The sequence below is a fragment of the Mchenga conophoros genome, linkage group LG7 (genome assembly GCF_057382185.1).
Source record: "Mchenga conophoros isolate Kocher_MC1m ecotype Shallow Benthic linkage group LG7, M_conophoros_male_GT1.1, whole genome shotgun sequence".
Lineage (NCBI taxonomy): Eukaryota > Metazoa > Chordata > Actinopteri > Cichliformes > Cichlidae > Mchenga > Mchenga conophoros.
The window spans coordinates 60664829-60949219 of NC_140532.1; the positions used below are offsets into that span (position 1 = coordinate 60664829).

General features: G+C 39.3%; 11 protein-coding genes, 3 long non-coding RNA genes and 1 other non-coding gene across 18 annotated transcripts; 9 read left to right on the forward strand and 6 right to left on the reverse strand.

Moving 5' to 3' along the window:
* The first annotated feature begins 7124 nt into the window (after window positions 1–7124).
* On the forward strand, window positions 7125–9375 carry LOC146571384 (uncharacterized). Its single transcript, XR_014893240.1, has 4 exons — window positions 7125–7380; window positions 8247–8295; window positions 8464–8527; window positions 8926–9375. It is a non-coding gene; the product is annotated as an uncharacterized LOC146571384 (long non-coding RNA).
* Window positions 9376–15305: 5930 nt separating this feature from the next.
* On the forward strand, window positions 15306–34909 carry LOC146571385 (uncharacterized). Its single transcript, XR_014893112.1, has 3 exons — window positions 15306–15456; window positions 30768–31009; window positions 34705–34909. It is a non-coding gene; the product is annotated as an uncharacterized LOC146571385 (long non-coding RNA).
* LOC146571386 (U1 spliceosomal RNA) lies at window positions 16063–16226 on the forward strand. Its single transcript, XR_014893473.1, has one exon. It is a non-coding gene; the product is annotated as a U1 spliceosomal RNA (small nuclear RNA).
* ror2 (receptor tyrosine kinase-like orphan receptor 2) lies at window positions 20667–59286 on the reverse strand. The gene is made up of 9 exons (XM_085280558.1): window positions 58960–59286; window positions 39447–39518; window positions 34614–34901; window positions 34356–34386; window positions 31150–31271; window positions 30727–31041; window positions 29564–29818; window positions 23581–23786; window positions 20667–23447 (listed from the first exon to the last, which is right to left on the reverse strand). The coding sequence occupies exons 1-9, from the start codon at window positions 59021–59023 to the stop codon at window positions 21987–21989; spliced, it is 2814 nt and encodes a 937-aa protein (XP_085136684.1). The 5' UTR covers window positions 59024–59286; the 3' UTR covers window positions 20667–21986.
* A 5280-nt stretch (window positions 59287–64566) lies between these two features.
* On the reverse strand, window positions 64567–83029 carry sptlc1 (serine palmitoyltransferase, long chain base subunit 1). The gene is made up of 15 exons (XM_085280560.1): window positions 82916–83029; window positions 79657–79764; window positions 79488–79582; window positions 77758–77851; window positions 77320–77392; window positions 72552–72684; window positions 70139–70268; window positions 69906–69995; window positions 69539–69646; window positions 68216–68311; window positions 67243–67339; window positions 67101–67155; window positions 66747–66864; window positions 65863–65936; window positions 64567–65549 (listed from the first exon to the last, which is right to left on the reverse strand). The coding sequence occupies exons 1-15, from the start codon at window positions 82967–82969 to the stop codon at window positions 65453–65455; spliced, it is 1422 nt and encodes a 473-aa protein (XP_085136686.1). The 5' UTR covers window positions 82970–83029; the 3' UTR covers window positions 64567–65452.
* Window positions 83030–83809: 780 nt separating this feature from the next.
* Window positions 83810–90349, reverse strand: LOC146571389 (chondroitin sulfate synthase 3-like). Of its 2 annotated transcripts, none has more exons than XM_085280562.1 (3): window positions 89905–90349; window positions 89109–89392; window positions 83810–88029 (listed from the first exon to the last, which is right to left on the reverse strand). In XM_085280562.1, the coding sequence occupies exons 1-3, from the start codon at window positions 90347–90349 to the stop codon at window positions 86455–86457; spliced, it is 2304 nt and encodes a 767-aa protein (XP_085136688.1). In that variant the 3' UTR covers window positions 83810–86454. The 2 variants fall into 2 exon arrangements, with proteins under 2 accessions (XP_085136688.1, XP_085136687.1); XM_085280561.1 differs by having other exon boundaries at window positions 89785–90349.
* LOC146571390 (uncharacterized) lies at window positions 89893–90705 on the forward strand. The gene is made up of 2 exons (XR_014893114.1): window positions 89893–90034; window positions 90257–90705. It is a non-coding gene; the product is annotated as an uncharacterized LOC146571390 (long non-coding RNA).
* Window positions 90706–95574: 4869 nt separating this feature from the next.
* On the forward strand, window positions 95575–158968 carry megf10 (multiple EGF-like-domains 10). The gene is made up of 25 exons (XM_085280563.1): window positions 95575–95828; window positions 101116–101251; window positions 102265–102366; window positions 104418–104518; window positions 105726–105818; window positions 116628–116874; window positions 118929–119049; window positions 119261–119397; window positions 129300–129512; window positions 130403–130577; window positions 133604–133724; window positions 134499–134662; window positions 135057–135159; window positions 136005–136151; window positions 137478–137612; window positions 137774–137902; window positions 138077–138205; window positions 142443–142571; window positions 143896–144024; window positions 145112–145339; window positions 148436–148542; window positions 148652–148775; window positions 149912–149956; window positions 150039–150242; window positions 151779–158968. Exons 2-25 carry the CDS (start codon window positions 101133–101135, stop codon window positions 151943–151945), a joined length of 3369 nt encoding a protein of 1122 aa, XP_085136689.1. The 5' UTR covers window positions 95575–95828; window positions 101116–101132; the 3' UTR covers window positions 151946–158968.
* Window positions 158969–166043: 7075 nt separating this feature from the next.
* LOC146571392 (lamin-B1.S-like) lies at window positions 166044–168658 on the reverse strand. Its single transcript, XM_085280564.1, has 4 exons — window positions 168488–168658; window positions 167409–167629; window positions 167091–167319; window positions 166044–166866 (listed from the first exon to the last, which is right to left on the reverse strand). Exons 1-4 carry the CDS (start codon window positions 168584–168586, stop codon window positions 166825–166827), a joined length of 591 nt encoding a protein of 196 aa, XP_085136690.1. The 5' UTR covers window positions 168587–168658; the 3' UTR covers window positions 166044–166824.
* Window positions 168659–171944: 3286 nt separating this feature from the next.
* Window positions 171945–182768, forward strand: nadk2 (NAD kinase 2, mitochondrial). Of its 2 annotated transcripts, none has more exons than XM_085280565.1 (12): window positions 171945–172728; window positions 172821–172909; window positions 172996–173084; window positions 173331–173412; window positions 174738–174821; window positions 175713–175852; window positions 176009–176102; window positions 176242–176385; window positions 177039–177094; window positions 179871–179924; window positions 180005–180128; window positions 180235–182768. In XM_085280565.1, the coding sequence occupies exons 1-12, from the start codon at window positions 172507–172509 to the stop codon at window positions 180371–180373; spliced, it is 1317 nt and encodes a 438-aa protein (XP_085136691.1). In that variant the 5' UTR covers window positions 171945–172506; the 3' UTR covers window positions 180374–182768. The 2 variants fall into 2 exon arrangements, with proteins under 2 accessions (XP_085136691.1, XP_085136692.1); XM_085280566.1 differs by having other exon boundaries at window positions 176290–176385; window positions 180235–182469.
* A 507-nt stretch (window positions 182769–183275) lies between these two features.
* skp2 (S-phase kinase-associated protein 2, E3 ubiquitin protein ligase) lies at window positions 183276–189346 on the reverse strand. Its single transcript, XM_085280567.1, has 10 exons — window positions 188289–189346; window positions 187472–187710; window positions 187272–187383; window positions 186685–186828; window positions 186351–186485; window positions 185941–186039; window positions 185723–185850; window positions 185416–185467; window positions 185146–185253; window positions 183276–184691 (listed from the first exon to the last, which is right to left on the reverse strand). The coding sequence occupies exons 1-10, from the start codon at window positions 188300–188302 to the stop codon at window positions 184472–184474; spliced, it is 1251 nt and encodes a 416-aa protein (XP_085136693.1). The 5' UTR covers window positions 188303–189346; the 3' UTR covers window positions 183276–184471.
* Window positions 189347–195581: 6235 nt separating this feature from the next.
* LOC146571395 (stromelysin-3-like) lies at window positions 195582–217186 on the reverse strand. Its single transcript, XM_085280568.1, has 8 exons — window positions 217017–217186; window positions 207145–207410; window positions 205368–205511; window positions 201077–201210; window positions 200776–200990; window positions 200451–200655; window positions 199561–199821; window positions 195582–199455 (listed from the first exon to the last, which is right to left on the reverse strand). Exons 1-8 carry the CDS (start codon window positions 217119–217121, stop codon window positions 199328–199330), a joined length of 1458 nt encoding a protein of 485 aa, XP_085136694.1. The 5' UTR covers window positions 217122–217186; the 3' UTR covers window positions 195582–199327.
* Window positions 217187–222845: 5659 nt separating this feature from the next.
* ppp6c (protein phosphatase 6, catalytic subunit) lies at window positions 222846–230458 on the forward strand. Its single transcript, XM_085280569.1, has 7 exons — window positions 222846–223001; window positions 224123–224218; window positions 225888–225953; window positions 226505–226646; window positions 226760–226839; window positions 229038–229247; window positions 229352–230458. The coding sequence occupies exons 1-7, from the start codon at window positions 222927–222929 to the stop codon at window positions 229598–229600; spliced, it is 918 nt and encodes a 305-aa protein (XP_085136695.1). The 5' UTR covers window positions 222846–222926; the 3' UTR covers window positions 229601–230458.
* A 1568-nt stretch (window positions 230459–232026) lies between these two features.
* On the forward strand, window positions 232027–262914 carry scai (suppressor of cancer cell invasion). 2 transcript variants are annotated; one of them, XM_085280574.1, is made up of 17 exons: window positions 232027–232285; window positions 235886–236010; window positions 243118–243213; window positions 243333–243419; window positions 244735–244833; window positions 245914–246010; window positions 246997–247095; window positions 247293–247445; window positions 248151–248252; window positions 249143–249244; window positions 250554–250632; window positions 252904–253003; window positions 253269–253350; window positions 255106–255178; window positions 255497–255670; window positions 255892–255992; window positions 256557–262914. In XM_085280574.1, the coding sequence occupies exons 2-17, from the start codon at window positions 235904–235906 to the stop codon at window positions 256701–256703; spliced, it is 1698 nt and encodes a 565-aa protein (XP_085136700.1). In that variant the 5' UTR covers window positions 232027–232285; window positions 235886–235903; the 3' UTR covers window positions 256704–262914. The 2 variants fall into 2 exon arrangements, with proteins under 2 accessions (XP_085136700.1, XP_085136701.1); XM_085280575.1 differs by lacking the exon at window positions 232027–232285 and having other exon boundaries at window positions 243337–243419.
* A 2824-nt stretch (window positions 262915–265738) lies between these two features.
* On the forward strand, window positions 265739–281268 carry odf2a (outer dense fiber of sperm tails 2a). The gene is made up of 20 exons (XM_085280573.1): window positions 265739–265969; window positions 267341–267454; window positions 267621–267734; window positions 267830–268006; window positions 268511–268698; window positions 268967–269099; window positions 269241–269366; window positions 269889–269963; window positions 270079–270150; window positions 270295–270411; window positions 270634–270819; window positions 271945–271980; window positions 273386–273495; window positions 276440–276575; window positions 276785–276895; window positions 277001–277264; window positions 277756–277856; window positions 279237–279399; window positions 279985–280110; window positions 280195–281268. Exons 1-20 carry the CDS (start codon window positions 265967–265969, stop codon window positions 280363–280365), a joined length of 2523 nt encoding a protein of 840 aa, XP_085136699.1. The 5' UTR covers window positions 265739–265966; the 3' UTR covers window positions 280366–281268.
* Window positions 281269–284391: the final 3123 nt, after the last annotated feature.

Below are 284391 nucleotides of genomic sequence, written 5' to 3' on the forward strand. Positions count from 1 at the left end.
CCTAACAAGTCCACTTTATTGCATGCTCATTTTCTCCTATTAGTGGCCCATACGTATATAATTAGGAAACATGCATTAAGTCAGTGGTCCTCAACCTTTTTTGCGCCACGGACCGGTTTATTCCCGACAATATTTTCACGGACCGGCCTTTAAGGTGTCGCGGATAAATACAACAAAATAAAACTAGTACCGGTACCGGAAAAAAAGAAGATTTATTTATGACACACTTGAACAGACCCAGGGACACCGAGTTAACGATAAAAACGATAACAAAATAACTCTGAATACCGATAAAAACCCTGAAAACCATACATTTCACACCTGAGCCTCAACTCTCGCGGCCCGGTACCAAACGACTCACGGACCGGCACCTTTCCGAGGCCCGGGGGTTGGGGACCGCTGCATTAAGTGCACTAATTTCTCACACTTATCAGTGGCTCATGGTTGCTTAAGGCCTATGTCTGTACTTGACCACAGAGGCAGAGCATCATTCAACCTGCCAGCTGCCTATCTTGGGAGCTTTTCAAGGATGACAGACTCCACTTTCTCTGCAGCAAGACAGCTCATAGCTTTTTTACAGTGTCTCCCTGTCCTCAGACTTCTATATGTTCTTCTGTAATAGATAACTATACACTATCATTGCAATCTACACTACAGCTCAAAAGTTTGAAGTCAAATTTCACCTGGTTTATAACCATGTGATCGGTCCACACAGCAGTGATTGTTTCTAAAAAGGAGCCCATGTATAAGTGTGTAGACATTTCCTAATGCATCATGGGTGATTTAACATAAATGATTCATTAAACACACATCTGTGAAAACATTTCTGATAAACTTTGCCTAATTTTATGTTATAGCAAATATAATTTTAAAATTAAGACAAGAATGTTTGAATCTGACCACAAACTTTTGAGCAGTAGTGTGTGTTGTATGCATGTGTCTGTCTGTATCTGATCAGGATTTTGTCATCAGTGTCAACAAAACGCTCATTTTTTAGCTGGTTCTATCATCAAAATTGAGTTGGAGTGTTTTAACTCTGGTGGCAATCTCTCCCTAACAAGTCCACTTTATTGCGTGCTCATTTTCTCCTATTAGTTGCTCATACGTATATAATTAGGAAACATGCATTAAGTCAGTGGTCCTCAACCTTTTTTGCGCCACGGACCGGTTTATGCCCGACAATATTTTCACGGACCGGCCTTTAAGGTGTCGCGGATAAATACAACAAAATAAAACTAGTACCGGTACCGGAAAAAAAGAAGATTTATTTATGACACACTTGAAAAGACCCAGGGACACCGAGTTAACGATAAAAACGATAACAAAATAACTCTGAATACCGATAAAAACCCTGAAAACCATACATTTCACACCTGAGCCTCAACTCTCGCGGCCCGGCACCTTTCCGAGGCCCGGGTGTTGGGGACCGCTGCATTAAGTGCACTAATTTCTCACACTTATCAGTGGCTCATGGTTGCTTAAGGCCTATGTCTGTACTTGACCACAGAGGCAGAGCATCATTCACCCTGCCAGCTGCCTATCTTGGGAGCTTTTCAAGGATGACAGACTCCACTTTCTCTGCAGCAAGACAGCTCATAACTTTTTTACAGTGTCTCCCTGTCCTCAGACTTCTATATGTTCTTCTGTAATAGATAACTATACACTATCATTGCAATCTACACTACAGCTCAAAAGTTTGAAGTCAGTTTTCACCTGGTTTATAACCATGTGATCTGTCCACACAGCAGTGATGGTTACTAAAAATGGGCCCATGTATATGTGTGTAGACATTTCCTAATGCATCATGGGTGATTTAACATAAATGATTCATTAAACACACATCTGTGAAAACATTTCTGATCATTTTCATGTAATATTATGTTAAAAGTAAATGTAAATTATTAATTAAAAAGACGACAGTTTGAATCTGACCACAAACCTTTGAGCAGTAGTGTGTGTTGTATGCATGTGTCTGTCTGTATCTGATCAGGATTTTGTCATCAGTGTCAACAAAACGCTCATTTTTTAGCTGTTTCTGTCATCAAAAATTGAGTTGGAGTGTTTTAACTCTGGTGGCAATCTCTCCCTAACAAGTCCACTTTATTGCGTGCTCATTTTCTCCTATTAGTGGTTCATAGGAGTCTAACTAATGAACTGTATGCATTTTTCCTAATCTGTCACACTTATCAGTGGCTCATGGTTGCTTAAGGCCTATGTCTGTACTTGACCACAGAGGCAGAGCATCATTCAACCTGCCAGCTGCCTATCTTGGGAGCTTTTCAAGGATGACAGACTCCACTTTCTCTGCAGCAAGACAGCTCATAACTTTTTTACAGTGTCTCCCTGTCCTCAGACTTGTATATGTTCTTCTGTAATAGATAACTATACACTATCATTGCAATCTACACTACAGCTCAAAAGTTTGAAGTCAAATTTCACCTGGTTTATAACCATGTGATCGGTCCACACAGCAGTGATTGTTTCTAAAAATGAGCCCATGTATAAGTGTGTAGACATTTCCTAATGCATCATGGGTGATTTAACATAAATGATTCATTAAACACACATCTGTGAAAACATTTCTGATAAACTTTGCCTAATTTTATGTTATAGCAAATATAATTTTAAAATTAAAACAAGAATGTTTGAATCTGACCACAAACTTTTGAGCAGTAGTGTGTGTTGTATGCATGTGTCTGTCTGTATCTGATCAGGATTTTGTCATCAGTGTCAACAAAACGCTCATTTTTTAGCTGGTTCGATCATCATTATTGAGTTGGAGTGTTTTAACTCTGGTGGCAATCTCTCCCTAACAAGTCCACTTTATTGCGTGCTCATTTTCTCCTATTAGTTGCTCATACGTATATAATTAGGAAACATGCATTAAGTCAGTGGTCCTCAACCTTTTTTGCGCCACGGACTGGTTTATGCCCAAAAATATTTTCATGGACCGGCCTTTAAGGTGTCGCGGATAAATACAACAAAATAAAACTAGTACCGGTACCGGAAAAAAAGAAGATTTATTTATGACACACTTGAAAAGACCCAGGGACACCGAGTTAACGATAAAAACGATAACAAAATAACTCTGAATACCGATAAAAACCCTGAAAACCATACATTTCACACCTGAGCCTCAACTCTCGCGGACCGGCACCTTTCCGAGGCCCGGGTGTTGGGGACCGCTGCATTAAGTGCACTAATTTCTCACACTTATCAGTGGCTCATGGTTGCTTAAGGCCTATGTCTGTACTTGACCACAGAGGCAGAGCATCATTCAACCTGCCAGCTGCCTATCTTGGGAGCTTTTCAAGGATGACAGACTCCACTTTCTCTGCAGCAAGACAGCTCATAACTTTTTTACAGTGTCTCCCTGTCCTCAGACTTGTATATGTTCTTCTGTAATAGATAACTATACACTATCATTGCAATCTACACTACAGCTCAAACGTTTGAAGTCAGTTTTCACCTGGTTTATAACCATGTGATCTGTCCACACAGGAGTGATGGTTACTAAAAATGGGCCCATGTATAAGTGTGTAGACATTTCCTAATGCATCATGGGTGATTTAACATAAATGATTCATTAAACACACATCTGTGAAAACATTTCTGATAAACTTTGCCTAATTTTATGTTATATCAAATATAATTTTAAAATTAAAACAAGAATGTTTGAATCTGACCACAAACTTTTGAGCAGTAGTGTGTGTTGTATGCATGTGTCTGTCTGTATCTGATCAGGATTTTGTCATCAGTTTCAACAAAACGCTCATTTTTTAGCTGTTTCTGTCATCAAAATTGAGTTGGAGTGTTTTAACTCTGGTGGCAATCTCTCCCTAACAAGTCCACTTTATTGCGTGCTCATTTTCTCCTATTAGTGGCTCATACGTATATAATTAGGAAACATGCATTAAGTCAGTAGTCCTCAACCTTTTTTGCGCCACGGACCGGTTTATGCCCAAAAATATTTTCACGGACCGGCCTTTAAGGTGTCGCGGATAAATACAACAAAATAAAACTAGTACCGGTACCGAAAAAAAGAAGATTTATTCATAACACACTTGAAAAGACCCAGGGACACCGAGTTAACGATAAAAACGATAACAAAATAACGCTAAAAACCGATAAAAACCCTGAAAACCATACATTTCACACCTGAGCCTCAACTCTCGCGGCCCGGCACCAAACGACTCACGGACCGGCACCGGTCCGAGGCCCGGGGGTTGGGGACCGCTGCATTAAGTGCACTAATTTCTCACACTTATCAGTGGCTCATGGTTGCTTAAGGCCTATGTCTGTACTTGACCACAGAGGCAGAGCATCATTCAACCTGCCAGCTGCCTATCTTGGGAGCTTTTCAAGGATGACAGACTCCACTTTCTCTGCAGCAAGACAGCTCATAACTTTTTTACAGTGTCTCCCTGTCCTCAGACTTCTATATATTCTTCTGTAATAGATAACTATACACTATCATTGCAATCTACACTACAGCTCAAACGTTTGAAGTCAGTTTTCAGCTGGTTTATAACCATGTGATCTGTCCACACAGGAGTGATGGCTACTAAAAATGGGCCCATGTATAAGTGTGTAGACATTTCCTAATGCATCATGGGTGATTTAACATAAATGATTCATTAAACACACATCTGTGAAAACATTTCTGATAAACTTTGCCTAATTTTATGTTATAGCAAATATAATTTTAAAATTAAGACAAGAATGTTTGAATCTGACCACAAACTTTTGAGCAGTAGTGTGTGTTGTATTCATGTGTCTGTCTGTATCTGATCAGGATTTTGTCATCAGTTTCAACAAGACGCTCATTTTTTAGCTGTTCCTATCATCAAAAATTGAGTTGGAGTGTTTTAACTCTGATGGCAATCTCTCCCTAACAAGTCCACTTTATTGCGTGCTCATTTTCTCCTATTAGTGGTTCATAGGAGTCTAACTAATGAACTGTATGCATGTTTCCTAATCTGTCACACTTATCAGTGGCTCATGGTTGCTTAAGGCCTATGTCTGTACTTGACCACAGAGGCAGAGCATCATTCAACCTGCCAGCTGCCTATCTTGGGAGCTTTTCAAGGATGACAGACTCCACTTTCTCTGCAGCAAGACAGCTCATAACTTTTTTACAGTGTCTCCCTGTCCTCAGACTTCTATATATTCTTCTGTAATAGATAACTATACACTATCATTGCAATCTACACTACAGCTCAAAGGTTTGAAGTCAATTTTCACCTGGTTTATAACCATGTGATCGGTCCACACAGGAGTGATGGCTACTAAAAATGGGCCCATGTATAAGTGTGTAGACATTTCCTAATGCATCATGGGTGATTTAACATAAATGATTCATTAAACACACATCTGTGAAAACATTTCTGATAAACTTTGCCTAATTTTATGTTATAGCAAATATAATTTTAAAATTAAGACAAGAATGTTTGAATCTGACCACAAACTTTTGAGCAGTAGTGTGTGTTGTATGCATGTGTCTGTCTGTATCTGATCAGGATTTTGTCATCAGTTTCAACAAAACGCTCATTTTTTAGCTGTTTCTGTCATCAAAATTGAGTTGGAGTGTTTTAACTCTGATGGCAATCTCTCCCTAACAAGTCCACTTTATTGCGTGCTCATTTTCTCCTATTAGTGGCTCATAGGAGTCTAACTAATGAACTGTATGCATGTTTCCTAATCTGCCACACTTATCAGTGGCTCATGGTTGCTTAAGGCCTATGTCTGTACTTGACCACAGAGGCAGAGCATCATTCAACCTCAATTCAAATATTATTCCTTAAAACTTGCATAGATCACCAATTATGAATGACGATTGATTAAATATTAACTGGTGTATGGATTGCAACAATAATAGCGAGTGTGTAGATTATATTACCTTTCCTCAGTTTATCACATTAAATCTCAGCTTACTAGTGACCCAGCATTTTTCTAAGTACAGAAGTGCTAAACAACATCATTTTTTCAAGTAATATAAAAATCATCTTTATATATTACCTTTTTAAACATCCCATTTTTCTTTCTAATGTCATTAAAACAATTTTGCACATTTGAATAACAGTAGTCAGACCTCCAGATCTTTTAAGCTTTCAGTTTTTTTCTCAGTGTCACACATGGATTAGTTTTCGTCTCTTTCAATAAGAAAGTCAAATCTTCAAACCCTAAAGCAATCTTTGTTTCTTTCAATCATTCCAATATTTTTCATCTTCTGTTATATAATTGCAGTTAACCAGGGCTTAGCTACTCTGATCTACAGGAATTTTGGGGGTGTGGATACCCATTTTCTTTTTTTCATAGGTGCGGAGCCTTTTTCTACAAAATTACGAATAAACTGCATTTTTTAAAATTACCTTTAACATAAATGTAGACTGACAAGTAACTCAACCGATCACACAGTGATCAGTAGAGAAGAAAGAAAATAACCCATTTCAAAATTTCTAGTTCAGATCAAACTTATTGTTCTGATTAAGGAAACAGTAAATCTGGCCACATTATTGTCCCGATCCTCCAATTTTCCCTTTCCAATGTGACTAAATAAAATTAAATTTTTTTTTAAATAAAAGCAGTTGCACACCCAGATATTTCTTACAGTAAAAATCCTCCAACAACCTTTCAAAAGAAATTTTTTTGTCTTTCCTCAATTTTGAGACCAACTGAACCCACAAACCTGAAGCTGCAGACCCCAAACTAACCAAATTTAATGTTTCCTTAATCAGCACAGTAATTTTTAAGTCTTTATGTGTTATGTTTACTCACAGTTTTGATGCTTGCTTCTTCGACTTGACTCACGATTAGCTCTGCACCATCGCTCTGCTGTTTCCTCTCTCCTCATGCTTCTCCTTCGTGCGTCCTGTCCTCAAATATAATCCAACCTGCCTCCTTGTTTCCTCCTTGACTTGTATTCGCAAAATTTCCAGTTAAATTAAGAGTAATCCAGAAAAGTTTTCCTGCTTCAAAAGCTCTTCCAGTTGCCTGTCTTCTTGTCCTCCTTCAAATGTGCATTTTATGAATTTGTATTTATTTGACTTCATATTGCCATGACAACATAACACAGAGCATCATGGTAAATTAAAGCAGGTGGTTCTGTCCTCTACAGAAATGCTGATAAACTCAATTTATTTGAGTTGTCTTAACTTAGAAAAACTAAGTAAGATGGAAGTTTTTCTTCTCAGTGTGGAAGGATGAAAGATGTGTTTTGAAAATGCCACGTCACTACCGTCCTCCTCCCTAGCACGGATCAGTCCGCATGTTCATGGTGCCAGCATTTTTTATGGAATATGTTGAGCAAACCTAGAAAAGCGTCAGCTCAAGGGATTATTGTTGTCATTGCTGTGGATCTTTACCTGATACACTGACTTGGTGAGTAAATGTTTACTCTTATTCAAACTGATTTTGTGGCTTCTCTTAGTTTAGCACCAGGTTTATAATCGTGCTAGCTAGTTAGTGTTAGCCTAGCGTTGCTGCTGCGGGCTGGGCTCATGTTACTTAAAAATTAACACCACAGCCTTAAAAACCTTATATAAAAATATGTCTGTGAAATTTTCTGTTGATTGTTTGAAATAAAAAAGTGAGATAAGAGCCCAGACAAAATTCTTCGGGGGGGTGAAAACAATAAGCCAAGAGTTAGCTGTGCTCGCGGACTCTTATCAAGCCTTGACCTCCCGGTCAGCTGGGTAACAGAGCTCTCCGAAAACGTGGAAGCACTTTTGCAAATATGTGATATTTTGATAAATTAAGTAGATATTTGAGCATTACACAGCTACATTCTCCACTGAAAATATCTTAAAAGGTTATTTTGTGACCCAGAAAGGGTAATCTAGGGGAAAGGAGGATCGCATATGTCGGCCATGGTTGTCGGAGCCTGTGCGTACTTGTAAGCTCGCCAATGGCGGAGGAGCGCGGCTTATTGCTTTTTCTGGGTCACAAAATCAACTTTTAAGATATTTTCAGGCGAGAATGTAGCTGTCGAAAGTTCAAATATCTGCTCGATTTATCAAGACATCACATATTTGCAAAAATGCCCCGACGTTTTCTGAGATGTCCATTTTTTTCATGCTTTGTGGCACCTTGAACATCTGTGGCATCTATTAATGTCAAATCTAGCCTTTATTTAACAACATAAGCAAACTCTATGTTACAATGATTGCACAGCCATTAAGGATCAAATCGGTTTCTGAAATATGTTCTGTTTTTTCTCCCTCTGCTTGCTTCTTACTGTCTTTGAGGCTCGGGACCAGCACTCCTGCTGTTGGACAGAAAGACATCAACTCAGTGGTAAGTATTTTGGTTTTCCAATATATTAGCAACTGTCAGTGACATTTATATTAATCAGGCTGAACTTTAATCATACTTTAGATCAGCCTGTTTTACTTATTGTTTTATTTGTTTTTTGGTTTGGGGAAGTTGTTTCTTTACTGATCTTTTCCTGTCTTCTGTTATTAGACTTGAGATATGACTGCACTAGGCTGTTGCTGGTGACTCCAGTTAATTCTACAAGACATGCTGTGTAAGTAAACAAACAACAACAGTTTGGTCTGCATTTCTTGAAAGATCACATCCCCCAAACTTAGTTTAGAGGGTCTACACTGAATATAGTGAAGTCTGCAAGTTTTCTAACAGCAAAATTTGTTTTGTGCCCAAATCATTTTGCACATCATTAGAATGAAAGTTATTGGCCATGTTTGCATAGCCCTTTTTAAAATGATGCTTTCATGACATTATTGTGTGTCGGGTGGGGGTCAGGGCTATCCAGACTGACAATTGGGACATTGAATGTCACCTCTCCGGTGGGGAAGGAGCCTGAGATTGTCCAAATTGGAGTCTGTTTTATACCAAATGCAGAAAAAAATGTTTTAAGAAAGCAATTAAGTTCATGTTCCAAAAAATATGATTGTTTGCTTGCAGGACACCAGGAGAGATGAGTCCTCCGTCACAGATGGTGTGGTCAGTGAAGATGGTCGCCTGCAGGTTCAAGCTCATTGCATCTCCAACCCACATCCACTGCCACTGTACTTAAGGGAAGTTAAAGACTTTCTTCTGCACCTACATTTGGATCACCTCGATCCATGATAGTCATTCAGGCAGTAATGCCTGGACTGGAAACAAGCCATCCTTAAAACATTACAACATTCCAGCTCATGTGTTGGAATGCAAAACAAATGTGTTGTTTAAATTAGAGACTGCACTTGTGACAGAACAACACATATTTTTATTTTGATTATATAAGTAATGTAAGTACAAAACAAAGTTGTGGTAGGCCTAATCTTATTTTCAGAATAACTACATCTGCGACTTTGTTTCATTGTAAGATTATAACAGTGATGGAAATATAATTGTTTGTTGTTCAGCAGAACAGTGTCCAGTATGTTGGCTGTTATACTTTGGTGTTTGAAAATAAAAGTTGGTCTGATTTTAACATCCTTACAAAAAGTGTTGTTAATTATTTTTAATCATATTCAGGTTACCACAAATTGTTTTTTCATTTAGTTGAACTTGAAATGTTTGTCAGTAAGTAAACAATTAGCACTGTACAGTCAGAAATATCAAGTTATTCTTAATACTGCAGACTTGCACTGTATAAGTTGTCCTAACAGTCATCTTAAGTAAGCTTTACTTAGTTTTTTTGAGGCAATGAGTTTCCTTAATTTTTTTGAGTTCTGGGAACTAACAAGGCTGTACAGTGTACTCAAAATGAGTAAGTTGCCCTAACTTGGTCAACTTACGTAAACTTGATCCAATTTTCTTGAGTTCTGGGAACAAATGAGCTTGTACAGAGTACTCAAAATAAATAAGTTGTCCTAATTTAGTCATTTTTAGCTAAGCTTTACTCAATTTTTTTGAGGCAACGAGTTTCTTCAATTATTTTGAGTTCTAACTAATTTGATTTTACAGTGTGTAAGAGCAGGAATTTAACTACAAACTCTCATAGTTCCCGTCAGTATCATTCATTCTGCTCTGCCTCAATGGTCACAGTGGCTAGTTTAAGTACGTTTGCCCCATAGAAATCCACTGATGTTCAGTGAGTCCCTTTGATACATGTTTAGACCTTCATAATTTTCAGGGTGCATGAGTGTTACATCTCCATCTCATCCTAAACATTTTACCAACATGTAAAAGGCATACGTCCACAAGATTTTGATTTTTTTAATTGAAACTTGTTTTATTCTGAATAAACGTGTGAGATGGCCCTCGGGCCTCTAAATCCACGTCCAGGTTTGGGTGACTACTTGGATTAGGGGAGTATTATTTAGAGCAATGTTTGTCACTTTGGTTAATTGCTAAACTCAGGCCGTTTTTGTTCAGTCTTTTTCTAACTGAGCTTTCACATTTAACATGCTAACTGAAGCCTGTAGAGTCTGAGCTGTAGCTCTTTTATTTTCTGTATTGTACAGTCTGACTTAGGGGTGGATTTGCTGGGATTGGTGACTGTGTTGCATGTTTTGAATAATCTTCTTCAGAGTAGACTTTTGGTGTAAGCTGATAGTGAATGAAAAAAGCTATAAAAAGCTGATGTGGTTTTAATTTTCCAAGAGAGGTAATGCACATAATGCAGAGACGAGCGCACGGGGGATATCCAAATTCTAGGAAGGCAGCCTGCTGCTGTACACAGGCGGATTCTTCTCAGTCAGAGTTCTTAACAACTTGACTGTTTTCTCAAACCACACAAAGAGTGCTGTTTCCATTCTGGGAAGTCTACTCATTGGTGTAGGCAGCTCTTCAAATTATAAGTAGCTATATATGAGCAGCTATATTAGCTTTGACTTATCATGTGTTAAATATTATACTTTCCTGGTTTAAAATTTATGATGGCTCAAAATTCAAACCTTACAAATTAAAACCCTGAATCATCACCACCTGTGTGAACTACAAGGGTGCCATCCTTTTTCTTTTCAATCCATTAAGTACCACATTTTACACACTGAGCAAGAAAGGAAGTAAGCTCTTCATGGTGACCCCAGAAATGTTAATGTATCACTTTCTAGCATACTACTGACACTGCTCGACATCTTCTTTTTTTTTTTTTGCGTGTCCCGTTTGGTTCTTTTGCCATCAGAATTATTGTGTAAAGACAAAGAAAGATGCCCAACAGATTTACTTTACCAAATGGACCATCCCAGCCTTGCCTTAATGATCTATTTGATTCACCTTTGCTTTTATTGTTTATTTTGTTTTATTTTCACTTGCTAAACATGGGACAGATTTGACTGCGGGAAAGAAAACGGAGAAAGAAAGAGGGAAAGAAAAACAGCGGGGAAGAGGAACGTGATAAAGGACAAAAAAGAAAAACAAACAGACAAAAAAATACATATATCAATCACCTGGATCACCTGTCAGGAAAGAAAAAAGAGAAAACGAGCAAAAAAAAAGAGAGCAATATAATAAATAACATCATCGCGATGATCTATGTGAATATAACAGTAAATACTAAATATTGAATATTATTGTGCAGCACGTAAGATCGACAGCGCACAGTGTGCTTTGAGGTAGGAGCCAGAGTGACAGGGGGGGGGGGGGGGGGGGGGGTGTCACTGCTCGACATCTCACAGTACAGTATAAGAGTCCCGCCACAAGGAGACACAAAAGGCTTTCAAACCAACAGTTTCTGCTTCCAAAGTGGCGCCAGCCGTCACCACTGATCATCGTACTTATGTAACATAGACTGTGGATGCATGTTTAAGTTGATACATCACTTAAAGCCACCACTGTTCAGGCATCACATCTGTCCATTAGGTTTCCCTTTCATACTCAACATTTTTATCCCTGGGTACTAACTTTTTTGTTTTTGCTGACTGTTTATTTATTTGTTTGTTTGTCTGATGCTCTTGTTGCACTGCTAAATAGGCTGTAGCCAACATGATTTATAAAGGGATTATAAAATCTAAGAAATTACTGCATTATTTTACTCTTATTAAACTCACTTTCCTAAAAACTGATTGCAGCTTCTACTTTGTGATGTCAATGTTATGTCTCTAAATTATTTCATATCATTCATGGGAGATATGTTTGATAAATGATAAGTTAACAAGTCACTGCTACCAGCCTAATCAATTCATTGGGGCGACCTGCGTGTTGTGTTGCATTGTCTGATTTGGTCATAGTGTGTAAACACCTCTAGAGGCCACTGTTGTATAGCTGCTGCAAACTGAACGTGCCCGTACCAGAGGTTATACTTAAAATGGCAGCTGCCAGGAAGTCTCTTTGGACATTTGTGTTCGCCCTTTATGAAATAGATATGTTGTATTACAAGGTACTAATGCACCCTTGCATTGGTAAAATAAATTCTTCTAGAATAGCTGATACTCCCTTACAGAAGATTTATTTTGACCTTTCTAAAGCCTTCTTTAAATTAGAAAATAAAATGAAAACAGGCATATCAAAACAAGCCTACTAGAAATACTACTCTGCATTACATCCTAACACTTGGCTAAATCCTAATATGTAATTCTGGTTTAATAGTTTATTTCACTAAATGTGATTATGCACTGAAAAAGAACATGTTGGGTTTACTTAATTCAATAGTGGACACTGGTTGCACACAGATGTTTTGCTTTGGCAGGAGCTTAAACAACTGAGGTGAAGTTATTCATATTCAATAAACCTGTGCAATTTGTGTTGATAAAATATGATTGAAACAAAATATCCAATTTGAGCTCCTGGATATTTTAATTCTTCACAAATTTCACACTTTATTCCAACACTATTCAGTGACTTTTACCCAAATACTATTTGGTCACTGAAATACTATGTTATCTTCAAATGACATGTTGGTATTATATTCTAAATACACAATTTTCCAGTGAAGGCCTTACAACAGATTGTATTGTTCTCTTCCAAAATGGTTGCCAGCATCCACTAGTAACCTTTCAAAACAAAAACAGTAATTTCACTATAGTGACAGTAGGTGAATCAGCGGTCTGAAACACACGGCCCGGGGCCGACTTGCGTGAGGCCCACATCACCCCTACTTGCCACCCGTACTGTTGACGTGAGGAAATATTGTGCATTTTGGTCCTTGAAGTTAGTTTTTGTTACGGGTGATTTTGTTGTTGAGTGCAATGTGAAAATAACTTCTATAAAAAGCAAAAAATGATTTAATATGAAGGCAATATGAGCAGAGAGTAAAACCATGTTGAGGGATTGGCTGTGTTAGTTCAGTGAGAGTTATTTGTAAAGAAAACAATTTTCACTAGTAGACATAAATGTACACTTATGTCTGCATTTTTATTTTGTTAAATAAAACAAAAATTATAGCAAAGTGCTGCCACATGTCTGAGTGCCAATTCTTTTTTTATTCAATGAAAGGTTTTAGTTAATTAAGATTGAGGAAAAAGAATTTGCATTCACATTTGCAGTTTTGCCTTGTTATACAATATTTGAAAATTAAAACAAAACACTACATTTTCTGAAATATTAGTGAGTTTTTTCTTGTTTAAAGACAAACGTTTTTATACTACTTGAACACTAAAGTGACCCTCCAATGTGATGACAGTGCCAGCAGTGGCCCACAGCTCATTTAATGCTTTCTCCTAATTGGCTCATAATGGTCTCTCATATGTATGAACTATGTAGGCTATCTCTATTTTAAAATAATGGGTGGGCAATGAGAGCATCTCCTCGATGTGTACAACAGGACAACAGGGAATACAGAGAACTGACTGAGGACTTTGTCAACTGGTGCCAGCAGAACCACTTCCAGATCAACACTCCGAAAACCAAGGAGCAGGTAGTGGACTCCACCTACACCAGTGAACATCCAGAGAATGGGCATTAAGATAGCTGACTCATATAAGTGATCTGATTAATAAACGGATCTGGAGTAACAACAGAGTGTACATCTACACAAAAGGATAAAGACGGTTGTATTTGCAACAGAGAAGTCTTTTGGAAGGGAGCAGGGAGAGCTCCTGAAGACCTCAGACGCTGTGGTGGTATTGTCCATGTTTTATGGTGTGGTCTGCTGGGGATAGGAAGAAACTGAACAGGTTCATCAAGAAAACTAGCTCTGTTCTGGGATGTCCTCTTGACCCAGTGGAGGTAGTTATCCCTGTCAGATAACAGCTCCCACCCCATACAGGTCACCCTTCAGTGACAGGCCGTGTTCCAAGTGGACATTTTGGAGGCCTTTCCCTCCAGCTGCTGTCAGACTGTACACTGCACAACAGCAATGAATGTACACCACATATTCACACACTGGGGTCTTTGCATATATCAGTGTGCAATACCTGTTAATACCTATTAACACCCAACCACTGCACTATGAAATGACCACGCCAAGCAAACAAACAATGTTTGGGTGCTGCAGATGGAAACGGACCATAGCTTCATGGTGAAATTCCTCACAAAGAGCAGAATCTACCTTGTCCTTTAAAGTTTTTATGGCCACCACTTGGGTCTGCTCACCAGGTACTGTGCCATATAGGTGGCCCTTGTACACCTTGCCAAACCGGTCCTCACCGAGCCCCTCCATAAATCGCACTGCTGACATGTTAATCTCACGCAGCTTCGCCTGCAGCCATGAAACAATAAATACATGTCACCAAAGACTCTGGCCACCAGAATTCAACAATACTTAAACAAATGTATGTAAATCACATTTACTGTGACCATATTTAATGTTACCTTGTTATTATTATTGCTACCTGTTGTTTTTGATGATTCGGGGGCGACAGCTCCGTGTCCTGGGAGGGTGAGCTGCTGAGCTGGGAACGAGGTGGTGTGTCATTTGAAGCCTTATGTTTATTGCGACACAAGCAAACCAGAAAGAAGAGGCAAGCGATAACCAATGGGATGGCAACTGCAGGTATTAAAATAAACAGGATCTCCTTCCTGGGGTTTTCTTGTGTTTCATTCTTCTTCTAATAGTAATCTGTATTATTACATCATATATAAGTATATGTATGTATGTAGATATATATAGATAGATGGCTATGGATATAGATAAATAGACTTACATATATAAGTACTTATCTATTTCTTAGTCTATATTTCTTCTATTTTTGCATAGCATTATTGCTGTTAGGTATGCTGTGTGTGTTCATTTGTTCCTGCCTTGTGTACTCTGCTGCAGTAACAATTTGAATTTCCCAACTCTGGGACTAACAAAGGTTATCTTATCTGAAATGTATCTAAACCCAGCTGATATCTGGCTACATTTTCTGCTGAGCATCCAAATCACACTGAAGTTTACACACTGTATAATGCCTGATTTCTTGTAAATATTTAGCGATGGCCTTATGAAATATATTTTGATAAAATGTTTATCAGGCCACAGTGAACAATGGAAAATAAACAAAATTAAAACAAATAATTAAAAACACTGAAAAACACTCAAAAATATATTTTTTTAGAGATGTCTTAACCTGGTTATGCTGTACCATCCAGACGTGTATGTGCGCCGGACCCGCGTGATTTGAGACTTCCTGCCATCTTTAGCAGGTAATAAACTCCCGCCAAAGCAAAAAGTTGCTCTGAGTGAATTCAGTCGTTGTTAATGAGTAAATTTTTAGTGTTTTTATTTGGATTGTTTTCTGGTTGTTTGTTGCACACGGACATGTTCACAGACGTGTTTTCGTGAGCAACACTGTTCATACTCCGAGACCGTAGCGGGAAACTGTTGGTTGCCTAGCAGCAGTTAACGAAAAGACCGGAAGTGACTGTGCTTCAACTAGAAAACTTTTGCGTTTATCCTCTTTTTCCCGAGTATCAGACAAACTCGTTTAGCAGCGTGCTTTACCTTTGAGTTAGCTGAACTTCTGGTGGTTTGTTGGTGGATTTAAGGAGGTTAAATGGATGAAAAAAAGTTATCTTTCAGCTAGCTCTTGTTGCGCAGATACAGCAATGCATGATGGGAAATTCTCCCGGTATTTGTAAAGCTAAATAACCTTATGGGGCTCTGTTGGAAACTGCTTCATGTGTATATATAAATAGTGTGTAGTCCTAGCTTCCTACAGGCTGTGTTTGTGTTGATTTTGAGATTGTGAGCACCGTGAGTGTGCAGGGTTTGTGTGTGAAAGACTGCCCCATACGTGAGCTAAAGAATTCATACTTACCTGGTAGGAGAGATACCATGATCACGAAGGTGGTTCTCTCAGGCCGAGGCTCAGCCATTGCACTCTGGCTTTGCTGACAGCCTGCGAATTCCCCAAATGTGGGAATCTCGACTACATAATTTCTGGTAGTGGGGACTGCGTTCGCGCTCTCCCCTCATCATATGTTGAAAGAAAAATGAGTGGGAATGTTTGCGCTTATTTTCAATGATGACGTCATGCAATCTTCTGGCTTCCTAACTACAGTTTTATCAGTGAGGCCAGGGTAAGCAGGAGAGGAGGAGGGGATGCTGTCTTATTTAAAAAAGTCTGTGCAGCATTTGGGAGGCCTGTAAACATTAACAAACACAACTTTGGATGGGGCCTTCAGCTGTAAAGCCACATATTCAAAAGACTGAAAACTTCCAGGAGACAGCTGCTTACATTGAAATGATTCATTAATGACCTCAGTGAACTGCTGTCTGTGATCTGTGTTGATTTCGACTGTGTAATTATTGTTGGGGATTTTAACATCCATGTGGACAACCCTCAGGACAAAGGGACTAAAGACCTGAGTAACACTCTGGGCAACTTTGGGCTGACAGAGGCCACACATAATAGAGGACACACTCTTGACCTACTGATCTCCAAGCCTGAGCATTTCAAACATTGCTGTGTCTGATGTGGGCTTATCTGATCATTACTGTGTTTTCTTTGAAAGTAAAATCTCAGCCCACACAAATATATCAACAGCAGTGATCACAAAACGGTGTATAACTGAAGACAGTAGTGAGATCTTTAACCAGGTCTTCCCATTAACACCTGACCTGTCCAAAGGTTCAGTCAATGAGCTCGTCAATAGCTTTAATGCAAAACTGTTAAATGTAATGGATACTATTGCCCCCATTAAGGTGAAGGTTATCTCTGGAAGGAAAAAGTCTCCATGGAGAAACTCCACACTAGTGAAAAATGAAAAAAGAGAGTGTAGGAAAGCTGAGCGCAGATGGAGAAAAACAAACCTCCAGGTTCACTATGACATCTATAAAGAGAAACTTCACAATTATAATTTACAACTGAGGAGTGCAAGGAGGTCCTACTTCTCTGACATCATCACTAAAAACAGCCATAATGCTCGGGTCTTATTTTCTACAGTTGACAGGCTAACAAACCCTCCTGTGCCAGTGGCAGCTGAACTTCATTCAACCATGGCCTGCAATGACTTTGCCAAATTCTTCACAGACAAAATCCAAAAGATTAGACAAGCAGTTGGTACATCAACAGCAGATCCAGGATATGTACTGTGTCCACTGAAAAACTGTTTAAACACCATCAAAGAGTTTCACCCGATTAACAGCAAAGACCTGGAGGACATCTTAGGTCAACTGAACTCCTCCTCTTGCTGTTTAGATGTCCTGCCAACAAGTTTTTTCAAAAAGGTCTCAAAGACTTTAGAGTCAGACCTGTTACAGATCGTCGACTTTTCCTTAATGTCAGGTGTGTTTCCAGAACCACTAAAAACTGCTGTAATCAAACCTATACTGAAAAAGGACAATCTTGACAAGACACAAATGAAAAACTACAGGCCGATCTCAAATCTCCCATTTTTAAGTAAGATCATTGAAAAAGCAGTTTCTCAACAGCTCAATTACTTCTTAAAACAGAATAACTGCTATGATGCCTTCCAGTCAGGTTTTAGACAGAACCACAGCACTGAAACCGCTCTGACAAAAGTGTTTAATGACATATGTCTGAACACAGACAGTGGAAAAATGCCAGTCTTAGTTTTACTGGATCTCAGTGCAGCATTTGATACAGTTGACCACAACATATTACTCAAACGACTGGAGAACTGGGCAGGTCTTTCAGGAACTGTACTAAACTGGTTCAAAACATACTTAGAAAACAGGAAATACTTTGTATCAATAGGTAACTTCACATCTGAGCAGACAAGTATCACATGTGGAGTTCCCCAAGGTTCCATCTTGGGACCCCCTCTGTTTAACATTTACATGCTCCCACTGGCACAGATTATAAACAACAACAAAATAAACTACCACAGCTATGCAGATGACACACAAATATATATCACAATGTCACCAGGAGACCGAGGCCCTGTACAGGCTCTTGGTAAATGCATTGAGGAAATCAATGACTGGTTGTGCCACAATTTTCTCCAACTAAACAAAAACAAAACTGAGGTAATAGTCTTTGGCGCCAAAGAAAAACGATTACAGGTCACCAGAGAACTTCAATCTATACACCTAAAAACCACAAACCAGGCGAGAAATTTGGGTGTAGTGATGGATGCAGACCTAAACTTAGAAAAACACATTAAGACAATAACAAAGTCAGCTTACTATCACCTCAAGAATATTTCAAGGATAAAAGATCTGATGTCTCAACAGGACCTGGAAAAACTAGTCCATGCATTCATCTTTAGTAGGCTTGATTACTGTAACAGCATCTTTACAGGTCTACCTAAAAAATCAGTCAGACAACTACAGCTCATTCAGAACTCTGCTGCTCGAGTCCTCACTAAGACCAAAAAAGTGGACCACATCAGTCCAGCTCTGAGGTCTTTACACTGGCTGCCTGTCCGTCAGAGGATAGACTTTAAAGTTCTGATGCTGGCCTATAAAGCTCTGAATGGTTTAGGACCAAAATACATCAGTGACCTCCTGACCCAGTATGAACCTTCCAGATCCCTCAGGTCATCTGGATCCGGTCTTTTATCAGTTCCTAGAGTCAGAACCAGACACGGAGAAGCTGCATTCAGCTTTTATGCTCCTTATATCTGGAACAAACTCCCAGAAAGCCTCAGATCAGCTGAAACACTCAGTTTATTTAAATCCAGGTTGAAGACTCACCTATTCTCAGCTGCATTTGAATAAAGCACCAAATCCACACTTTTAAGCTTAAATTTCAAAACTTACATTAACTACTGATCTTATCTATTTCTGATTTTATCTGTTTTGATTTTATATACTGTTTTGTTTGTTTGTTAATTAGTTAAGCTTAAATTTCAAAACTTACATTAACTACTGATTTTATCTACTGTTCTGATTTTATCTGTTTTGATTTTACATACTGCTTTGTTTGTTTGTTTGTTTGTTAAGTGGGTTAGAGCTCTGGGTAGCTCCCCAGCTGGGTCTAGACTGGGTCTAGAGAGTATTTTAAATTCAGGGAATTTAAAATAGAAAGTAGCTCGTCCACAGAAGGACTGGTAGCTCCCCTTACGATAAGGGTTCAGATCGCGCGAACAGGTGTGAAATGTGTGTGTTTAGTTAGTTTGTTTGTTTGCTTGTTTTAATCAATTTTAAATCATGCTTTTTATTTGTTTTTGTTTCTAATGTCTCTGTAAAGCACTTTGAATCACCTTGTTGTTGAATTGTGCTATACAAATAAATTTGCCTTGCCTTGCCTTTGTTCAAAATCACTACCCTTTCAGCTTGTTCGTGGCCACCAACAGATTAGGTCTGTTATTTTCATGTTTATTTTGCCATTTTATCTGCATAAAGCTTTTAAGTAACTTCAGTTCTTTTCATAAATATAAAATAATTATTACTTTTTACATTTTTAACCCTTTAAACACCAGTTTGTTTGTCCACTGCGACTAGCTGGAAGACAACCTCAAATCTTGCAATTTTATATAATTGAGTTGCTACTGAAATTTCTTGTATTATTAATAGTAGAGTATGGGTCATGTAATTGATTCACATCAACATTGATTATAATGCATTGTTATTTTTGTGCAGAGAGAGCAAAAACATGAAAACTCCCTCTCAGCTTGTTCGTGGCCAAAAATGGCCACCCCTTGTTTACAACTACAAAATGCTATAAAATTCATATATATTAAGAAAAATTTCCACTTCTTTTTACTTGATTTTTTAGATTAGCATCAGTGCTGTTCATGAAAATCAAAATTTCATTCAAATTCAGAATTCTAACCCTTTAAATACCAGTTAGATCACATAATCCTAGGAACTCATAAATGGAAAAAATCACAAAACCCCAATTTTTTTCCAAATAAAACATGCAAACTGAATTATTTTCTAACCATGATGGAGGTTAGATGCATAGCAATAATTAAAAGTATCAATGAGTTTTATGTATCTTTGTTTTTTTTTTGTGCAGTAACAGAAAAACAAAAAACTCCCTCTCAGCTTGTTCGTGGCCAAAAATGGCCACCCCTGTTTACGTTTACAAAATACTATAAAATTAATATATATTAAAACATTTTTCTACTTTCATTGACTTGACATTTCACACCTGAGCCTCAACTCTCGTGGCCCGGTACCAAAGGACTCACGGACCGGGGGTTGGGGACCGCTGATCCAGATGAAGACGTGAGCCAAAGATCCTTTAAGTTTCATCTGATGAACTTACCTTTTCCTACATATGAAAAATGATGTGGTGTGAAGTAAATCGGGTTTGTATATATGTAGCCTCAGATGAGCATGAAATTTCATTTTTGACCTGCTTAATAGCAGTCTCAAATATTAAAGTCTTGGTGTTACAAAATCAATTGACATGTGCAGCAACTGAAATAAGACACCAAAGGCCACTCTTAATACAGACAGAAGCCGGGTAGTCAAAAATCTCTTATTCTGCTTTTTGTATTCTGAACTTCTTGAGTGGACAGCCAACAATCCTACAAATAGACTAGAGGATGTGCCTGAAATGTTTGTTAAAACAAATAACTGGACCTTACTTGTTAAGCTCATTGTTCTCACTGCCACATGGAGACTTTCAGGTTGTTACACTTGTTATACGTTTACTAGCACAAATGAATGTTTTTGACTAATAAATATACATTAATTTTAGGTCTAAAGTGTCTAAAATCTGTAGTGTTTGAACTTTGAATGTGGGATGACAAAATAAAAAACAAACAAGTGATCCATGTGATGAAAGACTGGCATAATTTGATCCATAAGACTTTATTTGATATTCACATACTGGAAGCAGAAAACAGCTTTAACAAAGCAAACTTGGTGGAAAGGACTAACACCAAGCTTATCCATCTTTTCCTGTAAAAAAAAAAAAAAAAAAAAAGAAAACTAAAAAAAAAAAAATCAAACCAAAGTAATAAATTACAGATCTATTCAGCTGGGTATAAAAGTTAATGTTAACAGTACCAAATTCATGGAACACGTGTCATGAGGAATAAAAACTGTCTCTGGCCTGAAAATGATCAAAATAAGGGTGTAAACCTTTATTGTTTTGATGGATGGAAATGTGTGTTATACGAAACCATTTTAATGAAAGAAAAATCAATTCTGAATCAGTTCTATACACCATAAACTGTTGTTCTGCATTCACAGACAATACAATAATAACATAAAAAAAGCAAGCATAAAAATTGGGGGTACAAGAGTTGCGAAACACTTGTTCAGCACAGTAGAACCTTTTCACTTCTGAGTTATCAAATATCCATTTTTTCATTTCAATGAACAAAGTCATTTAGGAATCATCTCAGCCTTCGTTTAACAATCAGTTTCCATGAGTAAGTCGAAGGTATGGCATCCAAGAATTAATGGTGGCACTGATGGCAAGATCATCATCCATATTACACTCCACACAAACTGTCTCACTGGCACGTGAAAATTAAAAATCTGGTAACACCGTGAGCATTAGAGAAGGTAAACAATCTACCATTGTAAGAAAAACTCTAAAATACTTTTCTAAAGTTAAGAACAAGTTTTATGTTGCACAGCAACTGAAAGAATATCATTTCTTCCAAATGGCAACATTTAAAAAAGAGGAATAGCACAATTCATTTTACTTCATCACAGGGGTTTGAGAGATACAAACATGGGACATTATATACAAAGACATTTATTCACGGTTGTGGAAAAATGGCTCCCTTCATTCAATGTGTTCATAGAATTTTGGGCAAAAATAGCACAGCTGGCATATTATTTCAGATCTACTGTCCTTCAGTTATGTGTCAGACAAGTGGATCGCCAATTCTTCAGTCTGAGGAGCCTCACTTTCACCTAGTAATTCTGTTTCTGGCACTGCCAAGTCCTGGTTTTGGTTCAGTTCTTCCTCTGATGCCCCATCAGCCAATTCTTCATCGTTGGTCTTAGAGTCCTCATTTACCATTGCTGTTCTCTCTGTGGCAGAAGTGTTGGAAGGGACAGTGGTCACATATCCTGTAGATGTGGATCCACTGCCACTATGCTGAGAACCTGATTTGGTAACCATTTGTTGTGGGTGGTGGATCTGCTGGTGTGGCATTGCCATCGGTATTTGCATGGGGTAAAAGTTCTGCAGGTATGGGTAAGCTGGAATTGGGTGATATCCATTGACAGGGATGTAGAGCTGTGGGGGCACCATTGGCCGATGTAGTTGACCCTTTATTGGCATGAATTGGGGCTGATGGAATGGTGAGCTCTTTTTAGGGCTGGTGTATCTTGATGCACTTGTTGTATTTATGCTAAGGTTGCTAACAGGGCTGGTGCTAAGAGAGCTGGTCTGGGTAGTATTATTGCTAGTGCCAGACACCTGAGCAGAGCCATTATAGTTGGACAGGCTCTCCCAGGAGCGCAGACGTGCATGGATGTCTTTGAAGCGAGTTCTCCGGGCTGGGACTTCACTCCAACACTCCAGCATAAGGTTGTAAATCCAGGCCGGGCAGTCATCTGGACAGGGCAGTAACTGGTGGCTGCGCACCATGTCAATTACATCCTGGTTAGAGTAGCCACAATATGGCTGAAGACCATAACTGAATATCTCCCACAGCAACACTCCATAAGACCAGATGTCAGAGTCGGTGGAGAATTTGCCATGCTTAATAGCTTCTGGGGACATCCAACGAATAGGGAAAGGACTTGTTCCCATGAGACTGTAGTAATCAGCAGAGTAAACATCTCTGAATAGCCCAAGATCCAGGATTTTGATACCGAGTTTTTCAAACACAAGAATGTTTCGAGCAGCAAGGTCTTTATGGACTATCTGCTGGCTGGAAAGGTACTCCATTCCAGAAGCAATCTGGGTGATAACATGAATAAAATCAGCTTGCTCTAGAGTGGATTTGATTGTCTTGTCATCATCTGAGCTGCCAACATCGGAGTTAGGGGAGCGCATTACCAGATACTCATGCAAGTCACCAAGGCTGGAATAGGTGAAAATCATGCTCATTGGCTGCTCTTTGGTGACCACGCCAAGCAAACAAACAATGTTTGGGTGCTGCAGATGGAAACGGACCATAGCTTCATGGTGAAATTCCTCACAAAGAGCAGAATCTACCTTGTCCTTTAAAGTTTTTATGGCCACCACTTGGGTCTGCTCACCAGGTACTGTGCCATATAGGTGGCCCTTGTACACCTTGCCAAACCGGTCCTCACCGAGCCCCTCCATAAATCGCACTGCTGACATGTTAATCTCACGCAGCTTCGCCTGCAGCCATGAAACAATAAATACATGTCACCAAAGACTCTGGCCACCAGAATTCAACAATACTTACACATATGTATGTAAATCACATTTACTGTGACCATATTTAATGTTACCTTGTTATTATTATTGCTACCTGTTGTTTTTGATGATTCAGGGGCGACAGCTCCGTGTCCTGGGAGGGTGAGCTGCTGAGCTGGGAACGAGGTGGTGTGTCATTTGAAGCCTTATGTTTATTGCGACACAAGCAAACCAGAAAGAAGAGGCAAGCGATAACCAATGGGATGGCAACTGAAGGTATTAAAATAAACAGGATCTCCTTCCTGGGGTTTTCTTGTGGCTCTGAAATAATAACAGAAACAAGGTCAAATTATATACAAAATGAAAATTATTTTATATTCACTGCCACTCGCGCAGTTAAATTTCTGGTGCGCGGAACTCTGAACACACGTGGAAGTGTCTGCTTTACGCATGCTGCTGCAGGTAGCTGCAACTGACTTTTAAATGTCTGGAGGTGGAGCCCAAAGGAAGGAGGAGTGTCCTAATATGATTGGTTATGATGGACACTTCACCATGGCAGCAACATCAGCGCTGTTTTACACCGCATTTGTTTACAATTTGGAAAATAAAGTGTGCCGAATTAGATATCAAAAGTTATTGTTTGCTGTGCAGCACGGGAAATACTGACAACTATCACTAAGAAGTCTTTAAGACTGTACTGTACTCATGTATTGAAAGGGTAAGTAACAAATGTGTGTTTCCCCAAAACTGGGGTTAGTTTTTGTGGGTATTGGCATTTTGCCAGAGTAATGTGAAAAGCTACGTGATGGTGGTAAATCTCATGTCCAAATCTCTCCAGGCACATGATAGCTAATAGGGCAGTTATATATAATGATCTTTTGTCACCATGTGTGCAGCGTAGTTTAGTGTTACCAGTTGATTGTGTGTGAATGTCAAATTGTGTTAAAAATGACCTGTGTGAACAAAAGGTGCTGCAGTAGAATAGGAACAGTTTATTGCATCTCTGTCCCTCAGTGAATGTGTGAAACAGACACTCTTTTGTTTGATTAGATCAAAAATCTTTCTTTTAGAGTGGAAGCAAGTAAAGTTAGAAGCTGTTCTTAGCTAAATAGTCTGTTCTGAAAATAATTTCTAATGTATTTTTCCAACATTTCAAGGGTCAGCAGAAAATTAAATTCTAGTTTAAAAAAAAGGAAAACTACCCAGGTACTTAGAAATGATAATAATAGAGACATTTAAACCTGCCAAAAAAACGTTTTTGCTCAGCCTGCAGCGGACACATGTAACTGCAAATAACATCAAAATGAAGTCAGTGATAAATCAGTACAATAGAAACAACAGCTATATGCAGACTGGCAAACTTTACTTTAATCGAGAAAACAAGTTACTGATGTGAATCACAGAGCAAATCTTTCTTATAAATTTTTTATTTATTCATGAAAAGATATACTATACAAAAGGCAAATATTTCACTGTGAACTCCATTTATCAGAATTAGATTAGCATAAAATACAAATGAGCTAATAAATGATGGTGTAATTTGGCTACAGTGAATTAGTTCTCAGTTGTGCAGATTCTTATATAGAATTTAAAGTATATTGTAATGCAAAACCTTTGTACTTTTATTTACAAAATGTACAACATATACTGTAGCATTATTGCTTTTAATTAAGCATGGGATTTAGTGACGTACTTGTTCCACAATTGCAAAAAGTTACTTATCAGCATTTGTTCACTAATTTTCAAAACAATGAACAATAATTTTACCAATAACCATAGATGGAAGTACCTACCCAAATCAGTTCTTTAATGTTTTTTTTTGCTAGTCTCTTTATGAACAGTATTTCTGGATTTCTAAATGAATAAAAATATAAACTTATCAACCTTAGATGTGTGGCGTTGTATGGCTACATTTCACTGTGTGTGGCTACATTTCACTGTGTGTTATACTTGTATAACTATGCATGTGACAAATAAAGAACCTTGAACCTTGAAGTGGGCCAGATGGGTGAAACTCCACTTTCTGTCAACATAAAGATGCTTAACTACACATTTAATCCCTGAGATTTCTTAATATAGGCTAAAGAAGTACAACTGAGTTTCTTGATATGATAAATGTGTAAAATTACAGAACGAGTTCTGGTAGTTCACTGCCCAGACTGTCCCATATTTATAAAACCAAAATTTCTATAGTAGACAGTGAAAAACAGGAGCTTTTCTGTCATTTAATTGTTTATCTATTACTTCACTACTTTGGTGTATAGTGGCTGGCTGTGGGTGAGGTCTTTGTCAGGAGGAAAAGCTGTCCAAAAATATAAATTGTTCAGAGGGCCAGATTAGAGTCTATGCCGGCCCCCGGTCCTTATAGTTGACATCCCTGATCTAGATGAACTATTGTAGCGGAGCCTGAATCCACAGTGAATGGAGCTCTGCAGCCAGAAGTTGTGCTTATTTGTTTCACCTAGTGACCAACTGGCAGCATCAAAAGCACATGTTATATATATATATTTTTTTGAAAATTAAGTTTACTCAATTGACTATGAAAACTGCTTTTCCCTTTTCTTAAGAATGATGTGTGCTGCTCAATAGGATGATTTTTTTTTTTTTAAAGAAAATTATAATAAAAGGTATGCAATATTGTATAACAGATTAATAGGAAAGCATTGTGGATGGTTAAGAACATGCCTTTGAAATCTTCGGCTTTAAAACTGGGTTTTCTTGATGGGGTCTACATTGCAGAAAAAATGCTGCAGATTTCTAGTCGTGACGATCAATGTTTTGTATTATTTTTCTTAATCATACGTTCTTTTGTTATAGCTTTAAACATAATCTGAGAAAATATCTGTTTTGTAGAATAATTGTAATATTTCAAATATTGTGTGAATAAACATTAAAAAAGTATTTAAGTATTTCTGAAATACCTGAAAAGTGTACCTGTCAAAATGAGATTCATGGAAAAAAATCTCAAATGATGCAATATCAAAACCCATGTTTTTTGTTTTGTTTACAAAAAAAAAACTAATGATACCACAGCACCTTCCATTTCACAACATTGCCCATGTCAGTGGGCTAATTCCTGTAAATATTTTTGGGGGATTTTGCTTTTGCCTGCCCTTGCTGGATTTGTTTGCTTAGCTGCTTGCCTTCCTGTGAATGACAACTGCCTGCTTCTAGATTAAAAGATTTAGAACGTGATAATCCCCGAACGAGATGGTGGACACAGAAGATGAAAAGAGCCATTAAGGAGAAGACGTCATCCTATCAGGCTTGGCTAGCCTGTGGGACTCCTGTGGGACTAGCAGAAACAAACATTTTGTTGGCCTCTAAACAATTCTGGTAAACCGTCTTAGTAGGGGTGACTTAGGAGGGGATGGGAATATGGAATATGGATTTTCCACAGACAAACTGAGGATATAGCCAAGGAATACTCATCTCTTTAATCCTACATTCAAAACTTCTCTAGAGGAAAGTTTGAGGACAAGGGGATGCCTTGCTCATCACTGGAGGGAAGGTCAATAAGGGAGGTTAAAAAACAAACAAAAAAAACTCCCTGGTGGCATGGGCCCAAAGGGGTGTATGAGATTTTCTTAAGTAAGTTCGTTAAAGCCCTGGGTGGGACATCTGGATTGTTGGTTACCATCTTTAAAAAGGAGGACCAGCGGCTGTGCTCAAGTCATAGAGAGATTGTGCTATTCGGCCACCCTGATAAGGTATACACAAAGGTATAATAGGGGGAAATCATCTTTCAATTTCTGGAGGAACAGTTCAGTTTTCCCCTCGGCCGAGGAGCCCTAGACTAGTTCTTTAGCCACTCTATAATAGGGTGCATGGGACTTTGCTCAACCAGTGTACATGTGCTTTGTGGACTTGCGGAAGGCATTTGACTGTGTCCTTCTTGGGACCTGTGAGGGATTATGTGACTCAGTGACCCATTTGATGCCTGCTCAACTACACAGAACTTGAGCCCCATTACTTTTAATGAGCCAAGGATCACATCTACCTAATGGACTCCCAATTTATTAATGTAAATGGGGAGTCCTCTTCACACACAAAGTTTAATTATGAGTACCACAGGGTTCTGTGCTAAGACCAGTTCTGTTTACATTATACATCATTTTTTTTAGGCATATCATTCAAAGGTCTAGTATATATTTTGACTGCTTTGTACAAGATTGCTTCATTGACAGCTCCAAATGTCAATGAAACAAGATGACATACAACAATTAGTTAAACTGTACAAATATCTTAAAAGCATAAAGATGTTGATGACAATGATGATGTTGATAATTTACTGCTTATATATTCAGATAAAAGTAACGTTGCTGTACTCAGCCCTAAACATCTTAGAAACATGGTGTCGAACCAGATATTTACTCTGGTTCGACACCATACTGTGAAGAATCTTCACAGTCATAGGTTCTTCAATCCATATTAAACAAATATGTAGGACTGCTTTCGTGCATTTGTGTAATATCTCTAAATTAGAAACATCCTTTCTCAGAATGATCCTGAAAAACTAGTTCATACATTTATTGCCTCTCAGCCGGAGTATTGTAAATTAATATCATCGGGCTGTCCTAAAAACCTACCTTTTTGATAAAGCATGTAGTTAGGGCTGGTTCAGGTGACTCTGAATCCCCCATTAGTTATGATCCACTGAGTTTTTCTTACTCACTCAACTTCTTCATTCACTGTTTGTTTACACACCACTCTGTACTTAATCATTAGCTATTATTAATCTCTAGCTCCCTGCCCTCTTTAATCTCTATTGGGGTTTTCTCTCTCTTATTGTAGTGTCTTTACCTTACAATATAAATCACCTTTGGGTGACTGTTTTTGTGATTTGGCACTACATAAATAAAATGTAATTGAACTGATTCTTGCGTCTGCCTTTTGTGCATAATGTGATTCTGTTGGCTCTGTCAGGTAGTGGCTTCAATCTCACACTGGGGCAGTTTGCAGTCAAGTGCAAAGTGGCAGGAATAAGAATTAGCACCTCTAAGGCTGAGGCACCTAAGGCACCTCTATGAGCTCTGGGTTGACTGAAAGATTAAGAAGTTTTATTTGAAAAGGTTGATTAGGCAGCCAAGGTTTCAGGTGAACACATTGTGAGACCTAGCACCATCTTATCTTGTGATTTAGTGAGATCACGTGGCCCTGGATGTGAGTGGGCATTAAGGCTGGGAAGGGATCTCATAACTGGAGTATTGATGGCAGACAGTCGTGCTGTAAACCCCGCCTTCTGATCAAAGATGGCCGTTCACAATGGACATACATGGCTCCACTCCTCTTTCAAACCATCTGTCTTCTCTGTCCAAAATGTGGACATTGGCATCCTCAAAGAGCGACGTTTAGATGCAGATGTACAGCTGAGTCTTGCCCTGTTGAGGTGGCTCTTGTCTATGTTGTGCCATGCATTTATGAAGTGGCTGTTTGGTCTCGCCAATGTAGCACTGAACAGCATGTACTATGTAGTTTAATTTGTGTTTAGGAGTTTTGTCCTTGGGATGAACCAGTTTTTGTCTGAGTGTCCCAGTGTACTTCAGACCCAGCCATACACTCAGACAAAAACTGGTTAAAAAAAAACAGCCTCTCACAATAGATGCCAGGTTCTCAGATCCATCATCCTTTTGACAGGAGGTTAATTTATTCCCACTGTTGAAAAGTGCTTGTTCATAGGAGAACATCTGCTTGTTGGGTTTTACTCTTTAACATTGCAGGACCCTTACCTTGCAATATAAAATCACCTTGAGGCACTCTAAAAAAAATAAATTAAATTTAAATGGATAATATACAGACAGGTCAGGAAAACCTTGAGCCCTCCCATGAGGAAATCCGGTCCACTTTGTCATTTAGAGGGAAGGGTCTAAGTGATTTACAATGGTAAATCAACACAGAGTTGTTCTAAGTGATCACCTGATGGTTGTAGCTTCTTGATGGATGATAATGGCCTCATTCACAGAGCAAGAAAGCTCACTGAATTGTCTTATGAAAATGATGTGATTCACATGCCATAGTCTTCATAGTCAACTTTAAACACCAAGGTATCAAGAGAGCACTTTCCACAACTTAGGAGGAAATTCCCTTATGCTACTTACTGCAGGGCTGGATTTCACACAGGTCCACCCTGACCAGAGGGTCCAGGGTGAAGCACCAGGGTGCCTGCATTAGGCCTCCTGGATTACGACAGAAGTTGTGACTTCCCCAGAGCTCAGGATACTCCTGAGACAGTTGGTGACTGTGCGGGTACTGAGCGCTCCATGGCTGGCAGTAGTGACCAGATTTAGTGATGCTGATTGTGCCCTTGTAGTCAACTCCACTTCCATTATAGCAGCTGTGATCTGAGGGGGAATCTGTAGAACGGACAATGACAGACAGACAATGAATTTCAGGTGTCTGAAATTTTGAGAATTTAATGAGTGCTAAATGATGTATTAATTATAATTGAAAGTAAAATATATGATCCTCTGCTCCTAGTTCTATGTTTACCCTTGCAGGTTATTTTTTGACTCAATTATTTAAAACGCAAAAATTGTATTAATTTGTGAAATAAAATTAAAATAGGTGCAACATAATTTCTAAGGTAAATGTGAACCGCTATATTTATGAAATGCATCAGTCTCCCATCAGTGGTTTAGACAAAAAAATGCACTTTTATTTAGGGAAATTTGGTGGTTTAAAATTAAACTGTGTATGCCACTGTAGACCTCTTGTGCATTAAAGAGATAACCACAATAACCAATCAGAATATAAAAATATATAAACAATTAAAATGGTACCCAGAATTACAAACGCAGGGCTGGAAGTTATGTCTACGATACAGCTTTGGTCAGTTTTACAGTGAACCTCCCTGCTTAATACAGTTAGGTAAGTAAGTTTTTTGGACAACACATAATGTTTTGTCATTTTTCCTCTCTACACTACCAGATTGGATTTCAAATCAAACAACCAATATGGGATTGGCTGGTTGGCTGGTTAACAGCTATGAAATGCATCCATATGAAATCATCTCTAGATCTTTTATTATTTTATCATGTAATAGTCCTTGAAACTTATCAGGTAAATGCCCAATTCGTTTGAAAATATGAGACTATGAAGCAAAATGGTGGTGTACAGAAGAATATTTAGAAAAATAATGTCAGTATCTAAATATTTATGACCCTAACTGAATATAGTATGCAGTAATGGGGTGTATGCTTGCACATTTGTTTCATAACTGGGGTATTTTTATACATTTTTGTGTGTGCATTCATCCACCTACATGAACCCAATTTTTCTGGTGGTATTCCTATCCTCATACAGGAAGCTGCAGCAGGTGTTCCTGGCTGTGGCAGCAAGTGACAGCTTGGGAGCTCAAGCTGCATGAGTAACATAGGATTCGATCTGGCAATGGTGTACTCAGCAAGACAAAGGTCATTCTCCAGAGCCTCGCACTCATCTCTACAGAGTTGACGGCGCCGAGGGCCCCGAGATTGCTCATCACACAGAGGGAAGACATAGTAGCAGAAGGATGGGATGGCGAACTCAGAGCACTGATCAGACAGGTGGGTGGATGTTCCAATCATAGTGAGGGCAGCTTAAAAAAAGTGGAAAAAGTTGTAACTGTTTGCTTGGAAATTTCAGATATTGTTAAAGTTTAGAATTAAGGAATATATCAACCATGAAGGATGCCTAATTTCCTCACCTGTAATGCGGTTTTCATTCTCCCCTTGCTTCTGCAGAGACTCGACATAGATACTGCGGTTACCGATGAATCGAGCACAGGCAATGCCACGATATGGCTGGCAAAAATGTTTTTCACGTGACCTAAAGAGAAAAAAAACAAACAAAAAAAAAACAGGTTTAAATTCTTTAAATGACTTCAGGAGAAAATGTGATGTAATATGATGTCTGGCCTTTATACGCTCTGCACATCTTTGCTGTTTGTAGATGTAACCTGTTGCTTCAGAAATATACGTAGTCTGTTGCAATGTAAGCTGCACATTACACATGCATACTGGTCTTCTGTAATAAGCATATTTAAATAATCCATATCAAGCATGAATGTCAGCTGACATATTATACAATTTTTGTAAACTCTTAAACGTTACCCAGAAATTCAGTATAATTTAGATTCCTGTAATTAACCAGGAAAATGTTTGGACAAACCTTCTCGTTTAATGTTTTTTCTTTATTTTCACTACTTTCTACATTGTAGATACTTACTGAAGACATCAAATATATGAAGCATGATCAATGGAATTATGTAGCAAAGAAAAAAATTGATAAATAATTCTAAATGTGTATTATATTTTAGATTCCTCAAAGTAGTCCCCCTTTGTTTTTTTGATGATGTATTCGATGAAATGTTCTCACTTCACAGATGTGAGATTAGAAATTAGACCAGTGGAAATCTTTGAAATCTGTGTTTTGGTCTGATGAGTCCAAATTTGAGATCTTTGGTTCCACCCGCTGTATCTTTGTGCGACTGAAAAGGTGAACGGATGGCCTCTCGTGCATGGTTCGCACCATGAAGCATGGAGGAGGAGGTGCTTTGCTAGTGACACTGTTGAGGATTTATTCAAAATTGATGGCACACTGAGCCAGCATGGCTACCACAGCATCCTGCAGCAACACGCCATCTCATCTGGTTTGTGCTTAGTTGAACAATCATTTATTTTTCAACAGGACAATGACCCCAGACACACTTCCAGCCTGTGTAAGGGCTATTTGACCAAGAAAGAGAGTGTTGGAGTGCTGTGCCAGATGGGCTGGCCTCCACAGACACCTGGCCTAAACCCAATCAGGATGGTTTGGGATGAAATTGACCGCAGAGTGAAGGCGAAAGGGCCAACAAGTGCTCAGCATCTCTGGGAACTTCTTCAAGACTGTTGGAAAACCATTTCAGTGCTAGTTAATGAGCACAGAGCCGACTAGATGATGTCGGTCCCTTAGGCTAGCCCGATGAAGTCTGTATGTTATTGTTTAGCCAGAGACTTTCACACCAGTGCCTAGTGGATGTCAATTTGAAGGGTTCTGGCAGTGCTCATCCTGTTTGTTCTGCCATCATGAAGAAGATGGGCTACCTGTAAAACATCTTTAGGGTCCAAAGATGCTGATGATAGCAGCAGTGACACTAGCCCTAGCCAAATGCAGAAACTAGTGAAAAACAGAAAGGAGCAGCAAAAGAGGTCAGTGGCTTCCACCACTATTAATTTACCGTTCATACTTTGGGCTATTCAACCTCCTTATATAAGAGTTTCCGAAACAGTAATTTCAGGTCACCTAACATTACAAAGATTTATGACACAAAAGTTTAATGCAACACAGTTGACAAAGTAGACAGAGAAAGCTGTATTTAAGGTAAATGCACTTGGGGCAAAAGATTTATATACACTACACTCATCTCATGCTAATTTTGGGCTTTGAATTCTTTGAAATGTTCTTTTAGGGTGTGATGCTTGTACGGCATCCATTTTTAATCAACTTTTCTCTAATATTGTAAGTATGCATATATACTCAAATATATGCATACATTTTATATATTTTATTAAGTGGTGCTAGAGGTTGTACAGGTTCTTTTAACTTATCAAGACCAAGGTGTACTAACATCTTGTTAACATCTTGTTAATGATAATTATTAACTACTAGTTTCTTTTTGCCAGCAGTTTGAAAGCACTCATTGGATTGACCACTACTCACAAAGTCCAAGGAACTCAGTGATGATCTAAGAAGGAGAATTGTAGATTTATACAAGTTGGAAGTTTCACACAAGTTTAAACCACTGCAGATTCTGAGACCAGCAGTTCAAACAATTGTGCCCAAGTTATTCAGATGTGTCACCACATTGCCATGGTCTGAAACAAGATCCAAACGGTCACACTCAGGATAGAGGAAATTGGTAGGGATGTTTACAAGCAAGGCTCACACCTAACATGAACTGAAAATTGCTGGAATACTACTGTCACTCTCCACAGTGAAGTGAGTTTTACATCACCATGGAGTGAGAGTGTACTGACCATGAAAGAAGTCCCTGCTCCAAAATGGACACCTTTAACCTTAACTGAAATTTGAATCTACCCAGAAGAAGCCAAATGCCTTCTGGAGAAAGGTTTCATGATCAGATGAGACCAACATTGAGCTATTTGGCTGCAATGACAAAAGCCATCTCTGGAGGAGCAAAGGTGAGGTTTTTAAACTAGTGCAAGCACAAATGCCAGCAACAACGGCGTCCACTTACAGCTGCAGAAGTCTAAATCAGACATTACTGGGGATCTATGCTTCAAAGGGAAATCTGCAATGTAGCTATGTCATAACTGCAAGCCCACAAACCCGCAAACCCATCAAAACAATGTAACTACATGTCCAGTCAATGCCGCATGTGGCTACTGTTATTGGCTTGGTCAGTACTGTCAATTTTTCTTGTGCATTTTTTCACTGCAGTTTAGGAATTTATCAGTAAGAGACAACAATCTTGGTCTTAATACAAGCACTAACAATCTTAGCATTGCTTGAGGGAGACTGCTGAAACTAATTTCAATTTCCATTAAATTTTACAAAAGTATGCAGGGAGTTCCTGAAGGACAAATAAACTGATACCATCTGGCCACAGTTGCTAATGTCCATCAGCAACTGTACAAACACATAAAGGCACTAACATCTTATAGCCACAATCTGTGTGCTATAGGTTGACACTTAAAATTCGCTAATTTCTAAAAAAAAAAAAAAAAACAAACCCAAAAAACCCCAACAACAACAACAACAACCCCCAACCCCAAAACAAGACAAAAAATAAAACAAGCAAAAACTGTTAAAAAAAATAAAAATCCTTGATTAAAAATACTTACAAACATATAAACACAAACAGACAAACACACATAACACACTATTAACAAGAAGATGGCTACTTACGGTTCAGTTGGGCCTTGTGTGGGCATCTGTCCTGTAAATCAGAAAGAAAACAAGTACATGAAAATAAGGAGTGACTGGCTCTACAGTTAGAAACATTGCAGTTTTTATGATTAGTAAAAGCTTCCTGCACAAGCCACTGACCTCACTGAGACGTGTGTAAACAGAAGTTGTATAAATAAACACTTAATATTAATTATTTAACCCATACAGTTAAGCCTTAAAATTAAAAGTTATAGTACAAATAAACTTCAGTCTTACCTAGTTTGACATAAAGAACACCTGTGGCAGAAATGACTTTGACTGAGTTCGATGCAACACACTGATAATAGCCCGTATCTGTTGTGTCCAGGTCCTGGATGCGGAGCTTTGAGCCTGCCTCTGTCTTGCGGATGGTTAGGCGTCCCTGTTCCTGTACTACAGGGGCATCATTCTTCAGCCAGCGGATAGATGGCCGAGGATTTCCTGCCACTTTGCAATGAAGGGTGGCTGTCTGCCCCTGAAAGAGCGTGATGTTGTTGACTGGCTTCTGGAACTCCAAAAAATATCCTTGAAGAAGTAAAACATTGGTTTTAAGCCTGATAGTAGCATTCTGTCTAATAAAACATCTGGAGCATCAAGTTTGTTGCATTTGATTGTTAATTGGTACAGTGTGTCTCTGCTTTTATTCTTTGCAGTGAAACCTATTTTAATAATTGTGAGCACACAAGCAGCAGCAAACTGGGATGCAGCCTGATCAACCCTTGAACCATCACATAATCATAGTATTACTGCTCCAGCTAGAGGGTGTGAGACAAGAGTATAGGAAGATGTTGGAACATCCTTTGTCCTTTCTAGTGTGGTTCTATGGAGAATTTTGTATTGGACAAGTTGTAAGTTGGGGCTTTAGTCGTTTTGAAGGTGTTTAAGCATATTTGTGTCTAGAAGTTTTGATCTGGATTGATGGACTTATCTGTGATGGTTTATTATTCCATAAAAATTTTGTTCGTTTCAAAGCTCTGCAAAGCTTTGAACCATACTTGGGGTAATTGTCTTCATGGTATATAAACCCATGACCAATCAATTTCAGTGTAGAAGGGATGATGAAGCACTAAGATATTGTGGTAGACCATCTTGTTCGTGATACCATCAATTTTCATTCATTTGCCCATGGAGTTTACAGAACTGGAACTCCATTTCCAGGTCTTAAAGTCTCTTTGAAATGAAATTTGAATGTTAGTGAGATTTTTACCTGGATAAATAAAGGACTAATAATAATTTTTTTTTTTGTGTGTGTGTCCTGTTTGGATCTTTAGCCATCAGAATTGTTGTCTTAAGGCCAAGAAAGATGCCAAGCGGATTTATTTTACCAAGTGGATCATCATGGCCTTGCCATATTGGTCCATTTGATTGACCTTTATTATAATTATGAATTTATTTTATTTTCAGTTGCTACAAACGGGACAGACATGACTGGGGGATAGGACAGGGAGAAAGAATGAAAGAAAGAGAGGGAGAGAAAGAAAACCAGAGGGGAGAAGAGAGGGTGAGAAGGGGGGGAAGAAAGAAAAAAAAAACAAACAAAAAAAACAAAACACCTGGGTCACCTGTATGGAGAAAAAAAAACAGAAGAGAAAACAAACAACAAAGAGCAACATAATAAAAAAAACACGGCACAATCACAATAAACTAGCTAGCAGTAGATATCAGTAGATACTAAATAATAAACGATATTGTGCAGCACGTAAGGTAGACAGCGCACAATGTGCTTTGAGGCAGCAGCCAAGAAAGCTGTAGTCCGCGCCTGTGAATACCCGTGTGTACACCTGTGTGCATACCTAATAATAATTTTTAAAAAATAATTCCACATTTGAATCTCCACTGTGTTTCACTGTGGGTGCAGGACATCTATAATCAAAACAGTCTCTAGGTTTACTGCGGACATAAACATGACAATGCTGACCAAAGAGTTTAAATTTGGACTCATCTGTTCACAGCACCTTCCTCCAATCTACAGTCCAGTATTAATGAACCATGTACACAATTTTTCAAAAAAGAAAAAAGTAAATAACTAAAGTATGGTTCTTAGTTTATTGTTTATACTTTGTCTCTACTCACTTGGTATCATGGTAGCCTTAGTTCTTGTTGTCTGTTTTGCTCATAGTAACCCACTACGAGACTAGCAAAGTAAACCCTAACTTCTGAGTTTTCCTTGATATCCCATTATATCAAGTTTGTAGGTTAAATCTCCGTCTGTGTTGGGTTTTAACTTCTTAATTACTTGTTGTTTTACTTTGAAAGTCTTTTGTCTTGTGTACTGAGAGTCATTTCCCTTTTGTTTTTGTATCCCTGATTTGTTCTCAGTGTGTTTCTCCCTAGGCTCATTATCTTTTGTAATTATTGTCCGATTCTCCGCTTGCCCCTTGTCGCATCGCCCCTTGTCGCATCGCCCCTTGTGGTTGTGTGTCCGTTAGTTCATGGGTTCCCTGATGATTCCTTGTATTATGATCCCTTGCTCCAGCCCTGCTAGGTCTTTTGTTTGTTTGTTTGTTTTGTTTTTTAATTCTTTGATTTTAGCTTTAAAGCTTCTTTTCTGAGTCAGTTCCCGTTTCTCGAGTCTTGCACTTGGATCCACATCTTGTCTGCCACACACCCACTCATGATAGAATTAAGCTTAATTTTGGAAGATGTTAAACTGTATTTTATGAGTGTTTTTGTTATTTAGCCCAATTTCACTGGAATAATGGGTGGGACAAAACAGAAACCCAATCCATGTGAACAGCCTCACAAACAGCAACTTTCAAAATTACCATAATTGCACGGTATATCAAGCTCCTTTCAGTACACTAAAAATAGTTTGATTCCCTGGATAAATCTGGACTGAGGATATTTACTAAACGTGATAGTTTTGCATGACAGTCTTCACTCTAGGAACTGTGAATTGTTGTACAATACCTCAGTTATTTGCTTATAAAAACACATAACAACAACAACTGATCTTACTGTCCCCCACCTGCTGCGCCCCACTTTTTTAAAAACACCCGACTGTACTGATTTTTCTGTTTAGATGTGGAGGCAAAGTCATCAGCCAAAAATATACACAACAATAGTTCTTTTTTTTTTTTTTTTTTTTTCACTGTGTCCTACATAATCAATTCAATCTTAGAAAATTCATTAAAGTTAGAATTTAGATTCCAATAACATTTGTTTATTTGTTTTTTTGTCATAACATTTTGACCTACTTTTTACAGTCTGTATCACATTTCAGAGCCTGAACTTTTTCAGTTCTACTTGAATAAATAAGTTGATTCAGGACTTTTACCAAAATATTTTTTAACACACGTAAAGAAAGGGAATAAAAAGGAATAGGTGCAGAGATAATGATAAATACACACTAAGATTATGGCTATTGGTACTTCTGCTTTATGAGCAGCAGACAGATTCTGGAGTTCATGCAGTGGAAAAACAGATCTGTGGCCTATTTCCCATCCTGACACAGCACTTCTACTCACAGGCTACAGAAGAGTAATGTTATCATAAAGCTCTTTAATCACAAATTGTTAATTTTTCTGTTATGAAAATAAGTGTGTAAGGGCAGCGCAGTTAGGAAAGGAGAAAAAAGGCATTAGTGATTAAAGGAGTCAAAACAAACAATGAACTGCACAGTTGCCTCCCACGCCCCCCAAAAAACAAAACCCCACACTCCCTTGTATGGGTCAGTCACAACCTCACAGTTCTTTATCATTTCCATGCAGTCCTGGCTGCTACTCCAGTGACTGCCTGGCTTGAAGTTGTGGTGTGACCAGAGGTCCCTGCACTATGACAGTCTTGGTCCAACACTCAGAAGCTAACCGCTGCATAGTGTAAGGGCATCGCCGGCTTTTTAGGCTAATTTATTCTTTATTTTGACAAATGATAATCTGTCAAAAATACACAACTCTGCTGCAATTCACAACACGAAAAATGAAAAAGTTAAGGCCACAACTAAGATTCCGGTTCAAGAGTGTTGCCGCATAACTTTATTGTGAAGCAACATTTTTAATTCTCTTATCAGTCACTTACAGAATGTAATGTAGTCCAGCACAGGTTGGGGCAGAATGCCTGCCGGCCAACACTCAGTGATCCACAGGGCCATCATCATTCTTGGCTGAAGTCCAAACTACTTTGGGACTAGTAAGGTATCAAATATCAAAGCTCAAGTACTTGATTGATTAGGCTTATCCCTGCGAGACAGAAGTAATGAAAAGCAGCTTTCTAACAAAACAGACTTTCCTGCAAGTTTCAAAAGCCTGGCCCACTAAGAGCAATAGCTTGTTTGTCCCAGAAACAACTACTCAAGGAATGCAGCTGATAACTGCACAGAGGAGCTATTCCTAAATCAAAGATACTGAGACAGCAACAGAAATTGTGAATTATAATGTTTTGATCTGCTGATGGGAGTCTGACATATTACTATGAAATAATTATTTAAATCTGCCATGTGCTTTACTCAGAGTTTGGGTGAGCTCGGGGCCTATGGGTCACAAGACAATGCTGTATATATTCTAATTAGGAATGGAAACACTCTACTCAGTCTTTCTGCATCAGTGTTGAATCTTTCCCTTAAAGTACTGACATTACTTGCAATATTCCCAACTAGTTTTTAGCATACAGACCAATGGGTCCTTCCTTGATTAACAGTTTATCTGTCTAGTCACTACTTCTAAGTAGCTCTCCAGATATAATCTACATTGTCAGATGTAGCTCGTGACCACAGCATTTGATTTTAGTCAATAGACAAGCTCAAAAAGTCCAAATGTGACATTTTGATGTGATGACAGAGGTCAGTAGGATGAAACCAAGTCATTGGGTGAAATTATAAAGTGAGATTATGGCTTGGTGAGCTATGTCAAGCTTAAAGTCAGAGTTTTCTCTGTCTCTTGAATGTGGCTCTCTTTTAAATTGGCTAAATCACTGTGAAAATCACAACAGAAAGAAGTGCATAGCAACAGCAAACAGCAAAATACAAGTCATTTTTGATATGGATTATACAAATAGTCCAATAGTAATTGAGCTTTAGGTGTGTACATAACTGACACAAACAGCATCAGAAAACAAAAGGAATTTCAATCTCACCTTCGACTGTTGGCGCAGCTCCACTCTGAGCTTCAGCCACACCACCTATGCCTACTGAGAGGCCCGGATTATCTGGAGGACAGAATTTGAGGGAATGAGTTCAAGTGAAACCTAAAATAAAAACAAGACCATGCAAACTGGTGGAGGTTCCAAGATGTTGCAAAGACTTAAAAATACAGACTAAAATTTTGCATTCTATCCTTGAAATTTCCCCCTCGTGGGACTAATAAAGGTATATCTTATCTTATCTTAAGGTGGTGCTTAAAATTCTGCTTTGTCCCAAGTAGTGAGAATGTAAAAGTGCCTCCCAGAATTTTAAATGCGGAATTTTCATTTGATGTAAATGAAGGAGGCCCTCTGCAAACTAAACTAAAGTGGATGCCTGCAAAACTGTCTTTTTGGCAAAGAAAAACCCCTCCACAACATGTAGCCCATGCAAAAATATGCTTGAGGAGGTAGGCATATCATTGTTAAAGGTAAGACGTGCCTTGATAAATGTGGATATATTTTTCATGGTATACCAAGATAGAGTGACAAACCAACAAATATGTGCTATGTCTGTTCAACCATTTATAAAAATAAAATAAATAATAATAATCAGCTATAAGAGGTTCGTTGACCCACTATTAATCATGTGCTTCATCACATAAGTCAAGGTGTGAAAACAGGTGTGAGCCATTACCACTACAGGCTGGATGAGAGTTGAAACATCTTCGATAATTAAAAAAATAAATAAAAATCCAGTCACTTTATTTCCAGGTTCCTTAGACTACCATGATCTGGATGACTGATAACCTTCACAGCAAAGCTAGTACAATGTTGCAATTTTTTTTTTTTATTCCTGCACATTTGTGTCAAATGAGAAATGCCATTTCTGTTAAATCACATTCAGTCCTCAATTTACATTTTACATCATCCACTACAAGAATGAAAGACAAAGCCTAAGAAGACAAAACCATCATCATGCAAACCTCTAGGATCCACTTAATGGGGATACAGTCAGGTTTAATAAGTGCTGTCAAAGGTCTTTATAATTGTGTTCAGAGTAGTATTAAGGACTCTAATAAACTAATGTTTATGCTGCACTATAGTAAAAACCAAGAAAACCAAAAACTGAGTTAAACTTCCTAAGGCCTGGTCAAACCAGGCAGCAGCTGTGATTGATTACATGTATCAAATGCCTTGGAAAATGAGGGACTTGGGGCAATGGGATGCTTTTCCATCCGCAGCTGAATAGGGCTGCTGGCTGCTGCATTCCAAGAGCTTGCTGCCTCTGTCATGAAAAGGCCCTTTGAGCGCTAAGAGGCCAGGCTACGGCTCTATGTGCTGGGGTTTTGACTGAGGGCTGTCTGGCACACCACAACACTTTCCTTCCCTCTCCTGGCTATCTTGCTGAAAATGTGTGTGCTGATCTCCTCCTGTAGCATAGTGTATTGACCCTTGTCTTTGTTATTATTCATCCTACACTCATCTACACTTTTATGCCTTTTTTATGCCCTACACTCTTATTCTCTGAGATTTCTGATATTTTCAGAGAGCAGGCTGGAGTTCTACAAAAATGTACTGAAAGCAGAGCTACTTCAGAGAGATGTTGCTAGTTGAATAAAATCTCAAATTTAGTAAGGAGAGGTAAAGAACCACAGAATCAAAGGAGGAACTCATGATTTGAAATCTAATCACTGTCTTCATTCTCACAAAGAATGCTTGTGGTTGAAGGAGTTCTGCAAAGCCACAAGGAGCATACTGAAAATGCAACAATACATATTTTTGTTTAATTAATACACATTCCAGAGAGCTACTGAGATCTGTTGATCAGCTAGTATGGTGTCATCTTGTCACCACCTGATGAAGTTGTCTAGAAGTGATAATGTCACCTAAATAAAAATAAATAAATAAACACACACCCAAGGACAGAGAGGAAACAACAGCAGTCAGTATGGTGATTCACATGGTGAGAATGTCTCCATTCCCATCACGGCCACCCAAATCACCAAAGACAGAACACTAAAACCTATGGTTGTGACAGACAGCCACAAAAACCTAGAGACCTCAGGCCTTGCGACCCACATTGACGATCAAGATCAAACCCAAAACACCCTCACCAAGATCTAACAGAGGCCAGACAGCTCATCGAAGACTCACCCCGGAAGCACAAACAGCCAGGAAGAACAGTCCAAAGCACTGCAAAGAGCCAAGAGACAGCTAATAAGAGCCCAGGAAGGACATCATTTGGCACAACCATGGCCGCGAGGCACAACCCCATTCGTTCCCGGTGACCCTGCCATTAGGGGAGGGCAAAAGCAGCATGAGCAACACCCCGGCTCTAGCCCAGCCCATTCCATTCACCCAGCATCCATCTACGTTAACTCACTAACGGAGATTTGCAGCGTTAATGCGGTAATAGCTTTAACGTTATTTTAACAAGATTAGTGCTGACAGCACTATTCAATTTACATAACACCAAACCACAACAATAATTACCTCAAGGCATTTTCTAGTATAAGGTAAAGACCCTACAATACCCTACAGGAAAAAAAAGGAATTAAAAAAAAAAAAAAACGGAGAAAACATTGACAATCAGAAGAAACACTATGCTCTGTCTATAATCATTGTCAAGAAGGAAAGTTTTAGCCTTAACTTTAAAAGTAGAAAGGGTGTCTGTTTACCAAATTCAAAGTGAGAGCTGGTTCCACAGAAGAGGGGCCTGAAAACTCCATTCCACTTTTAAATTTCCCAGGAACTACAAGTAAACCAGCAGTCTGAGAGTGAAGTGCTCTATTGGTGTCATACAGAAATATGACGTCTTTAAGATAAGCTGGGGCCTGATTTTTCAAAACCTTGAATGTGAAGAGCAGGATTTTAAATTCGATCATGGATTTAACAGGGAGTCAATATAGAGAAGCCAAGACAGGAGAAATATGCTCTTTTTAGTCCCATGCAGTACACTGGCTGCAGCATTTTGGATCAACTGTAGGCTTTTCAAGCAGTTTTTAGGACAACCTGATAATAATCAATAACAATAATCCAGCCTAGAAGTAATGAATAGATTAACCAGTTTTTCAGCATCACTCAGAGACAGAATGTTTCTAATTTTAAGGATATTGCACAAAATGAAGCAAAGCAGTCCTGCATATTTGAGAAAATGACTCAAAGGTTCTGCAATGTGACTGGAGGCCAATCTAAAGTACATATCTGGTTAGACACCACGTTTCTAAGGGCCAAGTGCAATAACCCCAGTTTTATTCGACTTTAAAAGCAATAAATTAGAGGACATCCAGGTATCACTATTATTAATGGAGGCCGAGGAGTGGGTAAACATCTTACACACTGAGCAGAAAGGTAGATGAGGGACAGGTGAATAGTCCATCAGCTATGAGCTGTGAATATAATTAGCAGGTGATTATCCAATGCAAACTCTTTTTAAAGTATGTGAAGGTTGTAATATAAAATACAAGCTTTTACATAAAAAATTTATTAAAAAAAAAAAAAAGACTACACAAAACACCGCTGTGCATTGTAACAGAAACATGAAGCAGTACTTTACCGCAAAGAGAACTGGAACCAAGTCTGGTTACATGATTTTATATACATGATGTACAGTGACTAAGGAGAAGGTGCATGACATCCACTAATCAAAGGGTCCATAGGCACTAATAAATGCCAAACTGTCTGTGATATATTTACTAAGGTTTAGCATTTCAAAAGGTAAAAAAATACAAAATAAACAAAAAAAAAACTGTTTGAATATCAGTCCATTTACTATTTTGACCAAAGTAATTATACAGAAGCCTCAAAGATACTACTTTGTATAGTTTCTTTCTTCTTTTTCAACATGTGCTACAAACTAACCTCTGTAAATGCACTCTTTTTACTACCTCACTCACGCTACCCAATCTTAAAAGTTTTCCATCTACTAGAGTTTGAAATGCTTATAAAATACACCATTAATACTAATATACTATCCATCCATCCATTCATCTTCTTCTACTTATCAGTGGCCGGGTCACAGGGGGCAGCGGCCTAAGCAGAGAAGACCAGACCTCTCTGTCCCCTGCCACCTCTTCCAGCTTGTCCGGGGGAACACCAAGGCGTTCCCAGGCCAGCCAAGAGACATAATCTCTCCAGCATGACTTGGATCTGCCCGCTTTTACATACTCCGCAGGTCTGGTAATACGATTACAAAATCTATCATTGACCTGCGGCCTAGCATGTCCTGGTGCCACGTGCGCTTATGGACACTTATGTTCAAACATGGTGTTCGTTATACCAAATTACGGTTTGCGCAGAAGTCCAACAACAAAACACTGTTTGGGTTCAGATCCAGGAGGCCATTCCTCTCAGTCACGCCACTCCAGGTCTCATTGCCATTGCATACATGAGCATTGAAGTCTCCCAGTAGGATAACAGAGTCCCCAGGCGGAGCACCCACCAGCACCCCACCAAGGGACCCCAAGAAGGCTGGGCTCCAAGAAGAGTGGCGCCCTGTCGTCATCACTTATGCGCCGAGTGGCACAAAAGCGCAGACGACAGTCAGGACCAAGTCCCCGACCCGAAGGCACAGGGAACAAACCCTCTTGTCCACTGGGAGAAACCCCCATGTACAGGCAGCAAGCCGAGGGGATACTAGGATACCCACTACAGCCCACCGCCAGGGGCAACTCCACACTGAGACAGAGTCCAGCCCCTCTCCAGGAGACTGGTTCCAGAGCCCAAGCTGTGGTGAGCCCAACTATATCTAGCCAGTACTTCTCAACTTCACGCATCAGTTCAGGCTCCTTCCCCACCAGAGAGGTGACATTCCATGTTCCAATTGCTAGTCTTGGTAGCCGGGGATTGGTTCACCAAGGCTTCCCCTCCTGGCCGTGTGCAGCACACAATGCACGCAAACCCTACGGCACCTCCTGTGGGTAGTGGGCCTGCAGGAGGTGGGGCCATGTCCCTTTTTTGGGATGTGCCCGGCCAGGCCCCATGGACTAAGGCCCAGCCACCAGATGCTGGCCCCCTCCCCGGGCCTGGCTCCAGGGCGGGGGCCCCGGTAACGCAATCCTGGGCAGGGTGAACTACCCTTGGTGTTCTGTGTGCCATGGGAGACCCTACCATGGGTCAGAAGCCCCTGGACAACATAGCCCCTGGGATCCCTGGGACACCCAAACCCCCCCACGATATGGTAGCAAATCACGGAGGGCTAGAATAATGACTTACTAATACAAAGAAAAAAGAAAAAAAGAAAAAGAAAACAAATAAAATTTGTGTTTAGGACATTAACAAGAGGCAAAATTATGTTTTGTTGCTTTCAGCCTATTTTACATGTCCAAGGCTAAAGACTTATATACATTTACACATATGACACAACAGTGGTAACTTCATGTGTGTTCATTTAAGCATTTTGATTTACTGAAATGAACACCATTTATTATTTACCTATAATTACATACATAACCACACATACTCTATAATTAAAGCAAATGCAAAAAGAAAGAAATCTTCATTCTGTCAGTATTGTGGGATAACGCTTTGAGGACCCAAGCCAGCAACGTTATGTATACATGGTATGTATCACATAAAAAAACAAACAAACAAACAAACAAACAAACAAACAAACAAACAAACAAACAAAAATGGTTACATTGTAATGTTGGTTCTCTGAATGAGAGGCTCCCTCTTCAGTCAGTTACATATTCCATAGGTATGAAGCAACTCTTTAAGACACCCAGAGATGAGGGAGTACTGGTCAGCTGGAAGAGTAAAAGGAGTGAAGGTATCGAAGATAGTCAGTGACCCCTGGCCACTTTGATTTACTGAAAATTGGTGCGTTCCAAAACTCTTGACCATTAGTCTAAGTTAGCTGTTTAAAACTACTCTTTCAAGAACTTTTCAAATAAAAGGAAGGTTGGAGATTCACCAGTTAGCTAGAACATCTATGGCTTTTTAAGTAATGGTCTAATTACTGCCACCTTAAAGGCCTGTGGTACATAGCCCATTAATAGAGATGGGTTGATCATTGGTAGGTCATCTTTAAGCTTCTTTGGCAGAATGGGGTCTAATAAACATGTTGATGCTTTGAAAGAAGTAATTACTGAAGTTAACTAACTAACGATCAACTGAAGAGAAAGAGTCTAGATAAGTATCAGAGGCAATGAAAGCAGTTGTATATAATGTAAATGGATAATTGATGGAACCCGTCTCCTAGATATTACACACACTGAACTGAACCAACCGTGTTGGGGAGTAACGGAATACATGTACCGCCGTTACGTATTTAAAATACAAAATACCCGTATACCACAGTTATTAGGTCATCCATGGCTGAGTAAATATAACCATCATATTGACTGGACTTTTCGAAAAACATTTAGCACTCTCGCTCCCACCACGCTATAGACCTGTTTCCTAGTGCTTCAATTCCTACAAGCTGTCTTCATAGATAACTCCAAAGACAAAATTCTCCCTCAGTTCAGCATTACTTTACCTTAAGATGGAAGCACAAATCTCTGAGGAGTTCATGGATGGCATGGTCTGCTATCCCTGACAAAACCAGAGGCATCCCGATAAGCCAGGGATGCTGGGAATCTCCTATAATGAGGAAGATACTGTCATGGTTCCCCAGTCTAGAGCCTTGCATTGGGACTGGGATCAGACCCAACGCACATTTTGCAGGAGCAGTTATAGGGTCACCACAGGTGGTAGCAGGCAGCTAAAAATAGATAGCAGGTCCCAAGATTGTTAGGAGGATGGAGAGTGCAACAGAAATTTAAGAGACCATAACTGCAACAACATTTTTGAAGTATAAAACTGGACAGGTTGGAGAGTATAGAACTAAAGAAAAGAGGAAAATTGGATATTTGGAAAGGTTTTTAAATCGCTATAAATCAAGAAGGCAAAGAGCTAGACATTGTGTATTTTGAGAAATGTGACAAAGTTCAGCCATGTGACGAGCTTGCTATCTTGGTGGGCAAAACTACTTCACCATGACCGCAAATAGAGGACAGTCGGTAGTACTGCAGGACTACAGTGTATTTTTTTTTCACCTGTCTCGAGGCAAGAGTACTTGGATCATCTATCCATGGAGGAAAAACAAAGATACGAAGGGAAAACATAAATTTTGTGGTCTTGTGATCCATATTCTGCCCCGATAGCTTTAATTAAATCCCTGAAAGTGGCAACATCCCTCCCAGAGCTCCTTGTTCAGTGACATCTACATGTATGTTGTAGAGAATCTGTCACCTTAAACTGCTGCCAGGATGAAAGCTAAAGTACCGACAGCTACTTGCATTTTCGATCTGAATGGGTAAATAATGCCACTATGTAGGAGGGAAAGAACAAGAAATCGTTCATCCGTATATAAAAAAAGATAAGCGCTACTTAACTAGCTTAAGCAAACTACCAAACGTAAATCTTACATTATGTTTGCCTGGACATTTACAGTTTAGGGCCAGGAAAGTTCTGGTAGTATTAATTTTTTTACATCAATGTTGTGCCATAACTGTAAGTTGACTAAGTATTTTTCTCATGTCTGTAGATCATTTCTACAGTTTAAATGAGCCACCACTGACAGTTGGGGTCTCTGCAGTGGTCTTTTGGCTTTGATTGGTGTGGAGAGATACTGTGTGGACTGGATAAACATGTTTGAACATGTACCTAAGTGTATCACATACATCTAGATGGAAGATTAGGTAACCACAGGATCAAGAATTTTCCAATGATTATCATGAGATGAAAGATCTGTTTCATCTTTTGTTCATTTTCCCTAATTTTTTTTTGGTAGAAACTGGAGCAAAAGTGCTGTGTAATTAGGGTAAGCACACAAAATGGGTTCAACTTTGATACTGGTTAAAAGCAGGAAGCAAGAAATGGTCATTTACCCTTCCAAATTAAAAGGCTATTTTTATTCAGAAGTCATTTACACACATGCAACATCCAAACTGCTGAGCTGAGCTGCCAGGGGACGAGGGTAAAATCAAAAGCCAAATTAGACAGGGAAAAAATGAGAGCGGAAATCCAAAATTGTTACTCCCCTAAGCCAACTGTAGACTGGAAACTCCGAATCTAACGTGCCGGAATGTGTGGTAGTACAACAAATCATTTCACTTGTCAAACATTTATCAACTCACCACTGAGAATAAGGACATATGATGATTATGATAATTCATAAAAGTTAAAGGTTAGTGTGGCTGACAAACACACCACAATACCCTGAAGCATCATACCAAGTAGCCACTCAGTCGGGTTGCTATGTGGCTCCAAAAGAAGACACATCTATTAAAAAAAAACAAAAAACAAAAAAAAAAACACTACTGTGTGCATTCATGGTTCTGTTGCTATTTACCATGACAGATTACTACTATGTCATAGCAGCCTGTTTATTATTTTCTGTTTGTTAATGTCCACTTGTTTAGTAGATTCTATATTTAATTCATCTACTTCTACACACAGATGAAGCTAATTTAAGGTCAATCTCTGATCACTGATTTGGGCAGTTCTTTTAAAGCATTTTTTCCAAATCACTTTAATTTCCGTTGTCATTAAAGTTGACAGTTGTGATTCTTTGTGTATTGTTCGCTCTCTTTATAAGAGAAAACTGCAAAAAAAAACCACCCAAAACATATTTAAGCGAATTAAATATTTTACTTTTTAAATCTGAAATATATTTATAATGGTATTTTGCTGTTGATATTAGTTAATTATTGCAGGTGAATAATTTGCTAGTTTTTAATCCATTTTAAAATGTATACTATTCAATAAAGATGTGTGCAAAATGTGAAAAGGGGATGGAAACTTTTAGACAACTGTATATTGTAAGCACTTTTTGAGATTGTAGGACTAAATTCTAACTGGAAATCAAAGGTGGTGAAGTTCTTCTTTTGCACAAACTATATCCAGATGTGACTAACAGGGTCATTCGCGCTTATCATCTACACATAAACATGTATGAAAAACTATGTTGCAGTCTCTCTCACATAATGTATCATGGACTGTCAGATGGTATCACTTGCCTGCAATGGAATTTCCCCTTTCTCTGATGCTATCTTTCCACCCTACAAGCCCTCATCATTGAAGCTTACACAAGAGTAACTCCATCCCCATGACTGAGTTAAAACAACAAAAGACAACTCGTTTGAAAAAAACAACAACAACAACAAAAAAACACCAAAGAGTTTTTTTTTAATTTATGTAATCAAATACAAGACAATACATGGCACTGGGAAGGTTGTGATGAGGACTGAGCCGAGTTATTTCCATTTCATTGGATCTTAGATAAGTAGGTGCATACCATTTTGGCTCTGTTTAAAAGCCAGAGTTAGCTGTGGAAAAGAGGCCGTTTTGATGCCCATGAAGCACTAGTATGTGCCAATTGTTTATCTTTCTCCAAACCAGTTATTAGTCATTCTTTCCTTTCCATCCAAATAGTTTGAGGGAAGAACAGTAAAGCAGAACTGAAAAGCAGCAGCAGAATTTCATTTAGTTGTGAACAAAAACTCTTCTCCTATTTTCTTTAAAACCCTTTGGCCCAGTCTCTGACCTATGATTTACTAAGCATCTGCTGGATGTTTTGGAAGAGCAGCAAGAAGAAGAAGCATCCTTTCTACAGACTCCTGACAGATAGTAAAGGTGACAACCACAGGATTTTTCGGCTAGAAAGGAGAATTCATGATTGATAATGATGTCCTTTTTATGCAATTTTGTGTTAGTTTTCCACCATCCAAAAAGTTCTTTTTCCCCCCCCTCTCTCCACAGAATATTTTCCCACAAGTCTGTGGGATCATCAAGATATTTATTTTAAGAAATGTGAGATAATCCTTTGGATTCTTTTTGATTAACAGTGGTTTTTGACTCAGGACTGTCCGATGGATCCCTTTTTACCCAGCCTCTTTCTTTCTTACTGTTGGGTCATGAACACTGACCTTAACACGGCCTAAATTTTAGTCATCAACTCATAATTATGCACCTCCATGTGTACATCCACATGCCTGCCCTTTTTTCTGTGATCGCACACATGTTTCCATGCAGAATTTACATTATAAAGGACTAACGCACCTCAAACAGAAAAATTCAAGCGGACATCGAAGTAGAATAATAGGAATAACTTAAACATGGACAGCTATTGGGTTTCCAGTTGTCCATGTCAACAATAGAGTTTAATAGCTGAAGTAAGTTAACATTCTATATTTAATCAGGCTGACAACAAGACTTAGGTATAATAAAAGCTTACTAACAACAGTTACACCAAACCAACATCCTCCTAGCATCTTACATAAGGCCTCTGAACATCAAGAGAGTGAAGGTAAATGAGCAAAGAAAAAACATCATCATTAGACCTTTTCTCTTGTGTAAGCTTACTTTGACCATTTTGCAGTTAAGTGAAAGACTGTAAATATATAAAAATAACCTGTTTGTGTAGCAGTCGGAAAAGCCTCGCAACTGTTATTAGCATCCTCCATTAGCTCTGCCACAATATGCTGTGGTATCGTGAAGTAAAGACAGAGCATAGAACTGACTTTAAAGGATTGGACCACAAATTACTTCATTGTCAGCAATATCCCATTCAGCTTTTGGGGTCAGCAACCGGAACAATATTTGATCCAGTGTCCTATTCCTGCTTTTTTAATGGTGTGACATTGTGTCTTCTGTACTGTATAATATAGCATATATATTTTAGTATTTTTCTTCTGCACTAAAGAAATGATAATGACTTTTGTATAAGCAGAGTTGTTAATATTAATATATAATAATCTTGTTAATAATTTCGGCTCCTCACTGCGTATGATTCTGGATACCGTAGCTCCTGTGAAAAAGAGAGCCTCAAATCACAAGTACTTGGCTCCCTGGTATAATTCTCAAACACGTACCTTAAAGCAGATAACTTGTAAGCTGGAGAGGAAATGGCATATGACCAATTTGGAAGATTATTTAGCCCGGAGAAATAATTTGCTGCTTTAAAAGAAAGCCCTCTGTAAAGCTAGAATATCTTAGTATTCATCATTGATTGAAGAAAATAAGAATGACCCTACGTTTCTCTTCAGCACTGTAGCCAGGCGGACAAGATGTCAGTGCACTGTTGAACCAACCATCCCTTTAACGTTAACTAGAAATGACTTCATGAACTTCTTCACAAATAAAATTTTAACCATTAGAGAATAAATTACTCATATTCATCTTACAGATGTAACAACCTAACATTCTACAGCTGCTTTCAGTACCATTGATATTCATTTAGTCTTTTTCTCCAATTGATCTTTGAGAGTTAACTTCAGTAACCACTTCCTGCAAACCATCAACGTGTCTTTTCGACCCCATTCCTACAAAACTGCTCAAAGAAGTCCTAACATTAATGCTTCAATCTTTAATAGTCAGCTATGTAGCACAGACCTTAGCGCTGGCAGTAGTTAAACCGTTACTTAAAAAGCCATCTCTAGACCCAGCTGCCTTAGATAATTATAGGCCAATCCCCAACCTTCTACTCACCTCAAAAATTCTTGAAAGAGTAGTTGTCAAACAGCTAACAGATCATCTGCAGAGGAATGGCTTATTTGAAGAGTTTCAGTCAGTTTCAGAGCTCATCACAGCACAGAAACAATTTTAGTGAAGGTTACAAATGATCTTCTTGTGGTCTGACAGTGGACTCATCTCTGTGCTTGTCCTGATAGACCTCAGTGCAGTGTTTGATACTGTTGACCATAATATCTTATTGGAATGATTAGATCACGCTGTAAGTATTACAGCTAGTGCGTTGCAGTGATTTGTATCAGATCTATCTAATAGACTCCAATTTGTTCATGTAAATGAAGAGTCCTCTTCAAACACTAAGGTTAATTAAGGACTTCCCTTAGGCAGTATCATCAGAAGGCATAGCATACATGTTCACACCCAACTTTATCCATCCATGAAGCCAGATAACACACTCAAATTAGTTAAACTGCTGGATGACCTCTGATTTTCTGCTTGTAAATTCAGATAAAATAGAGGTTATTGTACTCGGCCCTGAAAATCTTACAAATATGGTATCTAACCAGATTCTTACTCTGGATGGCATTACCTTGGCCTCCAGTAACGCTGTGAGGAATCTTGGAGTCATTTTTGACCAGGATATGTCCTTCAGTGCACATTTTAAGCAAATATGTAGGATTGCCGTCTTCCATTTATACAACATCTCTAAAATTAGAAATATCCTATCTCAGAGTGATGCTGAAAAAAAACTAGCTCATGCATTTATTACTTCCAGGCTGGACTACTGTAATTCATTATTATCTGGATGTCCTAAAAACTCCCTGAAAAGCCTTCAGTAAATCCAAAATGCTGCAGCAAGAGTGCTGACATGGACTAGAAAGAGAGAGCATATTTCTCCTACATTTGCTTCCCTTCTTTGGCTCCATGTGAAATCCATAACTGAATTCAAAATCCTGCTCCTCACATACAAGGTCTTGAATAATTGGGCCCCATCTTATCTTAATGACCTTGTAGTACCATATCACCCTATTAGAGGACTTCACTCTCGCACTGGAGGCTTACTTGCTTCCTAGAGTATTTACAAGTAGAATGGGAGGCAGAGCCTTCAGTTTTCAGGCCCCTCTTCTGTGGAACCAGCTTCCAGTTTGGATTCGGGAGACAGACACTATCTCTACTTTAAAGATTAGAAAAAAGGACATTTTTAAGCCTAAAGCATATAGTTAGGGCTGGATCAGGTGACCCTGAGTGTTCCCTTAGTTATGCTGCAATAGGTGTAAGCTGCTGGGGGATTCCCATGATGCATTGAGTATTTCTTCTTCGGTCTTTCTCACTCACTATGTGTTAATAGACCTCTCTGCATTGAATCATACTTGTTATTAATTTCTGGCTCTCTTCCACAGCATGTCTTTTGTCCTGTCTTCCTTCTCTCACTCCAACTGGTCGTGTCAGATGGCCGCCCCTCCCTGAGCCTGGTTCTGCTGGAGGTTTGTTTCTTCTTGTTAAGGAAGTTTTTCCTTCCCACTGTCACTAAAGTGCTTGCTCATTAGATGATGATTATTGTTTTGCTTTTTTCCCCCGCTGTATGTATTATTGTAGCATCTACTTTACAATATAAAGCACCTTGAGGCGACTGTTGTGATTTGGCGCTATTTAAATAAAATTGAATTCAATTTACCGAAGTCAATTGTAATCAAAATACTACAGTTCTGATAACCTTTGACTTCAACTGACAAGTTCATCAACTTAAAAACTTAAAGCAATGAGTTCCTTAATGTTTTTAGGTTCTGCTAACTTTACCTATCAGATTTTCAGTGGGACTCAAGCAAACAGAAACGGTTTGTTTGTTTGTTTTTAAACCAGGAGTAACATATTTCGGGTCATTGTCATGTTGGATGACAAAGCAACAACTCAAACCGAATTCTACTGTTTACTACTTGAGGTTTTATGTTTGTTTGATTGTTTTGCGGTATTTTGTTTTATGCTGCGTTTCAGTTTGGGGAATGTGTTGTTTCAGTTGTGTCCTTGCCCTTCTTTCTCCAAACATAAGCAGCGTCTCTATGGCCAAAGAACTCTAGATTTATCTCAGGTGACCAAAAGACGCTTTTATACATAATGTTTCTCCAGGTTGTCCTTAGCATACTTCAGTCTGGTTTAAAGGAGTCTCTTCTGCAGAAGTTGAGCTTTTCTTGGTTTCACTTTTTCAGGGGACTAATAATATTGACCCTGGTAATTTTTTGTATTTTTCTAAATAATTCTTTTATTGTGCAAAGAAAAATAATGTATGCTTTCTAAAGAAAACTAATATGTTCAGAAATGCTATGTTGAAAATCCCTTGCTCTGTTAAAAACTCACAAAAGAAAAAGAGTTACAAAGGTAGAGAAATATGCACCATAAAAAATAAGAACACATCCTGGGACACTTTAACAGGATAATTACGAACAGGCTCAACAACAGTGCCTGTGGCTCCAAATATCTTATAATGTAAACAGACATTGGCCAGGCAGATGCTGGACTTCAGCAAGACTGAAAACATCCGTAATCTCTTCCTGGAGACACAGACCTGACAATCCACATTTCACCCTCTCTTAATTAACAGACAGATTATGTAGCACATTTTAACAGCCGATCCAGCCAGGTAACCAAAGAATTGAGAAAACCTCCCAAATGCAATAAGGGAGTATAATCTATGATGTGTTGCTCTGCTGCAGACTAAGTGTGTATGTCTAAGGAAATCAAGCCAGACTAAGAAATACATGCTCTACCTTCAAGTCTCAGCACTCTATAGATATATTTATTTTCATAAAGAACTTTCTTGGGAGGAGGGGTGCTGGTGGAAAATCCACTGTACACTAGAAAAATCTAAATGATCTATTAGTTAAAGGTTCCTCCAAAGCCCAAAGTAAGAAATCCATTTGCTTACAGCCTCTTCACCACCACCAGCCCCACTTCTTGCCAAAGGCCATCATATTGAACGTGACTGAAGACCCTCACCAACTTTAGTGGGGTGGTCCAAAAAAACATTTATCCATTTGCAAAAAATATGTCTTTGGTGCACAGCTGTCGTGCATATTTAGCAGCACAGGTAAATGAAACTTTATATCATTGTAAGTTGGAGCCTTGAATCTTTGTGTAAAAGAAGATTTGTGTTGTCTGGATATTGAACTGGTAGCAGTTGGAATATGCCCATATTACAGAAATCATTATCATTATTACCCTTGACTTTATAAATGTGCTACTGGACAGAACATAACCTTTTAGCAGTATCCCAGCTGTCCCACTAAAGAAAACAGAGCACTAGACATGTATCCATGTATGCCACCAATGCAAACAGTGCCATTTCAATCCGTCCTTTGCATTTCTGACCAGTCTAGTCCAGCTGACCCCAAAGTATCTTCCTCTAGTTAATTGAAAAAACTGTATCCTCAAGAGTTGCTAGGAGGTGAACAAATGAAACTATTGGGGCACTGTAGGAATGCTTTGAGTACCTACTCAACTCGACTTGACTCTTAGGGTTTTCCTTTAAGTGGTACAACCTGTTACCAGGTACTTTTTTTTAGTACCAAGGTTTTTAGGCCAAGGTTCCAAGTGATCCGAAAATATGACATCAATAGACTGCCTGCCACCTATTGGCTAGCCACTGATGTCACTCAAGTCATGAGAGCAATGCCTTCACAAAAATCAAAACCACCATTTAAAAAAAAAAAAAAAAAAAATACAACAAAAACACAAAACAACGAAGTGGTTCCTGAGTCTGACAAAAAGCAATACACCTAGCAGCAGGTATAGCATCGCCTTGATGTGCTCCATTGTTTTATTGTATTTGTGTCCCGTGCAAATGACTTTATGGACTTTTGCCCGCATTGCTAATAACGACATTAGGTGGTACTCAACTGTAAAATAAAACAACCAAATCAGAGTAGCGTTGAGTCGAGTCGAGTAGGGAATACTGGAAAAGGGCTATCTGGGAAACACATGAAGAGGACATTACCAGTTTTACTGGATCTCTAACAAAAAATATGAAATTCCATGAACACAAACTCATACCAGCTCTGACTGAGAACAACAATCCCTGGATCAAATTCATAGACTCCTACAGGAGGAAGCGGGGGGCTAAATTTGAGCCAATTAGCACAAGGGATTGGTGGAATTTTATTTTATTTTAATTTTTTATTAGTCCTGTATTTATCCAGGTAAAAAAACTGATTGAGATTAAAAATCTAGTTTCCAAGAGAGACTTGGCATCATGGCAGCAAAAGTCAAAGTGTGAAATAGCCTGAAATAAATGACTGGGTTTAAGGTGAGAGACAACCAGTGAGCAGCCTAGAGAGCAAATAAGCTAAACAATTTATTTAAAAAAAAAAAAAATAAAATCTAACAGGATTAGTTCTGCCTCCTTCCAACCACACACCTCAACTGCATTCAGTGATTTTGACCTTTTCCCCTCAAAGTGCACAGATTGTACTGGAAGGCCAACACCAAAACTGGGGTTGTATACAAGAAGGGAAAGATCCTTCAACATGTGCACTATTGCAGATTTTTTTCACCAGTCTGTTGTAGTAAGTTCTGTAGTCTGCAAGAAGAGCAGCACAGAGGCTGACGTCACCAACAAACTGAAGAAAATTTATCAGAAAAGCTGTGCCTTGTGGTTTCTAACAAACTGGATACATTTGATGATGTGGTTGACGTCGCCGAATAAACTGTTTTTCCATCAAGTATAACGCCTAAATTATGCTTCAGCAGGAAATCTATGTCATAACCAGAAACCCCTTTAAACACCACCTTCCACGTACCCTGATGTGCACCTCCTGAGAAATGTAAGGACATGTCAGGTCAACGCAGCCTGCAATAACCGAATAGCACGGAAGGTTGCGGTGAGGGGTTTCCAATTACCTCGCAAGTTACGACGTAGATTTCCGCATAAGTCTAAACTGGGTTTAACTCTCTGAACAACTTACTGGACAGTCAGCAGGGCACTTCCCATAACAGGCTGATATAGCAATGGGGCTACAAGGACAGCTACAGGAAACTTTTCATACCTACTGCAATAACTCTGTACACTGAAGCACATCTGTTTGGCAGATAATCATCTGTTCTTTCAACCAAGCCTCAAGTGTGATTTCTCGTTTGTATACAAAAAGCTCCCTACTTTGGGAAACTTTCTTTTGCAGCCTTTTCATTGTTCCTGTTAAACTAGTCAGTATATTCCCTCTGATACAAAATGTCTTCCTTGTTTATACTCCACACATCAGCACTCAGACATATACAGATTGCTGAAGCAACACATTTTAGCATTAGGCCTCAACAGTCTGACCATTTCATACTGCTTTCACTACTACAAACATGTGTTTTCCTGATCCTCTGGTTCCACCTAGTCACTAGAGTAATGGGGAGATGTGAATATTATTCTTGCATGGTTCTGTATGTCTGAAATAATTAAAAAAAAAAAAAAAAAAAAAACCCACACACACAACTAACATATGGACCGATACATCTTTTTTTTTTTAAATAATCAACCATCTTTATCCAGCTCTTAAAAGTCCTGTTGTATTATTCTGTCCAGAACAATGAATGATGTGTCCATCTATATTTAAGGATCTGACAATTCACTCACAAATAAAGATCTTTAAGCCTCTGAATCTGCTGTATTTCAGTAGAACAAAATGTTTTGTGGCTAGAATACATTTTTTAAACTGCCATTTGACATGATTTGTTACCAGGACAACAAAAGAAAGAGAGCTGTCCACTCCATTTCATCTAAAACTTGCATGTTTTCTAATCTTAATCAAGACGGTTTGGTACCTTGATAGCACCGAACAACTAGTAAAACACACTTTTGTGGAGATAGTATAGGGCTGTTTTTTCTCCAACTGCCATGAAAATAGGGTAAATATTTACTGAGGATATTTAACAGATTGGTTATGATTGTTTGTAGTTTATTTGCTCACATCTCAGTTTCTTTTACGTGAGGTTGCTATCAATTAAATAATTTCTTATGAACATTCACTCCGAAAGTGGTATCCGTGATCATTGGCTGCAGGCTAAAAACATGTCCTTGAGGCCATAGTAGGTTTGAAATGAATTGGGTTTTGTAAGCGCTTACACAACCTAACTAAAATGATGGTTATGGGTGGTTCTATGCTTTCTGAAAGACTACAGAAGATGGCTAAATTAAAAATGTACAGAATGATTTTTAAATCATTCTGTAAGTTTTACAAAACAAATTCAGACAGTTCTCAGATGCTGTTAGCCGATCCAACAAACACTGTTTCAAAGCACATTAAAGTCTTTACACCTTTTACTTTCACAAGCCTGTTATCAATGCATCTGTGGACTCCTCTTAGTCTCAGTAATTCCAAGCATGTCCCTTTTCAGCCTCCTGTGTTTAACTTTAGATAAACAGCCTGTTCATTTCATACAATCCCTGCTCTCTCCAAATATGAACTTGAGAGACATGAACTGTTAACATAGGATACATGTCTGACCACTTGTTATCCCATACTTGCAGTACAGATGCAAAAGGGAGGATATTTCAAGTCCTAAACTTTACACTCGATTTCCTTGTAATAAGGCTGTTTGACAAGGAGAGGGGTCAGAGGGCATCAGACTGACAAAATAATAATGCAACCCCGTAGTGTTTCTGAGGATTTGGTATGGCTCGTCACCCTAAAATGCATCCAACTTAACTAGTTTTTTAGCCTGACATCAATTAAATATGCTCGTGGATGTATCTAGAAATGTAAAATTGAACTCTGCTCTGTGTATTGTCAGAGAGACTGAGATTCCCATAATGAAATAAAATATAGCAATTTTTCTTTTTCTTTTAAATTCTTCTTTGAAATCTGTTCAGTATCACATGCATTGTTCTTAGCACACATGAAATTCCTTAAGAATGTCAGAAAATATATCTTAGTATGGTTAAAGCAGGGATCCAACACATTGCAATGCCTCCATTTTAAAACTTTAAAAAGTCAAGTTAAAACAAGAACAGAGTAAGTCGAGGCTTATGTATGTACAAATGTATGAGTTTTAAAACTACTAAAAGGAAAAATGGAAAAAAGAACTCATTTTCCTTATCCCCACCCCACGAAAAAAGAGTAAATCCTTAATGTTCTCATCTATTTATTTATTTTTAAATCGGAGACCTCTGCACAGCTTCTTCATCCTAGTAGCCAGAGTTAAAAAGAAATGCTGCGACAACACCAAACAACAGAGAGCAGGAGGAGAATGTGCTAATCATTTAGCTCTCTGCACCCCACCCCCACCTTTTCCCTTAATACCAAATGGTAAGTCCTCAGAACGAAAGCTGAAAACAGGAAATCTGCAGAGCTCTCACCTCCCACAGGGGGAGTAAATTAATTAGCATGACTGACAAAGACGTGAGATCACCTCGAGCTATGCGTTCAATTAACATGACAACTACATAGTGGTCCTTTGAGTCCAACACAAGCACCCCTTTTTACGAAGACTAGGAGCTGCAAGAACACACGTCAACAAGCTGAAAGAGGACAAAGAGTGCTTAAGTGGTCACAGATACTTACGGGAGACCCCCCCCCACCACCAATCCAACACACACACACACACAGACACACACACACACACACACTTTCCATTTAAAATCGTGAAACGTGTATACTTAAAAAATACAAATACACAACTACAAAATTCAACCAGCATAAAGGGCAAAGTTCAAAAGGATTAAAGGAGAGAATGTATAAAGAGATTTAGAGAAGAATCTTCGTTATATTTACTGTGTGTGTCCAAGTTTCGGTAAAGTAGGAAATTTAAGCGGTAGTAAGCCATCCGTGCTCTCTGCGAAAATATTGATATTCTCTTTAAACAACGGAAACTCCATTTCTAAACAGATCTCTTAACTCGGACTGCAAAAGCGGTCAACAAAATCTATTGTGTGTGGAGGAGTGGAAACAACGTGGAAACATCACAAACTGTTTTTCAAGCCAGAGCCTAAATGTGTAGGACAAAATCTTTACCGACTGGCCGGTCTTTATGTTGTGTAGCCCATCACTTCTCACCTTAATCCAAATTCTTTTGGAGTCTGAAAGAAACTCACCTTCACATTTCAGACTGGGCGACAACACAAGTATCCAGAGCAAACTCCTTAGGAAGGTGACCATGGCGTACGTTTTCACTAAGGAAACTTTACAACAAGACTGATAACTTTATTTTTCCCACTGTTTGAGCCGATGCTCTTCTTTTGACTTCTCGTTTTCTGTCCACAGTCGTAGGTGGAGAGAAAGCTTACTTTCCAAATCGTCAGACACGAAGGTGGAGGACAGATGCTGGTTCGGAGAGGGAATCAGGCGGTCGTTCATCCCATTTACAGTCCACAAGAGAGACGGGCTGAGCGGCTGCCTCTGAGCTGCTAGTCCTGCGTTGGCCTCTGTCCTCGCGTTGAAATGCGAGCAGTGACGCGCGCATGAAGTGCAATATGGCAAACCACATTTTAGGAAGAGTGCACCATCTAGAGACAGAACCCAAGAATCCTAACAACCAGACTGCCAGATCTACAAACCTTATCCTGTTAATAGCCTATTTACAAATAAAAACATTAACACGAGGAATCTAGAGTCTGCAGAGCTCATTTTGGGAAAGCAAATATATTAGACAGCGTAGCGTTCAGACCACACCTTTGCTTGTTACAACTGCTGGACAGAACAGGTTAAAAAAAAATCTGGTAAGTATTTCATGGTTCTATCATTTTGCATTATTTTAACTCTATTTTATAGTTTGGCATCTGAGTTATTAGTAGTAGTTTCTTGGTCAAGTCACAGTTATTGTCACTGTAGTTCCTGACTTCTCCTTTAGGTCATTAGGTCTCACTTCTGTTCTTTGTTCTTGTCATTTCTAATATTCATATTTGTGGATTTTCTTTGTTTCAGTTGTCAGGTTCTGTTTATTTCCTTGTGTCATCCTGCCTCCCCTTTGCCTTGTGAAGTCTCAATCACATTTTTTGTTATTTTTGTCTCATGTGTTTCATGTTTAGCTTTGGTTCCTCGGTTTTGTCTTTCTTAACTGTTACCAGCTGTTTTTCCACTGGCTTCCTGACCACTTGTTATCCCATACTTGTATGTATGGTCTCACGTTCCCTTTGTTTTTTGTTATGTCCTCCCTCATGTTGTGAACTCCATGCATCTGTATTGATTCCACACATCTCAGTAGTGATGGCAGAGATAGAACATTATTTTGAAACATTTTAAACACATCACTTATTACATATGGTGACCAAATAAATGTGATTAAAAAACATTGCACTCAATAAACTGTAATGTTTTTGTGTGTCTTGTGTCTTTTTGTCTCTAACCTTTGTGTTGGTTTGTAGTATTATTTCTATGGATGGATATTTTATTTGAACCAGTCAGTATTTGTATGGGGCTCTTCTATACATTTGAGTATTTTTATTAAGAAAGACAACTGTTCAACAGTACTCAAGCTGAGAAGGTTTCATGTCTTGCTCTCTCCTGTTTTGGAGAATATTCTTTCACAGGGGGACTGATGTGGCTGGAGTAGAAAGCTATGTCTTGACCAGGTGGAATAGATGAGAGAATATGGTGGCATGCTGGGTTCAGTAATCTAGAGGGTTATCTCCTCTTGGTAGATATGAGGCTGAGGGATAGCGCTGAACCTCAACAGAAGCATCAGCAGTAAGACTCTGTTTTTGGTTGGTTTCATCTACCCTGCGGTCAAAAACGCCCCACAGCCTCTCTTGATGATGTTCACTTGCCTCTTGTACTGTAGTGGCTGATTTTGATGGTACACAAGCACTTGTTTGCGCTTGAGAAGTTGACTGTTTCTAGGTCAGCACTGTTGAAAGGAGTCAAAGTTTGTTTTCAGGGAGGACAAGGCTGCTGCAGCTCGTTCACAGGCGCTGAAACCTATTTAATGTGCTGTTCCATCTAGTCTCAACTTCCTGTAGGAGTTTCATCACAGGTTTTCCCATTTGCTCCTGAATGTCTAATAGCTTCTGCTTAGCAGTGGTACTAGATGCAATATATCAGTTCAAGGGTTTCTTAAATGGATTTTTTCACAAACAAATTCAGTGTGTGAGCAAAATAAGGCATGTGTCACACTTGTAAAAGTTGTGCACAGGCTATCATGTTGAGCACATCATCAGTAAATTAACATGTAACCTCGTTCTGTATCCCCCCCCCCCCGAATGCAGAAGAACAACTTTGGCTTCCATCAAATGCTCAGTGGTGTGCATCACTGAATATGTTAATTGAGGTCCACATATACTTTACCAGCCAAACAATTTAGAACACCCCAATTTTTCAAGCAGGGGTGACGTGGTAGTGCAAGTGGCCCCTGGGCCTCAAGTTTGAGACCCCTGATGTAGAGGAAGTGGCTGATGATTGTGCCAGTAGTCAGTATCTGTAGCCAGTCTTGTCAGGGATGTCACTTACGCTCAGGCCTATGCAGAACAGCAGTGGGGACTGAGCATCTCCTGGGTAAATCTAACACTTGTGCTATTGTGCTAACTAGTGTTTTTCACCACATCCCCACTGATTTCCTGATGAAGGCTCTTAAGGGCTTGTTGATCTTATACAGTTCTAGGCACTCCAGAGTTCATGTGTGAGTCACAGACTTTCTTGTAAGCAATCCAAGAAATGTTTTGCCCCTCTGTTTTTTCTGTTAATTCCTTTTTGTGCCCCGCTCATGTGTTGAGTCATATGCCTATTCATCTTAGCCGCTATGATGTCTGAAAGAGCTCCTACTGAGTCAGGTTATTGGCTGGTATGTAACTAACTGCACTCCATGGTTAGCTTCTTTAGATAGGTGTGAATCATATCAGGGCTTAGTGCTGACCAACTCTTCATGCTTCAGACCCTTTCTTGGATGTCTGGCATTGTTCAGAGAGGTTGCTGTTATGATCTGCTCTAAGATCTGCAAGCCACTGAACATTAATGTTATGGATTGCATCCTTCTGTCATATGCTTTTCCAGTATTGCTCTGTCACAAGCCTTGGTCAGGCTGCTGTTCTCATATTGTTCAGCGTCACCACGTTGGATGTAGGTCAACTTAAAGCGCTTTACACAACTTGCCTCACTCACCCATTCACACCCATTCACACAAGCAGTTTTTTCTATGCTTTGTCTAAGTGCTTTCTATCTAACATTCACATGCATTCATACTCTGATGGATGCATCAGAGAGACTTGGGATTAGTATCTGGCCCAAGGATTTTTGGCATGCAGACTGGAGCACACGGGGATGAAATCACCAACCTTTTGGTTAGTTGGTGAACTACAGCCACCTCAGGATTATGGCAGGAATATGCAGGCAGTCCCTGGAGTATGAAGGAATTGATATCATGCATGATATCAGATAGTTAATCCAACAGCTAATATAATAGCTAATCCATGAGCTAACTGGAAAAGGAAAAGAGAGTAGAATTTTAAATGTCAGAAATAAATCTTTGATTTTTGAAAAAATTTACTATATTTCTCTTTTTTAAATTGTGTTTGGAAAAACAATTTTGAACACCTGTTTTTTTTTTTATTTGGAATTCAAAAATGGTTTTTGAAATGAGGTTTTTATTGAGAGTTATTTACTGGTATTGGGCTCTGAATAGCCACTTGAAGTGTTCACTTCACAGGAGTACTTTACTCCCTGGTATAACTCACAAACTCACGCCTTAAAGCAGCAGAGGTGGCAAAACATTGACAGACATTCCGTATTTAAGTAGAGGTACAGATACTTTTGTCAAAAAAATCCTCTGGTAAAAGTTGATTCAATTACTTTAGTTAAGTAAAAATTCAAACACCAGGCTCTGAAATTTACTCTAAGTAAGAAAGTAAAGTAAGAAAGTAAAAAATAGTTCTTTTAAGGATGTTTCTACCAGCAAGTTTTGCGAAAAGCTAACTCAACCTTGTGCTATATAAATACAATGAAAGTGTGGCGGGCTGTGCTTTGTGGCTCAGCTGCAGGGAAGGGGTGGAGCAGCGGGTTAAGGGTGTGGTGTCAGGGGGAGGCCGAACCACATAGCTGTCCTCCATCACCAGGTTATGCCTATTTCAGTGACTGAATCTACGCATCATCAGCTTAAATTCAAATGAATCCCTGCTATCCATTATATAACCCAGAAACACCGCATCCATAGTACACTAGTATAACACACTGTTCTTTACTTTAAATTGCAGTTACATCACAAAACAGAAAGCTAACCTGTTTATACTGCATTAAACTGCAGAGTATTTTCATGCAACCGTTCAATAACAAACAGTTTGTTATATATTAGTGTGTGTGCTGTCTCTAGTAGATACACTGTGCAACAAACTTCACACAATATGATATTTGCTGATATTTGTTGAGCAGACAGAAACATTGCATTTGATATTACCTGCCATGTCACTTCCTTTATGTTCCTCTTTTTTGGAACAAACTAAATGCTGGAGTCATTTTGCTATCTGGGTATACATTAAATATATGATTTTTTTTCTCTTCTCTTTAGGCTCAATTCAGTCTGATGTTCTAAGGTCTGCAGTCATGTTAAATAATAATAATGCCTTTTAAATGTCTCAAATCAAAAGTAACAAGCCTGTTTTGAAAATTTAAGGAAAAGAAAATACAGATATTTTTGTTAAATTGTAGGGAGTAAAAGTAAAAAGTTGTTAGAACAATAAATGTTGAGGTAAAGTACAGATAGCTAGGGATGGGAACAGAGTACTGGTTCTTGTAGAGAATCAGTTCCCAGTGGTTCACCTCCTTGGAATTGTTTGTTCCTGTCAATCGCCCTTATTGGTTTTACTTGCACTTGCAGCTGATTTCTGTCATGGTCTGGTGAGTCACAGTATTTTTCCACACCGTCTGCTCTCCTTTTCGGGGCGGAGCAGTCATCGCTCGCCCAAGTATAACCACCTGGAACTGAATTTGAGCTGTATTTAAGACCAGTGTTCTCCACCAGCCTTTGCTAGACTGTCTGCTAACCTAAGTTAGTTCATGGCTTCATGTGTCTCGTGTTTATTCATAGTTTTCATACCTACCTTTGCTCTCGTCCTCTCAGGTGTTCCCTGGAAAATCATTCATCCTCGCAATTTAATTATTCAAACTTGCTTTAATAAATAATAATAAAAAGAGGAAGTGTTTTACTGGTGATTCCTCAAGGTGGATAAACAAACACATGAACCAAATATCTCTAGAAACATCCCGTCTCAGAATTAAAAATAAATATGCTGATGCTAATAAAAACGATTTTATTACTTCTAGGGTGAATTATTGTAATTCGTTATTATCAGGTTGTTCTAAAAGTTCTTTGAAGAGCCTCTAGCCAGAAAAGTTACAGGATATTTCTATTGGATTCCTTTTATTGGCTCCCTGTTAAATCAAGAATTTAAAAATCCTCCTTACTTACAAGGTCTTGAACAATCAGGCCCAATCTTATCTTTAAAATCATAGCACCATATCACCCTAACGAAGCAGCTTGCTCTCAGACTGCAGGTTTACTTGTGGTTCCTAGAGTATTTAAAAGTAGAATGAGAGCAGAGCATACAGCTTTCAGCCCCCTCTTCTATGGAACCAGCTCCCAGCTTGGATTTGGGAGGCAGACACTATCTCTATTTTTAATATTAGGCTTAAAATGTTCCTTTTCAATAAAGCATATTAATTAGGGCTGGATCAGATAAACTCTGAACGAGGGATAATAAATCACATTTAGGCAGATGTTGTTGTGATTTGGCACTTTATAAATAAAACCAAATGGAACTAAAATGGTTGCACAATTGAGAAAGGTGAAATATTGTATAAAGAAACCATAAACATGTGAGAAGACATCTAAAAATAAATGTTCACAGGTAGAAACAACAGCCAGTCAGTTGTTTTATCTGAAATATTTCAATTCAGCACATCAAAATCTTTTAGTAGTTGGACACTGTGTCTTCAGTGTTGCTATTTTCTGAAAAACTGTTGAATACTGTTATTAGCAATAAGAACTCAGTTTCTACTCCAGTCTTCTATGGATGTCCTCTCTGTGACCTCAGTTTGGGCCTTGAGAAAACTCAAAGCTAGTATTTTCACATGTCACATCGAGTTATATGCTGGACTCCAGGCAACATCGAGATTTCTCTTTGAAAACAAAGAGCTTTCCAAAATCTGTTATGCGTAATCATAAACTACACAATGCAATCATCTCAATTCTCTTGAAAATGATCCAAGGTGTAAAAATCTGTATTTATTTGTTACAAAAGTGGAACAACTGTGCACAGTTCAAGTAGGAGTAGACTGCAGACACAAATCAATCAAAAAGTACAACAGGCTTTTTTGGTCATTAAATAGAAAGGCAACAAGTCATTTGTTTTGTGGAAATCAACTTTAGTTCTAACTGAAAATGTTCTCTAATAGTGTTTGGGGGGCATTTTTACTCAGAGCAGAAAGGCCCACACTAACTTTCAACATGTAGAACATATAACACAATATTAATAAGGAAGAAAATTTATCATTAACATTCATTCATTAGTAGAGATCTCACGAGTCGGTCCGCATCTTGCGGATCAAGCTGTTGTTTTACCCAACCAGTGGTGTAGACTTCTGTTAAAGCTCCAGTGATGTCTGCTAACTTATGAGGAGTGCTGAAGCTGCCTCTCTGATACAAGCCACAGCCTTCTGGATGTCTTCCTCTGTTTGTTCAATGGTGACCACCACTCTGATACTGGAGACACACAGGTGGAGCAGTGAGACACACTGAGACTGTGTAAAGGTAATGTTATTTAAACAAATTATTTCAATCAAATGTTTGAATGCTTCAAACAAAATCACCCTCAAATGAGACTTTAACTCATCAAATAATAAAGCACGTACAACCCCAACGGGTCATGGCAGATGGCTACCCCACGCTAAACCTGGTCCACCGCCAAAAAAGCTATGGACCATTGAGATACAAATGCATTAAAGTACTAAACAATGTTAAACCCCATGACAGAACTAATAATGTGCCAGGTGCATAGAAATGTAGGGTCTTTTACCTGGGAGGTGGAAGAAAGCGCTCCTCTTTTTCCAGACACCGAGCTAGGGTCAGAGCCACGTGTCTTTCCATACACTAAGACAGAAATCATAGAAACTCGATGAGAAACTAAACATATTTTATACAGTATTCCATCACGTGATCGATGGGAACTCGAAAGTGAATTATAAGAATGTTTTGGGCATAAGACAATACAGATACTAAAAACACTGTGTACTACTGATCAAATGATGAAAGCACTATGCAGTCGCATCCTATTACAATGTAGTCCCAGTCTTAACCATATACCATACTATTCACACAAGTAAATGGTAAATGGACTGATTCTTATATAGCGCTTTTCTACTCTCCCGGAGTACTCAAAGCGCTCTATACAACGTGCCTCATTCACCCATTCACACCCACTCATACAAGCACTTCTAAACACTGTTGGCCTTTAAAAAACCAAAAAAACCAAAACTATATTTGTGAAGTTATGGTACTATCTTGCTGTCATCTAAAATAATGTGCCAATGACATGTCCATACTTTTGCGTTTTGATGGGGACGCCCCTTAAACTTAACCCCATTGGGGATTAAGTGTAAGAAGGTAGTTACAGTGAATTGTTTCATTGTTTCTTGTGTATTTGTGCCTTAGTGGCAGGTTTTACAGTGAAAATTGTTTTATTGTTTTCTGCAACAACCTGACTTGTTGTCTGCAAAATGCACACAAGTACAGGGTACTTGCGCCTTATTCGCAGGTCGTGTTATAAAGTGTTACCGGATTTCATCTTGACTTTGACACTCTGTCTGAAGTTATATATGAAATCCCACAGAGGTCTCCAAAAACTTTAAATAACAGTTTCAGTGTGCGTCTGATTGAATCATCTGGTACTGTTAGACTTACATAATCGACAACTGAACGGAGCTGCTTCATGTCAGATTCCCTGGAACCAGAACTTCTCTCTAGCTCCAAGTGAAGAGCTGGGGCCACTGGAACTCCAGCTAACTTTAGACCTGGTGTTCTGTTTCACATAGAAAATAAAGCAAACATATACCAAAACACAATTTATTATGGACACTGTAAAGGAAGACAAAGCCAGAGCATAATTTGAATGTAAGCCTATGTGTTTCCTCTATGTGTGAAAGGCTGTAGTGTCTGGGGATGCAAATAATGATGCTGAATCAGAAACCTGATGTGGAGGGACACCTCCCCCACCTACAGAAGGAAAAAAAGAAATCATCATAAACACAAACATACCCTTGTAAAGCGTTGTAGACATGTTTGCACTTTTCTCTGAGGACTCGAAAAACATCTGCAAAACAGAAGAAATTCTTTTTACAAAAATTCTAATGATAATGTATTTTTCCGGAGCTGGAGTGGATGAGAACAGATTGTGTACCTGGGTCCTCCTCCATGATGTTGAGAGCCTCGATAGCAGCAGCAGCCAGCATGGGAGGCAGAGAGGCAGAGAAACAGTAGCCTTGACCTGAGAGACGCTACAAAATACATAAAAATAAAAAAAAAAGTTTTACTAAATCATATCTTCATGATTAACGTGCTAAAATTGATCACCTTAAAAATACCTATCGATTAATGGAATAACAAACCAGCAGTCCTGGCCCATATCAGTATAATTTCAGCTTACGTTTCCCCAGATTCACTTCACTCAGCTAGGTGTAATGACTGAGGTCTGAGTTTACAGTTAGGCCTAGAAACTGTTGGCACCTTATTAAATGTGTCTTTAAACATTTCCCAAAAGATTTGAGAACACATCCACAATGAAAGTAGTTTACTTTTGTTTCATATTAAAATATTATAAATGTTCATATTTTCTATCATAAAATTCGACCAATTGAGATGGAATGAGAGGAGAGACACCATCCTGTTCTCGGTGCTCGCTTCAAAAGCCTCCATCTCTACTTCACCTATTAAGACAGCAAAGCTTCATAATAGAAGAGTTCTGGTGCTTAACCGGCCTTCTTGCAGTCCAGACTTTTCACCAATTAAAAACACTTCGCAAAGTCACAGCAACTGGTCTCCTCAGTTCACAGACATTTGTGGCGCTGCTACACAGTAGGGGTGATGTGGGCCGCGAGTTTGAGACCCCTACTCTATAAAATATGATTAAAATATGGGTCAATGAGATTTGCAAATCATTGCATTCTGTTTTTATTTAAATTGTACTTCAGTATAAAATGTAACTAGGCGTGTAAATAAGTGAAACGTTACAAAAAAGCAACAGATATATACTAGATATAATGATTTGTCAAGCATTTGATTAATCACTAATCTTGACAACGACATGTAAAAATGCTGGCTGATTATCTGATGATGCATTACAAGACAGACTCCCAACACGGCTGTTACAGTACCTGGTGGTCGATGACAAAGGAGCGGCCGCAGCAGAAACCTCCGATGGAAGCCAGAGCATTTTCCATGTTAGCACTTATCAGGTCAATGTCATCTATCTGCAAGAAACACAGTTTTTTCATTTTGCTAAGATAGATTTAAAATGAAGCAATCAAAGTGCAATTTAATGACAAACTGTCATATTTGTTTTAAAAAGTTAAATAAAAACAGATTTTCTTCATTTTTGTCACTACAAATTTCACTTTAAGTATTCTACACATTTTATTTTTGCATCATTGTGAAATAAAACTATACACCACTCAAAACTGTCACTAGCTGTCTTTTGCAATGTGAAGTTTATTATTAGTCCCTCTGCAAAATACAACAAAATAAAAGTTTTTGTTATATTTTAACAAGTCAATTCTGAGCAACTGATGCATCTATTGATCTGTCGTGATTCACTCCCTTTTCTTACCACTAAAATGAAAGTTTGAGACTTTTATCTTTAATAGCTTTTGAGACATTCGTGTTCAAACATTGCCTCAGATTTCAATGTGGGAGGAAACTGCCTGAAAGTAGGCTGACAGAACATTTTTCAAAACTGCTCTGTCAACCGCACACACACACACACGCACGCACACCAGATACTTGGACCACAACATTTTTATGGCAATCAGAAAATGGTTGAGCAGAAGGCCCACATTAGATTCACTAATCTAAATGAAGCAGGCTATCATTAGACCTAGACAAACATCTACAGGCCTACTAAAGAAAGTTCAGAAGCTTTAAGTGTGGCTGTAACCGACTGGTACACCACGGTACGCCAAAGTGCTAGAAGACAGCTAAAATGGATGGCTGCATAACGTTTCCCTTTGCAAGCAAAACCCCTTCATAACATACAGCCAAGTCAAGAATACTGGCGAAGAAGAGGTCCACATAAATGAGGAGACACACATTTCTTTCCTTTCTTTTTTTCGTTAGTGCAAATCACTAGTCTGCTAACCAAAGATTCAGATATTGCCATTAACAAAAATTAGTCCGAAAGGATTGTGCATTTGTGCAAGCTCAATGTAATGGTAAATCTTACAAAGCTTTACAACAAATAAAATTCAGCATTTGATCGTGTCCATAGATTCCAGACGTTACATAGCCATTGTCTGCAAAGAAACCTTCTATTTTATTTATATTTCAATCACTTTTATTTATTTGATTGCATCAGCTGACCTAGACTAGTTTGACTATGGTAAAGCTACCAAGAGAGAAAGATAATAACACATTTTGAATCAGCTGTTAAACTGTTTACTGCCAGTATTAAGTATTTTTGCATTTCAAGCTAAACTACTCACATTGACCCCAAAGTGTTCTGTGACTCCTCGGCCATGGTCTCCCAAAACACCAAATGACATGCTCTCCTCAAGAAAGATCCGCACCTTGTATTTGTACTTGAGTTTTACCTGGAAGTTAGAAAAACATAAAAAACAAAACATAAAGTCAATAAATGGCAAAAGTATCTATGTGTACACTATCTGGTATAATCAAGAAATCAAGCGAGTGGTGAATGATTTAGTCTACTGTAGTAGACGGACATCAGCTCAACTACAGAAGGTGAACGATGTTAAGCCATAATATTTGCCTGTGCTTTGGTGGGGTTTTTTAACTTTTTTCTGCAAAACAAGCAAAATTAAATTGGAAACAAAATTGTTTTCCATTTACCAGTTCAGGCAGAGGACAGATATCTGCAGTGTTGATGTAGAGCCCCTCCACTACAATGAACTTCCGGGTCACTCGAGCTTTGCGAGGATTCTGCAAGAGAAACATTCTTATTTGGAGATTTTTTAAAAAACCCAATGAAAATAGCGAGAATGTAGAAGCATTTAACATCCTGTACCACCTGTAACACCATTACAGCACATTTGTGACACTTGAGTTTCTCAAACGGTCCTAACCTTCAGGTCCTCTAGCTCCTGCTCCTTAAGCAACCTCTCCAAGTCCTCCATGTCATTGTGTTTGAAGTACTTGATTAAGCTGCGGGATGCCTGAAGACCTTTTTGTATAGCGAAACAGGCTGCTTCATCTCTGAAAGGAAACAAAAGAGAAAACATTAAACTATGGAACCAAAATATCCCACACTTGGAGTCAGTCAGACTTACACATGGTAGGTAAATCAGTCTGTGCAAACAAAATCTGACTGACAATCACTTCATCCAGTCCATCAACATGTCTATGAAACCCCACCCCTACAAGACTCCTCAAACAATTCTTAACAGTAACTACTGCCTTTCAGTATTATCAGTTTATTTTTAATAACAGGTTACATATTACAGGTTTTTAATGTGGTTAAACCATTACTTAAAAAGCTCTTACATAATCCAGCTTTATTCAAATATAGATCAATTTCACAGACCAAAACCTAGTGAAGCTTAATAATCGTCTTATGGCCTCTGGCAGTGGCCTGAAAACGGCTTGTCCTGTTACACCTCAGTGCCGCATTCAACCGTTGATCACAACAGTTTACAGAGACTAGAATACACTGTTAGCTATAAAGGCAAAACACTGTGCTGTTGTCTGACAGATTAAAATTTGTACATTTAAAGAAGAAGTCTCCTTCACATACAGAAGTTAGTCTTGGAGTTCTACAGAAAACTTTATGTTAGACATGCTTTTCTTAGGCAATTTATTTAAAAAACAATTTACACATTTCTGTTGCTGTACAGATGATACCCAGTTATTATCATCTAAAATGTTATCCAAAAGTTTTGAGCAGCCCATGATTTGAATGATTTGACTTTTTTTTAAAAATTATTTTGTTTGATCATATTAGTTCCTCAAAAAGCCCACCCTCGGCCTGGTGGTAATTATTCATTTTTTCATCTAAAAACACTCCTCTTTTATTGATTGACCTGTTACATGTAGCTCTGGCTCATGTTTACGTGTAACTACCGTAATTGTCGGGCTATAAGCCGCTACTTTTTGCACAAGCTTTGAACCCTGCGGCTTTTAGTCAGGTGCGGCTTTTCTATGGATTGTTCATGATTTTTGTCATATCGTAAGACGATTTGTTTTGTTTGTTCCGCTGTTGTACGGCACTACGTTGCCTGGCGGAAGGGCATGTGATCAGACACACAGTATCTGGGTTCAAGAGTGGTATGTTGGTCACGTGTCCATCCGCCAGGCAACATAGTGCCGTACAAGTAGCGCGAAAAACAAACTTCAAATTAACGCTACGCGTTCAGCGGGAGTCGTGGATGACGAGCGGCGATAAACTTGCGAAAAGCAAGTTATGCTCAACTCCACCGGTGAAATCTGACAGCGTGGAAAAGTGTGAAAACATCCATGATCACCAACGGATTTCGAAGGGCTGGACTGCTGCATGATGGAGAGGAGGACACCGCCACGGCCCTTCTGAGGGTGTTCGACTCTGACACTGACAACGAGGATTTCTTTGGTTTTGTAAGTGACAACGAAGGAGAGAAGCTGAGAGTGGATGACGTAGCCATCCTGAGCCTGTTCGTATCCGACACTGGAGAAGAGGACTTTGGTGGTTTTAGTGCGCAGGAAGATGGTGGTGAATGACTGACTTTTCTTCTTGTTAAAGCCGTGTCACTGCACCTGAGCCTAAAAGGTAGTCTGAATCTATTTTTCTGGTGTGCTGCAGGTTATTGTTATGTACTACATTTGTTACTCATTTATGAAGCACAGTACATGTTTCGTACTTGTAATTACCGCTACTTGTACATATACCTAAAAAGTTGTGCAAATATGTACCCATAACTTGTTTTTTCAAAATATTAATAAAAGTGATGTCTCCAAACAGCCATCTCTTTCCTGACAATTCCCTTTGTGCATATTCTCTTACATATGATAAGTCAACATTGAAACACCTGCGGCTTTTGGTCAGGTGCGGCTAATGTATGTACAAAACAGGATTTTCCCCTGATTTTAGCTTGTGCGGCTAATATTCAGGTGCGCTTTGTAGTCCGGGAAATACGGTAGTTTCTGTGGATGGTATTACACTGACCTCCAGTAACACTTTGAGGAGTCTTAGGGGTGTTTTCTTGTCTAGGATGTGTTCTTCCATATTCACATTAAACTAGTATGTAGGAGACTGCTCTAACACCTCTATTTAAAGCTTTCATTTGAATCACAATGTCACAGTAAGGGTACTAATACGGACTAGAAAGACACCTTAGACATGTTTCCTATTTTAGTTTCTTTTTGAGTCCCTGTTAAATCCAGAACTTAAAATCTCTGTCCTCACAAAGGCCACATAAAATAAACAAAACTAAAGCTAACTGAAGATTGGTTTAATTGAGTGAGGGGTGTTATATTGGTATACATATTATGAGAAACAACACTCACACAAAGATGATGTCACCCCTCTTGGAGTAGGCAGGTATTGCACTAGCAATAGTCGCAAAGCCATATGAATAAAGAATAGCCTCTTCAGTTTTCATGAATTTGGAGAGACGGCTTTCCAGCTCCAGGTGAACATCTGGGGGCAAGGAAACATAACATTAGTTACTAATTGGTTACATTTTTTAGATGTCACTTACCATTACCTTTAGTATTTCTGAGTTTTTAGTGGATGTGGTTTAATCAGAGGTAAAAAACTACTGCACTTTGAAAGAAAGACTGTCAAGACACCAAACAACAGTATGATTTTAAATATTTGTGCTTGACTGAGAAAAGTCTCAGTTCATCACTTAGCATTAGATACATTCACTTGCTTATCCCTTGACAGCTTAACAAGGCTCATTAAAAAATACGATAAGGCTGTCTATCCCATTTATCATGGCAGAAAGACTTAAGGATAATGACAAAATTATAATACCAAGAGAAAATCTGAGAAACTGGAAAACTCCAGTGAACTTAATAAGATATAGTTGGATATATAGTTGCGCGAGTGACTCAAACTATGGTTTGAGTGAATGTTTCTTGGTGTGTGAAAGAAGTTGCTGCGGTGATGGAAAGTAAATGTCCATACTAAGGTAGAATGAGTATGACTATTGGTATTTGCTTTACTACTGTGGTTTCACTAATTCATTTGAATTAACTTGTTGCATGATCTGATGATTGAGTCATTAGGTCTTTTTCCAAAATTATCCTCCTTGTATTATCCCTAGACGGCTGGAATTTCGATTGCAAATCAACAGCTAACATATAAATGCTTAAGCTAACATAACGTAACTAATGTCATGCCCCGTAGTAATTAGGCTACTCAGAAGCCATCCTAATATTTCGGTCTTTGTCGTTTCAAAAAAATATAATGTTAAAATCTCAAATAAATAGTCTGACACCCCCCTCCTTGAATCGCTACCTTATCGTGGTGGAGGGGTTTGTGTGTCCCAGGGATCCCAGGGGCTATGTTGTCTGGGGGCTTTTGCCCCCTGGTAGGGTCTCCCATGGCAAACTGGCCCTGGGTGAGGGACCAGACAAAGAGCGATTCATAAGACCCTTATGAAAAGGACACCGAGGGAACAGTTTACCCTGCCCGGGATAGGGTTTACCCTGTTTACCCTGCCCCGCCCTGGAGCCAGGCCCGGGGAGGGTGCCCGAGGGCGAGCGTCTGGTGGCCGGGCCTTAGTCCATGGGGCCCGGCCGGGCACAGCCCGAAGAGGAGACATGGGCCCATCCTCCCGCAGGCCCACCACCCGCAGGAGGCGCCATAGGGGTCGGGTGCATTGTGTGCCAGGTGGCGGCCAGGAGAGGAGGCCCTGGCGGACTGACCCCCGGCTGCCAAGACTGGCAATAGGGACATGGAATGTCACCTCTCTGGTGGGGAAGGAGCCTGAGTTAGTGCGTGAGGTTGAGAGGTACCGGCTAGATATAGTCGGGCTCACCTCTACGCATGGCTTGGGCTCTGGAACCAGTCTCCTGGAGAGGGGCTGGACTCTGTCTCAGTCTGGAGTTGCCCCTGGTGAGAGGCGGCGGGCTGGGGTGGGTATTCTAATATCCCCTCGGCTTGCTGCCGGTACGTTGGGGTTTTTCCCGGTGGACGAGAGGGTTTGTTCCCTGCGCCTTAGGGTCTGGGAACGGGTCCTGACTGTCATCTGCGCTTATGCGCCGAGTGGCAGTTCAGAGTACCCAGCCTTCTTAGAGTCCCTGAGGGGGGGGGGAGGGTGCTGGAGGGTGCTCCACCTGGAGACTCTGTTGTCCTGCTGGGAGACTTCAATGCTCACGTGGGTAACAACAGCGAGACCTGGAGGGGCGTGATTGGGAGGAACGGCCTCCCTGATCTGAACCCGAGCGGTGCTTTGTTATTGGACTTCTGTGCTAATCACAGTTTGGCCATAACGAACACCCTGTTCGAACATAAGAGTGTCCATAAGTGCACGTGGCACCATGACGCTCTAGGCCGTAGGTCGATGATCGATTTTGTAATCGTATCAGCAGACCTGCGACCATATGTTCTGGACACTCGGGTAAAGAGAGGGGCTGAGCTGTCAACTGATCACCACCTGGTGGTGAGTTGGATCAGGTGGCGGGGGAGGACGCTGGACAGACCTGGTGCACCTAAACGCGTAGTGAGGGTGTGCTGGGAACGTCTAGCAGAGGCCCCAGTCCGCGAGATCTTCAACGCACACCTCCGGCAGAGCTTCAACAGCATTCCGAGGGAGACTGGGGACATTGAGTCCGAATGGACCATGTTCAGCGTCTCCATTGCTGAAGCTGCTGCACTGAGCTGCGGCTGCAAGGTGGTTGGTGCCTGCCGTGGTGGTAATCCCCGAACCAAATGGTGGACACCAGAGGTGAAGGGAGCCACCAGGCTGAAGAAGGAGTCCTATCGGGCTTGGTTAGCCTGTGGGACTCCGGAGGCAGCCGACAGGTATCGACAGGCCAAGCGGAATGCGGCTCGGGCAGTGGCTGAAGCAAAAACTCGGGTGTGGGAGGAGTTCGGAGAGGCCATGGAAAAAGACTTTCGGACTGCCTCGAAGAGATTCTGGCAAACCGTCAGACGTCTCAGGAGGGGAAAGCGGTGCTATACCTGCACTGTGTATAGTGCTGGCGGAGCGCTGCTGACGTCGACTGAGAAAATTGTCAGGCGGTGGAAGGAATACTTCGAGGACCTCCTTAATCCCACTGACACGTCTTCCGAGGAGGAAGCAGAGTCTGGGGATGAGGGGAATGACCCGCCAATTTCCGGGGGCGAGGTCACTGAGGCAGTTAAACAACTCCTTGGTGGCAGAGCCCCTGGTGTTGATGAGGTCCGCCCCGAGTTCCTGAAGGCTCTGGACATTGTAGGGCTGTCCTGGTTGACACGCCTCTGCAATGTTGCGTGGAGATCAGGGGCAGTACCTGTGGACTGGCAGACCGGGGTGGTGGTCCCCATCTTTAAGAAGGGGGACCGGAGGGTGTGTTCCAACTACAGGGGGATCACACTCCTCAGCCTCCCTGGGAAAGTCTATGCCAGGGTGCTGGAAAGGAGAGTTCGTCCGTTAGTCGAACCTCGGATACAGGAGGAACAATGCGGTTTTCGTCCTGGTCGCGGAACACTGGACCAGCTCTTTATCCTCTCCAGGATACTTGAGGGTGCATGGGAGTTTGCCCAACCAGTCTACATGTGTTTTGTGGACTTGGAGAAGGCATTCGACCGTGTCCCTCGGGGTGTCCTGTGGGAGGTGTTGCGGGAATATGGGGTGTCTGGCCCATTCGATCCCTATACAACCGTTGCAAGAGCTTGGTTCGCATTGCCGGCAATAAGTCGGACTCGTTCCCGGTGGGTGATAGGCTCCGCCAGGGCTGCCCTTTGTCTCCGGTTCTGTTCATAATTTTTATGGACAGAATTTCTAGGCGCAGCCAAGTGGCGGAGGGCTTTCGCTTTGGTGGCCTCAGAATCTCATCTCTGATTTTTGCAGATGATGTGGTTCTGTTGGCTTCATCGGGTGAGGGCCTCCAGCTCGCACTGGAACGGTTCGCAGCCGAGTGTGAAGCAGCGGGAATGAGGATCAGCACCTCCAAATCTGAGGCCATGGTTCTCAGCCGGAAAAGGGTGGAGTGCCCACTCCGGGTCGGGGATGAGTTCCTGCCCCAAGTGGAGGAGTTCAAGTATCTCGGGGTCTTGTTCGCGAGTGATGGGAGAAGGGAGCCGGAGATCAACAGACGGATTGGGGCTGCAGCTGCAGTAATGCGGACGCTGCACCGGTCCGTCGTGGTGAAGAGGGAGCTGAGTGTAAAAGCGAAGCTCTCAATTTACCGGTCAATCTACGTCCCTACCCTCACCTATGGCCACGAGCTGTGGGTAGTGACCGAAAGAACGAGATCGCGGATACAAGCGGCAGAAATGAGCTTCCTCCGAAGGGTGGCTGGCCTCTCCCCTAGAGATAGGGTGAGAAGTTTGGCCATCCGGGAGGGGCTCAGAGTAGAGCAGCTGCTGCTCCACATCGAAAGGAGCCAGCTGAGGTGGTTCGGGCATCTGACAAGGATGCCCCCTGGGCGCCTCCTGGGTGAGGTGTTCCAGGCATGTCCCACCGGGAGGAGGCCCCGGGGCAGACCCAGGACACGCTGGAGAGATTATATCTCTCGGCTGGCCTGGGAACGCCTTGGTATTCCCCCGGATAAGCTGGAGGAGGTGGCTGGGGAGAGGGAGGTCTGGGCCTCTTTGCTTAGGCTGCTGCCCCCGCGACCCGGCCCCGGATAAAGCGGATGAAGATGGATGGATAGTCTGACACCAATATGTCACAGATTTAAAAACGATCTTCAGTTTTCGTGTTTGCAACATCTTCTGAAAACCTGACCTCTGACTTTAAGGTCAATCCAATCTAAGACTTCTAAGAAATGGTGTCAATTTAAAAATCCTTACAAAAGCGGGTGGCCATGCCGCTCAGTCGTTTAAGGCTGAGCTATAACTGCAGAAAATAAGTTGTCCTATAGTTAACCCTTGAGGTAAGCCAAATTTCTGTATAAATGGGTTTGATTTCTCTGACAACACATCGTTTTATGTCAGCAAGATATTCATTCAAACCAAGAAAAGAATAAATTAAGGGTATATTTAGGAAATAATTAGATTATCAAAGAGTTTAATTACTTTTCTTACAAGTGTAGCTTAACATCAAATGGTGGAATGTTAATAGAAGATAAAAGTACCCCATCAGCCTTTTACAGCTGAGGGGTGAAAAGCTAAACTCACCAAAGGTCCCATAGAAGCCTCTTGGACCACAAGTGCCCACACCATATTTCTTCAGTGATGCCAAAGCCTTTTGCTGTAATGAAAAATTAGCTTATAATTCTAAAATTAGAACAAATTCAAGTTTTAATAAAACTCATTGACTGAGGCATACTGTCGATGTCACACTGTGTTTGTGCATAATTCAAAGAATTATTTTTGCTAGCAATAATACAACTTAATAGTTGCTTCTGATAAAAACTGCACTGCCCACTGGGCAAGTCATTCACTGGGCGACCTAGCTGTGTGTGTGGCTGTTTTAAATGAGGGGTTTTCCCTTCAGAACATAAATGTTGCCTAGATAAAGATTTAGCTATAACAGTAAATGGATAATTTAGCACATTAGAGGAAGAACATATCGTACTGAAATTACAAGGTTGCCTTTCAATAATAAATACCGACCTTAACCCGCTCATTATCAAGGAGACCCAGGAAGTTGAACGATGCAAAGTTTATGCAGTCTTTTCCATTGATTGTGATTTTGTGGCTGGGAGGTCTGTAACAGAAATTTTACATTTGAATCTTTATTTTATCATCTTACATACTCAAGGCACAAATCAGATATTTACAAAAATCGGATATTTTCATTTTCATCCAAGCTGTCAAGATGTAATTTAAGCTCGGATTGATTTTTTTTTTTCCCTTTTACTTTTTCTCGAGTATATGAAAAACATTATCATTTAGTTTGAGATCAAGTAAGTGACTCAGTCATTTACAAGTATTCAATTTTTGCCTGAATAAGCCCTTGGCCTGCTTTTGTGAAGGTCATTTAGCTGAATCTCAAATGCTACACCCTTCGTATTATCCTGCTACTATCAGCAGTCACACAGCAGTTTTAGATATTATATAACAAAGACTAACCCGGGCTTCCTGTTCTCGAGCGTAAGCAGTGGTTTACACTTTGTTTTAAATCTTCATTCATTATAGTGACTTTTGATTATAGACATTGGCAAAGATATGATCTCTACATCGAGTATACTATTTGAATAGATAGTGTCATGTTTTTTCTTAACCAAGTAAAGACTTCTCCAATGATGCTCTTCATCTTCTGTGGTCTTTTAGACATTTCCGTCTGTCTGAGCTTGACCAGTTAACTCCTTGTTTGTATGAATGTGCTAAATAACTGATTTGGCCACTTTAAATTTTTGGATATCTACCTGATAGATTTATTTGGGGTTTTCAGCTTAGGCATCTCTTGATACAACTGCCTATTACTTACAGTTGTTCCTTACTTCCCTGCCTGTTTTTATTGTCTTTTTGATATAGCCCTGTTAAAATCTTGTACCATTTCTGATGGGTATGTTTAGCAACTTAATTTTAGCCTCTTACACTTGCATAAGCTTTGGACTGCATATTCAAAGCACCTATGATCACCATTTGTGGAAAGGCAAAAAGATAAAAACTATCTTTGTCCAACTGCTTGTGGACTTGCCTAGCAGATTACCCATAATTATATTAAAGAACTTTATTTTTCTTAAGAGTATCAATGAAAAATCTTTAAAAGTAATTAGGGAGAGATGTTTCTCAAGATCCCAGAGCAACTGCCAAGACACTACTGAATCACTTAGCCAAGTCAAAAATTGTAGTCTTAAAAAAGGCAATCACTTGAACCCTGAACATAAATGGACTGTAGATCAAGAAAACCCCTGCTTCTGCAGAAGAAACATCTTCAAGCTAGACTGACACATGCTAAAGATAACCTGGAGAAAGGTTAATCACACTGGAAGTACATCCTCTGGTCAGATGACTAAGGTCTTTTCCAGAAGACCATAAAAGAGTTTGAGAGATCTGCCAAAAACAATGGGATGGGATTGCTTAGTAGATAAGTGCAGGACTGCTTGAAAACAAATGAAACTGTCACTAGGCTGTCATCCAGCTAAAAAGAAAAAAAATTAACTACCGGTATTAGCATTTTGGGTGGGATAATTCTGTTGGCAAATTAATGTAAGCATGCAAACTAAAACTAGTATATTTGGAAAAGTCATGCTAATCCTGGTTCAGAGGAAAAAAACGAATAATATTATTTTCACAGGGGGGCTAATATTTCTTTCGTCATCTGACTCTTATAGACATTTTGATTTAGTGAATACTTAAAACCTGTAAATAAAGCAGTGAGGTAACAGAGTGTTTACCCTGTGACAACATCATAGTTGAGGGTGGGATAGTCTTTGGAAACGGGAGGAACTAGCGCCTCTGGCTGCCATTCCTCAATCAGTTCCTCCTTTTCCTGTAATGTAGAATCATGTGAGAAGAGTTTGGTAACAAAAAATAATACTGTTTGATTTTCACCGCACGGTTTACCTTCTCTGTCAGTTTATACGTCTCATGAAGTTTGTAGGTCTTAGAGAATAGAAGCCTAATTATCCACAATATGAGGATTCCCTCCAAAATAAGGTGGTAAGCAGGAGCCTGAGGGGGGGGGAAAAAAATACTTGTTTTTGAAACATGCTCCAAAAAATGCATTTTTACACAGGAAAGAATTAAAATAAGTGGAAACATTTCAGAAACATTGCAAATGCCTGAATGAAATTTAAATGCAACATAAACAACTAAGCTGTAGAGAACTTAATACATCCATCAGATAGCTGTATAAAATCCCACCTCTAAATCTTTGAATTCCTGTTTTCAGTCGCATTGCCACAAGTGTACAAAAAGCAAGTGCCTAGCCAAGAAATGGGCCTTTTCAAACATTTACAAAAGAATGGGTTGCTCTAACGAGATTACTGAATTTGAGCATGGTACTGTAATATGATGTAGCAATTAAGTTTGTGAAATTTCTTGCCTCTGAGATATTCCATAACTAATTGTAATCGGTATTAGTGCAGAGTAGTAATGTTTATAATTCAAAGAAATTTAGCTGCGACGCTGCAGACCATGTGAAGTTCTAGAGCGGTAGTGCTAAGTGCTAAGGCACACCACTTGTAAAAGTTGAGCATTCCAAACCTCCTCTTAGCACATGAACTGTGCATCAGGAACTTCATGGCATTTATTTCCACAGCCAAGCATCTCTTATAAATGTAGTTGGCCCAATACTTTTTGATGTAGTAAAAGAGGACTTGTAAGGGGTAAGTGTAACAGAGTAGGATGCTGACCAGGAGGATGAGGAAGAAGAGGAAGAACTGAAATGGCAGTAAAAACAAGTTCAGCACTGTTGAACACTCATGTCTTCAACCCAATCATGCTGGCTGCACCACCATGTGCAAGGTTACAAAAATTAAGAGGAACACAATCAGCTAAAACAACAGTGAGGTCCAAAGCATACTGCTGCATTTTTACTAGGGTTTCAACAAATAAAACAACTCAATTATAAAAAATCCTCAACACAAATGTTTTGCTCCGATGCTTCGTTTAATACATGGCACTGTAGTGTGCAGTTGTTACCATGTAAACGCGAGCTTTTCACCCATGTTTGTGACTAAAAATAGACTTGCAATAGGAACATATCTAAGAACAAGCATATGAATACGTAGTATGAAGACATTAAGCCTACGCAGCCCCCAATTTTTCAACACAAAGACTTATAACACAACAGCAGCAGTGATAAAGTCAGGAAGAGTGAAATAAAACGTTTTTCTAGTGTTCAAAACAGCAGTGCTGCTCTTGTAATTGCCATTGAAACCTTTACTGGGAAAGGGTAGTGGTCCTTAATGAAAGCACCTGATCAACAAACTCTGACATGAAGAAAAGTGAAATTTCTAGCTTCTCCATCCACCACTGTTTGCTTTATACAGCGAGAAGCTACAGTAAAGCTGCAGAAATTATATTAAAATATGCAGATGAACTGTTAACTTAGTCTGACACATGTTTAAATTAGGCAGCCTGTTGAAGGCTGATGGCAGCCGTCCCACTTTCTATCGCAGTGACAACTGCAGCAAGCAGGGGGAGTCAGTTGACAGTTAACAGCTGAAATGTCCTATGTCCAAAATTAATGTCTTATGTTGGACACTGAATTATTATTAACATTCTTTATTAACCTCATACACCATCATAACAGAAAATTAAAGATATGAAGATGTGACAAACTAAGGATGAGGATACTTGCATGTCCAAGACAAGTCAACATTTTTCTAACTGCCTAGATTGGGAATAATAATAATAATGATGATGATGATGGATTGGATTTATATAGCGCTTTTCAAGGCACCCAAAGCGCTTTACAATGCCACTATTCAGTCACTCTCACATTCATACACTGGTGAAGGCAAGCTACAGTTGTAGCTACAGCTGCCCTGGGGCAGACTGACAGAAGCGAGGCTGCCATATCACGCCATCGGCCCCTCTGGCCAACACCAGTAGGCGGTAGGGTAAAGTGTCTTGCCCAAGGACACAACGACCAGGACAGAGAGCCCAGGGATCGAACCGGCGACCTTCCAGTTACAGATACACTTCCCAACCCCCTGAGCCATGGACGCCTTAAATCTAGAGCCTAACTGAAAGAGGCAACAATTCACAAATACAGCCAATTTAAAATCAACAATTAATGTAGCTTGCATGAATGGACTGATTCTTATATAGTGCTTTTCTACTCTCTCTGAGAACTCAAAGTGCTTTATACAACATCCCACACTCACCCATTCACACAAGCACTTTCTTTTATGCTTTAAGTTCTTTCTATCTATAAGCATTCACACACTCAAAGTAACTTGGGGTTAATATTTGCCCAAGGATACTTGGCATGCAAACTGGGGCAACCTTCTGATTAGTAAGTGACCTGCTCTACCTCCTGAACTACAGCCACCCCACAGGACCATGCAAACTTCCACAGAAAGGCCACAGCTGGCTCTTATTCAAATCCAGAGCCTTCCTCTGAAGTGATAGAACTAACCACTGTTCTACTTGTCATTGCTTAAAAAATGTAACATGGACACTTGTGAATAGTTGAAGAGATCTCAAAGATAAAGTCTGCTCCTACTTCATTCCATCATGACAGTGCCCTACCAAATGACGGAAGAGACGCCCTGTACACACACAAGTAGCCGATCACTCTGATAAGTTTCCCCGATCACTAACCAAAAACGTGAAGGAAGACAGAAATCTACAGTCAGACCACAAGAGTAATTCTAACAATAATAATATTAATAATAATAAAACAGCCAATCATAGCACTGATAAACAAAAGCTACAACACCTCCAAAAGTTGATTCTGTTCATCTGGACGTAGCGTTTTGTGAACAGAATCAACTTTTGGAGATTTACTTACCTGGATGATTGAGCATGCATCAAGACGTTAAAAAGCTACAACAGTTAGCCTGACATCGCCAGCATAGTTTGAAGCTCTTATCGTAGCAGCTCTATCGTACTATGTGCATTTAGAAACTTAACTCCAGCGCTGTAGCTCACCTAATGTGTAAGCAGTAGCTAGCTACTACATACTTCCTTGATGAGTTACTTCTTCGCTGAACAGCTACGGGCTAAGCCTTTCATCGGGTCGTAACCGAGAACTTTACAGTTAACAACCTGGGACAAATTTTACAGCACCAACGTATAGCCAAGCATAAGAAAAATCGAGTAAACGTCAGGGAATAATTCGGCCCAACAACTGAGGAAAAGAAACACTTACCTCATAAAACGCCTGGACCATTTCCACCAACACCCATTGCTGTCCGGTCGCCATGTTTGACTTCCTAAAACGTCACTCGCAATCACGCCACACCCCTATTACGTCACCCACCACTGCTACTGTCCTTATCTCACGATAATGACTTTATTTTTATATTTCTTAAAAAAAAATAAAATTAAATAATTAAACCACCCAAGTATAATTGCACAGCTTTTTATTATAATAAAAATAAAAAATAAAAACTCTTACTCTATGCAATACTGTACTAAATGCCACTTTAAATCTTGTACTGCTCTAAAAATTTGCACTGCTGCTCACTCTTGCCACTTTATCTCATGTGCAATCACGTTGTCCGACCCCACCTCAATACATGAATACTGAGGTAAGGTGGTCCATCAATACATTTCTATTTTCTTTTATTTCTTGGAACTGTAATTTTAGTGTTATATTGCATTATAATTTTAACTTGCAGTGCTATATTGTACTATGCTGCTGAGAGACTTGTCTTCTGCTCCTCTAACACATTTCATTGCAATGTTGACCCTGTGCTAACTTGCTTATGACAAATATAGCTGAAAACTGGTGATTGAATGATTAAATTTAATTAAAATGAATAACTACATAAAGCATTAGTGTGATGAATGAATTTAATACTCGAAACTGACTGACTGTACTGAAACAAATTATCAAAGAACAAAAGTAAAATTTAGTAAATGCTGGTTTCTACAAGCAGTGCTTTGGCACAGGATTTGAAAAACAAAAACATTCCAAACAAACTAAATTTGGGTCAAAAACATGGGTCAGATTTGTTTTAGTCCAGACGCAGCAATGACACACAATATTATCTCTGTGATTGATTGTAGATACAAATTCATGCAAAATGGCTCATGGCTAACAAAGTGTCCTTTATTTAGCCCAACAATTTTCTGTGGCAAAATACAAAGAAAACATACAAAGAGAAACTGCAGCATTATCAGAATGCACCATCAGAAGAACATCACATGCGTGAAAGACGCCAGCGAAAAATAGCTTTATTACAGGTGCTAGAGGTCTGCCTGAACTGACAGGAACAGGGGTGGCTCAAAATATTTATACCAGAAAGTGCTGCATAATCAGTCAACCAATCAAAAGGCTTGGCCAAGAACTCACCAACTTCAAGCTTCAAAAACCAACTGTGTGTGGAGCTGTGACATCTGGTGGAGAGCTTTGTTTTGCCACCAGTGCAGGCAGAGCCTTTTGGGGCACTGTTTTGAGACGGTGCAAAAACTAGCAAGTTAAACTAACTGTTGTAGTGGGCAAAGGAAGGAAATAGAATGACACTCAAATTTCAGTTGGTTCCAGATCACTGTCTTGAAAACTGAAAAGTTGATTTGTTTTTCATTTGTGTGTAATTTCAGCTTTTCTAGAGTCTGTCCTAATGACTTCTGTAGTCACATTTAACAACAACAAAAATAAAAATAGAACCAATAAAGGATAATCACACATCTTCTATTAAGAATTAAAATCAATCATTTACACTAAGGATAATTACAATAAAAATGGTCAATAAAACAATAAAAAAAAAATTCAGAGCCAGTAAATTAACAGCATTCAAACTTTGCAGTTCCACATGAACATCATTAAATCAACGTGAAATAATTAAAAATTGAATTTTCAACCAACCCTGTACTAGATTTACCTCAAATGTCTAAATGATTTTAAAGGTCACCCAATCATTGCTTAATCAGTCAGGGGAGAAAGCCTATATTTAATTCAGAAACAGGACTTCAGTCTAAAACAAGATTTAGACATTTGCTTATATTTTACAATCAAATCTCATTTTTATAATAAATACTACTGCTTATATCAGCTATAGAGTTACAGAGAGCTGTAAACTTTATGCTGAAATTGATCTTAAACTGTACAAAAGTTAAAATGTCTGTTTTAAAATGCAAAAACTGGTTAGTATAGTACTTTAATTCTTCATATTAATAAAACAATACCTCACCATCTGGCTGCATGGCAAACTTAAAGTGCATTATAACACATAATTATCTAAGCTTATAAATGCTGTGTCTGAAATTGTAAGATGTTTTTGATTTGTTTTGCAGAAAAAAAAATCTTTTGTGCATGAATAAGAAAGTATTGTGAAAGTGGTTATCCTGCCTTTAACTGAGTATTTTATTTATTGGTAGGTAGTGCATTCCACTTTCAAGCCTTTAGATGCAGCGTGTCACTTTACCTTTGGTTTAATCACAGAAATGATTATTTATTTATTTATAATGTAAAAATATAAGTGTGATGGAGGTTCAGGGGGTAGTGCCAGGGAGGCTGGAGTTGGAGGTGGCAACAACTGGGAAGCTGCTGGGGCAGCAAAGTGAAAGGCACAGTTGTACATAAATGCACACAACGTGCAACGCTGAGTGTCTCGGGTCCTTTTGGTGTTTACAATAATTTTTTTTAATTTATAAAGCTATAATATCATTTTTCATTGGTATTTGATTTAAGCTGTGCCTACATTTATTGTATGCATCCTGGGTAACTGAGAATGAGGTTCTGTCTTAGTGCATCTTCCTAGGTTTTGATTGAGTAAAATGATGGCAGTGAAGCTGCTGAATTATGATACTCTAAAATTAATGAAAGCAACATTATATTTAGACTTGAGACTGGAAATAAGACAGCTGAGCAGGACTTATTTCTAGAACAGAAGCATACAAGAAATGTGGACAGACAGTAACTACACGGGCTCAGCTTCAGCTTCTGCACGAGCCTATTTCTAAACTGCAGTGGGAGATTAAGGTAGATTAGTTTACCGTAGATCAATACAGCAGTACCAAATCGCTCACCTAAACATACATACAGATTGTTTAGCGCAGCACACCATGCTGCTCAATGAGAACTTATGGAGAGAAACAACAAATTATCTAATTCACTGACTCACTGAGTTGTAGGCAGCATAATTGTTGTAGGCGACAATTATGCTACAGACTCAAACTTGTAGCAAAGTAAAATATCACTCTATGAATAACTTCCAGCATTTACAAATCTCACTTACCATATCAATAATTTCTGTTGATTTCATTTTCTGATAGTACTTTTTAATTGCCAAGTATTTTGAATAATGCAACTTGTTCTTTGGGTCATTTAATTAATTCCTCAACTTACCCAGATTAGCAAGTAGTTAATTTATATCCGGGTATAAAAAGGAGACTAGTAGAGAGTGATGCATAACTGTACAAATAACAATCAGCTACATTTAGCTATTACATATAACAAATATTTATTTTTCTCATTTTTTCCAATTTTCCAGCTGGTTTGGAATAAAGTAAAGAAGCAGATAGTTGGCCTTGCTTCTGCACTAAATTGGGTGCAGATCTGTTCTATCTCCTTTTGGTGTCTTCAACATTGGTCTATCTCCTGCTGGTTAAGCTGTGTCTAGTACCATTTCATTGGTTAGAGTACACTCAGTTTTAGAGACATGACTGCCTTGGGCCCCACAGTGCATAGCTATCTGCGTTTAAGCAGAACAGAAAGTAGAGGAGTCCTGGAAAGTTGAAGTATCAGGATGAAGTTCTGTTATAGCCTACCTCTATGTGTTTCTCAAGCCACATCTCTGCTAACTGCACAGCTGATGCAAATGCACTTGCTCTTGACCCAAGACACATTTTATATTGCTTCTGTTCAAGGCTTGAATTGCAATTGATAGGATGATAAACGTGGACAATTCCTGGTTCTTGACTGCGTAAAACCTTTAAACCAGAATTAATAACCTTGGTGTAGAAGTCTACATCTTCCAACCCCCAGCCTAGGATGGATGTATCAAAACCTCCAGCTTTTAGTAAATCGCTCTTAAAAACACAGGTGGTTCCAAAGCCATAATCACGCCAAAAGCCACTTTTCTTGGTGAGCACAAAGTTGTTTTCACTTGGGGCTTTTTCACCGTACACAATCTTAGGGCTGTATTGGCTAAAGATAACAGGAAAATAGACCTGTCTCCCTTGAATAGCATTATCTCTGCAGCGCTGCAGAGCATCACCACTAAAGATTAGATCAACATCACAGAGGAACAGTAAAGTGTCATTATCAAGCTGTGACGAACCCAGCTCTAGAGCCAGCCCTCGTGAAAAATTTCCTGTCATGGGGATTACAGACATATCAGCTTTAGGATACTTTCTCTTATAGTCCATTATTAAATGAATATGCTTTTTTATATTCTTATTGTTTACATTGTCCACCAAAATGATGCAGAGCTGAACATTTTGTTTAGGTATCAAACACACTTTCTCAAAGTTCTCCATAAACCGAATAAAAGTGCCATAGCGACCAGACAGTGGGACGAGAATGCTGATCTTTTTCTGGCTTTGCTCCCACATTTCTCTTGTTGACTCATAGAACTGGAAAGGTGACAAGAACTTCAGAGAGTTGGATAGGAATGACAGGGATTGGGATTCAGAGTTGATGGCAGCCATAAGTTCTGAAACATTTAGATCTTCAGCTTCACTAAAGAAAGGTCGGCTGAAGGACTGTTGAAGGTAAGCATGCCGCCTCACAGGCAGAGTTATTTTACGTCCCTTGTGTTTTTTGTACAGAAGCAACAAGTCTAAGACGTATTCTGCACCATGTATTGGATCCACCCTGTAGTAGCCATACTGAATCTCTTTAAAGTCAATTACATGGCCACGTGTCTTTGAATTTTCATTAATCATTTCCATGACCTCTAGTATAATATTGTCTTCAAGGGCAGTCCGAAGCAATTTTCCAAGGCTTTGCCTAGCCATCTTGTTTTCAATGGCAGAATAAATATGTTGGCCTGTCAGGAAATCCCACTCAGTGACATCATTTCTCTCACTGGGCACATAGCGCATGTAGGAAGGTGGAGACCCCAGCTGTTGGTCCTCCCACAGTATTTCTGTATCACTAAGATAACTCATATGTAGGCCTTCACGATGGAGTAGGATCGTGCGGTAACGGAGCCTTGAGATCTCACAGCTGAGCATGTAGTTGTGGAGCCGGTACTGGTAGGCAGGACTTTTGTTGGGATGGAGCGTAATGGCATTGTGGATCTTGCGACTGTGAAGTTCTTCAATGAAGCCTTTTTTGTTGTGTTCATAGTTTTCATAGAACAGTTGCTGCATCTACGGAAAGAATTTAAAAGTAATAAGAGTATGGATGTCCAAGCATCAATACACACAACATTGTTGATTAGAGCTGGATGATATATATCATTAGCAATTCAAATTTGTTAAACAACAAGACAATTATTTTTCTTTCACGAAACAAAATACATTCCATGTCCTAATTGCTTGCTGGCCTTGGTAGCTGGGGATTGGTCTGCCAGGGTCTCCGTCCTGGCTGCCATCCAGCACTCATTGCACCTGACGCCTATGGTGCCTCATGCGGGAAGCGGCCTCGGAAGGGGGGCCTATGTCCCTTTTTCAGGCTGGGCCCAGCTGGGCTCCATGGACTAAAGCCGGGCCCTCGGGCACCCTCTTCGGTCCCAATCTCTAGTGTGGGGATCCAGCAACCCTATCCCGGGCAGGATGAACAGTTCCCTCAATCCTCTGCACATAGGGGTTTTTGAATTGCTCTTTGTCTGTTCCCTCAACCAGAACTAATTTGCCATAGGAGACCCTACCAGGGCAACACAGCCCCTGGTATCCCTGGGACACACAAACCACTCCACTACGATAAGGTACCATTTCACAGAGGGACAGTACAGTTGGGTGACCTCCAAGAAAATATCAATTAATATCTGTGATATCTGTGAATATATAGGAAAATACTGACTGGAAGGATCACTCACAGATTTTAGAAGTCTGACAAAAAAGAAATAATCCAATATGCTAAGAACAGGGGTGGATCTACATGGGGGTGTGAGGGGCACACTGCCCCTCTGCTGTAGAGGCCCACCACAACTTTTATGTCTTTAAAATACTTGTAAAAACGAATAGTCTAAACCTACCTACTCAAAAAATGTCTTTGTTTTCTTAGAAGAATGATATAGCAAATAGTTTTAAAGTGTTTTTGTGGATATTTTCTTGACTCCATGTACATATAGGGGATTTTCACATACCCCACTGAAGAAGTGTGTGCCACCCTGCCTACACCTCTGCCCCTCCTTTGCCTCCCCATGTGAAGTTTTCTCGATCTGCCACATGCTAATGACCTGAAACACAATCTCTCACACATACACACACGCAGATTCAAGTCTTACCTCATAAGACCATACACACTGTGTGCCTCCAAAGCGTCGTACACAACGCCCTACTTCCACATCCTCATGGGTGGTGTACATCTCCCTTAGACAGGTACTGATGTGAGGGACCATCCTGCGTAACACCTCTCTACTAAAGATCATCCCAGGACCTCCCATGCAAAAGTTTTCTCCGGGTTCTAGAGCCAGTCGTCCTAATTCTTCAGCTGTGCCCAGCCCTGTCTGGCCAAGGTAATGGGGCTGACTGCTGTTGAGTGACCGCAAGAACAATTCCAGCTTCCCACCTAGCAGAAAGTGAGTTGTAAGAAATAACTGTTATCAAAAATGGCAAAATGTATGTATTCTAGACGTGTATGTGTGCATGCCTTTATCTTACTTATCTCTCAAGATAAAGACTCAAAGTATGTAAGCATGTAACCCACTGTTTGTTTTGTTTTTTTATTAAAACACTCTTTTTACACTTTGTAGCTGGATGAAAAATATTAACAACTTAGCAAAGTGTACAATCGTAGCTTTGGTTGCCTAAAATGAGACTACATTAATTTATCTCAGTAATTTCAAAGAGATGTTGTTTTCACTAAAGCGACACAATATTGCATAATGCATAGCATGTTCCATTTTTCTGTGACAAATAAACAAACTGCACTGGCATCAAATTCACTCCCAAAATAAGCACCTCTTATATAAACATCATCATCTGCCCGCATGAACCACTCGAATTTATCCAGGTAATGGTCATGGATGTACTTTAGCATCATGAATGATTTCTTCTGTGGTGGATAGGAATCATCAACACCTGCCAGCGAAACCACAGGGAGGGGAGCAGGCGCGTGGACGGTCCCAGACCCAGCGCTCGAGAAGAACTCCACCTTCCCGGGTATAGAAGCCGCCCATGTCTCATACGCAGCCCGTGCTCGAGACGTCAGGTATTTTTTGGCTGTCATCACGCCAACATAAATGAAACGCTTTGGTTTGCTTTGGGTTCTGCCTAAATGTGCACTGCTGTTCTTCGTACTGAATAACCTGTTCTCCTCCGGACTGTCCAGATCTTTGACTGACACGGACTTCCCGTGGATGTCAGCACCTATAGCAACGGCGGAGTCACTGTAGTACAAACACATGGCAGATCTTTTCCTTTTACTTTCCAGAACCTGAGGTAAAATGAGCCAAGAGGACGCTGTGAATCCGAGAAAGACGCCGAAGATCACGGTCGTCCACGATCTTCTGGACTTAACAGCCATTTTCGTATCCTACGAAGAGTACAGTTCTGCGGTTAACGGGGACCAAATGTATGATTGCTGACGCTGTAAGGGTGGTGCTAATCTGTGAAGCATGCTATCCCTATGGAGCAGGAAGTTTCCGTTTTAGTAGCATAAGTCACGTAGCGGGGCATTTCCTTCACAACATTAAGAAACATGTTAGCCTGTCCCCAGCCATCCCATGACGTCTGTACTGAATATTTGTATTTTAGTTTCTTTGGGGGTTAAATGATTTTGTCCTCATCTGGGACCGCTATCTTGTCGTCCGTCAACAAAAACAAATCGACTTCCAGTCGTATTTCCTTTTCAGAATAAAAGCAAATGTCCATAAACTTGCAGCAATAGTTTTCTCGTTTGTTTGTTTTAATAAAAACCAACTGATTAACCACGACATGCAAATTACAACGGTGTATAAAACCTTCGAAAATTAACATTGGTCTAAGGAGTAACAAATATAACAAAATGTCAATACTTTTGTTTTGAAAGTATCCTTTTCTCTAACAACTTTTAAAATGATTGCCAATACAAAATAAAAGCTTTATCACCGTAGACTGACGAATCATACAAATATACGTGCATGAGCATTATAAGACCTTACCACGCCACAATTTTATAACCATCTCTTCACAATAAACCCGCAATATTCCAGTTGGTTAGGCTGAAAAATAAACGTATTATCAGCTGTGCTATCGCGCAGTCCGTTTCATTCGTGCGGAACTGGTCGGTTAAATTGAATGGAATGGTCGAGGTGCAGGGATCTGGTCTCATTTCAGCGGATCTGGGCTAAAGCAGATCGGTTAAATGGAAGAGTCGCGTCATCTCCGTTTACTCCAATGGACCTTTTTTCCTTTCTTTCTTTCTTTTTTTAAACTGCAATTGCGGATTATGGAGCCTCGTAATAGTCCCGGTGTTCCAGGTGGTTCCAACTGGTTTTTATATTAACTGGTTAGATTCGTTTACATATTCCACTCTCAGTGTTTCAGATGTTGGATCCGCAGATTCGTCATTTTTACTGAATGGGCTTCTGTCTGTCAGTGTGTCATGCGGTTTGTCAAGATTCATTCCTTTTAAATTCCGTTTGACATTTTTAAATTAGATCAGTCAGTCTGAGGGCAAACACAAGCTGCTGTAGCTCTGCCCTGAGGAACAAGCTACATTTGCTGATTTTGTGCAGAGGTTTGCCATAACATCACGTTATATAGAGTAGCAGCTGCCCACGTAAAAATTTTTACATCACGTTTGCGTGTTTCCTGAGTCAGTCAACTCGAGGTACGAGTCGAAAAAAAAATGATGGCTCGTTTTTTATGTTATAGAAAGAGAGAGGTAGGAGACAGAGCAGAAGACTTTTTGATTTAAAAATAATAATAATAATAATAATTTCATTGTTGCCTGAAGATAATATTTGCATGAGCTGGAGACCTCTTGTCAAATCGCATGACACACTAACAGAGAGAGAGACAGAGAGAGAAGACCAGGATCAAACATCTGGAACTCAGAGCATGGAATATGTAAACAAATCCAACCAGTTAACCTGGAACACCGGATAGGTTTTCTGTATTTAATCTATCACAACACCTGTGGCTCTCACAGATTTAAATATATTAATCTTTCCACATCAAAAGGAGCCAGTTGAGATGGTTCGGGCATCTGACAAGGATGCCCTCTGGGCACCTCCTGGGCGAGGTTTTCCAGACCCAGGACGCTGGAGAGATTATATCTCTCAGCTGGCCTGGGAACGCCAGGGAGGGAGGTCTGGACTTCTCTGCTTGGGCTGGTGCCCCCGCGACCCGGCCCCGGATAAGCGGAAGAAAATGGATGGATGGATAATCTTCCTTACTGTATTGGATTGATGTACAAAAATATAATTATTAAAATATAGTCACTTTATTTTCCACTCAGATTATGCGATGTTGATTAAAGTTTTTGTGTTTTGTTAAGAAAAGCCCAGCACTATGCCTTCCCATAGCTTTTTCTGTCAAGCTATTGACAATCTACAGAACCAATGCAGATGGAGAAAATGATTATACATGTTCAGTTGTAGAATCAAATCTGTGAAACATACCAAAACAAACAAAAAGAAGTGTTTAATTTTTGTTTCTTCTTATAGATCTTCTTATATTTATTTTATTTCCACAGGTACAAGTGAATTATGAAAAAAAACACTGAAAGTCTGTTGAATGTAGAGTCCATTGTTTTTGAGGTTATTTAAAAGACAAAAGAATGCTGTACTCATAAATATACATAGATTAAATGGTAAGTAGACTGTTTCTCATATAGGGCTTTGCTACTCTCCCAGAGCACTCAGAGCGCTTTATACAGGATGTCACATTCACAGAAGCACATTCTTCTATGCTTTTAAGTGTTTTCGAGCTAACATTCACACCCCGAAAGATACATCAGAGTGCAACTTTGGCTTAGTATCTTGCATGTCCCAAGGATATTTGGCATGCAGCCATGGATCAAACCACCAACCTTCCTATCAGTAGATGTCCTGTTCTACCACCTGAGCTACAACCACCACAGATCAGCATGCAATTACATCTTCCAAGAAAATGATGCGCCTTCATAAACTTTGAATTAATCCATTAAAAATACATAGCAATGTGGAAGCCGCCACATTGCCCTGCAGTTCTGAATAGAGTGGAGGAGATGAAATCACTCTGCATATGTAGCACACAGAACTTTTGTTGCAGTTACTTGTTGTTAGGAGATTAGACCCTACAATCTCTGGACAGTTGAAAATGAGTCAGAAAAACACATGGATATATTTTTTGTCATTATATTTTCTGGTCATTTAGATATTTCACAGTAGTTTTTCGAGGTCCTAGCACACAGGGAGATGTTGATGTTTGTTTGAAAGACAGCATGGAATTTAAATCGTACTGTAAGTTTGAAGAAAAAGAGTCACAGGATAGTTTTTTTTCTGGAAAAGAGAAACACTATTCATCTTACTGAAGTTAAACGAGTGTAATGCCTTAATATTTACTCTCTTTACTCTTTACTGTTGCTCTTTAAAAAAAAAAATTCTAATGCTTGTTTGACTAACTTTGCAATCCTTCCCTAATACAGGAAAGTGTGGTATGTAAATATGTTTAAACCAAAAATTGTGCCATTAAACTATGGGCATTCCTGATTATGATTATTGATTAAAATGGAAAAACTGGATCACTCCATAATAGCTGTACTGCCACTACCTGACTACAGTTCATTACTCCGTATTTATATATATATATATATATATATATATATATATATATATATATATATATATATATATATATTATAGAAAGTATAGTTGACCAGTTATAATAAAAAAGCATTGTGACAATATGTGAAATGACTATTAGTTAGAGAGCCTATCTCAGCTGACATACACAAAGGCAGGGTACCTCCTGGATAGGTTGCAACTCTATAGCAAGGTTAACACATAGAGACAGACAACCTTTAATAAAATTATTTAGCTACAAAATTAGATTTTTGCTTCTAGGATGGGTTAATAACATACAGCTAAGTTAAATTTTAAAGTATTACCTAACAACAAGCTTAGAGACTTGCCTTGCACAGCATAAAAATTAACCCTGTAACTTTTCTGAATTGTTAAATGGTTAAAGTAATATTATTAAATTAAGATTTTTCATGTCTAGAAAAGAAAACTATCAAATACTGTTGCAGGGACTCTGATTGTGACGTCATAATACGACCCATGCCCCCAAAAGTACAATGTAATTATGTCATTGTTTCCTGTAAAAACCTGACTTGCCACTTGATATTAGGCACAATTACAGGATACTTACGCCTTAGTTGCATGTCTAACAGTGTCATTATTTCAGTGTTTCCTGTAAAAACCTGACTTGTGACGGAAAATTACATGTGGTTATAGGGTACTTACACCCGAGTTGCAGGTTGTATTAACACATGGTAAACATCCAGGGAAAACAGGAGCTGTGCAAATACACAGAAAAGAAGAAGCCAGGGTTTCACTGTGTAGCTCAACAAGTCAGCAAAGATTGACTGCCAGCTGAATTGCCAGAGGGGGAACCCTGGATTAGTCATGCCCATAAATGCAGACAACAACATCAACAGACAGAGAGGGAGTGAGAAAGAGAGCGATAACCAAAATGGAGAGACAGAGGGAAAACAAACTGGGCAAAACCAGCCAGGGAGAAGTGAGGGGCTATCTGCTTTAGAGCATTAGGCTGTTATACCTCATGTTGAGAATAGCGTCCTTCTTTCTCCACAAAATAACTGATGAAAACAGCTTCTGTGTTTACTGGGAAATCTTTTAATTTCCTTAGAACTATAGCAGTAATTTAACCTGAAACATAAAAAGGGAAGAACAAACTTTGATTTCCAAAATTGAATGTCTCATTACTCCAAATGAAATCTACTGAAAAAGAAGACGTAGCTATTTTAAATGACCAACTTCACAACCTTTATCTTTATAAAGGCAAAAGCTCATATGTGAGCTCTAGAAGGCAACGGTTAGCAGAGGGAGACCAAAGCACAGCTTATTTATTTTGTCTAGAACAACAAGAAGCACAATTTCATTCCTTCTAATCTGCAGCTTACTGTTTACTAGCAGATTACTGTTTTGCCTTTTACAGCAAACAATGCAATTCTATCTACTCACAATGAGGTTTCCTTTATTTTATGATTAACGTTAATATTTATTTGTTGAACACATAAATAAATGTGATGCTCCACTTACTCTGATCAATGTCAAAATGCATATTTAAAATCTAAAAAACCAACAACTCTCTAGGTTTAGGCTGTTTAAGTGTTGAATTTTAAACATCATTCTCTGATTTGCTGACAACAGAGACTATACATACAATTTATTGAGCAAGAAATTTTACCTGGGGCCTTATTACATTAATAAAGCTTCTACCACTGGGATATTACTTTTATCCCTGTTATCTTTTAGAATAATTATATCAATAGAATTAAATGTAAAAGAAAAAAAATCATTTTCTTTTTTTATTTCAGTATACCGTGTAAATTTTAATTATGCTATTATGAGTCCTTGGTTTGTATTGTATATTCTGTTTGTGTTCCTGTTCTGTGTAGATGAGACGTACTCATCGTGTGTTTCTAATGGGATGGTGTTTTGCGGCAGGTGGCAGCAGAGTCAAAGTGTTGCTACACAACCCTCAGAAAGATGCTGTTGATGCCGCATCAATGACGTCACATACTTGGTCACCAGTATTTTGACAATGGGAAAAGTTTATCGTTCTGGCGACGAAACGTTGTAGAAATCTGAGAAAACGATTCGACTAATGCGCTTTCCACTAGTTATTTTTAATTTTAATTTCAGTTTATGATTTATTTCTTACGCGGTTTCAGGGGGATAACACTTTTTCCTTTTCTTGTCTTTTTTTTTTTAACTACTGGACATATCAACCTCATACACCGAAGGACGGATCGACAGCCGTGGCATGATCGTGTTTTGCTCATAGAGAAGGTATTGTATTGTACTGATTTGTGTGATATTTTTATGTAATAACTGTAAATGACTGCACAAGAATCTGCTATAGAAAAAAAATATACATAAAATGTTTTTGTTTGTTTTTTCAGTGTAGCTCTTCTGGTAGATTTGAACTTTATTCCTGTTGTGCTTTAAATTTGGACGTCTTTCATAGACCTAAATGCTGTTGGGGTTTTACAATCTTAAACTCTAGATTTGAACTATCTTGCAAAAGGAGGACAAAAAATAGTGACCGAGAGATGTCAATGGGTTTAATAATTTGCACCTCTCAAAATCACCCATCTCCATATTTTGGTGGTTTAAACCACCAACTGCAAAGGTTACTAGCTGTAAACACTGAGTAATGGTCAGATAGGAACCGTTTGAGAGTTTCAGACCTATGCTTATCTTTGACATCTTCAATACTTTCACAGTAGGTGAAATCAAAGTACAAAGCTCCTAGCTTCGAAACTCTCTCTTGGTTGTTTTTTTTTTTTTTTTTTTGGTTTGTTTTCTTTTGTTTTCCTTTGTTTTTAAAGAGTAAAAAGGCAAAAGTACTGCACTAGCAGTACTGAAAATATGTTCTGACGACAAACAACTCTACGACAGACTTGGATGCTATAACTTTAAAAACTTTCTAAATTAATTAGCTTAAAGAAAACTGAGTATATGACTGCTCATATTTATACATCTCATTTAGTTCCATTTACACCAATTCTAAAAAGAGAGAATTGACGTCAAAATTGCATGTGTTTGCAAATAAATACTGCGCTAAAGCCTGACTGTTTTTTTCAGGGATTTCAAGCAGCAGATCTGCTTTTCTGGAATTCCTTTGTGCATAGAGAGAGCCATCAATGCTGTGCTGCCTGACTGCTAGTATAAGTTATGCAGCCTAGCTTAATCCATTTCATTAGCATTGTGCCTGGAGCTCTTTCACGCATACAGCATAGCCCTTATGTGCGTAGCAGTGCAGTTGTCTTGGGGTGGGGAGGATTTCAGCATTGGTCAGTGCAGCTGTGCCCACTTTCAGCAGAATGAAATCAGAGATGACTGGCTCCAGTATCCAATACACTGCCTGAACAGACACAATGTTACTACCCATACAGCTACTAGAGACATCTTGTAGGCTTACTCCATTAGCCAGTATTTTTGAAAGAAGGCTGGCTAGAAGTGTTGACCTCAAAAGATTTTGCTTGGCCACCACCGCCATGAAGTGTGATGCGCTAGTCATTTAATGTCTGTGTACTATTAAAAAAGGTCATCCGTACTTAATTTGGACTCTTATACAAATTCTAGAAACTCTTAAGGAGATTTTAACCATTGATAATTTGAATGAGTGTTTAGCACAATTTTGATTCACTGATCTTACACCATTTCTTTATAGTATAGGTTTGAGTTGAGGTTGATGTTCAGTATTTAATTCTAAATTTATTAGTTTAGCTAAACTGATGATACTTTGTTTTATGTGTTTTAAATATAGTTAGTGGTGGGGAGAGTTGAAGGGAAGTTTAAGCCTAATTTCAGTTTGACTACAAATAAGTTAAAAAATAATGGTGAGTTTGCAGGCTACAACGCTTTCTCAGGTCCTTCCCATTTGAGTATACTGTAACCCAGTTCTTTCTTTTTTGGTACAATTTACATATGTCCCCTAAATGTGTCACATGGTGTTGAATCATAAAGTTTGTGTTTTGCAAGGTGGGTAGCTATAAAGATCATTAAATATTTGTGATCACTGTGTGTGAATTGTGCCTGTGCAGAAGTGGCACATTTTGAGTTCTAACTTTCTCGAGAACCCAGATAACAGAAGTTAGAGCTAAAATAATTTGTCATTAATTTGTTTACAGACAGCATTCACAAAAGGAAACATAACAATATGTCCACTCATTTTTTCTGAGAATCTGATTAACTTTTTGTGACATGAATGAGGACACACACACACACACACACACACAGCTTGCACGTTGCTAGATGTTTTATTGTTTGGGATTTTTTGTTGCAGCTTTTCAGCTGCTACATACACACAACGCACCATTTCAGGTCCCAGCACATCTTTTACATGGGAGACATGATCAGCTGATGGAGCTGAGGTGTGCGTCAGCCTCCCCTGACACCACACCCTGACACCACTGCTCCACTCCTCCCCTGCAGCTGAGCCACAAACCACACCCTGCCACACTTTTAAACTATCAGACTGATAAAAATGAGTAAACGTGAGAACTTTTTGCTAGCCAAACTCATCAAAAGTCTTTTTTAAATGTTCACAATAAACCCCACTGAAGATGCTGATATGTATGAAAAACAACATGACTACAGCTGTTTTCTATTTTAGTTTATTTCTTTTCATATCTATATTTGTTTGTTAGATTAAAAAAAAGTTACCCATAAACTTATTACCTAAAGTATTCTATTTAGGCACATTTTGTGCATCGGCAAACTTATCTTGCAAAAGTAACTCACAATTTCCTTCTATCTGTAAAAACACGTAATGTTAAAATCTTCTTCTGGGGGTGGTATGTGCTTGATCCTTGAGCTCGGGTCCTCAACCAGAGACATGGGTGTTAGAGGGTTCTGCGCACTGTCTTAGTTGTTCCTAGGACTGCACTATTCTGGATAGAGACCTCCAGTGTTGTGCCTGGCTCTTAATACTCTTATTACCGCAAGAACCAATTTGGACTATACCTTCTAGCAGCAGTTCTTTCAGCCCCTAGCACTTCTCTATTTTCTTGTGCTGCTTTTGGTAAATGTCTGGATCTTGTGTTTAGGCTCTGTTCTGGTGCTGCTATTATCATTGCCTCTGTGCTGGCCTCTAAGCAAGCCTTTTCTATCCACTGGTAGGATTTCTTTATGTCAGGGATTTCCTCTATGTGTCTGTGGTACATTTTTTGCAGCGGCTTAGTCATCCATGATCTTGGTCTTGTGGTGCAAAAAAACCAATGGTACAGAAATAGAATATATGGTATTTACAATATATATAATATATACATCTCAAAATAAATATTAATATAAATAAATACATCAGGAATATATACTAACTACCTACCTTAAGTGTGTGTGTGTGTGTGTGTGTGTGTGTGTGTGTGTGTGTGTGTGTGTGTGTGTGTTGGGGTGTGCAAAGTGCATGTATTGAGTCCAGTGGGAAAGTTATTGTAGCCTGAGTAAATAAGTGTGTTGTTGTAACATGTTAAGTGAGGGGGTGTTGTTACGTAGTCCGACGTCTTCTTGTGCCATGAGGTGTTGGTTCTGATGGACCACAACCTCCTGTAAAAGGGAAATATCACAATTTATGCCCGGGTGAAGAGTCAGTAGCAATCCTGATTGCCTGTCTCACTTGCATGAAGGAGTACATGTCTTGTAGGCAAGGCAGATTGCAGTCATTCACCTTTTCAGTGGAGTGGATTACATGCTGTAGTCTGCCTTTGTCCTTTGCAGTGGCAGCAGTATGCCAAAGTGTTAAAGGAGGTGAGAATAAATTCAGTGATGGAGCAGCTAAACTGCAATCTGTGATGGTGAGCAATCCATGCCACATGCTCCATGTGTCGCCCTGGTGGAAGCGATGCTCCCGATACCGGCGTTTGGCATCCCTCACCATGCGCCGAACTTGTTTGGTTTTTTTTATCAAAAACAAAATAAATTTTTAGACTTGAGAAATTTGTTGCTGCTCACAATGTAATAGATTTATATATAGAACAACTTGTCAGAACAACTGACAAGACGCTAGAACTTTGATTGTAGGGTGTTTACCTTACAATATAAAGCACCTTCAGGTGACTGTTGTGATTTAGGACAGTATAAATAAAATTGAAGTGAATTGAACAGAACCCTGACAGGAATGGATTGTGAAATTGCAGACCAAGAAGAAAAACTTTTTTTTATACCGGTTGAGACTTCATTGTCATTAAGACTCAACATCTCGTTTACAAGAGAGACCTGTTTCAGACAGCATAATAAAATTAAAATTAAAAAACCACATTAAAATAACTAAGAGTCATATTAAAAACAAGAACAAGTTTCCAGTAATGATGTCAGAAAATCATTTAACCCTTTCATGCATGAAACCTCAATCAGGATTTTTTTCTTAAGTATTTTTATTCATTTTAAGCCTTCATTTTTTTAAACATGTACTTTTCAAAGAGTTTTTTACATGTCCACTTAGGTGGACAACATCACCTTTGGAGTGGCTGGCAGTGGTTTATGTGCAAGTATACTATCAACACTGACACAAATACAAGAAAACAGCCTTTGAATAGCTGTGCACTGTAGTGACCACTGTGTGTGAAAGGGTTAAATGTATTTTAAAGTCTGCATGTGAAATCAATTGAGAGAGCTGCAAGTCCTTCCTTACTACGCTAAGAACAATCTGGAGAAAGATGATGCATACTGCAAGTGCCTTCTTTGGTCCATGTAAAAACAAGAGCTCTTTGGCAGAGACACTGCTTATATTTATGCTTAAATAGGGGAGAGGTGTTCAACCCAAAGAACAGCATCCCCACAGTGAAACACAGTAGTGGGAGGATTATGCTGTGGGAATGCTTTGGTGGGAACAGGTTCACATCAAAGTGTAAAGAACCACGAGGAAAGAAAATTGTAAAGATTTTGAAAGAAAACCTCAAACAGTGATTTAGCAAAAATTGGGTCTGGGTTGTTTCCCTGCACAAAAGAAATTTTCATAGGTGGGCAAACAATCTTGTACACATCTGTATCAGCTGAAAAGTTCAGATTCTGTATCTCAAGCATTTGGTTGGAATAGCTGATTAAAACAGGATCTATGTTAAAGTCAAATTATGTCAGTTACAATATAATTAATCGTGTCAAATACATGTTCATACTTCTGGTAAATGGACTGTTTCTTATATAACACATTTCTACTTTATTTGAGCACTCAAAGCCTCATTCACATCCATTCACACAAGCACTTTTTACATCTAAGTGCTTTCTATCTACCATTTACACCCTGAGAGTGTAAATGGTAAATGAGAAAAGTACAGAAAAGTACAGATCTCAGCAGAATCTAAACATTGTAGTTGGTTTTGACTTTTAACAATTATGTCGAGAACAAAATTAAACAGGATCATATAGACTACAAACATAGTAAAGCACAGATGTATTAGGAATTGACAATGATATTGGATTTGGAAATTTCAGAATGACATAAGTACAGAAATAAGTAATTGCATAAATAAATACCCCGAGGGACTGTTGGTAGCTTACAATCACCAGAGTTTACCGAATGTTTTTCAGACAACAGAAACTTAAATGGTGTTTTCTCCTTCTTCCTTGTCTTAAGGTGCAGCCCTCACAGCGATGACTACATCACTGTTGCTCCACAGGACAGTCTTGCTGACTGTAGTCTTCTGTAACTTGCCTTGCATCGCTTCCTCCCTCAACCTGGAGGATCCCAATGTCTGCAGCCACTGGGAGAGGTTAGTCAAGATAATAGCTCATGAAGGGCAATAAAGGCATTCAGCATTAGGTGTCCTTTACCCACCTCCAGACTATACTAAGCATCGCCGTAACATTACGCCCCTGATACTAACACTACATGCTAATGCACTAACAGTGGAAATGTGTTATCAACCTGATAACTTTCTTAAGCTGTGTTTAAAGTGTCAATACTTAGCAGTCTGTTTTTCCATTTGCAAGGATGAAAAAAACTTCTATGTTCAGGACTATCCCAGTAAAGCTGAGCATCGCTCATTTCCCTAATTATAGTACCATCATTCCACTGAATGCTAAAGACACAGTTACTAGAGCTTGTGCACACACAGACTTACCTGTCGAGGTTACTGATGAGACTTACATGACTTACAGAGAATCTGTTCTGTTCAGCCTCATAACGCAGAAACATATCTTCAAAACAAGGCTGAACACAAAAAGTTTCTCTGTCAAGGTTTGTCAAAACTTGCAGAGTACTTTGTTTGCAGAGTACTTTGTTTGCAGAGTACTTTCAGTTTTTGCTCTCTGCTGAAACCGAAAGCTGAAACCTGAGCTTTTGACTGGCTCACTTTAATATATAAATCCAGCACTGTAACAGTTTGCACAAGATATTAGAAACCATATGCATTTCCATTGTTAAACAAATGACACCTATATATATAATTATATTTCTATATGAAGGCCAATAACTTCAATTGGTTGCCCTGCAGGCATAGCATAAAGATGTTAAGACCTATAATTTTTAATCTTATAAACTATTTATTGTATCATTATCTCTTCTAAGAAAACAAAGCTTTTGGACAAACAGGCAATTAGTTTTCTCGGGTATTTTAAGGACATAAAAGTTGGTTGAGTGTCAATCTATTGTGTGTCAATCTCTTTTGAAGTAAATCAACTAATTGAACAGAGACGATTAATGAGGCAGTCATGAACTATCATCAGCCACACACTGGTTTCATGTCTGATATCCATTTTCTTTTTTCACTTTCTGTGGTTTCAGTTACTCTGTGACAGTGCAGGAGTCATATGCCCATTCTTTTAATCAGATTTATTACACCAGCTGCACTGACATCCTCAACTGGTTTAAGTGCACCAAACACAGGTAAGAACCAATTAAAATGATACTTGATACGTATGGAAATGTGTGGTGATAATGGGTTTGATTAAATGGCAGTACCACAGTTTTTCCCTGTTGTTTTTCTTTTTTTGTTTATTTAAATCAGACATTGTCGCTGTATATTTACCTCATTGTGGTCTCATTTGCCAGTGTCAAAAACAAGGTCTGAAAGTGGCTTACCCCCTTTACCAAATAAAAGTTGTAATAATAAAGACAAAATTTACAGAAGAATGTAGACATGCTAAATGGACTGGAACTTAAATAGAGCCTTTTATTCACCCAGTTACACTGACATTCATACAGCACTTTTATCTAACAATTAAGACAGTCACATGCCAATGCATGCAAATTGGGGTTCAGTATTTTGCCCGGGGACATGTCAACATGCAGACAAGAGGATCTGGGAATTAGAGCCTTGAACAAGACTATTCTTTTGAATTCTGCTCCCACCAAATTTCTGACCATTACTGTCTGCTCCCACTGTCTGTCTCTGTCACCTGCCTTTGCGATATTTGTGTCCAATCCTGCCTGCATCCACAGAAAGTATTGTAAGATGTGAAAGATGTACCCTTAGGCCCCCTCCTCGATTCAGAGATGGTCTTTCTATTTTCATGTAAACGGCCTTGTTGACTCCCTGCTCAAACCAGCGTTCCTCCCTGTCCAGGATGTGGGATACATCCTCATCACTGAAAGAGTGTCCACTGGCCTGTAGTAGTAAATAGACCGCAGAGTCCTGGCCTGACGAGTTAGCTCTTCTGTGCTGCGCCATCCGCTTAGCCAGAGGTTGCATGTTATCCCTGATGTATAAATCACAACAATCCTCCTGGCACTTAACACTGTTCACTATATTACTGTTTGTGTGCTTAAGGGTACATCTTTCAATATCTTACAGTGCTGTAATTGCAGCCATTCCCCAACTCTCGATGAATGGCACTCGTCATCACGACAGTATTAATGATAAAGAAACTGACCCCTATTGTTAGTCAGTGGTGTTAGTTTCAGCTTGTTTCATTAAAATGTACTGTTCAGAGGGTTGGGGAAACCTGCAGTCAGCTGAGACTGAAGAAATCACTTGGATGAGTGATTAAATATTTCTTCCACTGAAAAAGTTACGTCCAGAGAACAGAATAAGCTTTTTGGGATTTACTTACCTGGATGATTGAACATGCATCAAGTACTGTGGCCCTAGCAACTACCTGGCATTTTGGCTAATGGATGCACTAATCACCATTTATTTACACCTTTCAGAAGGGTAGGGTAGAGTATGGCACCAACACGTTAGCACACCTCTCATAATCCTGCCTTACAGGACAAATTGCACCAATCCCTGCTTCTCCACAGCAACCCAGGTTGTCAGTGGCGGCTCATTTAAACTGTAGGAATGATTTACCCAACATCGGAAAAATACTAGGTCAACTTTAGTGTTATCACACAACATCAATGTAACTAATTAATGCTACCTTAACTTCTCTGGCCCTGCACTTTAAATTGTCCAAGTCAACAAAATGTAAGATTTACCTGTGGTAGTTTATTTAAGCAAGTTATGTGGTGCTAACCTTTGCTTTAACAATGAATAATTTCTTGTCCTTCACCTCCTACACGGTGGCATTACTTACCCATCCAAATCCAAAATACATGTTGCTGTCCATACTTTGAAACCTTTCATTCTGGCTACAATGTTAGGGATCCTCTACAAGACACATGTAGATGTGACCAAACTGGAGCTCTGGGAGAGAGGTCACTCTATATACAATACTTTGAAAAAGTATTGTATATAGAGTTTTTCTAGTCTTACTCACTGCTTTTAATACACAAGCCCAACTCAGAGTGGAAGATGAGCTATTAGTAACACTACATAGAGTAGATTTTGCAGTAGTTTTGCTCTCTTTGGAGAAGAGTTAGAGTTAAATGATGCTTTTGGTTATTAATGTCAATGATCCACTTTACACATTTTAATAATATAATAAAAGCTGAAAAACAAAATAATTGGTTACTCAGTGTCTAATTTTGTATGTGACTTGAATTCTTTTCTGCAGGATGATCTATAGAACAGCATATCGTAGTGGGAACAAGACCATGTACCGGAGGAAGTCTCAGTGCTGCCCAGGCTTCTATGAGAAAGAAGAGATCTGTGCTCGTGAGTAACACACACACACACACACACACACACACACACACACACACACAGCCAGCCATGTTTCTATCGCTTTAGAGGATTTCAAGCTATTTCCTTAAACACTAAGAGAGTCAGGAAGACATCTTATGCAAGTTTCAGTGCTCTGTGAGACAAATAGTGATTTTGCTTAAGGTCAACTTTTAGTAACACTTTCCTTACAGCCATTTATCACACTTATTAAATCCTGTAATGAATATTTCTTTTTCAAATATCTTGTCACACTTACCTTCCCAGCAAGGCTATTACACAACCCACATCCCTCCCTTTTAATAGGCAGTGACAGGTGTTGCTTTGGCAAAACTAACAATTGTAACAGCAGTAAAAAAAAAAAAAGAAGCTTTCTGTCAAGACAGCCTGTTCTCATGGTGGAAAGAGTTAGTGATGAAAAAGTTATGTGTGCTGTGGTGGAAGGGAGAAAACAGTTAATGTCCCCCAGGAGTTCATAGGGGAATTTGTTCTAGTGTGAAAATACTCTGCTTTATAAGTAGCCTAAGCATCACATGCTGCTCTGAGAATCACATTTAATTTGCCAGACACTTTAGGCAACATGCCGTTTCCTGTTGGAAGTTGTATTGGAGAAGGAATCAGTTATATTAAGGATTTATTACTTTTTATTTGTGTAAAGTCAGAGAAGAATCTGTTTGTTTGAAGTGGGTTAATCAATGCAAATCCAGCTTTAAAAAGAGTAATAATCTTTCAAATCAGTGGCATTTGCTTGGTATTAGTGGACAGTGAAAATATATCATAGTCTTGATGGGAGTTGTCTGTTACAAGGACTGTATTTAGAGTTTCTTGTAAAGAAAAATATTTGTTTGCATGAGGAAAAATCTGCTTGAAAAACTCTTTAAATCAGTCAGCTGTAGAAAACACAAAGTAACTAAAAGAAACATTGACATTTTATTGAAAAAGCAAACAATTTCTAAAAGTCCAATTCTGTTTTTGGCCACAAAAACTCTTTAAAGTGTTAAGTCAAGTCAAGTCACAGAGCATTCAAAAAAGAATAGCAAGTCCCAGTTTCCATTTCACAAATCAGATTTATGTCTTTGACATGAACATTTATGTGATTACTACTACATGACTAATTCTAATGTAGATGTGTTTTGATGGGTTATTTTTTGGGGGGACCGTGCTGATCCCTGGCCTCTCTCCCTGTCTCCTCGATGTCTAGCTCATTGTACAGAGAGCTGTATTCATGGCCGTTGTATGGCACCCAACACCTGCCAGTGTGAGCCAGGCTGGGGGGGCTCCAATTGCTCGAGTGGTAAGTCCTCCAGCTGTTGCTGTCTGTTCACAATAATGACTTTGTGAGTGGGATTGGTTTTCTGTAAAAACACTCTGAACTCACAAGAGGAGAATCAGACTGTTCTCGTCTTACTGTACCACACCAATGGCTAGACATACTGCAGGGCCAAAATACTGATGTCAGTCACAACACATGCAAGTCAAAAGTTGGAACGTGAGCATGTAGGAACTCAGGAAATTAATGGATTTAGTTTTGGTAATCAGATCTTCTTACATAGGAACTTGTTATAGGATTTTAACTACCTGTCCTCCTTAGACATATATATATATATTTTAATTTCACAGGGAATTGGGGGGTTTTAGTGGGTGGCAGATTTTTTATGTAAACAGACCAGTTTAGCGACTAGACTTTTTGTGCAACCTGGCTGCAGCAATTGATTAATTCTCTAAATGTTGACTTAAAGCAAGTTCCTAAAATGCTAAAGGTGACATGAAGTACGGATAATAGTTTTGAGTCAGTTTTGTTTGATTTGGATTTTGCACTCTCCTCACATGGAGCATTTCTTATCAGCAAGACATCAGGACTATATCACTTGACTCTACTTCACCAACACTTTTTTTTGTCTGCACAACACGGGAGGCATTAAGGAAGATTTACATAGCTTACTGTGTGATATTTATAAACCACGTGCTTATCAACTTCATTCACAAGAAAATCACAAAACAAAAAACACACAGCATCTGAAATACAAAACGGGTAGTATACAAACAAAAATACAATTTTGCTGCGGTGTATGTCTGTGTGTGTGTAAGAGAGAGAGAAAGAACAATTGGAAAAATTGTGAAATTCTGTGTATGAGCATTTCTCATGCAACATATTTGATAATGAGGGTCAGAGAATGCAATACAAACCCCTGGGAGCCAGAGGCAGACAGTCAAAGACTCAGGAGAGCTACACTGTACACCGACCCCAGAAGTGCTGAAGACCTGAGGTCACACACCTAGACGAAAACCATGGGTCCAACCCAGCAGGGGGAAGAGGGAGGACCTGGTGGAGGACTCGGTGGAGGGCGCACAGCCAAAGGGCAGGAGTGCCAGACAACCAGAGGCAGCAGGCAGCCAACCGCGGCAGAGGCCAGCCTTCCCAGCATCAGCTGAGGATGGGAACCCAGGCGCGAGAACCTCCTGACGGAGCCGACTTGATGAGAGGTCCAAGCCTCCCCATACCACAACCTCAAGGGAGCAGGCCAGCCAACGCCAAAATTTCCACCCAGGGTGCCGTTGGAGTGCTAGCTCCAGCCAGCAGTGAACCTGGGACGCAGGCAGACTGGCCCCAGATCAGCAGCCAACCTCACCGCCAAAAAACAGGGTGCAGGAAACAGGGGTGTAGGCCACTTTTAACAGCTGTTAGTGTCAAAGGTAGGCCTTTTGGGTCCATGTGTTGGTGCACGTCACAGTACGAGTAAATAGTGAGTAGGACTGTGTGAAATCTAGACTAAACCACTACTGATGAAGGAACACATGCGACATGAGAATGTGGCAGCTGGTTAACAGTGCTCATCCAACCAACTTTGACCCATGTGGCACATGTTCCATCCCTCCCCACGACCCTATGTGTAAAAGTGACTGATAATCAGAGGAGGTTGAGGAGGAGAAGGCATGGGATCTCTAAGACCAGTTGACTACCCTTGAAGGAGAAAGCCACTTCTGCTGGCTCAGTAAGCACTTCTGTTTCCTCTATGACACTGCAGGGCAACAAAAAATTGAACCAGCACCCGTGCAAATGGCACACCCTACCACCGCTGCACCAAAGGCTGTCACACTGCTGACGCCACTATAAAGAGTATTCTAACATGTGCAGACATGCCCCAAATCTGGGGGCCCATCTGCACATGGAGCCAGTAACCCGCTCAATCTACAAGGACAAGAAGAGTCAAACTGAGTCTGAACCTAGTCACTGTGTCAACCACTCCAGAATGCCAGAACATTCGGCCACTTGCTCTGGAACCAACAAGTACCAGCATACCGGGGAGGGGCATCAACATCAAGCAGGGAAAAATAGGGAGGGGTAACCTCACCCTCCATGACCTTGTCCCACAGCGGCCAAGCCTCAGCAAGCCCCAGACCCAGACATGGACACACACACAGACACCCGGGGAACCCTCTTTTGATGATAAATCATAAAAATAATCCCAGGGTGTTGTTTGACACCATTAATAGCATTATATCCTCCCCTCCTCCACATGCATTGATAGCCTCTGACGATGACTTTAATGTATTTCTCCATGATTTTGTAAATAGGGTGATGGACTTAAGCTCGAAATTCTCCTTAGGTTCCTTGCCTAATGGGGATTGCCCTCAATGCTTTGATTCATTTACCTCATTCTGTTCAATTACACTAAGTGACTAAGTTAGAATAATGGTTAAGCTGAAACCTTCATCACCATCTTTAGGGATCTTGCATCCCTCTGTTCTTTTTGGGTCCTTGGTTGCTTTCTATCATTAACAGCTCACTGAAGCGAGGTTGTGTTCCATCTTACTTTAAGCATGCTGAGGTCATTCCATTACTTAAAAAACCTAGTCTTGATGCCACGTCTCCTAGTAATTACCGGCTTATTTCAAAATGACCATTTATTAGCAAATTATTAGATAAAGTTGTCAAATCAATTTATTTATTTATTATGCAAACTACACATTTCTGACCCTTTTCAGTCCGGTTTTCAAAAGCAGCACTCCACTGAAACTGTTCTTTTAAAGGTCTGTAATGATTCTTTTGCTTTGTGCTTGTGTTGCTTGACCACAGTGCTGCCTTTGATACTGACCATAATATTTAATTACTAGGCTGAAGGTTTTGGTTGGTAACTCTCGCTCACCACTAGATCTGTTTTCCTCCTATTTATGTGAGAGGACGTTCTGTTGGGGCAAGCAGATTCTCCTTCCACACTGCTGGTTTAACCTGTGGCATTCCTCAAGGTTCCATCCTGGGTCCATTGCTATTCTCCTTTCACATGCTTCCTTTAGCTGGTATTATTCGATCTTTCTCAGGCATTTCTTATTAATTTGATGCTGATGACATTCAACTGTACTATGTCTTTTAAGCCTCACCAGCTGGATAGGTTGTCTACCCTAGTTGACTGTTTATCTCATTAGTGACTGGCTTTCCAACAATTACTTTGTTTTAAATTCTGACAAGACTGCCATGATTATAGCTCCTCCTGATATACAATCAAGAATCAGTCAAATGATTGCTTCTTTTTACTTGGTAATTTTGGTGTAATATTTGATTCCTCCTTGAACTTTGACTCAAATATAAAATTTTGCTTAAGATCCTGTTTCTTTTATTTAAGGAGTATTTCTAAATTGCAACCTATAGTTTCCTCCTATGAAATGGGAAATTTTTTTTCATGCATTTGTATTATGCGCTTAGATTACTGTAATGCCTTTCATTTTGGCTTAAATCATCTCTGTCACACCTCAAGCAATAAAAAATGCTGCAGACAGATTCCTGACACACTCTCGTTTTATTTTCTCAATATTGGCTCTTGGTTGATATTAAAATTCATTTTAGGAGTCTCACAATTGCATACAGAGCAATAAATTTCCCCACCAAATTTCCCAGAGGAACCCACCCGAGGGATTAATAAAGTTTTATCTTATCTTATCTTATCTTATCTTATCTTAAATAGACAAGCTCCACACTATTTGTCCCAAACATCTTTTTAAACACACTGCTGCTTGTTGCCTCCATTCACAAGCTCAAAATCTATTAGTTGTACCTCATACAAGAGTGAAGACTAGAGTGGACAAAGCTTCCAGGCTATGGAACAGTATCACTCCAGCTCTGTTTAGCTGACACTGAGTCTTTTAAGGAATAGTTTTCTTCCATTTAATCAGGTTTTTTGCTGATTTTCTTTTGTTGTGTGTCTGCTGTGGCAGACATGTGGAGTGGAGAGAGTGTGGACCCAAATGCAGACTTCGGAAATGGACTTTTTTTGAACACAAACAAAAGCACAGTAAGAAAACGACTAAACCTAAACAGGGAGGAAACTAGAAGCAAGTATAAAGAAACTAAAAACCTGAGTCATGGGGAATTCAGTGGGTGATATGCAGACAATCGAGCAACAAACAGAGGAAGACAAAAACTACGTGTACACTAATCCGAATAAATTTGAAAATGCCGTTTTAGTCTAAAAATGCTTCGCGTCCACACTACTGTGTACAATTGTTTTCATCCACACTGAAAGCGCTTAGATTCCTGTACTACGCATGCGTGAAACCTGCGTCATTTCTGCCGTGTATTTAGTTTCCAGCTCTTTGAAATGTTGGGGCAAAATGTCGAGGAAAAGAGGAAAAACTGATATTATTCTTTAATAGGGCTGCCAAAATTGAGAGCAAACAAAGCAACTGCTGTACAGTACCAAACGCCATTTTAGTTGAATTGGTCACATTGGGAAGCAAAACTGAAAACACTAACATATTACACGAGACTGTCCTGGTAAAACAGGAAACATGAGACAGGCACTTGAAACAATGCGAAACACAGACGTGAAAAAATAACTTGACTAGACGCAACACAAGGACCACAGGGGAAGCACAGAGACAGACACCAAGAAATCCAAGACATTTGTTTTTAAACATGGTTCACTGTTGACACTGTATCTTAATTGTCGTTCAGCGCTTTGTGACTGTTATGTCTGTGAAAGGGGCTAGATAAATCAACTTTACTTACTTACTCAACGAAAACAACAAAGAGCGATCATCTTTGTATCTCACCGACACCGAGGTCTAATGTATGATTTAAAACACATCAAGCATTCCTATATTCTACTGTTGAAATAATGATCATGATCTTTCAAAAGTAAGTAAAAGTAATAAAGAACTATAACATCTAAATACTTCTACAGTTACATGATAAATTCAATGATCAACAGAAATGGAAATGTCATAACTGAAAAGACTTAATTAGAAAGCAATGGTTTTGTCCTAATTTTCGAAAATCGTGTGCCAAACTCTGAAATGTTTGGCCTGTCTACTTTGTCTCTTGTTGATTTTATCTTCTAACTGTGGAAATTCAGTTTTTCGACTGTGCGTAAATTGGGGAAGTATTTGACTCTTCTCCCTTTTGTGTCTTCATCAGTTGACACACCAAAAAAGTCCCAAACATCATAACAGCAAATCTTAGGTGCATCTGGTAAACTAGCTTGAGCTCATCACTATTTTGAGACTGTTGTTTGTGTTTGTTGCCTTTAACAGTCATTTCCCTAAATTATTTTGTTGATGCAAACTTACCAAGAGGTGATTTTTGCTCTTATGAATCTGTAAATGCGTGTTCATGCAGACTGAGATACTGAATACTGAAATGGAAGAGGGCCTCACACGGTGTGTCCCATCGTCTTCAGTTTCACCCTGTGATAAAAGAGCTTGTTGTGTCTGTCCCTTAGGGCAGGCCTGTCTGCTTACTGCTCACACACACACACACACACACACACACACACACATGCACACAAGCCCGTTCAGCTATCTTAGTGAGGACCTTCATTGACATAATGGTTTCCCTAGCCCCTTACCCTAACCCTAACCACTAAAAATGAATGCCTAACCCTAACCCTAAACCTAACCTAATTGTAACCCTGACACTAAAACCACATTTTGAGCCTCAAAAAGGCCTTCAAATTTGTGAGGACCAGTGTGTGTGTCCTCACAAGTGACTGTTAGTTCTCACAAGTATAGTAGAATGCTATATTTGATCCTCACAAAGATAGCTAGACAGGAACACACACACACACACATTTTTCTTTGTGGATAGAAAGTGTGATAGATAGAAGTGTGAACAAATTACTTCAGTTGTTAATTATTGTTTCTTTTTCTATTTTTTGCTTATTCATTTTTTTAAATCTTAAAATGTATCTTGCACAGAAAGGCAAACACAGGTGTTATATTTGTTATATTTTATTTGAAAATAAAAGCTGTAGGAATGACTTGATAAAAAATGTTGCAAACCCAGGAGACAAGTGAGGGAAAAATATGTGGTTAAAGTTAATGTATTGAAGGAACAGTCAAGTTCAAACACAGTATCTTGCTTTGTTTTTATCACTTGCACATGAATTCGGTAGTTTTTGTGCAAAGCCATTTCTTTCTTCCACAATTAACCCTGCAGTAGTTGCCCTGCAGTAGTCCTTCACGGTCCATATCCATATTAAGATCTCTTTCTGAAAACCATTGAGCTCTTTGGGACTAACCCTTAAATCTATGTTCGACTTTCTTTTACAGCTACACAGTTAAAATTTTAAGGCTAGAATTTCTTTGTGAAGGCCTTTTTGAGGCTCAAAATGTGGTTTTAGTGTCAGGGTTACAATTAGGTTATGGGTAGGTTTAGGGTAAGGGTCAGGGCTAGGCATTCATTTTTAATGGTTAGGTCAATAATGTCCTCTGATACTCAGATGAGAGTTAACAAGGATATTTATGAACTCAAGTTTCAAGTTTTTTCCAGTTAATTCTCAACCCCATCTTGGATTAAATAGATTCAAATTACACCACCAGTCACCTCAAGGCGCTCAAGATTGAGGGAAATATTTTTCATCAGTAATGACAGCTATTGTTAGAAAATGATTTTATGTTTTTAATATCTGATGGACAATCTGTATTGCAGTTGGAAGACATCAATAATCGTATCAATAATCAATAAACACTGACATGTTTGACTTGAAATGGGTGCTGAAGTAGGGACTAGGTTTTTCTGTAAAATGTAGCAAAAATAGCTCAGTATATGGAACTAGTCACTCCGTTCATATTCATGTGGCTTTCTGTAATATGTATTAAATGGCCTAAAGATCGAAGAAAGACTAATCTGCTGACTGTCTCATACAGGTCAGTGAACCACAACAATATGTCTGAGGCTCAATTTGACATACGAAGAACAGGAAATGGCAAAGACAATATGTGCTGTGTGTGCATGTGCATGTGTGCGTGTGTGTGTGTGTGTGTGTGTGTTTATGGGTGGGGAGGAGTGGGTTATGGTTAGGAGTAATAGCAGGAGGAGAAATTTTTGCGGGAGGAAATGACCTGAGGCAGTGGAGCTTGTGATTTAGTACACATGATAATAACACAAGATCGTCAGGAGGGGCTCAAATTCAGCTGTGAAAGCAAAGTAACATCAATATTATGGACTATGTTTCACTGTCTATGTAAAAAATATTCTCTTTTGTGTTTATATCGGTAGATCACTTTGAACTCTTAGTTGTCAACAAAGACTCTCAGTAGTCTGCTAATGACAGAAATGATTAAACGTAATTCCACCTCAAACAGCAAAAATATTTTGTATAATGCCCACACATTTCGTGATCTGAGCCCTAAAAGCCAACAAAATGCTTTATAACTAATTATAGTATTGCTGTTATTTAAATTATTCAAATATTTAATTAATATTTAAATCGTTAAAAAACGTTGCTGTTACTGTTTGAGAAATGGCCTCACTTTGGCTCAAGAAAACTTTGGTATACAGTATAGTTCATGGTTGGCTTTATGTCTGCAAAGTGCCCAGGTGTTGTCGCCCTAAAACAAGCCCAAATCATCCTCTTTTAGACGTTTTATCTGATTTAGTGCTCAGCTCAGATAAAATAATTAATTGTAGGTGATTTTTAACATTCATGTAGATACTAAAACTGACAGCCTGTAAAGAACCCACCACTTTAATCACTCTCTAGATCTTGTTTTAACATGTGGCATAGAAACCGAACATTGAACAGTGTTTCCTAAAAACCCTCTCTCATTTCCTTAAATTGTGAACATGTCTAATAACTGGTTTGATTTACCTGTCTACAGACATGTTTAACAAAATAACGTGACAATTAAAAACTCTGGAGGATGACACACACACACCTCCTGAGAGAGGAAAACTGGAGGAATGCTACAGCTGTTTCTTCTCACTGGGAATCCTTCGTATTAGTGTGACAGTGCTTTCTGTTCCCATGAGTGCACCATTTTTGGCAGGCTGGGTAATCACTAAATAGATGGAAAAACATCCAGGCTCCCCAGTGTGGAGAGTAAGATCTGAACCCACTCTGAACAACTGGCAGTCACTGGCTCCCAGTCTTTTCTCTATGCACCCAACTCTTTTATACTCTTTCTTCGTTTGTGATTAGAAGAAGCTTTTAAAATTTATCTGATGCAGATTCAAGTGAATATACATAAAAAAGATGAATTTACTGTGGCAGAAAGTGAGAGCTCAGGATAACAATGTGAGGTCTGACAAATTTTTCTCATGTTGAACATTTTAGAAAATAAAATCCTTAGGATCCTATTTGAGACTGTGATGCAACCAGCGTTGTGACAAAACCGTGCCACAGTATTTTTTCTGCATGTGTGTGTGTGTGTGTGTGTGTGTGTGTGTGTGTGTGTGTGTGTGTGTGTGTGTGTGTGTGTGTGTGTGTGTGTGTGGCTGTTTTGAATAGGCTGATGACAGAGAACAATCTGTTCTCCGGGAAGTAGATGAAGAGCCCTAAGCTCCTGGACTTGAGCTTTTATTCAATCTAGGTCAGGTTTCAAAAAGGTATCGTGATAGTGGACTTGAATGGAAGAGCTTTTTATATGTACATGTTAGTATCTCTATTCTCCTCCTCCCCCTTCAGCCCCGCTGCTGTTTGTCACACAAGGCCAAACCGCCGGAGGTAAGAGAGTATGTACATTTTATCAGGCCAGAGTGAAGCGCACTAATGCAGAAGGAAGAAAAGGAGCCTTTTAATCACTTGAACAACTTCAGAATAGTGGAGTAGCTGGAAATGGCAGCATTACTCTGCATGCTAGGCATATAAATGCCAAGCTGTTTGTGGTAGTCGAAAGAAGGAGCTCGACCTTAAATAACATTTATTGCTAATAAAAAAAACAAACAAATTATTTATTTTGACTTAAAATGTAACTGAGAGCTATTACTACCTTTTTATTGACAAATCTGAACATTTTGTTCAGATTTGTGTTCAACTATTAAAAATTTTGGACTAGTTTTGACTCTCAGTCAGACTCTCAGTCAAACTATCTGTTATTTTTTCTGAAAATCAAGCAAGATGACACCAAAGATTTTCAATTTTATACTATAGGTGCATCTACTAGGAGGCTACGATAGCACTGGAAACCACAAGTATTTTTGAGTCCCTGAGTTTTTTTGCGGTGCTTCATTGCACTACATATTAATACATGCAGAAATAAAGTTGCTTGTAAAAGGATACAACTGCAATCAGTGTGTTTTACTGTGGATTTTTCACAGCCAGCAGCTTTTCATTAGTTAGCAGATACACCAGGCTTTGAGAATAAAAGTTGAAGCCCAAAAAACTACAGCTAAAATGTATTAGCCAGTTGCTTATGTTTAAGACAAAACAAGATTGCACTGAGGACATGGTGTGGAAGGTCATGCACTGGACTGATGAGATTTGTAGTCAGTTCTTGTAGGCAATTATCAGTCTTTAAACATAAATTAATGAGAGCTTGACGGGATGGTGCTTCATCCCTAGTGGATATGTTGTCTTTTTGTTCACTTTTAGTTGAGACTTTCCCTCTGCAACATTATATGCTGCCAATCCTCAGCCTTTTACCAGTAGGCTGAGGATTGTGCAACATTTTAACAGTCCTTAACTTTGCAGATGTAATTTACATGTATACATCCTGGTGCCAGTACTCTTAAGCCACTTGATTCTATACATCACAGTTCTTAGACTTCTAATAACTGTGATGTATAGGACAGATAGAACAAGATTTACTAAATCAGTCATAGGAATTGACAGTGATAGGAATTAGAGCAGGCACTGCAATAAGGCACGAGGGATGTTGGAGGCCAGGAGAAAGAGGTAGGGAACAAATAACTTGAGAACAGAAGAAGAAATGTGAATACACAGAAAGACTTTGACACCAACACCAGCTATATGTCAATTTAGCAGGACAACCACAGGAAAATGGATGATAATACACAAATCATGGATATATTACAATGAATAAGATGAATAAGTTACCGCTAATAAATACTCCATGTGTTGACAAATGCAGAAAAGCCTTGCGTAGCTTAAATGGCACCTATTTCTTTCTTTCTTTCTTTCTTTAAATTTAGATGTGTGTATAGTATACAACAAAAAATGAATATCTTCCTGACAGCAGAATATACAGAAAACTCCAGTGTTCCACCCACAAACCATTTGGCCTGATAGAAACCCCCAAAACCTGTAGATGGTGCTATATTCATGAAGAACCAAAGGCAGAAGACTATACTATGACGTGCCAGAAAAGAATATTCTGTTCCAGGTATAGAGGAGCAAAGATTACACTTACAACTCAGATGGGGGTTATAACGAAGGATGCAGAAATAAAGCTGCGCTGCATTTATTTGTTTAGGAAAGCAATTAGGAAAGCCCAGAAACTCCACACAATGCTGAGCACATTGATTTTTCATTCGAGAAAGGCACACCTAAGAGAGCCTGAGGCATTTTGTAGTGAAGAATGATGAGTAGTTATTATTATTATTATTATTATTATTATTATTATAAAAAATAAGAATTATAGCTATATTTAAATCGACTTCAGCACTCTGGGGGACTGAAAAAAAGATCTGGACAGTGATACTGATGAGTGTTTTGAGTGAGTTTTTATGTGCAAGCCGAATAAGGTGCTAACTCCCTATAATAGATTTTACTTGCAGACTCAAGGCATCTCTAACTTAATGATCTATTATAGCTTCATATGCAATTATAAATGACAACCTATGTCCAGTTCTGTGACACATGTCAAGTAAGATAAACATGAAAGATAAAAAAGATGTATTTAGATTTTTTTCTTTCTTTCTTTTCAGCTTGTGACAATGATCACTGGGGTTCCCACTGCAGTAACAGATGCCAGTGCCAGAATGGAGCTCTGTGTAACCCTATCACTGGAGCTTGTATCTGCACTCCTGGATACAGAGGTTGGCGCTGTGAGGTGTCATGTGCAGTAGGCACCTATGGGAATGGATGCCAGCAGAAATGCCAATGCCAGAATGGTGCTGCCTGTCATCATGCGACCGGAGAATGCAAGTGCCCACCGGGATACACTGGTGCTTTGTAAGTCTGGAGAGATCATTTGTTAAATTGGTTTCCTGCTTCTAATACCAACAGTGACATAAAAGAAAAGGTAGGCATCTATAAGAATGGATACCAGCAGAAATCGTAGATTGGTGCTGCCTGTTATTATGCAACTGGAGAATACCAGAGTGCCCACCTCCATCTAATGCCAACAGTGACATAACATTAAAAGCCTAGTATCTATGGTCATGGCAATTTCATTTATACAGCACATATCATTATTCTTAAACATTGTGTGCACACACTGGACGGTTCTCTGGACTGTTGCACCAGATGAGAAGTCTGACATGGTTACGGTGCACGTCAGAGACCAAAGCACTGAGAGCTTTACAAATTAATAGAAAGATTTTAAAGATAATTCTGAAGTGACTTCAGTAATGATGCTAAAAAACTAGTTCATGCATTTATTATTTCTAGGCTGGAGTATTGTAATTTATTATTATTATCAGGTTGTCCTAAAAACGTCTGCACTGACAGTACTGACAGGGACTAGAAAGAGGGAGCATATTTCTCCCATAGTGGCTTCTATTCATTGGGTCCCATTTAATCCAAAATCAGATTTAAAATCCTTTTCATCACATAAGGGCTTGAATAATCAGGCCCCATTTTATGTTAAAGACCTCATAGTACCGTATCACCCCAATAGAGCACTTTGCTCTGAGACTACTAGTTTACTTGTGGTTCCTAGGATACTTAAAATTAGAACGGGAGGCAGAGCCTTCAGGTTTTAGGACTTTCTTCTGTGGAACCACATCCTAGTTTGGATTCACTAAAGACACACTCTGCATTTAATCATTAGTAAATATTAATCTCTGGCTCTCTTCCACAGCACGTCTTTTGTCTTGTCTTCCTCCCCTCACCCCAACCAGTCATGGTCACCCCTCTCTGAGCCTGATTCTGCTGGAGGTTTCTTCCTGTAAAAAGGCAGTTTTAACTTCCCACTGTCACCAAATAGGGCATCATAGGGGTTCATATGATTGTTGAGTTTCTCTCCGATCTACCTTAGATTGTAAAGCACCTTGAGGTGACTGTTGTTGAGATTTGGTGCTGTATAAATAAAACGGAATTGAACTGAAATTTAATTGAATGTAGAAATTATGAAAAAGATTAGAAAAAAATGTGTGGCAGTGCTGAATAAATAACTACAAGAAATATTCTTCCTTTTACTAGAAACTTTGTTGTAGTAATAGAACATTTATTAAATTCAGACACTAGTGTTTTGGAGGAACTGATTAGTTTATTAATGGATGACAATAAAAAGGAGTTATACTGATCTTTTTTAAATTTTATATCATTGTTGAAGCACAGAATTTTCCATTATATAGATAGATATATAGTATCTACTGTCAGGGGAATAATTATTTGATTGCCCACTGAATCAGTTAGACTGCTCACTTATGAATAAATGAACAGTCTCTAATTTTTATTTGATCACCAAGAAAAACCTGACTTACTAACTGATGGAGAAACCCTAGTTGGGAAGCACAGTAGTAAGACATTACTTCTAGTTTCCCTAAAGGTTTGCACAAAGGACAGATTTTGTCCCACTTCTCTTTACAGAAACTAGAACACACTGTGACTTAAGTGTGTGTTTTTCTTTAACCACTCCTTTGTTGCCTTGGTGGGATTGTTTCCATTATTGTCACGCTGGAAGACCCATCCCACATGTTCTGGGAAAGGGAAAGAGGTTCTCGTCCAAGATTTTACAATACAGAGCCCAGGTCTATTGAAGTTGTCCTGCATCATTAGCAAAGACTAATAGTACTCAAAGTACAGTCTTTCCATCTCTGTGCTTGACTATAGGGATAGTGTTCTTTTAGGTAATATTCGGCATTTTTCTTCCATCAAACACGGCAGGTCGAGTTGATGCCAGAAAGTGCAACTTTAAAACAAAGTTTTAGTGAAACAAGGGTCAGCACAATTTTACTTTATAATTTTATATCTATAAAATTACTAGTTGTCTATAATCTCAAAGAAAACTCAGTAGTGCAAAGATGTAGTGTTGTTTTCTTTTTCTTTTCTTTTTTTTGAAGGTGTGAAGAACTCTGTCCACCAGGTAAACATGGGCAGCAATGTGAGGAGAGATGTCCATGTCAGAATGGAGGAGTGTGTCACCATGTAACCGGAGAGTGCTCCTGTCCAGCAGGATGGATGGTACAAACACTAACTGTTCCTTAACTCTTTAAGAAAATTCAGCTCACTAGACATGCTAGTATTTTATGGTAATATGCAAGCATGAACTAAACCAGAGAGAAACTTTTGATACTTTTGATAGGAAGAGAATTTATTTTTGAAGTTATAATTATTGAAGTTATTATTGCAGATTCTGTATACGATAAACACATGTTTGTGCTGTTGTCTGCAGGGAACAGTTTGTGGTCAGCCATGTCCAGAAGGGAGATTTGGAAAAAACTGTTCCCAGGAATGTCAGTGTCACAACAATGGCGTTTGTGTGTCATCTACTGGACAGTGCATCTGTAGCCCTGGATACACAGGAGAACGGTAAGAGAGACCTTTACAACAAAGCCCCACAGTACAGTACAGGGTTTTTTATACCCAAAAATCAGGATATCCTCAATACCAAGCATCTCCATAACTAATAGTTAAAGCTCAGAGTGCATAGAAGGGACCTGTAGAACTTAAGTATTTGAAGACTGTGTGGAGGAATGGGCCAAAAGCATACCTGAGCAAAGTTTCTCCATACATGAGGCATCTTGTCATCACCAACAAAAGCCTTTTTTTAAGTATTAAATAAATTTCAGTAAGCATGTTCAATGCTTTTCCTTGTGCCATTTCTCATTATTAAACAATTTAATTTATGCACATTTATTGTTTGATTTCTTTGGATGTGTGGATTGGATGGATTGCTGTTACAGACATCTGGTGAGAATTTCATGTCACCTTTAGAAATATATTTACTTGTGTCCAATACTTATTTTACCCGTTGTACAAACTTGACACAGACAAATGATAAACAGAGACATGACTGACTGGGGAGAGAAGACTAATTTGACACAACTGAACAGGGAGAGCAGACAAATACAGACAGAGAACACAGAACTAGACAGACATGGGAAACAGAGAGGGATCAAAAATGGGAATGTCCAAACACAGAGGAACAATGATCAACTACTATCAGAAAACTAAAAAAGCTAAACATAAGTTCTTTATCAAAATCAAAACAGATCATGAGCTCACAAAAAACTCAAAACCCTCGGTGCAAAACCCAAGGACACCACGAGGCAAAGCAGGATTCAAATGCAGGACTTAGTGTAAAAATTTCAGTGAATTTATTTAGATAGTAAAGAATAGGAATACTCGAGAACCTCCTTAATCCCACTGGCATGTCATCCGTGGAGGAAGCGGAGTATCCGGTCTTTAAGTGATGGCGTGATGAATCCTGCTTCCGGGCCCAAAGTAGTCTGCATTTAATAAGGCTGTTGTGTTTTTAACATGTTTTAATGCTTTGTATCTTGTTCTATTTAATCTCAACAAGCCCCTAAAAACTGTCAGTGATCACTGTTGGCTTCTCTCGGTTTTCATTACCACTAATCATTTTAAAGCTCAGTTTTTAAAACCTTACGATGTAACTACAGCCCAGCCCTTGCAGCAGCATATTAATGACTAACCTCGTATTGTGGATGGATTATCTCAGTTGTTCTCCTGACTGAGGTTTGGTCTGTTTACGGCATCCTGCCATGCGATGGTATTTGCCCCTAACCATTGGAAGCCCTCACATTAACTTTTATCGAGTGGGAAAAATTCCTGCGTTCATTAGCATTTGTCCTCCAGATTTACTGTTTAAGTAATGCTTACATAGCTTTGTCGCACTAGCGATCACGTAGCACATCATTATATATCAGCTAACTTCAGTAACCTTACAAATGTCGCTGCTGTTTAGTTTTCTGTCTTCATTTATGTTGGAAGTGATAGCAGAGCTGTACGTTTGAATTTGTTTCATAAATCCTTCAGTCAGAACATGGTTAGTTATATTTAGATGGAAGCTAGCAAGCTAACTCCCTGCTAACTTCTAAAGCCGTTAAATGTCATAAATTCTGTTTTCATGGATGCCTGGATGTTAAACTTAATTGTTACACCTGGTAGAGCAGAGCGCTGATCATTTTATTAGAGAAGAAAGAATTTAGACAGTTTTTCTCTCTCTCAGTAATTGATAGGTTTGTAGCTTGAACCCATCCGCTGGAACGTTGAAGACAATATAATTACACTGCAAAGCAAGACACAAGTAGGCAAGCTTCTTCATGTTCCTCGTGCACGGGAGAGAACCGGACAGGCACCGTTCCTTCGCTTGACCCCAGTTGCTCTCGTCCGTTCTCCCGTACCACTGTTCTTTTATTGAGGTCACATGAATATGCATAAGTTCATTAACATATGACGTCTACATACACACAAAGAGTACCTTGCCTGTGTGTGTGTGTGTGTGTGTGTGTGTGTGTGTGTGTGTGTGTGTGTGTGTGTGTGGACTGCTGATCAAAGGGTCAAACATCCTTGGTCAGGAAGAGGGTAGCCTCCCCCTCACCCTAGATGGTTCATCCTAGATAACACGGTGAGGAAGTCCTGCAGTTCATCTAAACAAAGAGCACTTAGACTAGAACAGACGCAACTACGTTAATCCTACCATAAAACAATAAGACACGGTATGACCTCTCATGCTCCCAAAGTGCTGTCTAATACACACAAAGTTTGCAGACTATCAAGGATCAAAACCTCTACCAATCTACAACTAATTACAAAACTCTAAGCATATATAAGTAAATATTTCTAAGCATAAATGACAATCAACAATACAAATCTAACATTTCCCCCCTTTTTGACCTTTATGCTAGAAAAGTTCCCAGGTATGAATACCTCATGTCTGACAGTTTCAATGCAAACCTTTTTATACTCAGCATATGTCAAATCACCCTAAATTACTGAAAAGGTACACAGTTTAACAAATGTATTAGCAGTTATCCCATTCCTCATTGATCTCATCTCATGGCAAACTGCATCCCACAAACAAACAAATTGTTAATTTAATAGTGAAAATAAGAAGATAACATTTCCAAAAACATCTCAGCTTGGTGGTGCTTCCTCCGGGTGTGCACATCACATGTCTCTCTGCAGAGTGGTTTAAGCTCTGCAGGGCGTCATGAATGTCTCTTCCAGTTGTTTCCATCACTGTCCATAGGACCAGAGTCCAAATGTATGTAGAATAGACATTCAAACATACCAGTTGGTTTTGTTGTTCGTCAACATGGGTCTCAGCTATTTCCAAGCTGCAGACTTCTCAGCACTCTAGTTTTATGGCCTCTTACCAGCCCCCATCACCTGACTTCAGACCTTCGTCTTGTGAGGGGGATATTTATGACTCCTTAATTGTCCACGCTCTGCAGAAAAAGCTCTCTGTGGAAAGGGTGCTGGGTTCCGTCATCTTACTGCTGTTATGATCCCAGCAGCCTTCAGAGTGTCATCGTATGCACAGTACAGTGGCACAGCGTTAGGTGATGTTCATAGGAAACTGCTGTTATCACCACCATAGCTTCTGGTTCCTGTGCTTTTCACAGAATCATGACGTCATCCTCGAACTCCTTCTGCGCTGTCGATGGAGCTTGGCACGCTCCCCTCATCCCTCGAGTTTTCATATCCCAACGCTGCTGAAGATTTAAGGCAGAGCACGTCGTACACCTTAATTGTCTTTCTCAGCGTCAATATTGAATGTTTCATTTTATTTAACATCTTGCTGTGGGAAGTCTCCTCTTGATCTCCTGGAAGCTCAGTAGCACAGCTCTCTGTGTGATGTCTGCTGTGCTGAAGATGATCTCTGATCCTCCTGAAGCCTCTCTCCTGGCCTCAGCTCCCATCCTGTGGACGATCCTCTCAGGCACTCCTTCTCGTCATGCATAGTCCTGATTTTGGGCCTGCTGGATCTGTCTCTCTTAGGTGAGAGTTGTCATGTGTCCATCTCCTCTGCCTTCCTCCTGGTTCAGCTGTTTCCGGCACCAGCTGGGGTCCTATAAGGATGAGCGTCGTAGTCAAGGTAACCAAGAGGGTCCTGGTCGCACACAGGTCCGTCACGCCTCGCACTTGGTTGCCCTAGAGTTGATCAGAGGCTGGAGGTTGAAGTGCGAGCTTACCCTACGGGGGCTCAATCAGCACTCCCCCCTCACCACTGAAACAACCAAGTGTGAGATTTCTCTATTGTGCTGTCTTGAGGGTGCCGGGGTTTCCTGGGACCTCGACCTCTTGCAGTGGCTCTGATAAATCCAGGAGGGTCTCTCGCTATTTTGCAGGCAGTTAAAATGGTCCTTGCTGTGGCTCCAAGGTCTGATCTCATGATGGGCCCCAACCAGCTTGACCTTTGACCTCAACCACTGCCTGGTCCTGTCAGCTATGCGCTTCTCACTGGGCAACAAACATTAGCAACACAGTGACCATTGGTGGTCAGACGCAGGTCGACAGGTTCCAGAGGTGCCATAAAAAGACCATAAAGTTAGCCATCTATAGCTGTGGAAAGAAGTAACACCAGTTCTCAACACAGGAAATTTCACACATGTTATTCACATTATCAAAGTAACCTTCACATTTTCCCATCAACACAATGCAACAGCATCACCACTCATAACCTGTAAACACAGTTTTCCTCACACATAAACCCAGAAATCCTGTAGTAGGAAAAAACATCAACCAGTTGTCCTGGTATAAATTGCATCATCAATTCACATGAAGAACTGGCATGCTGTAAGAAAAGAAAATGCAAATATTAGCGCTTGCGCAGGCGTATGCATACTTTGTCACAGTTATCTCTGTGAGCAACTCAAGCCTATGAATAACACACCTGATAAATGCACAGACACAGAAAATGGCATTTAAAAGGTTAAATCATCATGCAACCTTGAGTGTTGCTGTCATCTTTCTGCTCCTGTAAAAGGAAACACATGGGTTCATCTGCACCTTTGTCAGGTGGGGGTTAACTTCACACAATCATGTTCAGTCAGTCAGTTATTTTAAAATTCTTACTCATTCACTCAGTGGTTCCTTCTTTTGCTAATTGTGGAAATTATCATCGCATTCGTTTCCACGCTCAGCAAAACGACGTTATTTCAAAAAGAAAAATAATTTAGACTGGATTTCCTCGTTGAATCCTTTTTGGGGGGGACTCTCATTTCCTAATTGTCCCAAATAAGTGGCTTTCTCCTGAGCCCATTTTAAATGTGGAGAAACTCACTTGCAACAATTGTCTTGACGACGTGTAACGCTTTTAATTCCCGACTTGCAGATCTGCTCAAAGAAAAGAAATTCACAAGCAAAAATCAGTGCTTGTTCAAAAATGAAAAATAAAAAATAACAGAGATTATCAAACCAAACTTTCAGTGCACTGTGAAAGTATCAAAATAAAAAGGCCTTGTTAAGTCATGACACAAACTCCTCATCAACTTCACAACAGGAGAAGAATCATCAGCTAGATTCACTCCAAACCAACCATCAGCTGCACAACACACCACATAACTATGAGTTTAATCACCAGGTCTGTGCTCTTCACTCATTTAGGCCACAGATCTATTTTATTCAATTTTTCCTTTTTCCCTTCATCATAAAACATGTGACATGCTGTCATGCACTTCACAAAAGAAGTTTGTTCTGACGTATTCAGAGTTGTGTATCTAAATACAGGATTCACTCGCACATCAAAACAGGAAACTCAGTGTTTTAGAGTCTCCACTCAACACAACAAACTCCAACACATCCCATTCACTCGTGCTAGAATTCAGTCACCTTTCATTAATCTAAAAACCAATCAAATAATTTGCATATCGGCTATTAACCCACTAAGTTGACAGGACAACAGAAATGCATGTTCAAAATGTTATCACTAAAAGAGAATTTCCCTCATACAGTAAATTTAGTAGTAAACTTGTGCTGCATCAATCAAGCAGGAAGCTTCTCCCAATTTACTATATTAACACTAAATTTATTATCTGATCACTAGTTGGTCAAACCAGAATCTTTTTTCCCACAAAAGTTTAAATTGTTGTCCTGCAACCTAGAGAGTCAATTTTTTGCATTGGATAAATTCAGCATTTGATAACAAGTGTCTGCTAAATTGACACTATTTTAGCACTGATGAAAGATAACAAGCTAATTTTCATTGCATGTGTGTTTGTTATTAGGCAGGTTTAATGCATGTCTGTGGAGCTGCATATCCAACAGAGCATGTTCTCTGCCTTTCCTACACATTTCTCTGCTATTATTTGATCACTTCTTAACTAATGTGCTATGAGTCCACTGGTTTTTGCATCACACGAGGTGACTTGGACAAGATGATAAACAGACTCACACGCTTAAGATGTTGTCTAATCTTCATAAGCTCTCTTGTGTTTGTGTTAGTAGGGTTAATGCATGTTGTGCTTGTGTGTGTGATTTTGTATATGTTTCTATTTTTGCAGTGTTTCAGACTCCTTCACAATTTTCCAACTTAAGCAGTCAGTTTTGTTTTTCCCAGGTTTGCTAACCCAAATTTTGATTTCCCACATTAAATAATTCCTCTGTGTTCTCACCTAGTCTTCTCACTCTGTTGTCCTCTCACTCTGTTGTCCTCTCCCACTTCAACAGTCCAACAGCCGGCAGTTCTCCTTCAGCTTTGTCCTGTATTCCACTGTCTCTTCTTGCCATTTTACTCCACAGGTGGCAAATGTCAAACTCCAACTGTTCAGTTCTCCTCAAACGTTTTCTTCACATGCACAGTGAAGTCACAGCCTGTTGTAAACACAGTGCCATCCATCCGATCAGTCAGGATGATGGGTTTGCTCTTCTTCTCTGATGCTGTTTGTCCACATTGCTGCTGCTTTGCTGGGACTCTTTGCTCAGGACTTGCTGCTGTCTCTTTATCATGTTATTGCTTTGGAGCTGCATTCCTTGTCTTCAGGGAGGGGTGAGAGCTTGCTTGCTTGTGAGGTTGAGAGACACATGGCGCTGTAAATAAGTCAGCCAGAAACTTGGCCTGCATGTTTCCAATGATGTTGAAATATAACTTTCTTCCGACTGCTGCATGTGGAAAATTGATTCAGGTCTGCTTTTCACCTGAAAGTGACAAACTAAGACATTTTCATTATTATCATCACTGCTTAATCAACACACATCTCTCTCTCTGTTTTTGTGAACAATCCTTTCTTAAAAGCAAAAAATAAAATCGTGGTTGTTTTTGGCTGATCAACACAAAACCTTTTCCCTATGATTTATTTTTCATCTACAATATAAATTCTTCCTCTTTTTCATTTGCATAAATAAATCACATGGCCGATGATACCATGGTGATCCATAAATATAATCACCAGTTTATTAAATTATTTTTAACCCAACAAAACAAATAAACAAAAACATGATGCTGATGCTACACACACACACGAGTCAAGGTGCAGAAAAACTGCTCACGGGAACGCTGCACACTCTCTGTTTCCCCCTCTTTGAGTAGTTCCCAGACAGCTCTTGATCTGATAATGTGTAGCTTGCTCATCAGCTCAGAAAAAAAACTGCAACGCAACATCACACAGTAGTTGCATGCTCTGCCCACAGCGGCAAAGTCTTACACTTTCATATTCAATACAGCTTCTCCATCATGTACTTTTAGATGTTTCATACAGGGTTCAGCATATTAGTTGTTTTCACAGGTGTGCTCCATATCTCAACAATGGCTCATAACAAGATGACAGTCTTTCACACAGGTCAAGTGCCTCTATGCACTTCATTAGTTTAAATATTTACCTATATCACTTCACCTCACATGTCATTGTACTGAATTTAAGCAACCACAAGCTTAATGTAGATTACTTTTAACAACTATCCACCTCAATTACGTCTATGGTCTGGCACACAGGCTGTTGTCGATCAGGGCAAGCTAAAGAATAAACATTTTGTGTCAGCTGCCAGGAGCAAAGTCCAGCACAAACGTCTGTCTCCCTCCAACTCACTCTTGGTTGCTTAGAAACCCATGATAACAACAACAGTCGGTGTCACAGACCACATGTTCTGCTCCGCACACACTCACACAACAACAACAACAAAAACGACGACGACGACAACAATGACAACAACACAAAATAGGCCTACTCCGGACTCACACCGGACCGCTCGGGACCCTGACCCAGTTGTGGGACGCTCACCCACTCGCGCGACAAAACCCAATGAAGGGACGCTCGGGACACACACCCAGGGCGATTTCAAAACCGGACACTCACCGGACGCTTGGGACCCTTGGGCAATTTAACCAAAACCTCTTTTTCGGGACACAAACCCAGTTATCGCTCCACAAAGCAGCGAACTTCTCAACGCCTCGCAAAATGGCGGAGACTGCACAACGACACGGTTATAGAGTCGGCCTCTTCAAACTTACTTGGCGTTGCTTAGCGTGTAATATCAGCTTCGAATCCCGCCGATCGCCATTCATCGAGGAGAAAGATAGGCCGCGAATCCACAGGAACTTCCTGGCTGACGTCAGTCTTTCAGCGTGTCCCTCCTCCCCTCGGTGAATGCGATTCCAGGGCTCCGGCTCTCGAAGGACCAATTAATGATAGGTTTGTAGCTTGAACCCATCCGCTGGAACGTTGAAGACAATATAATTACACTGCAAAGCAAGACACAAGTAGGCAAGCTTCTTCATGTTTTTCGTGCACGGGAGAGAACCGGACAGGCACCGTTCCTTCGCTTGACCCCAGTTGCTCTCGTCCGTTTTCCCGTACCACTGTTCTTTTATTGAGGTTACATGAATATGCATAAGTTCATTAACATATGACGTCTACATACACACAAAGAGTACCTTGCCTGTGTGTGTGTGTGTGTGTGTGTGTGTGTGTGTGTGTGTGTGTGTGTGTGTGTGTGTGTGTGTGTGTGGTTTATATTGCTGTGCTTGAGAGCCGCCATCTACCGGAACCAAATTCCCTGTATGTGTCTGCACATATACTTGGCCAATAAACACGATTCTGATTCTGATCTAATGAGACATTATTAAAACAACATTTAAATACCAAAGAGCATTACAGTCACATAACTACCACCAAATTCAGTCCTGTTGCTATGACACACTTTTAATGACAAACATCAAAGGGTCAAACATCCTTGGTCAGGAAGAGGGTAGCCTCCCCCTCACCCTAGATGGTTCATCCTAGATAACACGGTGAGGAAGTCCTGCAGTTCATCTAAACAAAGAGCACTTAGACTAGAACAGACGCAACTACGTTAATCCTACCATAAAACAATAAGACACGGTATGACCTCTCATGCTCCCAAAGTGCTGTCTAATACACACAAAGTTTGCAGACTATCAAGGATCAAAACCTCTACCAATCTACAACTAATTACAAAACTCTAAGCATATATAAGTAAATATTTCTAAGCATAAATGACAATCAACAATACAAATCTAACAGTAATGCTGCAGTGATCATTTGACTTAGGGACCTGCAGCAGAGTTTGTGCCCAGAAATGTCTAATGACGTCAGACTTAAAGACCGGATAGGGACAAGAGGGACAACTCATCTATCTCTGGGGGTCCCTGAGGTAGTTGGTGTCAGGGCCCCTGGGGTGGATGAGGTTCACCCTGAGTTCCCGAAAGCTCTTGATGTTGTAGGGCTGTCTTGGTTGGCACGCCCCTACAATGTTGTGTGGAGGGGTCAGGGTCGGTACCTCTGGATTGGCAGATTGGCGTGGTTGTTTCCATCTTTAAGAAGGGAGACCAGAGGGTGAGTTCCAATTATAGGTAGAAAACTCTATGCCAAGGTGCTGGAAAGGAGAGTCTCTCTGTTATTTGAACCTTGGACACCAGAAACACAATGTTGTTTTCGACCTGGTTGCTCGCTATCTAGTGTTGGTTTAAAAAAATTGATTTCCCGATTCAAACTGATTTTAGTTTGAATAATGAAATATCGATTCATTACATCCTGAATCGATTTTTTTTTAATATAAATGATTTTTGCCAGAAAAACGCCAAAATCTCAGGTTAAAGGTCACTAAACTATTTCAACAACTGCCAAACAGCTAAAACAACAAATGAGAGCAGGTAAATGGATTCTGCAAAAATGCACCTGACGGGCATGGACATGCACGTGCTGAAAGCCGACATCTCACAGAATCTGAAGCTGCAGGTTTCATCACTCTTTGTATTTATACATAGATATAAAATATGGATATGTACTGATAAATGATCTGAATTATAATATTTCTGACTGTCAAGAGACAGACAACCACACATTCCAGATTTGCAGCCAGTAAAAAACAAATTAACCTTAGGCCTCTTTCCATAGTCACGGAGCTAAATACGCAACAATTCATATTTCATTTGAGAGAATGGTCATTGAGCACCACCTCTTTTTCCTAATCACTGTCTCTGGATATTTCTGTGTCTCTATAAACAGGTGCCAGGATGAGTGTCCCCTTGGTACTTATGGTGCTGCCTGTGCAAAGACATGTAATTGTGAAAACAACAGCAAGTGCTACCACAGCAATGGAATGTGTCTTTGTGAGCCAGGATACACAGGAAAGACATGTGATGTCCGACTGTGTCCTGAAGGAATCTATGGCCTACGTTGCGATAGGAAATGTCCGTGCTATGTCCAAAGCACTCGTGGGTATGTAGTAAATCATGTTGTCATCTTTGACACACTTTGATCTGCAGATCAGGTCAGTTTGAAGCCATTTGATTAATGCTGCCTCACGGTTCCCCGAATTCCAAAATATAACTCTGTGTTTCCTTTGTATCTTTTGGGTTTTAGCAGTTTGACATGTTGCGTGTATAGATTTGTGTATATGACCGCTGTGTCTGTAGACAACTGAGTGTAGTGATCAGTTAGCCTAGCACAGCTGGTGGGCTGCATGTGTCATTGCAGATAACAGCTGTTCTGCTTCTTTCTCAATGGGACTGCTGTGTCAGCTACACCATCTGTCAGTCAAACTCTGTTACTATCAAATATAGCCACATTTCACCTGTATTACTACAGTTAACCCACACACTGAAAAATGAAAAAAGTCTTCCTCAGGTATATTGTAATTAATTTTTAGATTTAGATTTTTGATAGTTTGATAGTTTGATTAGGTTTTTTGTTTTGTTTTTGTTTTTGTTTTTTCAGATTTAGACCAAGACAGCTAGAAGAAACACTTATGGCCTGATTTGCCTGTTGCCACTGCTGTTAGGCTTTCAGTATGTTTCCAGTGAGCACTGTTTGGATGTAGAGAAATTGTACAAGCTAAAAGAAAAGCTAAAGCTCAGTCCCACAGGGAAGCATGACAGTGCACTTCATATTTGTAGCTAACTGCAGAAATGCTACTAGTGTGTTAGCTAACCTTTGAGATTAAATACTAGAGATAGTCACTGATCTTAAAAAAAACAGGTCATAGAAAAATTTGTTTCAAGCACACTAAATACTTTAAGTAGGAAATAGTACTGACTAGTAGGAATCTTGACTGTAGGAAACACCTCAACAAAGTTTATAACTATTATCGTTTTCTCTCTTGTCACCAGCTGCCACCCGATATCAGGGGAGTGCACATGTCTGCCTGGTTGGTCAGGTCTCTACTGCAATGAGACGTGCACTCCAGGATTTTATGGCGAGTCCTGTCAGCAGGTGTGCCAGTGCCAGAATGGTGCTGATTGCCACAGTGTCACTGGAGAGTGTATCTGTGCTCCAGGCTTCACGGTAAACCCATATATTAGTATGTGTTAATGCCAGTGAGTGTTTTATGTCACAAATCATAAATATGTGATGCATGATATCAGACCTAAGTATACTGCACACGGTACATGCAATATTGTAAGACACTGCTGTAATCATATTGCATGTTTTTTGAAAAGCAGCAATGTGATGCATTGCTGTCTAAATTCAGTAATCACTGCAGTTAGTAAGCAGCATAAACAGAGCTGCAAAATGCAAAACCATCTGTTTCCAAATAATAACACATTAATAACCTATGAAGCTAGGCTGTGCTAGGATGCCACCTGTCATGAAATTATTCACTTCTAAGTATCCCACATTAGAACAAAGTGTAAGTGATTAGGAACAATAGCATAAAAGTGGTGGGCCACATAAAATACTGAGGCATACGGATCACCACTTTTAATAATAATAATGGATTGCATTTATATAGCGCTTTTCGGGGCCCTCAAAGCACTTTACAATTCCACTATTCATTCACTCTCACATTCACACACTGGTGGAGGCAGCTACAGTTGTAGCTACAGCTGCCCTGGGGCAGACTGATAGAAGCGAGGCTGCCATATCGCACCATCGGCCCCTCTGGCCATCACCAGCAGGCGGCAGGTGAAGTGTCTTGCCCAAGGACACAATGACCGAGACTTGGCTCGAACCGGCAACCTTCCGGTTACAAGACAAACTGCCAACTCTTTGAGCCACGATCGCCCCGCAGAGTCAGTAGCTACAGAACTCCAAATTTCCTCTGGCCTTCAGATTAGCTCAAGAACATGAGATAGAGAGCTTCATGGAATTCCTTTTTCATGGCCCAGCAGCTGCATCCAAGCACAATGCAAAATGTTGGATGCACACTGCCACCGGACTCCAGAGCAGTGGAGACATGTTGACTGGTGTGATGAATCGTGTCTCTTCATCTGGCAATCTGGGGAACAAGTCTAGGTTTGATATTTGCCAGGAAAAATGTATTTGGTCTAACTGCATTGTACCAAGTCTAAAGTTTGGCGGAGGGGGATTATGGCTACCTTCACACTGCAGGTCTTAATGCTCAATTCCGATTTTTTGATCAAATTCGATTTTTTTGTCTGCTTGTTCACGCTACAAATAAAATGTGACAGCAAACACGTTCTAGTGTGAACGCTCAAAGCGGCAAAAGAAGACGTCACACACAACGCACTCTGTTTAGACCCAGACCAAACAGTATTGTTTGACTGATGGCCGTTAATATAAAGACTTTTTTCCTACTTTACGTTTCCCAATTTTGCTTTATGTTATAAAGTTATTTTGTTATTTGCAAGTGGCTGTTTTAGAGAGGAGCGGTGCTTCAAAGGATAGTTGCAGATTTCTGTCAGAATCTGCAGATTATACAGTACAAATAAAATGTTCACATTTCTCCAATACTGTCTTCCCAACAGTTTCACTGACATCTACACTGGATGGCCAGGAAGCGTTCACGATGTCTTCTCCGCCGCTGATAATTGGCGTCTGTCTTGTGTCAGTGATGTAAAAGACGGATTTAATGCGACATGACCGTTCAAACAGCAGTCGCTTTCTAAAACATCAGATATGTATCGGAAAATGACCCAGGTCAGATTTGAAAATATCGGATTTGTGCTGTTCACACTGTCATACCATGATCGGATATGGGTCGCATAGGGTCAAAAAAGTCGGATTTGATGCGCTTTCGCCTGCAGTGTGAACGTAGCCTAAGTTGTGGGGTTGTTTTGCAGGAGTTGGGCATTCCCATAAACACCTTCCCAGAGGCGTTGAAGCTGTTATAGGTGTAAATAGCAGCTGTTATAGCTACTGTAAACCCTATGCATTAAGAATGGGATGTGAAGGCAGAGGGGTGCATAATTCTGGCAATTTAAATGGGAGTTATTTGGCAATGAAGGAAATGTTGCAGAGTAATGCAAGCAGTATTTTCTGCTGGGAATTGTTAATGCATGTTGTTCATGGGAAATCTATTTGCCTTTCTTAAGTAAGATACATAATACAAGCACAAGTTATACTTCCAAACACTGTGTGGGCCCATTAACCCGCCTGACTGCCTTATTCACAACCATCATTCCAGTATAGATTAATGTTTCAAAAATTACCAACAAACAAATGGATAATGTGAGGCTCTGCCCGTACTGTTATTGCATATGTGGCTTTGTAGAAAGATCTAGTGGCAACAGGTTGAAACGTCGACAAAATGTGCAATTCTGTTTTCAGAAAAAAGCTCTTAATTATTTTCCTTTTTCACACACTTACACATGATAGTTTTGTCTGTCTGGACACAACTATTTTGGGACTGTTGAAATTTTTAGAAAATCTAAATATTTGCTTCCTTTCCTAGAGTTGGGTTCCCTACTTACTTGTCTCCTACTCTGTAAGTGAAAGCAAAATGGGTTAGCTTAGCAACGAGTGTAGTCAAAGCTCAGAATTATTCCTCACAACATCAATTCCTTTGAATAATGTAGCTTGTGAGGCTACATTATGTGCTTAAAGAATTGTGTCAAGGCAACCAGTTCTCCAGCCACAGTAGTCGTATCCAAATAGATTCAGTGAGCAATTGTTTGCATTTTGGGTTCTATATAGATGTGGCAATATGATCCTCATCTATACAGAATCCAAAATCTTAAATCTCCTGCTTATAATATTCTAAGAAGCTGATAGGAAATAGTTTGTTTCATTTTTGCATGTATTACACTGCCATGAAAAATAACATCTAAGAAATGTTTGGTTGCCTCTCTTTAAGTGGCTATGCAGCTACACTCAAACATTTTAAACAGCCATAATGAAGCTATCCAAAGCTATAAGGCACGCAGAAAAGAAACAAGAGTAAAAGAAGAGTGGCTCAGAAGTCTTTAATGTGCTATGTGACTATGTCAAATACAGTTTGATGAACTGTCCCTTCAGGTCTGTTGATGATCAAACTTTACACAAAAGACAAAAGCAAGCAAAGTTACCAAAAAATGAAACTGTGTTGTTTTCATCGTCACTGTTAGCATTTTGTCTGTTAATCTTCTCAGGGTCCCATATGTTCAGTGCCATGCCCAGCAGGAACATTTGGTGTGAACTGCTCCTCCAGCTGCAACTGTAAGAACAAAGCTAAGTGTTCCCCCATAGATGGATCCTGTTCCTGTAAGCCAGGTTAGTTACTGTTAATATAACCCCTGCATTTGCTACAAGTTACAGCCATTTCTCTATATAGTTCCCCTGGATTGGTTATTAATATCCTTCTGATAAACACTTGATGAGTCAAACGTTTGACTCATCACATCTAAAATATTCCCAGGTCCATAGTGCACTGTTGCTGAGATAAAGCAGTATTTGCTCTGAATGATAACTGAATATAGGAATCCAAGAATTTAAACTAAAGTCAAAGGATTGCAAAAGTTAAATAAGTATTGTCTAAATTCATGAGCACTGCCTGTAGAAGCCTAGAATGAAAATGCGAGGTCAGAGACTTTGCCTTCCTAGTCCAGCAACACCTTTATCTCCTCTGCACACACATTAGAGCCTGCAACACATTTTGTGATGCTCACCTTGCTTCTCTTCACTAACATTTGTTTAACTGATCTTTTTCAATAGTCTCTTTTGTCCCCACAATATAAAAAATAACCTTCATCAATGTCCATAGTTGTGTTTTTATTTCTATGGTACAGTATCATTCTGTGTAGGCTTTCGAGTTTTCTCTCTCCCTCTCTCTTTCAAAACTCGGTCAAATGAAGTAAATATTCTACACTATATTTGAGCACTAGTTCAACTAGTTCAGTTTATCAAATTAATACAAATCTCAGTTCGTGTGTTATATTAATACAGAAATATTTTGATCTTTGTGCTGCACTGAATAAAAATGCTTTCATAAGTTAATCAAAAGTAAGGTTTACATGTGTTCAAATATAAATTACCTTGTCTAATCAGGGTGGCATGGGTTAGACTGCTCCATCAACTGTCCCAGTGGCACCTGGGGTTTGGGATGTGGTTCCGCATGCATTTGTGGGAACGGAGGAGCGTGCAACCCACTGGATGGTCACTGTACCTGTGCTCCGGGCTGGAGAGGAGAGAGATGTGAACTCCACTGTCAGGTGAGTTATAGGATTATATGGAAGCTCCCAAAGTTTTTTGGAAAAGAAAATCATTGTTCTATGTTTTATCACTACTTTCAAAAAAGTGGTATCTTATTAAATTTGTAAATAGAATTCAAACAACAAAAATACAAATCATTTAAATGTTATATTTGAATAAATATAGTACAAAGACAAAATCTGATATTGAGAAGTTTGAACGTTTTTGAACTGTTTTTGGACCTCAGCTTTTAATAACACTAAACATCTGTATTTTGAAACGGAGCCAAACCACACCTCAGACCATACACCATATTTTTGATTATCTTGATAACCAAATGCCACATGTCATATGAATGAACATGTTTTTACATTTCTTCATGGATTGCCTTGTTTGTTTGTTTTTTCCCCTTAGGATGGTACCTATGGTCTGGATTGTAAAGAACGCTGTGACTGCAATCATGCTGATGGATGTCACCACGCTGCTGGTCACTGCCGCTGTTTGGCTGGATGGACGGGTAATACCTAATTACAATGTGCCATGTGTCATAAACTGGCTGTGAAGCAGGCAGCGTAGGACCCAAATGCAGATTCACAGACAGAACTTTAACAAAAACAAACAAACACAGCTTTTATTATAGGATATAAAATACTGTCACGGCGAGTGAGATGAGCCGTGTGGAGATGATAAAGGAGGATCCAATCGCAAGCACTTGTAAAGGTGTGAAGGTGGTTTATTGAACACAAAGTACAAAATAGAAAAACGGCAAACGGGACTGCAGACTGTCTAAACTGAGAACAACTAAACTACAAGACACGAACCAGAGCACGAACATGAAGGAGGATGGGCAGAGGTAAGTGACGATGGACAGCAGGGAGAACACACAGATGAAACATGGTGGATACACAGACGGACCAGCGGCTACTACAACAGAAGACACGACTTAAATTAAGTCTGCATGCTAAGATTGTATTCAAAATGCGGAGGTCTGCATTTAACATAATTATTGGGCTTTAAAACTGACACTCTGTCGGGTCTTTGCCTTCTTTAGGAAGATCCAGTATTATGGCCTCTGTCCAGGATGGGACCATTGTTTTTTACTGTAAGGCGTAATTAAAAGCTTATGATGCCTTACTCTCCCTTTTTTTCTTCTTTTTGTGATCTTCACCAGGGGGGGTTGGCAGGGGGCTTTGCTGCTGATCCTCAATTAGACCTCTAAAAAATAGCAATGGACTCACTTCTCCTTCAGCATCAATAGATGTTTTGGTTTTTTTCATTCACATTCAGGATTGCAGTCTTTGATAGTCAAATTAATGTAAGAATGTACTGCAATGATGGAAACACATCTGTGCGTGTGAACAGGTATCCACTGTGACAGCGTGTGTGCAGAGGGCCACTGGGGTCCAAACTGCTCCCTCCCCTGTAACTGTAAGAATGGAGCATCCTGCTCTCCAGATGAAGGAACCTGTGAGTGTGCTCCAGGATACAGAGGCCCAACCTGTCAGAGAAGTAAGTCCTACATCAACACCACACAATACTGTAAAATCATCACATAGGTTGTGGTGAGCTAAAATGATATATAGGTTTACTTAACCTCACTCTGATTTAATAGTTATTATAGACATCAATAGTCATGATTAATATCAGTGTTGTTAAAAAAAAAAGAAGTCTGGAACAGAAATAAACCTTGTTTTCACATTTGAAAGAAAAAATGAACATCAAAAGCAAAATGTGATATGATTAACCTGCATCTGATGATTTAAACTAGGGGCTTTAAAATATTTTGACATGGTTCAATTAAAATATTTGTACTTATTATCTTAACTCGTTTAATGTTAAAATATATAACAGGAAGGTCCATAAGTATTTGGACAATGACACAAATGATGACACAAGTATTTTAAGTCAAACACGTAACTACAGATTTTCTGTTTTAATGTAAGGAGTTTAACGAAAGTATTACACTAACTGTTCAGGGATTGCAGCTTTTCATATACATAGTCAGATATTTTTACAGGCTCAAAAGTGATCTGAGCATTTAATGACAAGAAGTCCCATGGCCAAGTGAGGCCTGTTGGCTTATTATTCCATGAGAAGTTGAAAGATGTGGAGCTGAGAGGTGTCAATGCAAATAAAGTCAACATAAGGTGGAAAACCAAATTTTATCAGAAACACCAAAAACTTTAGGAGCGATCAAATGAATTAACTTTAGTTAATAAAAGCTAAAGCGTGAATGTCTGCCAGGCTTCACAACACCCACTCGAGGAGGTAGGGTATCATTGTCAAAGTCTATAATCAAGAAATATCCTCACACAGTTAAATACAGAAGGCAAACAACTGATATACAATCACTTACTTTACTTTACTTTATTGATTTATATAGCACTCTTCACTGGCTATAATCAAGAGTGGGAAGGCTTGGGTACTGTCCCAGAAAGTAGAGTCAACAAAGTCAGAGAACAGCAACTCTTGAGTAAGGTGTGTTTTCTTATGCTTGAATGATTAATGTCAAATGATTAAATGGCCTAATAGCATCACTCAGCAAATGGTCAGGTGCAAGGCCTGAACTAAAAATGGGTGGAAAAGAATCAATCTTCAAAAAAGACATTTAAAAGACCTTCAAAAAGCGTGGAGAAGATAACTTCTCTGGCTCCTTTTAACTAAAATATAAATACATTTAAGGTGGCTCAAGAGTTTTGCACAGTACTGTAAAATCCACTAGGATGGTGGACAGAGGAATAAAATTACCACAAAAAATATCCCCTCACTGTCCACAAATATATGATCCAACAATTTTATAAATTGCATGTTGTGTTTGCTCTGTTTTGCTCGCAGTCTGCTCGCCAGGTTATTTTGGTCACCACTGCAGTCAGACCTGTCCACAATGTGTCCATAGTAATGGACCATGTCACCACATAACAGGACAGTGTGAATGTCTGCCAGGCTTCAAGGGAGCACTGTGTAATGAGGGTGAGTGACAGGCCACATACTGTTGCTTCCAAGAAACAAATGCTGGTCACGTAATTCAACTAGTGTAGGTAAAGGGTTAGTGGTCAAGCTTCCTGTTAATGTTAATCTTTGATGTAATATTCTGAGTAAAGTATGACACATGTTAACACATGTCTATACAGTGTGTCCCAGCGGTCGTTTTGGGAAGAAGTGTGCCCAGAGCTGCAGCTGCACAAACAATGGAACCTGTCATCCTATCGATGGCTCCTGTCAGTGTTATCCAGGATGGATTGGCAGTGACTGCTCTCAATGTGGGTTTACTCTGGAAATAATTATATATTGCAATTTATATATGCTTGATAATGTTACCGCCCTGTATTATTCTTCGTTATGAAAAAATTATTGTGCTGTGAAAGGTTCTTTAGAAAAGATTATTTAGCCATCAACTGGTTCTAGCACTAACATTTGATTATCACATTTTGTAGCTTGTCCAACTGGTCACTGGGGACCCAACTGCATCCACACATGTAACTGCCACAATGGAGCATACTGCAGCGCTTATGATGGAGAATGCAAGTGCAGCCCAGGATGGACTGGCCTCTACTGCACACAGCGTCAGTCAAATTGCAAACACACATACACATAAACACACACCCAAGTTATGTCATTTAGTCCAAATTGTAAATGGTTAAGAGAAAGACAAATTTTTGTTCTGCCATTGTCGAGCATTGCCATGCTCAAACTGAAAAAACAAATGATAAGAAACAATCCAAGGGCCCAAACCTTTCTTGGCAGTTTTTACTTTTTATAGTATTTCTATATATTAATTTCACTTTCTTTCTTTTGTTTTTTTACTTTAAGAAAATAGTTTAAGTTTGTAGTGCAGTAAAAATCAGATAAGGGTGGCATGACAGATGTTTAGACAAACATTATGTAGGAGTAAGTAAAAAGTATTGATTTGTAAATAACTGGACATGGAAAAGTTGTTATACATGTATATAAATATAACTTGTTATATAATATTATACTACAATTTTTCTAACTAACTTGCACCTCATTCTCTTTCTCTTAGCAATACTTTCTTTAAAGATTTAACACATTTTGTTGTCAACTTGAAAGAAAGGTTATGTATAGGATGTGTACTGTAAAAATGAGATCGGAGGTCAAATGGGACAGGATATTTGATGCAAACTCTAATGTGATATGTCGAATCCCCATATACCAGTATCATTTCCTAAATGTTTCCAATACAAAAAAAGGTAGTTCAATAAGGAGAGATAATTTGGAAGAAATGAACATAATTCGTTGCAATAGAAAAATTAATGCATTTGGCAATTAGATACGATGACTCATCATGGCAGAACAGAATCCCAGTGACAACAGGATTTAGGACAGGACCCCTTGGACTTAAGGAGCTTTGATGGTGCTCTGAGTGACTCGGGTGGGGTGGAAATTTGAGGATGCTGGCTGCATGAATGAGAGCATGAGAGGGAGAATGACAGGGCACTGAGATTTAAACCATACAAAGTGGAAGCTAATACGCATAAGCTTCATTAAAATTTTAAGCATAGTTTAAAAGATAAAAGACATTTTAGAATTTTTATGAAACTTGCGTTTATTTGACTTTAAAGAGGAGTGACCTTAATAAGAAGTGGGCTACCGGAACAAGAAGGCAAGGGATGAGAATAAGGAGCTGTTGGAATGCTTCTATGCAAAGAATTCCAGCAAAAGGTGGTTACATGAATAGGATGTGGGACCTATGGCTTCTTTGTCACCCAACTTCTAGATTAAGAGCGAATCAACTAATAGCTCAGTGTTCCAACATCCAGAAGAAGCAACTGCTACAACTAGAGATGAGAAATGAGGTACAACACAAATGCTTTGGCAAGGGTTGGCCAGGACCTCAGGCCATGGGGGAGATATCATCATCTCTCTGAGATTGGGTACCAAACCCGATGAACAACTGGTCCATTGAAGGCTTTGAGTTTGAAAGAAGCTGAGCTGAAAGAGAAGACCATGGCTAAGCTTGAAACCTGGACCCTCCGTGGCCGATTACCAAGCCTTGACTACCCACTTGGAACGGTATACCAGAGAGATAGTAGCCAGGAGAAAAAGCCAGCTGTTCTCCACTAAATAATTCAATCTGTACTGTCAGTGGCAAAGGAATGATATGAGAAATGCACCACCAAGACTGGAGACGGAGCAATACTGGAATAGCATATGGAAGAAAGATGCTCAGTGGCTGGTGTAGCTAAGAGCAGAACTGAGGGGATTGCACTACACGAACAGTTAAACATTACAGTGGCAGGCATACAAGAAAGATTGTAAAGTATGAAGAGTTTGACAGCCCTGACATGATTCGCACCTACTGGCCAAAACTAACTGGAATCCATGAGTTTCTGACAGCACAATGGAAAAAGCTGCTAAGTGATGAGATGCACCCAGACTGGCTAACTTAAGGCCAGACAGTCCTAATCCCCAGAGGGGACCAGTCACATCTAAATACGATGGGACTGTTAGAAGCCACTGTCATCAAGACAAGTAGGGTCCTTACTGCGAGGGACCAAGCAGCCAAGGCATAGAGGACACAGAAAAAAATGTCTTCAAAAAGGGTTTTCTTTATTTTAACTCTCAAAAAGACAAAATTCCAAAACATAATTAGCAGGCCCATAAAAGAGGTCAACTAAATATAACTCTACACAAAGTAATTTCCAGAAACTTAAACAAACAAAGTGGACACAACTTAACCCACAAACTGACCTAATTACAAAGACACATGAGGGTAGCTTTTAAAGTGGTTTGGCCAAACCATTTACACACAGTAGGGGGGAAACAAAAACACACACCAATATTAACTAAGCACAGAATAACATAAGTAAACCTAAAACACCCCTGTTCCTGATAAGCACATGGTTGGTCCTGCTGAGCAGGCATTTTGTTCTCAGAATCCTGAGTCAAGACAGGAAACAGCCACAGCCCCAAACCAGGTAATTCAAAGAAAGAGAAACATAATTAAACAGAAAACATTTTTAGAAAAACCCCCACAATGCTATTATGCGCGCGCCTCATAATATCAGTGTTAGGTTTAAATAAAATGATTAATGAATTATATTAATGAAGAAAACTGCAAACCAAACTAATAAAGTGAACAAATGGACTGATTTACCCATGTGTGGCTGATGCCATTACACTTACCATGAATAGGGGCTTTCATCCCAAATCCAGCACCCTGAGTGACCTTAGTGTTAAAGGTCCAAGTCTGATCCTATGAGTATTACCCAGTACACGTGCCCATGAGTACCCTGCTTATCTCTGGGGAAGTATTGTCTCTGAGTAACCTTGCAGGTCAAGGGAAATTTCTCAACCTCACCTGTTAACAGCAGAGTCTATATTCCTCATATATAGGCATATAGTCCGTGCTATTGGTAACTGACTGGGTTAAGATGGAAGCACTTTTTCCATTAGTACCTACTCCAATCGACTCGACGCAGCTCGAGGCAATACAGCTCGGCTTGACTTTATTTCTATTACAATCGAGTGCCATCTTATGTGTGTGGTGTCCTTATAGCAACACGTCCTGTGAGGTCATTTGTATGCAACACAAATGCTACAAAATAGGTGGATGTCGAGGCGATGTTTGTACCAGCTGCTGGGTCGATGGCTTTTTGTCAGACTCCGGAAACATGGTGTTGTTTTTGTGAGAACATTTTCCACGTTGGCGGGTTTCAAAAATTGCGGTTTTGGTTTTTGTGAAGAAGACGCTTTCATGACTCATTGAGTGACACAACTTTCAATTCAGTTTCATTTATGCAGCTCCAAATCACAACAACTGTTGTCTCAAGGCACTTTATATTGTAAGGTAGACCCTATAATAATATATACAGAGAAAAACCCAACAATCATATGGTCAAAGGAGCTTGCAAAGAAAAGCGTCTGGACTTCTTTAAGTTACTTGAAGACGTTTCACCTCTCATCCGAGAAGCTTCTTCAGTTCTAAGGTCAAATGGTGGAGAGTCCCAGATATAAACCTAGTGGGAGTATCCCCCCACAGAGGGACAAAAGGACCCCCTGATGATCCTCTAATCGCCTGAGCCAAGGTGTGGCCTGAGCCAAGGTGTGGCCTGAGCCAAGGTGTGGCCTGAGCCAAGGTGTGGCCTGTCGCCTGAGCCACACCTTGGCTCAGGCGACTGATTGTGACCCACACCCACTTTCACACTTTAGCTCTTGTGATTAGGAAGAGGATCAACAGAGGGTCCATGACCCTCTTGGGGACACTCGCATAGGGCTTAAAATCTGGGACTCTCCACCATTTGACCTTAGAACTGAAGAAGCTTCTCGGATGAGAGGTGAAACGTCTTCAAGTAACTTAAAGAAGTCCAGACGCTTTTCTTTGCAAGCTCCTTTGACTACGATGACCTGGATGACTGAGAACCTTCACAGACCCAACAATCATATGATTCCCCTATGACCATAAGACTGACTAGCCAATTGATGACATGCATTCTGTTGATGTCATACTTTTGGATCGCTTTGGATAGCTAGCTTGTCGTTCTTGTATTGACATTTGTGTCCCAGTGGCAGGCGGGTCACATGTTGGCCATAACACAAATGACTAGGTAGCATTAGCAATTTATAGCCAACAGAATTTGATTGGAGTGAAAATATAAGATTAGGTGGGCCCCATGTGATTTCTTTTGGATTTTAAGGGGGGTGCAGCACTCTTCTCTTTGGGAATGGCTGATCCAGATGATACTGGTATAATCTTGGATAAATTTGTCAAAGGTACTTTTTTAATTTAAAAAACTGCATATTTTAAAAGTACAGAATATAATGACGATAACTTCTTTGCAGGCTGTCCGTTGGGTTTCTTTGGGAAGGACTGCTCTCAGACTTGTCAATGTAGGAATGGAGCCGACTGTGACCACATTTCTGGACAGTGCACATGTCGAACTGGTTTCATGGGGAAATACTGTGATCAAAGTAGGTTACAAGATATTGCTGCCTGTTTTGTTTGCTTTTTTGTGTTATGGTTGTTTTTTTTTAATCATATTAAGTTTCAGTTTTTCTTTTGTTTTTGTTTTACTTTAATCTTGTCTTATTTTTCAAGTTTTTAAAGAAAAGTTGGATGCTGCACTATCCTGTCCTTTGGTGCCACACTTGTGGCACCTTTAGTCAGTCACCTTTGTATAAATACCTCCTGCCTTATATCCCCCATTTTCCAGATTCTCTTTGTTCAACTCACTTGGCAGGTTTTAATTTTTTCTTTGAGCATTCCTGATTATCGATATATCGATATATTGCAAAAAGTATTTGCTCGTTTGCCTTCACGTGCATATGAACTTGAGTGACATCTCATTCTCTCATCCATAGGGTTTAATATGCTGTTGAACCACCTTTTACAGCTCTAATAGCTTCAACTTTTCTGGGAAGGCTTTCTACAAGGTTTAAGGTTTATGGGAATTCTTCCACAAGCGCATTTATGAGACCAGACACTCATACTGGACAAGAAGGTCTAGCTTTGCTTTAATTCATCCCTTTCTGTTCTTTTGGGTTGAGGTCAGGACTCCGTTGTAGAAGATCTTGACTAACCTGCACAGAGCTTGGCCTGGCTCGCAGTCTCTGCTCTAAATGATCCCTTTCTATCAGTTCTAACGAGCTAAGGTCAGGACTTGCTCACCCATGTCTTTATGGGCCTTACATGTGCACTGGTATGCAGTCATCTTGTAACAGGAAGGGGCAATCCCCAAACTGCTCCCACAGAGTTGGGAGAATGAGATTGTCCAAAATGTCTTAGAGTTTCTTTCGCTGGAGCCAGTCCCAATTCCTAAAAAGCAACCCCACACAATAAATTGCCCATAGGTGTGAATGGTTGTCTGTCTATGTGTTAGCCTCGCGACAGACTGGTGACCTGTCCAGGGTCTACCCTGCCTCTCGCCCTAAGACAGCTGGGATAGGCTCCGGCGACCCCGCGACATTGAAAAAGGATAAACGAATGGATGGATAAATTCAGTTATTTTGATGGGTGGGCAAATATTTTGGCAGTATAGTGTACATTGGACACTAGGTTTTTTTTGGATCTTGCCCTTTTGCCTCCCTGCCTTGGTAGATTTTAAGGTCCATGTCTGTTGTTAGTTTTGACAAGCCACAAATGCAGTTCTGCAGCTTCTTTCCTACCATCATTGATGGTCCATTATTTGCAATACTTATACTGATTTAGAACGTGGCTAAAGTCAAACCAACCCTAAATAGCACTACATCCAGATGAACAGAATTAACCTTTTTCTTTTCTTTTTCTGTTTTCCAGAGTGTCCTCCTGGTTTATATGGTTATGGTTGCCATCAGGTCTGTGACTGTCTAAATAATTCCACTTGTGATCACATGACTGGTTCGTGTTACTGCAATTCAGGTTGGAAGGGAGCTCGATGTGACCAAGGTGAGAATGTACTTCAGTAAGAATGGAATCAAACGTTGTTTAATGACACAAACTACAGACCTAATTCACAAAAACAAAAAAGTTGTGATGCTGTGTAAAATGTAAATATAAACAGAATGCAACCATGTGCAAATCAGTAATGAGCTTACCACTCAAAGACTTAGATGGAGTTTTACTTTTTCTGAAGTCCTTAACATTAGCCTTGTCTGTCCTAATAGGAATAGGCCATATTGATGTGCTATCCTAGACCTAAAAACAAAATGAAGACTTTGGAGTGGCCTAGTCAAGGTCCTGACCTGAATCCAACTGAGATGCTATAACATGACCTTAAAAAGATGGTTCAAGGTCAAACACCCTCCAATGTGGCTTAATTACAACAATTCTGCAAAGATGAGTGAGTCAAAATTCCTCCACAGCACTATAACGATAAGGCTCATTTTCATTTATCGCAAATGCCTGATTGCAGTTTTTGCTGCTAAGGGTGCCGCAAGCAGCTATTAGGTTTAGGAGGCAATCACTTTTTCACACAGGGCCATGTAGCTTTGGATTTTTTCCCCCTTAATAATAAAAATCTTCATTTAGAAACTGCATTTTGCATTTACTTGTGTTATCTTTGTTTAATATTGACATTTTATCCCAAACATTTAAGTGTTCAAACATACAAAAAAAATAGGAAATCAGGAAGAGGGCAAACACTTTTTCACTCATCAATAATTCAGTAGTTTTTTTTTTCAGCTAGATTTCAATTTGTTTGTGTAAATAGTGAGTCTTCGTCACTCAAGTTAGTCAAATAGTTCCACAGGGTTCTGTGCTGGAACCAATTCTGTTTATATTATACATGTTTTGCTTAGGCAATATTATTAAAAAAATACTGCACATATTTTCATTGCAAATTATTGCTTTTTGTTTTACTTTACATTTTACACAGCATCCCACCTTCTCTGGGATTGAGGTTATAGAGGTTTAATTTAATCAAATTTACTGATTTCTCTAATCACTCTCCATTAGAAAAACTAACTCATTTAAACTTAACAGACTCAAAAACATCTAACTCTTATTCTACATTCCCTCCCCCTCCTGTGTGCAGCTGGTGTGATTGTGGTGGGCAGCCTCAACACTTTGACTAGTGCAGCGATGCATGTAGACTCTTACCAGATTGGAGCCATTGCAGGAATCATTATCCTTGTGCTGCTTGTGCTCTTCCTTCTGCTCCTCTTCATTATCTTCAGGAAAAAGCAGAAGGGCAAAGAGCCCACCATGCCATCTGTGACTTACACTCCTGCTGTGAGTGTTGCTGCTGATTACAATATAACAGGTACATTTACATATTTACTTGTTTTAAACTGCAACTAGGTCTCATTGTGCTGTACCAGCATTATTTCTTCTAATATTTATACTGTTTTCCTTGTTTGTTTTATTGATTTTAAATGGTTAACCTCACTACAAATTTACAGTTCTAAACCTTATATTGCTAAGCTTATATTGTTAAATACCAGAGGTGTAAAATTCCTTTCATAGCAAGGGAAGGAACACTGGTTATGCGAAGCTAAAATAGCAGGAGTTGACTTTCCTCGTGGTCTTAATCATTTTGGGAAGGTTTTTCTTGCTACGTGGTAAAGGAATTACATTTTCACAATGCACTCTAACTCTTCATCATCACACATGTTGGACATGGTGACAAGCAATAACATTTTAGCTGTTAAAAATATAAATGAGGTTTGTTTGTTTTGTTTTGTTTGTTTTTTTATCACTGAAGAGTTGAAGCACCTCGTACATCTCAGGGTTATGAGATAACCCCGACATCAGAACTATATTCCAATGAGAGCCTTCCAGAGGCAATTGCTTCTCCTTTCCTAAACCCTGTACTTTAATGCAGGATTTTGGCTTATCGGGGTGTAACTTCAAGGTTAACCTTGGGGTTTCTGTACTATGAAGATGGGTCACTTCTTCAAGGGGTAATTTAGGTTGTAATTTATACTGTGAAGCTAAACTGCTGCAGTGCAGGTTAGATTTGCGACACATATTAGGTTAGGTATAAAATCACTTCCTACTGACCAGTTAATTCCCCACAAAACAGCACCACCATTCCTGAAAGATCCCTAGACCTCTGCAGGTAGAGAAAGAGACCTAAAAAATGTTAGTATCATCTTAATGTTTCAGTTTAAAATAGGATGTGTGCCAAGTTTTCATTTACAACATATTTTGAACACAGTGAAGACAGGACAGGAAAGCAGGAGCAGAGAGAGACAAGGGGGAAGACATGCGACAAAGGGCCAGACTTGAACCCGGGCCGGCCGTTCTCAGCTGTATAGCATGTGGTCGCCCGCTCAGCGCACTGAGCTAAACCAACACCCTCTTTCACAGCATAATTTAAGCACATTGGAGATTCTCTGCCGGGGGAATGCCTTTTATATGTGCAGATTATTAAGAAGATACAAATATAAATAATAATGAAGCCAAAAACCAAATAGAGAATATTTATCAATAAACAAGAAATCAAAGTCCAAGAGTTAAGAACCCTGGGGTAAAACCAAGGACTGCGACATGATTTACTTTGCTCCTCAATTAGACAGCTAACAGGTCGAAGTTAAGTAAGCTGTCTAAGTGAGCTACATGTTCACTGAGTACTTCAAAAGGGTCTTTCCACTCCTTCCTTTCCGGAGTCCAAGTCATTCCGCTGAGTTTAAGCCACTGGCCCACTGGCCCAACAGTGTCCTGAAAACTTGTTTTTACTGGCATGATCATCTCCAGTGACACTCTCCCTCCTCCCACACACACAGGCAAAACTGTTTCAATTACCTCTGTTTTTGAATCTGCTGTAACTGTTACAGTTGATTAGAGTCAGTGTTCTTCTTTTCTTCAAACTTTCTGTCTACAATGTGGGCTATAAGCACAAGCAACCTGTAATTATCATTACTGGTGATTTATTGTTGAGATCTCTTGTGCTATCAGCCTTGGTTATACTTTATCCACAAGTATGAGGTGGATATCCATGGCCCTGTATTTTTCCCGGATAGTAGACTTTAAAATATGATCACAATCAAAATGTTTAATTAATCCCAGAAGAAATTATGTAATAAGTAAGAGACAAAGAAAAGTATGGAGAAAGAAAAACAGGAGCAACTGAAACCGGCTTGCATGCCAGCTTACGCATGCGCATTCACTTGTGTACAACAGGAATCTCTCCAGCTGTCTGTATCTGTGTCCACAGAGTATTATCAAGGCTTAACTATCTCCATGGTGGCAAAGTGGGAGATATGACTGAAGTTCTGCCATTATTCTACTCAGACACTAATTTTTCCAGTTGGTACCAATGACGTCATGGATGAACAGTCCCTTCACTCCATGACTAACCAGAGTTTTTGGCAGTAGCAGTCCTGGAGCCTGAAGAAGAACATGTGTTTTTCTGTCTCTACCCCTATACTTTTAAAAGCTCTGAACATTTCCTTATGGTCTGCATGAATTGCTAAAAAAAAAAAATTGGTAGAATGTGTAGTATTGTTATAGTATTTCATTCCTCCTTGAACTTTAACTGGAAAAATTATTTTTGATATTCATCAAAAGTCAAAACTATTTACACACCAGATTTAAAAGAAGCCATTCACAGGTCTTGGTCCTGAAGTTCTCTTTCTACCCACAGCACTACAATCCACATTCATCCATTTACTCTATACACTTTAAATACTTTATTACTTATATAAATGTTTTCTAAACTATATCCATTTAGTTTAATATCATGCACATACGCAGCTCAAGAATATTTCAAGTGAAGTTGATGCACCTGAACATAATCCAGTTTTTCATCGCTAAAGGTCTTCAGTACTTTTTAAATTAACCTCCTAGGACCGGGCGTCCACATATGTGGACATCACATTTTGGGTCGTATAGACCAAAATAATAAAGTCTGCTCTACAAGGGCCTGATGTCCACTTACGAGGACATTATACTGCCACTATTCTATTGAAATTTAAAACAAATGTTCTCATATGTGAATCACAGTTTTCTCAGAAACAAAAAAAAAATTGAAAAAATCAGGTAATTCTTTGTTCTTACATTCATCAGGTCCCAATCAGCCCAAATAGCAAAGAGAAATTAAAAATGCATGCTATGAAAGAGTTCGGGTCTTAGGAGGTTAAATTTACTGCGATTATGAAAAAAATAAATTTGTCTTCTTGATTCTTGTGGAAATGAAGCTTTCACATTTTGTAATGTGAGATGTATTCTATGAATAAGTGTGAATGCATGGTAAATGCAAATAAACAACTGACGATGGGACAGATGTCTCCTATATTTGAGTGAAGCTTAACCAAAGACATGACTGTTTTATAGACTGCCCCAGAAAGCAATGACATGAAGAAATTATATACATACATGACATACTTTGTTTCTAACAGTTCCTGTAAATTTTCAGGTGGTTATCCAGCAACATGTGAGCCCCATCTAAGCAATTATTTCTCCAACCCTAGTTACCATACTCTGACCCAGTGCATCAGCCCCCAGCGTGGTCCAAATGGAAAGGTAGAGATTTAAATCCTCTAAGACAGAGGGACAAGGAGATTGCAGAGTACAATTTCTGTTGACTGTCTGTAAACGAACATACTAAGAGCTATTTTTGTGCCATTTTTAGGCAAAGAACAACCAGGTTTTTGTAAACGTTAAAAATATGGATCAGAGAAAATGTGCTCTTCTTGTTGATCATACTGGCACACTACATGCAGAGTGGAAACACGAGGACTGCTTAAATCAACTGGGTGAGTTGTGGACTGCAAATATTATAATCAGCTGTTGTGTGTGTGTGTGTGTGTGTGTGTGTGTGTGTGTGTGTGTGTGTGTGTGTGTGTGTGTGTGTGTGTGTGTGTGCGCTCATTATCAAGAAAACAAAAAATTAACATTGCATGATTTCCTACTCCACATAACTGTATTGTGACAGACACGAACAACCTAGGGTAGGCTAAATTATTACATTCACTTTGAATGAGGCTGCTGTACATAGAGGATCCAGGTTGTGTGATGTGCATTTTTGACCTACAGTGAGTAGATTCTTGCTTGTATAGTTCTGGGTGATCACTTACATATTATGTGTGTACTAAGCAGGTATAAGGTAAGAAAACATGTTAATTTCTTTCATGTTGCTCGCTTTAGACATAAGATGATAGAATTATATTATAATTTGTAATAAGTTTTACCAGTTTAGGATGACTGTGGAAAAATATTGTGGTCTTCCACGTGTGTAATATGATGTTTCTTTAAGTTAAGGTGTTAATTGGTGCACCATCAGTGACTAACATACAATATCTGGTTAATGCCACCAGGTGAGGCTATATTAACAGAGAAGTCTGAGCTAATATGTCAATTTTATGAGTTTGTTTTGTGTAGATGCTTATTTGAGTTGGACAGTTGGTCAGTGTTATATGATCAATATTTTTCTTGATCTAATATTCAACATTTGTGAAAATAATTTAGATCTTGCGTGGTGCTTTCACTCATTGTCTTTCTAAAGTCCAAAGACACAACTATTGTGAGAATTCTAAGTTAACAGCGGGTGTGAATGTGCATAACATTGGTAGGATAAGCCCCAGCTGCTCTGTAACCATGAATCAGATAGGAACTGAATCGATGTAACACAAACACTGTCACCTTACAGTCACTAGTCCACATACCTAGTGCTTGTGGGTGGAGTTATGTAATAAGACTTTATTAGCATAGTGTTTGTATTGACATTAAAACTGGTAAAAAAAAAAAAAAATAGAATACTTTAGCTCTACTTCAGCCCCAGCTCTTAATATTATAAACGATTTTTGCCTAATCTATTTAATAAAATCTCTCACATTATTTTTACTTTTACTGTTCAGTTATTGATCTACTGATTTAGACTTTTTGGTTTCAGGAGCCTGTGGAGGTGATAGAAGTTACATGGAGAAATCTTTAAGAGGCAAGTCCTATACATAACTATGAACTGTCATTTTTAATGTTGATATTCAGTTGTCACTGGATCCTTTGTCTGTGCTGTGCAGATCTGATGAAGGGCACACCCTATCATGCCAGCTCCTGTTCGCTCAGCAGCTCTGAAAACCCATATGCCACAATAAAGGATCCTCCCATGCTGATAACCAAAAACACAGAATGTGGCTATGTGGAAATGAAATCACCAGCTAGGCGGGATTCACCATATGCTGAGATTAGCAGCAGAAGCCCAACCAATAATGTCTATGAAATTGGTGAGGACTGAACTCTGTTTGTTATCGCTGTCTACTTTCTTTCTGCGACATTAACAGCATAACTGCTATGCAGAACTAGGGATGGAGAATATGACGTAATCTTCAGAGTATAGTATTTATATTACTCTATTTTTCTACTGCACTATGTTAACATTTTAACATTTTAACTCTTGAAGTGAATTGTAGATGTAGATTGCAGATTCATCAGCTATCAGTTCATACAATGTGCAATAAAAAAAACATGATAAATTGATTTATATCATGCTAATGAACATTTTAAAAACCCATTCAGAGTGAAAATAGCAGAACTATGCCCTTGCAGGTAGAACAAAATTGCTGGTTGTACAGTAATTGCACTGGATTGTTTCACATTTGGTGACTGACTGCAGCAACTGGTCACCTGTAGTTTGACAACACAATACCCTCAACCCTCGACTCCACAGTCTTGACATTACATTTTTCAGCAATGCAGTAATATAATGCATTACTATACTTAATTCAGTAATCACTTTACAGCATAATTGGAACTGTAAAGCTTCTTCAGTTATCTGTGCACCAGGCAGGTAAAATAAATAATAAATTTTCATTTATTTATTTTTTCTGTTTGTTTGTTTTGGGGGGGGTTGTTTTTTTTGTTTTTTGCTACGATCGGCTTATTTTTGCTAATAACAATAAAGTAATACAAATTGCTAATACAAAGCTAGCCAAGAACCCAGAGTGATGATAAAGCCGGGGAAACCCAGCCCAGTTGCCAGACCCTAAATTTTGACAGGCAGTTATGAGCAGTCAGATTTGTAGCCTCCATTTCTAGCTGTTCATGTTTCTACAGTAGAATAAGCATAGCAAACCTGGCACATGGAAAACGTGGCAAACAGCAGAGTCACTTATATGATGGCAACCAGCTGTGAGTGGCCACAAACCTGGTCACACTCTTTGAAGCAAGTTGGTCACAGCACTGTCTTGTCCCAGTTTCCAACCACTATTTTACTTAGTGTAGCTGTGCCATTAAGCACATTCTAACTATCATGTATGAACTTATCAAGGGTAAGGAAACTTTAGCATGCAAACATAAAAAACATCTTTTATGTGCTGTGAGTGTCTCGTGGCGATTTTGACGTCACATCATGTGTCACATGGGCTGGTCATGAACCTCTTGATTTTTGTAGCATGGCTCTAGTCTCACCATACTACGCATACATACACTATAAAAACAAATGCTTTGATTTGTATTAAGTTTTTCAAAATACTTTCAAGGCTGACATTTTCATTTACACTGTGTCAAGAGCCTGTGGAGGTAAGAAATACGTGAATATTGTCCCAAAAAATAGAAGAACTGAATAGACAAATTGCCACAGTTCCTCTCTGATTTAGACTTTCTCACTGTTTCTGACATTTTATTTCTATTTGTATAAATGTTCAATCAAATAAAAATAGAGGTACATGATTAAAAGTAAGCATCTTAAAATAGTGTTCTGGTTCTTTATATCAACAGTTTTGTACCTTATACTATGCCAACTGATATCTCTTTGATTACAGATTCAACAGTAAGCACCATCCAGTCCACAAGAAATGGCAGTGGCCTTGTGAAGTTCGGGCAGGATCCATATGATTTACCAAGAAACAGCCACATCCCCTGCCACTACGATATCCTGCCATCCAGAGAGAGTCCTTCCTCAGAGCTCAAGAAGCTGGACAGTGAATAATCACACAGAAACTCTGAACCAAGATTAGGCCTTACAACAAGGCTGTAGCTTCAGCACTGTGTCTTCTACAAACTGGCACACTATGTACCCATAAAATGCTAGTCCTTATGTGTTATTTTACAATATTATTATAACTATGGATTATGACTACAAGTCGGATATATACAATTGTGGTCAAAAGTTTCACTCGTCATTGTAATTATGGTCTTTTTATTATTTCTTTGAGCTGTCCTCTTTCAAGGGTAAAATTATCATACAGCATAAATCTTTAATGACTTTAAAAACAAGATGTTGGTTCAAAAGTTTGTATTTATTTGGGTTTTTCTCAGATTCACACAAGGTCAAAATTATGCATACAGGATCAAATATATAAACCTCCTTACCAAGTAACACCGTGACCATTTAAATTGGTTGGTTTCCTGGTACAGAACTGACCTTTATGTGTAGTCCACTGTTTGCAATAGGGTTGAGTTTTAGGCTTTGAAAAGATCATTCCAGAAGCTTTGATGGAGTTTTGAAGAGATTTTCTTTGGAATCATTGTCTTGCTGAAACAGGCTTTCCGTCTGCATTTTTGGGAAACCACCAGTTGGAGAAAGTGGTATAGTGTGGGTGGGTTGTTGTTGACTTCAACAGGTTAAGTGACATAGTTGGGTGGTAAGATACCTTCCTTAGTGGCCAAACTGCCAGGAATCAATGAATCAGTGAGTTCCTAAAGGCCCTGGGTATCGTAGGGTTGTCCTGGTTGACTTGCCTCTTCAATGTTGCATCGAGATCTGGGGTGGACTGACAGACCCTGGTGGCGGCCCCCATGTTTAGAAGGGAGACCGGAGAGTGTGCTCAAACTACAGGGGTTCAGGCCCACTAGGAAGATCTATGCCAGGGTACTGGAGAGGAGTGTCTATTAACTAAATCTTGGATGCAGGAGGAAAAGTGAGGTTTTTGTCCTGGTCATGGAATGCTGAACCAGGAGTTTGCCTAACTATTTTACATGTGTTTTGGACTTGGAGAAAGCATTTCACAGTATCCCTCAGAATGTTCTGTGGCAGGTGCTTTGGGAGTATGGGGTATACAAGGGGAGGGGAGAAGCTGGTCTGGGAACGCCTCAGTGTTCTCCTGGGTTGGCTGAAGGAGTCGGCTGAGAAGACGGGGGCATCCTTGCTTGGGCTGCTACCTCCACAACCCTAGATAGCACTAGATAAGCGGTGATGAAAATACACTTCACTGTGGATAGTGACACTAATATTCCAGCTGTTTCCAGTTCATGGCAGGTTTGTGTTTGGTGGCTCTTGAGTTCTTCATGAACATTCTAACCAATTTCATTTCCTCTGAGGGTGACAGCTTGGGTCTTTGGTGGTTACACATCAAAATGATTTGAATTTACCTATTTTTGTTTGAAGCAATAATCTTGAAAGTTATTTAGAAATGACACCAAAGATCTTTCCAACTTGTGTAAATCTACATTTCTCCTCCTTAGATTTTCACGTTTATTGGTTTTCCATTTGTCTCAGTATTTTATTGCCCAATGAGTACAAATCCTTTTTGTGCTATCAAAGAGAAACTATCTGTTGTAGGCAATTATGACGACCAACAAGAATTTAATTGGCCTTTGACTTGCCAATTAAAAAAAGCATTGTAGAACCTTCAGCACCACTTTTGTAGTTTGTATGGTACCTGCATGCGTGTATGCATGCCAGACAATGGGGAGGCATGCTCCTAATGAGACAGCAGATGGTGTCCTCCTCCTGCAACTTGGTAGCACTGAAAGGACTGACATATATTGTCCAAAAGGTTTTATAATGGACGTACGTCAAGCAAGCATGGGGGCTAGTCACTGGTATCAATTCCTCCATCCTCCACGCCTGCATACTCCACCAAAATGCAACAGTGCAGGGTTGGACAATTGATCCCATGATTTCACCTTAATACCCAATGGCAGTCATGGTACTGTTGCCTAGCCTGCAGAGGTCTGCACATCCCTCCACGGAAATGACTCCTTAAGACAGTCAGTGACACCCCCCCCCCCCCAAATTGGTGATGTTAAACAGTGCTACAAGTTGCAGCATAATGTTCACATCTACTCAGGGTGAACCTGCTCTCATCTGTTGGAGTTGGTCTACCTGTACAAACTCTGTAGGGTTCAAATATCACCTCGTGCGACCAGTAATGACACTAACCCCAGCCAAATGCAAAACTAGTGAAAAAACAGTCAAAAGTTGAAAAGGGGAAAAAAGATCTGACCTCCACCTGTAAAACCATTCCTGTTTTGAGGTTTCAATGTTGTCTTTCTAGTGCACCTGAAACTGATTAACAACTCCCTCTGCTACTTGAGTAACTGGATCAATATGCCATAAGTGTAAATGATGTGATGCTATATTCTCAAGTGTTCCTTTATTTTTTTTTTAGCATTGCATTTCACCCTATATTGGAGGTTGGTTTTCAGGCTTTTTTGCAGCTGTCGCTGTAACATAGGCCTTCCCATAACTTTCAAAATCTGATGTTCACAATCCCAAACAATTCCAGGGTACGCTGCTGAAAAATGTGAGCACTTTGTTTCAAGCTTACTGAAGTAGCTGAGCTGTAGCTCAGGAGGTAGAGCAGGTCACCTGCTGATCGGACGGTTAGTGGTTCGATCCTGGCTCCTCCAGTCCGTCGGAGTATGAATGTGTCTGAATGTGGTTAGGAAGCAGTATAAGTATAGAAGAAGGTGATTGTAGCATGTTGTATAGAGTGCTTTGAGTTCTCTGGGAGAGTAGAAAAGCACTCTATAAGAATCAGTCCATTTACCATTGCATATGACATGGGATACCCATCAATTCTTTTGTTTTATTGCAATAGAATTGTATATGGGTTATTTGATTGAGTTTAAGCAACTTTCTGAAAGGTTACATGATTGTTTTTAGAAGATGAAATGTTGAAGATTATAGCAGCTGAAAATGTATTTGATGTTTTTATATAAAAAACTGGTTCTTGTAGAGAACCTGCTCCAGTAGTCCAATTCATTAGAATTGTTAGTCTGCCTGCCCATCGATCTCACTTACCGGTTCCAGTTGCACTTGCACTACACTCAGCTGATTTCAGTTTGTGTGTCAGACAAGGAAAATAGCAGCACAATCTACAGCATGGATGTGGACATTTATTTTTATTGCACAAAAGGACGAGAGTGTGATGGTAAACTTTAAACTATATCAAGACAAAAACAACCACAGTATGCTGCTAACACAACTTCAGCCTGCACAAAAAGACCTGCACGGACAGCATGCTAATGCTAAGCTAGCCAAGAACCAAGAGTAAAAACTGAGTGAATGCCGGCCCAGCACCAAGACCCTTAACATCAACAGTAACATACAAATGAGCAGTCAGGTTGCAGTCTCCATTTCTACCTGTTCATGTTTGAATCACTCTGGTCATTACTTTAAAGTCTCTTCCTGCCGGTTTTCATCTTTGCTTTGTATTCATACCTAAATACTAAGAGAAAGATCATATGTTTGTCCTCATTAGAACATGTATTTGTGTTGCTGTGTTGAGTTGTAGTAGCAGGTTTATCTTGTTAAATGGTAATTATGAGAGAGTGTGTTTCAGCTATTTTACAGAGAAAGTAATGTAATGAGTGGTACAATGAATTACTCTCTCCTGGGAGTAATTAAGTAACATACAGCATTTTTTTTTAAAGTGTGAAAAATGTTCTGTGTAATATGTGTAATAATTACTTTTTGTAAAACTGAGCTGGGAAAGGCTCCAGCGAGAATAAGCGGAAGAGAGTGGATGGATCCCAAAACTAATCACAAAAAGAGCAGAAATATCTCCAACATGCACAAACATTTGCAACATGCACACACTGTGTGGTCAATAGAGCACATGTAAGATGTGATATATTTTTATATGCTAGCGATGGTGGTGACTCTCAAAGCAGAGCCGATGAAAACATATTGATAAGTTTTGAACTTATTGAACTGATAAGGAATTGAATCGATAAGTGTTATCGATAATGAAACAGGGATCACTAAATTCTCAGCATTCCTATCCCTAGTAATCCTAGCAAATGCAGTCAGTGTTGTATCAGTACACAAGTAAACCAAAGTGCCATTTAAAAAACATTTTGTTTTTCTGTTTGCTTTTTTGTTTGTTATTTTTTGTACATAACACATGACGTTTTGAGATTCTCATTCTAACAGTGTTTTGAATACTATGATTTTCAGTAATTTACCACTAATTATAGGATATTTTCTTTATGGTGATTAAATACAGCATGTAGGAAAAGGTGATTGCATTGCATTTAATTTCAAATTGTAATGATTCATTTGTGATTATTCTACTTCATAAATACCATCAGTTATACATATGCATGCATAGCAGTCGCTTTCATTACTCTGTGGCCCCTGTTGTTATTTACAACTTTTCTGAGCTAGATACATGGCTATTCTAGCTGTTATACACAGTTTTATTTTAAAAAGTAACTTGTTACCCACCCTGCTGCTTCAGGGTCCATGTTCAATGGGATGTTTTCGCTTGCTTTTAGCATGTGATGTTTAGATATCTCAGCGATAAAATATGATTGATTTTGAATGTGTAACAGCTTTCTTAAACCCAACACTTTTTTGCATCACTTTATTGCATTTGTACAGATTATCATTGTAAGAAAATGTAAATAGAGGAAATTATTATTCCAACACTACAGGTTTGATTGAAAACCCTGACTTTGATTTGAAAGTCTGGGTCAGCTCAGCTGGTTCCTCAATAACCTTGATGGAAAAAGGATGTATATGCCAAAACAAGTGTGATTTCTTACTGGCCTCTCTGCTATTTCATGCTGTGGGGAAATAAATGGAACCCATTAAAGGGAGTCATACCATTGGCCCATCACATGACACATGACCAAAATTATTATCCTGTAAAATAAACCCATATAAGTACACTATTCAATTCAATTCATTCCTATAAAAACAGGTGTAATTTCCTGGGTAGTAATCAACATTTGGAGAGGTTTGTGGTTTTACAGGTGGGTAAAGATAGTGCAGCAGTTTGCAGGTTTCATTCGGGGGCAGCGAACAACTTGAACATCTTCGGCATGCGTGCCAGGATGGCTGAACTATTTTCTGATGCGAGTTGAAATTGTGATGTGGCTAGGGTTGGTCTAGCGGTTGTGCATGAGACATTTTCTTGGTAGGTGGTCCAAAATATCCAATCTAACCATTCATTTTTTTCAGTGTAGCCTGTTTCATTTCTAATACCTTTTCAGTATTTGTTATATTTAGGGTTGTTACTCCTGTGGTGTGTCTGTTAATTTTTTCAGTCATCCAGGTCATCATAGTCGATGGAGCTCAGAAAGAAAAAAAGCATCTGGACTTCTTTAATTTTCTTGAAGATGTTTCACCTCTCATCTGAGAAGCTTTAGTTCTAAGAGCAATTGGTGGAGAGTCCCAGATTTTAAGCCCTATGGGAGTGTCCCCAAGAGGGTCATGGACCCTCTGTTGATCCTCTTCCTAATCACAAGAGCTAAAGTGTGAAAGCGGGTGTGGGTCACAATCAGCCAAGGTCTCAGATGAACCCATTGTGAGACCTAGCCCCACCCCTATCATGTGATTTACTGTGGTCAAATGGCCCAGGATGTGAGTGGCCGTTAAGGCGTCTGGGAAGGGATCTCAAAACTGGATTATAGATGGCAGACAGTTGGGGTCTTAGAGCTGAAGAAGCTTTTCCTGTTAGCTCATGGATTTGCTATCATATTAGCAAATATATTAGCTCTGCAATCAACTATGGGATTACCTATAGAGTTACCTATAGAGTATTACCTATAGAGTACCTAATCCTATACTATGGGACTACCCTAACCCTATACCTATAGCTATAGCTTTACCTATATAGCTAACCTGATAATTAACACATTAATTCATTACACCACTGGTTATTTTTGCTTGCGCTTTCTTCCCTTCACGTTACAGAAAGCCTTAAAGAATGACCAAAAAATACAAAACAGACAAAATTATTTGATTGTGCTTCATATTCGTTCATGTCTTTTTATTGTTGTAATTTCAGTTAAAAAGAAAAAACTTTCGGGAAACCAATATAAGGCCTGACACCAACAAACACAATCAAAAGCACACAACTCACACCGAGAGGATCCGTACTGAATTTTATACACTAAACGTAAACATATGCACATCAAAACAGCATAACAGGAAAAATGGGCCTTGTTGGGATTCCATTGCTTGGCATATTAATGAGAAATGTACGCAAGCATTAAATAACCATTTTTATTTATCTGTGCAGCTTTCCTTTTTCATGTCCTCAGTGTGTAAACTCCTCCACCTTTAATGATTGTCACTAAGTTAAAGCAGCTGTTTAAAGGTACATTGGTGCACTGGTATAGAAAAAATCAGAGTCATCACAACATGAAAGAAAGCTGCAAAAGTCCAGCTCCAACGTCTCGTGCGCAGATGTTCAGAGTGTCACAATTCAGTCTCCTCATTTGTCAGTTAGTTAATTACATGCAACATGACATGCGTGTACAAAATGCTTTCATCCAGTTGCAGTCAGTCAAATGAGGAGTTCAGAGCAGTTCTCTTAAACAGCATGACTATAGCACATAGAGTCTGCAGCATATTGGTTCAGTTTCAACATTAGTCCAGTCAAAGCAGATACAGTACATGTAAATGGAAGAATATGACATGAAAGCAAGAATAATGAGGAAAGTTAAACAAGCTGAAAAACACCCAAAAAGTGATGGGGATGGAGGAATTAAAGGGCAAAAAGACAAGTAGGTGGGGAGAGATTAATTGGAAAGCTTATCTGTATATAAAAATATGTGATTCATTAATATTGTGTCACTGGTATTTGCCAGTCCCTCTGTGTTTGTCCCACAGCTTCTAAACTTCATAAAAGGTTCACCACAGTGACGGGTTAGGATCTATGTGTGCATTTTACTAGAGTCATCTAAACACTTTTCTTGATAGACTTTTAAGGCAGGGATGTCAAACACATTTTACATCATGGGCCACATATAGCTCACTTTCATCTTAACTGAAACTCCCTTTTCTATCGGTTTAAAGAAGTTAACTGCACATTTATTCCCTCCTATATCTTAACAGATTACTAAGACGTGCAATTCAAATTGTGCATCTCTTTCTACATGATAAAGAAATGCTGCTGTAAATAAATACAAGAAATCTGACAGAATGACTTTTGGGGCTTCGATAGTAAGAAATAAAAAATAAAATTACATAAAAAGCTTTGGTAGCTCATTGCCCAGACATTAAAAAAGATGTTTTTTGTTAATTTCCAGGAAAAGTTCTGTTTTCACTGGAAATCAGCCAGCCAGGTCTTTATCAGTAGAAAATAATCTGTAAAACCACTATTTGGGTCCAAATATATTCATTTTAGGATATTTGGTGATTTTACCCTGGATGTGAGTGTGAATGTGAACATTGGTGGATGTCTGCCTCTACATGACTCTCCAGGATGTACCTGTATCACCTTGAAGGAACGTAATCAGTGTTGGGAAGGTTACTTTTAAAATGTATTCCGTTACAGAATACAGAATACATGCCCCAAAATGTATTCTGTAACGTGTTCCGTTACGTTACTCAATGACAGTAACGTATTCTGAATACTTTGGATTACTTATTAATATATTATCATGGTTTTTACAACAACGTGAATGTACTATTGCTGTGTGATTTATTACTATTACTGAAGGTCCGCGACTCCGAACTGTAGTAAAGGGACCTCTGACTAATACGGCGGGGTCCCTGTCGGCTCGTAGCCAAAAATAGCTTTGCTTTGTTGTGTGGGTCAACTTTTCTTGCGAGAGACAGAGAGAGGCGTTGAAAGGCTGCTCCAATGGAACTTGTTGTTTTCGGAGGAAAACACGAACACAGTGTACAGTCGAGTCTTAATAGCTTACTTACAACTGGGCTCGTCAGGCTCTCTTCTTGGCTGCAGTGGTTATTATTATATTTACATGCTTCCAGCTCCCGTTTTTGCTCGATGACAACTCGTACCTTTCCACTCCCCTTTTTCTCCCTCCTCGCGCTCACAGACACATAACGTGTATGGCAGTCCATTCTCCCTGCAACACGGACTACACTGCCCATGATGCTACATTCTTTAGAGCTATGCTTGTAGCATTCTGCCTGTTAGCTTAGCACAACAACAACAACAACGAAAAGGCGCTCTCTCACCCAGGAAACACACAGTCGCGAGAGAGAGAGAGAGCGTCGCCCTGTAACCATGGCAACCGTAACGCTGCCGCCTGGAACAACAGAACGTAGCTGTCAAACCAAACCCAAACAGTCCTGACCCGCGACAATATGAAACAGGAAAGTACCGCAGTGTAATCCATTTATTTCAACAAAGTAACTGTATTCTGAATACCACCTTTTTAAACGGTAACTGTAATGGAATACAGTTACTCATATTTTGTATTTTAAATACGTAACGGCGGTACATGTATTCCGTTACTCCCCAACACTGAACGTAAGTGAATAAATGGAAATGGTTTCCTTTCAAATTTCATTGCAAATATAAAGTCAACATGTAGCTTGAACGGCATGATGAGACAGTCACATGCTGAGGGTGGTTGGTGTTTGTTTCTGGGGTTGTCATCACATTTTATAAATGTCAGAGCGCGATGAGACGGCACAGTGACTGCTGATTATTTCCAAGCAAAAGTCTGTTGAAGTCTTGTTGAAGCACACTTTGTTCTTAAAGATCAAGTAAAACAATAAAAATTAGCTTACAAAATGCTGTATCTCTACAAATACATCATCAGGCATAGCGAGGTTCTGTGCTTATAAGTGACACCTGCTGGAGGTAAACGGGTGGCTGGTAGCACAGACCTTGTGACGTCACCATAAAGATCTGGACGAGGTAAGGCTTTTGCCGTCTTTCTTTAATGTATGTCTCCTCTGCCAATGACAGAGTAAAACTTCCACCTGCTCTCTGGTGGTCAAGGTGTACAGGATGGGGTTGAAGGCACTGTTGATGGGGAGGATGAAGATGACAACCCTGCTGGAGATAGTATCCTGAGTAGGGATGGGTATCGAAAACCGGCTCTTGTTGCGAACTGTTTCAATTCCTTGGAATTGTTTGCCATTTTTGCAAACGATTCCCTTATCGATTCCAGTCGACCCGAATGATGTCACCACGTTGCGGAGCATCATTTACCTGGCAGGAAACACGGCTCAAACGCTCAAAAGTTTGATTATACTTTAAGAGAACGGATGACAAACAGGGCAACTTGCAATACTTGCAAAGTAGATATTTCATTTAAGAGAGGAAACACTACGAATATGCAAAAGCATTTGCTCACAAAACACGCAATGACCTTAAATGAATGTCGTGTTTTTAATTCCGCTCCGGACTCGTGAATCTCAACCCAGCAGCAGCGGTAACGTTTGCACGTCCTCTCCCGTTAATGCGGCAGGTAAATAATCAACTAACAGCGCATATTATGTTAGCGCGATCTGCCTTATTACAAAACCTGCCATTACTGTGCATTTAGGTGACCATGATGAGACAGACAGACAGAGTCTGGCTCAGATGTTGGCAGTTCTCGCTGCAGTCTACCGGTAGCGTCTCCTTTCAGGCCAGGATAGACGAATGTCACCGAGCAGTGACTAAGTTTGTGGTAAAAGGCTTGCACCCATTTGCCGCAGCAGATGCCCCGATTTTCAGTAAGTGAATGTGTTTAATTGTAGGCAGGGACATTACTGGATATTCTTGTGTAATTGCCACAGAATAATTTATGTTATACTTTGTTATTGCTACAGAAGAATATTTATTTTATTATTTTACATTTACATTTTTTTTTCCTGGGGGCCCTGTGACACCCGATTGAAGAGCCATAGGCTGGATCTCTTAAGATCTCACTGTTGGGTTTGTAAGGCCATGTTACTCCTAAATTTCTACCTTGTTCAAAGAGAAGATATAAAAGAAAGTTCTAAGCTAATCGACCTCTGTGTTCTCCTTTTTTTTTTTAAAAAAAGAATCGATAAGAGAATCAATAAAGAATCAAATCGTTAAACAGAATCGAAAATGGAATCGGAATCGGAATCTTATCAATACCCATCCCTTATCCTGAGGAAAGAAACATTTCACAAGTGATTGACATTTAGAGAAATATAACTGCGTTGATGCTTTTCAGCAAACTATTCTATAAAGTAACACAGTGACCTATATTAAAAATCCATGTAAAACCTCTAAGATACTATAAGGCAGTTGTTTCACTTCTTCAGTGGCGTGTCTAGAAAATTTTTGTTGAGGGGGCCAGGTAGGGGCACAGATTTGGAGAAGGGTGGCAGATGTAATTGGCAGATAATGTTAAAAACAATTCTATTAACCATAATTCAATAACCCTGTAAACCTAATAACCGAATGCGCTTTTAACTCTTATTAGAATGAGATTTTAACCACTACGGTGCAAAGTTTTTAGATACTGCGTTGCTAAAGGACAAGAGATACAATCAGTGTTTTGTCAGTGTTTACTCAGCATTCAAGGACAGCAATATTTGCATAGTATTTTTACTGACATATAGTACACATATGTTTTGGGCAAAAACATTTTTTAATATTAAAATATGAACATTTGTAACAAACAATTGACAAATTAGCCAATGCAAAACTTTATCTGCCTGTTAAAAAAAGAAGATAATCTTCTCACAAACTGGTGTTTGATTGTGAAACAGGAAAAAAGTGGGGAAACAACTGAAAAGACTAACATTTGAATAAAACCTAAAGGCAAGTAAATACTTTCTATGCTGCCTTATGGTAAACTTTGGTAATATTGATAAAGAACAACACTGGCTGATGATGAAATCCAGTCAGCTGGCATGGTGACACTGCCAGTATTAACCTGCAGGGCTGGACTGGGACAGAAAATCGGGCATTTTGACTAGAGACGGGCCCCCCAGGTATTAAAGCCATAAAGCCTTTGACTGAAAACAAATGCTGTTGTGACAGTGATGTACAGTCTTGTTGGTATATGTATGATTTCTATACATTTTACGTCAGATAAAAACTTTGGTTGTAAGATTTAGATAATTATTTAATAAAAGCTAGATATTTTAAATGAGAATAAGAAAGAAAAGTATTTCTTTGTGCCCCACCTTTCCCTGTTAATGCCCTACCTGGCCCCCTGGCAACACTTTGCTAGATCCGCCCCTGCACAGTTACCAGCTGTCAGCTGCTTAGAAAAGGATGCTGGTGTTATTTGTCTCTCAGAAACAGTTCATAACTTCCCTTCAACTCATTCATGTCACCTAAAAGGTAAACCTGTTTCTCCATCACAGCTCTGATGATTCAGTAAGGACATCTCCTGGTTTCATCTTCATGTTTCCCTCTCACCACATATCCAAACCGACATCATGACCAGCAGCTTTACAGCTGTGGCTCCAGCAAACATCAGCTGATACTAGAAATTAATATTAAATAAATTCTAACAACAGCTGATCAAGCTTAAACGTGCTGCTGTTGTTTAGCGCAACATCTGCTGGTTTCCTCTTTCTGGCACAAAGTGGGCGATAAATAAACAAGAGAGACGATCAGCTGATCATTGATCACTTTCATGATTGAAGTAGCAACAGGAGAGGGAGGGGGAGAATGAGAGAAGAAGAGGCAGCTGTGCAGCGTAAACACAGAATAACTCCAGCTTTGTGTCTTTTTCATTGTAGCTGAAGTTCGGGACAAACTGCGTCTCTTCTCAGCTCAATACGAAACGTGTAATATTTTCTCTGATTGAGGGACCATTCCATTTTTTTAAGGAGCCGTTGGCAACTCTACTAACTAACCTTATGAATAAAATAAAGTTCACTATCAGTAACATGATAGCACCCACCCACCTAAAAACTCCATCAAGCTGGCTAGAACGCAGTACGAGTTATTGTAACTGAGGGTAAAAAGTCAGCACAACGAAAATAAACTCCACCTAAACTTGGTTCATATCTGACCCAGATAGACTGCAGCTCATAACTTCTTACCTGAAGTTCAGTTCACCTGACACTCGGACTGGCGGCTGCCTCGGGGCTCTCCTCCTGCCTCCCCTGCCCTCATCCACCTGTTGCCTCTGTGGAAGCCCCGCCATAGCCACCACCAAACAACTGAGTCATTTTTACACATCGACCTGCATCTGGCCAATCCACCACCTCTCATTGTTCATGCAGTTACAAAAAAAAATAAAAAATAAGTCACCGGGCATATGCCCGGTATGCCCGATGGCCAGTCCAGCTATGTTAACCTGCAACCAAATCTGCAGCTCCATACAGCAATGTTACGACTTAGATTATATCTTATAACTCATAACTCTTATGTTAGCTGCCCTCAGTAGCATACTGTCAGAAATATTCGAGGGCTGCAATAATTCTTTAAGTGTTATTTTTTTCCTTGGTATTCTAATTTCACCGAAGTTTACTAAACTCAACAAACTTAATATTACTTACCGGTATTTATTCTGGCCTCATTTTCTTTCACCGAAAAATTGTTTCCTGCGGTGCCATCTTTCGTGCTTGGCTCTCCTACCTTTGCTAACGTGATGCACATAGCGCAGAAGCCGATGCTGCATTCACTTACACTCGGATATCTGAGCTTCACCGTGAAAACATAATCGTACATTTGATATTTGATTGAATTTTATTGTTTTGCCTTTGGGGTGGCACCTGGGGTGACCAGTCTGGTTGGGGGGGTGGCCTGTGCCCCCCCAGGCCACCCCGCTGGACACGCCATTGCAAATCAAATCACTTTTATTGTCACATCACATGTGCAGGTACATTGGTACAGCACATGTGAGTGAAATTCTTGTGTGCGAGCTTCACAAGCAACAGAGTTGTGCAAAATACAATAATGTAAACAAGCAAAATACAAGAATGGCTACATCTGAAACTAATAAATATATGTACAATATATAATAGTATATGCATTTCTGGATGTGTATACTAAATATTTTTCTACGTGTGTGTGTGTGTGTGTGTGTGTGTGTGTGTGTGTGTGTGTGTGTGTGTGTACACATATTTTACAAATTAAATAGAGTAAATAAATAAAATACATAAAAATATACAGAGTTGAGACATGTTGAGACACTCTCGATTTTTGAGAAAATTAAAGGATTTTAAGTGTGCCTTATAGTGTGGAAAATACATTATACAGAAGAAAAGAATATATCGTGATATATATCGTTACCGCACATGCTTCAAATTATATGCGATATGAATTTTAGGCCATATCGCCCAGCCCTAATTTCAAGCATCCGTACGAACCCTGTATACGCTATTGTTTGTTTTGTGGTGTTGCAAAATAAACTGTTTATGGCAATATTTTTTTCATGGTTTTGATGGTCACTGTAGTTGCTATTTTATTTCTTAAAGTTCTCTCCTTCTCTTATACTTACAATAACCATACTATGGACGGACAAGCGACTGTTTTTACGCGTACTTTCGTTACCAACAATGACGGTAAAACCATTGTATGGCTCCACCATCCGCTTGTTTATTTTCCACATAAACCTTTCACAATAAAGCTCAAGTTTCTGTTGAGACTTTTCAAAATAAACTGAAATGATATATATTATTCTCAAACATAAAATTTCAGAATATGCAGCAAACAAATGACCTCAAATAAAAACATCAAGTAACTATAAAATGGCGCTTACAGTCACCATGCAGATGAAGGCACAGAGAATACCAGCATGGCCAGCAAGGATGAGGCAGAACCAGCTAGCTCCAAGCAGAAGGACCAGTCAAAACAAGTCGGTCGAGGACCTTGTTGTTAAACCAGGCGCTACCTCTGTAGCATGGACATGGTTTGGTCATGAAAAGTCTGACACGGCCCAGAAAACTGTACTATGCAAATTATGCCACAAACTGGTCCCCACCACCACTCAAACACGACAAACTTCTTTAACCACCATTTTAACCACCACTTCTTTAACATGTAATGTATTTACATTACATTAATGTATTTAAAAAACATCGCATGAGAAAGTGTGTCCACCTTCTCATGTAATGTTTTTTAATTATTTTTGCTACTTTTTACATTGTATATACATACTGAAGACATCAAATATTGAATTGAATAAAAATAAAATTGAATTGAAATATATACAGACAAATGTAAGTTCGGGAATAAATTTATTGAGATATATACCCATAGCATGCAAAATATCACACAGAAAGTACTTTAAATATTTTTAAAAAACAGTTAAAGTGATGCTTTTTCATAATCAAAAACTTACATACAATCACAATTAAGTCATCTGTGTATACAGTGGCATTTGTATACACAACACACTAATTCACAGAAATGAGTCATACTGTTTAAAAATGCAAGCTTTTGCTTTCAGTGAATGTTCATAGTGTCTTAGATCCAATCATTTACCACCCAGTACTAACACAGGAGTGACTAAAGTCAGTTTTCATTCTATACGAAAAGAGTTGTAACAGTTGCAACACACTGCCCTTACTTCCTTATTAACAATCAATATATATTCATCAACAATCATGTAGTTCGGGGCAACTAAGATCCTTTGATTCCCTGTTTTAGTTTAACAGGATGATATAGAACCTTTACAGCTTACCAGACCAGAAAAAAATGAACCACTTGTGGCTTTTCTGTAACTGTAAAAAAGTCAACAAAAATAAAATGACACGAAAAGAGAAAATGTTAAGATTTAAATACAGATTCAAGAAAGAAAGTTCAGAAATACAGTTCTGTTTGATTTTTGGTTGTTCACATGAATACCTACAGAAAAACATTAATGCAGTTTTAACACACAGTTATGCATTTTTGCTGAAATTTACTACAAAAGATAGAAAAATAGTTTTTGTGTTACAGTTGGCAGCAGAGTGGATGGGCTCAGAGATGATAGTAATGAGGAGTGGTTGGTGCAGCCAAGTCACATGATTAAGCAGGCTGTCTTGGCGGTGTGAGGCGCTCTCTGCGAAATCAACCAAATCTATAATCAAACTGTTTTATAGCACACATCGGAAACATTCATTTTTTCAAAAACTTGTATTTTGTTAAACTGTACCAAATCCCAACAAGTGTGACCCAGAATACTAGACTTGTCACATACATAGTTTTAGTTTGAAAGTCTGATACACAAAAATTATTCTAGAAATCCACATACATTTGAAGTGACATGAATCATGTCAAACTTGCCTCAGTTCCACTGTTTTGAAGGCAGATGAATTTGCCACCTCTGTCAATCTCGTCAGTATAGATGGGTCCTGTGGCTGAGGCAGTGTGCACTTTTGACATTGAGCTGCTGGCGTTTTGTTCCCCTATGTCAACACGCTTCCGCTTTCCCTGAGTGGTGCACACACTTCCACTGCTGGATGAGCCTCGAGACATGGTTTCATGAGATGAAGGACTTTGAGACAGCTTTAGCCTAAAGAAAAGCAAAGTTAAAGAGTTCTGCGTTATCAAAGCTTTTCAGAAGGGATGTCAAAAGATGAGCCAAAATTTTTGTTTCCTCACCTTTCTTCTTCTCCTTCCAGAAGCTTACGATAGATGTTTATCTCCATGTCCAGGGCAAGTTTAACATCAAACAACTCCTCATACTCATGAAGTTGCTGCTGCATCTTTGCTTGGATCTCAGCCACCTCACGTTCTTTGTCTGCTAGCATTTTGCGGCTCGTATTTTTTTCCTTTACCAATGCTGCCTCCAGCTCTGCTATACGTTCACGCCAACCATGAGTCTCAATATTTGCAAAGAAGACAGAGGTGAACAAGCAAGTCCACAGTGTCATTCAGCAGTGCTTTAATTTTGTTAGCTTTGTGATCTGCGTGACAGCATTGTTCAAATGTATTTGGTAAATTTTTCTTTAGGATTTAGGTTAATACTAATCAGTATTGAAATGTAAGTAAGTTAGGATGTTGGGGTTTTTTGGGTTTTTTTTACTTTAACTTTAAACACAGGTAGTTTTGTAGAGCCAGATTCTTTGGCATGTAAGTTATATTTTGACATCATTTTTTTCATGACATCTTAAAAATGTCATAGGATTGGATGGGCTACAGTAAAAAATAGAGTTCTGACATGATCAGTATTTATGTCTCTAAACTTCTGCAGCTATTATGTCAATGTATAGAAGACAGTTGTAAAAACTCATACTGATAGCTATCGAGACAGTCATTATATGACATCAATCTTCTAAATTAAGAAACATTGAGGCAAACACCTATTGCTCTACAAGTCTATACATTCTTGCGACATTGGAATATGTATTATTGTATTGAAATTGTAAATGAAGAGCATTAAAAAAATCTCTCTGAATATCATATCAAAGTTTCATCTATTAATAGCTTCCTGAATTCTCTTTCCCTACTCATGCATGCACTTAACTCAGGGTGAACATATGTAGAACACTACTCTGATCATCCCTTATGGAACTGCAAACTCACCATCAATGTTAATCAGCTCAGTTTATTTCTAAACTCAGATCATTTAACATCCTTCCTGTAATGGAACCATGGTCTGTACTCACACTTAGAACTAAGAAACACAGGCATTTTGGCTGACAGAAATTAAAGCCTTATACGTAAGATAAAAAGCCAACCTCCTTCTGCAGATCAACTAGCTGCGCAGTGAGGCTCTCGATCGTAAGGGCAGACTCTCTGAGCTCCCCCTGAGCCATGTTGGCTGATGCGTCTTTCATCTATGATAAGCGATGCAGATCTTCTGGCTGGAGACAAATATACAAATGTTTCCAGATTCAACAACAGCAACAGTTTCACACCCTGAAAGAGGAACTAAGTGCCGTCAGTGACTTCCTGACATACAGGAAGTTATGTTTACAGTTCTCTTCGCTTTCGTATGGGTGCTACTTTAACATGTTACCTTCTCTGCATGAGCAGACTTCAGCTGGTATCAACATACCGCATTCTGCAGTATATTGTCAATAACTGTTTAACATTCTGGTGTCTACAGCAGATTGCATTCAGTTGATTTCATCTTCAGATCTTAAGATTTTAATTAATCAGACACAAATTTTCTACTAAAGTAAAATACTACATTTAAAAAGCCCTTAGAAAAGACACCAAATAAGAACAAACATTGTTGTAACTGTACATAAAGAGCCTGATGTAACCGGATAGTCCAGTAGATTCCTTCACGCAACAGCTTGCATGATAGCTAATATACAGGACAACAGCTTCAAGCACAGCTTAATAGTGATTGTAGTAAACAAATCTCAGTTTCAACTGTGAAGGGAAGACTTCAAGCTTGACAGGACGAGTTGCAGCTAGAAAGCCATTGCTAAGACGTCAGAATAAGACAGATAAGCTTGCCTGGGCCATGTACCACCACCAGTGGACTTCTGAAGACTGAATCAAAATTTGAAATCTTCAGTTCATCACACAGGATCTTTGTACAGCATAGAGTAGGCGAAAGGATGGTTCCACAGTGTGTGGCGTCAAATGTCAAACATGGAGGTTTAATGTCTCTAAATCGATTCCATGATTTGTTTGTTTTTTTTACTCCAATTGCTTATTTGTACTATGCTTTCATTTCAGAGTGCAATGAGACAAACTGCATAATTTTCAATAAAAATTTGGAAATATTGGGGTGTTCTAAAACTTAAAACCCCAATATCAAATAATACCATGTTCTAGCTATAAAAAAATTAAATTAAAAAAGAGAATAATTATAGTCATTATTATCTACTTTTTAAGTCTGAATCTTATTGTCTTAGTCTAAATTTGTTATAGTATTACAGAAATAATTGTTTTGTTATGGAGAATGTATACACTTTTACCTCGGTTACCTTTACTAATCAATTTGAGTTCATCTTCCAATGCTGACAGAAGACTAACTGCTTGGTGCCATTCTTGTGCTTCTGTAGACTGCAAGAAGAAGCAGAGTCCTCAAGTTTTTTACTTAGTGATTTCGAAATCATTTGTACTCTGGGGCTTGGGGGCTTCAGTCATGTGTAGCTGGTAGGGTGTAGATATGATATAATATGATGTTGCTGTCGATGAGTAGTTATATGCTTTATGTGTTTTTGTGCATTCAGGTTCATTTAAAGAATGATCGTAATAGATCATTAGAGTTAAAGGAACATCACATCGTGGACCCCACCCAGCAGGGTCATATCTTCTCTGAGCGTCGCATCATAATGGAGGTCCACAGTCCATTTACTATCCGGTCAGACTGACCTTTCATAGTGTATGAATTATTCTGATGCAATTCAAAATGTGCTACGCTGTTTCAGAACATCAAAATTATTCTCAAAATGATCAATAATATTTTTTTTCTTGATGTCGCAATCATACCCCTTCGTAGAGTGAGACAGGCGATCTATGTTGTCTGTGAACAATCAATGAACAGAGGGCTTGGCTTACTAGAACAACTGACATCACCTACAGTGCTGTTTTGAGATCCCCCACTCATATCTGGCATCAAGTGATCTCAATCTATAGACCAGATAAGATGCTTATCATTATACAAAATTATACAGAACAATTATACAAAAATTATACATTATACAAATGTGTAAAACAAAATTTTAGTCCACTCTCAAGATCCAATTGAATTCAATTCAGTTTTATTTTTTATAAAAAAATTAATGGTTTTTATCCTGTGAAAAGTGCTATATAAATAAATTGATTAGATTTGACTATTTATGCAGCAGCAAATCACAACAACTGTCACCTCAAGGTGCTTTATATTGTAAGGTAGACCCTGCAATAATACATACAGAGAAAAACCCAACAATCATATGACCCCGTATGAGCAAGCACTTTAGCAACAGTGGAAGGAAAAACTCCCTTTTAACAGGAAGAAACATCCGGAAGAACCAGGCTCAGTGAGGGGCGGCCATCTGCCGCAAACAGTTGGGGTGAGAGAAGGAAGCAGGACAAAATGCATGCAGTGGAAGACAGCCAGAGATTGATAACAAGTGTGATTCAGTACAGAGAGGTAACAAAGTGAGTGATAAAGGTGACTGACAAAGAAATACTCAGTGCATCATGGGAATCCCCCAGCAGCCTATTGCAGCATTATTAAGGGTAGCCCAAAGTTTTAAGCCTAATCTTAAAAGTAGAGATAGTGTCTGTGTCCCGAATCAAACTGGAAGCTGGTTCATAGAAGAGGGACCTGAAAACTGAAGGCTCTCCCTCCCATTCTACTTTTAAATACTCTAGGAACAAGAAGCCTGCAGTGTGACGGCGAAGTGCTCTAATGTGGTGATATGGTACTATAAGGTCATTAAGATAAGATGGGCCTAATTATTTAAGACCTTGTATGTGAGGAGCAGGATTTTGAATTAAATTCTGGATTTAACAGGGAGCTGAAGGGAAGCCAATACAGGAGAAATATGCTCTTTCTTTCCAGTCCCTGTCACTACTCTTGCTGTAGCATTTTGGGTCAACTCAAGGCTTTTCAGTGAGTTTTTAGGACCTCCTGATAATAATGAATTACACTAGTCCAGCCTAGAAGTAATAAATGCATAAATGATTTTTTTTTTTAGCGTCACTCTGATTCTAGAGATATTGTGCAAATGTAAGAAAGCAGTCAATCAATTTTGGGCAAATACAGGAAATCAGTTTTTGTCAGCCGATCACTTTTTGGCACAACACCCGGTCGTGCACGTCTTGATTTCTGCTTCAAGGCACTGCAGCGCGTCGCATGTGGGTGAGAGCCCCTCTCCCCTGTCTGTCTGACCGAAAAGTGTACGAAGACGGACAATTTTGGGGGACCATAAATCCTGCAGATTAAGCATTGACCATTGGTCATTTTCAGTACTCACAATTAATTGCCCAATCAAATTACTAAACATAATTACATATTGACATAATTAGAGAGAGATTATAGTCAAATAAATAGCTGCTTTGACAATGAGCCACTGCTGGTAGCTAGAGTGTGTGTCTGTTCTGTTTGGACTGATCATTCATGCTGGGGCGCTTACACCAAGAAATCCGTTTGTTTGTTTTTTGTCCCAGGGCAGACCCGCCTCCAGCTGGACCAAGGCCCTTCGACCAGCCAATGAGATGCTACGTTACGTACGCACGCACGCACGTACAGCCTGAGTACGTGCCCGGTTGCATGGTTTGTGCTTCCACTGTTTTCTATGTTGTCGCGTATTATTCACCTTCTTATGGGTGTTATCTCGTGTTTAAGGAGCTTTGGAGCGTAGCACGGCTTGACTGTGGCGTGCGACAACAGTTAGCCCAGTGAAAAAGATGTGATAGGCAGACAGGCTAACGACTTGTGAACAAGCTGCTAGCTACTTTTAGCTTGTTAAGCTCAGCTGGAAAAGTCCGGTTCTGCCAAATATGGTTAGAAGAATCACTAGTTAGCAGCAAGGTTACTGCTGTTCTTGGCGTTTTAGTGCTGTTCTGAGGAGATACTTTACTCGGACAGTTAAATCTTAACGTCTTCATCTTGCAACACGGAGCGAGCGTGGTGGTGACCGTCCTTGACAGCTGTGTGCGCGTGGATCTCACTTGACTGTGAAACATCTGTCGAGTACTGACAGGAGTCAGTATGTGCGCTCCCTAACAGCTGCACTACGCAGGACCCTGAGTAACTCTAACCGGACCTTTGTGAAGTTTTTGGTTGTAGGTTCATTTAATAAGGATGGCTCGCCGTTCGGTGCTGTGCCACGGGAGTCGAGCCATCAGCCTGCTGTATGGAAACACTCTTCGCCCCCTCCACGCTTCACTGTGCAGCGCATCACCACAACCGAAAGCTGGGTTCAAACCAGAAAAGGTAGCAGTGGTCACAAAGACTACGCGGTATGAGTTTGAACAGCAGCGGTATCGCTATGCAGGAGTTTCTGAAGAAGATCTAAAGCAGTTGGTAAGACTGCATTCATGTGACTACCACAAAGCAAACACGCCACTTTACATTCTACCCTTCACCCAGTGTTTTACTTAATCTGTGTTCTACAGCTTGCTATGAAGGGCTCCAGCTACAATGGCCTTCTGGAAAGACACAACATCCACACTAGCAACGTGGAGCACATTGTGAAGAGCCTGCAGTAAGATACCGTCCAACAGCAATGTTTCTTAGAGAAATGGGAAGTGCTTGCAGCTGGGACTCTCTTTGTATTCTGTTTGTTTTCAGGAGAGAAGGCATTACTGTACAAGTGGTAAAAAGAGGAGAATACAATGAAGATGTAGTGCGGTGGGCAGATACCATTATCTCTGCTGGAGGTAGGAATATTTTGTCATCCTAGGTATCATTTGTACAACAAAGCTGTCTGCTTGGGACAGTAATTCATTGTAAATGTAGAACATCAATAATATATGGCTTATATGGTCATTACCAGTATATATTCTGTTAATGTAATAACCACAGAATAAAAGGTTCTTCCTTGTCTTTCACTCTCTTTGTTCTTTAACAAAATCCAAGTTCAGTAACTGGAATTGTGTGGGGGTTTTTTTGTTTTTGTTTATTAGGTGATGGAACAATGCTACTTGTGGCCAGTAAGGTTTTTAGCAAAGACAAACCAGTCGTTGGAGTTAACACAGACCCTGAAAGGTAAAGCACAGAACAGACCATTGTTGGATATGAATTGTATTGTTAAATTAAAGTGGACCTATTATGTTAGTGTACAACTCCATATTTTTGTTGTTGGGCTAGTTCTGCATAGAGCTGGGCAATGTAGACCAAATTATTATCACTATTAATGTTTTTTTTCTATATTAAACAATTTTGGTAATTATTGATATAGATGTAGGTACATGTTAGTATTCTAAGCTAGCTGTTTGTTTTAATACAAATTGAAAGTTGAAGAAAAAGTATTAATAACTAATAGGCTACAATTACCTGAAACATGGGGAAATTACTGGTTTACATGCATTAAAAAATACAATTAACTCAAATTAACTGGCAGTATAACACTGTGCTGTACTGTTTAACAGTGCAGGCATAAAAAAATGTAAATAGAATGTAAATGTAAATAGAAATAGAAACTAATGTATTGTATCTGAATAATTGCACCTGTACCTCCAATTAATAAGACTAGCCTGTTCACAGTTTGAAGTTTAATAGACATTCTTTTGCATATTTTTGAAAGTAATAAAAGAGGTGTGTCATTTTACTGAACTTGTCAGGACCTGTCGGCGCTGTGTCTTTTTTAACCTGTCCATCTGCGCTCAGTCTAAATGGAGGAAACGACTTCTGCACTTTTGCCTTTTTGCGACCTGTATTATCTCTTCCTGAGCAGCTGGCTTTTTGGTATTACTTGTTGGGTATTATAGCCACGTTAACCTGTTGAACCCCATTGCCCCTGGTACCAGGGTTGAGAGGGAGAACATCTATTGGCCCGATAAGCCATGTGTATTGATTGAATTTATCATTGTCATCAACATTTTTAAAATAGCGTGATCGTTTTGTCCTCCAGCACTAGTGCTGCATGGTCTGGAGACGATCTTTATCGTTATGCTGGACCTTCATCCGCCCCTTTAGTTCATCCTCTGTCTTACATGTATTGGGGCTCTTCACTGTCGCAGAGCCAGAAGAAGGGAAAACTGTCTGAAAATGAGTATTTAGAACAGCCATGAATTTTTTAGCTCGCAATAATTATTTGCAAGTACACTGACTTCATTCTTTGAAATTTTGGCCACATCCACTGTTGGAACAGTGTATATATACACAACAGAAAGTAAATGTAAAGCATAGTAAGCCCACAATAATAAAGACTGTGTGTTTTATTGAAAAACTCAATAAGTCATTAATGTAAATTTCTCAGTGCAGTGGTGTGTAAGTATTTAAATAAGTTGAATTTTTCATGGGATTAAGCCAGCCGATTGCTGGTTAACATTTCCAGGTGAGTATATTGAAGTTTTGTCTTTCTACTGAAGGTCAGAAGGTCATCTGTGCCTGCCTGTGCGATACACTCGTGCCTTCCCAGAGGCACTGGAGAAGCTGTGCCGTGGTGAGTTCAGGTGTGTATTTTTATCTACAAATGCTGACTGCTCTCACGCCTTCCTCAATGTTAGCAGCTTTTTCTGGCTCAGTAGTGACAATCTACAGTTATGGTCCATAAGTATTTGGACAGGGGCTGAATTTTTGCAGTTTTGCCTCTGTGCACAACCACAGTTGCTTTTAAATCAGGTAACTTACCAATGGAAATGGGGGAATGTGTATGAAATGAGTGTAGTTAAACAGTTAATGCAATACCTTTTGTTAAAGTGTAAAGTACCTTGAGTTAAAGTGAAAACTCTGCACTTTAATAACATGTTTGATTTAAAATGTACTGTGGTTCTGCGAGGTAAAAATGCAAAATTGTATCATTGTGTCTGTATTGAAGGCCCTGACAACTGCATTATGTTATTAACTAATACCAGTGGATTATTTTATGTTCAAAGTTGTACAGAAAATAGTCCATAACTCTTTGCTGCTGGCTACAGCGTACTGAACACCATGGAGTTGTTGACATGTCATTAGCTTAGAGTTCAGGAGTTTAAATCTGTGTGTCTGGGGAAAAGTCACATGATGTCTAACACCCCAAAGCTGTGTCGTCAAACTCAGTCGGATATCCTAAATCCATTTACACTGTCCTGCTACTAGAGTTCACTGCTGCCCACTGTCAAGAGTTTTGGTAAAAGTGTCCAGTAAAAATGAATATGGTGATATTTGGGATGCTGTCTTAGTGTCACCGTTTTATTTCCTCAGATTCTGTAGTTATGTTTCAAAGTAGACCTCCTCTTCTCATAAAAGTGGTTTAAAGAGGATTCGGAGACAAATATAGAAAATGGAGAAATGGCGCAGACACAAGGCTAACGCCTCTTGAGACTGCAGATCTCGTCCCCTTACATTTCCCTGGCTGTCTTCAGGTGGCTGTGGCGTCAGAGGATCCGTCTGCACTTAGAGGGAACAGGAATAAATCCCAATCCAGTGGACCTCCACGAACAGCAGCTCAGCCTGGAGCAGCACAACCAAGCTCACCGCTTCACCTCCATGGACAACTTAAACAGTACGACCCACTCAGCATGCTTGTCTGATCCAGTCTCTTTTCTCCAGTGTCACTCAATCCTGAGTTTGTGCAAACATGGCGTGAGATTGGAGTTATATTGATGTTTTCTTGATTTCTTTCCCTGCGTCCTTTTCCCAATTCAATTACTCTTTCTAGGGACAGGAACACTACATGAGACCTTCCACAAGCCTAGCCTTCTCCCTGTTAGAAGCTTAAATGAAATCTTCATTGGAGAATCTCTGTCTTCCAGGTACCTTAATCACGGAAACAGATTCTTACTCCCATCTAAGCATGTTTGCATATTGTAATTTTCATAAATCCTCAGTCCCTTCACTGGCATGCTGCATGCTTTTCCAGCACTCATCAGGAAAAATCTCTGTCCACCACAGGGTGAAGTTAAAATCCTTCAAACCCCATGTTAACCTCTTGCTCCATAGGGCTTCCTACTACGAGATCTCCGTGGATGATGGCCCATGGGAAAAACAAAAGAGTTCTGGACTGAACATATGCACAGGAACAGGATCCAAAGCCTGGTACACAAAACAACTTTAAATGTTTAAAAAAGTAGTTCCTAATCACCTTCCTGCACCAGGAATAGCTCTTCCTGCACCATTTAAAGCTTTGATGCTTGAGTCAGGTGCAAATGAACCTCATAGGTTCATAGTCTCTTCACATAAGTGAGCAAATTCTTACTGGACTGTAAAAAGTGTGATGTGATGGGAAAAGTTTCAAGTCACTGGAAAAACCTAGGTTGTAACATCTGTATGAGCACAGCTGCACAGTAATAATAGCCAGTGGGCCTTTATCACGTTGTGTGGATCAACCAAACTTAAGTAAATTTCTCTTAGTTGGCTCCAAACACTTGATTCATTTTTGGTTGGTCCATGAAGAGCTTTTAATATTCAGATTAATATTATTAAACTTCACCTAACATTGAAAGGAGATGCAGGCAAGACTTAAACACACACAGATAGATATAAAATTTATATTGGCCCAGCTGTGATTTATTACTAAAAATGCTGATTCTTTACTTAGACATTGTTTTATTTTTGTCACGTTTTATTTTTCCTATAAATTATGAAAGCCATTGATGTAAAGCATGATATTGCCTTACAAATAAGAATGAAAAGAATCGTGTCTTTACACTTGTCAGCTCCCTCACAAGCTTCTCTCTTGTGCTCCACAGGTCATACAACATCAATAAACTTGCTGAACAAGCAGTGGAAGAAGTTCTAAAAATTGGTACGTACTGTACATGTGCAAATTTTGAGGTGCAAGACCCGCAGATATAGGGATGGGTATTGATAAGATTTTCACGATTCCGATTCCATTTTCGATTCTGTTTAACGATTCGATTCTTTATCGATTCTCTTATCGATTCTTTTTAAAAAGGAGAACACTAAGGTCGATTAGCTTAGAACTTTGTTTTTTATCTTCTCTTTGAACAAGATAGAAATTTAGGAGTAACATGGCCTTACAAACCCAACAGTGAGATCTTAAGAGATCCAGCCTATGGCTCTTCAATGTGGTGTCACAAGGTCCCTGGGGAAAAAATTGTAAATGTAAAATAATAAAATAAATATTCTTCTGTAGCAATAACAAAGTATAACATAAATTATTCTGTAGCAATTACACAAGAATATCCAGTAATGTCCCTGCCTACAATTAAATACATTCACTTACCGAAAATCGGGGACATCTGCTGTGGCAAATGGGTGCAAGCCTTTTACCACAAACTTAAGTCACTGCTCGGTGACATTCGTCTATCCTGGCCTGAAAGGAGACGGTAACGGTAGACTGCAGCGAGAACTGCAAACATCTGAGCCAGACTCTGTCTCTCTCATCATGGTCACCTAAATGCACAGTAATGGCAGGTTTTGTAATAAGGCAGAACGCGCTAACATAATATGCACTGTTAGTTGATTATTTACCTGCCGCATTAACGGGAGAGGACGTGCAAACGTTACCGCTGCTGCTGGGTTGAGATTCACGAGTCAAGCGGCATTAAAAACACGACATTCATTTAAGGTCATTGCGTGTTTTGTGAGCAAATGCTTTTGCATATTCGTAGTGTTTCCTCCCTTAAATGAAATATCTACTTTGCAAGTATTGCAAGTTGCCCTGTTGTCATCCGTTCTCGTAAAGTATAATCAAACTTTTGAGCGTCTGAGCTGCTTAGGCGCCGTGTTTCCTGCCAGGTAAATGACGCTCCGCAACGTGGTGACGTCATTCGGGGCGACTGGAATCGATAAGGGAAGCGTTTGCAAAAATGGCAAACAATTCCAAGGAATTGAAACAGTGGGAACTGGTTCTCAACAAGAACCGGTTTTCGATACCCATCCCTACGCAGATATCATCATAACTTTGCAGAGTAGCAGGCAGAGACTTGCAAGATGTGTCTGTCTTAATGTTCCTTATCAGCAAATGCAGCAAAATAGTAACACCTAAACTCTCAAGAAGAATGAGTAGTTCCATTTGCCTGGTTGTCAATCTAAACAATTTGTGTATATTTGAAAAAGAAAAAGACCACTTTCTTTATTTGCCCGATGCAGCCGCTCTCTTACTCACTGTCAACCACTCGGTCTGAAGCCCTTCACCTCCTCAATTCAGCTATGGTTTCCCCACTGCTCTGACACACCCCAAAATTCACTGTGATGAATAAAACTGTAATGATATATTGATGATTTTTTAAAATTTATTTATCACAAACTGATTAAATATGAAGTTCAGATTTTATCTATTTATTTAGAGTTATATGATTTTTGTTTTTTAATGACCCCTTGGCAGTTCTGCTGCTAAAGCCACCCTTCCCTTTAACCATCTTTTTCTGAATAGTTGACCCTTGTAAGCAGGAGCTTTAAACAGCAGGTGGGTGTAACATTACCCAGAGCTGTGTGCCTGAGGTAAACATACTGCACATTCTAGTGTCAAACAGATCCATACATACTAAATTGTCTGGAGTTTTTAGGGCTAAAGCACATACACTTACCTCATAACTTAAAGCTGTGGACAGGGGTAACACTGAGTATCCACCCAAGGTTATTATTATTGTTAACTAAGATAAAAAATAAAAATAAAAATGGAAAATAAAAACTAGACTGACGCTAAAACCAACTGAAATGATGTTGTTAAAGGAAAGAGCCTCAGTTTTAGTATGTGTTAGTCTGGTAAAGATTCTATTGGTACTTGCCTGCCTACAAGAAATGTTGCCTCTGACTCTCCACTTCATAGAATAATAATTTAAAAGACACTGAAACAAATAAAACTAAACATTCCACTCTGGAGCTGACTGAAACTAAATTCAATTAAAAGCAATAAAATATGAAAATGAAAAACTCTAATAACTCTGGTGTCCACCACTGGAACAGCATTCATGACAGAAAATAAGGGGAGGTACAAAAGGTCCACTTTCCACCAGCATGTGGATTAAGAGGGGAGAAAAAGAATAAAACCTGGTATTATTTTATTAGTAATCCTGAGGACCTTTCACTTAAACCAGCGTTCCCCAACCTTTTTTGCGCCGCGGACCAGTTTATGCCCGACAATATTTTCACGGACCGGCCTTTAAGGTGTCGCGGATAAATACAACAAAATAAAACTAGTACCAGTACCGAAAAAAGAAGATTTATTCATAACACACGTGAAAAGACCCAGGAAAACTGAGTTAACGATAAAAGCGATAACAAAATAACGCTGAAAACCGATAAAAACCCTGAAAACCATACATTTCACACCTGAGCCGCAACTCTCGCGGCCCGGTACCAAACGACTCACGGACCGGCCCGGGGGTTAGGGAACGCTGACTTAAACTGTAACACACCCAGTAAGGTTAATGCTAAACTTCCCAAATTTTCAAAACAAAAGTTAACAAACTGCAGTGATCCCACTTACCTGGAATCCAAAATGTATTAGATAATATTTGGCCTCTATTGTACTGTTCTGGAACTGTAGATTGTAACTGGTCCTTGCATGCATAAAACCCAATTTGTTTCCTAAATGCCTTTTTATTTTCTTCCAGGGAAATCCCAGTCAGGTCTGGATATCCCCCTTAACCAAGAATTAATTGAAAAAGGTGAGCTCCTATTTCTCTTGTCATTATTGTTGTGTAGTTTTATAGCCTTTTTTATCTTGCTCTTGCACCTGTGTGATCAGTTACAGAGGAATACAACAAGTCTCTGGTGTTCAGCCCAGATGACAGCCGTTTGTTCTACAGCGTCAGGGAGCCCATCGTGAACAGGGTCTTCTCCAGCAGTCGACAGAGAGGCTTTGCCACAAAGTCAGTGGTGATCACCAGTCTCAGGCAGAGCACAACGTCGATGAGTCTGTGCTGTAACTGAAGCCTTTGATCGTTTTGGGTTTTTTTCCTTCTTTTCTGCCTTCAGGTTGTGTGTCCGCTCCCGCTGTTGGGATGCTTGCATGGTGGTGGATGGTGGGACTTCCTTTGAATTCAACGATGGTGCTATCGCTACAATCAGCATGAGCGAGGAGGACCAGCTCCGGACTGTTGTGTTAGAAAACTGAGACAAGTCTGAATATCTCTCAAGCTAACAGTGTTCACAAGTGGATGTGTTCAAAGGGAAGTATTTGTCCTTTGCTTTTGTTTTATTATACATATTTTACAAACAAAACCCATTTACACTTTCTTTTCATTTTTAATATTTGTGTCAATATTCCAAGCTACAAAGATGATCCCTTATTTAGATACAGTTTCTGATTATATTTACGGTATATCAGCACAAGCCCTAAAGTGAGCAGTGAAACTAAGGCCAAGATGAAAGAATGTAAAAACTCTTTGTAGACCTGAAGTCTTTTGGAAACGTCAGACATAAAAGCTACACTGATCCAGCAAACTGTTTGTGAATATTGCCCCACACTGAAACAGGACAAAGATTTTCAGTAGGTTTCACACTACTGAGTGAGCTTTAAGAATATGGGCAAAGTTATTCAGAGTTATTGTTGTCAACAAATCCAAATTACTCTGCCTCAAGTTTATAATTTATTGCTGAATACACAAAAAACCTTTAAATAGAACATGGCTGCAGATTTCTAAGGAGTTCAAACTTCTGATATTGATACATCAGGTGATTCTTTTTATACATGCATTACGATTAGGACAGTGTCACACTTTGACTTCCTGATTATCACCACTGATAGCATAACTTGAGCTGATTATAATAAAATGCTTGACTCATGTGAGGAGCTTTCTGGGAAATTGAAGATGAAGTAAAAGTGCAAGAACGTGGGGAGAGTGTAACCATAAATGTACAAAACCACACAATAACACAATTGTTATTGAATGTTATTGAAATACTAATGACAATTGCTATTTCAGTTTTTAATTTTTGCTTTTTACCATGTTACATCTCCAATCTCTCTATATATATATATTATGTAGGCTAAAAGGAATCATTATTTTCAAACTGATTAGTAACTTACTGGCACAACCGTCTGGCTCTGTGATGCGTTCCTGTTACATGTGATGCGCAGTGCTAAGAGGACTGTGGAAGCAAAGCCCCCTGCTGGTCAAACTGTGACAGGGTTTTTAAACACCCCACCAAAACAAAAGTTTTTTAACACTCGACATATGTACTGATGGCACAACTAGCATGGAGTTCTTTTCTGTTCCTACAGACCACTCAAAGCACTCCATTTTAAATGTATATCTATATATAACTGGATATGTTAAGTTATTATCAGCCAATACTATAAGCTAGCCAGCTGTCTTCAGTGGTGGATTAATCCACATTTCCTACTCATCCTACTATCTACTATCCTATAAATTGAGGGGGAAATAATCTACAGGATGTCTTGATGGTATTGAAAGAACATTCACTAATGCAAGTTTGTGGCCAACTGTGGGATATGCTACATCTGGCTTTGGTACAGTATTTGTTACCAGGAGACATTCTCTGTTGGTTTCAGGGCCTCGTTAACACTAGAGAAAAATCTAGATTCATCAGTCCTGTCCAAGCATATATTCAATTCCGCTGTAAGTTTTATAATTGTAAATGTATGCAGAGGACTTGAAGCACAGCGGCTTGCTGAGTAAAGATATTTTTGGAATATAGTGTCTATTTTTCCTAGCTGTCTGAGCCACACAGAACGGTAAGTTTTAGAGGAAAAAAAAATGTAGTGCAGCAAAGAGAACTCCATGTTTAAAGGGTTGGGGTTTTTTTCTCTGGTAGAGTTAAAGGGGCTGTTTCTTGACACCTCCTAAGACAGGAAACAGTCTTGTCTGTGGTGGGCATGGCTAAAGTTATAGGTGAAATAGTATCTGATGGATACAAAGTTATTTTTAACCCAACAAATCTCTTGACTTGGAGCGTTCTTGCAAAAACCATGTTCTGTTTGAAAAGTTATCTGCAAAGTGTAACATGCACCATGCCAAAGGCAAGTTTCCCTATGGAAACACACTCTACTGGAATGTTTTGTTTTGGAACTCGATAAAGTGATATGAACTACAAGTGCTTCTGTGTGCTGCTTTTGTTCCCCCCCATTAAGCTCATCTTATTACCTTCCTGTCTTCATTGTATCAAGCAGGTTGTTTTTCGTTGTGACTTTAACAGGAAATTTATCATTTTTAATAATTAACAATTTGGAGGCTGAAATAATGGTCCAAATTGTGGGAGGAGTCATCCTTAATTTAAAAAAAAAAAAAAAAAAAAAAAAAAAAAAAACCCAGATTTGAGAAGTTGTCTGCTGGAAGAAATGCTAAAAACTATCCGTCTGCAGCAGCCTCCCTTGTCCTTGATACATTTGGTTATGCTCAGTGCATTTAATCATCTGCACAGTGTACCATTTTAGTCAGTCTGCTGTAACTGCACAAGAAAATCATCTGTCAGCACTGCAAGTATGTCACAGTTCATGCCATGCCCACAAATGTACACTGTAGACTTTTATTTATGTAGCGCTAAAACACAGCAACAGTCGCCTAAAGGCGCTTTATACTGTAAAGACCCTACAATATTACGGAGAAAACTGAAAACCCCAACGGTGGTTCCTTTCCCACTTTGACAGTGGGAAAGGAAAACTCCCTTTTAACAGGAAGAATCCTTTGACACTGTTTGGGGAGAGGCAGCAATTTGCTGAAACTGGTTGGGCTGAGGGAAAGTAAACCGAACCAGAGAGCAGAGTGGTTCGTAAGCACAGAGAGAGGGAAAGAAGAAATACTCAGTGCATCATGGGAAACAGCCGAGGCCTATTTGTTACTCATCCGAGTAACTTCTTCAGTCTCAGCTGAGTGCAGGTTTCCCCAACCTTATAAACTGCACATGTACTGTTGTAAATGTACCGTTTATATGGTTGGGGAAATCTGCAGTCAGTTGAGACTGAAGAAGTTACTCGGATGAGTGAGAAAACATTTCTCACATTGAAAACACGATCCAGATGAACAGAATGAACCTTTTGGGATCTCTAATAGGTCTTTTATGATTTTTCAGGGTTTTCAATTTATTCACATCTCTTCACTCCTGTCGGTTCATACAAGTAGCAATCGAATCCAAGTTTAGTACAAGAAATCTAAAATATCTGCTTACTTCTTCACTGTCCAAATACTTTTAAGCCTTAAAACTGGACAATGTATAACAACTCATTTCTCTACAGGAAAAGCAATAGTTTTTAAAACTTAAATCAAACTTAACATTTGAACATCATTATTGATCTAATAATCCACTGATGCTGCAGAGGCAAACATTACATAAACATGTGGCACAAACTGTACATTTCCTTATCTTAAGTTTCCTTAAGTTAAATAAATCCTACAGAAAAATTCAATAGCTTTTAGTTTAAAGTGGTTTATGAGAAAGGACGCGGAGGTGAAAATAAGTCATTCACATGTTCCCCTAGAGTTAAAGCTGACACGAGGGCAAACACAGCCACACTATTGAGCTACTTGGATTACTCCAAGCAACACAGATTATTTGGAAGTCCATAAAAGGTAGTCTCTTTAGCAACAATGTGTTGAGACAGATCCACATATATCAGTTGTCATTAAAACTGGTTCAATTAAAATCAAATGTTCTCTCATTCTTACAGCTGACACACACAAAACACTTTTACTGTTAAATATGTCGACAGCTGGAGGTAAGGATGCAACTGATAAATGTTGGATTACAAGTTACAATTATTTGGACGATAGTCAATATTTGACTTTTCTAAAATAGAAGAGGCCGTTTTAAAATCATTAAGCTTATCAAAAGATCTGTGATCATTTAGGCAGCACAGTAAATGCCTCCTTAACATACCTTCATTATGCATTTACTGATTTCCAGATATTAGTGAGCAAAACTGATACGAGTATTTAGCCAATTAAATCACTTTACCCCCTTTTAAACCATGCTCAATACATTTTTTAAATGAATTAACACATTATTAGAACCTAAAACAATGTAACGTTTCACTTCACAACCCTGACATTTCTTCACAAGCTTGCGTGCTCTGCATTTAAGAGCACACAAATGTGCAAGCAAGGCTAGAAAGCATATTCTTTAGCAGCAAACACTGAAACATTGTTCCATTACTGCACACCAGGTCAGACCCGAATGCATTGGAATTTTGCAGGACAAAACTCTCTGCGTTACAAACTAACTGGACTAAAGAAATAAGGAGGAGCCATGGTTGTTACAGTCCAAACCGCAGTCGACACTTCTTGTTCCACATGGTGCGGTCGCTGGTGAATCCAACAAACCTGCTGGCCGGTGTGGGCCGGGCGATGCTTGAAAAAGGTCTGGAGTTGATGCTCACATGAGGCATCTCCCTCTTCAGAGAGGGCAGCTGGCTATCTTGCACCAGCCCAAACACATCCAGCTGGCTCAGCACAGGGAACATTATACCCACGTCACTGCAATCACACCAGCTAAAGTATTAATCGTGATTTTCAGCTATTCAAATATGATTCTATATTCTTTTTAGAAAACTATAAATTAAATTTAACAGATTTTCCCCGTTTAGGCCCCAAATAAAATCTAGACCAGCATTTAGTTTTCAGTATTCACTCATGCAAACAAGTCCCAAATATAGAGCTCGAGGTTAGAGCAGAGTTTTTGTACTAATAAAATCAAACTGTAAATGAACACCACACCTAGCACTAGTTACCAAACAGACTAGTGCTGTAATCATCATCCGTGTACTTTACTAGTAACTTAGACAGTGCGTTTCCATCTGAATAATAATCACAAACAAACATCTACATACCTGTGGCAAAAAAATAAATAAATAAGCTAGAAGATCCGATCAGATGGGACACACTAACTAGCAGTGACATGGATGGAGGTGGGAGGCAGACAAAAACTTACGTGAGAGCAGCAAGGTGAATGTGATAACAGCGGCTCAGGGACAGATGCAGCAGGTGCTTGAGTTGACTGAGGACAGGTAAGCAGTCAGCTGTCAGCAGAGTGCTATCACTGCGACACAGAAACAGATTTTAAGCTGCAGTCATCTGTGGCCACAGTAAAGACATTTTTCCATCCATGACAATTTAATTTGCAATAGCAAATAAAACGAGACAACTTAAAGAAAAACCCCACAGTTAAATACCAAACATAGAACAATGACTAAACTTTTACCTCAAATCTAGAGTTTTAATCTGGCGGCATTTTTCCACCAACACCTTCACATCTAAAAATGAGAAATAACACAGACACACGTCAGAATGATGCAACTCAAACAATCTTTAAGATCTAGATCGATCTATATATAGTTTTCACAAACTACAGTAATTTCACTTCAGCACCCTCAGTGTTACCCTTCAAGCTGTCAAGTGAATCAAATTACTGTATCATTATGCAGCTTGTTCTGTGTTACATCATTCAGGACAAGCCAGCTGTGTTTGTTAGTGTTGAAATCAGTGACTTGAAGATCTCCACCACTCACCATTTAGGGTGAGGCTCTCTCTGTAACCGCTGAGGTTGAGATGTGTAACACTGGAACTCAGATTATCAACCACGCTCTTTATGTGATTATTATCAAAGGTGCACCATGATAAGTTCAGCTGTTGTATACTGAAACACAAAATAATTGCATTAGTAAATCTGAGGCAGAGGAGAAACTTAAACTGTGGTTACAAAGTAAATAAGGACTGAGCAGCTGACCGGGAACAGGATTTAAGCATCCTAGTGAGCACAGGAGCAGAGAAGGCAGAGCAGCCGCTGAGGTTGAGCTCCTGTAGGCGGGTGTTCTTTGCCAGACAGCTGAGTAAAAGAGATTAACAAACACACAGTACAAATTTAAGGCTCAAACACATTCAGAAAATGCATTTACTGAGAGGAATTTAGTGTTTTGCCAGTTTACAATCAACAGTCACAGCACGACTTTTCCATCTCTGATGAGGCTCTACTACAAACAGCATCACTGACTTTTCAGACAAAGGCATGTTTCCCTGGACATCTGAAGTCAGGAAAAGCTCAGACATATTTTTGATAAGAGAAAAGCAGCTGCAAAGACCCTGGGAATCAGTGACATCCCTGCTGCTCTAATCAGTAGCAAATGGTTCAGATCTCACCTGATGATGGTGTCAGAGAGCTGCAGACCCTCCAGGCTCAGACATTCTAGCAGTCTGCAGCGACAGATGATGTCTTCCAGAGCCAACGTTGGTATGATTGAGCTTGACAGATCCATCTGAACCACCTGCAAAGAGCTGTATAATGGAAAAGAAAGAAAAGAGCATTTTTCTACTTAAGTGCCACAGAACTTAATACTTAGAGCTCTTTGGTGTGAAGGAAAATTAAATAGTTAGACATTAGATAGTTTTCATTAGATTTTCGCAGGCAAGGAAAACTCAGTAAGTCTTCCACTGAAGAAGAAAATCAGGACAGACCACGATAAATGTGACTAACCCTCTGCCTGTTAAGTGCAACTCTTCCACAAAGGAGCGAGGGCAGCGCAGTCTGCGGATGCCAGTCCTCAGCACCTGCTGCAGAGCCAGAGCCGTGTGGGTCATCCCCTCTAGATCCACACTGTGCCACAGAGACTCGTCAAACCTGTGATGAATGCACAAGCAAAGAGGTGTCATGGAGGCAAACCCCTACAGCAGCCTGCAGTAAATAACCTGCACACAGCAACCCGTTCTGTTAAATGTTAATGTGGGTTTCATTGTGTGTGTCATTGAGAATATCAAGCAGCACAAACTCGTTTGTCTACCAGTTTGTCAGAATTTAATACTTTCGAATGTGATGGTGTGCAAGTAGCTGTGACAGCTGTTTAATGGATGAACTAGGAGTAATCCTTTAATGAGGAATCCACAGGGCCACGGATTTCCATATTTTTGAATACTGTGATAAGCGTCACGAGATGTGAGAAAGAACCAGAGGCGTGGTTTGAAGTATGCAAACTCAATCTTTAGGATCCGCCCTGCACTTAAAAAAAAAAAATTAAGCGGGAAGAAGCAGGGCCAGAGATTTTGTTAATGATCATTATGACTCACGCCAAACGTTGCCAGCGCTTGCAAACTACAGATATTCTGACGAGGTCCTGCAGAGGAAGGCAGAAGAAAATCCTAAGAACAACCTCGTCTGGTAGTTGATCCCATGAAATGTCTGCAGAGGGAAAGAGAAAGGGAAAAAGGTTAAGTTGATCACAGGTGAAAGCCCTCATCTTAAACATCAGAAAAGCATCTGCTCCTACTTGGTGAGGAGTCTTTCCTCCTTGATCTCCTGCTAAGAACAAATTGATTGCTGTCATTCTCCTTCCCCTTGCTGAAGAGCCGCTGTTGCTTGCGCGGTGGTGTGAACTGCAGGATGAAATCTGTTGGGGTGCACTCAGTGTCCAGGCCCTCGCTAAGAATGCCTCTGGACTTGCTTTTCCTGGGCTGAGTCAGCATGGAGTCCTGCAGACTAAGGCAGGGACGATCCTGCAGTGGGACACTGTTGGAAGCAGAGGTTAATCAGACATGTGGGCATCGTTAAACAAGGCTTCATCATTACACAGACACCCCACAGAAAGGCTACTTAGCGGCCTAGCTTCCTCTAAAGAACCCCTCCGTGCCCGCCATATTGATGTAGCTACCAGCGGAGTGACCGCGCAAACTGACTGCAAAACCAAACGACAGACACCGTCTCCTGTCTTTCAGTACAGACACATGCAGGTGGTCCAGGGCGTCCACTCCTGCCCTGCGGTTAGCTTACAGCGTGTACCCCGGGAAGAAAAGAGCCGCTGACAGGCGTGGAGGGAAAGCGCTGGGGAGAAAGCGCGCTATCGGTACAGTTTTACACTAACGACGCTGACAGTCTACCGAACACACAATTTCGCATAAAAACCGCCTTGTTCACACCACTTTAGAAATGGAAAGCACAGTTTTGAGTCGGGACAGTTAAACAGCACCAAGCTAGCCTTGGGATGGCGGCTCGTTCTCACATGTGCAACACATCTGACAGATAACTTATGCACCGCTATACCTCAAATATGTTTAGTAACAGAAAGTAAGAACCACTGAGGACGATACCTGTCGCCTGGCATTTCCTTTAACTCGAACCAAGTACGATCCTACACGAAAAGTGCAAGACTGCTTGGATTGCAGCCCTCCAACCGAGACTTTAAATTCGCCGCCAACACCGGGGCGCCCTCTTATAGTTACGTCACGGACGTGCCTGCACGTAGATCGCGATACGTCATACGCATTAGTGCTTTCGCCAGGTGGCAGTTTTTTGAGTTATGTTATGTTATGTGCCATATCATTGGCTTTAGAACGGGTGGTAGACAGATTTTCAGAAGTAATAATAGTGATTCATTGTCAGCATTGTTAAGCGTTGAAAAATCGTAGATTTTGTGTGTGAAAAAGCAAAAATATAGTAATAATGTGGACTCCCGCTCATATAGGTATTGTGGGTAATGAAAGATCAGATAGGTTGGCCAAAGAAGCTATTAAAAAGTAGATATTGAAATGCAGATACCGTTGTCGAATTCTGACGGGAAACGTTTGGAAAGAAATTAACAATTTATGGGAAATGGCGTGGGATAATGAAGTAAAAGGGAGACATTTATATAAAGTACAAAACCGTTCACGTTACAAGAAATAGAGGAATAAGTAGGCAGGAGGAGGTAATTCTAATTATAAGTAGAATAAGACGAGGTCATTGTTTTCTAAATGACACTCTTTTTAGGAAAGGGAAACATCTTACTGATTTGTGTAATCAGTGTAATGCACTTGTGTTACCAATTGGGTCAAAAGACGTATGAAGTAAGATTAGGGATGTGTGCGTCGAGTCGACTAATTGCGCTATTGTCACTAGTTGGTACCAAACTTACTAGTTGTTGTGTCCTAAATGTTATGCAGCCATTTGCCACCAGACGGTTGTTAAGAAACACCATATATAAGTTAATATAGCCCTGATCTTTTTTGCTGACCCTATTAGAATGAGACTGCAGATACAAATGGCAGAAAATAGCTTTTTCCTAAAGGGGGCTTTCCCTTAGTGACAGGGTGTGGGGTTCAGAATAGAGCCACTATTCTTCCACACCAATCATCAGTGTCCAACCTAACAACCCTCAGGTCAGTGGCCCAGCGTTTTACTGCCCATGTGTGTTTTATTTTATTTTATTTTTGCTCGTAAAAAAGCTTTTATTTTTATATTTTAAATATTAATGCAATTTATATTATTTCACTTTCAATCTGAAACATTTTATGAAAGCCTTGAAATTAATATGGTCTAGTGTCTTGATGCATGCTCAATCATCCAGATAAGTAAATCTCCAGAAGTTGATTCTGTTCATCTGGACGTAGGGTTAACTTAGTCTGATACTATGTTTGATCATGGCTGACAGCAGCTGCCCGATTTTACATGGAAGCAAACAGGGGTGATAGTCAAGAGGGGCATGATGTACACTAGACCATGTTTCCAAAAGTTGATCTTCATCTGGATGTTGCGTGTTCAGTGGGAGAAACGTTTCGTCACTCATCCAAGTGACTTCTTCAGTCTCAGCTGACTGCAGGTTTCCCCAATCTTGTAAACAGTACATTTGCATAATGACTGAAACCAGCCCACTGAAGGAACAATGGGCTGGGATAACAGTTCATCTGCATATCTTAATACAACTTTTTGAGACTTCCTGGAGATTTCTCTCTGTGTAAAACAGATGTTGGTTGGTGGAGCAGCTATACAAAGTTTGCTTATCATGTCAGAGTTTTGTTGATCAGGTGCGTAGATGAAGGACTCCAGCAGCTTTTCCGTAAAGCTCTACCCGAGCTCACCACGATGTGCAAACTGACTCCGGCTCCGCATTAAACTGTGCCAGCATCATCAACACTGCTACTGTTGTGTTATCAGTTTTTCTCTTCAAAACTGGGGGCTGTGTGGGCTTAATGTTGTCACAGTTTTTATTCACATACCATTTAGGAGCAGTATTACAGAGCCGTGCATTAAACGGAGCATTGAGGCAAAGGATTTGTGTCGAGAAGTTTTTATAATCGAATTATTCGAAATATTCAATGAATCATTGCGGCCAGTGCAAACAAAAATCACCATCCCTCTGAGTGCTGAATTCACACAAATAAATCCAAATTTTCATTTAAATTGTGGGCTGAGATGCATTGCAGCAGTATGTGTGCGCCTTCCTGTGGCTGTTCTCCTGATGAGACCATGCATGTGTCACGTTTCCACATCCTCCAGGTTGCAATCTGCCCTCTATCTATCTCCCCTTTTTCTATCTCTTTCTCTCGGCTATCTCTGTAAATAAGTGCACATATGGCTGGAACTAACCACTGTTTTTCAGGAGTAAGCATGGTCCAGAGAGCTCACAGGACCTGTTCTCTAACCTGCAATCAGTGATAGTACCTAAGCCCAGTCTTCTACACCACATGTTCCTAGATTTTTGATCTACAACCGTGGTATTGCTGCTCAGGCAATTTATGATTCAGCAATTTAATTTACTTGCTTGTTTGTTTTCTTTTAATGGCCAGATGAGCAGTGCTTACCTCTCATTCTTCGTTGTGAATCCTGTTTGGTGTGCCAGCTAGAAGCCCATCCCGAATGTCTGCCTAATCTACTCTGTCACACGCTCTTCAGAAATATTTTGGATTTTCTCTAAACCATACAGGCTCAAATATATACACACGTCTCCCACTAATCCCCTTCTTCCGGCTTCTCCCTTTAGGGGTCGCCACAACATGTCATTTGCCTCCATTTCAGTGTGTTCCACACACACATTTCAACCTATTTAGAGTTATTTATCCATCTAACAGTGTCTCAGAGGCTGTCTGTGATTTTGAGTATGGATATATAAGTATGGGAAGCACAAATATTTATAGTTTGGAAAAAATGATGTAATTCCACCTCAGGTCATATGTGCGTAAGCTGCTATTTATAACTCTTGACCTTTCTCCCTCGTTCTCACACATACACGCAGTTGTGCACAAAGGTAACAGTCCCAGACCCTGACAATGACTAACAGGAGGGACAAGGTGTGTCAGATTTTCAAAATATAACTTTCTTATTGGAAGATTAGTATGCTTTAAAAATGTGAAATGTTCAAAATAAAAGCCCTCAGTTACAAAACACAAATCTGTGTGATTTTTTTTTGATACAAGATAAGTACGTTTTTAAAATAATGTAATTTTGTAGCCCTAAGTCACAGCAGACAATACATTGGATGAAGTTTGAGCAGCAGCAACTATCCCTAACTATTATGCAACAAATTACATAGTCTTGTGAGCATGGTTCCACACTCTGCGAGTGGAACATATCTTTGTTTGGTTAATAATTTTGATGCATACTTAACAATATTCCAACCTGACAGGTTTTTCTAAGTAATTGTTTCTCACCAAAACCTTGTCCTGATTCAGAAAGTAACATCCAACTGCAGCAACTTTCTTCATATAATGAAATTCCTGAAGCTAGAATAGTGGTTCCATTTCAATTGTCTTCACATGTGCTCCCCACACATAGCATTTTAATTTAAATTATCACTGTTATCTAAGTGATACAATTGTATAACTATATTTGCATGTTCCCTCAGATTGATATCTTTCTATGTGTTTGATCCCTGTCAGAAGACAGAGTCAGAAGTTGCAGGTAAAGAGCAGATGTCTAGCTAAACAAATTAAGACACATGTAGCAGATCTGAGTTGTCAAGATCTGCTGCAGCAGATGGTGAGAAGTGGAGAGTGAGAACACAAATGCAGACAATGGAAGCAGGGAGTAGCTTTAACAAAAGACAAGCTGCTTATTCAGGCTGATTGACAAACACAAAATAAGAAATCCAACTAAACACTTGGGACATAGAGACACAGGTAGGTTAACAGACGCTCCAACAAAGGAAGACAGAAAAATACGCAAGGGAGAATGAGACAAGGGAAACAAAACTGGACATCATGCACATGAGACAAGGATTAACAAAATAAAACAGGAGGTTTCACAAACTTGACACTAGGATGGGGATAAGCAAACAGGAAGAGAGGAACATAGGAAAAGGTAAGGGAGACGAAACACAGAGTCAGACAGGGACACAGAAGGAGATCCATAACATAGAGACAAAATACTAAGGACATGATAGAAAGGGAAATGCTAAACAACCTAAAATAAACCATAATCCGTCGAGATAAAACATAATCAAAGCCAGAAACAAAGAAAACTAAACTAGGAAATATAATCAAGATCAAAACAACAATAAACAAACACAGAACAGAACTATGACAGTTTAGACTTGGGCCTAAAAATATATTCATCTGTGTTATAAAAACATCTTGCACAGACCTGCTAAGCCTAAAGGCAAGGGGTTTTTTAAGCTAAAAATGAGAACAGCACATTTATCAATCTACTTACATGAGATTTATGGGAGGTGAAAAAATGGCTGGATTTCATTTGTCTCTTTAGTCATTAATCATAATATGCATTAAAATGCTCAAGGCAAGATGTAAATATATGATATAGAAATTACTGTGATGCAATTTTTCCTTCTACTTTTTTTTTTTTTTTTTTTTTTTGGCTGCTGCCTTTCAGGGTCACCACAGCGGGTCATCTGCCTCAAAATTACCGTGTCTCTATAATCCTCCCTTTTCACATCAGCCCTCTGCATGTCCTCCTTCACTACATCTATGAATCTTCTCTGTGATTTTCCTATTTTACTCCTTCATGCCTGTTAACAGTATATCCATTGTCCCTGCTCGGGATGCCCAAACCACCCCAGCCTTGCCTCTCTGACCTTGTCTCCTAAATGCTGAGCTGCGATCAGTGTTGGGACTAACGCGTTATTAAGTAACGCGTTACAGTAACTACGTTATTATTGTGGTAACGAGCACGGTAACTAGTTATTATGCCAAAATCAGGAACGCGTTAGTCGTTACTGGGATTTAGATAGGGTCGTTACTCGTTACTTCGTGTGGTGGCTATCGCGGAGCTTCCACAGATTCAGTAACATTAGTGGTGGAGGCCAGCAGGTGGATGAAGGAAAGGGGACGCAGAAGGAAAAGAGACCCGAGGCGGCCGCCGGTCCAAGTGTGAACTGAACTTCAGGTAAGAAGTTATGACCTGCAGTCTCTCTGGGTCAGATATGAACCAAGTTTAGGTGGAGTTTATTTTCGTTATTCTGACTTTTTCCGTACTGCGTGCTAGCTAGCATGACGGAGTTTCTATACAGCTGGGTGGGTGCTATGATGTTAATGATGTTTAACTTTATTTTGTTCATAAGTTATTAGAGTTGCCAACCGTCCTGTCTGGTATTCAGAGAAAATATTACGCGTTTCTTATTGAAGTGAAAAGGAACAGTTTGTCCCGTAATTCAGCTTCAATGGAAAAGGCACAAAGCTGGAGTTATTCTGTGTTTACGCTGCACAGCTGCCTCTTCTTCTCTCATCCTCTCACCCTCTCTCTCTCCTGTTTCTACTTCAATCATGAAACTGATCAATGATCAGCTGATCGGCTCTCTTGTTTGTTTATCGCTCACTTTGCGCCAGAAAGAGGAAACCAGCGGATGTCGCGCTAAACAACAGCAGCACGTTTAAGCTTGATCAGCTGTTGTTAGAATTTATTTAATATTAATTTCTAGTATCAGCTGATGTTTGCTGGAGCCACAGCTGTAAACCTGCTGGTGAGGATGTCGGTTTGGATATGTGGTGAGAGGGAAACATGAAGATGAAACCAGGAGATGTCCTTACTGGATCATCAGAGCTGAACAGGTGATGGAGAAACAGGTTTACCTTTTAGGTGACATGAATGAGTTGAAGGGAAGTTATGAACTGTTTCTGAGAGACAAATAACACCAGCATCCTTTTCTAAGTAGCTGACAGCTGGTAACTGTGCAGGGGCGGGTCTAGCAAAGTGTTGCCAGGGGGCAGGTAGGGCATTAACAGGGAAAGGGGGGCACAAAGAAATACTTTTTTCTTATTCTCATTTCAAATGTCTCGCTTTTAAAAAAATAATTATCTGAATCTTACAACAAACGATTGATAGATTGATGCATATATACCATCAGAACAGTGTACATCACTGTCACAATAGTGTTTATTTTCATTCAAAGGCTTTATGATTTTTCCTATAATGGTGGGCCGGTCTCTAGTCAAAATGCCCGGGACAATTTTTCTGTCCCAGTCCAGCCCTGTATGCAGCTCATCTGCAGTCTGGTGTTGCCTACATCTTCCTATTCAGAAGGCAGAATTTCCGAGTTCTGAGTACAATCGAAAGCACCACGACTGCAGTTTTTGTGTTGGATGTAAAAGGCGCACATGGCGCTGTGACGTAGGCTAGAATCATGGCAGCAGTCAATGACGGTCCAGGCGTGGGATTTCTCTCGTGGAAATATGCACATTATCGTTTCCTTTCTATTGGTAGGTGGCACAGTGCACTTGTGGCAAGTAAGCAAGCTAGAAGATTGGCAAAGTTATGGAAGCAACACATTAACAAGAGAATTCTGAGTAAAACCAAAGTTACTTTCCCTAGTAACTAGTTACTTTGAAAGTAACGAGTAACTTGAGTTACTTTTGAGAGAAGTAACTAGTAATGTAACTAAGTTACTATTTTAAAGTAACTTACCCAACACTGGCTGCGATGTACTCAGTTCTATTCTGTCAGTTCTCATCAGTCACCATCAAAATCTTAGCATTTTCAACTTTGCAACCTCCAGTTCTGCTTCCTGGTCACTGCCATCGTCCAAACCATATGCCATAACAGGTCTTACTATCATCTTGGAAATCTTCCCTTTCGCTCTTGCTGCTATCCTCCTGTCAAACCCCTCTCCACCCACTCCACACTGTCGCCATGCTCCTCTTCCTCTCTCTTATGCACTCTCTGGGATGCCGTGGTGTCCACATCTATGTAGTCAGAGGAGACATGCTGCACATGACTGATTATGCCTCGCAGGTATAATATTATATAGCACTAGATAGTGTAGAGGGAAGACTCAAACACGCAGCTAAGAGGCCAAATAGACGGCATAAGACCGCACAGCCATCTCTGTGTTCTGGGTTTAACTCATGACTGTGTCAGCTTATAAAGCATCTGCCTCCTTATGCTTTTGTTAGTTGTTATATATGTAGCCATTCTGTGGTTGCACCATGTATGTTTAAGAATAGTGCTAAAGGGATGTGTTAAATGTAGCAAGAATTGTCCATAAATGGTCCATAAATGTTGGGAATGAGATCAGGTTTCTTGATATGAATCAAAGCAGCAGGCTAAAGACAACTTACCACAATGCTGTTCACTGAACAGTATCGACGTGTTTCTTTCAGTTCACTCAGCACCTCCATACAAACTTTTTTTCTATTATAAAGCTTGAATTCAAAAACAGGAAAATTAGTTTGTTTTTGTGTAAATACAGAACTGGTTTATTCACATGAAATACCCCTGAATATAATGGTAAACAGAGAGTTTATATAAAAGGCACATTTGCAATGATTAAAATTACAGCTAACTGTCCATACTATGATGGACCGCTGTTTTTTGCAAGCACACCAGTGTATTTTACAAATCATTGCAATCCTCAGTGTCCTGCACTGTTTATTACAAAAAATATCAAACAGTACTGAATACAAACTAAAATATGTAATGTCCATAAAAAATATGCATTACTGTAAGTGAACCACAGTTTATATCACAGAGACTTTTTGTTTTGTTTACCTTTGTTTATGTTTTTAAAAATTTCACTCAGTGGTTTTCTGAGGAATCAGCAGACAACCTTAACACTGAAAAGAGCAGATGTGAGGCATGTGTCTGTCTTGTCTACAGAACCTTAAGTAGCACCTTAAAAATTTAAGATTAACCACAAAGCTTCATTTATTCTGGATACTATTTAGTTTAGTTATAAAAAAATAAAATGGATAAACTGGATTTGCAACACAGGCTGTCAGTGCCACACAATGCAAAAGCAAACCAATCGTTTCTCACATCAGGCCAGCGCCAGAACAACAGTTTACCTCTGCTGAAGCTGAATAAAAGGCTAGAAATTGCTTTTGTGAACAATTACATTATTATAGTAATGCATCATTTCCTGGCTGGTCCTGATTTTTCTTTTAAAGAAATGACTTGCAGATCGTTTTCCGAGGGGCTAAATGGCCCGTGGATGAGGTCAAAGGAGAGTGAAGCAGTAAAACCACTAACCCAGTTTCACAGGGCCAGCCACACACATGTATGTACAAAGCCAATTCCAAAAGGTAAGTATATTGTGTTAAATCTAAATAAAACAGAAAGTAATGATTTATACATCTTACAAACCCATATTTTTATTTGCAATACAATATAGGACATATCAGCCCTTTAAACTCAGAAAATGTACCTCTGTAAGAAGGTTGGCTCATTTTGAGTTTGATGCCAAAAACATGTCTCAAAAGGGTGGGACAGGCAACAAAACGCTGGAAAAGTAAGTGGTTTAAAAAAAAAATAGCTGGGTTAATTGGCAACAGGTTAGAAACATGACTGAGTGTAAAAGAAGCATCTTGGAGCTGCAAGTAAACATGGTCAGAGGTTCGTCTATCTACAAAAAAAAAGTCTTCAAGTTGTGGAACAATTTCAGAATAGATATTGTCAGTGAAAAACTTTGAATATCTCATCATTTTCAGTAAGTTAATTATCTGTTGTGCGAAGAAGGAATCATATGTGAACGTGACCCTAATGTACCAAAGCTAAGATAAAATGGACTGAGGTAAAGTGAAAAAATTCAGAACACTTTGAAATACGTTTTTGGAAACATGTCCTCTGAACTAAAGAGGAAGGAGGAATATCAAGCTTTTTATCAGCACTCAGTTGAAAGCCTGCATATCTGATGGTCTAGATATGTATCAGTGCCTATGAAATTGGCATCTTGCACAGCTGGAAATGCTTTATCAATCCTGAAAGACATATCAAGGTTTTAGAGTAACGTGTGCTCCACCAAGATTACGTGTTTTTCAGGGAAGGCCTTGCATGTTTCAGTAAGAAAATGCTGAACCACATACAGTACCTGTTTCAGCAGCATCGTGGTAGAAGAGTGCAGATGTTGAACTGACATGCCTGCAGTCCAGGCTTTTCACCAACTGAGAACATTGGGAGCATCATGAAGTATATGGCAAAGAAGACCCAGGACTGCTGAGCAGCTATAATCCTCCATGAGACAAGAACGGGACCACGTTCCGCTCTCCTCAGCTCCCACACATTTACAGAATGTAGTGAAAAGAGGAAGGGACACTACACAGATGTAATTATGCCCCTAAGTTTTCTGAGATGTGTTGCTCCCATTAAAAATACCTATTTCTTAAAATGGTACATTTTCTCAGTTTAACCATGTTTTGTATCTTCTACTTTGAATAATTTCTGGGTTTATTTGCAAATGTATTTGATATTTGCAAATCATAATTCTCTGTTTTTATTTACATTTTTCACAGTGTCCACAGTTCTGTAAAACTGGATTTGTACATGTTTATATAGACAATGACAACACACATTTGGGGACAGCTGAGGGGGAATTTAGTTAAAGCAATTTTTCTCAGAACTAAACTGTGGTTGAAGTTACTACTTAGGAAAACCTTTTACATTTTTATTCATTTTTTATTCTACTCAGAGAAAAATTTCTTTTTAAAAAAAACATATCACAACTTGTAGCGGCCAGTCCTCTGTACAATCCATGCAGCATTTGGTGAGATACTTGAACCTGCCATCTGTAGAGCTATTCTATTAGCACAGCTATAACCACTTCTTATAACCACTTTTCCAATTAGTAGATTACCTGCTCTACCTCCCGAGATGTAGCCATCCCTAAACATACATGGTCAGATATACACATATATACCACATGACCAGAATACAGTGAATCTGACCTGGGACTCTTTGCTGCATGTCTTCCACCCTCTCTCTCTTTGCTTTCCTATCTGTCTCCACTGTTGCTATCAAATGGCAAAAATAAGGCTCTGCAAGCAGAGGAGTTGCTCCCTGCTGAACATTGGAGTAGAATTTAGGATTCAGGCACATCCACACTGACTTCCCTCTTCAAACCAGGAAGCTACATCTATCATTTTTAGATGCAATCTGTGGTTGTAAGCCAACAAACAATATAGTCGGTGGCTCCAGTAGGTGTGTATGGTTAATGAACAGCTAACACAACAGGAGAATACTCTTAAATATTTTTAAAGCGTGTAAATAACTCCGAATCCTTGAAAGTGAGTTTGAAAATTTCAATCAAATCAAAACTACACATTTTTTTTATTGTTGTTGTTTGTTTGTTTCTACCACTGACGCAACTCATCAATAATGCCAGACTAATGTAAGAAAGTGTTTGCCTTAATCCCTTAATTAAAACTATTCAAACACTCAAAAGAACAGTTTATGAGTGTGTGGGTTTTGAATACTCAGTGCATGAGTACTATGAGTTATCATTTTAAGCAGTTCCAGAAAGTTAATTCTGTTTATCTGGATGTAGAATTTTCAGTGGGAGTTTTGTTCATCTTCCAAGTGACTTCTTTCATCATTGATCAATAGCCATGATACCATTTACAAAGACGGGCCTGGGAAACAGAAGAACATGACATCAAGAAGGCCCTGAGTAAATGTGGTTATCTCAGCTGGACATTTGTCAAAGCTGGGAAGGTGCTTAAAGAAAGCTCCAGCCGATCCAGGAGAGAAGACAGACAACTGCTGCCTAAGCAAAAACCCTTAGTGAACCCTTATGTGTCACGAGTATCGGAACAGCTGAGATGCATTTTCCCAAAACATCATGCCAATTTGCATAATAATGACCATGAAACTGACCTCACAGCCCATTGTTAGCCACTGGTGCCAGTTTTAGTCATTATGCAAACGTACTGTTTATAAGGTTGGGGAAGCCTGCAGTCAGCTGAGATGGGGGGATATAAGCTTGGATCTGAAGTTTTTATTGAACTGACACTAACAATTTTAACTAGCTTTCTCCAGATTGTATTCTGACACTGACAGAAACATTTCTGGCTCTGCAAAAGGCAAATAAAGACACTTCCTTTAGAGTCAAATTCATGAAATCTATCAGATTGAATATAGCCAAAACATCTTGAGTGTTTTGTATGGGAAATTTAACAGAAAAAATGATCTGTAAAAGTAATGCAGATGTAACTTATTTGGACAGAGAGGCAGAGCAGCCAAAGAAATCCATGCCGATGCTCCGGGGGTAGCCTTCCAGTACCTTCAGTGCCACAGGGTCAAACTTCCAGTAGTGCATTCCACTCAGGAAATTGGCATAGCCTGTCAAAGGGCAAAAGAATGCAACAGTGAACTCCAGACGTACATGTTAAAACTTTCTCTAGACGTACAAGTCACTAAGTCAGAGGCAGAGATTACACTCCTCACCATATCTGTCCAAAAAGGCTCCATCGATGTGGCTGGGCATTCCCCTCCACTCGTAAATGCTGCGAGGGTGTAAGTCATTAATTCGATTATCCTGAATATTGAAGGACCAGTAGTAACTCGACTTGAAGAAGTAGACTTTCTCAGTATGGTCCTCTTCCCACTTCAAAGCTGCTTCAATGTCTGTTACAGGAAGACCCAGCCGTCTCACTGAATCTGGCCCTGTTATCTTCCTTTCAGCATCAAAAACCCAGTAGCTGTCACCTGATAAGTAATAATTAAAATTAATTAATATAATTAATTAATTACAATTAATAAGTCACCAGGATGTTGTTTCTAGAAATCATCCCAGCTGAATACATGTAAAGCACATCCTTGTGAAAAAGAACAACCATGTAACAACAACATTCAAGGCTACATATTTCTACCATAAACTCGTGTGTCACTGTGAAGATTATTATTTTATTTAACCTTTTTCCTCATGTTCCCACGTTTCCCCAGATTTACCTCATTTCCTCTCTTCACTTTCTCATCACTGATTGGCTCCTGAGTTTCTTTCTCCCTTAACTGAACTCACCAGACACACATTTTATAAAGACTTCACTCCCTTTCACTCACTATTTTAACTTCCACGTGGCAGTTAAGAATTTTACAGTCCATCTCTATCTTCCTTTAAGGTAAACTACATTGGCAAAGTCATTGATAGCTGTTTTCTTTACATTCTGACTGCCTAACAACTTTAACTTTCAGCTTCCTAATTAGCAATCCCTACATATCATTAAAGTTATCAAAATCACTTTTGCTTGACTAGTTTTGAGGAACAAAGGATATTTTGTGGAAAATACTTGTTTAATGTGTCCCCCAGAAAAAAACTGTCTAGTTCGCGTCTGTACCTTGGAAGAACCAGATGTTGCCAGACTTGTCTTCAAACGCAGCATCAATGTGTTCTGGAATTCCTTTCCAGTGGCGTGATAATAAAGCTGGATAGCCAGCTTGTAGCTGCCCATCACGTATTCGCCAAATATATTGAGACTTAAAGAAGAAGAGCTCTCCCCTGATCATGGATACAGCATCAAAGTTTGTTTTGCAAGCATTTGGCTGGAACACAGCAACAAACTTAGTCTGAATATTTTTGTCTATGAACTATCATGCAAAGCAGCAAAATACAGAATGGCTTATATTTTTCTAAGTAAATACATGTATTTTCAAGGGCCTCACCAGTTCAGTCTCAATCTCATTGGTCTCTGTCATCACAGGTGGCGCATGCCGAGGGGATCCGTACAGATACTGAATGCCCCTTTTGTCATCCTCACTCAGCTGCAGAGGGTAAGCGTCACTATAGAATGGGCACATCACAGCATCGGGCTCAAGGGAGTGCTGCAGGCCCAAAACGTGGCCAAACTCATGAGCTGCCACTTGGAGGAGGTCTGTGCCTAAAAAAGCAAACAGAGGAGGGCAGTCAAACTGAGAGTAGTTATTTTTGGTTCCAATCAGCTCAAAGCTTTTCAAATGTACTTACCAGCATTATTGCCCACTGTCCAGTGCTCATCGTAGTCAAAGTGGACTTCTCCCTCTCTCTGTGTCTGGGGGAAATAGGCGTGAGCAAGGATTCCTCCTGGACCATCGAATGGTAAGTTGTCCCCATGCCAGTACCTACACAATTACTTCTTTTAGAGGACGAGGTAAACCTACCACATATCATTCTTTTGATGCTCTTTCTCTATGCTAAGCATGTTGCAAATTGAGTACAGTGCAACTCTTAATTCTGAGTATTAGTTCTAAATAATACACATCATTCAGTGACCCTTATACACATCTGATTGGCAGTGTTGTGCAGATACATAAATCAACAATCTTCCCGTGTGTGTGTGTGTGTGTGTGTGTGTGTGTGTGTGTGTGTGTGTGTGTGTGTGTGTGTGTGTGTGTGTTTGTGCATTCTACTATACTTGTGAGAACCAACAGTCACTTGTGAGGACACACTCACCAGTCCTCACCAGTTTGAAGGCCTTTTTGAGGCTCAAAATGTGGTTTTAGTGTCAGGGTTACAATCAGGTTATGGTTAGGTTTAGGGTCAGGGTTAGGCATTCATTTTTAATGGTTAGGGTTCACCCAACTGCTGAACGGCAGTGCTCATCCACAAAAATATTTTGAAGCACAACATTTAATGCATTGCCAATCCCTGAAAAGGTTCATTTTGTTGTCATATGGTAATAATGAGAACTGCTTGTGTCCTAAATTAGTTTGCTTTTAGTGATATTGGTAAATGCTAAATGGACTGGTTTCAGTTATTGAGTCATCATGTTCAGGACTGCGAGGCATGAAGACATGTGTAAGAACAAAATTAAATATTTATCTTACTTTTACAGTAGGACATGACTGGTATAATTAAATATGCCAAAAAAGTGAGTAGCTGTTAAAGGGAATGTCTTCTTGTAGAATTATACTTGGATTGCATTATTTAGCTAGAAGAAATGATACAATGGTCAAACGACTCTTTATGTGGACTTGTTGACTAGTTGAAATTTCAGTGGACCAACGTTTCTGTAAGAAAACTATGTAGGACATGCTTTGACATTAAAGTATGTCAATAAGCTACATATTAGGCACATGATGCAATTCTACGCTGCACCCAGTAAACTAGTGGCTAGCCTATTTTAATGTGTACAAAGTATGTTATACAAAAATGGTCGCGTGATAGATTTTAACTGAGTACATAATATTAAACACAATATAGCAGTAGTTCTAAAAATGACTCATGAAAGTAACATGTACACAAGTTAGAACTTGAATTGCTGACAAAGTGAAGTGTGGCAGGATGCTGAAAAAGAAGAGAGCTGTTATGACATTGTAAGTATCATGAATCTGATGCCAAATGACTCTTCTGATTTGATACAATATGTAGCCAGAGGCATGCTATTAAAAATCCCACCAAACAAGTCCTATGTTGCATTTGTTCCATAATCCTCTCTCAGTCTTGGCTGGGAGACATCTGGTTTAGTGTTTCCTGGTTTACTATGACAGCAGGAGTCATGCCTAAGATTTGTGCCTGGGTCTTTAAAAAAAAGTTGATTCTGTTCATCTGGGCGTAGCGTTTTTGGTTGGAGAAATGTTTCATCCCTCATCCAAGTGACATCTAGTCTCAGCTGACTGCAGGTTTCCCCAACCTTTTAAACTGTACATTTAAATAATGACTGAAACCAGCACCACTGGCAAACACTGGACTATGATCCAGAAACTGACCTCACAGCCCATTGTTCACCATTGGTGCTAGTGCCAGAGAGTAAAAGGTCTTTTATGTTTGAACTGATAAAGAGTGCTATAACAGACCTTATCCGTATTTGCTAATAGTAAATCATCTTTATTCCTAACTAAAGATATAATCCATATATAAGTTTGATTAATGAAAACTATTCTAATGTCCAGATTGTGTCTGCACAGACATGATCCAGGTTTGACCTTGGCAGCTTAGTGTCTGTGTGTGTTTGGAAAATGCCTAAGATTTATGTGTGTCTGGAAAAACGTGAAAGATAAGAAATGTGCTGCCAACCCATAATAATACATGATTCTGAATAAGATAAAGTAAGAGAAATGTAATTGAAGAGAAATACCATAACTTAAATAAGGCATGAAATGAAGCATATTCATGTGTGACTGAACATTCATATGTGCTGGAATTATTGACAAATTAAGTACTGCATAGAAAAGAAAAATAATGAAGTGATTTTTAAAGTTGCTTTAAATAATATATCTGGAAAAGTCAGAGAGAGGGGTGAGGTGAAAAAGTGATACAGGGTTCTTCCCTTTGTCTTCTGCATGATGAGCAGTTCAGAAGATCGGACCTAAGATGTTGAAGATTCCAGCAGAGACCCCAGAGGGATCGACTGCTGGACTGTGAACCTGCAAACTGCTCCTTTTTACCATGTTAGAATATTAATTCAAAAGGATTTGGATTTAACTTGTTTCCCGTTGATGTGTCTCCTAATGGGTCATACCTACATGGAAGAGATAAGGGCATCAGTGCTCAAGGCACGCTCATTCCCCCTGACCTCCTCCCTCACAAGGATTAAAACAAGGTCAGCATTAGCTCATAGTTGGTTAATTAGAAAAGTATAATTCTGCCAATTTCAATATTATTTCGTGATTGTTATTCATTGATGCTTTGCTCTTGATAAATTGCTTTAATAAAATGTCCTGCAATTAGAATCCAAATTATAGACATTCCCATTTTAACCCTTTGTGAATGTGATGGCATCAGCCACACATGGGTAAATCAGTCCATTTGTTCACTTTATTAGTTTGTTTTGCAGTTTTCTTCATTAATATAATTCATTAATCATTTTATTTAAACCTAACACTGATATTATGAGGCGCACACATAGTGGCATTGTGGGGTTTTTCTAAAAATGTTTTGTTATATTAATTATGTTTCTTTCTTTGAGTTACCTGGGTTTGGGCGATGGCTGTTTCCTGTCTGGGCAAAAGGCGTGGCTGAGGACTCTGGGAACAAAATGCCTGCTCAGCAGGACCAACCATGGGCTTACCAGGAGCAGGGGTGTTTTAGGTTTACTTGGGTTATTCTGTGCTTAGTTAATATTAGTGTGTATTTTTGTTTTCCCCCTATTGTGTGTAAATAGTTTGGCCAAACCATTATAAAAGCTACCCTCTTTATAATTAGGCCAGTTTGTGAGTTAAACAAACAAAGTGAGATACAACTTAAGTTTCTGGAAATTACTTTTTGTAGATTTATATTTAGTTGACCTCTTTTATGGGCCTGCTAATTATGTTTTTGAATTTTGTCATTTTTGAAATTTTTGAGGGATAAAATAAAGAAAACCCTCTTGCTAAGCCTCTGCCTGAACATGTCAGCATTTGTTTAGGAAGTATGATTTTAAAAAATCTTAAGGCAAATGAACTTTTGGTAAAAACATAGGTTACTTAGTTTCTTGCTTTTTGTTGAATTGTACCAGCTAGCTTCTTACCTTGCAGTTGCTCTGGAGGTGTGCCTGTGTCTACTGTCTGCTTAGACTAGCATGTGTGCTCACCGCTCCACACCACAGCTACATCTGGGCAGGCCAGAGTTTAAGTGATTTGATATCTAAATAGTGATGCACTAGTTTTGTTGTTTATCGCAATTCTGAAACTGCTTAATGCTGATTACGATTTGGGGGTTTTAAAGGGCTAGAACATGAAGAAAAGTGCAAACACATCATGTGTGATTACTGTACACATTGTTAATGGTCAAGATTTCATCTATACAAATATTTAAATCTGAATACTTGGAGCTGCTTCATTCGACACACATGCTTAAGATGGCTCATCTAGAATTTGGCCAAGAAACAACAAATCACAGAGTTCCTTTATCACAGCTTTATTTCTGCTGTATCTCGTCTTCCATCTTCACATTATTGACAGTATATATCAAAAAAATCTGAAGCTGAGCTTGAACAGGATAATCGTACCTAATCACACAAGCCATTACATCAGGGAAAAGTTAGAAAAGTTGAAGTTGAGGTTCATGAAATGCCCTAGTCAAAGCTCAGATTTGAAACTCACTGAAAATTTGCAAGTGGATTTGAAATAGGTAAAGCATGCAAGAAAGCATTTAGTATCTTGCAACTGGGGGGATCTGGAATGGTTTCGAGGATTGCTCTGTATTTATTTTTTATTCCTGTCAATATTTTTGTTGAATAAATGAGTGAAAAAGCAAACTGTCCTCGGGTTGTTGTCTTAGGTAAATCAATGTCTCAGTTTAGCTGAATTTTTATTCTTAAATGCCAGTGTTGTGTTGCTCACTGGTGGACATTTCTCACCTGTTGAAATCAATGATGATGTCAGCATTCTCACTGGTTACTTCACTGAACCTGAGAGGAGTAACAGCACCCCACACACCAAACGCCTTCTGGAAAACACTCCGCACTTTGTCCTCACTCATCTGCCAGGGAAAACGTATGATCCTGGTTGGCACAAACACATTAATATCATGTTTTATCAAGCTTTAACATAAATTTAATATATATGTGCATGTGGTATGCTAGACTTCTTAAACTCTTGGAAAGAAACTGGTCCAAATCCATGTGGATCAATAGTATTAATCAGCATCGCTGCCTTTGGCTCGTCTCTGTCTATTTTTGATTTGCATATGATTGCTGGTGTTCTGTCCCTGGTAGGCCTAAGTGGATTCCCTTAGGAGTCTGTTGGGTTTTTATTTATTTATTTATTTTTAATTGTGGTGTCCAAAGTGGTTAAAGCAGTGGTCTTGGGAATACATTCAAGGCCATTTTGGTTGCTTTTTCCAGGCTTATGAGTTTCAGTGCTTAACTAGCACCTGAAGACTAGGGAGGAGCTTCTTTTGATTCTGGTTAGGCAGTGAGAAGGATCGGCTGTGGTGAATTCTGTTGCTAAGCTTCTGCTTTTGGTCCTTCTGTGTCAGTTTTGTGTATTTGGGCAATAGAGTAGAGCTTTGTTTCTGTTAGCAATACCAATTAAAGGCATGCATGTTTTTCTGGGGAATAACTTGGTAGTTAGTCCACCACCCCCAACTTTGATGACTTGTACGTCAAGTTCAAGTTCCTTTTATTAGTACCCTTGTTCTTTATTTTGCAATTATGAAGTGGTACCCTGCTCAAACACAGGCACTAGTAAATCTGTACAAGCACCACACTTCTTTAAGACTACAAAGAGCTGTCATAAATAGGTAAATTCAGGTTTAAACAAAAAATTGAATAGCTTAAGAAACTGTATCTTATATAAAAAGACCTACCTTCTCTTCAGTTGTCTTCTTTTACCAGTCCCTACATTAAGAGTCCCTACTCTCACCTCCACACTCCATTCCTGCCTTTCTTTCTCTTGTGCTGCCTCATAACATGCCTTCTTCCTTTCCTCTATGTTTGTCTTTGGCCACCAGCACCTTGTTGGCCACCAGCACCTTGTTGGCCACCAGCACTTGGGAGTGATATTAAGAGTGAACTGGTTTGTGGCCCATTTTTCAAACAGTAAATTTGAAAATTCATCAATAAAATACATTTCTTAGCAATAAAAATATTATTCTGATTAAAGAGCTTGTGATTATTCGTGGATAAACCATTATAGGTGCTTTGTCTTTGATGTAAATATGTAAAAATTGTGTGTGTTTCTGTTCTTTGTCTTGTGTACTGTTTGTTGTATATGTGTCTTTCTTGCTGCTGTTACACCCAAATTTCACCTTGTGGAACAATTATAGGATTATTCTATTCTATTCTATAGAAACATAACAAGTTATTATGGTAATTGCCAATACTGTACATTTAGGGCAGTTATGGCATAAACCTCATACTGGTTGGTGATGTAATAAATTTGCTAAGCTTAACGTTCCAGTGCTTCCACCATTTATAAGATAGCTGCCAGTTCTTTTGACAAATGAAAACTAAAAACAAAGTCTTAATGTGAAACTAAACAAACAGATTTGTTTCATTAGATCCCCATACTAAACTAAAACCATCAGCTTTGCGTTCCACTCCTGCAAATTATGGTCATATAGGCAGCCATGTAACTCATCAGCAAAACAAACAAACAAGTCACTGTATTTAGAGACTTTTTAGTGTTTCTTACTTGTAAGTTAAGTCTGTCTTCTCCCATCGCCTGCCATAGAGCGCAAATCGCTTCCTGCGCTGCTGTCTACTCAGGGTGTCCCTCCTCTTTTTCACATTGTTGTATGTCGTGCTGAGCTGCGTTAAGGTAGGATAATCTGGGACTCCACAGCGAGGACGATTCCACAAATCTGTGTCATTTGGGGACTTGAAATCGTACTCTTCATTTAGTGTGTCCTGTTCATGACTTGGCCTCTTCTTCAGACCGGCATGACTGTTGCTCCATCTCTGGGAGAAAGAAAACAGAGTCAGAGTACTTTTTAGTTTTAATAGATACATAAAGATGTAATGTTGGCTATGTACCATTTCTGCCACCTTTCTACTGGTAAATTCCAGATTATCCTTGGCTTTTGACTTCATACACACTTCTTTGAAAGTAAATCATCACAAAATACTGATGCTGATGACATAACGTTCATAACGTTCACACCCTCCTGGAGAATTCAAAGTACCTTCTTTATACAAAATGCTTCATTTTGTGATGGGTGCATTCACCCATTATACAAGCACGTCTTTCTATGCTTAAGTGCTTCCTGTCTAACATTCACACATATTCATACTCCAGTAGATGCATCAGAGTGCAATTTGGAGTTAGTGTCTCAATGCATGCTCAAACATCCAGGTAAGTAAATCCCAAAAGGTTGATTGATCAACAACCACTGATCAAAGCCATAGACCATTGATCACTGATCAAAGACTATTGATAAATGGCTATGAGTACCATTCACAGAGAGTTGAGGAATGGCTGCAAATACAGCATTTTAAGATGGAAAAAATCAAATCTCATGATGTACCACAATTCACGGATCGCATTAACTCGGTGGACCAACAGATCAAATTCACCAGGGGAGATATGAAAAGTGGCAGGTTAGCCTTCTTAGACTGTGAGATTTCCATCAGTAATGAGGGACAGTTAAAAGTTCATGTGTACCGGAAACCTACGCATACGAATCAGTATTTATGGTCTAACTCTCATCCACTGGAGCACAAACTGGGTGTCCTCAGGACGCTACAACACAAAGCGAACACCATCCCCAGACACAGCAGCCAGGGAAGCAGAAGAACATCACATCCAGAAGGCCCTGAGTAAATGTGGTTATCCCAGCTGGGCATTTGTCAAAACTGGTAAGGCATCTAAAGAAAGCTCCAGCCGATCCAGGAGAGAAGGACAACTGCTGCCTAAGTGAAAACCCTTAGTGATCCCTTATGTGTCAGGAGTATCGGAACAGTTGTTACAGTTGAACAGTCTAAACACCGGGTCTCTGTGGCTTTTAAACCTCAAAACATGCTGCACCAAAAATTGGTCCACCCCCTAGGATCGAGTCCCCTGACACAAGCTGTTAAGTGCCAGGAGGATTGCCATGATTTTTACATCAGTAAACCAAACAACCTCTGGCGAAGCTGATGGCACAACACAGAAGAGCTAACTCGTCAAGCCAGGACTCCGCAGTCTATTTACACCTACAGGCCAGTGGACACTTTCAATGATGAGGATGTAACATCCTGGACAGGGAGGAACGCTGGTTTGAGGGCAGAGTCAAGGAGGCCATTTACGTGAAAAGGGAAATACCATCTCTGAATCGAGGAGGGGGCCTAAGGGTCCATCTTTCACCATCTTAGGCTACGTCCACACTAATGCATTTTCGTTTGAAAACGCATCATTTTCTCTCCGTTTTGGCCTCCCGTCTACACTGAGACAGCGTTTTCCCCGAAGAAAAACACAGCGTTTTGAAAACGCTCTTGAAAACAAATACATTTGAATACATTTGAAGACGGTGCTTTCGCGTCGCAGTGTGGACAGCGAAAACGGAGACTTCTGAAAACGATGATGCATTTTAGTCATGTGACCAATTAAACAAAGATAGCTGAGGACATTATACAGCAGTTGTTTTGTTTGCTCTCAATTTTGACAGCACTATTAAAGATTAATATCAGTTTGTACATGTTTCAGATAGCTTTTCTTGAAATTCTTTAATTCTCACTTTGTACTTTTGTGTTACTTGCAGCAACAACAACACCTCATTGTTAGTCCATTTAAAAAACTCGGTGCTTTTCCTCAACATTTTGCTGCGACATTTCAAAGAGCCGGAAAGTAAATAAACGGCAGACAGAAATGAGGCAGGCCGAATCTTCCTGCGCTTCAAGCATGCGCAGTACTGCAACGTAAACGTTTTCGGCCGTTTCAATGTGGATGCACAACTCTGTGAAAACGACTGAAAACGCTAGTGTGGACACGGAGCGTTTTCAGACGAAAACGCCTTTTTCAAATCTATTCGGGCTAGTGTGGACATAGCCTTAAAATGCTGTGATTGCAGCCAATTCCCCAACTCTCTGTGAATGGTACTCATAGCCATTGAGCCATTGATCAGTGATCAATGGTCTTTGGCTTTGATCAGTGGTTGTTGATCAATAGTCATGACAATTTGCATATTAATGATCAAGGAACTGACCTCACAGGCCATTGTTCATTCAGTGGGCTGGTTTCAGTCAACATGCAAATGTACTGTTTATAAGGTTGGGGAAACCTGCAGTCAGTTCAGACTGAAGAAGTCACTTGGATGAGTGACGAAACGTTTCTCAAACTGAAAACGTTACGTCCAGAATCAACCTTTTGGAATTTGTAGTTAATATTTTTCTCAAGGATATTTGGAATGCAGACTGGAGCAGCCAGAGATCAAACCATCAGCCTTACGAGATGAACCTCCTGAGCTCCAGCCACCAAGGGCATCAGTGTATGAGCTTCAGCTCAGTTATCCATATGATGTTTGAAGTGTCATAAGTTGCTGCGCTGGGCGTCTGTCACACTCCTTCATTACATGCTGACGTCAGCTGCTGGCTCACTTGTGTTGGTTTTTGTTGTCTGATGTGAGGGATGTAAGTTGGCCCAGGCCAGCCTATGATTGTTGGTACAGTTCAGTTTCAGAGTTGCTGAGTGGCCTGTTTTTCACTGAGAAGACAGTTAGCTGTGCTAATATGCTGCCATGTGTAGTTTACGCTGCTGTGACAAGGAAAGAGATCTGTCAGCAAGACTCTGGACATAAAATGTAATAAATAAATGTGTAAAATTGCGAATAAGGCAGAAAATTGCTATTATTAATGAAAGGATGAAAGTCAAAGTAAGAGGCAATTCAGTTTTTCACGTGAAGTGTACTTTTGGTCTACTTTTGCTGCTGGTTCAGTAAATTTTGATCGGAGTGATGAAACCTGCAGTTTGAAATTCTGTGAGGTGTTTGCTTTCAGCACCAAAGGTATGTCCATGTATATCAGGTGAACGGTGGGAATCCACGCATTGTGTTTACATCTTGCGCTTACTTGCTTTTTAATCATTTGCCGTTTCAGCTGTTTAGTGGTTGTTGAAATTACTTTGTGAGCTTTTAGCTGAGATTCTGATGTTTCTGTGGATACCACACATGTCTATATTTAAAAACACATCTTACAGTACATCCCATTAAACCAGATGTTTAATGGGATGTACTGTACGCCTCCAGTACCGGGAGCATTGGGGTTCAACAGGTTAATTGTTTATTGCTTAATTACATTGTGTGGCATGAATGGCCATAAGGGAGGTTTTTGTCAGTAGGAAAAGCTGCAAAACTTATGAAAATACAGTTAAAAGTCCAACATTTCAGCTTGTGCTTGTTTGCGGTGAGCAACAGATCAAACAAGTCAAGAATTATAAATTTCTTCAAGCACTGTAAAACTCATTTAGACGATCAGACACCCAATATCCCTGAAATGCAGCCAGATGCTGCTCGTTTTACGTTTTCACTTGTTTTTTCACTTCTTCTGACATGCTTGCATTTAAATCCGGCTCCTCGTCTCCCTGTGTAGGCCATGTCCCTCAACTGTGAAAGGGTGGAGTGCTCACTCCGGATCAGGGATGAGTGCCTGCCTCAAGTGGAGGAATTTATGTATTTCACAAGCAAGGTGAGAAGAGAGTGGGAGATTGGCAGGTGGATTATATCAATTGCAGATACTTAGAGAAGCTGTTACTATACCAGTCAATCTGTCCCCGCGCTCACCTATAGTCGTGAGCTGTGGGTAGTGACTGAAAGAATGAAACTGCAGATGCAAGCTGCATAAATGAGCCTTCTCTGAAGTTTGGCTGGCCTCTCTCTTAGTGACAGGGTGAGGACTTAAGTCAGAGAGCTACTGTTTCTCCACATAACAAGGAGCCAGTTGAAGTGGTTCGCGGATCTGACAAGGACGCCTCCTGGGTGAGGTGTTCCAGGATGTAATAGGATGCATTGGAGAGAAATACGTCTTAGCTGACTTGGGAATGGCTCAGTGCTACCCCGGAAGAGCTGGAGGACGTGGCTGGGGATGGGGAGGTATGGACTTCTCTGCTTAAGTTAGAAAATGGATGGAAAGATAGACTCACATACTTTCCCTGTCAATTCTGAAGCTACATTGATCTATATTGCTTTTTGGTACTCTAGCAGAGTCCAAGTATAAAAGTATGAATCTTGAATTGAACAGCAGTTCAGCTTTGTTCAGCAGTGCTGAACCACCGCCACTGCTTTAGACCTTTACTTTACAAAAGACCTTGGTGTTTTTGGTTTTTGAGGCTCACTCACAGCAAGCAAAGCTGTTAATCATCAACATCAAATGTCAGGTCTTAATCCGTTTACTATACATTCAAAAACTTTGAAGCTTTAATTGTGCTATTTGATTTTAAACTTATAAAGGCCATTCAATAAAATAGAGACCATTTAATTCCACCTTACACTGGGTGGAGAGCACTTACTAACATGACGGAGGTTGACTGAACTTAATTCTTAAACTGACCCTTTGTCTTATAAATCAGAATGTCCCTATTTGCTTTGCACAACAAATAGCATTTGTGTTTGTCTTTGCTAACAGATTAATGGTTGCTAGGGCTTTCCTGCTATAGGTTCATACATCATAACTTTAATCTGACAGGCAATTTTTTACAGTAGTTCAATCCACTGAAACTGTGGGAAGTGGAACAACAGTTGAAGACTGCAATCATGTCTTCCATTACTAATATACTAAAATGTAACGTGATCAGTAACTGAAGATAAGGATTCACTACCCCTATTTGGAATTCAGTCATTTTTACCTCATGCCTTATTCGCACATCAGTCTATCGTTGTGTAGTGTTGTTGGCCACAGTTTTGTTTTTTTCCCAAAAGATGCCCTTTGACGAGAAAGCCTATTTTGTTCCATTCAATACCCAAGAAATTTCAGTTTTCACAAATTTCAGCAAATTAGAAAAATGCTTAGCTATGTGTCTACTAATAAAACCTCTGTAATTTTGTGAAAAACTGAAAAGTTTCTATTTTCTATTTTCTACTATAGAAATTTCAGTTTTTTACAACTACAAAAAACAAACAAACGGGACAATCTAAACAATGAGCAACCAAAACTTTTTCTGAAATTTTACACATTTATTTCTTACATTTAAGTCCAAAGAGTCATGGTCACAGTTTCTTTCCTTGTCACAGCAGCTTTTTCTTCATCATGTAGAAAAAAAGTTAAATATGTAACTTCTTTATACTGACAAAAAGGGGATTTTCACTGGTCCGGCCTGCTTAAAATGCTTTAAACTCTTAAAATGAGTTTGGCACCCCAGGCTTAACAGTTTGAACAATGCTGAAGCCAGAGCCATGCGGAGCTAGCAGATCGTTCAATTTAGGATGAGTTGAGTGACAAAACTATAGTTTGTTCTGTAAGTATGTTGGCAATGAGTACAGGTTTGCTTAAAAGGCATAACACAGAGTCACATGCCACTAAAAGAAAGCATTGTGTATGCTTGGGAATCCTGCCGATGGGGCCAACATGTCCGCACAGGATAGTGTGATTCCTGCTTCCCAAATCAGTGTGCCTGAGATACAAGCCATGTGTACTGCTGGGAACATCTGCAGAAAGGAGCATTATAGTTTTATCTAATAGGTGGTTACACTGAGGACTCTTTGTGGACGATGTTCAAACATGCAACTACACGTATATGTGCAAGTATGAACCTGCACACAGAAAAAATGTGCACACACACAGATGAAAATGTGTTCATCAAAGCTACAAAAAGCTGCATCACACACAGTGAGCAGATGTCTGGAAATTCCCTCTTCAGTCATGACATCAGGTCACCTGCACTATAATACCGGGGGTGTTTTATGGGAGGTTGTTAAGGGTGGTAATCTAAACATTAGCGAGAATTATCATTTTTACAGTGACACAAAAAACAAGCAGGACTTGATTCAACTCCCTTTTAAACACATGCTGTGAGATATCCCACAGATATCCCTTGGCAGATAAAAAGTAGCCAAACTTTAGATAAATGATGCACATAGTGGGAGAAATTTCTCCAGGGTAAATATTTAACTACAAAAAGTCCTGAATATCAGCAGGCTGTAAGTGTTTTGCACACAGAGAGCTGACTGTGCTAAGTGTGGGGAATGTTTGCAGGATGAAGGGTATTAGCATGAATAGAGATGAGAGGCTGCTTCTCCAAGGTAAACATCTATCAGTAAACCTTCAGTCAACAAGCCCCATCATACTCCAGATAACATCAGCTTTTCCATAGGAACCTTTGAAAACATTGCAGTTTCTGTGTGTTGTGGTTTCCAATATGAATGGTTAGTTTTCTCTGTCCTTTGTGTTTTTGAAGGTTTTCCCCTCTTCTGTTCTTTCTGTGTGCCTGCGTCTGCCTTTTTCTCAAATCCTTTTTAGGTTACTTCCTGTATTATTTTAAAACTATTTTGATTATTACATATTTCTGTCTGATTGACCTGATTGTTGCCCTATTACCCCTCTCTCCCCGGTGTCTATTTAGTGCATGTCTTTTCCCTCATTTTTTGATGCACTTCCCTCACATGCCTCCATCGTGCTTGTTTCTCCTGTGTGATCCGTGCTTTTTTGGATAGTTTTTTTTTTTTATTGGACTTTCCTGGCTCACTACACAGGGCCTGTCATTAAACCAGTCATTTGTTGTTTTTATTTCCCCCCCATGTACTTGCAAATCTCTGTTGTCTGTATATTGGATGCTCTTGTAAAATAGACCTTAACAAACTTCAGCAGATTTTAACCTTTTGTCCTCATCCCACACTGTTTTAGATCACTCTTTTGGCCATGTGTGGACAGGGAAAAACTCAGACGTTTGGAAACAATCAAGCAGGCATACAGTTTGCTTTTTGATTAGATTTTATCGGTCCCAAACTCCTTTGTTCAGGGTGGAAATTTATGAGCGTATCACGCAGACCCTGCCGATTTCCTTTGATAAAAGTCCCCATCCATAATTGAGGATGTAGGGCAGAGTGATTTCATTTGAAAACAGTTTCCAGATAAAAGTGCATAAGTGTGATTATAGAAACAGTGTCTCCAGCAGTGAAAGTATTTGGGTCTGTGATTGGCTCAATACCAAAATAAAACTACTTCTCTATGTCTTGCATTCAAAATCCAGATGATATATTATCATGAGTAGCAAAAATACTAGAAGTGTCTAAAATGAGAGGTACTGTAATACAATGAGCAACTTTTTTCAGTTCTTGAAGTTAGACTTAGTTTTAGCTACTTTATAAGCTCCATCCAGTGTATACCCAGCTCAGCAAAAGCTTTTCTTATTTTTTCCAAGAGTCCAAATTGATGTGTTCAAATGTCTTGTTTTGACTAACCAAAATAGCGCACCTCTCTCACCAAGGAAACAATTAACAAGTCCATTTTTAACAGTCAACAAATCAAATCATTTCGGTTCTGGTCGAGGTTACTTGAAAATCTCAAATAAATCTAGAGTACAGAGTAATGGAGGGAAAAAATTAATTTAATTCATAAGTTTAAAGCTAAATTTACATTTAAAACTATGTTTTCTTGTTTTCTTTTGTCCTTTCAGCTTCTAACATTCTAACATCTTCTGAACTTTTTGGTGAAAGACCTCTAAAACATGTCAAGAGGCCCAAACAAGACATGGCTTCAAAGGCCACAAGCCAAACAGCATGATTATCCCACTTAAACTGCCTCTTAAAATATGTGAGTGAAAACAACGTGATAGTACAGCCAACTTAAGATTATGCAGTGCATAAAATGGACAACAATATTGCTTGTTTTTATAGATGCACACTCTGGTCTGACGCGTCTGAACAAGCTAAGTTTCTGCAGTTAAAAACACAGAGATTTCCTGTGTGTTGCGTTTTACATCATTGTTAGAGGAGTATGAACCACAGAGCTGTCTTTGTCGTCTCCAGGTTTTCATATTGTGAAAAAGTACATGTTTGAAGGATTCAGATGACCTATTCTGCTCAACTTTTACCTCATTTTTATTCTCAGACATCATATACCGGTATACAAGGCATTTGTGTAGCTATTCTGTCTCAAACTTTTATTCTTTTATTTCACTTTAATCAGTTTTCTTCTGATTAGATGTTCCTCATAAACAGAAGATTTGAACATAATGTGGAGAGTTTGTCTTTCTGTCTAAACCTGAAGACATGTTCTTCAGTGTTGAAGCAGCTAAACACTTACTAACAGCAATGATTGCTGATGGTTGGTTGCTATTTTAATGTGGATTTTTAACAATTGTGTCAGTCTCCAAAAATACTTGCACTTAACTGTAACTGTATACATTTGAATGATGACCTTTTTTCGTTAACCAGACTCAAACACATGTAAACTAATGTGTTTACATGATCATAACAAAGAATATTAGAGCATAAGATGTTACGTTGGATAGTCAGGGAACTACACAGAAACTGCAATTATAAGTATCACTAAAGTGGATTTTGGTATATTAATCTACTTTCATAAACTGTGACTAAAAAAAAACATCTTTAAAAAAACTTTTCATTATTTTTAAAGTTGAGCTTTTGCCTTGGCTGTTATGAGCAACAGCACCTTTTCTGGGTAACAGGGTTTGTATAAAATGCTAGTATTTGACTTAATGGTTCTGCTGCTTAACCTGCAGATAAACAGATTAATTCAGCATTGGCAGTCCAGAAGGAAGCCTCCCACACAAAAGAATGCCAGGGACTGATTGTTTGTTAGTAACATGAATCTGTCACAAGCAGCAGGTCTGCTTCAGCTATTATGATTAGTCACTGGACTCAAGGAATAAATAGGAATGCCAGACAGCTGCACAGGGTCCTTTTTGCCAGGGTTCCTGTCTGTGGACACTTAAAGCTTACAAACAAGTCTTGGTGGTGTTACTCTGCTGCACACTGCCTGTTTACCTCGTGTTTCTGTCTTTAAGTAGTTATCTGCGGTTTTTCCCCTGAGTCAGCAAATAAGTAGCGTTTGCACCGGAGTTACCAGGTGCGTGCCTCTGCCTGCATAATCTGACTCTCACTCACCGGAAAGCAGCTCTGGCACCCTCCAGGGTACAGTACACAGTAACAACAATAAAACTTCTTCTTTTTTTTCTTTCTTTTTTTAATCCTTCACAAACAGGACCGACCGTGTTATTCCAAAACAGAAACACCACACTGGTAATCTGAAGATGCTATAACTATGAAAATCATAGTTCCCTGAGTCAGTTGTGACAGAAACTCATGATAGTTCACATCTCACAAATCTCAGCTGTTCAACCATCAACAGCTTTCAGTGAGAACATTTATGTCTTTAAGGGCAGCGCATGCAGAAACATTAAGGTATGCAGAACAACAAAGGAACTTACAGCAGCATCCCTAAAATGAGTGGATGCGACGACACATGCAGCACAGTTTTGAACACACACACACATTAGAAATATCAGGTAACTTTAACATGTTTAATTCATTTATTCATGTCAACTTCTGTATTACTGGATGTTTGTTCACCATTGCATATGTGAACACTTTCCCATTCATAAGGATCTCTGAAAAGTGCATTTACGCTTTGACTCACCTGCAGCTGCTTGGCGGTCCTGTGGTCGTGTACCGGCAGAGAACAGACGCAGAGGAAAAGGTACAAAGGCAGGATGCTGCCGTAAAACACGGCACCTCGCAGCATCTTTTCAACGCTGTGACGGCGACCGTGCAACAGAGCGGACGCAGGAACTGCGTGGATGGAGTGAATGAATGTCGGCCCCGGTGTCTTTGTCCTACTCAGGTAACAGGTTTACTACACACGTGATTTAACCCCTTACACTCCCAGCGGTGCAACTCGTGGGTTTCGCAAACTGCTGTAGTCTGTAAATCAAAGCGAGTATAAGGACCACTGGGAGGTCTTTTGGATTCTTTTTTCCGGAATTCTAAGAAAAAAATCTGCATTTGGGTTTGTTTGTTTTCTGAATTCTGGAAGAAAAACAAAATCCAAAAAACGCTCATTTGTTCCTCTCTCCGGTCGCCCCAGTCCTCTTCCGTAGCACTCAGACTGTAGATTCAGAAAGAAGGGAAACCTGTGCGTCAGAAATGTCTAATCCTTCGTTCTTTTGGATTTTCTCTGGGAAAATGTGCGATTTCTCCCGCTTTTGGTGGAAATCACTTATGTAAAGACATTCTTTATTACTCTCAGATATTTTTTCAGCTTCTTCCTTAATGCTTTTCAGACACAACACGCATATGGTTATGATTTACTTGTCTGCCTTCTTTTGGTCCAGAGGAGGACGTAACTGTTCGGTCTTTTAGTAGGAGCAAATGTGCGTGTGTCACGTATTCACACCAGCAATGCATTCCCTTAAAATTATGAACCATTGGTCTATAATAGCTCAGATGTTTGCACATGTTCAAAACTTTATTCCTTTCTGCAAAAAGTTTAACGAATAAATGTGCGTTCCAAATATGTTTCAAATGCATGTTCTCCCAAATCTGAGCAGTAAAACTAACAAACGGAAATCAGTGACATGAACCATTTCTCTTGTTTGCAAGTATATATCTCGCTACGATTTTTTTCATCGCGGAAAAAATGTCTTTTGAGGATTTATGGATTCATTTTATTATTGTAAAACAAATATCCAGGATCTCAATTTAATAATCATTTAAATCCTTCAGATTTGAATATTTACTTAAAGAGGGTGCACCTTAAATTCTTAAATCTTACCATAACCTGGTTTAAGTTGTTATAATCACGTATTTAACAGTTGCTTTAAACTAGAAATAGCATTGACATTTCAATATATTTCTGGGGTTTAATGGTGAATTAAATAAAAACTACTGTACTTAACTACAAGGAAATTATATTCAAGATTCAAGATTGTTTCAAACAAGTAATTTGTTAAGGAACAGCTGATTAGATCAAAGAAAAAAAATGTTTTAAGGACTGGAACATATTTGCTGTTCAAGCCATCTGTTCATCACAAATCTTCCTGCAGCAGACTGAATTACCTGCAGCACTGCTGGTGAGTGGAAATGTCTGTCTCCCGTCCAGGTTTCCCTTTGTGTTGCTCATCTAACTTTGATGCATCTGTGACTCATTTTATGGATATAGGTGTACTGTCTGAAAGGGACACTGTAGGCTAATAATATAAGACTGTCTCATAGTTACAGGACTGGAAATGTCTGACTGCTAATTGCACATTTACAGAAACAGTTCATCATGCACCAACGCATGCACTGACATTTGATTGTGTTCGGTTTAAAAGAGTGAGGACATTGTCTAATTACTGTTTGGTTGGAGTTTAACACTAGAATTACTGAGCCTTTTTTTTCCGCTGGTGCAAGTCCCTACTACTAGATTTACTAGCCCTGCGCAAATTTGCGTAAATTCCCCAGACCCTAACACCTCTTGGCACCCCGCTGAGATTTTCACAGGCCTTCAGCTCCATTGTTCTCCAGCTTTTGTTGTGCAAACACACCCTCCTCCAACCCCCAACCATGAGAGATTCAGGTCTTTCCTTCCCTGCAAGGCTACTTTCCTTCCTTACCTGCAGCGTACAATACACCATGTTAGTTTCTATGTGCAATATTTCTCATATGCAATATTAGTTTTTGTCAATCCTTGTCACTACATTGCATGCCTGTCCATAAACATATATACACAGAGTTGTACACATATTTAAATAGCCACACCTTAATGAGAGGTTCAGTCTGTACCAGCTACATCTCATTTCTTTGCAAGCTCCTTTGATCACATTTGCTAATTTACACACTGAACGTTAATATTAAGCACCCATTTCCAAACTACAAAATTATTAACTTGGCGTACAAGTTTCACATCTTCATGATATTATATTACATATTCATGTCACATATTCATGTGACAAACTTAATGTTTGTCACATGAATACGTTAGCTTCTTGTTCAAATGAACAGTTTTCTATTGGCCTAGGTGGAAATGTCTGGTTGAAAACAACAGTCAGGCAGGCACCAGCTCACTCAAGTGTGAGCTGGTGCTCATATGAGTCTAATGAAGCGAGGCTCTGTGGCATTCTGTATTAAATTCAAATAGATACTCTAGTCAATTCTATTTATATATGACCAAATCACAACAACAGTTGCCTCAAGGTGTTTATATTATTGTCACAATGAGAAGCATAGAAAAAAGTGCTTGTATAAATCGATGTGAATAGGTGAATGAGGCAAGTTGTATAAAGTGCTTTGATTGCTCAGGAAGAGTAGAAAAGCGTTGTAGCTATAAGAACCAGTCCATTATGTGTGTGGAGTTTGAACCCAAAATGCAGATTCCATTCAAATAAATGAATACGAATCTTTATTTAAAGGTGAGCCTACAAACCCAGACAACAACAAATGAGAATGTACAAAGAGGCCACACTGGCAGAAAACAATACAAACAGTATTATGCAACAAAGGGAAACTGAGGGCTTAAATACAGACATGTGGTAATCAGGGAGAAGGAACACACCAGGGAACACAGCCGAACAAAATCAGGGAAAAAGGCAGAGGGACACAAAACTGAACAACACAAGACGAAGACTAATAAAATAAAACAGGAAGTAACAAAAGATAGAATCACAAATGGGGAAGATGACTTGGCAAGGAATGGAGAGCACAGGGAAAGGTCGATAAATGAAATAAGGGCATTAATACAAACCAACAAATGTCAAGAATATAACCCAGCAAATCATGATATTGCAACCACAGACACATAAATTATCACTCTAAGGAAAAACCAGAAATACCAAATACAAATGAGAACACAACCTACGCTAAAATATAATATTAGATACACTCAAAACAGAAAAACTACAACAAACCAGGTCAAACAGAGTATATCAAACAGAAACTGAAAGTCCAAAACTGAAAACACTAGGTCCAAAACCCAATATCATGCAGTACCCCACCACCCACCTACTGTCCCACTGTTCAGGGAGAGATGCCAATGCTGGCAACTCAGTTCAGCAGGTCTGCCAGCAGTCAGATGGATGTGATGATGAAACTCTCTGGGCCGGCATCAGAGACAGAGCAGATCAGGGGGTATGGCCAGGTGGCCTCAACGGGTTGAGGAACAAAACCAAAAACTTTGAGATGTTATAGGTGACCTAGTTGATCATACAGACAATTGGTCTTACAGGTAAACCCTGTTTATGTATCTTCAGTAAACCACACAAACTTGGTGTAGATTAAGTATTTTCGTCACTGAGCACTGACCTCACAGCCCATTGTTCATTCAGTGGTGCTTGTTTCAGTAATTGTGCAAAGGTACTGTTTATAAGGTTGGGAAAACCTGCAGTCAGGTGAGACTGAAGAAGTCACTGACTGAACTGTCGAAACGTTTCTCAAACTGAAAACGTCCAGATGAACAGAATCAACTTTTGGGGATTTACTTACTTGGATGATTGAGCGCATCAAGACATTCAGGATGGTTGTTTGAACCATTTATAGTTCAAACAAGGCCAAAAAGGACAAACTGCCCTAAGAGCAAACAATGTAAATGTTTAAACTCAGATAAGCAGCATGGGCATTGTTGTTGTAAAAACAAATATAGCTAATTTCAAGATGATTTCTGCAGTGTATTGCTCTCATTAATTATTTATTTCTTTATCTTTTTTAAAAAAATTATTTCTTTTATATTAAAACTTTGTTTGTATCTTTTAGTTGTTATATTGTTTTATTATTGTGTAATTAATATTTTTGTTTTTGTTTATAGATTTATTTGCTGTGCAGTACTTTGGTCAAAGTCTGTGTTTACATGTGCTACATAAACAAACCTTTTTTTCCTTTTTAAAAGTAAATTTAATATCTTAATAAATGTAACCTTTACAATCTACAAAGCTAAGTGAAATACACATTTTATGTAAAATCACTTCTGAACACTCAATTTAGAAAATTCTAAACAGGAAAATTTCCATGTTTTGTTTTGTGCAACCTAAGGATTTTACAATTGTGTGTAAGAAGGTTACAGTTTATTAGTTTATAAGTTTTGTGGTGTTTTCGTTGTCATCCTTATTGACCTACTGTCTTTTGAGATTTCTCTCTCTTGATTTGTTCCAAGTGCACAGATCTATTAGATATAAAAGATTTTTATGTAATGCTACATGTAAAAACCCATGTTACAGTTGATTTAACCACAAATTAACAATAGATTATTGCAAATGTAAACCTGGTTACTAGTTTTACATCAGTATTTTGTCTTTTCTGGTGGCTGGTATATCATACATTTTAACTTCTCTGAAATTGTGTGTAAGAAGGTTACAGTTTATTAGTTTATAAGTGTAATGTTGACTCGTTATCTTTGTGTTTTCTCCTCTGATGTATTCAGGCTAAAAGAGTCTTCCAGAAGCCCTGCACACATTTTAATGATTTCACGTGGCTCCAAGTGTGAATGTGATTAACATGAAATATCAACCTTTATTTTTAGCTATAGAATAGAATACCTTTAGTTGTAATGTTACAGGTGTACAGCAAAATGTCAAGCATTTCCCTGAGTTGAATACATTTAAGGCAAGTTAAAAAAACAAAACAAGCAAGTGCTTTTATATTATAAATAAATTAAAAATAGAAAATATTAATGCAAATACAGACAAAATACCGACGATTATGAATTACAAGAGACACACGGACATCCATTTCACATTCCTTTGTGATATTGCACAGGATGTTCTGAGTGATGGCAGTGCACAGTGTTATGAGACACTTTAATGACTTCTGCAGGGGCCTTTACTGATGTGTAGCGCCGCTGATGTTTGACGTTTCGGCTTCTGTGCTGGTACCTGAGTCTTGGTGGTCTTGTAGTAGTCTTGTATGCTGATACGATAGCTGTAATGTCACCCTCAGTGCAGCTGGCATGCACCTGGCATATGCTGCACTAAATATGCTTTCTACTGAACCACAGTAGAAGGACACCAGCAAGTGTTTGGAGAGGTCGTAGGCAGGAGATAAAACATTTTAAATAAAGTCATTGATTTATTTTTTTGGGTCAAGTTATTATTTATTTAATGTTAGTAAAGTTTGTTATGTAACGTGACTGCTTTCGTTGCCCCGCGCAATGTGTGGCTTCCATAATACTGTATGTAAACAAGTGGATGACACAGTGCTCGTACCAACAGGGGGCGATGTTTGGTTTAGTTGCACAATAAAGCCCATTGACGAGAGTCAAGTTGGCTTCAGTTCATTTCCTTTCAATGCGACGTTCGACATAAAGGTATTATAACATTCGCTATTATCAGCCGGAAATTTACTTAAATGAGCACTTATGGTAGATTATATATTTTCTTTCTTGACATTTCTAAGTTTAATTTAGTTGCTGTTCATTACTAGCCTCTGTGTCATTGGTAAATAGTTTTATTTTGAAAATGTGGGCAGGATGTGGTAGGCTGATTTGATGCAGGGAATTGAAGTTGAAAATGAAGGAGCGGCGAGCGAACAGGAAGAAGAAAAGGAAGCTAGCTGCAGTTTAGCTGCTTTTAACGTTTCGATAATGGCGCCTTTAGACCTCGATAAGTACGTAGAAATAGCGAGACAGTGCAAATATCTGCCTGAAAATGATCTAAAGGTGAGTCGAAGTTTCTGGATTTAACTTCAGATAAGCTCTGTTAGTATTCGTAAAAGGTCATGGTGCGACTAGACGAGGTTTGTTCAACAAATGTGGCCGGTAGTTTTAACTGGGTTTCACGCTCAAGTAATACTCTGTTGTTTGTTTCAGCTTTTAAAAATGAATCTCACAGAATTATAACGCATGTTGACTCTGTTAAACACGTCGGTGTGAATAGTGAGGAAGGTGCCACTTAAAACATTGTAATGGGAACCACTGCTGTGTCAGTGTCTGCCGTTACCATAAGCCGTATTAACTTTAAATATAAGATATAGGTTTAACTGTGGAAAGATATCATGGTAGCCGAAATATTCCGATGAAATGTGCACTGGGGGTGTAAATAGCATAAGGAAGACAACATCTATACGTTTATTCATCCCTCTGCTCTGAGGCTTTGCTTGAAACGGCGATCAGAGCAGAGCTAAATATCAGACAGACTCTGAGTGCGTTGCAAAGAAAAATGAAACTTTCTGAAAAAGGAGTCATTTTGACTTTGTAAATGTCTCAGAATGAGCTGAGATCAAAGTAGTTCCTAACTGTATTCTTTACATCCCATTTGAGTCCTTTAGTCACACTGCTGTGAAAATGTTTCACTTAAAAAACAAGTTAATATTCAGTAGGACATTAATTACTTCATACTTGGAAATAGATGGCCCCTATTAGTGCCCGATCTGACATAGGGAAAAATCTGGACTACAGCTAGTTTAATTAACTGTAACTAGCAGTTAAACTACTTACAAGATTACCACAGAAATATGAAATGTGAAAGTCACATGACTGCAGAAACATAGCACTCAGCTGAGTGCCTACCTTGTCACAGATCATGCCTACAAATCGCCTTTAAAGAGTTCTAGCGTTTCTAGTGCTGTGGTTCGGGAGATAGTGGAAGATCCTTCAGTCTGCATGTAAAAGTATTGTTGCACAAGATGCAGCACAGAATGTAAATCCCAACCCATTTCCCATTTTACAGTCCATCTGTAAGAATAGAATTTAATGGGCTGTGTGATACACACGCTGCCTTTAATATAGTGTGTTTCCAGGTGCCTGTGTCCACTAACAGTGTTGTGTTTTTCCTCCTGTAGAGATTATGTGATTATGTTTGTGATTTGCTGCTTGAAGAATCAAATGTTCAGCCAGTCGCTACTCCGGTTACAGTTTGTGGAGACATTCATGGTCAGGTAGGTCTGTGTGATTTTTGTTTTTTCTTCTTCTATAATTTTCTCCCAGGGTGATGCACAATTTTCACCATGGGCAAAATACAGAAGAAGAAAAAAATGCTTTATTTATCCCATATTTTGAAAATACTTTTGATTACAGAAGTGAATATTATTATTATTATTATTATTATTATTATTATTATTGACCAGTAAAATATTTAATCATCATCAAAGCAAATTGAGTTTTAAAATGGCAATAAAACCACAACAGACTGATTGAGCATCTGTAATATTTGCTGCACTTCTGTTTTAGGAAACAGTTTTTACTTAGCCCCTTCTTGTCTGCAGCTTCAGTTCAGCATGCTGTTGATGTGAAGTTGTCCAAGACTTCAGCACTTTTTTTTCAGGTGGACAAATTTGTTCAACTGTTTTTGCAAGTTTGGGAAGCCAATCAGTATTCGCTTTGGGTCTGAATCACCACTACAAGCTTGTCCATCTTATTATCCAAGGACCTCACATTCCCCATATAATAGCTGGAATGGACATTTCATATCCCACTCTTCCACCTCAGCTCTTTGTTTAGCTCCAGCTCTGCAGCACCATTGTCTACTCTGTAGCTCCTCCGAGATAACAGGTCTCATTCCATCATGAGCAGTGGTGTACCCTGTGCCATGAGTCAACTTGTAGCAAAAAAGAGAGAGAAAGAAACCGCTAACAAGAAAAGCGTACCATTTACCATCTAAATGGAATCACTCCATTTAGATGGTAAATGGAGTGATTCTTATGTAGAGCTTTTCTACTCTCCCAGAGCACTCAGGGCGCTTTATATAACACGCCTCATTCACACAAGCACTTTTTTCTATGCTTTAAGCGCTTTCCATCTAACATTCACACACATTCAGACCGATGGAGGCATCAGATAGCAACTTGGGGTTAGTATCTTGTTGAAGGATATTTGGCATGCAGACTGGAGCAGCTAGGGATTGAAACGGCAACCTCCCAATCAGTAAATGACCCACTCTACCTCTACCTCTAAAGCTACAGCCACCCCAATATAGGATCGGTGGCAATATGTTATTGCAGTCATAAAAAGCATTTATAATACGAATATAATTTGGAAATAAGTTAAGTTAGGATTCTTTTTTTCACTAGCACCTACTTGGCTCTGCTCAACTTGACTCTGCTCTACTCTGCTCCGGTCATTTTTAATTGCAATTAATGTGGGTGAGGTCATTATGGCACACAACAACTGAGAACATCAAGACAATAATATACTCGCTGCTAAACCATTAGTAAACATCTGCACCTTGTCATTGGACCACGGTGTTAGTTTGTGTGTAGCCATTTCCCTCGTTGCCTGGTTTCAAAAATTCCGGGTTTGATTCTTGTGAAGGAGTCACTCTTGATTTATCCAGTGATGGCATGCAGTCAATTGACGTCAGGCTCGACTCGGCTCATTGGAACCCCGGCTGAGTCGGTACTATAAAAAGTAGCTGGTACCAGGTACTTTTACCAGTACTGGTACCTGTTGGGAAACCCTAAAAACCAAGTTGAATCAAGTAGTTACTAGTGGAAAAGGGGTTTTTCGTACCCCAGTTTAGTTCATTTTGGTTTCAAGGTTTATTGGTACGTGTGCTAGTTCTAATTTAAATCTTTTGATTGATGAGTTCTTCTTAATCTTCCTCTCTAGTTTTATGATCTATGCGAGCTCTTCAGAACTGGAGGCCAAGTACCAGACACAAATTACATTTTCATGGTAAGTAAGCTCCCTTTACTTTTGCCTGAGCTGCAGCACATTTAAATAAATCTGAATGATGAAGGCTGTTAGGCATGTTGTAATACCATTACATAAAATTGTAATGCCTCTCAGCAGCTGAATCAGCCCATGAAAACCTATCATTGAGAATTTTTGAATAACGTGTAATGTTGATAATACATGATGTGAGGTGCCGCACATTTAAGTGGCAGGACTCATTATTGAAGAACGTGATTAATAGTTTCAGATGCCTTTGTTATTAGTTTTTGAAATTTCCCATTAAACGGTTCTCAAATTTAACTTAATATCGGAGCGTGTCTTACTTTTAGACTAGTGGGTTAGTTTATATTGTTTCTTCGTTTAGTCGACTAAGAAATTGGTCACCAGGAACATCCCTAGTTACATGTTGCTTTAACCAGTCTGCATTTGCAAGTTTAATGCAACTAGTTAAAATAAAAAGCAGGTGTTCTGTTCTCATACAAATATCCACCTTTTCCAGAACCTTTTTAGTGTCTGAGTCTTTAATAATGTCTTCTTGTTCTTCTTCCCAGGGAGATTTTGTAGACAGAGGATATTATAGCTTGGAGACTTTTACACACCTGCTAGCTTTAAAAGCCAAGTGGCCAGATCGTATCACACTCCTTCGAGGGAACCATGAGAGCAGACAGATAACTCAAGTGTATGGATTTTATGGTATGTACTTCACTTCATGTATTTATGGAAATACATTTTTTGTGTGTTTACTAAGTTCAAAATTCATTATTAACAATGGTTTACATTTTCTGTTTGTCTTTTGTTTGTTTTAGATGAGTGTCAGACAAAGTATGGAAATGCAAATGCCTGGCGGTATTGCACGAAAGTGTTTGATATGCTGACTGTGGCAGCTGTAAGTCTGATTCCTTCTCTCCAGTTACATGACATTTAACTATTGTTCCTTTTTAAATGCAGCATAATTGGAACCAGTGCATCCATAAAGACATCTTAAGTAGCTATTCACCCCCTGTATGTTATCTTTATGTAAATGGCTGCTTGTTACTTCATTTAATACATTATCATAATAAGCTGCAATTTAAAACATTGGGTCTTTAGCATCACAACAAAACAAAGAGCACACTGGTTTACATAACATTTTCTTAATTTTGGGGGGTTTAATATTAAAAGGTGCCTTTATCCAGCAGGCAGTTAGCTTTGCATTAAATATTTATTACAGTATTCATCATCACAGACAGAGCACAACAAGGATCAAGGCAATAATTCTCCAGGAATTCAATTAAAAAGTACTCTGAGGTTACTTCTTTCTTTTAATGATCTTATGGATATATAAGTATCCATATAATCTTCTGTAACAGGTGTATTACCAACACAAAACTATAGAACGCCAGAAAACAACTCACTCCATACATAAACGCTAGATGCAATCAGTGCTAAACCTATTGAAAATGGTCATGACACAGGCAGAATCATAACCATGACCGTCATCGCAAACTAGTCCGTTTCAACAGCAGGAAGATAGATTTCAAGAAATTATGCATCCAAGGCTTCAGCTCACTTATGATTTTGGATGTGTTCTTGCTTTTAGAGAAGAGTAAGAACAGTAAAGTGTGGCAGACATTTTTGTAGAGTAAGGGTGTTTTCACATCAATAGATGGTTTATTCTGGTCCCAATCAATTTATGAGTTAATAAACTTGTAGCTTTTCCCTATGATTTGGTTTGAGAAAAATCCAAGTGAACTCAAAGGAAACCAGAATGAGCCGCTAGAAACCATGTGAGAATATTTAGTCCACTTATTGGCCAGGTGTGTCTGGGGAGTGAGCAAATACAGGAAGAAGGTGGTGTTTGTGGGACCGTCGGAGAATTTACGTTCACAGCTAGTTGCTAGCTCATACAGATCATTTTTTCATCTATAGTACCTTTCCACAATCTGGAATATAAAGCGTACATGGCTACAATGCACACTTGGTAGTTGGTCTGGATCAAGGGCTGCAAGGATCCATTGAGTAATTCAAATAATTTGATTATAAAAAATCTTCGACCCACATTCTTTGCTTCAATGCATTGTTTAACACACGGCTGTGTAGCCTGCCAATGTGTTAAACAATGGAGACGTTTAACCAACGAGCCTCCTGAATTTATATTAAAATATGCAGATGAACTGTTAACTTAGTCTGATACCAAGTTTACTTGCACACTGAACTCAAACATGAGCGGACACCAGAACTGCCTCGTTTCAGAACTCTTTTTGCCTCCTATTAATGTTAGGAAGCCAGAAAGAAGACATAGTAAAGATAATTTGTTATGCCTTAGTTTAGATTGAATATATGTCTTTTGACTGTATTGGGATTATTTATGTATTTTTGTATTTAAGAAAATGTTTCTTTTAAAAGAATTTTAATATGCCACATACATGCAATCGAAGAGTTGAGTTTAAATTTGTTGTATGCAGTTAAGTTTTAAAACATTGCAGTTTCTAAAATCTTCTCAAAAACCAGTGAGCAGTTCACTCTGAAAGCCTTGGGGTTTTTTTTTCTCTTTTTGGGATATTTATTGCTTATTAATAAGAAGAAAGTATTTCTTAGCATATTACATGATTGATCAATGGAATAATCAATAGATTCCTTGATTTCAAAAATAATCGATAGCTGCAGTCCTAGATTGAGGTCAGATCATGTTCACTCCATAAACAAACCGTTCTGGAGTTGATTCAGAACTGCTCTGAGACCACTTCCTCCAAATGGTCTCAGTATGCTTGTTTGGCGATTCACATCTGCACAAATGAATCTGGCCAAGGAGGAAAACAAACCAGACTTTGATTTAAACGGACTAAACACAGAAGGTGTGAAAACACTCTGACACTGCCCTCTTCAGTTCTGCTACCAGATCTCATGAGCACTCTTTAGCAGCTGAATGTACTGCACTTCAAACTTTCCTGAAAGTTGTTCTGCTGTCAGGATTTTCCAGTTTGTGAAAGAGTAGAACAGAGACAAGCAGATGGCAACTTTGAAGTGTTGCTAATAGAGATGTCTATTGACTTGGGTTTATTCATTGATTTGTTCATAATAGTATGTTTTAAACCCTAATCCCAGTTGATAGATGAGCAGATCCTGTGTGTCCATGGTGGTCTCTCACCGGACATCAAGACTTTGGACCAGATCCGAACCATCGAACGCAACCAGGAGATTCCTCACAAGGGGGCTTTTTGTGATCTTGTGTGGTCAGATCCAGAGGATGTGGACACCTGGGCTATCAGTCCACGAGGTGCTGGCTGGCTTTTTGGCTCCAAGGTTACTAATGAGGTATGTTGAGCCATCCGTGTTGGAAAACCAGTCATTGGAAAGCATCCTTTAACCCAGGTGTGTCAACCTCCTTTTACTTACTTCTCTAATCTGTTGTGTTTTAGTTTGTTCACATCAACAACTTGAAGCTCATCTGCCGTGCACACCAGCTGGTTCACGAAGGCTACAAGTTCATGTTTGATGAGAAACTGGTGACCGTGTGGTCAGCGCCCAACTACTGCTACCGCTGTGGGAACATTGCCTCCATCATGGTCTTCAAGGACGTCAACAGACGAGAGCCCAAGCTGTTTCGAGCCGTTCCCGACTCTGAACGTGTGATACCTCCTCGAACAACCACCCCCTACTTTCTCTAATGATAAAGCGGAAGTTTTCTCTTAGCGCTACCCTCTGGACTTCTCATCCCTCAAATATTATTCAGCAAAAGATTACATGCAGGAAATCTTATAAGACTTCCTGGATTTTGTTTTTTGCACTTCTCTCTGTGCAGCTGAAGAGCACCTGTTGGGTCAGCCATCAGATCCATGCCGTGCTTCCTTCCTTTTTTGTAAACTCACAACATGTTTTAGGAAATTAACACAAGTTAAGAGTGTTTTGAGTAGCAAAGAGTTTCTTTAAGCTACAGTCTGTTTGCACCACACTCACATTCTGCCATAAAAGTAGGAAAAATATCTTTTTATACGCCCAATGCCAGACTCATACTGTTAAATGACTTCATATTTTAAATAATTACAATTTTTGATCTTATGTATCCCTCCCAAGGAAAGTAATTGACAAATATTTATAGTAGCGCGTGCCAACAATAGATGCATATAAGTGACGTGATAAATACTGTTTCCTTTGATTCACTGTGTAAAAAGCTCCTGAGCGATTCTCTCAGCGTTTTGCCTTAACTGCTGATTTCATACTTTAGCTTCAGTTTAGTTTTCCTTTTTTATTTATTCAGTTCAAAAAGTGTCTTGCTACTGCACATGGATTTTTTTTTTCTTTTTTAAATGGCAAGTTCCCACAGGTATCTTTCTTTTTAAAATTTCCCATCCATCTCTGCAGTGTGATGAATTATGGCATTTTATAAGCAGAATCTTTAATTGTGGAAAAATAAATAGCTGAAAAGTAGCTGTAATTCTAGGAGAGCATAGGCCTCTTTAACATTGTTTTCCTGTTTTTGTTTTTTGTTGTTGTTGTTTTAATTTCAATAAAACATTCTTCCTTAATATTTGCAAGTAGTTGTCATTTGAACCTTACTAATGATGTAATTTTGGCCCAGGATTGCCAAACTCAAATTTACTGAGGCTAAATGTAGGTAAAAGGGAGAGGTTTCAAATGACAGAAGCTATCTAGAGCAACCACATCTCTTACCTGACGTGACCCTTCAAAATTTACCCAAAATGCACTTTTTGAAGTTCTCTCCATCAATCATCAGACAACAGATCAAACATCCAGGGCACCAGTGCTTGTTTCTGTTTCTTCTATAGGTATTAATTTGGTGTGGGTTTACTCCTAAAACAAGCTCAGTTTATTTATTTATTTATTTTTATCCTTTTTGGCTTTACACTATGACACTTGGAAAGAATGTAAAATCAATGTGATTAACTTTTTTTTTTTTTTTTTTTTTTAAGTTTAAATGTGTTTAAATTTAAATTTTTTGCTAGGCTTGGACCTTCCTCAAATTTTTGTTAACTAGGTCCAAAACCCCCTGCGGCTTTCTGCGGAACAGCGACTCAAAGGGAGAAAACCCGTGGAGGCCTCCCGCAAACAACAGATGTGCTAACCAGCGAGCTCAATTGCCTTCATCCTCATGACTAAACTTACAAATCATGAACTTTAAAGTGTTATTCAGCTGCTCCACCAGCCCATCAGTCTGAGGGTGGTACATACTGGTCCGAACAGATTTACAGAATGGTGTGCCCTGGTCATTCAGTATCTATTTGAGGATCTGAAACACCGCCTGCCCCACACTTATTGCAGAAATGGTGCATAGCAGCACTGCTTCGAGATACCGTAATCGACCACAACTAGTACAAAGCCTTATTCCCATGCATTCCAGTGAAATGGCCCAGTGAGGACCATACCTATGCACTCAAAAGGGACCTCTATTAATGTCAGTGAGTGCAAAGGCACTTTTGGAATGGCTGGCTGGTTAACCAGCTGAAACTCCAGGCAGAATGCGCACCATTGGCGCACATCCGCTAGGATGACCGGCCAATAAAATCAGGCCATTATCTGCTCCAGAGTTTTATCATATCCCATGTGACCGGCCATTGGGTTGTAATGAGTCGCCTGGAAAATTCATTTCCCGGGGCCTTTTAGGCACCAACCAGCCTCCCCTGTCACCACACCCTGAATCCTCTGCTCCACCCCTCCCCTGAACAGAGCCACAAACTACACCCCACGACACCCTAGTTTTATTTGTGGTTTGTTGGATATGTAAAGGTTGAATGAGAGGCAAAACCTTCAGCTTTCAGGGCCCTCCTCTGTGGAAACAGCTCCCAGTTTGGATTCAATACACAGACAACCCCACTCCTTTTTACGATTCTTCAACTAGGGCTGGGCTGGATCAGGTGACCCTGAAGCCAGCCACCTAAGCCTGAATTGAATGTTAATATTGAAACACTCCACCTTTGAGCCACCAGTATTTTGTAATCATTATCTAAAATGGCATTAAGGAATCATAGGATCATACTACTACTGGTAAAAATTTTGGCTATTAAAAACTGTAACGATGTGAAGCTCTTATTTTGAAATAGTTGACCCGGAAATAGCTAGCCAGTTGGAGTGGAGTAGTGCCAGCGGCGGTCCTCACCCTGCCTTCTGTTTCTCGTCGCCTGTCACAGCCTTTGAGCAGCGTTCAAGCTCGGACAGACAGCAGTCCAATCAACGCTGCGGGGGAACTCGTTAGCCGGTCTGGTGGCACTTCCACGCACTGAGATGCCAGGAAAGTCGCGCTTCAGCAGTAGAGCTCGTCGAGGCTTTCGCTGTGATTTTTGAGAAGCATCTCTGTGAAAGATAGTACAGTTTGTCACCGTTAGCCGGCTGCACAGGTAAGAACAAATGGCAATTACACAAGCAGAGGCGGTTAAAGCCCTGCAACCGCCAGCACTCAGTGTCACCTGCATATATGTGGTATTCTCTGTTATCTTTAATATCCAGATGCTTATTATGTTGAGATTTTATTCATGATGCTGATGTTAGATATCAGGAATGAGCTATGTTATTAGAGCTCATAGCACAATCACGCTCTTTGATACAGATTTTTACCGGCAAAGACAGAAATTTGAATTGGATTTAAATGAATGCCACCCATCTACCAGTGATAATAATATTGGTATTCAGTTTACCTAATTTTTAAAAAAAAATTCTCCAAACTTGATTGTTATTTTTGGAGATCTTTCTTCCAAACATAGTGACAAATACTACTTGTGCTGCATGTTGTGTTGGTTTGGAACAAAGAGATGTTCACAGGTGAGACAGGTTTTTACCAACTCTGCTGCTGTTAACATGATAAGTAAGCCACAAGGGAAAGCGAGAGAAAACAATGGTACACATGATGTATAGCATGAGATTGTCATGCAGACCTTCTCTCACAGCTTCTCGCCTTCATTTAAAACTGAGCATAAGTTTTAGGTACTACAAGTAAAATAAGGCTTCACACACTTCATACAAAGAACATCAGTTTCATGAAATAATTAGACAATACAAAAATAACCAAGGTGCCGTCTTCGCATGTCTTATTTAAGAAGCAGCTAGGGCACTCTAACTTACAAGACAGAAGTGTTCGCAGCATATTCTGAAAAATCTTTACATGAAAAACCTCACTTTTACCATAGCCTAAACGTATTTATTTAAATAAAAATATAAGCAGCACCCCAAAGTAAATGAGTGTAATGACGTGTCATTCCACGTCATTACACTCATTTACTTCATTACATAAGTTAAGTAAAGATAGCTTGAGTTCCGTTCACAAGTTTTCCTGCGCACAGTGATAGTCACCATCCCACTAACTCACTTAACTCTAGACTTTGCTAATCTAGCATTGGACTAAACTGTAATCATAATAGAGCAGGGCGATATGGCCAAAAATATTTATCACGATATATATTTGAAAATTTGCGATAACGATATAACTGAGATATAATTGATGCGAGACAAAATACAACTCCACAACATTACTAGTGCAAAAAGACAACCTTCCATTTATTTTCACTTAAACAAGAAGCTGGTTTTTATGTACATTAAAAGCTTTATAAAAATGTAACAGTGCAAATGCAAATTCCTTGCTGAAAGTTTAACCAAAAGGCATTTCCAGTAGAAATGGGCTGACATATCCTGAGCATAACCATGTATAATATCCACTGAAGTTAAAAAGAGGTGCTTTGCAACATTAAACTGCAGTGTGCAGTACGCATTTTTCGGACCATAAGGTGCACAGGATTATAAGGCACATTAAGCGAAACAAAGCAGTCAGATAAATCAAACTTTATTAAACTCATTCTTCTTGCTTCCTCCACTTCTGTACCATTGATTCATTAATGTTGAATTCTCTGGCAGCTGCTCTATTCCCATGTTGTTGCAGTATATTAATGACTAACCTCGTGTTGTGGATGGATTATCTCAGTTGTTCTCCTGACTGAAGTTTGGTCCGTTTACAGCATCCTGCCATGCGATTGCATTTGTCTCTAGCCATGAGGAACCTTCACGTTAACTTTTATAAGTGGAAAAGTGTTAGTGTTCATCCTCCAGCTTCACTGTTTATGTTATGCTAACATAGCTGTGTCGCTAGCGATCACGTAGCACATCCTTATATACCAGCTAGCCCAACTTCAGTAACCCTACAAACGTCACTGCTGTTTAGTTTCCTGTCTTCATTTATGTTGGAAGTGATAGAAGAGCTGTACGTTTGAATTTTTTCAGAAATCTCTCAGTCTGAACATGCAATATCATGCTTAGGTAACTAGCGAGCTAACTTCCGATAGCTTCCTGCTAACTTCTAACTCCGTTAAATGTAATAAATTTTGTTTTCATGGATGCCTGGAAGTTAAACTTTATAGTTACACCTGGTAAAGCAGCAATGCTGATCGTTTTATTAAAGATGAAAGAATTGAGACAGTTTCTAACTCTCAGTGATGCTGCAGTGTTGTTTGACCTGAAGCATACAGAGTTTAGGACCCAGATTACTTCCAGATTTAAGAGCATCTTAGTCCGACAAATACGACAATAACGACGGCCGCTTGCATGTTCTGCAAAAAAATGTGCTTTGTCGTGTATCTGATGGACAAACACCAAACCAGTTCCACATCACTGAAGTTTCACCATTTTTACAAACCAATTCTGGTTCATCTGTTTCACTCAACAATCGGCCATGTGCGTATGAAAACAAAGGCACTGCGCATGCGCGTTTTACTCCCATTCTATCGCGATATTTCATTTTCCTATAGTTGCCTAACATTATACCGGTATTACCGTGAACGGTATAATATGGCCCAGCCCTAAATCATAATATTAGAAATGTAGAAACACTTAGAATAGCCCTTTACTGTCATTGTATCTATTCTGGAATAACTTGGTATAATCCATCATACATAACAGTTCAGTTAACATCCCGACTCTGCTACTGCAAACACTGACACGCCCACAGGCACGCCCACTCAGAAAAGGATTAATGGACTGTTAACTGTATTTCATGACATGCAGCTACATACATAACTACTCAATGTGACAGGGCTTTGTTTGTTGCTATTGCCGTTTCTCACCACATACACCGTCATGGCATCAAATGCCCACACAAGTACAGGAAAATTATACTTTTAGGCAGTGCTTAATTAATCTGAAAAATCTGTTAAGGTGAGGTTTATATTGAATTTCAATGTATAAGAAAATTCCTTTTTTAACTCTTCAGTTTGAAATTATGGATTTACATTACTTAAAAGCCAAACAGATGTAGAGCCACACACATGCACAGTAACTTAGGGGCTATAGCCAGACATGTTTATAGCACGGTAAAATTGTCATTAGCTGCAAATGATTTTAACATGCAGAGCATTAGCTGAACATTGTGCCCTAGCTGTCTGCTGCCTTGACCTGATTGTACATCCTTAGCAAACTGGAGACTGCAGCCACTGTGAGAATGAAATATGGGACATCCCAGGTCAACCTAAAAAAAGGGTGACCATGTGATGCATTTCCTCCTCCATAGTTTCTTATTTCTATTCATAAGTAAGTAGGGCACCAGTAAGACGCTTGGATAACTCCAATTATCAGTGTTTGTTCAGTAGTACAACCATGCATATCAACATGTTACATATGACTAGATTATTTTCAAGTCAAATCAAATTTATTTATAGATGTTTAAAAACAACTGGAGTTTACTAAATCATGATGTAAGTGTTACAGGATAGACAGTATCAGGAATTTGCTCCGGAAATCAAGACAAAAAAAACAACAACAATCTTTTGCTTCATTTTAACGGTCTAAATTGTTCCTCTTTAGTCAGTCACAAGTTCTGATTGGCTGACTTTCATGTAGTTTCCTTCCGTTTTAATGAGTACTAATATTTTTTTGTAACTGAAATGTTTTCTTTAATCCATCACCATCAGTCTATAGAGTATCGACCGTATACGGTCTGTATTTCTCTTTAAATTCAGGTGTGAAAAGTCAGTGTCATGACTGGAGCTGAGACTGAGGATGATATTCCATTAGGTGAAAGGAAGACTGTCACAGACTTCTGCTATCTCCTGGACAAGTCCAAGCAACTCTTCAATGGGCTACGGTTGGTTGGAATTTACTTTGTTTTCTTCTTTCTGCTGGACTGTGTTTTCTACTCTAACATTGGTTTACAGTGCATTGAACAGATACCCCTCAAGAGTGTGTTTTCACTGGATTATTCTGCAGCATTCGGTACCAGTGTAGGAAGTGGTGTGCCCTGTCTGTTAGAGGGGTGGATTGATGTGTAGCTCATGTAAATTTGTAAATTTGTTATTTGATGGCTTAAAAATGAATACAATGTAAACCATAAACATTTTTGGGTGCTTGCATTCATTTATTAAATTATAACTAAGAATGAAATGAGCAGAATATCACGTTAGTCAAAACAAATGTGTTTTAAACATAAAATCTGATATCCTGAAACTTCTGCAGGCAGATAAAATGAATAAAATGCATGCATATGAAACATTTTGTTGGCATTCTCCAAGGTTTTGGTTCAAATGCTAAAACCAGTTTCCACCTATTGCATTGCTATTTCATTCATATCGTAATATGACTTTCTTTTTCTTTTTTGTTTTTTAAATCACATAAAAATGTATACCAGTATCATCTTGGACAGTAGGATTGTGACACGACCTGGAATGTGCCACATTGGTGGCTTCAGTAATCTGTGAATGTCGCCTTTTTGGTAATGTTCTTCATGGCTTCATTCAGATTGAGTAATGGCAGGAATGGATAGACCTGTGTTACACACGAGTAAGATGGATAGTCGTGTGTTTATTTCATAAAAATGGCGATGATTGTGATTTATAACCAAAAAGGGCTCAAAAAATAAGAATTATCCAGATTATTTTAAAAAAGATAAAGATATTGTGCTTGATAAAACTAAAGACATTGCAAATTAATTTAATGATTTCTTTGTAAATGTTGGCTTTAATTTAGCAAAAGAAATTCCAGAGTCAAGAAATAATAACGACCTGAATAAACATATTACTCAGAATGTGTCCTCCATGTTTATTGGTGCTGCAACTCATAGAGAAATAATTAACATTGTGAAGACATTTAAAAATAAAAAGTCCACTGACTGTTTTGGTATTGACATGATATTAGTTAAAAGTATTATAGAATATATAGTGCAACCTTTCGCATACATTTGTAATCTGTCCTTTCAAACTGGTGTGTTTCCCTCACAAATGAAAATAGCAAAAGTTATTCCAATCCATAAAAACGGAGAGAGATGTCAGTTTACCAATTATAGGCCAATATCACTACTCCCACAGTTCTCAAAAATTTTAGAAAAGTTATTTGTTAATAGACTTGATAAATATATTGAGAAGCATAATCTCCTAAGTGATAACCAATATGGCTTTAGAGTGAAAAGGTCCACTTCAATGGCAGTGATGGAACTTGTTGAAGGGATATCTAATGCAATAGATAATAAGGAATATACTGTTGGTGTTTTTATAGACTTAAAAAAGGCGTTTGATACAATTGATCATTCTATATTAATGAATAAACTAGAGAGATATGGCATAAGAGGGATAGCATACAAGTGGATGAAAAGTTACCTGGATGAAAGATATCAATATGTCGAATTCAATAATGTAAAATCTAAGCAGTTGAAGGTAACTTGTGGTGTTCCTCAGGGCTGTGTTCTGGGCCCTAAATTATTTATATTATATATAAATGACATATGTAGTGTTTCCAAACTGTTAAAATGTGTATTGTTTGCTGATGATACCACTCTGTACTGCTCAGGTAAAAACTTAGAACAGCTTCTGACTACAGCGGAAAAGGAGTTAAATATATTAAAAAACTGGTTTGATGTAAATAAGTTATCATTAAATATAAAGAAAACAAAATTGATTATTTTTGGCACTAGACAAATGAAAAATGTATCTAAAATAAGGGTTAATGGAATTGAAATTGAAAGAGTGTACGAAAATAAATTTCTTGGAGTGATAATTGATGATAAGCTGAGTTGGAAGTCTCATATAAACCACGTGAAAACAAAAATGTCAAAAACCATTGCTATTCTCTATAAAACAAAGCATGTCCTGAACAAAAAAACATTATACACACTTTATTGTACTCTGTTGCTTCCATATATGACTTACTGTCTGGAGATATGGGGTAATGCATATAAAACGAACACTCTTCATATTTTCAAGTTACAAAAAAAAGCTATAAGAATTATAAACCAATCAAACTATATAGAACCAACTAACATTTTGTTTATTAATCTGAATACCCTGAAATTTTATGATTTAGTTGAATATAAAATGGCACAGATAATGTATAAAGCACAAAATAACTTGCTTTGCCCCAGTACTCAGAAACTGTTCAAAGTCAGAGAGAGTCAATATGACTTAAGGGGAACAGATTTCTTTTAAAAAAAACAAGATAAGGACAAATATAAAGCAGAGATGTGTTTCTGTTAGAGGAGTTAACCTGTGGAATAGTTATGACAGTGATTTAAAAAGGTGTGGTTCATTTTCCTTGTTTAAAAACATGTTTAAAAATAGAGTAATAGAAAAATATATAAATCAAGAATGAAAAGAGCAAAAAGGAGGAAAGAAAACAACCTCTTGATTCTTTTGCTTTGATGTAGTTACTTATCTAAGGTGGAAAGTTTTTTTTTTTTTTTTTTTTTTTTTTTTTTTTTTGTTTGTTTGTTTGTTTGTTTGTTTGGTTTTTGCTTTGTTTTATTATTTTCTTCAGGCCCTGTGTACAGGAGCTGCATACAAAAAGATATTTTGTGAAAAGGGTTGGCGTAATAAGCAAATGCTTCAGCCAATACCTTTTGATTAGCCTTGTCTCATGCTTTCTTTCTTTATGGTAGATTTTTGTTCTGTTTTCACTGTTTGTTTGTTTTTTTTTCACTGTTTTCACTGAGATTTGAATTTGAATGCTAATCAATAAAATCAAAATCAAATCAAAATTTAAATAATTACAGGCAGCAATCTATAAGGAATGTGGATTATAAAATATTAGCTAAAATTCTAATGAATGGAGTTAATGATGTGTGTGTCATTATTGATAAAAATAGACTTGTAGTCTTCAGATGTGAGATAACTTTAAGAGAAATTGTATATACTGGCAATGACACAGGCTTCTTTATATAGGTTTGCATCAAAAGAAAGCGTTTATGTTTCACATTCCTACTTGTAGACAGTGATATAGACATATGTGAATTTTCATAAAAGTCCATTGTGTAAGTAAAAGTAAATGGCTTTTTGAGTGAACCTTTTAATGTTTCCAGTGGGGTGAAACAGGGATGTCCTTTAGGCGCTTTCCTGTATGTCTTTGCTATTAGTCTTCTGCTGAAAAAATGAATGAAGGTTCCCGTTTTAAGAGATATAATCTCTGTGATTCATCTAGAGTGAGAGCCATGGCTAATGTTGACATAATCACTAGCGATCTCCAATCTTTAATATCTTTCTTATAAACGTATATCTTGGAAACGGGATGGGCAACATTTATGCATCAACACAATTAACTAACTCATGCCACTTATGGCTATTTGTCGTACTTTCCTGATTTGAAGTTTGAAACATTTTATAACTGAAGCAGTTATCAGCTGAGCATTGCTGACCTATTTACACTCTTTAGAAACTAATTGTGATTGCTATAGAGTGCAAGCCATTTTAGTGGATTCATTTCCACCCGTTGTTGGAGTTTGCCCCAATTGCATTTTATGTTCCACCTTCTTGTTATGCTGCTTCTTCTCGTCCGCAATGTCAGCTGACAGAATGATCACGGACATAAATCAAAGATACCAACTGCGCTTTTATTTACATTTTACAAGTGAGATGATCACTTAGAGAGAAAGCTAGAAGCAACATGATGTCTCTATGATGTTTCTGAGGGCCCGGTGGCGCCAGTGTCCGGCAGCCTCGCCTCTGTCAGTGCGCCCCAGGGTGGCTGTGGCTACAATGTAGCTTACCATCACCAGTGTGTGAATGTGTGAATGTGTGTGTGAATGGGTGGATGACTGGATATGTAAAGCGCTTTGGGGTCCTTAGGGACTAGTTAGGCGCTATATAAATACAGGCCATTTACCATTTACTTGCTGCAGCTTACTGAATGTTACAGAAGGAAAAAGAAGTGTCCCTCACACTCTGAGCAGAACTCCTGAGATCAAGAAGCAGTACTGGTCCTAGATTTTTCACTAAGTAATTTATTTATAAGCATAGAAGTAGCCTGTTCATTTCAGGCACGAGTTAGGCAATCTACTAAAAGGAGGACAAATTAATATGTCCAAAACAGGCAGACCCAATTAGACGGCAATCCACATCTTAATAAAGTTACTGTTACTTTGTCCCGTGCATAAAATCACAGCAAAAGTAACTACTCACGCTTTTTATTTGCAAAATTGTTACTGTGGTTTGTTTGTTTGTTTCGATGTGACTTAATATAAATACAATGTAACAACAGAAGAGGATTTTATGCTGTAGACTGGGATTGTAACATCTAGTCCTTTATTGGATCTAAAAGTGCCATTTGTGTTGGGTCTGAACACACAATAAGAAAGGAAGAAATTTTATCAATAACACTACCCATTCTGGGTGAGAAGCTGAATGTTAAGATGTTGCCAAGCATGTACAAAGCTGTCATCAATACAGCAAAGCTTTAAAGCGCTTAAGCGTAGAAGCTCTTTGGTTTTTTTACACTTTTGTCTTTTGTACACAATTCCTTACATCTAGAAAAGATTCTAAGATTAGAGTTTGCTGTTGGAGTTGTAAAAAAAAAAAAACCAACAAAAAACTGACAAGGGTCATGCTGCTCACAACAATTCAAAAAATGGCAACTACACAAATCACCCTGACTGAAGCCTTGGCCTTACTTGGTTCTTAATTAAGGTTGCTTGTTTTCTTTTTGTCATACACGAAGCAAGATATTGTAGTTTACACTTAATCTAGTCCTCAGATGCATTCCTAGTCACATTTCTTTTGGATTTGTTTCTTGCGATATTGTTAGAGTGGCTATCACAGCTTCAGAAAGCTTCAGAAAAACTGTTGAATAAACAGAGACTGGCCATCTGGAGTAGCAGGAGTTTTCCTGCTGAGTTGGTAAACCTGCCATTTGATATAAGCCAAGCTGGCCAGAACTGACACTAAGAAATTGAGTACAAAATGGGGCCAGGCCCCCGACTGACATGGATATGTTGGGTACTCCCAGTTTTTATGAAAAGTTTCGAAGTTAACTTGCATTTACTTTTCCAATGATAAAATTTTAGCTCATATTGCCTTTTGAAGCCTAGCTCTTAGTGACTCTGTTCTGCTGAATGAAAAACTGACACAGATATAAACCAAAGCCATGACCGATGTTGGTGCTTCATTTTGCTATTTTCAAATGTACTCACAGTCTGCAAAAGCATCCCATTAATAAGTTAAAGACTGAAAGGTGTGAAAAGAGACATGCTCACTCCAGTCGTTGCACCGGAGAGCAACTTGGGGTTTGTATCTTGCCCAAGGATCTTTGGCATGCAGTCTCGTACAGCCAGGGATCTAGCGATTGTGGTTAATGGCTGGAAGTTGGGAAATCTCTAAAACATTCTAGCCCTACTGTTTGTTTTTCTGTGTTTCTGGTGGCTTGGCACCATATTTTTGTTATTGATCAAGGTTGGTAAGGTAGGCTGCCACTGTTTATGTCTAGTTGCTAATAGAATGATTTTTATTTCAGCTTAAATCTGGGACTTTAAGATGAAAAGAGAAACATAATACTTTTCAGACACAAGTTATTGTGTTATCCTGGTAAATTAATACTTTCTGTTAATTTTACAGACAGGCAGGACTGAAAGTGCCTGCTTCCTGGCTCTTACAATAATGCCCATCATAACTTCATCTTACTGGATAAAACAGATTAACTTTTAGGACATAATTTATTTTATTATTATTTTTTAGAAAAGGTGATAAATCTCAGTATATGTTATTGCAATACTCATACAATAATCATATTGTATGTTTAAAAATTATGAGTGAAGTATTGTGAAAGCGTCTTATGAGCTAGATAATCAGCCAGCCATCCTTTTGTACCCTGGTGCCTTCTGCTTGTTTTGTTCTGAGATGAGAGTGACGCACTGGGTTTGTGATGCATTAGTCAGGGCTGACGCTGCCTTTTGGTCACATTTGAATCATTGACAGAGGGAGCGGGTCATCAGGTCAAAGTTAGGATTTAGAGGGCGCACAAATTCAGAGTATTGTTGAAATATGAAGCACTATTGTTAAACATCCAGTTTAATTTTGGTTGTTCACCATTCACTGTAGTAATGTTGGCGTGTGAGCATTGTAAGAAGAGATCAGCTAGGATCAAATTTAATACCATCAATATATTCTCATATGTGTGTATCAGAATACACTAATTATGTATGCTATCCATGTAGGGTTTTGTCTCAGTTAATGTGCATTTATTGTAGTTTTCTGTCTTTAGTGCATGGTGGTTTTATGAGAATAAAAAGTGTATTTTAAGTTTACCTTGAAAATTTAAAAGCTTGAAAAGGTTTGAAAATTAACCATAGCTAATAACAATGTGCAGCATGGTGTCATTTTATTTACTGTAATTGTTAACCTGCTTTAAAAAGCTGTTTAGCACATTTTACTGGTTGAATATTGGAGCATGAAGAAAGGAAAATCTAATTAATAGCATTCATTAACATTTTAAGGTAAGGCTTTAAGCTGCCCGGTGTGTGTGGCCTTCGAGTGATAAGACAAGGATAATTGTAAGCTGAACATGTGAGATATCCTTGAGCTTTCAGGAAGGGATATGCTGGATGTAAAACTCAAGACAAACAGAGAGCATCTTTGCAACACTAAATGTTAATCTTAATAATCACTTTTCTCAAAAACCGGTCACTGGAAGGCATCGTTGCAATTGAAAAAATAGTTTTCAAATAATTACTGAGCTCTGGGTAAAAAGACGCCCCATTTCTGTACAAATTTGTATAATGTGTGTTGCATGTAATGGAACAAAAAGGTCATCGCTTTTCCTTGAACAAAAAAAAGTAACTGGGGTCACAAAAATGCACCAAGAGTGCTAACAACTCTGTTTCACGAATGTTTTCACTGTTCTTTTTATTGGAGTTTGTTTGAAAGGCTGAGCACAATCAGTTGAATTTTATGTGTGCTTTTCTTGCCTTCTCTTTCCTCTTTTATGCCGTCTTTTGCTGCAGAGACCTTCCTCAATATGGACACAAGCAGTGGCAGTCCTACTTTGGGCGGACCTTTGACGTCTACACTAAGCTATGGAAATTCCAGCAACAACACAGGTTATTTTTTTCTTGTACCGTTTAAATACTTGAATGAAGAATGTTCTTTTTTCTTTCTAAGGGTTGGTTTTATCACTGTCTCAATGTTAAGTTTGACATCTTTGTATACTTACTGACAGGCAGGTTCTGGACAGTCGGTATGGACTGAAGAGATGGCAGATTGGTGAAGTTGCATCCAAAATTGGACAGCTTTATTACCACTACTAGTAAGTGACAGGGCCTCCTGAGTCATGTATCAATGTTTTGCAGCATTATTAATTTGACTAAGGATAGGGTAGTCATCAGGTAGGATACATGTGTTGTTGCCTTTTGAATGAAGTGGACTGCTTATTGGGGTCCCAACATAGGGTCCCGAAAATTCCATGTCTGTTTAGTATCAGCATACCTTCCCTAACTCAGATGGTGGAAGACGACAGTATATTTTACCGTTTTCATGAAGACTTGCCACTGATTTTATTTCAGCATCACGTACATTCTTTGAGAAAACGACAGTACACTAAAATATCAAACACTAACATAGAATTATTGTTCTTGGCTGGCTTAGCGATAGCATGCTGTCTGTGCAGGCGCTTGCAAAGATCTGAAGTTTTGTTAGCAGCACAATGCAGATGTTACTGTATTGGATGCAGTCTCCACTTTACCATCGCGCAATTTTCTTTTTGTGCAATAAAAACAAAAAATTATGTCCTTATACACGCCGCAGCCTGCACCACTATTTTACTCCTCCTGCACACAAACTGAAATCTTTCCCATCCCTACTGCACCTAGAAGGTTTTTTCCAGCAACCGTTAAGGGAAAAAAAAAGAACTGGCAAAGTGTTGGGCATGATGAAATTAGCCACTTCTGCATAAGCAGGAAACGTCCAAACACTGTTTTTACAGCCCACAAAACTCCTTAAATGCACTCCTTAAAAAAATAATAATGATAATTTAATTCAGTGGCAACTACATCTGAAAAAGCTAGTCTGTCACCACAATGGAAGTGCCCATATTTATCCACTTCTTGTTACTACTTTGAGTATTCTAGTCATTATAACTTTAAATATTGCATTACTTAACTGCAAGCAAGCAATGTTTATTTATGTAGAGCTGTTCAAACACAGAACTCAGGAAGTGCTTTAGAGAATGTAATCCAAATTAAAAATTAGGGGAAAAACAGAAATCAGTGGTTTGTGGAAATTCCAACTAGAAAAGGTTTAGAGCAAAGAATCTCTAGACAGCTCTACTGTAAGACGATAGAAAAGAGATCACATTAGTCCAGTTTTCACATCTTTATGTTTTTTTGTTTGTTTGTTTGTTTTATCATTGAAGTAAAACAGTGAATACATGTTAGATCTGGTATGTTATGAAACTTTGAGAGCTCTCAGGTAGCCGCAAACAGCTCAGCTCATTGTCCCTGGTGTCAAAACTAAACACAGAAAAGCAAATGAATGCTGCTGCATTCGTTCAATTTATCAATCACCACTTGCAGATTTGTTTAAAAAGATGCAAATTTGAAATATGTATTCCTCTTTGTTGACAGCCTTCGTACCTCAGAAACAAGTTACCTGAATGAGGCCTTTTCATTCTACTCAGCCATTCGTCAGCGCTCCTACTACTTTCAGGTCAACAAAGAGGACAGGTAAGCTCCAGATATTTTTTGTTAAAGTAGTGTAAGTTGCAGTTTTTGTAAGATGTCTTTAAACGTTATGTATAATAAGCCTGTTTAAATTTACCTTATTAAGAAATGAGATCATACTACGAAAAAACTCCCAATGAAGTTAGTATGATTGCTGATTCAGAGGGGTGTACTACTTTGTCAACTATGTGTGAAAGTGGCTTTCTTATTACCTGGCTGGGTCACCATGGTGACTTATGCTCCAGGCATAACCTACTAGGAGTAGGTTATGTTTCAGTTTAGTCGTCTGGAACCTCCACATTTCACTGATTTTTTTTATTTGCACCATGTTTTAAGCGCAATTTAGGTTCCCCGCTGGGCAAACATGTCTCAAATGTGCAAGTTGTTGCCCAGCTGTAAATATATAAATGTTATAATTTATTATAATCTGCTGCCAAGTCTCTTTTACACAGTTGGAACTGCAGCTACTAGTAACCTAGAATGTTTAAAATGATCCAGTTTAAGCTTTCAGAGCTCTAACGTGCAGCTATCACATTTGATATAAACAGCAGCACCAAGATTTCCCTCAGCGTTGAAATAATTAACTGGAATTAAAATGTCTAATTTTTTGCTCGTTATGCTAAATCCCAAGATTAATGAATTTCTGCAGCATTAAGCTCTTGTGCTATTTGTTCTTGTACTGTTACATTTTTAAGTGTATAACATTCTTTATAGATTTTTATCTCCATTTAATCATTATTTGATAATGTGTCTGAGCGGACTGGACTGCACTCTTGGGGATCATTTAAGTGTGTAAGAGTCATATTATGTGTGAAACTCGCCTTTTTATGTGAGTGTGCACGATCTGATGTCTTTTTTTCCCAAAAATGAGCAAAATTTCTCTTTTCACGCTCCCAGAGTGTAGATATTTACATCAAATATTTGTTGAAAAGACAAAAATGTTTATTGGAGTCTTAAGAAACACAGGGTGAACCATTTGGTGGCTCCAGTCAATTTAATAAACACTGCTTCAACTGTGATAGTGCTTTATGTTGATTTGTTTGTGTTTGCCCGCTCATATTGTCTTTTCTTGTCTTTCATCAGGCCTGAATTAGTAGTGAAGAAGCTTCGTTATTATGCTCGCTACATAGTCGTCTGTTTACTTTTAAACAAGATGGACCTTGTCAAAGTTCTGGTGAAGGTATGGAAGCCATATTGTTAGTACTTTATATTACAGCTTGGTATGCAGGGTTTCAGTCATTAGGTAACAGTTTTAATAATGAGGTACATTCACATGACTATAATTACAAAGTGATAACTTTGTATTAATGTGTATATCGACTACTAATACTAGAACGAAAGGCATGTTATAGAGTAAAAAAAGGGGCCAAAAACAGCTAAATAAAGGAAGAAACAGTCAAAGTGTACCTATAAGGGAAAACCATTTTGTAATAGTCGAAACTATAATTTGCCAAGTGTAGTACCTGTCTACAGTCCACTCAATACCTTCAAAGTTGAAGATGCTGTATTATAATGCTTAAAAAAAATCCCCCTTAATATTAAGCTGAATTGGGTGAGGAGGAAAAGGTAAGTGTCTTGGTTTTGGACTAATAGCTTAGTAGTTAGTAATGAGGCCACTCGCATCAAGAGGGTTGTGCATGGTCTTCAAAATGTTTAGGTAGGTTGTGCAAGTCGGAGTAGTATCTACATGAATACCATAAGCCAAGTTTTCTTATGTTAAGCCTTATCTTTCTCAATTAAACAAGTCAAAACACAGCAATCAATGTAAATTCATTCACCTGTCAGTGGTTTTATTGTTTTTGCTGAGAAGTGTATTTTCTTAATTTGTAATAGAAAGTATGTTATCATTATTGGGTATGTTGCTCGTGTTGTCAAAGATCAACACTTTGTACATGTTGAGGTACCATTAACAGGTTTTGCAAATCTCTCTTTTAGGTTCTCTCTTTTTTTTTTAACGTTAGAATATTTTCTAGATCTAAGGAGCTGCAGATATTGTATTGAACTGTGCTAATATTTTGGGTTTTTTCTCCCTGTAAATGTGAATGAGGTAGTCTACTTCATGAATTTTGTTCACGATTTACTTTTATGATTGTGTAAAAATTCAAAACTGTTCGTTTTTTTTCATGACACCTCTTATTGCTCTTCCTGCCTATCTGCCATCTGCAGGAGTTATCTGAGGAAATTGAAGACTACACACAGCGTTTCAACACAGAGGACCAGTTGGAGTGGAACCTGGTTCTGCAGGAAGTGGCAGCTTTTATAGAGGTAAATAACCATCCAAGCCTAATACTGTTTGATGTTATTTCATTATGTTAGTAATTTATTCATTATATTATAATTGTCATGTTTGTGCACATACAGGTAAACAGAGAAGTCTCTGTTCTTCCTCTTGCCTGCTGGGTGATATACTGGATCCGCACTATTTCTTCAACTGCTCTTCTTCAATTGTTTGTCTGTAACAGGCAGATCCTGTGGTAGTTCTGAACGACAACAATTCTGTCGTCACCATCAGCAATCGGCTGCAGGAGGGAAGTGTGCCTCCACTGGAACAAGGCATGGTGGTTGGGCAGCTCATCCTTGCTGACGCACTAATCATCGGCAACAGTAACAACCAGGTTCTAACCCACTAAATCTGATTCATGGTTTCTCAAACTTAACACACATCAGCATGAGCAGCATGGTGGTGCAATGATCGGCACTGTTGCCTCACAGCAAGAAGGCTTGAAACCTGGCTGGGGTCTTTCGATGTAGAAGTTGCATGTTCCTCAATGTACCTTTGTGGTTTCCTTTGGATACTGCATGCATGTTCTAGTTAAATGTTATTTGTAATCTAAAGTGCCTTAACTGGGTACTAAGACTAGAAAAGCAATATATTTCTATTTCCACAATTGCTGCAACTCTTTTCAGAGAAAACTTGAGACATTGACTCTCAAGTAATATGGATGGATGGATTATTTTATTATTTCATATACGTCCTCTCTCTGGGCCTCTGATCTGATCTTTTTCTGCTTTCTGTGCAGTTTACACTAACATTCAGTTTCTGAAGTGCTGATAGTATTTGCACTGCTCACTCCTGGCTGTTATGACCCAAAAAACTAAAATATTTGTCAAACTTTGTAGGAGAAGATTACAATATAACCAGTAGTTGTTTTTGTTTCATTTTCATTATAACTGCAGCACTGATTTATCTTTGAGGGCTCTCATTTTTCTGTGTATGGCAAACAATTGTGTTTGTGTGTGACTTTGAATAATTTTTCAAACCACAATGAAGGCTGAAACAGTAACTTGATATATTAATATTGTTTTGTCATTTATTTTAGGTGAAGTTCAGTGAGTTAACCATAGATATGTTCCGCATGCTTCAAGCTTTGGAGAGGGAACCAGTAAACCTGGCCACACAGACCTCCAAGCAAGGAACGATGGTGAGTGTCAGGCACATCGTGTAGTGGTAATAATGGGCAAGCCCCCCTCCTTCCTGCTTTACCACTTGTCCATGTTGGCCCAAACAGTATGGAAGCCTTCCACAGATGCATTGTCATCTGGAATATCCTGGTTAATCCATGACTCAGTGAAGCACATCAGGCTTCTCTGACTCCAGGCAAGTGCTGTTGGCTCATGCAGCTTGTTTGCTAGCGACCTAACATTCCCCATTATACTACATGGGAGACTCAGCTTAAAGCTCTTCATTGCTTGAAGCCTCCACTGTATTACGGTCTCCCTCGTGCTCTTCTGTCCCCCACCTCTGCATCCATTTCAGCCACAGAGCGTGTGGTGTGTAACTGCCATGCCGCAATCCCATTCCTCAATGAGGCAACAAGGAGAAGAAAAACTTTCTCAACCCACATGTTTGAGAGAAAACTATTGAAAACAAACTAACATGCTACAATAATAAGTAAAAGACAAAGACAGTAAGGAAAAAGTTTAAAGTATGGATTAAAAATACAGGAGCAACTGAAACAGGCTGCATGCTGGTTGACGCATGTCCATCGCGTGAGTCTCTGATAGGATTTATCCACAGCACAAACTGTTCCTCTGTATAAACTGTATAGATTTGCACAAGAACACATTTACTGTCCAATCCCAATCTGCTTGTCTGTTAATGAAGATACTATTACTGTACCACATGTATAAATGCACAAATGGCTTATACATTTATAATGTATAGGGATCATAAAACCACATAATACACCTGTACACACAGCAGTGTGCCTCAGCCCCGGGCCTAGAAGCCTTTTGATTTCACTTGCATTTACATAAGGTTTTACAATCTTTTCTTTACACATGCAATGTTTTGTGTGATGTTTCTCCACAGGAACCCAACGAAAAGCCAGCGAAGAGAGAAAACCCTCACAAGTATTTGCTGTATAAGCCAACCTTCAGCCAGCTTTTTACTTTCTTGTCTGCCTCTTTTAAGGTCAGTATGATCGCAGGTTTCCTCAATAAATATTCAATAAGTTGAGATTTTTATCTCCAAGATGTATTATATATTTACATTATTTGCATTGTTAATATTTATATCCTCACTTCTTTCCACTGCTATCTGGGCATTGTTTTCAAGTTAAGCTCATAAAGGGAACATATATATATCCACTCAAGTCAGTAAATCAGGTAAATCGGTGGGATTGGATTGGGCATGATTGATGTCAGAGCCCAAACAAATCCATGGAGTGTGAGGAATCATTTGTAGACCTCTGAGTTAGGATGGTATCGAGGTACAGATCTGAGAAAGTGTGCAGAAAAATATCTGCAGCATTGAACGTCCCAATGAGCAAAGTGGCCTCTATCACTCACAAATAGAAAAAGTTTGGAACCACCTGAACTCTTCCTAATTGTGGCTTCCTGGCATTCGGGGTAGAAGAACCTTAGTTGAGGAGGTGACCAAGAACCCTATGCTCACTCTGACAGAGCTCCAACATTGCTCTGTGGAGAGAGAATAACCTTTCAGAAGCACAATCATTTCTGCAGCACTCAACTATTAAGGCCTGTGTGGTAACGTGGCTGGATGGAAGCCTTTCCTCAGAAAAGGCACATGACAACCCACCTGGAGTCCTTCAGGTGCCTTTTAGGCCATGAGATACAATATTTTCTGTTCTGATGAAGCAAAGATTGAACTCTTTGGCCTGAGTATCATGTCTGGAGGAAACCAGGTACTGTTCAGCACTTGGTCATTACCATACCTGTAGAGAATCATGGTTGTGGCAGCATCATGGTACGGGGATGTTTTTGGCACCAGCAACTGGGAGACTAGTCTGACTTGAAGGCAAGATGATTGTAGCAATGTACATAGATATCTTGGATGGTAATGTGCTCTAGAGCACTCTGGACCCTGGTCTGGGGTGAAGGCTCATCTTCCAACAGGACAGCGACCCTACGCACACAGTCACGATAACAAAGGAGGCCCAGCCAGAGCCTAGACCTGAACCCGATTGAACGTCTCTGAAAAGATCTGAAAATGTCTTTGCCCCAACCCTTCCTGTCCAACCTGAGCTCGAAAGGTTCTACAAAGAAGAATGGGAGAAACTGTCTAAAAAATGGGTGTGCCAAGCTTGTATTATCATACTCAGACAGACGTGGTTGTGAATTGGCGCTATATAATTTCAACTGAATTGAATGGAGTTTTTCGGTTATCATGCGCTGTAAATTATTTAAGATTAGTAGTTATAGTAAAATGAAATACTTGAATTTGTGACTTAATTTTTTTATCTTACCACTTTTATTTCCAGGAGCTACCTGCTAACAGTGTTCTGCTCATCTACCTGTCAGCTACTGGAGTCTTCCCTACTGGGCATTCAGATTATGAGGGTATGTTTTTCTTTTTTTGTTTTGTTTTTTTTGTCTGTAATTTCATGGAATTTCTGAATACGATAACAGACCGATTCGGAGTGGAGATCAGTAATGTCATTACAGCTGTTAGCACATGTTTGTGGTAGGAAGTAAAAGTGAAAATACGTGAAAGAAATCTGATGAAATGTCTTGAAAAAGTCAAAAATGTCTGGTTCGTGAGACAGGCTTCCAGGTTTTATCTGATGTAAAGTTTTTAAAAAACATTCAAGCAAAGTCATGGATGTAACTAATAACAATAAATTAGAGACAACAGCAAATGCAACACTGCCATTTCAAGAGTTTTTTGTTATAGTAGGCATGTTTGCAGCACTCGAGTCCTGCCTTCCATTTTCTTCTGCTTATCGGGGGCTGGGTCGCAGGGGCAGCAGTGTGAGCAGAGAAGCCCAGATTCTTTTCTCCCCAGCCACCACCTGCAATTTATTCGGGGTTTCCTAGACCCGCCGAGATGTATAATCTCTCCAGTGTGTCCTACTGGTTCTACCCCAGGGCATTCTCCGAGTAGGACATACGCAGAACACTTTAACCATAAGGCATCCAGGAGGCGTCCTTGTCAGATAGCCGAGCCACTTCAACTGGCTCTTTTCGGGGAGTAGCAGCTCTAATCTGAGTCTCTCTCAGATGGCTGAACTCCTCACCTATGGAGACTCCAGCCACCTTTTGGAGAAAGCTAATTTCCCCTGATTCTACTCCCAATCTCGTTCTTTTGCTTGTGTCCATGGTTCAGCTTTGGCTTCATTAACTGGTAAATCCGCAGCTTCTCTTTCATGTCCACCTCTCTCTTCATCATGTACCGGTATAATGTCTGCATCACTGCAGCTGCGGCTCCAATCTGTCTGTCGATCTCCTGCTCCCCTCTTTCCTCAATTGTGAACACATCGTGCACAAAAAGCATAGCTGAAATTCTGAGGTCACCAAGCTGGAAGCCTTTCACCACTTGGCCACACCTCAATATTCTGCCCATAAAAAGTCTGAACAGAATCGTGACAAAGGGCAGCCCTGAGAGAGTCCAGCACCCAATAGAAACAAGTCAAACTTATTGCTGGCAATACAGACCAAGGGACTGGATTCCTCATAACAATGGGCTGAACACCCTGACTCACACAGCACCCCCTATAGGGTACCATAGGGTTATAGTCAAATGCCTTCTCCAAGTCCAAAAAACACATGGAGACTGGCTGTGCAAACTCCCACAGACACTCGAATATCCTCGAGAGGATAACGTCCTGGTTCAGTGTTCCCAGACACAGAACAAAACTCGCATTGTTCCTCCTGAATCTTGGGTTCAATTAACGGACAAACTCTCCTTTCCTTTGGCATAGACCTTCCCAGGAAGGCTGAGGAGTACGATGCCCCTATAGTTCCCTCCTGAGTCGCCTCACGGTTTGTCCATCCAAAAATCTTTTTCCATGGCTTCACCGCTCCCACACCACAGTTTGCTCTGCTTGGCCTGCTGACATCAACTGCCTCCAATGTGTTACAGGCTAATCAAGCCCAACAGAACTCCTTTTTCAGCTTGATGGCTCCCTTCATGGATTACCACCACACCAGGCACCAATCACTTTGCCGCCACATCAAAGGGGATCTAGAATATGGATGGGAATTGATAAGAATTTAGCTGATTCCGTTTTCAACTTCATTTAACTATTCGGTTCCTTATCAATTCTCATTGAGTCCCCATTGGCTCAGTTTTGAGAGTCACCTCCATTGCTCAGCAGTATATCAAAGACATATAGGTATTTCCCCTCTGTTATGATCGGGGTTGGGAGTCATTATTTAAAGTTTATTACAATTAAAAGTAAAATTGTGCATTACTTAATTACTCCCAAAAGAAAGTAATTTGTTACACTACTCGTTACATTACTTTTGCATTTCACTTTAAAATGACCTGAAATGCATTGTCTTATAATTACCATTTAACAATATACAACTGAAATCAGCTGTTTACAGCAAGTGCAAATGAAACCGTTAAGCAGGATCAATAGGCAAGCACACTAACAATTAAAAGAAATTGAACTACTGGGAACCGGTTCTCAAGTCTCATCCCTAATGCAGAACAAGGTCCGTTCAGACTCAGTATACTTAGCCTCTCTTGGAATGCTGTTGAATTTGTACCTCAGGTGGTTGAAGATGTTGTGGACAGTGGCTTCTACCAAGCATTACCAATGCATATTTATGACCGATACAGTCTTTTCAAGTTACACCAAAGAAGCGTCTAACCCTTTCCCACAGGACCATATGATTTTGGAGGAGTTCTCACGAATACAAATCGAGATGTGGTGAATGGAGAGACGGTGCAGAAGAGGAATCAGGCCCAGAAGGAAATGCATTGGTGAGAATTTCCTAGCAATACTTCTAACTTTGCTTTGTTTATTCAGTTGACAGCATCTAAACCAAAATCAGAGGAAGTGATTTTACCTATTACTTTTACTAATAAGTAAATGACTTTCAGGCTTTCGTGCTGAAAGCCTGACTCTAAATATGTTTACATAAGTCATAATGTGTGACAGAGCTTACTAAGAATCTATCTATGTTACTTGAAAAGTGCAGAACCTCACTGAGGGTTTGCTGAGTTACATTTGCTTGGCATATTGCAGCCTTCATCCAGGAGACTTATTCCCTTTCACCCGGAAGCCTCTTTTTGTCATTGTGGATTCTTCAAACAGCACGGCCTACAAGGTATGTAGGTGAAGACCTTCCATTTCAGAGACGTTTAAATGGTGAGGAATTGTTGATGGGCAAATGGAGGGAAAAATGTGATGAGGGAATCTTTTCTCACCTCACAACACAACTTAAGCCCAATCAGCATAAAAAGAAATTCGCTCACTACGCATCACCTTGTAGTTGGCAGCTGAACACTAGTGGACATATGGTTGCATGGGAGATCCTCTAATTCAGGGGATGTGCAAGTTATGATGACAGGGCCAACTTGAAACCTGTAACTGAAAATGTTTGTTAGGTCTTTCTCATGCCTCCTTCATAAATTGCATGAACAAACACCCTATCTTATGTCAATTAATAGTTTTCTTCACTCCATTAGTAACAAGTACTCGCCTCAAAGTTGAGAATAGTTTTATCTGTGTGGATACCGCCACATTGCATCACTACTAGTGTGTTCAAACAAAATGCAACGTGAAGTTTACATCCACAGTCTTTTGGAAAGAGGTGAATTGACAAAAGCTTGTGTTGTCCAATATGAAAAGATCAGTAATTCTCCGGTTCTTTGGCAAAAAAGTTGCTTTGTGGTGCAATATAAAGACACCTCAGCTGGAATTCTCTCATAGACTGCGTATTCTCCTAATGCAAGAATCTAAAATGTAGGGCAACCTTATTGATGCAGGTTGAGGCCATATGTAGCTGTAGGATTAAACTTGACTTTTATGTAGAGATGGGGGGGAAAGTGAGAGCAGTTGGACCAAGACGGCAAGAGAAAATAATCAACCTTTATAAATTGTATTCCTTTTGTAGAATGTTAGGGGCGAATATTCATGAGTTTCCAGGGATGTGCACATATTGTGTCCTAGCAGACTAATCAACACTGTTGTCACTAGTCAGTACCAGAGTTACTAGTGGTTTAATCTAATTGTTACATTTTAATTGGTGCTCCAAAAGGTCGATGGCCTCTCTCTTAGCGATAGGGTGACGGCTAAAGCTGTCGCCTCCTTGACAAGGTGTTCAGACGGGCACGTCCTACTAGGAGGAGGCCCCAGTGTATACCTGGGACACACTTGGAGAGATGGCTCAATGTTTCCCAGGATAAGTTGGAGGAGGTGGCGGATCGTGGAGGCAGGACTTCTCTGCTCCTCCCTCCACGAGCCGACTTCAGATAAGCGGGAAAAAAAAATGGCTGCATAACTTGTTGTTTTGTTATTTTAGATTTGAACTGTTATTGAAGTGGTTGTCATGGTGCGTGCATCATTCATAAAGCATGGCTCAATGTGCCACACTTTAATCACATTTGAATAGTTTTTTAGTTATTCATTTGTTACATTTTAGTAATGAACATCTTGTCTCATCTTACGTAGATTTAAATACATAAATTTAAATTAATATTTCAGCGTTTCTTAGTTTTAGACGAGGGGGGTCGAGGTAAGAGTAGGGAATTAAAATGTAGGGGATATTACTGTTAAAGGGGAGAGAGGGATGCTAAGAATGAAGGTGTATGAGAGAATCTGCTCATGGGTTTCCTGACCAAATGTGAAGCTAATTTTTTGCCAAAGTCGAAATATTTATGAATTGAGCAGATGCTCACCTCTGTTCACATCACACAGCACAAGTTTGTGTCAGACGTTCAGCTTTTGTATGGATGTCCCTCAATCTATCTTCAAGATAAAAATGTCACTAATGTCCACAGCAGATATATCAAACGTGCCACTGTTGTTTGTAAGTATATTTCCATAATTAAAATGCTTGTTTCTGTCTTTGTTTTATTAGAATTTTACAAATCTATTTGGCCAGCCCCTGGTGTGCCTACTATCACCTACGGTATATCCCAAGAGTGTACAAGGTGGGTGTCACTGCAGAACCACACTCCTTTAACCAGAAGACCTAAACGAACTCCATCTTCGTCTGTTTGCCTAACTTCCTCTCTGTGGCTCCGCTGTCTGAGTGTTTTGGTTGAAAGAGAAAGAGGCTTTTAGTCTAATGTTAGTTAGACAAAAGTAAATTCTGGACTGTTTGTAGCAGCTGATTAATCCACATTTAACATGGGTGTCATTGGTATCTACCAGTATTTTTATGTTTGGTAAAGATGCTGCTTTCAGTGGAAGCTTTTCAGGCATCGAATTTCCTTTCAGTTTACAATGTCTCTGCTTCACCTGTTTAGATCAGTCTCAGCGTGGGAGTCTCTTCACTCTGTTCCTCTACAGTCCGCTCTTGGCTTTCTCCTCCGTGTGTGGCTTAAACAGTGTGCAACGAGGTCTTTGGGAAAGAGCTCAAGAATTCCTTCGCAAAGTGTACCGTGACATTGGGCAGATGCTAACACGATCGCGGACCATAGGTATGTTATGGAGATTAGCATGGACTATGAAAGGGTTACTGTGACGACCCATGTGTACTGTATTTGTGACCATCAGGTGAGCTTTGTAGGTCCCTCCATGAAAATAAACTTCTCTCTTTCTTGAGAAGTTTAAATCTATGGTGGATTTAAGGCTGCACTGAAATAAATTGTGATGCATTCGTCTTCTGTTGATCGACTTATTTACACATTGTTTAATGCAGATCAAGCCTTTTTGCAGTTCTTTGGTGACGAGTTCCTGCGGCTGCTGTTGATCCGCTTTGTGTTCTGCTCCGCTGCACTGAGACTGCATAAACTCTTTCGGGTAAGTCTGCTTTCCTCAAGGAGCCACATTGTTTAAGTTTATATGCCAAAAATGCACCATGCATTTCCACAAACCAGTGTTTCTTAAGCACTTGCAGTAAGTCGTATTTATGCATCATCAGGAGGTCATGTCATGTCAGCAAATACTCAGTAAATGAACCCACTAAAGTCCCCAGATTATTACAGGTTTACAGTTATTGATTATTTTAATAATCAATATTTTAATATTAATTATTCCATCGAGTAACTCAATAAAAAACACTTATGTTATTATGGGGGCAATAATAAATAATATTAATAAATGAGAATAACAGATGACTTTCAAAATAAACTGCTATTTTTTTAAATTTTATAATAGTTTACCTGCATACAATAATTTTTTAACCTTCTCATTGTGTTTAAATGCTATTTAAATCATGTATTTTTTAAATTTCTCGTAAATGAAGGAAGCTCTTCTTAACGCTTAAACCTTTGATTCTCACTTTAGAGTGAGAACCCTTCAGTGACCACCAAAGTATTTTTGTCAGGTAGCTAAAACACAATTTGGATGTTTGTGTGCTTGCAGGAATCTCAGAGTTTCCCGGAATCCTATCCAGAGCTCCCCAAACAGGACACAGTGGAGAGCAGCCTTCTACAGAAGCATATTTTGGAGCTGGCGACCATGCTGGACGTGCAGAGCTTATTTTGGGATGATTCACTGGAAGCCTACTAACATCTTCACACAGGGCAGTATGGCGTATATGTAAATACAGACTCCACTGCCAAAGCCCTCATGGTCATTTTGTTTTTTAACAGGTAATGAAAAAAAAAAAAACCCCAACATGCAAGTTCATGTCCTCCATGTAAGTGTTAATGTCATGCAACAGAAAGATGTTCACATAGTTTCTTCTCATAAATTCCCCATTTTGACTCTCATTGGCTTGCCTGGTAAATATGAGCAACATAAGAGTAAAACAAATGAGATGCTCCACATTACTGTTCAACTTACTAGTTCTTGTTTATCAGCTTCTAACTTTTTTCATGACAGCAGACTATCATCAAGATGATAACAGCCTTGGTAGTTTGTTGTAAAAAGATTTTTCATCATTTATTAACGTAAAGGAACAAAGTAAGGAAACATTCTTGGCAGCTTTCATGTGGTTTTTGATCCACCTGTAAAAAAGACAAGCATGGTAGAGCTAAAAATGCATCAGGAAATGTAATAGTTATTATATGAGCACATTATTCACCAAAAATATTATTAGTGCTGGAGTTTTGTGTTTGCCAAACAGCGCTTGGTGTATCAACTTGCAGCACGCTAAAGGTGCATGAGGTTTTGTTTCGCCACATGTTGTGAGTTAGTCGCTTTCATATCATTAACAAACTAATTCGGAGACTTTTTTTTTTCAGCCTTGTGTGACGTGATAGTGCTTCATTTCCCATTTCACTGTGCTGTACTTGCATGCTAAAAAAGGCAAAGACGTGTGTCAGTTAGTGTGCTCCAAAGAGGATGCTCCACCACACAAAAGAAATTGTAGATGTTCAGATGACTTGGAATGAGAAAGTAAAGGGAAGTAGTGCATGTGTTGCATGGGCCTGTACAGTTTAGTTAGTCAATTGGTGAAGACAATCTAGTGAGAGGTGGGAGAGGTGGTGACCTGTCAGAGGTTCAAATTGTTGTGCTTTCTGATAACACAGATCGTTACTTTTATTACTGAAATGGCTAGGCACCTGTTATCTTCATGACGACAGCATTAACGTGTGGCCTGCCACCTAATCAGAACATTCTTAGCTGCTTTCTTATAAAGCACAAGAAATACCAGTCGTTCTCCTCTCGCTATGTCCTTAAGTCATTGTTGTCACCATACTGGCTGGTGGCTTTCACTCCTTTAAGCTCAAAGATGGTTCCAGGCAACTTTGCACCGCAGGAATTCAGGGCTGCCCCAAAAGTTGACTATGAATGCCAATTTATCAGGATCCTAAAAGCAAAACTTATGGCTGCAGGGAGTGACTTTAGAGATTATAGCCCAGAGCTTCCTTTGAACCAACTGTGGTGTCTCGTGGCGATAACCCGCATTCACACTGGAAGTGATTCCTACCAACATATCGATGAGAAACCACAGAAAGTGAACAGTATTTAGTGACTATGGGTTTAAAAACATGCTGGCGACGCAACTTCCAGGTGAGCGACTTAAATGACCACCAATGAGAATGAAGAATACTGTTGATTGACAAATGACCTGGTATTAAATACATTAGAGGCTCACCTAAGTGATCGGGCATCAGCTTCAATGCAATGTGCAACGAATGAGTCAGTCAGAAGAGCCTCAGAGTACGGCTTCTGCTCCTCCACATCGAAAGGAACCACGTTAAGTTGTTCCAGCATTTGACTAGATGCCTGCTAGGTGAGGTGCACGTCCTACAGGGAGAAAAAACCATGACAGTCCCAGGACCCGCTGGAGGGTCGAGCTTCCCTGCAATCTCTGCCAAAACTACAGCCTTCAAATCCTAGACCCATAGATGGATATTAGAATCCCTATTAGCTGTGTCTTAAAGGAAAGCTAATCTTAGTGGGGTCCAAACTACATTAATATCAAATCCATATGAGAACTTGCATAGCACAGTACTAAAACTTCATAAAAGCATACATAAATGTAAAAAAAAGAGCAATTTGACATATCTGCGATCAGTTATATTAGTGTCTGTTGCAAATTTTGCACATTTGTTTGTGCTTTAAAAGCATTAGACTGCTACGTATAGACTTTGGCTTTTGTTGTTGAAATCTTAGAGTTTATCCAGTGAGTGAGTCCCCAGTAGGTTGTAAGGGCTGCTAATGCAGTAGGTTTGTTAGCGATCCTGGAAACTGTAGCAGTTCAGAATGAATACTAAAGAGAATGCTGCACTAGACCAGCCTGCGAGTTCCTGCAGTGGAAAACCGCCTCCCATTTGCCATTAAATGTTTAATTCTCAATTCACAATCTGTCTCTCACAGAGGCTTGGAGGAATTTTAGCTCAATTTTACCTCCAACTTATTGGTAGCTTTCTTTGTTTGATTATTTAATTGTCTTTTAGAGAAAACGTTTGATGTTTTTGGTCACACTGAAATGCATTCATTGTTGATTTGGTCTTTTTATGTGATTATTTGTGAATAGAAGTGTGTGTATATATATATATAGTATATAACATCACCAACCAGTTCCATTGAAACCTCTAACATCTAAGAGGTATTAGCTAAAAAGAAAAATTGTCTTTATATTCAAACTTTCAGTATTACATTGGCTAATATGCATGCCTCATATCTTTAATGTAGTGGGGCAGATGTAAAAGGTCCAAAGGTTTATCAGGAACTGCTGTCGATTTATTCCTGGCAGCAGCAGGGGAAAGTGACTGCACATGGCTGCTGAAATTTAACTGCACTTGTTGAAATGTTGGAATGATACAGCAATGCAAGAAGCAGCTGGTTGAAATGACATTTGACTTTTTAGTGTTGATTTTTTTGTTATTGCCACCATTGGAGTGTGCACACATGATGTATAATAGTGTTGCGCAGAGATGTGTTTGTTCAGTATTTTGCAAGACTATGTAATCCATAATGAAATATGAAGTTAAAGCGAGGAGGAGCAACATGGTAAAGAGGCCAGTTTGTTCTTTGACCATTTTTCTCTAGTTACATTCCAGCTTTCCGAGGATGTGAAGAGAGGCAGAGGACGAGTGTTTTCTCAGTGTTACATTTGTCTATGGAAGTCAGCTGTTTCTACATTTTCTTTTCTTTTTACCGTAATGTGTTTCCTGTATTGACAGTTATGACATTTAAAATATTGTAGGCTTGCACTTTATGAGATTTAATGTTCTTCTGATCTTGTTAGTTGTTCTTTAGTCCAGAAATTGAAAAATACTTTCATGTTGTTGTTCTTCATACCAGCCCTACACACTGGTGACCTTCTTTCTCTTGAAGAGTAAAAGTTACGTGGGTCACTGATTTTAAACTTTTCATCTTTTGTCATGTTTTTAATAGCAGTTGGCTGTATTAAGTAGGCAGCAATAACATGTCATTTACATGTGTGAAAAAGAATGAGAAAGATTTCTGTGGTGCTCAAACGTAATGCTGTTGGTGAGGATTGCAATACCAATGATGTTTTCTAACACTTTGTATCAATGGTACACAGTAAATCCTCAAACACTGCATACTGACAAATTTGTCAGGTACTATTCCAAAAGTCTTGTTTCTGTGTTGTTATAACTTCTTACTGTACATTCAGTTCTCAGAGCTCAAAAGATCTCTGAAAAGGTTCAACACTTTGGCCTGCTGACACAAAATTAGCATTTTTCTATTGGAAAATAACCCCAAACACAAACTGCTGCTGCCCCTTCATCGGAATTATAACGACGAAACCTGATAAATAAAAGAAACGAAGAACGTAACTTTGAGCTTCTGTTAACCGTTTGTGGAACTTCTGTTTCTGTTGTTCATGTTCAAAACATCACCACAAATGCAACATTTGTTATGTAGCAGCACTTGGATCATTGATGCAAACAGTGTGTATTATTTAAAGTTGCCTCTCACAGATGTTTCCTGAAACTTGTTTTTTTTTTTTTTTTTTTGGGGGGGGGGTTCATGTTGCAGTCAATTTTATACTACTCTACCCAGCAGCGTATGAAGCATGGTGCGATAACATGTTTATAACATTCTGTATGATGGAAATGGGTCGTGAGTCACATGATTTAATGGCTATGTGAAGACTAGATTGTTAAAATGTTTTTTGGTGCAATATTCTCGAGGTAAATTCACTGCACAATTTTTATTTTTTTTATTTTTTTTTAAACAATAGAACAAAAAACCCATCAGTAGTTCACGCAAAATAACAGCTATGTTAAATAAAATGTCAAGTTGTGTAAACAAGGTACTAAAATTGTATCACTAAAATAGCTTCTGTGAACAAAATATTAACAAGCTCATCTTGTATGATATGTATGAATTTGATTAAATAAGGTAGCTTGTGAGAATGAAATATTTACAGATTATACAATTATGCAAACAACATGTTGCAAGTTGTGCAAACAAATTACTAAGAAGGTGGATTCTGTGAGACGGATGGAACTTTTACAGGCATAATATGACCAAGATGACTCGTGTGGGAAACATCACTGCGCAAACGAGAGACTGTCACAGTACATGCTTTACATCCTTTGGTCGGTGTTTTTAGGAGGATTTAAATACTACTAGCAATGAACAAAAACAAATGACACATTATACACTGCAAGTCGAAATGTAAAAGCAGTGTGTGTTACAAGCTAAGTACCCCCTATGATTCAGAAACTCGTAGAATCACGTTTAACAACAATAACTCAAAGTAATCAGAAAGTCCCATCACAGCATTTTAGTCAGGTTGAGGTCTGGACTTTGACTTTTTTTCAGTTATTCTGTTATAGATTAGCTGCTGTGTTTAGGGTTAATGTCCTGTTGATGACCCAATTTCATCCAGGCTTTAACTGTCAGACAGATGGCTTCACATTTAAATCTTGAACATTTTGGTATACAGAGCAGTTCATGCTCCACTCAGTGACCGCAAGGTGCCCAAATCATCATCGCTCCACCACCGTGCTGACAGTTGGTCTGAGGTGTTTGTGCTGGTGTTGTGAAATGGAGCTCTTGGGTTTGTTGCAGTGTTTGAAAGATTGACACATGTCTTGAATGTTTTCCACTTGTGAATAATCCGTCAAACAGTGGACAACAGATTGTTTGGAAATGGCCATTTAACACTTGCCAGGTTGATGGGCAGCAACATTTTCTTATTAAAGATCGTTGTTGATGTCTTTCCTCTTTGGCGTTGTGTTAACACACCTGAATGCTCAGGAGCAGCAAACTACCTAAACCTGAGCTTATATGGAGGTGCTCACACTTGCTGATGATCAGATAATCAAGTGGATTTGATTAGCAGTGCCTGGCTGCTGCTTGCCATCTTAATTCCTTTTGAAGCAGTTAAAGTGTGCCTACTTTTTCACACGCTGCTTCTGCATTTGACACAAAATTTAATATGTTGTGTGTTATGTTGTTGTTCATTACTGCAATGAATTTATCAGAATGTGTAATCTGCAGGATTATACAGAGGATATCACTACTGTAAACTAAAATGGAAATCTAAACCCTGAAATCCAACTCTGTCCAAACCACAAAAGACTTTTTATTCCTCTTCTGCTGTCAAGTTGCTATTCCTGTCATAATTATCTGACATGTTGGGTGTTCAAGGACTACAAATGTTCAGCGTTTTGTGACATAAATTTGCCTTATTTTGAAAAGTTTCACTCTTTTATTTTCCAGAATTCACACGGTCATATATTTATATTTTTGTTGCAATCATGCCAATTCAGTCCATTTCAAAGTAATCAAAGTGAAAATGCACAGAAGATGCTGTGATTTTTTGAAGGCCAGCTATGGGGGTGAAATCTGCCTAGGCAGTATTAGAATCCAACAGAGCACAAGAAATAAACTTGTTTTTGACATGGACGCACAAAGCCCCAACTCCACGTCAGCAACCTGCTAACGCACGTCACAAATAACTGCCAACTGATCAATTCTGATTTCTTCCCCAGATGTGCAGGGGTCCTTTCTACTGTTTTCTACTTGTAAAATTGTCCAAAAGATGGGAGCACCCGTCCTTTATACCCACATGTGTCACATGCTTGTGATTATCAGTGTCAAAATGTCAAATGTATTTTTAATATTTCTTTAAAAAAAAAAAAAAAAGAACAGATGTTTATCTGTAAGCAGCATGTTTGTTTAGAGTAGGAGGTGCCAAAGACTGGTGTATTCTCATGTTCCCATCTTAACAATGATTAAAATCAGTTATTGTATCAGATGTTGCTTTTTTTCCCCTCTGTGATGGAGCCAATAATGAAAACAATATTTGGCTTCATTAAAGGAGTGTCCTGTGTCACAACAGAGATGATGTGTGTATGTTTCTTTATTGTTGTATGTTGTTTGTGTTTAAAGAGTTCTGTGATACAATCAGCTTTACCCGTTTGTAAGCCTTTAGCTGTGTTGTAGTGTGGGGAAAAAAAGGCTAGTGTGCCTGAGTAGCACCTTAAATCTAAAAGCAGCCCATTAGCTGATACACTCAACAGATGTGTTTCAAGGTTCAAAGATTTCAAATATCTTTCAAAGATTTTCTTGGGGCACTGGCTGCTATTTATTCGTATGAATCATGCAAGCACAGAAAAAGGATCTAACTCAAGGAATAAGTCATCTCTACATATAACAAACAACGTAGAATCTAAACATATGTGGTAGACACTTTTTTTCATTTGTCTTATTCCTGTAGTTGAATATTTTTCCATCTACAAAGTTATGGAACATACAAGTCTTGGGCCATATCCTGATCACTTAACCCCCAGCCACTGAGAGAAGCTGCAGCTCTAAGATAAGATAAGATAAGATAGAACTTTATTAATCCCTCGGGTGGGTTCCTCTGGGAAATTCGACTTCCAAAAAAAGCACAGCAACGACCGAAGTTACAGTTACAGAACTGTTATATATATATATATATACATACACACATACACACACATAAATACAGAGACAAATATAAATAAAATATACAAAGGGGATAAATAGAATAAATAGGAATAAAAAATAAAAATACAAGTGAATTGCACATTTCAAGTATTGAGTCTATTGCACTGTTGACTATTTACAAAAAGTATTGCACAAGGTATTGTACAGTGAGGTGAAGAGGCACTACAGCTTAGTTGTTCCCCCCTCCTTTGTCCTCCTGTTTCCCCTCCCTCTCCCCTCCAGAGAGGAGTTAAACAGTCTGATGGCGTGTGGGACAAAGGAGTTTTTAAGTCTGTTAGTTCTTGTCTTGGGGAGAAGCAACCTGTCACTGAACAGACTCTTCTGGTTGTTTATGGCCGTGTGCAGAGGATGCCCAGCATTGTCCATAATGTCCATCAGTTTCTTTAATGTCCTTTTCTCTGCCACTGTCACCAGAGTGTCCAGCTTCATGCCGACCACAGAGCTAGCCCTCCTGATCAGTTTCTCCAGCCTGGATGAGTCCCTCTTTGCTGTGCTGCTCCCCCAGCACACCACAGCATAGAAAAGTACTCCAGCAACCACTGACTGGTAAAACATCCTCAGGAGCTTCCTGCAGATGTTAAAAGACCTCAGCCTCCTGAGGAAGTACAGTCGGCTTTGGGCTTTTTTATACAGGTGCTCTGTGTTGCATGACCAGTCCAGTTTATTGTCCACCCACAGCCCGAGGTACTTGTACTTGTTGACCACCTCCACCTCCTCCCCCTCTATCTGAACTGGCAGTGGACCTTCTCTGGACCTCCCGAAGTCCACAACCAGTTCCTTAGTCTTTGAGGTGTTGAGTTGCAGGTGGTTTGTGTGACTCCATGCGACAAAGTTCCTCACCAGACTTCTGTACTCCTCTTCCTGATCATCCCAGATACACCCCATGATGGCTGTGTCATCTGCAAACTTCTGAATATGGCATAATTCAGAGTTGTAGCAGAAGTCAGAGGTGTACAGGGTGAAGAGAAGAGGGGACAGCACAGTTCCCTGTGGTGCTCCTGTGCTGCTGACCACTGTGTCAGACGTGATGTCCTTCAGCCTGACGTACTGTGGTCTGTCGGTGAGGTAGTCGGAGATCCAAGCCACCAGGCAGGGGTCCACCTCCATCCTGTTCAGTTTTTCCTGAAGCATACAGGGCCGGATGGTATTAAAGGCACTGGAAAAGTCAAGAAACAGGATCCTGACCGTGCCTTTTCCCCCATCCAGGTGTGAGTGGGCTCTGTGTAGGAGGTACAGGATGGCATCCTCCACTCCGACACCCACCTTGTATGCAAACTGTAGTGGGTCCTGGGCATGTTGTACCTGTGGTCGGAGGAGGTTGAGGAAGAGCCGCTCTAGAGTCTTCATAAGATGTGACGTCAGTGCCACCGGTCGGAAGTCATTCAGCTCATTGGGCCGGTTCTTTTTGGGGACCGGGACGATGCAGGATGTCTTCCATAGGGCGGGCACTCTCCCCAGTCGCAGACTGAGGTTGAAGACTCGTTGTAGCGGCTCCCCAAGTTCAGCAGCACACGCCTTAAGCATCCTAGGACACACCTTGTCTGGGCCTGCTGCCTCTAGTTAAAATAAATAAATTATAACAATTTTTAAATAGAAGGATTTTGAGGTGAGTGAAATGTAAATATGTGGTCCTTTAAAGCTACTGCTGGGGTACTGCTCAACTACACTGAACTTAATTCCTCCCAAACAAACAACAGTTCAATTCAGTTTTATTTATACAGCGCCAAATCACAGTTGCCTGAAGGCGCTTTATATTGTAAAGTGCACCCTATAATAATACAAAGAAAACCCCCCCAACAATCATACGACCCCCTATGAGCAAGCACTCTGGCGACAGTGGGAACGAAAAACTCCCTTTTAATAGGAAGAAACCTCCGGCAGAACCAGGCTCAGGGAGGGGCCGTAATCTGGGACCAGTTGGGGTGAGAGAAGGAAGACAACGATGTACTGATGTATATTTTTGTTTTCCTTTTCTGTCATTTAGCATATATTGCATTAACAGAAACGTGAGATTCGCGACAGCAAAGATGATGGCAGAAGAAAAACACTTCACCTGCTTTACCGCATTTGACTGCTTCTTGTTCCTCTGATGATTCAAAGTAAGAGTCCGAGTGAGTTTCAAGATGGCTGCTGAGTGGTGAGCTTACTTTAGAAAATGGAATTGACCTAGCGGGGGAGTGGGGGAGGTTCATCTTCATTCAGCTATTCTCTTTGGTAGCTTGTTAAGTGTGTTGCTAAGTGACGTAACGTCGTCGACTCTGCTCCAATCTCTGTTTGAGAAAGACGTCACGTGCTTTAAAGTGACCAACCAGAAAGAAGCTTTGTCTGTTGGCGTTGACTCCAACTCCTCTCGAAGCATTAAATGGTGCTTTGCCAATGAATTATATTTCTATTTTGGGGGGTGTATTTTTACGGTTTCTCCTATGGTAAGATTCCTGACTTGTTCGTTTACTATACACATCCTAAAAATGCTGTCGTGAAGGTTTGAAGCTAATGTGATGGGAAGGAATAGTGACCTCATGACAACTTCGCCAACTGTTTAAAACAATGTCGATATGAAGTGTACTCTTTGGTTATACATTAATAAATGGGGCGTCAGCCAAAAGTCTTTTCCTAATCAGACATCAAATACAAGAATGAGGATCAGATTTGTCGGTGACGGAGTGAGTGATAGATGTTGATAGGTGTTGATAGACCAAAGAGTTAAGGTGGAAACTGTGCCTAGGAGGAAAGAGGGAAAGCAAGTTTGATGTGAGGAAAGGCAGGAGTGCAGAGGTGTTTGCAGAGGAACTGTTTTGAAATATAGGAACTATGTCTGGTACAAGGCAAAAGAGTTGGCTGCTATGATGGAGAGGAGGAAGAAGGTAGAGTCTTAGAGCGATACTTAGAGTATTGCGTGTGCAGGAGAACAGATGGAAGCAAGGCCAGGAGCACTGTATTTGGATTCAAGCTGTCCAAGTACTGTGTACATAGGACAGCACCTTTCTCCTCCTAAGGAGGGAAAAAAGGACCAACCTGTGTGATTAAGCTGGAAAGGATGTGAAAAAGGAGAGATTGATGAAGGACAGAAATGTGCTAAGAAGAAAGTGTGTTGAGGAAATTGAAGACGTTCTTTGAGGAGCTGATGAATGAAGAAAACGAGAGAGACGAGGATTGATGAGGAAAGTTAGGGAATCTGAAAGTGAGGGGAGCTGTGAAGATGATGAAGAGTCCGTCCAGATGACATACCTGTGCAGGTATAGAGATGTCTGGGAGACAGAGTAGTGGACGTCTTGACAGATGTGCGGAGCACTAGTAACTACAGAGGGGTAAAGCTGATGAACCCCTCCTCAGCTTCAACAATAGGTGGAATAGACTGGAGAAGTGGAGGCATGTTCTGGAGAGAAGAGGCACGAGTGTCACTAGAATCCAGACAGTAGATGAGGTGGAAAGGTGAACATGCAAGGAACAGCGTTAGTAAAGGTAGAAACGTTTAGAAACATCGAAAGCAGTGCACAAGAGAAATGAGTGTGTTGAGCTGGAGGTGGCAGTTGATGATCTTCATTGGGAGTAACCAGAGTGGGCAGGATCCAGAATCTGTGTCGGATCATATCCATAACATTCTTTTTGTAAAAGAATACCCAGTAATTTTTCTAGCTGTTTTTGACTTACCTTAACAGAAAATTATGGATTTTGTGCACTCAAACTAACATATCCTGTCGTATTTATTCGCAAATTATTAAGATATTGTTTTTTTTTTTTATTGAGCTACATGCTGTTCTATTAAGCTTATTCTTACTTAAGCTCATGTGCCACAGAGGAAAATCACGAGAACACGCTCAAATTCACCTCCAATTCATGTGCACATCAATGACACCGTGCCAGTACACGTGCACCTGGAAAGCCAGAGGAGTCCTGGCAGGTCACCTCAGGTTAGATATTTGTATGTGGACTGTCTGTCTTGTGATGTTGTTCATGTTTTATTGTGAATGTTTCTCCTAATCTAATCTCTTGATCATAAGCCGTTTGCTCACTCATGCCCATAGTACATGCCCATTCTAATAAATGCAATTAATATAAGCACACTGTATTTTAAAGGGGAAGACTGCAGTCAACAAAGCAGACCTTCGTCCCACAGCTAAAGTCAAAACTCGAGGTGTGGGGATCACGCCAGGAAAGACCTCCATACGTGATGCCACATATAAGTGGGAGGTAATACCTTCTCTCAGTTTCCAGTCCACTCTGCTATTTTTTTAAAAACACTCACGGAATCAAAGATATAGTGTCACGGTATATTTTGCACCAAGGGGCCAACGCACAACCTTGAGATCACACCACCGAAACCAGAACCTGAAAGCTCGCAGTCTGCACTTCAGTTAGCTGACCTTGCATCAGAGGAGGAAGAAGGCCTACATGGACAAATCAGCCAGTACACGAGGAAGATTGACAACTTATTGACTGAAGTCAGCTCGCTGAAAAATGAGGTCAGTTTGAATTAAGCAACTGTCCAACCTACAACCCTAACCTTACTATTAATTAGACAGATTTCAGATTATAATTTGTTTGTTAGTAGTACTTATGTTATAAACATTGTTGATTTCTATTTTTCTTACATGGGATTTTCAAGGCGAGTCTTGTTACATATTTATTGTTACATAACCATTTAAGGGCACCCAGACAATAAATGGGTTTATTCCATGGAAACTGTTTTAAATACTCCTGGAAATTTGAACTCCTGGAAATTGAATGGTAAAATCTAAATGTAGAAATGTATTAATTTAGTCAAAATTCTCCAGTCTTGCCACTCACGTGTAATAAGTATAGCAGGGAGATAACCTGTTCATTTACCCCATTGAAAGACTTGCCCTCATTTTAAACTGCCACATCTGATGATCACAAAGAGCAGCGAGGTTTTCTTGTCGATTTCTGTGCTTAAAGCGTTGGTCCACATGTCCTTTTTCACTTATACCTATCCGGTATATGTGCAGGTAGAAATGCAAAAGAAGGAACGGCTGCTAGAGCGTCAGTCGAAGCAGCTGAGCGTGTCCCAGCGGGTGATCGCTGAGCAGGAAGAGGAGCTGGCTGAGGTGACCAAAGAGCTGGAGGAGACGGAGAAGGAAAACACCAGGTTACGGCTTTCCATGGAGAAGATGCTGGAGGAGAATGACTGTAACAGGCAAATGTGATTCCAAACTCATTCCCAACCCTTCACGTGACAAACAGCCTCTCTTTGCCCTCATTTTCAAAGGGCTTAGAGATCTGGGTGGTTAATTATACTATAGGCAACTGAAAGAAAATAGCTTGATTCAACTGCATTTCAACTATACTACCTGTTAGCGTATGTGACATAAAGGTGGGACAGTCATTTCAGAGTATGACGTTTATGAAACTCATGTTCGAGTAGTAGTATGTTTGTGATTTAAGGTCTGTTTGTTCCTACACAGTGACAGTGGGCATCAGGACAAAGATGCTTTACTCAGGATGCTGATGGAGGCTGAGGTGAATGGAGCAGCAGCTGCAAAGCAAGCCTCCGCCCTGCGAGAGTCCATTTTCAATCTGTGCGCTCCTGGTAGCAATGTGAGTATTACCTCAGGGTCTGCTCTTTCAATGTGTCCTGTGAGACTAGGGGAACATGGGAACTTTAGAAAGAAACAGGAGGCTTTCTCAGTGTTTCGTGATGCAGTGTTTCTATCTCTGTCTGTGTCTTTGCTGCTGAAGAAGCCATTTGGCTCTGAGTCTTCAGCCTTGGCCTGTCAGAACGAGCTGCTGCTGCAGAAACTGGAGACATTTGAGGTCACAAACCGAACACTGCGGAAGCTTCTCAGAGAGCAGCATGAATCTCAGGTACTGTGCAAGATGATTTTTTGATTTACAGCACAGATCATTTGGAGAAATCTAAAGAGAGCCTATTGCGCCTTAAGCTCCAGTGTAAATGGTTGCAGGACTGTGTTGATGATCCATTTCATGCAAGCAGGGTCCAATGAATGAACCGTAACCTCAGTCTAATCCAACTGCCAATTTACAATAGCACAAAATACACAGGAACTCATGCTGCCTTTAGATGAGTAAATATTGAACTGTTTCTGGGACAGTATTCTTTCACATGAAAACAACACAAGGAAACCTCAGTGAAGAGAAACAGAGTGAGAAAAGGGGGCATGTCGCAGTCGTAGTTTTGGTAGGAAGCTAGATTTGCCAGTATGGTGCAGATCTGTTGTAATTTTCAAATAAATGAATCCTTACTTAGTAAGTTGATTATATTCTGTCACAATATTTAGCCTTGGTTGGTCTCTTAACACTTTTGTAGATGCAGTAAATGCTTGTTAAAGAAACTGGTGAAGTTTTATATGTATGGATGGTTTAAAGCAGATGGAGTCACTCCAGCTGTCAAGGAAGGACGAATTACTCAAGAAACTGGCAGACACAGAAGCTGAAAATGCCGTGAGTTTAATAGAAACTACAAATTCTTTTTGTTTAAGTAACCTCACAAAATACATCCATTTTGTGTTGTTTCCTTTTTTGTGTCAGAAATAATATGTTTTCTTTCCTTTTACAGCATCTTGTTGTTAAACTTCAAGAGAAAGACCGAGAGGTTAATCGACTTGCCAAGCTCTTAGATGATGAAAAGGTGGCTGTCTTATTTAGAGCTCTCTTCATCTGAAATTTTCCATACGGCATTCTTTCACTGCAGCATTACTCATATCATATAATCTTAGAACTAACAAATGTCAAAGCACAAAACAAGTATCTTCTGCTGGCTTTGGAAATGCAGGACAATGCCAGGAGCACAGCTGTTTTTTCAAAGAGCCTGGAGTCAACACGAGCTCATTTACAAGGACAGCTCCGGAGCAAAGACGCTGAGAACAGTCGCCTCACTGTGCAGATAAAGGTTTGTGTGGTATCTTCTGCCATCTGTTGCTGTTTTTGGTGCTGTGTATAATAATGATGGATGGATGGATGGAAAGAAAGAAATGATAGTCAGTGAACACACACCCTGGAGAATATATATTTATTGCAATCTATATTTGTCCAGTTGTTTGTATTGTAGTCAGACATGTTTTTTTCAGTATATCTTTATCTATGCGTCTGTTATCCTCTGCCATTGGTACAGAACCTGGAAAAAGCAGCCAATCGGCAGAAGGTGGAGATAAAACATCTGACAGATCAGCTGGTGACACTAAAGCAGCAGGCAGGCGCAGACCGAGAGGCTCTGAAACGAGCCGCACGGGCCCAAAAGCAGCGAGCTGAGCGCAGCGAGGACACTGCAGGCCATCTCAGCATCCAGCTGCTGGACATGGTACGTCCTTCCACAGCGCAGACATACCAGTCTATTAAAACCTTTAATGTCATGGATATTAAACTTGTTCTGCTGTTTTTTATATTATGTCATTTCTGTCAATTATATTCTGTTCAGTTTGATTTTGTCATATAAGTCAATTCAACTCAATTCAATTAAATTTTATTTATATAGCGCCAAATCACAACAAAAGTCGCCTCAAGGCGCTTCATAGATACAGAGAAAAACCCAACAATCATATGACCCCCTATGAGCAAGCACTTTGGCAACAGTGGGAAGGAAAAACTCCCTTTTAACAGGAAGAAACCTCCGGCAGAACCAGGCTCAGGGAGGGGCGGGGCCATCTGCTGCAACCGGATGGGGTGAGAGAAGGAAGACAGGATAGAAGACATGCTGTGGAAGAGAGACAGAGGTTAATAACAGATATGATTCAATGCAGAGAGGTCTATCAACACATAGTGAGTGAGAAAGGTGACTGGAAAGGAAAAACTCAATGCATCATGGGAATCCCCCCCGGCAGCCTACATCTATTGCAGCATAACTAAGGGAGGATTCAGGGTCACCTGGTCCAGCCCTAACTATATGCTTTAGCAAAAAGGAAAGTTTTAAGCCTAATCTTAAAAGTAGAGATAGCGTCTGTCTCCTGAATCCAAACTGGAAGCTGGTTCCACAGAAGAGGGGCCTGAAAACTGAAGGCTCTCCCTCCCATTCTACTTTTAAATACTCTAGGAACAACAAGTAGGCCTGCAGAGCGAGAGCGAAGTGCTCTAATAGGGTGATATGGTACTACAAGGTCATTAAGATAAGATGGGGCCTGGTTATTTAAGACCTTGTATGTGAGGAGCAGGATTTTCTTCCTAGTTTGACTTCAGGATCTGCAGTTAGTTTGGTTCCAGTGTGTCGCAGAGAAGACGGGTCTTATGAAGAATACTGACTGTCTAGATGTGCATCTATGATGTGTTATTTTACAGTTGCCATTCACCATCCTCCTAATGACCTTTGCTGTTTTGTCTTTAAGAAGATGCAGTGACACTAGACTCTTTGTATATTTGAAAACTAATTTAAGGAGATGTTTCTTTTAGATTCAGTATAATACTGATGCCACTTTATCTTCATTATTTTCAGAGGTTGGTTGCAGAAGGATCTCAGGTGCTTAAGAGTGTGAGCTTGAGCCCATACTGTTCTTCTTAATCATTAGGCTGCTTCTTTAGATTGTACCATGATGTGTAGCTTTTTCAGATCTTTTAGCCTGCTTCTCTTTGTCACGCAGGTTCTATTTAAGTGATTTCTGGATTCAGTAGGTTTGGCTGTAATCAGGCACAAATGTGGCCCAGATTTCCAAAAAAATGTGATAAATCACAGTTAATTCGACCATTGGTACAGTTAAAAGAAACATTTGATGCCTTCTTTTATTTGAGCCTGCCCAGATCCTGAAGCCTTCTTCATCGTCTTTGTCACTGACTGAAGAGTTGCCAAGCCAGCTAACTTAAAGAAAGCCTGTCAAACTTGCTTCATAGTCCAACCCTCTGGTCCGTACTGCAGCAAACAAATGTAATAAACACCACAGAGTGTGAGCCTGAAATTTGAGTAGATGAACTGGTAATGTGGAGTTTTAAGTTCCAGAGCAGCAGATCAGAAATAGTTCAGTCAGCTCTGAGTAAGTGTGCAGGTGGGTTATGAACAAAAGTCTTATTTCATGCAGCTCTGACACACCTATAGAGAGTCTGTACTTTAATTCAGTAGAAAAAGCAATATTATTCTGGCTGCTTATATGATGACCAGTAGTAGGTACTGTAGATATTAATGTCTGGGACCTTATTACTACAACTGGGCTGGTTTGTCAGTGCTATCTTACCCTCTGGAAATATTTGGCAGGGCTGTTCTCTTTGCATCATTGTCATGGTCCTATTGGCTTGGAGAGCAAATAGCAGACATACAGGATAGCTATAACTTTCTGGATAACCCCAGGAGGTTATAGCTATCCCATTAGTCTACTATTTTGCTTCCCGGTAGTTCTACATCTTTAGTTTGGATCACCTTCTCTGTCTTTGGCATCACTCAGCCACACTTAGTGTGTCCTCGCTCTTGATTCTTTCTGGTGAGGTGCATCAAAGAGTTAAAGCCTTGCAAATTTTCTGGCATACAGCTTGATGCCATATGATGTAAAGTCATAAAACCAAGGAAAAACAGGACTTGTTTTGCTCCTTAAAAAGGTCGAGCCATTCATACATCACCAGCAATCCAGCACAGTGCTTGTGTTTTTCAACTTAAAAAACAGCTGCAGCATGTTCATAGACAGAGCTGGTCACAAACACAACAGTGGATTTACAGATTACAGGTTTTTACAGTTCTACTATATGTTTATGTACATTTCCAAAATGTCTTTGGACATGATTCTAGAACTCAACAAATGGAGATATTTGACCATAATGTACAATCAAATACAGCATATCAACATAAGCACCTCATACCAGGAGAAGTCTAAAAACAAACCAGTGCCCAACTATGACTATAACTGAATCAACCAGTATTAGTGAACAGTGACAAAGATGTATTCCAATTGCAGGAGAAGCAGATAGCAGAGGTGCTGTCAGCAGCTGAGACATGGCAGAGTCAACATGCACGAGAAGCAAAAGACAAGAGTAAACTGGATATTGAATTGTCGCTATTGAACAGGTAACTACATTTTCCTTTTCTCTGTTCACAAAGGGGGGATAAAAAACCCAAGATCCTAAACTCCTTTTATTTTTCACAAAGGAGTTTTGGACAGCTGAATAGCATGCAGGACAATAAAAGTCTGTTGATATTTTTGGAAAATCACCATGAATACATTTTTATTTTGACATTTGCAAGGTCTTCAAATGTCACATTGGTAATTGTGCAGAGCAAAATGCCTTATACCACTAATGACATTAGCATAGGGTTATAGACTGTAGCCATATACCGAGCATCCCTTCATTCATTCATCAAGCTTTCTTGCTTTCAGTATCATTCTGGGAGAGAAATAAACAGGGAATTGTTTGAGCTGAAGTTGGATATAGCAGTACATTTGAGGGTGGGATGTGAGAGACATGCAGATATGGAGAAAATGTAGTTGACACAATATGTACATGTATGTACTTTGGCAAAACTCTGAGAGGAGCACTCTTGCTGAGACTCATTTGTTTGGCTGTTTTGTTAAAATACAAAATAAAATGTGATCCTAAGGAAAACGTGTGTGTGAGATGTAAATTTCAACTTAATTAAATTTTTATGTATATAGCGCCAAAACAGAACCACAATCGCCTCAAGGTGAAAACTGTGTAATCTAATAAACCCATATTATATTGACAATAGAACATATCAGCACATGTCAAAAAAGTTGGAATGGAGCAGTAATAGTCTGGAAAAGTAGGTGGTACTGAAAAAAATGTCTGGAGGAACATTTTGCAGCTAATTAGGTTCATTGGCAACAGGTTAGTAACATGATTATAAAAGCAGCATCTTGGATGCAGAATTTCTCAGCGTAACATAGATGGTAAAAAAAAAAAAAAGGTTGCCATAGATTGCTGGTCAAAAAAAATGAAGCCGGTATGGAAGTGCATTATATCCATCCATGCCACCTGGTGGCACTAGCTGAGGTTGCAAAAACACTTCCAGTCCTATAGAAGTCTATAGGCTTTCTGTGTTCCCCTCTGCAAACACTTTGCTACTGTGTTCTTTGACCTAGTCATGCATTTTGGGTCATACTGAATAAAATAATGTAAACATTATCATACCATGTTACATAAAGCAGGATGAGCTGTGGTGTTATCTGCTTTCTCATTGGCTAACGACTTGTGAGCATACTAGCAAGTGGTTTCACAGTCAGAGGTGCCCTTCGTCACTGTCAGGGTCCATCACTGTTTTTTGTGATGAAGATGGTGGAAAGGTTGACTTTGAGACTTCAGAATGGACATTTACAAACTGACGGGTGATGCCAGAATAGCTATGTAGCTACAACAATCTCCAAAAAAATCTGCATCTGCAAATTGTGGAGCAACTGTGCTGTGGTCAGACAAATTGAAATTTGATAATCTTTTTGGAAAACGTAAATGTCAGGGGGGGATTGGCAGGTTTCACATCTGGAAAAGCGCCATCAATGCTGAAAGGTTTAGAGCAAAATATGCTCCCTGTGTGCATAATATGCATATTTAAGCAAGACAATGCTAAACTGCACATTTAATCTATTCCTACAGCATGTCTTTGTAGTGGAAGAATCTGGGGGTTGAATTGGCTTGCCTGCAGGCTGACCCAGATCTTTCAATAACTGAAAACATTTGGCACATTATGAAATAAGAAATATGAAAAAGAAGACATATGGCTGTTGAGTAGCTAAAATCCTCTATCAGATAAGAATGGGACAACATTCCTCTCAAAATTCCAGCAGCTGATCTTCTCAGTTACCAGACATTTACGGACGCGTGTTAAAAGAAAACGGGACACTACCCGGGGGGAAACATGGCCCTGTCCCAAATTTTGTGAGATGTGTTGCTCCCATCAAATTCAAAATGTACCAGTGTTTTTCTTTGTCAGTTTAAATACTTGATATGTTTTCATATTTTACATATTCTATATTGTGTTGTGAATAAAATAAAATGAGTTTATGAGATTTGCAAGTCATTTGTATAAAGCGCCTCGAGGGAACTGTTGTTGTGATTTGGCAGTATTGTCATGGTCCTGGGTCTGGGCACCCTGTGTTTTTGTTTCCTGGTTTTTGAATATACTTTCACTTAGTTAGTTTCTGGTTATATTTGTTGTTTCTACGCCTTAGGGGAGGCACAGAAACAAAAGCCTGTGTTTCATGTGTCACGTCGAGTCCGTTATATACTCATGTCTGTTCTTCAGCAGTCCCAGCGGTCCGTGTCTCAGCTTGTTTCTCATGTTTCCTGTTTTATTTTGATAGTCCCGCGTCTTGCGTTTAGTGTGTTCAGGGTTGCTTCCTCCCTGTCACATTGTCTCTGACTAGTCGCAGCTGTGTTTCCCTCCTGTTTGCCATTTCCTTGTTATCATTGTGCATTTAGTCCTCTGTCTGTCTCTTGTTGGTGCTTTTCTTCCTTTGTGTTCCAAGTTTCAGGTTTCAGGTCTTAGGCTTCATGTACTTAGTATTTTAGCTTTTCCCAGTATAGCTTCTGTTAGTTCCATCTTAGTCCTTCTTTGCTTTTGTTTGTAGTCTTGTGCAGCCAGAAATAAACTGCTCACTTTCTGTTCACTTCATCACATCTCCATTGTCTGCATTTGGGTCTGCACTCTCTTCACTCCACACAATCTGCAGCAGCAGACATCACAACTATATAAATAAAGTTGAATTGAATTTATTTTTACTTGAGTTTTTATTTAGTCCAATATCACAAACCAGTGTGCTCAGTGGACCTTTTAAACATTATTGAACCATATATAAGTCTTTAGACCCTTAATTCAGATAAGGGCAAGCTTCCAGAAAATGTAACATGAAAATCACAAAGATCCCGTTGTGATGAAATCAGTTACCAAGCTTCATTAATAGAATTTTGACTTTGGACTTTTGCTCTTTCAGATGGATTTTGTTTATATGAATGGAAATCTAATCCTTGTTAACTTGTTATCATATCTGGTATGACAGCCGTATAGCAGAGCTGACTGAGCAGCTTCATACTACTAAGGATAAAGGCAGAGCAGAGAAAGAAGCGCTGCTGGATCGTCTCCGTGAAATCACTGCAGAGAGTACTGCTGCCAAACTGGAGAACCAATCCCTCAAGGTGAAACAGCCAAAGTCACTTATTAATGATAACAGATTTGCTAAATGTTAATGAAACCATGCCCTGATCAGAATTTAGACACATCTGTTATGCTTTTGCGGCTTGGATGTAATCTTTCCATTACTGATTCTAATAGCTTTAGGTTGACTTATATTGCATTAGGAGTATGAACTGTCATTTTTATTTAATAAAAGTTCTGTTTCTCTCAGGCTACAGCGTCTGCGGTGGAGGAGAAGCTGTCCGTGTCTCAGTTAGAGCTTCAACAGGTCAAAGTTTCCATCAGACAGTATGAGGGCCTCCTAGACAGCTATAAGATGCAGGTCATTATTTCACACTCTCATGGGGATACAACAGTTTTACATTGTCATTGTACAGAAATGACACCGTTATTGTCCTTGTTGTCCTGTTAAACCATATCTACAAAGTTGGAGAAAACCCAGGCTGAGGCAGATGAGTACTGTGCTCGGCTGGCTCAAGCAGAGCAGAAGGCTCAGACGGTGCAGGGGGAGCTGGAGAAGGAGATCGATGAAGTGCGCAGGGAGCTTCTGGGACGGCTGGCAGAGTTGGAGCCTCTTCCTGAAGCCCTACAGCGCTCCCAGCTACAGCTGCAGGAAGCTCAGGATAGGGAGTGCAGCCAGGAGAAACACAGCTTGGATCTCAGCACAGCACTGACTGATCTCCGCATGAAGGTTACAACAGTCTTATGCTTTATAGCCAAAGATAGCATTAAAAATATTAACAATATTGAAATGATGTTAATGAAAATAAAAATATAGGATGGTAGTGGTACAAGAGCAAGAACAAATGGAGATGACAGATAATAAATGATAGATGGGCAGAAAGGAATGCTTGTTGGGAAGTGTGGATACAATGGTGCTTTACAAAGTTTGGAAAAATAGCTTTTTAATATAATTATAGCTAACAGACTAATAAACTTGTAGAAAAGGGCACAAATAACAATTCTACCATACCCAACTGGGGGTAATGTGGGTTTTAGCATCTCTCTCAAGAGCATTTCAACTTTAACAGGAGCCAGGGATCAAACTACCAACTTTCCCCCTTGTCTCTTGAGCCACATCCATTCCATTCTGAGACTACTTTTCATCTCTGTGCAGCTTCAGTTAATATTCAGTGAAAATGTTTTCTAAATACATTATTCAAAGGCCTTCTATTGTGTTAGGTGGAGACCCAAGGCAGCCAGATGGAGCTTCTTAGACAGAAGAAAAAGGTGCTGCTGGAGGAGAACAGACAGCTTCAGCAGCGAGTAGAAAGTTTGGAAAGGTCCGTCTTCTCTTATGCTGTTTCACTTTAATAATGTCTAGATATATAATTATTAATCAACCACCATGTCGTCCAACAGCTGTTTCTTGTTCTTGTCTTTACACCTTGTCATTTCCTAATAAAACCCCGTATCTGATCCTGTTCTAGAAAGCAGGTTTCATGAAATTCAGATTTTTCAGTTTAAAAAAAAAAAACCCAAACCCCAGGTAACATAACCGGCTTACTGGGACATTTGTTGTATTGCAATTGGTCAAAATAAAACACAATGATGGAGTTAACAAAGTCGGAAGCAGCCATTTCTAATCCTCTTAATACTAATGATATGAGGCTGGGAAGAGAGCATATAGAACTATGTTTGGCCATAAGTGAAGGAGCATGTCCTCCATTGACAGCACGCCGTTGTTTCATAGCATAAAGGGGAGTGGACAGAAGACACTTGCTGCTCCACAAAATCATGTTGTCAGCAAGTCTCTGAAATGCTTTTAGGCAGAGAAATGTCCTGTGAGCTGGGTAAATGCTGAGGTAAACATTAGTGACCCTGTCAAATGGGAGCAGCACATTTTATATCAGGATTCTGAATTTGTATTTTGTGAGGTGAGAATTGAGCAAACATAAATCCACTGATGTTTGTTTAGCTATTGAATCATGATGTCCCGTCTGGCTGAAGAAGGAGAGTTCCCAGGCTTGATTGGCCAGGGGGTCTCCTGAAGCAGCAGAGGAGTATCAGAGGGGGTATCCGGTGCAATTTCTGCAGTTCTGATAGAAAAAACTGGGGTGTGATAGGAGTTTAGAGTCTTTCGGTAGGCCTCAAAAAAGTTCTGGCAAGCTGTCCGCTGACTCAGGAATGGGAAGCTGGCTGGCTCAGGCTGTGTTTGGTTGGGCAGGAGAACTGCTGACTGGGACTGGCAATACACTGCAAAAACTCGAAATCTTACCAAGTATATTTTTTTAATTTCTAGTCAAAATAATCTCATCACACTTAAAATAAGACACAATCAGCTACAGGGTAACACTTCAGTAAGATATATGAACTTGTTTTTAGACAGTGCATCTTGAAACTAGAGATTTTTCACTTATTCCATTGGCAGTTTTTTTTTCACTTAATACAAGATATTTTTGCTTGGAATAAGTGAAAAAATCTGCCAATGGAACAAGTGAAAATTCAATTAAATTTGTCTATTTTTAAATTTGACAGTGCTTGCCTTGCTTGTCCTGCCTTGCTTGTCCTGTCAGAATTCCACTGAATCATATTTGAATTATATCGATTTAATATTAAATACGCTCTCAAAGCCTGTTAATTACACAATTTGAAATATATGTTCATTGAAAATACTCTAACTGCACCTTGTTGTCATTGTCTTTTTGTTTGCCATCTTCTAGAAAGTTAAAGGAGGCCGGCAGTCAGAATAGCGACCTGCTAGCAGTTATTGCAAAACGGGAAGAGACCGTCCACAGCAATGAGCTCCATCTAAAAGAAAAAACAAGAGAATGCTCATTATTGAGCCATCGGCTGGAGGAGGCTCTGGATGATGCTCGCCAACAAGTCTGATCCTTTTTCATAGTGATTTACTTATAAAGAACTTTACACAAAATATGATTAACCCCAAGTGTGACAGCAATTCACAATAAAAAGACACGATGATACAAAGCACATACAGACCATACAGCCCGGCAAGCTTCAGAGGAAACACCTGGATTTTAATTAACATTATAAAGCAAACTTAATGATACTGCTTCAAATATGTTGTTCCTTTAAACCACTCCATCTACACAATGGACTGTGTATGTGTATCTGTAAATGCAATGTTTTAGCTCTAAATGCCCACTCCCTCAGCAGTATTATAATCACGGGTTTCATTTCTTTGAATTGGGCTCTGGGTTAGTGTTCTGAGTCAGTCACCACCTTAGATATCTTGGCATCTCTGACTATTAAATGTTTCCTTTTTAGCTTGTATTAAATAGGCTTTATTGATGATTGAATTTAACTGTGGTCAAATATGATACACCCATTTTTTCATATATACATACACTGACTATATTTTTATTTGAATTTGTTTATAAGAGCATGTAACATTGAAATAGTGTATAAAAGAAATTATAGTGAAATCCAGTGTGATCTGTTTATCAGATGTCAGAGACCAAAGAACGTGTTGTCAACAAACAACGTTCCACCCAGTCCAAAATACTGGACCTAGAAAACCAACTCAGCAGGACCACTGCAGAAATTAATCAATTGAAACGGAGCAAAGAGCAGGTAAAGGCTTCTGGGAATTACTGACTAAAATTGTCTGCGTAGAAACATCTGCTGGTCTGTAAAGTATGTATTTCTGATGCTTAGATGGAGTGGCGGTACCAGAGCCAGCTGCAGGATTTGAAGGATCGCCTGGAGCAGTCAGACAGCACTAATCGAAGCCTGCAAAACTATGTCCAGTTCCTCAAAGGATCCTATGCTAGTGTGTTTGGAGACTTTTCCCTCAGCAGCTCTCTGCAAGCCTCCTCACCCAGCTGATTGTGTATATTCCAGAACAGTGGCATGACTTAAGCCTGTCACTAGATTTGGCTGGCAGAGCTGGAGGCTGTGATGGTACCACAGTTTAAATAGCTCAGCTGTAATAAAGTTTCCTACCACAGAGCTCACACTTGATTTTGTCCCTATCAGTAAAAGATGTTCATTTTTGTTGTAGTCAGATTTTTATCATGGCAGTCCACAGTGTCTGACTCCCCTATGGAGCCTTAAGTGACCTTAAGAGCTTAAGACAACTGCATTTATTTAGGTGTGTAAAGACATTTTTAAAGAAATGGTAGAGAGCCACAGGTATTTAACCCGGCCACTGGTTATGAGGGTATACTTAGAAGAAGTGCAGTTTTTGGTAGTGGTTGGCTCCTGTTACGAAAGGCTATGTGGGCTTTCATAACAGGTAGTTGTGAAAATATATTAAAAGACTAATAACAAAAAAAAGATGTAACCAAAACAACAGCGAACCACTAATGCAAACAACTTTAGAAGTGTAATTCTGTGAAAGTAATTCTCCCAGACATACACCTTTACAAAAGCCAGTGCTTGCATGAGATGTTTCGCCAGTTTAATATTGCCTTCAGAAAGAGATTTCGCAAGGTGCTGGTGATGGGGCTTTGAGAGGTCCAGTTTGACTAATGTGTGCAGTGTGGAAGATGAGTGTTGCCCTGGGTTGCGGTCGACATTGGTCCCGCTTCCACTCTTCATCGCCCAGCAGCAGGGTGTGGGAAATGGGGGTTCTTACTAAACCAGCTTTGCTGGCTCTCTCCTTCTGGGGGGTAGTCCTTTACATCCAGGTCTTAATCATCCCATCACTGTTGGCCATATCATATCACAATAGAGCTGTTTATCACCAGAATTAACAGTCACAGTTTTGTACTGTTGCTGACTTTTTTGTATGTACAGTGGGGCAAAAAAGTATTTAGTCAGCCACCGATTGTGCAAGTTCCCCCACTTAAAATGATGACAGAGGTCAGTAATTTGCACCAGAGGTACACTTCAACTGTGAGAGACAGAATGTGAAAAAAAAAAAAAAAAAAATCCATGAATTCACATGGTAGGATTTGTAAAGAATTTATTCGTAAATCAGGGTGGAAAATAAGTATTTGGTCAATAACAAAAATACAACTCAATACTTTGTAACATAACCTTTGTTGGCAATAACAGAGGTCAAACGTTTACTATAGGTCTTTACCAGGTTTGCACACACAGTAGCTGGTATTTTGGCCCATTCCTCCATGCAGATCTTCTCGAGAGCAGTGATGTTTTGGGGCTGTCGCCGAGCAACACGGACTTTCAACTCCCGCCACAGATTTTCTATGGGGTTGAGGTCTGGAGACTGGCTAGGCCACTCCAGGACTTTCAAATGCTTCTTACGGAGCCACTCCTTTGTTGCCCGGGCGGTGTGTTTTGGATCATTGTCATGTTGGAAGACCCAGCCTCGTTTCATCTTCAAAGTTCTCACTGATGGAAGGAGGTTTTGGCTCAAAATCTCACGATACATGGCCCCATTCATTCTGTCCTTAACACGGATCAGTCGTCCTGTCCCCTTGGCAGAAAAACAGCCCCATAGCCTGATGTTTCCACCCCCATGCTTCACAGTAGGTATGGTGTTCTTGGGATGCAACTCAGTATTCTTCTTCCTCCAAACACGACGAGTTGAGTTTATACCAAAAAGTTCTACTTTGGTTTCATCTGACCACATGACATTCTCCCAATCCTCTGCTGTATCATCCATGTGCTCTCTGGCAAACTTCAGACGGGCCTGGACATGCACTGGCTTCAGCAGCGGAACACGTCTGGCACTGCGGGATTTGATTCCCTGCCGTTGTAGTGTGTTACTGATGGTGACCTTTGTTACTTTGGTCCCAGCTCTCTGCAGGTCATTCACCAGGTCCCCCCGTGTGGTTCTGGGATCTTTGCTCACCGTTCTCATGATCATTTTGACCCCACGGGATGAGATCTTGCGTGGAGCCCCAGATCGAGGGAGATTATCAGTGGTCTTGTATGTCTTCCATTTTCTGATGATTGCTCCCACAGTTGATTTTTTCACACCAAGCTGCTTGCCTATTGTAGATTCACTCTTCCCAGTCTGGTGCAGGTCTACAATACTTTTCCTGGTGTCCTTCGAAAGCTCTTTGGTCTTGGCCATGGCGGAGTTTGGAGTCTGACTGTTTGAGGCTGTGGACAGGTGTCTTTTATACAGATGATGAGTTCAAACAGGTGCCATTCATACAGGTAACGAGTGGGGGACAGAAAAGCTTCTTAAAGAAGACGTTACAGGTCTGTGAGAGCCAGAGATTTTCCTTGTTTGAGGTGACCAAATACTTATTTTCCACCCTAATTTACGAATAAATTCTTTACAAATCCTACCATGTGAATTCATGGAATTTTTTTTCACATTCTGTCTCTCACAGTTGAAGTGTACCTCTGGTGCAAATTACTGACCTCTGTCATCATTTTAAGTGGGGGAACTTGCACAATCGGTGGCTGACTAAATACTTTTTTGCCCCACTGTATGTATGCCGAAACCAAGTCATGCATTTCTGATCCAGTAAGTACTTAAATGTGTCTTTCCTTCTGTTTGTATGGAGCTGAAAACAGTGGTGTTAATATTTTCCTTTGGCTGGTACAAGGCATTGTGTTTATCAATATCATTATTTTGAGTAGCATCAATAACTGTCATTCATGTTTTTTAAACTTGAGTGTATTTAATAATGGAAAGTTTTATATATGTTAAATATAATATTAAACCAGCAATAAAGCAAAAATATTTCTTTTCTCTTTTTTGCCATAATCAAATAGACTTTCCAATCAGTGGCATATAGTACGGCTGTTATGTTATCAAATATCATTACATGATTATCCTGGCCAAAAAAAAACTAAACAAAAAAGAATATATCACAATAATGATATGAGAAAGGCAGTCTGTAATCATATTTGTATAAAAGTACAATACCAGTATATGGTGCGGGATTATAATATTATTTTATGCCATGTTAGACCCCTAATTAAAGATTGTGAATTATTATGTAGTTTTAGTTTGCATTATTCTCCTGAATTAGAAGAAGGTGATAACTATTGCATTTGTTAAACTGATTTGCATTACATTAGACTGCTGATTTATTGTGAATGAATGATATTGTTTTATGATGCATTATACTGCTGAGTTATAAGAAATACTGTTCGCAGAAAGTCATCGCCTTATTTGTCTGATTCGAAGAGAACGGAACACACTGGAGTTTTCTGCCCCATCTCAGCAGGAGCAGATAAACAGGGAGCCAAGGTCGTAGCTTAGGCGCTGTGTGAGAGAAAGAATGTGAATGTTTAGGCTTTTATGATTAGGTGGGGGCCACTAGAGGCTATAAGAGTTTGATCAATGCTCCACCATTTTGAGATCTGATGCTGTCTGCGTACGGTGTCCATCTCCCACGCGTGTGATCATTAAAATCATCGTTTGACTCAACCCGGCCGGACCAGTGTTGTTATTGTGGTTTTTCCTCTTGTATCCATCCCCAATATTTGAATTCGTAACAATGGCAATACTCTTAATATTTATTTTGTTTGTTTTATATAGTTTTAAACTCCCCTAAAAATAGACTTTAATAATAATAATAGACTATTAGCTCATTTTTAATCCGATGGTATGAGCAGATCTCAAAAGTTGGGATGGGGCAACAAAGAGGCTGGAAAAGTAAGTGTTAATAAAAGCAAAAGATTGAGAAACATTTTGCAGCTGATTAGGCAACAGGTCAGTAAAAAGGCTGGTTTATTTTTTTTAATTACATCTTTACTCAGAAGTAAAGGTGGCAAAGTTTCTTCAATCTGCAAAAAACTGTGCCTACAACTTTTGGAACAATTTCAGAATAATGTTCCTCAGTTTAATATTACAAAGACTGGATATTTTTGTTTCTAGCTCCCCTTTTACCTCAAGTTTATTTTATAAACTCATTTGTCCATGTTTCCCAGATGGATACTCATAGTGACTCCTTGTTTTTTACCCAAAAAGCTGATTCTGTT

Excerpts from the sequence above, each read along its gene's own strand:
- ppp6c (XM_085280569.1), top strand. The coding sequence starts at position 222,927 with ATGGCGCCTTTAGACCTCGATAAGTACGTAGAAATAGCGAGACAGTGC. Across the intron at positions 225,954-226,504 it reads ACACAAATTACATTTTCATG|GGAGATTTTGTAGACAGAGG; the intron begins GTAAGTAAGCTC and ends TCTTCTTCCCAG. Across the intron at positions 226,840-229,037 it reads ATATGCTGACTGTGGCAGCT|TTGATAGATGAGCAGATCCT; the intron begins GTAAGTCTGATT and ends CCCTAATCCCAG.
- nadk2 (XM_085280565.1), top strand. The coding sequence starts at position 172,507 with ATGGCTCGCCGTTCGGTGCTGTGCCACGGGAGTCGAGCCATCAGCCTG. Across the intron at positions 172,910-172,995 it reads CACATTGTGAAGAGCCTGCA|GAGAGAAGGCATTACTGTAC; the intron begins GTAAGATACCGT and ends GTTTGTTTTCAG. Across the intron at positions 176,103-176,241 it reads GGAGAATCTCTGTCTTCCAG|GGTGAAGTTAAAATCCTTCA; the intron begins GTACCTTAATCA and ends TGTCCACCACAG.
- odf2a (XM_085280573.1), top strand. Across the intron at positions 268,699-268,966 it reads GAGGAGAATGACTGTAACAG|TGACAGTGGGCATCAGGACA; the intron begins GCAAATGTGATT and ends GTTCCTACACAG. Across the intron at positions 269,100-269,240 it reads TGTGCGCTCCTGGTAGCAAT|AAGCCATTTGGCTCTGAGTC; the intron begins GTGAGTATTACC and ends TTGCTGCTGAAG.
- sptlc1 (XM_085280560.1), bottom strand. The coding sequence starts at position 82,969 with ATGGCGACCGGACAGCAATGGGTGTTGGTGGAAATGGTCCAGGCGTTT. Across the intron at positions 72,685-77,319 it reads AGGCTTCTATGGGACCTTTG|ATGTTCACCTGGAGCTGGAA; the intron begins GTGAGTTTAGCT and ends CCTTGCCCCCAG. Across the intron at positions 67,340-68,215 it reads CCTTTGTCATCGACCACCAG|CGTCTCTCAGGTCAAGGCTA; the intron begins GTACTGTAACAG and ends TGTATTTTGTAG.
- ror2 (XM_085280558.1), bottom strand. The coding sequence starts at position 59,023 with ATGGTCACCTTCCTAAGGAGTTTGCTCTGGATACTTGTGTTGTCGCCC. Across the intron at positions 39,519-58,959 it reads GCCCAGTCTGAAATGTGAAG|ATAATCCGGGCCTCTCAGTA; the intron begins GTGAGTTTCTTT and ends TCTGTCCTCCAG. Across the intron at positions 23,787-29,563 it reads GTGTGAAATCCAGCCCTGCA|AGCCACAAGAAAACCCCAGG; the intron begins GTAAGTAGCATA and ends TTATTATTTCAG.
- LOC146571389 (XM_085280561.1), bottom strand. The coding sequence starts at position 90,349 with ATGGCTGTTAAGTCCAGAAGATCGTGGACGACCGTGATCTTCGGCGTC. Across the intron at positions 89,393-89,784 it reads TGATGATGTTTATATAAGAG|GTGGGAAGCTGGAATTGTTC; the intron begins GTGCTTATTTTG and ends ACTTTCTGCTAG. Across the intron at positions 88,030-89,108 it reads AGTGTGTATGGTCTTATGAG|ATGCAGCAACTGTTCTATGA; the intron begins GTAAGACTTGAA and ends TTCTTTCCGTAG.
- scai (XM_085280574.1), top strand. The coding sequence starts at position 235,904 with ATGACTGGAGCTGAGACTGAGGATGATATTCCATTAGGTGAAAGGAAG. Across the intron at positions 243,214-243,332 it reads AAATTCCAGCAACAACACAG|GCAGGTTCTGGACAGTCGGT; the intron begins GTTATTTTTTTC and ends ACTTACTGACAG. Across the intron at positions 255,179-255,496 it reads ATATCCCAAGAGTGTACAAG|ATCAGTCTCAGCGTGGGAGT; the intron begins GTGGGTGTCACT and ends TCACCTGTTTAG.
- LOC146571395 (XM_085280568.1), bottom strand. The coding sequence starts at position 217,121 with ATGCTGCGAGGTGCCGTGTTTTACGGCAGCATCCTGCCTTTGTACCTT. Across the intron at positions 207,411-217,016 it reads GGACCGCCAAGCAGCTGCAG|AGATGGAGCAACAGTCATGC; the intron begins GTGAGTCAAAGC and ends TCTTTCTCCCAG. Across the intron at positions 200,991-201,076 it reads GACAGTGGGCAATAATGCTG|GCACAGACCTCCTCCAAGTG; the intron begins GTAAGTACATTT and ends TTGCTTTTTTAG.
- megf10 (XM_085280563.1), top strand. The coding sequence starts at position 101,133 with ATGACTACATCACTGTTGCTCCACAGGACAGTCTTGCTGACTGTAGTC. Across the intron at positions 134,663-135,056 it reads GATGTGAACTCCACTGTCAG|GATGGTACCTATGGTCTGGA; the intron begins GTGAGTTATAGG and ends TTTTCCCCTTAG. Across the intron at positions 137,903-138,076 it reads TGGCAGTGACTGCTCTCAAT|CTTGTCCAACTGGTCACTGG; the intron begins GTGGGTTTACTC and ends CACATTTTGTAG.
- LOC146571392 (XM_085280564.1), bottom strand. The coding sequence starts at position 168,586 with ATGAAAGACGCATCAGCCAACATGGCTCAGGGGGAGCTCAGAGAGTCT. Across the intron at positions 167,630-168,487 it reads TAGTTGATCTGCAGAAGGAG|ACTCATGGTTGGCGTGAACG; the intron begins GTTGGCTTTTTA and ends GCAAATATTGAG. Across the intron at positions 166,867-167,090 it reads TTCAAAACAGTGGAACTGAG|AGAGCGCCTCACACCGCCAA; the intron begins GCAAGTTTGACA and ends TTGATTTCGCAG.
- skp2 (XM_085280567.1), bottom strand. Across the intron at positions 186,486-186,684 it reads TTGCACTTAACAGGCAGAGG|CTCTTTGCAGGTGGTTCAGA; the intron begins GTTAGTCACATT and ends TCCATTATACAG. Across the intron at positions 185,851-185,940 it reads ATGCTTAAATCCTGTTCCCG|TATACAACAGCTGAACTTAT; the intron begins GTCAGCTGCTCA and ends TTTGTGTTTCAG.